This window comes from Staurois parvus, unplaced genomic scaffold (assembly GCF_062004578.1).
Source record: "Staurois parvus isolate SC_StPar_1 unplaced genomic scaffold, SC_StPar_1.0 ptg000081l, whole genome shotgun sequence".
Classification (NCBI taxonomy): Eukaryota; Metazoa; Chordata; class Amphibia; order Anura; family Ranidae; genus Staurois; species Staurois parvus.
The window spans coordinates 14,837,057-15,072,392 of record NW_028317877.1 but is presented as its reverse complement, the minus strand read 5'-3'; the positions used below and the strand labels follow the sequence as shown (position 1 = coordinate 15,072,392).

Genomic DNA, 235,336 nt, shown 5'->3' with positions numbered 1-235,336 from the left:
AGCTTGCTTTCGGGCCGGCCACAGTACGGCCATGTTGAGGAATACAGGCTGCTCTCAGGGTCCACAGTAGGTCTCTATCGGGGCCCACAAAGCCTGCTCTCAGGGGCTGGCTACAGCACAGTCATGTTGGGGAATACAGGCTGCTCTCAGGGTCAACAGTAGGTCTGTATCAGGGCCCACAAAGCCTGCTTTCGGGCCGGCCACAGTATGGCCATGTTGGGGAATACAGGCTGCTTTCAGGGTCCACAGTAGATCTCTACCAGAGCCCACAAAACCTGCTGTTAGAGGCTGGCCACAGTACAGCCATATTGGGGAATACAGGCTGCTCTCAGATGCCACAGCGGTCCCCCTCCGCAGCACGGTGTCACAGCATCTCCGGTCTTCAGCAGGTCAACACAAGCAATGGTGGCCCTCAGTACCCGGTCATAATCCCCCCCCCCCCTTATACAGTATATGCTTCACAGGGTGGGTAGGCTGGGCCCAAAAAGCACACAAACAGAACCAGAGTGATTTGACTCCTTCCCCTACTTGGGCCAGCCACTTGCCTACTATAGGCAACCAGCCCACACACAGCCTGCTCCCAAGGGCCACAGTAGGTCTCTTATCAGGCAGTGCTGGGACAAGGTCATCCAACACCCAGGGCGATGAAGCCAAACTGTGCCCCTGCCCTAATGTGAAAGCTTAGGGGATGCTAACCCAAGCAATCGTCCGCTTGCCACAATGACATATCAGAATGAGCTCACTGACACCCACATCCCTACAGTAAACTGCTGTGCCCAGGGCAGTCACCCCTCCTGACCACCCTTTGTCCTGGCCCTATCAGGGCACGCAGGTTGCTCCTGGAGGCCACAGTAGGTCTCTATCAAGTCACACACAGGCTACTCTCAAGGTCCACAGTATGTACAGGAGGTCTATATTAAGGAACACACAGCTCTCTCAGGGGCCACAGTAGGTCTCTGTGGCAAATCGCTTGGCACCCCGGTTGAGTGCCTCCATCGGAGAGCTGCTTCCTCACTGTTGGAACACGAACAAGGTATTATAGCTGGGAATTGCACCCAAGAGCTAGACGACACTAGCTTAGGTGCAAACAGGAACTCTTTATTAAACAGAAATATAGGTTTTTTTTATACATTTCAAAAATAGGGGCAGTCCCCACATGAACAATAAAAACAAATATTACACATTGGGATAAACATTTCACACTGATTAGGCAACGAGGCAAAGTTGACACAAGACTAATCCCATCATGTAGGAACCTCCAGGAGAACTAGCCAACAGACAGAAACAATGGGTGACTCAGTTAACAATAGGACACAACAGTAAACATATAACACCTTAATAAAAAAGAATACTGCAAGAGAAATCAGCATCAGGTTGTTTTGAACTAATTATGTTAACATCTGCTTTGAGTCTCTGAGTCTAGGAGAGGGGATGCAGCAGTCAATGCTGGTTTGGACCCCAAATCTGTATCCTAGTCCTCCAGTTCTCAGGGTCTGTGTGTTTTGGGGTGACATGGACTTGAATCTGAAGTAAAACTACTCAGGTCCCCCCAGGCATGCACCTCTCAAAGAACAGAGCCCCTTCATATGCCAGGGCCCATGGTCAGAAGGCAAGAAGCTAGCCTGCAGTGCCCTCCAAAAGACCCTGTCCTGGTTGAGTCTGTCACAGTCTATATTGGGGCACACACAGGTTGCTCTCAGGGGCCACAGTAGGTCTATATCAGGGCACACACAGGCTGTTCTCAGGGGCCACAGTAGATCTATATCAGGGCACACACAGCCCTCTCAGGTGCCACAGTAGGTCTATATGAGGGCACACACAGCCATCTCAGGGACCACAGTAGGTCTCTCTCAGGGCACACACAGCCCTCTCAGGGGCCACAGTAGGTCTATATCAAGCCAAACACAGCCAGCTCTCAGGGGCCACAGTAAGTCTGTACAGTAGGTCTCTCTCAGGGCACACACAGCCCTCTCGGGGGGCCACAGTAGGTCTATATCAAGGCACACACAGTCCGCTCTCAGGGGCCACAGTAAGTCTATACAGTAGGTCTCTCAGGGCACACAGCCCTCACAGATGCTCTCTGTATTGCAGTGTCCAGTGGTTATAGCAATCCCCATACAACTGACTCGGGATGGCAGGGATGCCCACTGTTCTGTATAGAACTGAAGAGGGGATAGTATAGAACTGACTAGAGGATGATACAGAACTGAGGAGAAGAAGGTATAGAAGTAAGGAAGGGATGGTATAGAATTGAGGAGGGGATAGTATAGAACTGAGAAGAGGATGATATGGAACTGAGGAGGAGAAGGTATAGAAGTGAGGAAGGAATGGTATAGAAGGGAGGAATGGATGGTATAGAATTGAGGAGGGGATGGTATAGAAGTGAGGAGGGGATGGTATAGAAGTGAGGAGGGGATGATACAGAACTGAGGAGGGGATGGCATAGAACTTATGGAGGGGATGATACAGAACTGAGGAGGGGATGGCATAGAACTTAGGAGGGGATGATACAGAACTGAGGAGGGGATGGCATAGAACTTAGGAGGGGATGATACAGAACTGAGGAGGGGATAGATGGTGTAGAACTGAGGAGGAGATGACACAGAACTGAGGAGGGGATGGTACAGAATTGAGGAGGGGATGATATAGAACTGAGGAGGGGATGGTGTAGTATTCAGGTGGGGATGGTACAGAACTGAGGAGGGGATAGTATAGAACTGAGAAGGGGATGGTATAGAAATGAGGAATGAATGATACAGAACTGAGGAGGGGATGGTATAAAATTGAGGAGGGGGTGGTATAGAACTGAGAAGGGGATGTATAGAATTGAGAAGGGGATGGTATAGAACTGAGAAGGGGATGTATAGAACTGAGAAGGGGATGGTATAGACCCGAGAAGGGGATGTATAGAACTGAGAAGGGGATGGTATAGACCCGAGAAGGGGATGTATAGAACTGAGAAGGGGATGGTATAGAACTGAGAAGGGGATGTATAGAACCGAGGAGACAGTATAGAACTGAGGAGGAGACAGTATAGAACTGAGGAAGGGATGATACAGAACTGAGGAGGGGATAGCAAATAACTTAGGAGGGGATGATATAGAACTGAGGAGGGAAAAGATGGTGTAGAACTGAGGAGGGGATGGTATAGTATTCAGGAGGGGATGGTACAGAACTGAGGAGGGGAGGATACAGAACTGAGGAGGGGATGGTATAGAACTGAGAAAGGGATAGGTATACAATTGAGGAGGGGATGGTATAGAACTGAGGAGGGCGTGGTATAGAACTGAGAAGGGGATGGTATAGAACTGAGGAGGGAATGGTATAGAACTGAGAAGGGGATGGTACAGAATTGAGAAGAGGATATATAGAACTGAGAAGGGGATGTATAGAACTGAGAAGGGGATGGTATAGAACTGAGAAGGGGATGTATAGAACTGAGACGGGGTGATATAGAACTGAGAAGGGGGTGTATAGAACCGAGTTGGGAGCAGTATAGAATTGAGGAGGGGATGAAATAGAACTGAGGAGGGGATGATACAGAACTGAGGAGGGGATGGCAAATAACTTAGGAGGGGATAGATGGTGTAGAACTGAGGAGGGGATGGTGTAGTATTCAGGAGGGGATAGTACAGAACTGAGGAGGGGAGGAAACAGAACTGAAGAGGGGATTGTATAGAACTCAGAAAGGGATAGGTATAGAATTGAGGAGGGGATGGTATAGAACTGAGAAGGGGATGGAAATAGAATTGAGGAGGAGATGTATAGAACTGAGAAGGGGATGGTATAGAATTGAGGAGGGGATGGTATAGAATTGAGGAGGGGGTGTATAGAATTGAGGAGGGGGTGTATAGAATTGAGCAGGGGTGGTATAGAACTGAGGAGGGGGTGTATAGAACTGAGGAGGGGGTGGTATAGAATTGAGGAGGGGGTTGTATAGAATTGAGGAGGGGGTGTACAGAATTGAGGAGGGGTGGTACAGAATTGAGGAGGGGGTGGTACAGAATTGAGGAGGGGGTGGTATAGAATTGAGGAGGGGCTGTATAGAATTGAGGAGGGGGTGGTATAGAACTGATGAGGGGGTGGTAAAGAATTGAGGAGGGGGTGTATAGAACTGAGGAGGGGGTGGTATAGAATTGAGGAGGGGGTGTAAAGAATTGAGGAGGGGGTGGTATAGAATTGAGGAGGAGATGGTACAGACAGAATTGAGGAAGGGGTGTATAGAACTGAGGAGGGGGTGGTATAGAACTGAGGAGGGGGTGTATAGAACTGAGGAGGGGGTGGTATAGAACTGAGGAGGGGGTGGTATAGAACTGAGGAGGGGATGGTATAGAATTGAGGAGGGGCTGGTATAGAATTGAGGATGGGGTGTAAAGAATTGAGGAGGGGGTGTATAGAATTGAGGAGGGGGTGGTACAGAATTGAGGAGGGGTGTATAGAATTGAGGAGGGGGTGTATAGAATTGAGCAGGGGTGGTATAGAACTGAGGAGGGGGTGTATAGAACTGAGGAGGGGGTGGTATAGAACTGAGGAGGGGGTGGTATAGAATTGAGGAGGGGGTTGTATAGAATTGAGGAGGGGGTGTATAGAATTGAGGAGGGGTGGTACAGAATTGAGGAGGGGGTGGTACAGAATTGAGGAGGGGGTGGTATAGAATTGAGGAGGGGATGTATAGAATTGAGGAGGGGGTGGTATAGAACTGATGAGGGGGTGGTAAAGAATTGAGGAGGGGGTGTATAGAACTGAGGAGGGGGTGGTATAGAATTGAGGAGGGGGTGTATAGAATTGAGGAGGGAGTGGTACAGAATTGAGGAGGGGGTGTATAGAATTGAGGAGGGAGTGGTACAGAATTGAGGAGGGGGTGTATAGAATTGAGGAGGGGGTGGTATAGATCTGAGGAGGGGGTGTAAAGAATTGAGGAGGGGGTGTATAGAATTGAGGAGGAGATGGTACAGACAGAATTGAGGAGGGTATGCGCAGTGCTGTATAGAAGTCTACAGAGAGGGATGACGGGATGCGCAGGGCTGTATATAGAACGGATGAGGAGGAGGAGGAGGCAGTAGCTCCCTCTGCAGGCTGGCTCCTCTCCTCTGCTCTCCTCTCCTCTCCTCTCTGCAGCAGACATGGGATCTCACATCGTGCAGATCCTCCGCCAAGGTGTGTGGGCTGCATTAACCGGAGGATGGTACCACGATCCCGAGGACAGCCAGTTCAATAATATCTGTCACCTGTATTTATGGGTGTTCCTGCTCCTGTTACCTCTGGCCATGCACCTGGTGAGTTCAGTCTGTGCTGGATCATGGCATGTACAGTATAGTGTACAGTATATAGCAGTGTGTCATCAATACCTGCACGGTGCCAGCTCTGAGATGAGGCCGGATCTCTGGGAGACAATCATTAACATCTGTCAGTGTCAGTTGATTGTTATTCTGACCCCCTGACTTCCTTCACTGGCCAGGAAAACCATCAGGATTGTGACTTCACTGGCTGCATACTTTTTCTGATTTAATGGCTCAGTGCATTGAAGGTGATGATATTTAAACATCCTAAAAAGGGTATATTTATTAAGGTTTTTAAGGTTTTAATTAGCAAATGTATGAATCATGGGTGGAAGTTTCATTAAAACATTTATTAATAAAGTGTAAAACCAAAATCTAAAAACTGGCAGCGCACCATGTGAGACTGTTAAGAGTTATGATTTTTATTTTTTTCCTCTAGCTTCATTATTGACATTCACTGAATTTAAACTTTCATCCTTGGCACTTCCTTTTTCAAGGTGACAACACCCTACCATACATTGGTGGAGTTGTCACCCTGCATTGCATGCTTGTAAACGTATTCAAGTAATAGCAGGATGTAGTTTATGGTTTATGTAAACTCCGTATTTTCATATAAGCTGTAACCTGTTAAGATCATTTTAGAAGTCAATATTTCTAAAATCAAAATCTGCAGCTTTTATTATATGATATGATGATTCTACCATAAAAGACCTTGTCCAGGTACTTCCTGTTATAAAGTGAAAAACACTCTGTCCATGTCCCTCTGCATTGTCACCCTGTCACACATGTTACACAGGTATGGGAATAAAATCCATCCTAACATATCTATGCAGGTATGGAGCCTACCCATGAAGACAGGAAGTGCCTGCACTAAGGCTGTGGAGATCAGCCACACTGAGATACAGCAAAGAATAATAAGATGAAAACAAGTAGTTAAAAAGTTGTCAGTTGCTTATAATACAAAATACTTTAGCAAACTAAGGGACCCATTAATAAAAGAGAAAGGATATGGCTGTCTACTCTTGGCTGTACATAACTATTTCCATGCGGAGAACTGAGTTTAGTGTTCCATTCATAAAATGCCAGCCGCTGCTAGGAGCCTGTAGTACGTCACAGAGTTCTCTCTGCTTAAATCTCCTGCAAAACACTTTGGCAAACTAAGGGGCCCATTATTAAGAGGAAGGATATGGCTAGCTACTCTTGGCTGTACATAACTAGCTATTTCCATGCGGAGAACTGAGTTTTGTGGTCCATTCATGAAATGCAGGCCGCTGTTAGGAGCCTGCAGTACGGCACAGAGTTCTTTCTGCTTAAACCTCTTGCAAAACGCTTTAACAAACTAAGGGGCCCATTATTAAGAGAAAGGATATGGCTAGCTATGCTTGGCTGTACATAACTAGCTATTTCCATGCAGAGAACTGAGTTTTGTGGTCCATTCATGAAATGCAGGCCTCTGTTAGGAGAATGCAGGACGGCACAGAGTTCTTTCTGCTTAAACCTCTTGCAAAACACTTTAACAAACTAAGGGACCCATTATTAATAGAGAAAGGATATGGCTGTCTACTGTTGGCTGTACATAACTAGCTATTTCCATGCGGAGAACTGTGTTTAGTGGTCCATTCATAAAATGCCAGCCGCTGCTAGGAGCCTGTAGTATGTCACAGAGTTCTCTCTGCTTAAATCACCTGCAAAACACTAGAAAACTAAGGGACCCATTAATTACAGAGAAAGGATATGGCTGTTTACTCTTGGCTGTACATAACTAGCTATTTCCATGTGGAGAACTGAGTTTGTGGTCCATTCATAAAATGCAGGCCACTTTTAGGAGCCTGTAGTACGTCATCAGTTCTGTCTGCTTAAATGTCCTGCAAAACACTTTAGAAAACTAAGGGGCCCATTTTTAAGAGAAAGGATATGGCTACATACTCTTGGCTGTACATCACTAGGTATCTCCACACAGAGGACTGAATTTTGTGGTCCATTCATAAAATGCAGACCTCTGTTCCTTATTGTAGCAGAGAGAGCTACATGATTGGAGGAGAAGAGGCTGGTCACATGACTTTAAGAATAATAATTCTCCTTCCGGCTTTTTTTTGTTTCTCCATTCATTTTAGTAGGGCTGTGCTCCACTGGCAACAGAGGCCCAATAAAGTTCCACCAAAAAATGTAATATTTTTTCAGGTTACCAATCAAAGATGCAGTGGTTACATTCCGCTTCTGATTTTAGACTTTTTTCCATCTGTTTTCACTTGGTGATCTGGTCAGTAACACATCTTCTGTATTAGAGTGCACCCACTCTGGATGAAGGAGCACAGGGGGCACAACATCAGTCTGGGGGTAGGGGAGACTGACAGATTTAGATACACTAAAAAATTGAAGACAAGCTGTTTTTTTCCTTTGGGGATAAAGGTTTTGCATGAATAATAAAAGCTGATCATTGTAAGCACCCCTGACAGTGATAAATGGTTTGTCTCAACATCCGAACTACTACATTTGCAGGAGAGAATGTTCTGCTGAAACACAACAGACTTACTGTCCAGATCAACAGATATAAATAAGGGAAAGAAAGCCAAAAAAACAAATGCAGCCATTACATCTAAGAATTGTTAGGCTGCAATATAATAAATGTTTGCTTTTGGGTTAATACCGCTTTAAGTTCAAAATATTCGATTTTACTATGCCTAATGAAATTCAAACAACACGCAAACTACCTATGTGAGACGTGAACAATGGCAGTGTCCATTCTGTGACTCCTTGCTTTGTAGCATCCTTGGGGCAGCAAAGTACCTGACCAGGGGCAGCTTAGCAGTTACAGGGGGTTGGATTGAAGTTTCTCACACTTTGGACAGGTACAGTATGATGACAGTTTATATAGACCAGCCTTTCTCAAATTTTATGTCCCTGAGGAAACCTTGAGATGATTTTCAAGTATTGGGAAATCATAACAAATCATTGGAGTCAGTGGGGAAAATGCTTCTTATATTAGCAACCATTAAGAAGAATCCCCCTACAGTGGTAGTCAAAATGCCACCCTTACATACAGCTAAAAAGATCATTGGTGTCAAGTAGCCAGCTCTGTCAAGTGGCTTAGGCCCTGGGACTTTGGAGACACCATCAAATAGGAGGTCAACTAACCACAGCTCAAGGAACCTCTGGAGGGACCTTAGGGGTCAATGGAACCTTGATTGAAATGGGAGGTCTAAAATGTTGGATGAGAGAGAATATGTTTTATATGAATCTTTTCATTTATAATTTTGATACATTTATCAACTTTGTTCTGGTGTGTGATGGGAGTCACTTTGGGTGGGGGGCCCATGGACCCAGCTCACTTTGGAGAAGTGGGGAGACCCCTGTCTCAGCTCCCCATATCCCTCTTATGTGTAAATCACCCTGTGCCTGTTAGGGGTATCTGTCCTAATATTGTGAGGGCTTTGTCTCAGATTGTGTAGACATGTTTAGGAGATAGGTGGGGTGGGGTTTGTTTAATGTTATGTGGCTGCATCCCATTGTTCTATTGTTTGTCTTGCTTGGGAGCAAACTATTGTGGGATGTATGTGTTTATGTGTATTAGCTTAGGGGGGGTTGTCTCCAGCAGCCCTCCCTCCTGATGGGACTGTCTGCTGGTGAGATGTTTGAATACCTGTGTGTCTCTTGTTACTAAATGTAGATTGCCCACCCTGTGTCATGATGCAGGGAGGGGGGATTGTTCCCTGAGTGTATATATCTTGTATTTGTGTTTAAATAAAGTAGTCTACCTCTGGTTTACTTCAAATCTGGTGTCTGGATCTTGGGGTAACAATATTCACTGGTCTCATGTTCCAGACCCTGAGAAGCAGCTTCTTGATGGAGATACCCAGTCGTGGGTGTCTGGGGTCCGTTACATGGTGTGCTTAACTTTGTTCTGGTTTGAGACTTGTAGTTGTAAACCGTTCTATATATCCAGTGAAGTGACTGACATCAGGTGATATGCAGAGATAAAACAAACCCTCCTACATACGTTGTACCTGTTTATCTGCAGTCTTCTCTTCTCTACATCCATGTACTAATGTATAAAGCTTACCAGAGTTCAGCGAAAAGGGGGCGGAGAGCAAAAGTTACACTCTGCAGAGCTCAAGAAGGAGAGCTCTGAGAGATAATTGGAGGGAAGAGACCTCCCCCCCTCCCCTCCACATAACTAACAGGAACAGAGCTGAGGCTGTCAATCTGCTGAAGGTCCCTCACCTGTCACCAATTTTCTCCTGGTGTCAGGAAAACTTGTCTGAAGCGTTTCATGCTGATAGCAGAGGAACAAAGCAGGAGACAGAAATGGCACCTAGTGCTCCTAATTGAGACAAGTACACACTATAGAAGGATATGCTTTGTTCATATTTAATGTTTGAGGTTTACAATTACTTTAATAATCACCCAATAAGTTTCTACTGTCTGATAATGGAGGGTTTTTGTTTTTTTTTAAAGGATTGCCCTCACCTGAAGTATCCCTAAGGTAACCTTATGGAGTTACTATGGTTTGCTATAGTAACTGGACTTGGAGCTTGGGAGGGCTGGAGATTTATTTGAACTTGGACAAAAATGAAAGCCCCATATATAGCCTGGACCAATGATCTCATGAGTTCTATAGGGACACAAGGATTGATCTGAAGATGTTGCTACCTTAAGCTAGCCATACACAGCTGGATCTCTCATTTAGCCCATGGGCTTGAACAACAGAAAATGAATTGGTTCACCCAGGAATTCACACTGCCAGCTATTTTATTCAGAAGCTGCAAAACCCATGACTGCCTGAATATCTGAACAGTGACTGCCCTTGATTGGATGTAGTCACTGTTTAGTTGATAATTTTTGTACCCGACTCAGTCAGTCATTAAATCTACTTTTTGTTGAACCCATTGGTGCTTGCAGGGCAAGATTTGGCTGAAATCTGAGCTATGTAAGGGCAGCTATTTTTTTTCTATGCTAGTCCAGATTCACTTTAGGGTATCGCAGATGACACTCTTCCAATTTGTTCTCATCAAATCCACAACTGTGCTGCCTCCAGCAGGGAAATTCAGCCCGCAATATTACATTTAGCTACTAGGGGAGGCATGTGCATCCTGGGTATTCAGACACCAGGATGAACTGAGGGAAAGAAACCAGCCATAATTCTCTGCAGCACCTGTCATGGACTGAACTTACATCCCTTACAGGCAGCATCGCTGGTGAGCATAGACTTATTGGCGTCCACGTGTTTGTATATTTCATATACTGAATATATGTACTTCTTATCTGTTTTTCCTAATAGTTTAATTCCACCCTGTTTTGTTAATAAAGCTTCAAGATTACATCCAGTCTGGCTTATTGCAGAATAGGAGAGTTTAACTGCATGTCAAGTTAAACACAGGGAAACATGTATAGAAGAAAGAACAACAATGTTTAGTTTTAAACATGCCACTCAACACACAAACATTCCATTCCATATAATCAAGTTTTAGTTTAACCCCTTTACGCCGGTGCCTCCTGGCCCTTTAAGAGTTTCAGAAGCCGGGAGGCGGGGTTTAGGGTTATGTGACCGCCATGACGTGCCGCCATGGCAGTCACATGATCGGGAAAGGTCCCAATCGAAAGAGGAGATCGGGACCAGGGGCGGACTGACCATTTGGAAACTCGGGCGCTGCCCAAAGGGCCCGGGGTCAGTAGGGGGCCCCATGAGTTGCCCCTGGTACCTTTTTCATAGGCTTTTTTGAGTTTGGGCAAGGACACAGGGGCCCCATGATCCACTATTGCCCGGGGGCCCCATGAGTCAGTCCGCCACTGATCAGGACCTTTCCGTAAGTACCGGACATGTGTGCTGGGAGCGTGCAGGGTGCGCGCTCTTGACACATATGTCCTGTTTTAATAGAAAGCAAATGTGCGGCCGCTCGGCGTCTAGGCCCAGACACCAGGATCCCACACATTTGCATTCGGCCGGTGTGAAGAGGTTAAACATTCTACAGCATATCCTTTGGCACAAAACATGTAAGTATTTTTGTTTTCTAGGCATGACTGCATTGCTACTCTAACATTGCTTTACACTGCAGTTTATTTACTGTTTTTCCTACAGGGCTTGCCTCCAACAAGACTCACATTATCCCTTTACTGCATATCCACAACTGTGTTGTTTACAGTGATTAAGTTTGTAAGTTTTCGTCTACATCTCATGTTTGATAAAGGAGCAGTGGTCCATCATAAAAAACACAGCAAAAAAGTCAAGAAGGCCAAAGATGCTAGCAGCATCAATATTTCAAGCAACCACACAGATCCTAGGTAAGGTTTTTCTCCAATATATTTAATATCAGTTTTGACTTTTTTTTCCTGGTATCCATTGTTCTCTTAGGTCCCTTTCACATAAGTGATCTGATCAGATCTGCCAGTCAGTTTTTCAGGTGGACCTGATCGGAAGGTCCATGCATCCCTATGGACAGGCAGGTGTAAACAGACGAGTCACTTTACACCTACCTACCTTCAGGTCTGGTCCAGACCACTAAAAACAAGAGAAGGGGATCTGTGCTATACTGTTTTAGGCAGATCAGATCGGCGGGTAGTCAGGTGTAAACGGACACCAGATTCTGTTTACTCCCAGCTGCCCATAGAGCAGAGCAGGCTCTGACTATGTCCTCTCTGCAGAAACTGAGCGGACACAGATGTGTCATCCACCCACTCTGCTCCAATCAGCAGGGGATATGTGAGTGGATACCCTGTTGATTGGAACTGAATCTACCTAGTGGCGTCACTAGGGGGGTGCGTGGGGTGTGGGCCGCCCTGGGTGACACCATCACAGGGGGTGACACCATCACAGGGGGTGACACCAAAATGAAAAGTAGAGCTGTCATCCATCTGAGTGGAGTGTCCCCCATCCTCTCCCCAGTTACCAGGGCTCCTCAACCCCAGGAACAGCTGTGCCATGCAGGGGGTGGGATGTTGGGTCCTGTTGGTGGGGGGGGGGGTCCGATCCCTAGGATCACAGTGGCTGCTGCAGGCCAATTCACACCCAGCCTGTACACAGGAGCAGAGCCTGCCCCTGCCCTCTGATTGGACAGCTCCTACTCTACATGTCAGTCCATGAATGGTAATGACCCTGCCCCTCTGCATCACACATCGCTGGCTGGTCCCTGCCTTACAGAGGACATCCTAATGGTCCCTACCTTACAATCATAGATACACATACTAGGGCCAATTTAGACATGAGCCAATTCACCTAGTGGTATGTCTTTGGAGTGTGGGAGGAAACTGGAGTACCCAGAGGAAACCCATGCAGACAAAGGGAGAACATGCAAACTCCAGGCAGGTGGTGCCATGGTTGGGATTTGAACCAACAACCTTAGTACTGCCAGGTGGAAGTGCTAACCATTTAGCCACTGTGCTGCCCTATTTGCATTAAAAACAGAGGTTTTAGTAGCACAGCATTTGCAAATATATGTGAAAACCATCCTGCCCTGTCAATGCCCCCTATATAGTGCAGTTATGACTCTAGTCAATGAGAGTGTCCATGTTGCAGCTTATATAGCAATGGATACATTAAGGGCAGTTATGCCTGGAAGAAGCTCATTCCTAAAAGTCGCAGGGATGCGCCAGAAGCCCTTCACAGTACAATGGCGGCCAAAAGCAAGCAAGTTATTATTATAATTAAGAATAATATACAGGATTTTTATAGTTCCAACAGTTTGCATAGTGCTTTACAATATAAAGGGGCACAGTACAATAACAATACAGTTCAATACAGAAGGAATAAGTTAAAGTGTTAGTTCACCTTTACAGAAAAACAGTAAAGGTGACCTAACACCAAACATCCTCCCCCTCTCCTCTGTCCATGTGACAGCACTGGCTAAATAGAATCAATCTGGTCCGTCCTAGCAGCACGGGACTAAGAAGAGAACAAGCAGCGGGGATTTTAAACCGCTGGACTGGTGGAGTGGCTGCGGGAACCCTGACAGCTGAGTATAGTGGGGACCAGGGTGTCTGCTATTAGGTGACCTTTGCAGTTTTTCTATAAAGGTGAACTTACCCCCTAATGTAGCCCCATATTTGTTAAAGTATCTATTAGGTATTTATTTCATGTTGGTTTTATGGAGACAGAATGAGTACGTGAATTTGACTCGGGATCAGCATTTTGCAGTCCCTGTACATCAAAGCTCAGACTGGGGGAGGAAGAATCAGCAGAAGGAGCCAATCAGTTGTGCTGCAGAGAAAAGAGCATACTGATTGGAGGAAAGAGCCTAGTAACAGAGAGATGAGCTCATCTGTGTGCTGCTTTTCCTTTCACTGTCCAGTTACAGGTCAGGGATGGAGGGTGGAGTACCTGCAAAGGTTTCTAAAGGCAAACTTTTTTTTCTTATAGACAATAAACATGTCATACTCACCTGCTGTGTGCTGTGGTATTGCACAAATTGGCCCCCAACCTGCTCTTCTGGGGTCCCCCGCCAGCGATCTTTACCTCTCCTCTTCTGTGTCTGCCATCATAGCAAGTTGCTTGTGGTGGCAGATGTGCAGGCTTGCTCCTGAGCCAGGCTGTGCGTGTCCATAGACACACACAACACAGCTCAACCCCACCCCTCGCATTCTAATCACAGGATTTAAGTGCTAATGGATCCCACTGGTCTCAGTGTAGTGCAGCGCTGGATCGATGTAGAACTCAGGGAAGTGTTTGGGAGGAGGACAGCAAGCTGTAAAATGTTTTTTACCTTAATGCAGGGAATTAAGGTAAAAAAAGGTTTTAGCATTAGAACCACTTTAAAGAGGAGACAAAGTTACACACCGAAGAGTGTTTGGTTATCATGAGTATAATGTGAAGAACTGAGCTGACCTCTATGTTAGATATAAACAGAGAGATGTATATGATATATTAATGGCTCATATGTGTGTAAAATAATGCTACAACACACTTGCAGGGATTCTTTAGATCATGTTGTGATGTGCATGTCAGCACTTCTGCTGATCATGAAATATTTTTCTGTCGTTGACAGCAAGAATGTAGAGTTGGATATTGAAGAATTTACTCAGAGCCATCAGGAAAGCAACACTGCAACTTCCCCAGACTCACTAGTAAGTATATTATTGGTATACAATTATACACTCAATATATTACATCATTAATAATGTATAATGAGAATATGGCCTCATGCATACAGGGCGTTTACCCATCTAGCTACTGCTCTACATGTTTCCCATATTAATGCTTCTTCAGGAGCTCAATATCAATATTTTACCAGAGTATACTAATAGCATGGAAGGGAGACTGGAGGTCAATGGTGTTCCCGATTATGGATGCGGGGCCACACTTCTAGCAGTGTATAATCTAAGGATGCACCGAAATTTTATGGCCGAAACGTTTTGGCTGAAAACACCCCGAAATGAAAAAAAGCACCGATACAGGTGCTGAAAAAACGCTGCTGCCCGCCCGTCCACCATAGTCCGCCTGCCTTAACCTCTGCCCACCACTGCCGCCATTGGCTGCCACTCAGTAGTTCTCAGCCTTACCTGAGAAACCATCAATCCCGGCACTAGGCATAGAGATGAGTGAAGGAATGATGGCCACCACTCATCTCTATGCCCTTGGAGGACGGGAGCGATGTCACTTCCCGTTCCGGTTATTTTTTTTTCTTTTAAAGCACTAGATCAATCTTTTTTTTGATCCAATGCTTTACATTGCAGAAGAGAGATGTGGGGTCTTATTGACCCCATATCTCTCCATAAAGAGGACCTGTCACTAATTATTTCTATCTCAAGGGATGCATGCACATCTTGTGATAAGAATACAAGTGATGTTTTTTTTAAGAACAGTGCAAAAAAAACCCCAAAACAATAAATAAATTAAAAAAAAGTTTAAAGTGCCCCTGTCCCCCTGAGCTCGCACGTAGTGGTGAACGCATACATAGGCCATGCCCACATATGTAAACGGTGTTCAGACCACACACGTGAGGTATCGCCACGAACGTCAGAGCAAGAGCAATAATTCGCGCACTAGACCTTCTCTGTAACTTTACACTGCTAACCTGTAGAAATTTTTAAAACATCACCCATGAAGATTTTTAAGTACCGCAGTTTCACGCCATTCTATAAGCGTGCGCAATTTTAAAGCGTGACATGTTGGGTAACATCCTCTTTCATATTTTACAAAACATTTGGGGTATATATTGTATTTTTTGTTTTTTTTAATCAGTGTATTTTTTTTCCAAAAAATATATATCAATTTTTAAAAACTGTGCATTTCAGTTTCAGTTTTCGGCCAAGTGCATTTTGAATTTTCGGTTCCGGTTTTGGCACCAGAATTTTAAATCCGGTGCACCACTAGTATAATCATCGGGATACGTAAAATAAAATAGAAACATGACAGCTGAATCTGTCCATTACATCTTTCTATATATTATGGACCCACTCTTTACGCTTGATATTATAGGTATTCCTCAACTCTCATATGAGGATCATTCCACTTCAGATAGATAATACACAGATGATATTTGCAGTGTTTGGCCATTTAGAATTAGTATAAAAAAATGATCTTTCTAATGCAGCATATGAACATCCGTCCCTATATTGCCACTGGGGAACGTACTTCTCCCGTACATCGTTGCCTCCTCCTGTGTGTCCACCCTATAAGTATATATATATATATATATATATATATAGTAATATATATTATGATCATTTAAGCATCAATACTCTTATGGTCAGAAAGCTGCATACCAGTAATGGATACCATTGTGTCTGAACTTATTACATACCTGGGATTTTAATTGAATGTAATTTTGCTGTGTTTTTCATATGTATCAATTAAAAGTGTATATTTTATCTAGTTTGGGTTTGTTTGATGCCTAAAAAGTCCACACTCCCTTCTTCCATTGAATATTTGAAGGCATCTCTGTATTTTAACAGATATCCACAGTACCACCCTGTGGAGACATCCAGTGATTACCATTAAGGGTATCAGATGGCAACATTACTGGGTGCCGAGATGCACGGGCTGAACCAGGGGCGGACTGACAACTCATGGGGCCCCCGAGCAATAGGGGATCATGGGGCCCCTGTGTTCTTGCCCAAACTCAAAAAAGCCTATGAAAAAGGTACCACAAGCATCTCATGGGGCCCCCTACTGACCCCGGGCCCTCGGGCAGTGCCCGAGTTTTCAAATAGTCAGTCCGCCCCTGGGCTGAACCGAAAGTATTATGGAGCTGCATGCAGGCTGCATGTTGAATACCAGTAAGGTAGATGCTAGAGAGCAAGAACACAGACATAGCATTTATAAAAATAATAAAAATAACATTATAATACCCAAATGCAGAAAAATAGAGCTTTTAATTGTTCTGGTTTGCCCAGATTTTCTTTAAAGTGGTTGTAAACACTCACATATACCCAGTGAAGTGACTGACCTCAGGTGATACACAGAAATGAAATACATCCTCCTACATAAGTTGTACCTGTTCATCTCCAGTCTTCTCCTCTCTACATCCATTCAAAGTGCAGAATATTAAAGCTAGTCTGACAGTTCAGAAAAAAGGGGGCGGAGAGTTGAAATCACACTCAGTGAGCAGAGCTTAGTAAGAAGAGTTCTGAGAGCCGATTGGAGTGAAGGGACACACCCCCTCCACACAGCTCACAGGAACAGAACTGAGGCTGTCAATCTGTTGGAGGTTTCTCCCCTGTCACCATTTTTCTCTTGTTGTTAGGAAAACCTGTCAGAAATGATGCAGGCTGCTAACAGAGGAATGAAGCAGCAGACAGAAGTGACACTTAGTGCTCTTAATTGAGACTAGACATGTGCAGGTTGTTCCGAATCGAAATTCAGAGAAAATTAACATTATTCGGAGATCCGGGTGTATCCGAATTTCTGAATTACAATAGTGACAAATTTAAACGGATCCAAAATAATGAAACAAAATTTTGCCGGAAATTCAAATTGAATTTGAATCCAATTCAATTTAAATTTGAAACTGAAATTGAATTGTAAAACAAATTTGAAATATAAACATATTACTTACTATTGCTGATTTCCTTCAAATACTATGTGTATTAGTGTTAGCATATAGCCATCCTCCGAAATTCGAATTTCAAAGAGAATTGAATAGAATAAAACAGAATAGAAAATCAAAGAGTAGAAAAGAATAGAATAGAAAAAAAAATAGATTTGAATTGAATAGAGTAGAAAAAAAAGCATATAACTGTCTTCCAAAATGTGAACTTCAAACAGAATAGAATAGAATAGAAAAGAATAGAGTAAAACAAAACAGAATAGAAAATAAAGGAATAGAAAAGAATAGACTACAAAAAATAGATTAGAATAGAATACAATAGAAAGAATATAACCGTCTTCAGAAATTTGAATATTGAATAGAATAGAACCAGCTATTCTTCACAAAGAATTCAGATCGATTCAATATTTTCAATTCAAATACTTCAAATCCATTGGAAAATTTGAATCTGGTCAAAAATAAATAAACAAAACTAAACTAATTTTGTTACGGATGCAACAAAATGAAATTAGTAACTTAACGAATTGATCTAAAATTAAACAAATTTTTTTTTGTTCTGTACATGTTTAATTGAGACAAGTACCCACTATAGAGGGATATGCTTTGTTCATATTTGATGTCTGAGGTTTACAACCACTTTAACTCATGCTATGAGCTCAGGGTCCACCTTAACGGTCAGCTCATGCCAAGCTTGACACGTGTTGCTGCTGACCATTATTTTCTATATGTGTATTGGTAATCTCCCTCCCGCTCTGCCTTTAGCTCTGGGTGCAGGTGATGTAATAAACAGTCTGCACTCCAGTGTATGTGGAGGAGAAGGTTCCTTATGAGTAAAGACCTTAAATTGATCCCTGTGACTGTGCAGTGTTCTGGAAATAGCATTGGCTACCGTAGTTGTGCATAGATGCAAGGTAATCAGACTTCTTAGAAACTTGCTTCATGGTCTTCAGTAGTGATGGGCCAAACAGCCCCCTGTTCGGTTTGCAGTCGAACATTCGAACCTACATAATTTTCGAATGCGAAATACAAACATGAACAGTTTACTGAGCCGTATCTTATGGAGTATGTGTTAAAATACCGCTCAGTTACTAAAATGTCACATGAGTTATATTATTAAGTCATGCGGTATTTTAGTAGTGAAACATTCATTAATATTTCATCTGTCAGTGGGGTTCCTCACTCACAGCTGAATGTAAAAAGAATTGTCGTCATTGTCCGACAATTACATTTTTTTTAAAAAACAACGTGGGGTTCCCGCTCCCATCCATACCAAGCCCTTCGGGTCTGGTATGGTTTTGAGAGGATCCTCCACTTCAAAAATATAAAAAAAAATGATGTGGGGGTCCCCCCCCAAAATCCATACCAGACCCTTAACCGAGCATGCAGCCCAGAAGGTCAGGAAAGAGGGGACGAGCAAGTGGCCCCCCCCTCCTGAACCATACCAGGCAACATGCCCTCAACATTGGGGAGTGCTTTGGGGCAGGGAGCTCCCCCTTGTTGATGGGGACAAGGGCCTCTTCCCCACAACTGTGGCCGGTGGTTGTTGGGGTCTGCCGGTGGGGGGCTTATTGGAATCTGGAAGCCCCCTTTAACAAGGAAGCCCCCAGATCCCGCCCCCCCATGTGAATGAGTATGCGGTACATGGTACCGCTACCCTTTCACAAAAAAAAAAAAAAGTAAAAAGGACAGGAGACAGTCTTTGACAAGTCCTTTCTTAAAAATAACAATAAAAAAATGTCCAACATTTACTGTCCAAGTAGATCCAATGTCAGTCACGATGCTACCCGAAAAAAGAAAATAAAAACACTGCTCTGCTGTCTGACAGCTGCGCCCCAATGACAGTTCTGAAATACTGTCATGATGTCACAAGGGGGCGGGGTTCACATCATCCTGTACTGTGATTGGCCAAAGCATTGCACCTGAACTGTGGTCAGCTGCATTGCTTTGACCAATCACAATGCACTGTCAGGGCGCAGTGGATTGTGGGGTGTGGCCGGGGAAAAGCCCACCAAACACCCGTATCGATCGTGTGTTCAGCAATACACGAACGGTCAATGTTCAAATCAAACTTAAGTTCGACTCGAACATTCAGCCCAACACTATTCTTCAGCTTTGGGGGTTTAGACTGTCCGACATTCATGTCTACATAAGGAGAAAATTGTCCTCTAATTGCTATGTTCTAATCGTTTCGAAGTATCCCATACTCTGACCCCTTGTAGGCAGGTGTAGTGCAGCCTCCCTAGCGGTCTGATTATGTCAGTATTTCTGTGCTCAAAGCGGTACTTTTTTTGCATGGAAATATGTAGTTTTTTTATTGTAGGCCTGTAATTTTTAGGAATAACTGAAATCTATCCAACCAAGAGTCTAGTAAACATCCCGGGTATGATAAAATTTGAAACAGGAAATCATAAATTATAATTTAATAAATAATCAAAAAATAATAATATAATAATAATAATAAATTTAATTTAATAATGTAATCAAACCAAAAACACTGAAATTTGAAATATAGCGCCAAGTTCACACATCACTGAGCAAAGTCGCAAAATCGTTTTCAGTGTCTGATGACGAATTTCCCCACGAATCATTATCACTCAATTCTGCAAGTGGTTCTAATTTACTATCGCTGTTCTCTAGCTGGTCTAAAACCACTTTTGACCTAAAGGGATGCTTTTTGGACGCCATGGACTTTTCTCAGTTTCAAGGCAGAAAGAACAGTAAAAATGCAGGCAGGGCACAGGACAAAGCACTCAGGACAAAATGTATGTGAAATGGTTTGATACAGTAATGTTTTACTATGTGATTTTAGTGAATTTAGTGAATGTCACTTTTAAAATTTTAAAATTTCCTGCGAGTTCCGTCCCCCGTACGTCCCAGCGTCACAGGGAACGGAACCCAGAAGACAGATGCCGGCATCGGCCGGAGGACATTGCTGGGGACACTGCAGGAGGGACATCGCGGGAGTGCAGGACAAGGTAAGTGAAGAAGAGATCCCAGAGCAGCACTGCAGGGTGTTCCCGAGTGTAGCTCAGGGTTACCGCTTGTGGTGCTGAAACTTTACCTCGAGCTACACTCAGGAATACCTCCAGGTGGCAACTGCCTGTTGCAATCATCAAGCAGGGAGAATGGAGGACAGGAGGAGTGCACATTCCTCTTTGGCCTCCTGTTGTGTCATTGGGTGAGCAGCTATCCAATTGGATGCTGCTGCCCCAGATGACCCAACGGCCATCTTTAGAGGATGGGGGACAGCAAAGGGGATGCTCATTAGTGCACCGCTGTTCTTCGCTGCTTATTGCCTACCAGCTGCCTTCTGCGTCAGGTGCTGTCAGTCTCCAAGCATCGTCTGTGAGTGTTGCCGCCAATTCTATGCTGCTGAAAAGACTGTTACTGTATGTTGGAACATTCCTGACAATACATTTTCTGCAGCTCCAACCACTATATGTGCTTTTACTTTCCCCGGGGCTGCCTACCACCTGGCCTCCCATGTGCCTGCACCCTTTCCTGTTAAAGTTTCTTCAAGCAATAAATATCAAAAAGACATTCCCTAGACTGTGTTACTGGAGCCGATGTGAATGGACTGGTGCTTGCAGTGGTGGGTGGCCTCTGTATTTTAGGGTCAGTTCACATTATTTGCATTTCAGTTGCTTTTTTTGCATCCAAAACACACAAAAAGTAGGTTATATGGTTGTCAATGTCATAGTTCGCAGCAGTGCTTGCAGTTCCAGTGCTTTCCAGTTGCAGAAAAAAAAATAGAACATACTGCATATTTTCTGCAGAAAACTGTACTGGAACGCACCTAAATGCTTCAAAAATGCACTGGAACACACCAAAAAACCCATGTCCATGTTCCTATTTAAATTGAAGAAAAATAGAGGGGAAAAAATGAACTAGAATGCTTAAAAAACACACTGGAACGCATCAAAAATGCATCAAAAACGCACCAGAATGCGCCAAAAACGCACATGCAAAAACACATTCAGAACGCATCTGGACTGCGTTTCTATAGAGTGCCCTTAAGAAAAAACCTGGTATCACCAGCGTTCACTTCTGGGGTAGTGCTACACTTGATATATATACTGTATATATGATACATCTTAGCATCACCAGTATCATTATACTACATTGGGTTCAATTCACTAAGAGTTAAAGAAAGACTGAAAAAATGTGGTAAAATAACGCGTGCAGTAAATCTTTTGCAAATGTTCAATTCACTAAGAATTTTGCGGTATATAACTTTTGCGGTAAAATATCAGTATTGTGGTAATTACTGCATATTTTCATAGGTTAATTATTGCACGGTAGCTGGTTGTTAAGGAAGCTGGCCACCGTGTCCTTAACAACGGATGACTCATCAGCTGTCTGCGGGTTTCCTGCTGACAGCTGAATGTAAACAAAATATGCCGACAATTAAAAATTATGAAAAAAACACAGCGTGGGGGTCCCCCCATCCATCACAAATGGAACAGAAAGTAAAAAAAGTTGTGATATTTATCATCGGGTTTTGTTGGCGGTATCACATGCAATATTTTTTCAGATGCAGCCTGGGGGTCTCCTCCCCAATCCTTACCATGGGTTCGGGTTTGGTATGGATTTCAAGGAAAACCCCACACCAAAATGAAAAAAAAAACAGCCCTTAGATCTGGTATTGATTTTCAGGGAACCCCACACCAAAATGAAAAAAAAAAATGGCAGGGGTCCCCCCCCCAAATCCATACCAGACCTTATGGTTTGGTATGGATTTGGGGGGGACCCCACGCCATTTTTTTTTTAAATTCTGGCATGGGGTTCCCCGAAAATCAATACTAGCCCTGAAGGGCATGGTAAGTATTCGGAAAGGGGACCCCCACGCTGCATCTGAAAAAATATTGCATGTGATACTACCAGCAGAACCCTGATGATAAATACTGCATCTTTTTTAACTTTCTGTTCCATTTGTGAATTGGACTTAGCAGCTTACCACATGGTTTTTGCGATATTTACCAACACATTTTTCATTCTGTGTTAAATACCGCATAATCATTTGGTTTTTTTGGTGAATTGGACATTTTTTTTACCACACGTGATAGTTTATGCAAATGAGTCATATGACCATGTTAACGCATACAGAAGCCTTTTGTGAATTGACCCCATTGTTATAAATAGGATTCCATGGCCTTTAAAGCAGAGTTCCATTCACCCCGTCAAAAAATAAAAGTCAGCAGCTACAAAAACTGTAGCTGCTGACTTTTAAAACACAACCACTTGCCTGTCCCGCTGTCCCGCGGTGTGTCCCCTGCAGCCCGTTTCACCGGCCGTCCTGTATTCAAGGAGGCCGACATCTTCAGTGTGGGCACCTGGCTGCGACAGCTTTCGGCTTCACAGCCGGGTACCCACTGTGCATGCGCGAGTAGCGCTGCGCTTCGTGAATGGTCCTGTAGTCTTCTGGGACCTGTCACGTGTCCCAAAAGACTACAGGGAGGGAGGGAGGGAGGACACCTTCCGCTTCCAATTGCCTAGGCGATCGGACCGGAAATAGGAGCGGGTACTTGTCAAATTCGGGTACCCGCTCCCCCCCCAGCTCCCCAAAGGTGCCAATCCTTAATGGAGAGCAGGGGAGCAGTCCTTAAAGCGGAACTTCCCCTTTTGGATGGAGCTCTGCTTCAAGAGATACTTGAATGCTGTGATTAGTATGTGATGTGTTTGTGTATATAAGGACCCTCTTTTTGGCCTATCTCTACAAGTAAGCTCTGTTGGGTGAATTGGGTCAGCTGGGAGTTCCCATGGGTGGGGACTGTCACAGTAATTGTCACAGTGATTTCAGTTTCAATAAACCGAAACATATGTGACATTATCAGTGCGTGGTGGTTTGTTGTTTTTGTTCCATTGTTTTCTGTGGTTGGGCCTGGCACTGTGTACTAGCTGAAACATTTTTTTTTTTTTGGACGGTAAGAAAGGGTTAGAACTTCTGTCAGGTTTTTATTGCCATCCGTTTCCCTATTGTAGAGAATATACCTCATTTCCTGTCAGAAGAGGAAGTTGTGGGAAATCTCCCCAACAGGGACAGAGGGCTCAACCCATAAAGAATATCTCATACGATAATTGAATCACGTGACGCATTTTTTCCAATTATCTCAAGAGATGCTGAAAAAACTGTCAATTCACTATCACCTTCTGAGTTATTTACTCACAAAATGTACTCATAAAATGGCGTTAAAGTCAATTCACTAAAGGAAATAAATAAATAGTGGTCCAAGCATGAGGTATTTAAAGGGAAAGAGGGGGGAGCAGGTACCTGTCAAAATCAATTTTGACAGGTGCCTGGTCCCACCTCTTTGCCGACTGCCTAGGCAACCGAGCGCAGTCTTTTGGGACACGTGACATGTCGCAGAAGACTGCAGGACAATTCAAAGTGCGCACCTCCGCTCTCCCAAGCACAGTCTGTGAAGCTGCACGCTGTCACAGCCGGATGCCCATAGTAAAGATGCCAGCACTGGGGAGAGAGGACACAAACTGAAAACTGCTGGGCCTAGCACAGTGCTGGATCGTGGGACAGGTGAGTGGCTGTTTATTAAAAAAAAACATTTTTACAAACATGACTGGCGCTCCACTTTGAGGAATGTAAAAATATAATAGCCAGTTTGGAAGAGTCTCTACATTTTTGGATCAGTTCTCTTAACAGTAATGCCTAGAAACCTAAATATGAAAACACAGAATAATTGGGGCTAATTTACTTAAAGCAGGCCTCAAAATTTACACTCGCCTGCTTGCATTCTGCAAGTGGAAATAAGCTGTGGGTGAGTGTATCCCCCAGGGCTTGGCTGTCTTGCTGAGCGGACTGGTTCCGTGTGTGTACATGTGTTTGTATTTCTGTGTGTGTGTGTACGTGTGTGTGTACATGTGTCTGTATGTATTCATGTGTCTGTTTGTGTGTGTGTACATGTGTCTGTATGTATTCATGTGTCTGTATGTGTGTGTGTACATGTGTCTGTATGTGTGTGTACATTTGTCTGTATGATGTGTATGTACATATGTCTGTGTGTATGTACGTGTGTCTGTGTATGTATGTATGTATGTACATGTGTCTGTGTGTGTACATGTGTCTGTATGTATGTGTTTGTACATGTGTCTGTATGTGTGTGTGTGTACATGTGTCTGTATGTATGTGTGTGTACGTATGTGTGTGTGTGTGTACATGTGTCTGTATGTGTGTGTACATGTGTGTGTGTACATGTGTTGGCACCGATCATCAGAGCACTGATGATCAGTGCCCAGCAGTGTCACCCACCAGTGCTGCCCACAAGTGCCCAGCAGTGCCACCCACCTTTGCCCATCAGTGCCTAATAGTGCCACCCACCTGTGGCCAGCAGTGCCATCCACCAGTGCCCAGCAGTGCCACCAGTCAGTGCCACCCATCAGTGCCCATCGGTGCTGCCCATCAGTGCCACCTTTCAGTGCCACCTTTCAGTGCACATCAGTGCCGCGTATCGTTGCTCATCATTGTTGCATATCAGTGCAGCATCATCAGTGCTGCCTCATCAGAGCTAGCTCATCAGTGCCACCTATTAGTGCTGCTTATCCATGCCACCTCATCAGTGCCCATCAGTGCCGCCTATCAGTGCCCATCAGTGCAGCCTCATCAACGCACATTAGTGAAGGATAAAAATTAGCTGTTTGCAAAATTTTATAATAGAAACAAAGAAATTTTTTTTTTTTCAAAATTTAGCATTTTTTTATAGTGCAAAAATAAAACACCCAGCCATGAGTAAATACCACCAAAAGAAAGCTGTATTTGTGTGAAAAAAATGATAACAATGTAATATGGGTGCAGTGTTGCATGACCACACAATTGTCATTCAAAGTGCGACACCACTGAAAGCTGAAAATTGGCCAGGGCACGAAGGGGGTATAAGTGCCTGGTAGGCAAGTGGTTTAACCCCCTGTCATTTTTTATTGCTTTCTATGCCCCTGTTAAGGAGATTCAATCTTTAAATGGAAACACTAGTTCTGGTGACCTGGGGGTCCTTAAGGAACTCCCCTAATTTGCAGAGATTTCTTTGTACTTCCTGTTTAGCTCTGAGACAGAAAATGATGGGAAATCTCCACAATGAGAAACAGCAAAGAAAAAAAATCTGACAGGGCTATAATCTTCCCTTGCTCTATCCAAAATGAAAAAAAAAATAGGTTTGCCTATAGTCCTACTTCAACATTGTTTAACAAATACATACAGGCACTTATAAGTTGATCCTCCTAGAAGCAGAATTTCCCAGTCTTCAGATGTGTGACCGTGTTTTATTGACAGTTCTGTAGGAAATATATTTAATGTTTTTATTTTTTTACATTTTAGGTAATAGAAGGAGTGGACCACAATGAAGGCCTCAAAGGTTTTTAACTTTTTTTTTTGTAATTACACTGAAAATTATGATTTCTGAAAAATATACCTTTCGTCATAAGTACTGAAGGCATGTAAAATAATGTCTGTGGAGTTTTTATTTTAACAAAAATGTAAAAAGCAAGAAAGAATTGACCTCTTCAGGGTTAGATTGCAATTGCATATCCTATTTAAAAAGAGAAAGAAAACAGTAAACATTTTTAAATAACTAAAATAAATAGTATTATCTGGTGTTCTCTGATACAAAGGCAGATTCAAAAAAATGCTCTGGCTGGCTCAAAACTCTGCCAAACTTTTGGAACTGGTTATATGCACTGTGCTGTATTGGAATTGGAGGGTAGAGTGTGTGTGCATGTGGTACCTGATGAATTTAGGCCTCCAACACCTGATGGTTATGCTCAGGGGCGGACTGACCATTTGGGAACTCGGCCACTGCCCGAGGGCCCGAGGTCAGAAGGGGGCCCCATGAGATGCCCCTGGTACCTTTTTCATAGGCTTTTTTGGGTGTGGTTTGAGTGTGGGCAAGGACACAGGGGCCCCATGGTCCCCTATTGTCCGGGGGCCCCATGAGTTGTCAGTCCGCCCCTTATGCTATTCCTCTGTAAGTTTAGTTTAGAAATCTTAGCCTTTGTTCACACTGATGCGGTGCGGAATTCGCAGTGTTTTCAGTGCGAATTCCGCGCCGCATCACAATCGCATCCCAATCACACGGACCGATGTGGGTGTGTATGTTAAGTTAACAACACCCCCACATCGGTCCGCAAAACGCGCTGCAATGTGCAGAATCGGATCACATAGGTGGGAATACCTATGCGATCCGATTCTAGTGCGGACCAAAAAAGGGTGCGGTGCGTGTAGAGCCACACAAAACGTATGGCTCTAATTGCTTATATGTTTCTTACTAAAGAACATTATTTTTTATCAAGTTGTCCTGGGTCAAGTTCTGCATTGAGAACACACTACAGCGGTTGCAACAGCGGTTGCAGAAATCCCATGAGATTCGCACAGGAACCGCACCGCATTCCTGTACAAAACACATGCGATTTGTATGCGGTGCGGTTCCTGTGCGAATTGTGATGTGATTTGACAGTTTCAAATCGCATGACAAGTTGCACACTATTGTTGGCATTGAAACCATTCAAATCGATGCGACTCTGACTTTACGGTCATGCACTGACTTGAATAAAAGTTTCCTGCACTATTTTTTGCAATTTCAGGTGTGACTTGCTTAGACATTTGCGCATGAAGTTGCACAGATGTCAACCAAGTCACACCTGAATTCACACTGACATACGGCTTTGAATCGTGCAACTTCAAGTGAAGTTGCCTGATTTCAAAGTCGAATCCAGTGTGAACAATGGTATATTTCAGCTTAGATTGAGGTCAGCTGCAAGGACTGGTTCACACCAGATGCAGTTCAGTGCATTTTTATTCTGCATGAAAAACAAATGGAAAATGTTAAACGTGGACTCCGATGGCTTTAGTCCACACCAGTGCAGTGTGTTCCAGCGTAGTCAACAGAAGTAGAACATGCTGCATTTTTTCTGTATTGAACACATCTGGAATGTGACAAAATGCATTGGAAACCACATGTCCTCAACAGAGATGAAGCATAAAAGAGGCAAAAAAACGCACCAGAATGCATCGATAATACGCATGCAGAAAGGCATCCGGAATGCAGAAATTGTGGTGTGAACCAGCCTTTAAGCTGATCTGAAATTCAAGCTGAATGCACCTAAAGAAAAGTAGCATTTACCCTTGTGCACACAGTGTCATAGTTACACATTTGATTATGCAATTATGCTTTTAATATGTTGACAGTAGTGAACTTACAAAGCCCCAACCAGTAAAGGTCATGATCATGCATCTGCTTATTCAACCACCCTAGTCAGTCTTGGATTGCTAGAAAGATCACATAGGATGCAGCCTGCGGGGTTCAGTTACATTAGAGGAGACTAAGCTCCCTTCCAGTACTCATAATGCTTTAAAAGTTAAACTGCCATTTACTGCATACAAAACAATCAGATGTTCTTTTTGTGAGGCATAGAGACAAAGATCTGTGGTGAGCACCATTGACTAAAGTGGCTCAGAGAATAAAAAAAGTAGGGTCCACTAAAGTAATTTTCTTTCAAAATATTTCAGACCTTATTACAGCGGCACATTTTCCAGAAAAAACAAGGCTATCTGAGAATTTCGAAGAGAAAAACAAGCCAGCGGGGGAAAACAGTCATTTGTGGCAGGAACAGACATGGTAAGTAGCTGGCATTCTAAATGTATTTTAAAAGTGTATGTCCAGGTAAAATCTATGTATTTCAGTTTCAACAGAACTTCTTTAATGTGTACTTTTAAAAAAAAATTCAGTGCTCTGTTACCGTTAGACTTGCCAGTATGCTCCTTTCTGCAACATTTACTTACTGTTTAATCACGGTTATGTAGTAGTTTACGTTTCGGGTTTTTCGAGATGTACAAAGAGAGATCACAAAAACACTTGCAGGTAGAGTCAAACTGTATATAACATTTAATTAAAATAATAACAGATAAAGATAACAGATGTAATAACATTGGAGAATTTAACAAAGTTCTTAGCTTTTGCCAAGGAGTCACCTTGTCTTTACAGCTTGGTAAGATGATCAGAGACAGCCATGCTTATCGCAGTTCAGAGAGACTACTTATTCCAAGTTTTTGTCCGTAGTAGACAGGCTTGACAAATCCAAGGTGCCAGGTCGCCATGGTGACTAGAAATTGCTTCCTGGTGCCTGGGTTCACTTACTGCCTTCCACTGACATCAATGCAAAATCGTGTCCCATTGACTTCAATGCCACATCATGTTTCATTAACTTCAATGTAAAAGCGCCTCCTATTGACTTCAAAGCCAAATCGTGTCCTTTTGATTTCAGTGCCAAAACGCCTCCCATTGACTTCAATGCTAATCTGCCTTTCATTGACTTCAACTCAAAAATGTCTTGCAATTCAAAAACTCCTGTCAACACTTATCTCCACATGCCACCCTCACTGTCACTTGCGAGTCGGGAACGCACAGGTGCAAGTTCGCACAGGACCCTGGCACACAAAACACAATGCGAGTGGAGCACATCTGTGCGCACCACCTCAATAGGAACACATAATATCTAGCCTGTCATGTGAGTCTGTGCATTTGATAAGGCATCCAGAATCGCATATGTGTGAACCAAGGTGGCTCCATTCACACCTGGGTGTTTTGGGATTCTGGCAGAATCTCTGTGATTGCAAAACGCAGGTTCAGGTGCCATTATTTTCAATGGCACCTAAAACGTGGTGCGGATTTGCCATGATTGTTGGGTGGCAAATCGCATCGTTGCCTTGCTCTGAGTGCTTCCAACCCACTGTACTAAAAATTGGCTCCTACCTTTTAAAGCTGGTTAGATTGAAAGCAAATTTGTCAAGCCCTGGTATATACAGAAGTAATCAACAGTATTGACAAATCGTAAACCTAAAGGAAGATAGCGCGTATTCCTGAAGGGACTTTGTCCTTTAGTCAGTTTGTAGTGACATCCTTATGATATGAAGTCATTTAAGGTAAAAATATCCATATAACAGGTTTGAGATGCATTTCGATGTATCAGTGAGCTATCATAAAAAGAGGAAATATCAACTTTTTCCATCAAGGGCTGACAACGCTGCACAAGCACTTCTTTGCAACAGCGTTGTCACACCCCCTCAAACCTCCTCTTCACAAGTAGTGCCCCCCATAGGTCAGTGGTTTCTTGTATTCCACCTGGCAGATGGCTTGTAGTTTTCAATGAACTGCGGTGGCACTGGTGCGTGCTCTTGAAGTTCATTCATTCTTCCTGCTCTTCAGTAACTGTCTACCCCCATGGGAGGTATGGGCAGACAGCAGTACTGAGAGTCTGCAGGTGCCTGACATTGCACTTTTTTACCTGTAAAAAAAATGTGCATTTATTTTTTTTTTTTAAAGGTGAACTTATCCTTTATTTTTATACCATTACAATTCTCTAGAGTGAATGTTAAGTACTTACTGTGCTACCTGTACGTTACAAATAGAAATTGATTATTTATCAATTAAATCAAAAATTGCAGCATAGAAAGGAGATATTTCATCTTGCTAACGCATTTTGTTGTATTTTCATTCAGGGTTAATTAAACAATATTTAAATCACATATGCTGAATGATCCATTTGACTAATATCTGTACATCAGCAAATATTTCAGTACAATCTAAACATGTGGACTAAGGCTAAGTTCACATCTGTACGGGTGATGCCACTGCGGATCCGCACAAAAATCTGTGCAGCCGCACAAGATAATGCGGACCCGCGGGTCATTAATTCTAATGGCACGCTGCCCGCAGTGGAAATCGCAACCGCACTGGGAACCGAGGTTCCACTGTGGGCTACGGTTTCCAAAGAAGTGCAGAGACTTATTCCCTGTGTGTCCCGGGGCACAGGAGTCCATTAAAATGAATGGGCTCTTGTGCCCATGCAAAGCGTGGCCTGCAGAAACGCACATATGTGAACCAGGGCTTATGGAGCCTGTGCAACTGTCTTTTGTAGAAGGAAGCAACATTTGTTTATAACCTTTCTTCAGTTAAAGTTGTACTAAAGCCACCATTGGAAACAATAGTGCAGGAGCAAAGCTTAGTACTTTTAGGCCCCTTTCACACTGCTCCACTGCGCCTTTGCTAAAGAGCAACTTACAAATTGTTTTCGTGCGGATTAGCTGTGCTTTTCAATAGACTTCTATGAGGTCCTGCAGGTTTGGTGCAGTTTCAGGAAGCGCAACAAAACTCCTGCATGCTGCATCTATGATGCGCTTTCTGAAACCCCACCAAAACTGCAGGATGTCATAGAAGTCTATGGGAAAGCGCAGCTGACCTGTGCTCTGCCCAAAGCAGGAAGGGACTGCATCAGGGCAGTGTGAAACCGCTATTAAATTTTTACTAGTTGCTCATCCAGATATTAATGTGGGAACAGCTCACCTCACTCCCTTTTGTCAGTACACACCAGGGGCAGACTGACCATTTGAGCACTCGGGCACTGCCTGAGGGCCCAGGGTCAGTAGGGGGCCCCATGAAAGGCCCCTGGTACCTTTTATAGGCTTTTTTGGGTGTGCTTTGAGTGTGGGCAAGGAAACAGGGGCCCCATGACCCCCTATTGCCCGGGGGCCCCATGAGTTGTCAGTCCGCCCCTGGTACACACCCATTGTAGACTCTATGTTGGGTCCTACACATATAAGGCCTCATATGAAAAAAAAAACATTTATAGCACCAAGAATTTTTTTTTAAAACCACCAAAAGGGATCAAGGCTGTCTTGAAGGTTTGAATATGATTCGCAGAGAGAACATTAGACAACATATGTTTTAGGAAGTACATTCCCGCTGACTCTTTGAGGAGCTTTGGCTGAAGTTTATTACAACGATTAAGGTAAATTTGGACTTTTAGCATAACATTTTTTATCATAGATGCACCTGTGCTGGATAACATTAATAGCTCAATATTTGTCATCACTTGCTGCCTAAAATTGAACTTTAAAGTGTACCTGTTGGCTGATTACTCTGTTCATGAGCAAATGGCATCAATTTATTAAAGCCTATCTACAGGTAAATGGGGTCTAACACCCCCCCCTTCCCATTCACATTTTTTTTGTTCTAAAACCCCTATCTGACCATTTTTGTTTTACTCTCTGAGTCTGTCGTCATGTTGTGACTGGTAAACCAGAACAGAAATTTGTATCTATGCCATCCAATCCTCTCATCATGACATTATTGTGCTGCTACAGTCGTGAAGACCAAAAAGACCCAGCTACTTGAGAGCCAATGGGAAATGTCAATGTTACAAAGGCAGTAACGCAGACCCCCATATTAAGACCCACCCACTCTGCTATAGAAAAATGTAGGACTTGAGCACGTCCAGCACGCCCAGATATAGGTATTTTGGGCTTTTAGATTTGTTTTTTAACAGACTGCACTCATTAATAAGACTGCAATGAAGCGTTAAGATGATGGGGGTGTTGAGAGTGTGCTCAGAGAGGAGCTTTAAGTTAAAAAGAAATGCGCATTGCAAAGTTCAGGCACACATTTGAGAATGTAAGAATGATTATAGAAGGTATGTGACCTGGGTGACTGGGTCTAGCAGTCCTCGTGCTACCTGCACATGCCTGCAGCAGCATCCAAAGCCCTGTACTTATGGTTGAATACCAGACTCTTCTGACTGGCGTGGTACAAAAGTTTGCTGATTCTGGCACATTCCTGTTGGCCATTGAGGTACACCATCATAGTGATACACCAGTAATAATTGGGGGTTGGGGGTACAGTGCCTTAAAACATATTCATACCCCTTAAAACTTTCCACATTTTGTCATGTTACAACCACAAACCTAAATATATTTTATTAGGATTTTATGTGATAGACCAACACAAAGTGGCACATAATTGTGTAGTGGAAGGAAAATTATAAATGGTTTTCAACATTTTTTACAAATAAATATCTGAAGAGTGTGGCGTGCATTTGTATTCAGTCCCGCTGAGTCAGTACTTTGTAGAACCAAATTTTGCTGCAATTACAGATGCAAGTCTTTTTGGGGATGTCTCTACCAGCTTTGCACATCTAAAGAGTGACATTTTTGCCCCTTCTTCTTTGCAAAATAGCTCAAGCTCCGACAGATTGGATGGAGAGCATCTGTGAATGGCAAGTTTCAAGTCTTGCCAGAGATTCTCAATTGGATTTAGGTCTGAACTTTGACTGGGCAATTCTAACACATGAATATGCTTTGATCTAAACCATTCCATTGTAGCTCTGGCTGTAAGTTTAGGGTAGTTGTCCTGCTGGAAGGTGAACCTCCATCCCAGTCTCAAGTCTTTTGCAAACTCTAACAGGTTTTCTTCTAAGATTGCCCTGTATTTTTCTCCATCCATCTTCCCATCAACTCTGACCAGCTTCCCTGTCCCTGCTGAAGAAAAGCATCCCCACAACATGATGCTGCCACCACCATGTTTCATGGTTAGGATGGTGTGTTCACGATTAGAGATGAGCGAATTATTCAAAAATTCGATTCGGCTGATTCGCCGAATTTGAGGAAGAAATTCGATTCGATGCGAATTTATTCGCTGCGAATTTAACTTATAAAAAGGGTTCCTAGGCTTCAGAGAGCCTTTATATTAGTGCAGAACACTGTACCTTTAATTTAAATGCCCTTGGAGATGAGGAAGGAGAAGGAGAAGGAGAAGGATGAGAAGAAGGAGAAGGATGAGAAGAAGGAGAAGGATGAGAAGAAGAAGGATGAGAAGAAGGAGAAGGATGAGAAGGAGGAGAAGGATGAGAAGAAGGAGAAGGATGAGAAGAAGGAGAAGGATGAGAAGAAGGAGAAGGAGAAGGATGAGAAGAAGGAGAAGGATGAGAAGAAGGAGAAGGAGAAGGATGAGAAGAAGGAGAAGGATGAGAAGGAGAAGGATGAGAAGAAGGAGAAGGATGAGAAGAAGGAGAAGGATGAGAAGAAGGAGAAGGATGAGAAGAAGAAGGATGAGAAGAAGAAGAAGGATGAGAAGAAGGAGAAGGATGAGAAGAAGAAGAAGGATGAGAAGAAGGAGAAGGATGAGAAGAAGAAGAAGGATGAGAAGAAGAAGAAGGATGAGGAGAAGGAGAAGGATGAGAAGAAGAAGAAGGATGAGAAGAAGAAGAAGGATGAGAAGAAGGAGAATTCCAAGCCGGCAAAAAGTGTATCTGCAGAGCTCCGCTATTTCTTAGCGGAGCTCTGCAGATACACTTAGCGGAGCTCTGCAGATACACTTTTTGCCGGCTTGGAATTCTTCTTATTTTCATCCTACTTCTTCTTCTTCTTCTTCTTCATCCTCATCCTCAGAAGAAGAAGAAGAGGATGAGGATGAATGGAAACAAATAGATACAATGTTTCAACCGCTGTAAAATGTGAATGTCAGAGAACTGTCAGAGAACTGTCAGAAATGAATGGATGAGGATAAATGGAAACAAATAGATACAATGTTTCAACCGCTGTAAAATGTGAATGTCAGAGAACTGTCAGAAATAGCGGAGCTCTGCAGATACACTTAGCGGAGCTCTGCAGATACACTTTTTGCCGGCTTGGAATTCTTCTTATTTTCATCCCACTTCTTCTTCTTCTTCTTCTTCTTCTTCTTCATCCTCATCCTCAGAAGAAGAAGAAGAGGATGAGGATGAAGAAGAAGAAGAAGAAGAAGAAGTAGGATGAAAATAAGAAGAATTCCAAGCCGGCAAAAAGTGTATCTGCAGAGCTCCTCTATTTCTGACAGATACACTTTTTCCCGGCTTGGAATTCTTCTTATTTTCATCCTACTTCTTCTTCTTCTTCTTCATCCTCATCCTCATCCTCTTCTTCTTCTTATGAGGATGAGGATGAAGAAGAAGAAGAAGAAGTAGGATGAAAATAAGAAGAATTCCAAGCCGGCAAAAAGTGCATCTGCAGAGCTCCGCTAAGTGTATCTGCAGAGCTCCGCTATTTCTGACAGTTCTCTGACATTCACATTTACAGCGGTTGAAACATTGTATCTATTTGTTTCCATAAATGGAAACAAACTGTCAGAAATAGAGGAGCTCTGCAGATACACTTTTTGCCGGCTTGGAATTCTTCTTATTTTCATCCTACTTCTTCTTCTTCTTCTTCAACCTCATCCTCATCCTCAGAAGAAGAAGAAGAATGAAAAGAAGAAGAAGAAGAAAGAAAAGAAGAATGAAAAGAAGAAGAATGAAAAGAAGAAGAAGAAGAATGAAAAGGAGAATGAGAAGAATGAAAAGATTCTTCTTCTTCTTTTCATTCTTCTTTTCATTCTTCTTCTTCTTTTCATTCTTCTTCTTCTTCTTTTCATTCTTCTCATTCTTCTTTTCATTCTTCTCATTCTTCTTCTCATTCTTCTTTTCATTCTTCTTCTCATTCTTCTTTTCATTCTTCTTCTTCTTTTCATTCTTCTTTTCATTCTTCTCATTCTTCTTTTCATTCTTCTTTTCATTCTTCTTCTCATTCTTCTTTTCATTCTTCTTCTTTTCATTCTTCTTTTCATTCTTCTTCTTCTTCTTTTCATTCTTCTTCTTCTTCTTTTCATTCTTCTTTTCATTCTTTTCATTCTTCTCATTCTTCTTCTCATTCTTCTTTTCATTCTTCTTCTCATTCTTCTTTTCATTCTTCTTCTTCTTTTCATTCTTCTTTTCATTCTTCTTCTCATTCTTCTTTTCATGAAGAAGAAAAGAAGAATGAGAAGAATGAAAAGAAGAAGAAGAAGAATGAAAAGAAGAATGAGAAGAAGAATGAAAAGAAGAATGAGAAGAATGAAAAGAAGAAGGAAAAGAAGAATGAAAAGAAGAAGAAGAATGAAAAGAAGAAGAAGAATGAAAAGAAGAATGAAAAGAAGAAGAAGAATGAAAAGAAGAAGAAGAAGAATGAAAAGAAGAATGAAAAGAAGAAGAAGAATGAAAAGAAAAAGAAGAAGAATGAAAAGAAGAAGAAGAATGAAAAGAAGAAGAAGAAGAATGAAAAGAAGAATGAGAAGAATGAAAAGAAGAAGAATGAAAAGAAGAATGAAAAGAAGAGGAAGAATGAAAAGAAGAAGAAGAATGAAAAGAAGAATGAAAAGAAGAATAAGAATGAAAAGAAGAATGAAAAGATTCTTCTTCTTTTCATTCTTCTTTTCATTCTTCTTCTTCTTTTCATTCTTCTTCTTCTTCTTTTCATTCTTCTTTTCATTCTTCTTCTTCTTCTTCTCATTCTTCTTTTCATTCTTCTTCTCATTCTTTTTTTCATTCTTCTTCTTCTTTTCATTCTTCTTTTCATTCTTCTCATTCTTCTTTTCATTCTTCTTTTCATTCTTCTTCTCATTCTTCTTCTTTTCATTCTTCTTCTCATTCTTCTTTTCATGAAGAAGAAAAGAAGAATGAAAAGAAGAATGAAAAGAAGAAGAAGAAGAATGAGAAGAAGAATGAAAAGAAGAATGAGAAGAATGAAAAGAATGAGAAGAATGAAAAGAAGAATGAAAAGAAGAGGAAGAAGAATGAAAAGAAGAAGAATGAAAAGAAGAAGAAGAAGAATGAAAAGAAGAAGAAGAATGAAAAGAAGAATGAAAAGAAGAAGAATAATGAAAAGAAGAAGAAGAAGAATGAAAAGAAGAATGAAAAGAGAATGAGAAGAATGAAAAGATTCTTCTTCTTTTCATTCTTCTTTTCATTCTTCTTCTTCTTTTCATTCTTCTTCTTCTTCTTTTCATTCTTCTTTTCATTCTTCTCATTCTTCTTTTCATTCTTCTCATTCTTCTTCTCATTCTTCTTCTCATTCTTCTTTTCATTCTTCTTTTCATTCTTCTCATTCTTCTTTTCATTCTTCTTCTCATTCTTCTTTTCATTCTTCTTCTTCTTTTCATTCTTCTTTTCATTCTTCTTCTCATTCTTCTTTTCATGAAGAAGAAAAGAAGAATGAGAAGAATGAAAAGAAGAATGAAAAGAAGAAGAATGAAAAGAAGAATGAGAAGAGAAAAGAAGAATGAGAAGAATGAAAAGAAGAATGAAAAGAAGAAGAATGAAAAGAAGAAGAAGAATGAAAAGAAGAATGAAAAGAAGAAGAAGAAGAATGAAAAGAAGAAGAAGAAGAATGAAAAGAAGAATGAAAAGAAGAAGAAGAAGAATGAAAAGAAGAAGAATGAAAAGAAGAATGAGAAGAATGAAAAGAAGAAGAAGAAGAATGAAAAGAAGAATGAAAAGAAGAAGAATGAAAAGAAGAAGAAGAATGAAAAGAAGAAGAAGAAGAATGAAAAGAAGAATGAAAAGAAGAATGAGAAGAATGAAAAGATTCTTCTTCCTCTTCTTTTCATTCTTCTTTTCATTCTTCTTCTTTTCATTCTTCTTCTTCTTCTTTTCATTCTTCTCATTCTTCTTTTCATTCTTCTCATTCTTCTTCTCATTCTTCTTTTCATTCTTCTTCTAATTCTTCTTTTCATTCTTCTTCTTCTTTTCATTCTTCTCATTCTTCTTTTCATTCTTCTTTTCATTCTTCTTCTTCTTTTCATTCTTCTTCTTCTTCTTTTCATTCTTCTTCTTTTCATTCTTCTTTTCATTCTTCTCATTCTTCTTTTCATTCTTCTCATTCTTCTTCTCATTCTTCTTTTCATTCTTCTTCTTCTTTTCATTCTTCTTCTCATTCTTCTTTTCATTCTTCTTTTCATTCTTCTTCTCATTCTTCTTTTCATGAAGAAGAAAAGAAGAATGAGAAGAATGAAAAGAAGAATGAAAAGAAGAAGAAGAAGAATGAAAAGAAGAATGAGAAGAAGAATGAAAAGAAGAATGAAAAGAAGAATGAGAAGAATGAAAAGAAGAATGAAAAGAAGAAGTATTCCAGTACAGCAAAAATTGTATCTGCAGAGAGCTCCGCTATTTCTGACAGTTCTCTGACAGTTCCTTCACATTTACAGCGGTTGAAACATTGTATCTGTTTCCGAATAAAAACATCTGTATCCTAAATGGAAACAAATAGATACAATGTTTCAACCGCTGTACATGTGAAGGAACTGTCAGAGAACTGTCAGAAATAGCGGAGCTCTCTGCAGGGACACTTTTGCCGGCTGATCGGGAAAAATCCGATTCGCGCACCCGAAGTATGCTAATATTCGGATTCGCCGCGAATCGAATTTTTTCTGAAATTCGAAACGAATTCCACTTCGCCTGGTTCGATTCGCTCATCTCTATTCACGATGATGTACAGTGTTAGTTTTTTGCCACACATAGCGTTTTCAGTTCAATTATGGTTTCAACTGACCAGAGCACCTTCTTCTACATGTTTGCTGTGTTCCCCACATGGCATCTTGCAAACTTCCTATTTCTTTCTTTCAACAATGCTTTCTTCTTGCCACTCTGCCACGAAGGCCAGATTTGTGAAGTGTATGGCTAATAGTTGTCCTGTGGACAGATTCTCCCACCTGAGCTGTTGAGCTCTGCAGCTACTCCATGGGCCTCTTGGCTGCTTCTTTAATTAATTCCCTGTCAGTTTAGGTGGACGGTCATGTCTTGGTATGTTTGCAGTTGCGCCATACTCTTTCCATTTTCAGATGAAGGATTGAACAGTGCTCCGTGAGATGTTCAAAGCTTGGGATATTTTTTTTATAACCTAACCCTGCTTTAAACTTCTCCGCAACTTTATCCCTGACCTGTCTGTTGTGTTCCATGGCCTTCATGATGCTGTTTGTTCACTAATGTTCTCTAACAAATCTCTGAGGGCTTCACAGAACAGCTGTATTTATTACATTTTAAATTAAATTACACACAGGTGGACTCTATTTATTAATTAGGTGACTTCTGAAGGCAATTGGTTTCACTAGATTTTAGTCAGGGGTATCAGAGTAAGGGGGCTGAATACAAATTCACGCCACACTTTTCAGATTTTTATTTTTAAAAAACCTTTGAAAACCTTTTATCATTTTCCTTCTACTTCACAATTATGTGCCACTTTGTGTTCGTCTGTCACATCAAATCCCAATAAAATACTTTTATGTTCTTGGCTGTAACATGACAAAATGTGGAACATTTCAAGGGGTATGAATACTTTTTTAAGGCACTGTATGTGCTGGTATCTCTACGTTTCCGCACTTTATACCTGAAGCTGTGTTTTTTTTTTTGTTTTTTTTTTTACATTTTTAAATGATAAAGTGTAGTAGCCATTTCATGGTATTTCTTTAATTCAGTTGTTTAATGTTATTAAAGTGGAACCCCCACCCAACCATATAAACTTGACTACCTACTAACTAAAAGTAAGACAGTTAGTAACACGTACCTGCCATAGATTTCTGAGTCTGAAAGCTTGTCCCCCCTCACTGCCATTTAAAAAAAAGCTCAGTGCCCAAGATGAGGAGCGTGATGTCATCGTTAGGTCACCAGAGAAGAAAGAAACCAGCCAATGATCATGTTCCTGAGAAAGTGTGGAAATAAATGTTTTTTTTTCTTTCAGACAGATAATTGAAATTGTATATGGTCCATGCAAGAAAGGAGGCGTATAATGCATGTAGTAAAAGATGTTATAGTGAGCGCGACTTAGATGAAAAAGTGTATAAATAGGTATACAAAACAGTACTACTTAGCAGCTGATACACCAGAAAGGTAACCAAACAAAAACCTTCAATCAAACGTATATATATCAAATAAAATGGTGCAGCGCTTAACAATGGAACACAGTATATACACACACTATATGTTCATGCGTGATATCACTCTATGATGATTCATAAAAACAAAAGTTCATTATAATAGTGCGGATCATAGAGAGATCCTAATTCAAGGTGAATGGACGTCCTGATCCAAGGTGTGATGATAAGTGTGTGTCACACAAATAGGTGCAAAACGCACTCACCAGATGTGCGTTTAATATACGCAATATGTATCCTGCGTCACCAGGCCATAGAACGATCATCAGATCCCAGATCAGATTGCACCCAGATCACCATCCCGACTCCACAGAAGTAAGGTCATGCCCTGAACCCTATGAATACGTGCATCGCACGAAACGCGTCAGAGGGCAGCAACAGCAGCAGGACACCCAACCACCCTGAAAAACATATGTGCCCATTTGGAGGACCCAGGACCCTGGTGGTGATACCTGGTAGCGGTTTCGGATGACCTTACTTCTGTGGAGTCGGGATGGTGATCTGGGTGCAATCTGATCTGGGATCTGATGATCGTTCTATGGCCTGGTGACGCAGGATACATATTGCGTATATTAAACGCATCTGGTGAGTGCGTTTTTCACCTATTTGTGTGACACACACTTATCATCACACCTTGGATCAGGACGTCCATTCACCTTGAATTAGGATCTCTCTATGATCCGCACTATTATAATGAACTTTTGTTTTTATGGATCACCATAGAGTGATATCACGCATGAACATATAGTGTGTGTATATACTGTGTTCCATTGTATAATGCATGTGCTTCATGTCGTGCATGCATTATACAAAATTACTCTAATCTGTAAAATCACTGTTTTGGAAATCTTACAGTTAGGAACGAGTTCTTCCTGAAAGCACCAGTGATGTTGCCTTCCTAGGGAATATCTATGTGACTTGTGCTATGCCACCACTGCCTTGAGGGGAACCAGAATGTGGATACAAAAAATATAAGTAAAGGCAAAAAATTAAAAAAAAACCAAAATGTCATATGATTTCACATCAGCATGGCTGCATGTTGCCCTCCCAGTCGGCATCTGTGTGGCCGGCGCTATACCACCATCACATTAACATGGCTGCATGTGTCCTTCCCAGGGGGCATCTATGTGACTGGTACTATGCCACCATTTCCTTCAGGGGAACCAGAAAGTGGATATAGAAAAAAGTAAGTAATGACAGAAAAACTTTTAAAAACCAAATGTTTGATGATTTCACATCAGCATGGCTGCATGCTGATATGAAATGTATTGTAAGTTTAGAAATAAGGATGCTTGGGTGCTCTTTGCTTCAGGAATTTCAGATGCAGTTTAGAATCAGCACTTAATTAGTTTTCCTCCTTAAATCTGAGTTGTTCTTACATCCTGGCTGCAGGGTGGTTTGAGCCCAGCACCGGTTTTGCTTTTTTGAGAGAACGTTTGCTTCTTTTTTCCTGAAAAACTGAATAATAGCTATGTACTAGACAAGCCATCATTTTTGTGCAGCTGTTAGCTGGCCAGGATTGCATATTTCTTAAAAAGTGCTATGTTGCTTTATTAAAGAAATCATGTGGGAACACAGCTGGGCAGGTCAGTTTCAAGGTTGCAGTAACACATTTGTTTCTGGTGTGTATTTATTTATTTCCTTATAGATTAATTTAGATAACAAATGTATTCTAATTTCAAGCTCTGGTGCTTTTGTTGTGAAAAAAAAGTTAGAATTTGCTTTTTACATTTATCCATAACATCTAGATAGGGTTTAGGTCTGGACATTAAATGTATATCTTAGTTATAACAGGCCTCCTATCTTAGATTTTTATTTTAATATTAGTGTATTTTTTAATTTTTATTTTGCGTAATAATCTATTTGAGAAAAAAATGTCTTCCTTCCTTCCTTCCTTCCTTCCTTCCTTCCTTCCTTCCTTCCTTCCTTCCTTCCTTCCTTCCTTCCTTCCTTTCTCTTTCTATTATTTTCTTTGTTCCCAGAAGCTTTTATACAGTGCAATGAAAGCTGTTTGGTTGCTGTAGATTATTGTAGTTTATATGTTGTTATTGCACTTGACATTTCCCAACTGAATTAATAATCAAGTGTGAAAAATTGCTAATAAATTACAATATATGTTGGATCACTGTACTATAGATATATAGTAGTGCACTAATTTACATTCAAATTTCAGTTGCCAGGTCACTGAAAAGGGCAAAGCCATATATGAAGTAATTCATACTTCGCAACAAGATACCTCCATTTTGCAAGTTATATGTGAATTGGAAGATTCATTGCAAGATGATGCACATATTCCTATACAGGACAGTGGTGAGTAGTTGAGCCTTTGCATTGATAATATATACCAGCAGCACATGCCAAAAGGGAGTCTTGATGCAGAGGGAGAAAAGAGAGGTCATAACTGACACAGGAAGCCTTTAACTGAAATATTACTGGTTGGGTGGACTGAAAAGACTGGAGGACATAGTGATTGAGGCTAGTAAGGGGTAATCTAATATTGAGGTGGAGACATACTGTATGTACATTATTTATACTGTGTATGACTTTGAAGACAGTGTAAAAATGTTCATATTAGTACATTTGTCCTGTATAATTATTTTTTTGTTTACATAGCCGAGAACTGTAGATTGCAACAGACTGCAGTGCTTGATGGGTATAATAGTAATAATCAGGGGAATAACCAAGGACCAGACATTTCCAAAGCAGCAGTTCTACTTGGTGAACCAGTATGTCTCTGAAAAATCAATTTAAACTTGTCACAGACCTGTGTAATTTGTAATCTAAATTCTTATAATGTTACTAAAACATACACCGACATTCTGAAAAACAGAAAGATAACTATGAAAATAAACAAGTCGAGTTGTAATGCTGTGAACAGTAAAATGTCCAGTAGATGTCACTGTCTGACCAAGGTGATTGTAGCCGTATTAGTGCATTTGCGATAGAAACAATTGAGTACTGTCCGTGATACTTTTTTTATTTGCACTAACATACAATTTAAGGACAAGCTTTTGGGGTATGTCCCCTTCTTCAAGGTCCAAGCAGTACTATACAAATACAAATCACAAAGTTTCAGCAGAATGTTAGAAGGGATGAAATAAAAAAGAGGCTAGAGATAAGAGACAGCAAAAGCGAGGGGGGATACTACACTCACACAGAGGGAGTCACGCTTGAGCTGATAGTCATAAATATGTTGGATAATGATTGAGGAATCCCAAGTCCAAATTAAGGCCGTTATCTCTTGTGTCAAATAGAATTATCATTCTTAGTTCAAAAGTTTTTCTTTCCTGAATGGATTTGAAATTTCCTTTAAGAACAAAAATATTGAGGTCTCCCATTGTGTGGTCTGGTTGTGCGAAATGGTGTCCCACAGGTGTGCAGAGGTCATCTTTATGTTCCTTGATGGTATGTCTGTGCAAATTCATCCTTGTTTGCAACTTCTGTCCTGTTTTGCCAACATAAGATCCTTTGCTGCATTTTTGCACTGCATTACCTTATCCAGTGCAGAAAATGCAGCAAAGGAACTTATGTTGGCGAAACAGGACAGAAGTTGCAAACAAGGATGAATTTGCACAGACATACCATCAAGGAACATAAAGAAGATGATCTCTTCACACCTGTAGGACACCATTTCGCACAACCGGACCACACAATGGGAGACCTCAATATTTTAGTTCTTAAAGGAAATTTCAAATCCATTCAGGAAAGAAAAACTTTTGAACTAAGAATGATAATTCTATTTGACACAAGAGATAATGGCCTTAATTTGGTTTTATGACTATCAGCTCAAGTGTGACTCCCTCTGTGTGAGTGTAGTATCCCCCCCCCCTGTCAAGGTCCTACCTTTCTTCAGAGCTTGTGCATCTCCATGAGCTGGCCTCCATCTTGGTTTTCTGCAAAGCATGGTGGGAACCTTTATGCCTTCAGGCTTCTGCGGCTCCTCCTCAGAAGGGTGTGGTTGAGCACATTTAAACCTGCTGTCTGCAAGTGTGCTCTGCACTTGTGTCCTGTATGTTGCCCTGTTGCAAGCTCTTGTGTTGTTCCCATTGCTCTCCTGGTAACCGACTCGGCTTGGACAAGACTACTCTCTGCGTTAACCCTTTATCTGACCTCCCGTTGTTGAACCCGGCCCGTGACCTGAGTCTTCTTTGCCTACCGTCTAGTACTGTCTGCTCCATTGTTATTGACCCGGCTTGTCTGACTACTCTACTCGTGATCCCATATAGCTCCCACCAGCTGTACGCCATTGGCGGCAGTCGTTATCGCAGCTGGGGCCACTCGGGGGCCGCGACCTGGTCTCAGGCTGCGTCAAGTCCATCCCCACCATCAGGGGCCCTGGTGAAGGGTAGCCTGGGGCTTAGACTCCGCGCCCTGAGGGACTCTGGTCTGTGGGTAGTGGCTGTCGTCAGTCGCAGCGTGACCGTACCATAGGCCTGCCTGCCCATTCCATCGTTCCTGCCCTGACATTACACAAGTGCCATGAATCCTGACGGTGCAGGTACGCCTTCGATCCCTATGTTACTCGCCAGACTCGACCAACAGGATCGCTTGTTGGATCAGTTCGCTCAGGCGTTGCAGGCTCTGCTTGCACGCACAGCGCACCTTACCCCTGGGGCTATTAGGTCAGTTGTTACTCCGGTGGACTCTCCCACTGTTGCTCCGGTTGTTGCACCTACCTCTGCATCTGTTGCGGAACCCGCGGTACCCAGAGGTATGACTGGTTCAGCCCCTCTTCCTCAGCGCTTTGGGGGGGAACCGAGTCAGTGTCGTGGTTTTCTTAACCAAGTGGGGATTTACTTTGAATTAATACCTCACGCTTTCCCTACTGAGAGGGCAAAAGTGGGCTTCCTAATCTCGCTGCTCTCTGATAGGGCCTTGGCCTGGGCTAATCCCTTATGGGAGAGGAATGACCCGGTGATTCACGTGTTTACCCGTTTCGTTGCCTCCTTCCGTACGGTATTCGACGTACCCGCTCGCTCCGCTTCTGCTGCCAAATTGCTCATGTCCATGCATCAGGGTTCACGAACCGTTGCCGAGTACGCCATCGAATTTCGTACTTTGGCGGCAGAGGTGGGTTGGAACAATGAGGCTCTAGTGGCTGCTTTCTCTCATGGTCTCTCTGATGCGTTGAAGGACGAGATCGCAGCCAAAGAACTGCCTGTGGAGTTAGAGGCACTCATATCCTTCCTAATCTTGATTGACACCAGGCTCAGAGAGAGGCCTTCATTTAAGGAGCGGCTGCGGAGGCCTCCTAACCGTTTGGCGCCTTCATTTTCTGTCCCACCCGTGCCTCCCTCTCCTCCCACGCCTCCTGGGGATGGTTTGTCTGGTGGTGAGCCCATGCAGCTGGGGTTTGCTCGCCTTTCCGAGGGGGAGCGGGCCTCTCGGCGTCGGGAGGGTCGCTGCCTGTACTGTGGACTCGGGGGGCATTTTCGGCAGTCCTGTCCGGTCCGTCCGGGAAACGCCCGCACCTGAGATCCTGTCGGGGGCAGATCTTGGGTGGAGTTTCCTCGTCCCCGGTTTCCCGTAAAGATAAACCGCTTATCACCGTTGTCCTCTCTTGGGCAGGAGGCTCGGTGACGGCCCAGGCGCTGGTAGACTCTGGGGCTGGCGGTTTGTTTATGGACAGTTCGTTTGTGGCCCAGTACTCCATTCCTCTGCAGGCTCGAGAGACTCCATTGGTTCTCGAGGCGATAGATGGCAGGACCTTGCAGCCATCGCAGGTTACCCACGAGACCCTGCCGGTGGAGGTAGCTATTGGGGCTGTCCACAGGGAATTGGCCTGTTTCCAGGTAATTTCTTCCCCGCACTACTCCATGGTTTTGGGCTATCCCTGGCTTCAGAGGCACAATCCGACCTTTGATTGGCGATCGGCCGAGATTCTCTCATGGTCACCACGGTGTGGGGCTGGTTGCATCCGTGGTCCGGTTAAGGTGCTGTGCACCTCCTCGGACTCTGTGCTGCCCACTGAATATGGGGAGTACCTGGACGTGTTTGACAAGGTGCGCGCCGGTGCCCTGCCTCCTCATCGTCCATACGATTGTGCCATAACCTTACAAACTGGTGCTACTCCTCCGCGTGGCAGGGTGTATCCTCTTTCGGTGGCAGAGAATCAGGCCATGGAGGAATACGTTGCGGATGCGCTTTCCCGGGGGCACATTCGCAAGTCTACGTCTCCAGCAGGAGCTGGGTTTTTTTTTGTGAAAAAGAAGGGAGGTGAGCTGAGACCCTGCATTGATTTTAGGGGTCTCAATCGGATCACGATTAAAAATGCTTATCCTATTCCGTTGATCACCGAGTTGTTTGACCGCCTCAAGGGAGCAACGGTCTTTACTAAGCTCGACCTTAGGGCTGCCTACAACCTTGTACGGATCAAGGAGGGCGATGAGTGGAAGACCGCGTTCAACACCAGAACCGGCCACTATGAATACCTGATTATGCCCTTTGGGTTGTGTAACGCACCCGCGGTCTTTCAGGAGTTTATTAACGATGTCTTACGTGACTTGTTGCAGCAGTGCGTGGTGGTTTACTTGGACGACATCCTGGTTTACTCTGCGTCTATGGAGACTCATATCCAGGATGTTAAGCGGGTGCTGCAACGGTTACGTGAAAACAAGCTTTTCTGTAAGCTCGAGAAGTGTGAATTTCACCAATCCCAGGTTGCCTTTTTAGGCTACATCATTTCCCCGATGGGTTTTTCTATGGACCCTGAGAAGGTTTCAGCGGTTCTGCAGTGGCCTCGTCCCAGTGGTCTTCGGTCCATTCAGCGCTTTTTGGGATTTGCCAACTATTATCGGAAGTTTATCAGGAACTTTTCCACATTGGCAAAGCCTCTCTCAGATCTGACCAAGAAGGGCAGTAACCCTCACGAGTGGTCACCCGAGGCCATCTCAGCTTTCAAGGCTCTGAAAGCCGCCTTCACTTCGGCCCCAATTCTGTCTCATCCCAATCCTGGGTTGCCTTTTGTTCTCGAGGTTGATGCATCTGAGACAGGAGTAGGCGCCCTCTTGTCCCAGCGTCGGTCACCCGAGGGACCCCTACTTCCTTGTGGGTTCTACTCCAAGAAGCTTTCCTCTGCAGAGTGCAACTACCAGATTGGAGACAGGGAGTTGTTGGCCATTATTCTGGCTCTCAAGGAATGGAGGCACCTGCTTGAGGGTTCTGTGGTCCCGGTCCTAGTTCTCACTGACCACAAGAACCTCACATATCTCTCGGAGGCTAAGAGGTTGACACCCCGTCAGGCCAGGTGGGCTCTGTTTTTGTCACGTTTTAACTATGTGGTCTCTTACTTGCCTGGTTCCAAGAATGTCAGGGCTGATGCCTTGTCGCGGCAATACTCTGAGCTGTCCAGGGAGGACACTGAGCCGACCTCGGTCATTCCTCCAAACCAGATCCTGGCTGCCATTCGTACCAACCTGACTTCTCCCCTTGGGGAGCAGATTTTGGCGGCTCAAACTAACGCTCCCCCTGAGAGACCTGCTGGAAGATGTTTTGTACCTGAGGGATTGCGTACCCGCTTGCTACGTACCTACCATAATGCCAAGACTGCCGGTCATCCTGGTAGGAACCAATTGTCCTGGGTCGTTTCTCGGTTATTCTGGTGGCCATCTCTCCGTTCTGACATCGCCTCATATGTAGCAGCTTGTTCGGTCTGTGCCCAGAATAAATCTCCTCGGCACCTTCCATTGGGCCTTCTGCAACCCATTCCCAATGGGGAGCGTCCCTGGTCACACCTGGGAATGGATTTTATTGTGGATCTTCCTGCGTCTCAAGGTCATACGGTCATTCTTATGGTGATCGATCGTTTTTCTAAGATGTGCCATTGCGTTCCATTCAAGAAATTGCCGACTGCACAGGAACTGGCTACGGTTTTCGCCAAGGAGATCTTTCGCTTGCACGGGTTGCCCAAGGTGATTGTCTCGGACCGTGGGAGCCAGTTTGTGTCCAGGTTCTGGCGCGCCTTCTGCTCCCAGTTGGGTATCGAGCTTTCCTTCTCTTCGGCCTACCACCCTCAGTCCAATGGGGCTGCGGAGCGTTCCAACCAGGCCCTGGAACAATTCCTTCGTTGCTATATATCGGATCATCAGGACAACTGGGCCGATCTCCTGCCATGGGCAGAGTTTGCGAGGAACTCGGCTGTCAACTCCTCCTCTGGGATGTCCCCCTTCATGGCCAACTATGGGTTCCAACCCGCTGTATTGCCTGAGTTGTTCTCTCCACAGGACATTCCGGCTGTGGATAACCACCTGGCTGCTCTGCGCTCCTCATGGGGGCAGATTCAGAGGTCCTTGAAGGACTCAGCACAGCGCCAGAAGCTCCAGGCTGATCGTAGACGGTTGCCCGCTCCCTCATACCAGGTCGGAGATCGGGTGTGGTTGTCCACTCGCAACCTCAAGCTTCGGGTGCCCACACCAAGGCTGGCCCCCCGTTTTGTTGGTCCTTTCCGCATTCTTCGCAGGGTGAACCCGGTTGCCTATGCCCTTGCTCTTCCTCCTGGGATGCACATCTCCAATGTCTTCCACGTATCCCTGTTGAAACCTCTGATCTGTAATCGCTTTACTGCCTCTCTGCCTCGTCCTCGTCCTATCAGGGTCGACGGTCATGAGGAGTATGAGGTGAGCCGCATCTTGGATTCTCGGTTGGTCCGCGGTCGGGTACAGTTTTTGGTCCATTGGCGTGGTTATGGTCCCGAGGAACGTTCCTGGGTTCCTTCCGCGGATGTTCATGCTCCTGCCCTCCTCCGCGCTTTTCACGCCCGATTTCCTCAGAAACCTTTTGTGGAGCCACGGAGGGGGAGGGGCCCTTGAGGAGGAGGTACTGTCAAGGTCCTACCTTTCTTCAGAGCTTGTGCATCTCCATGAGCTGGCCTCCATCTTGGTTTTCTGCAAAGCATGGTGGGAACCTTTATGCCTTCAGGCTTCTGCGGCTCCTCCTCAGAAGGGTGTGGTTGAGCACATTTAAACCTGCTGTCTGCAAGTGTGCTCTGCACTTGTGTCCTGTATGTTGCCCTGTTGCAAGCTCTTGTGTTGTTCCCATTGCTCTCCTGGTAACCGACTCGGCTTGGACAAGACTACTCTCTGCGTTAACCCTTTATCTGACCTCCCGTTGTTGAACCCGGCCCGTGACCTGAGTCTTCTTTGCCTACCGTCTAGTACTGTCTGCTCCATTGTTATTGACCCGGCTTGTCTGACTACTCTACTCGTGATCCCATATAGCTCCCACCAGCTGTACGCCATTGGCGGCAGTCGTTATCGCAGCTGGGGCCACTCGGGGGCCGCGACCTGGTCTCAGGCTGCGTCAAGTCCATCCCCACCATCAGGGGCCCTGGTGAAGGGTAGCCTGGGGCTTAGACTCCGCGCCCTGAGGGACTCTGGTCTGTGGGTAGTGGCTGTCGTCAGTCGCAGCGTGACCGTACCATAGGCCTGCCTGCCCATTCCATCGTTCCTGCCCTGACACCCCCTCCCCCCTCGCTTTTGCTGTCTCTTATCTCTGGCCTCTTTTTTTTTTTTTCATCCCTTCTAACACTCTGCTGAAACTTTGTGATTTGTACTCAATTGTTACTGTCTGACCACAAATTATTCCAGTAAATTGTGTTTAAAGGACAAGTTCACCTTTTGTAACATGTTACGTTATTATTATTATACAGGATTTATATAGCGCCAACATTTTGCTTAGCGCTTTACAATATAACGGGAGACAATACAGCAACAATACAGTTCAATACAAGAGGGATAGGAGGCCCTGCTCCTTGGAGTTTATAATCTAGGAGGTTACACCCATATTGAGGGTGTAGCATGTAACATGTTACAATCGGACTAACCTCCGCACCCCCCTCCGCCCTGCTAGCTGTCACAATTTAAAAAGCCCACACGACTGTGTCCCTCATTCACAGTATTCTGTGAATGGGAAAACTACAAGTTCTGACAGCCTTTGTGACTGTCGGGCTTGTAGTTTTTAATTTACTACCACTGCGCTCCACAGCGCTGTGGTAGTTCATTGAGCCTTCCTGTTAGGTGCGTGTCAGGGGGTGTTCCTAGGCAGGCTGCATTTGCATGTAGACTGCCCTAGATAATGTCCATATGTGATACTGAGCCTATGATTGAGGGAACTGAAATCTAAAGAAAGAAAGGACCAGGGACAGTAAGGCTGGGGAGGAAAGCTAGCTGCTGCTGGATTTCCACCAGACTGGAAATAGACAGGTTGTATCTAACTTGTTTCAACTACTACTACACGCATTCATCACTTCCAGTTTTCCCGGATGTAAACAGCATCACCTTTAAATAGGGAAAGTATCTGTTGACACCAGTTTCTCCATAAAAAGTACCAGTCACTGCCTATATCAGAGGAGATATTTACATTGCCTGTAAAAACAATAAAATTGTTTAAAAAAAAATTATTTTAAAATAAAATAAAACCCCGCCCCCCCAGACAAAAAGGCAAATGCACTCGCCGGTCCCACATGCATGCAAACAGAGATCATCCCACCACATGTGAGGTATCACTGCAAACATCAGATTAATGACAGTAATTCTAACACCAGACCTCCTGTGTAAGTCTAAAGTGGTAACCTGTAAAGGCTATTAAAGCTTTGCTTATGGATAGTAACATTTATTTCACTGGTGCATAGGCGTGTGCAGTTTTAAAGCCTGAAATATTTGGTATCTATTTACTCAGCATAACATCATCTTTTAAAATGTATCAAACAATAGGATATTATATTGTGTTAATGTGCATTAAAATAAAAAAAAACTGTATTTTTCCCAAAATATTGCGCTTGAAAAACTGTTGCGCAAATACTGTGTGACATCAAAAATTGCAACACCCACCAATTTATTCTCTAGGGCCTGTGCTTTAAAAAAAATATAATGTGTGGGTGTTCTAAGACATTTTCTAGCAAAAAACACTGATTTTTACATGTAAGCAAAGTGTCAGAAAAGGCCGGCTCATAAAGTGGTTATGTACAGGTACGTCGCTGGTTGTCAAGTGGTTAAAAATTTTTTAAATGGTTAAGCCTGCTCCTGAGGAAAAGCAGTCAGCTACCATTGCTCAAAGGCTTAAAGATACCTAAGACTTTTCCAGTATATTCCTAACCTGAGAATGTGTTCTATTGGAAAAATCCTGACAAAATTTTCATTCCTCCCCAAACCTTTTCAGTACAATATCAATAACAATATGAGAAAAATAAATAAATACAATCTCCTGCGCATGAATGGAAAAACCCTACCACTAAGTTGCTAACACCCCCCTTCAACCATAAAGTGTAAATAAACAATAAATAATGGTGAAGCGCTGAATAAATACTAAATAAATACAAAAATCAAACTAATTATAATCCATAAATAAACATACTTAAGTGAAAAAAGTGTACCAATAATTAGTGCACACACATATAATCAATATAAAAGAATAACCTCAACACTAGGATCATATTAAGTGAATGACATAATTCGTGCATGTGTATAAAACACTCTGTGAAATAATTCAATCTATATATATATACCGTACATATATATATATATATCCACTACAAACAAAGTCCACACACTGTCCCTTATACTTTTCAGAGGTCCGATATTGTTCTATGTACAATCCTTGTTTTATTGATTGCATGTAATATTCTAATTATCTGAGATTGTGGATTTGGGGTTTTCATGAGCTTTGTTGTTCTGATTCGGAATCGGAAAGGAAAGAGCATGATGAAACTAACAACAAAGCTCATGAAAACCCCAAATCCACAATCTCAGAAAATTAGAATATTACATGCAATCAATAAAACAAGGATTGTACATAGAACAATATCGGACCTCAGAAAAGTATAAGCATACATATTTATTTATTCCAGTTTTTATCATGATCCTAGTGTTGGGGTTATTCTTTTATATTGATTATATGTGTGTGCACTAATTATTGGTACACTTTTTTTCACTTAAGTATGTTTATTTATGGATTATAATTAGTTTGATTTTTGTATTTATTTAGTATTTATTCAGCGCTGCACCATTATTTATTGTTTAATAACAATATGAGGTATTTTATTAAAATGGACTGTCCCCACTGTGGACCAGGTGATTTCAACAAAACACTGACTTGGGTCCATTGAGGATGCCACAGTATTTAAGAATACTGTTTTCCCTAACAGGTTTTGATATCCAGCCTTCCATTGCAGTAATGTCAATCTGTCAAACCTTAGGGGAATGGATTAAATTTATATAACAAGTTGCAGCTGCTATTCTCACTAGTCCCTTAGCATTAGCACGCTTGGAGTTTATACCTTCTGTCCTACACTATTGTGACTGATTTAGTTGACATTGCTTGTCTGTTTTCCAGAATTAGTGTCATCCAGAATTAGTGCTTTCCAGAAATTAGTGCTGGAACCAACCCAACACCTGGAGTTTCTGCTGTTCATCCTGCTTACAGCTCAAGCCAGAGTTTTCCTTCCCAAGTAAAACTCCTGGCTATCGAATCACAGATTCAGATTGCACTATCCAGGAGATTTCCAACTCTGCAACTTTGCATGATAGTTCTTCTCCTCTTGGTGGCCACCTTAGAGATAGTCCCATTTGCTCAGTTTCACTCCATAACCCTACAACACAACATGTCATTGTGGGACAAACAAATTCCATGCCAGGACAAACTGATTCACCAAACACTAAAAACCTAGTTGTCTCTGACTTTGTGGCTCAGGAATCCAGCCCTGGAGTTGTCCTTCCTTCCAACCATCAGATGTCAGCCTGATGAAATGGAGAGGAATCGTAGACACCTTATGGCCTTGTTTACACTTGATAGATAGAGACCTTTATTGTGATCCTTAAAGCTCTAAATTGGCTCAAACAGATGTGGTATTCTGACCTTATCAAATCTCTGGCAGACTCCATGGGCTCTTCCATATCTACCAGATCTTGTGTCCCAAGAGCAAGTTTACCATTTCTGGTTTGCTAGCTTTATTGGCATAAGTGTTGAAGCACAGGTCATGAAGACCAGTGCCTTTCCAATTCAATCATACCCACCCTGTTAAAAGCTAGGAAGTCTACATCCTGTAAAAATTACGATCATGCATGAAAGGCTTACTTTGCTTGGTATGAGGCAAGGAATATCATTCCAGGAAATACTTAGTGGAACAAATTCTAGACTTGCAAATAAGCTTGAATCAACAATTGGCCCTGAGTACCATCAAAGGGCAAATCTTGGCACTTGTAATCCTATTCCAAAGACCAATTGCCTCATGTTCGTTGGTGAAAACCTTTGTACAGGATGTTTTCCTAGGATTTATTAGGTGAATGTTCAAACCTCATCTGCTGCCAGCATTGGGCGTAAGGTCCTTTTTGAGCTGCAGACTATTTTCTTTTATGTGAACCTGTTAGTGTTTTATTATTGTTGCTCACCCCTCAGTTGGACTGATTTTAGACATCGCATGAATCTAAATACTTATCCTGTGTCCCCTAATGAATGATAAAGAAAGCAGCATTTTGGAACCTACTGTAAAATCCATTTCTTGGAGTTCATTAAGGGACAATAGTCTCACCCGTCTTGTTTCTGATCTACTCCTATGTACTGTTTTTCTATAAAACTAAAGCATGCTAGGAGTAAGAGGGGCTATACCTGGCTGGCCAATAACTTTTTTGCTTGCCAGTATCTGAATCCTCCCGTAGGAGACATTATGACCCTTACTCAGAATACTGTTCCCGTATCCCTAATGAACTTCAAGAAACAAATTTTATGGTACAAAAATACTGCTATTTAGGTTTTTACAAGGTTAAATAATCAAATAATGAGTAACAGTAGAGTTTGTTACTAAAAGAAAAGTACCTTTTTTAACTAAGAGAAAGGACATTTTGGTAAGCTGATTTTTGTGGTTAATATCTTTTAAGTAGTGCCATATACATAGAGGAAGTTTTATATATAATTATACTGTAAAATTATTTTTTTTCACATTTGCTTTTGCAGAAGACAGGAGATCATGTTGCCAGAAAGGTGGACACCGGTTTGAAATTCAATGTGAATCAGCAAATCATAGTGTAGCATCCCTAGCACAGTGAGTAAATATATATATATATATATATATGGTATGATTATTAGATTATTATTATTATTACAAAATAAAGGAAGACAGTACAGTTACATTATATTTATATACAAGAAGGTTCAGAGGGTCCTGTTTGTGACAGATTACAATCTAAAAGGTAGGTTCAACTAAGTTAAGGCAATAACTGTGAGGAATGAGCTGATGGGAGGAAGTAAATGTACAGTTAGTTTATAGGATGAAGGTGGGATAGACCTCCCTGAAGAGATAAGTAGGAGATAGCCAGAAAGATTAGGGTAAGGATTTCCAGAGGATGGGTGAAGTCCTGGATATGAGCATGGGAAGAGGATTACAAGGAAGTTAGAGAGCAGGAGGTCTTGGGAGGAGCTTAGTGGATGGTTTGGGTGATATTTGAGATGAGATTGGTGATGTAGCCTAGGAGTCGTTGATGGCTTTGTATCATTTTAGTATTTTTGTAATATTTTTGTTTGAGGATTGGAAGCCAATGGAGGGATTGGTAGAAAGAGATGGCAGACAATGAATGATTGGTAACATGGATAAGTCTGGCAGCAGCATTCATGGTAGACTGAAGGGGGGATCACTGTTACTGAGGAGGGAGTAGCAATGATTGCAAGATGTGGACAGTGATTGAAATGGGGCTGAAAAGAAAGGTCAGAGTCCTGGATTACACCTAGCACCCTTGCATAAGGGTAGGGACTGAGAGTTCTATCATTGATGTTGACTGAAATGTCAGGAGAGGAGGTGAGCTATTATGAGCTCAGTTTTAGAAAAAATGAGCTTGAAGAAGTGGTGTGACATTCATACTAATTTGTTAGTAAGTCAATTAGTGATGCCTTGAAAAGACTGACAGATATTGAGAAAAGGGTTTGGACTTAGATCCTCGTAACTGTAAGAAATTTGTGACTTCGTGTAATACTTCACACTTCGAGTAATAGGGAAATCATAGGAATTTAACCATAAACCCTTTTTTTATTTGAAACTAGAAAATCCGGCACCAACTTAAATGATGATAAAATGGTTTAAGTTTTATTCAGTATGTATGAAGACATAAAAATATAAAATTATCCATCATATACAGTAAGGAACAAAAGTATTTGAACACCCTGCGATTTTGCAAGTTCTCCCACTTAGAAATCATGGAGGGGTCTGAAATTCACATTGTAGGTGCATTCCCACTCTGAGAGACAGAATTTAAAAAAAAAATTCAGGAAATCACATTTTATGATTTTTTAAGAATTTATTGGTCTTGCACTGCTGAACATAAGTATTTGAACACCTGAGAAAATCAATATCAATATTTGGTACAGAAGCCATTGTTTGCAATTACAGAGTTCAGACGTTTCCTGTAGTTCTTGACCAGGTTTGCACACTCTGCAACAGGGATTTTGGCCCACTCCTCCACACAGATCTCCTCTAGATCTGTCAGGTTTCTGGGCTGTCGCTTAGCAACACGGAGTTTCAGCTCCCTCCAAAGATGTTCTATTGGATTTAGGTCTGGAGACTGGCTAGGCCACTCCAGAACCTTGATATGCTTCTTACGGACTCACTCCTTGGTTATCCTGGCTGTGTGCTTCAGATCGTTGTCATGTTGGAAGACCCAGCCATGACCCATCTTCAATGCTCTGACTGAGGGAAGGAGATTGTTGCTCAAAATCTCACAATAAATGGCCCCATTCATCCTCTCCTTAATACAGTGCAGTTGTCCTGTCCCCTTCGCAGAAAAGCACCCCCAAAGCATGATGTTACAACCCCCATGCTTCACAGTAGGGATGGTGTTCTTGGGATGCAACTCATCCTTCTTTTTCCTCCAAACATGACGAGTGAAGTTTAGACCAAAAAGTTCTACTTTGGTCTCATCTGACCACATAACTTTCTCCCATGCCTCCTCTGGATCATCCAGATGGTCATTGGCAAACTTCAGACAGGTCTGGACATGTGAGGACTTGAGCAGGGGAACCTTCCGTGCAATGCATGATTTGAAACCATGACGGCGTAGTGTTCTACTGGCAGTGACCTTTGAAACTGTGGTCCCAGCTCTCTTCATGTCATTGACCAGCTCCTCCCTTGTATTTCTGGGCTGATTCCTCACCTTTCTTATCATCAGTGATACCCCACGAGGTGAGATCTTGCATGGAGCCCCAGTCCGAGGGAGACTGACAGTCGTCTTTAGCCTCTTCCATTTTCTAATAACACTGTTCAACAGGTAAAAAGTTTTGGGCATAAAATTAGCTAATCTTACATAATTTTGGGGTGCTGAAAACGAAAATGACCCTAAAAAATGTTGATTGGCTCTAGTTTCCATGATATATTCACCCATCTAATGACGTAAGCCATTCAAAATTATGATGCAACTTCAGCTGCATATTGCGCAATTGATACTGGTGACCAATAGAAAATTGCATGTATACTGAGATGATGCAATATTAGCCTTTAATTGCATCACTTCACTGCATAAAAGCTGCAGTATCTGTAGCTGATTGTAGTTCGACAGCGTCTTTACATTTCGTTTTATGCTTATATAGGCTACTCAGTAATGCCTCGAACTTGTGTGAATAAAGCAGATAATTTCTGCTATATCTGCGGTGAAATAACTTTTATCTCACAAAAAAGGAGGATAACAGGAATGATTAAGAAAGCCTACAACTTGTATTTTGGCTGCAAGATAGGAGACCAGGACAAGAGCTGGGCACCACATATATGCTGCAATTCTTGTGGGACGGCACTGGAGCAATGGTTGAATGGAAAAAAGGCATCTATGCCTTTCGCTGTGCCAATGATTTGGAGAGAGCCAACAGATCATGTTAGTAATTGTTACTTTTGTATGGTGCCTCCAATTGTAAAAGGGCTAAATAAGAAGAAAAAGTTATCTGTGCACTATCCAAATATTCCATCGGCAATACATCCAGTTCCTCATGGAGAGGGGCTACCAATTCCTAAAGCACCAGAATCCTTCGTGGTTGAGTCAAGTGAGGAAGAACCTGAAGCGTGTAGTCACGTGCAGTTGTAAGAGTTAGCCCTTTCCTCGAATACAAGAGAAAAGCCAAGAGAAGCAAAACCGACACAAACTGAAGAGAAAACTAGTGAGAATCCTAAGTATTAAAATGATTCAACTTAGCTTATGGCTATAATTTTTCTTGGTAATCCTATGCAATATATTATGCCATTTAGGCTTTGTTATGTAGTCAATATCACTTGCTTTATATTTGTGGAAAGACATCTATCTATATAATTATTGTGCATTATGTAGTCATTACGCCTATAGTAGAAAACTTTCCGTTTACAGAAAAACTAGAGCCAATTGACAAATTTCATTGTTATATTTGAACTCAGAATGTGAAATTCATTAAGAAATGGATCCTTTTGTTTCCAAAACTGGCAAAAAATAAAAATTTGTTGAACAGTGTAATTGCTCCAACAGTTGATCTATTTTCACCAAGCTGCTTGGCAATTGCCCCATAGCCCTTTCCAGCCTTGTGGAGGTCCACAATTTTGTCTCTGGTGTCTTTTGACAGCTCTTTGGTCTTGCCCATGGTAGTAGTTGGCGTCTGACTGACTGTGGGGTGGACAGGTGTCTTTAAAGAGCTCAGACAGGCGCTACTAAGTTAGATTAATGAGTGGAGTAGAGGTGGACTTTTTAAAGGCACAGTAACAGGTCTTTGAGAGCCAGAATTCTTGCTGTTTCTTAGGTGTTCACATACTTATGTTCAGCAGTGCAAGACAAGTAAATTCTTTAAAAATCATACAATGTGATTTTCTGAATTGTTTTTTTAATTCTGTCTCTCAGAGTGGGAATGCACCTACAATGTGAATTTCAGACCCCTCCATGATTTCTAAGTGGGAGAACTTGCAAAATCCCAGGGTGTTAAAATACTTCTGTTCCTCACTGAAAAAAATTGATGACTTTCTGCCCCACCTTTAGAGCCTTTGTCATAATAACTGTCACAAGTTAGCCTGCAGTTTCTTGTTTGTGTATTCTTACCTCCTTGCTGCAGTGCTGCTCCTGATTCTTTTCACATGTGCTGTTTATCTGTGCTCACCTATGGGCATTGTCTGCTGTTCTCTGGGTTTTATTTCCTTTCCTTCCATCACTTCCTGGCCCGCCACCTAGTTTGCTTGTCTATATAAGACATGCTCAGTCTAGCCTACTTTGCCTGAGCAACTTCTTTGTTCTCAGAGCTCCTGTCTGTTGCTACGCTTGTATCCTGTATCTACCAGTGCACCAACCCCGGTTTTGTCCACTGACTGTGATGATCTTCACCCACCCTGACCTCGGCTTGTCTACTGGCTTCCCTGTTGTCTCCTGGATTACACTGTTCACGCGATTGGTCTTCGCATCCTCAGCTGGGCGTACCTGGAGGCCACGACCTGGTTCCAGCTTGCTGCAAGTCCATCTCCACCATCAGTGGCTCTGGTGAAGAAGCAGGCTGGGGCTTAGACTCTGCACCCTGGAGAATCCCAAGTTGGCGGTCTACAAAGGCTCACTACCACAGGTTCATGACAATAACTTATTGTGGTTTATTTACTAAAGCTGGAGAGTGCAAAATCAGGCTCACTTCTGCATAGAAACCAATCAGCTTCTAACCTCAGCTTGTTCAATTAGGCTATGAACCTGGAAGCTGATTGGCTTCTATACAGAAGTGAGTCTGATTTTGCATTCTCAAACTTTAGTAAATAAATCCCATTAGGTCTTATTCAATATGACTAAGGCCCTAATGTACAGTAAGGGTAGAAATACGTCAATGTTTCTATATGATGGATACCTTTATGTTTTTAATGTCTTGATGGATACTGAACAAAGCATGAACCATTTTCTCATCATTTAAGTCAGTGCCGGATTTTCTAGTTACTGATGCTTGTCTACAGTATGTACAGTTTATATCCTGGCATAGACTATTGCACTTGTTCCAGTGGATATTAAATCCAGGGGTTGTACCACAGGTTTTCTTTTTTTCCTTTTTTGTTTGTGGCAGAAGTGTTTTAATTCAGTGATGACATATTTGTATTGACTTGAATGCTACAGTGCCTTGAAAAAGTATTCATACCCCTTGAAATATTCCACATTTTGTCATGTTACTACCAAAAATATAAATGTATTTTATTGGGATTTTATGTGGTAGACCAACACATAGTAGCACATAATTGTGAAGTGGAAAGAAAATTATAAATGGTTTTCAATATTTTTTACAAATAAATATCTGAAAAGGATAGCGTGCATTTGTATTCAGCCCCCTTTACTCTGACTGATACTCTAAAGTTTTGCATCTTTAGCGTTTATTAACATATGCTGAAAGACCAGTTGTAAGCTGTTGGGTATGTTTTGTTATTTTGAAGAAAGCCAAGGAAGAAATAATTAAACAGGAAGAACCCAAAGTATCTGCCCTGAAAAAGGATTGGATTCAAAGCATACCATACCAATAGCTTTATTTATTTGGTATTACAAGAAAGTACTTAAAGCACTAAGGCCCCATGTACACAGGACACTTCTGAACAATGGAAACTGACTGCTGGAAAACGTAGGTTAAAAAACGTCTGGTTAGCTACGTTTGCATAACGCATTTATGCGCGTTTGCGTTTAGAAGCGTTTTTTAAAGAAGCACAGGAGAACCTCCTAAATGCCCAGAATGCACTGAAAAGTGGTAAATTATTATTATTGTTTCAGAGAAATACAGAGAGTAGAAGCAGAGAGAGCAGTATGTGTTGAGATTAGCTTAGGTGTGAGTTGCTCATTAACATTTCTTTTGTTTCCAAGGGTGAGAAGGTGTCTGGTGGGGTGAGTCATTAAGGCCACCTGGCAGGGGGTCTTCATGAGGAATTTGAGGTGTGAATAGTCATTAACATATCTTTTGTTTCCAAGGGTGGGAGAGGTCTGAGGTGTGAATTGGTGATTACAATGTGTAACACGTTTGGTAGGAACATCCTGTGTTCAGTGTTTTGTCCATTTGAGTACCTTGAAAATGCTTTGCATGCATTTTTCATGATGAAAAAAGGACTATATCAGGAACTGGAAGAGTTAAAAAAAATTTGCAAACGCTTAGAAACGTGATTTGCCGCATTTAGCCGCGTTTACAAGCATTTTGCGTTTGAGACGCTGCTAAAATCGACTGCTGAACGCAAGTTGTCTGCGTTCAAAAAATGACTGTAAACTCAAATGCCTGTAATCAACTGTAAGCGAAGATGTGTAGATGGACACATAGGAAAACATTAGAGTGAGTTCAGGGGCTGCTGAAAAAAAAACACTGAACAGCTCCTAATCGTGAGTTTATCAGCTGCAGTGTACATGAGCCCTAAAAGTTATCCTGAGTAAATACACAATATACAGCATTTACCTTGCAAAATACCATACTGTCCACTGACATTCTGTAATGGATGTCCCCATAATCTGAGAAGAGTGAGTTTTAATTAAAGTATGTGTTATATTACTAATGATGTTTTTTTTTTGTTCTGTTTAGCAATACAGAATCTAAGTCAGAAACAGAAACGGTATCAGAAAACCAGGGACTGTTTTCCGATGATCCTGATGAAGAGTCATTCCAAAAACAAGTTTCTTCAAAGCCTGCTAAACAAACTGTGAGCCGGACGATAGAAGTTAGTGCTTTTCTTTTATTACGTTTTAATCATACTGAAAAAGCATGAAAGTACCAAAATCTAGTAAAGAGTTTACATATTTAAAATTGTGTTATGATATTCTCACTGCTATGAGCATCAACTAAACTAATGGGATAGCAGTTTGGTTTTGTGTTAGTAAAGTGGGCCTGTACTCAGCATATATTTGATCCACACTTTTAGCATTGATTATGTGATGAGTTTTTGGTTTCGTGATTAACACTGGAAGTAGCCTAAATCAGCATTTTTCCCTTGAAATACAAGTATTTTATTTAAATTGTGCTAATGAATCCCTGCTAGCCATACTTTAAATTGTAGATATGTCTGCTTCAATAATGACTGCATTCATCCTCCTTTGTAGCAAAACACCTAAGCCTGGAAGGAAGACCCTTGCTATGCTGGAAACAAGTGAAAATATCTGGTTCCTAGTTAACAGTTAGCTAATGCTAGATGGTTTTTAACCATCTGACAGTTTCTTGTATGTTTCAGAGACTGTGTTGGTGACAAATCAACAGTTGAGCTCCAGGCTCTGCACGTGGCATTACAAGGGAATCCCAGGGTCCCAGGACACCTTTACAAATAGATCCAAAAGGAAGGTCAGCAGACCCTTTTTCAATGCAGTAAGGGTTTTTGAGGATATGTGATAGTGATTAGACTATTTCCTACTTTGGCCTCGTCCTTTTTACATTCCTTTTTTTTAAGCTGAATTTGTCTGCATACAGTGCCTTGAAAAAGTATTCACACCCCTTGAAATTTTCCACATTTTGTCATGTTACAACCAAAAACGTTAATGTATTTTATTGGGATTCTGTGTGATAGACCAACACAAAGTGGCACATAATTGTGACGTGGGAGGAAAATTATACATGGTTTTAAAATTTTTTTACGAATAAATATCTGAAAAGTGTGGTGTGCATTTGTATTCAGCCCCTTTTACTCTGATACCCCTAACTAAATTCTAGTGTAACCAATTACCTTCAGAAGTCGCCTAATTAATAAATAGAGTCCACCTGTGTGTAATTTAATCTCAGTATACATACAGCTGTTCTGTGAAGCCCTCAGAGGTTTGTTAGAGAACATTAGTGAACAAACAGCATCATGAAGGCCAAGGAACACACTAGACAGGTTATTGATAAAGTTGTGGAGAAGTTTAAAGCAGGGTTAGGCTATAAAAAAATATCCCAAGCTTTGAACATCTCACGGAGCACTGTTCAATCCATCATATGAAAATGGAAAGAGTATGACACAACTGCAAACCTATCAAGACATGGCTGTCCATCTAAACTGACAGGCCAGGCAAGGAGAGCATTAATCAGAATAGTAGCCAAGAGGCCCATGGTAACTCTGGAAGTGCTGCAGAGATCTACAGCTCAGGTGGGAGAATCTGTCCACAGGACAACTATTAGTCGTGCACTCCACAAATCTGGCCTTTATGGAAGAGTGTCAAGAAGAAAGCATTGTTATAAGAAAGCCATAAGAAGTCCCATTGCAGTTTGTGAGAAGCCATGTGGGGGACACAGCATACATGTGGAAGAAGGTGCTCTGGTCAGATGAGAACAAATTTGAACTGGCCTAAAAGCAAAACGCTGTGGTGGAAAACTAACACTGCACATCTCCCTGAACACACCATCCTAACTGTGAAACATGGTGGTGGCAGCATCATGTTGTGGAGATGCTTTTCTTCAGCAGGGACAGGGAAGCTGGTCAGAGTAGATGGCAAGATGGATGGAGCCAAATACAGGGCAATCTTAGAAGAAAACCTGTTAGAGTTTACAAAAGACTTGAGACTGGGGCAGAGATTCACCTTCCAGCAGGACAACAACCCTGAACATACAGCCAGAGCTACAATGGAATGGTTTAGATCAAAGCATATTCATGTGTTAGAATGGCCCAGTCAAAGTTCAGACCTAAATCCAATTGACAATCCGTGGCAAGACTTGAAAATTGCTGTTCACAGACGCCCCCCATCCAATTTGACAGATCTTGAGCTTTTTTCCAAAGATGAATGGGCAAAAATTTTACTCTCTAGATGTGCAAAACTGGTAGAGACATACCTAAAAAGATTTGCAGCTGTAATTGCAGCGTAAGGTGGTTCTACAAAGTATTGATTTAGGGGGGCTGAATACAAATGCACGCCACACTTTCCAGATATTTATTTGTAAAAAATGTTGAAAACCATTTATCATTTTCCTTCCACTTCACAATTATGTGCCACTTTGTGTTGTCTAGAAATTCTGAAGAACCCTCTGCACACTGGTATATACCACAGTATATACCAGTGTGCAGAGGGTTCTTCAGAATTTCTAGTGTTAATATGTGGTTACACCCCTTTAGCACCTGATGAATAAATGCATGCACTAGCTTTTGGGATTTGAGCACAGGGATATCTTATTTGTTGTGGGTCAGTAGCCAGACCTGAACCTTGTAGCTCTCCCCCATTGTGTCTTTTCCCCTATGTTAGCATTGTGTCCACAGTAGCATTTGCGGAGGCAGAGCAGAGTAGGACTGGCCATAGAGGGATTACTTTCACGCAGTTGGCCAGCTTAAGCATGTATTGCAATATGTGTGAACTAAATATCCCTATTTATTGCATAGTCTGCTTGGGGTATATACCAGTGTGCAGAGGGTCCTCAGAATTTCTAGTGTTAATATGTGGTTACACCCCTTTAGCACCCGATGGATAAATGCATGCACTAGCTTTTGGGATTTGAGCTCAGGTATCTCTTGTTTGTTACTTTGTGTTGTCTATCACATAAAATCCCAATAAAATACACTTACATTTTTGGTTGTACCATGAAAAAATGTGGAACATTTTAAGGGGTATAAAGGTACTGTACCTATGTAATATTGTTCAAGTTTATCTGGAGATCCATCATTACTGTGTAACAGGTAGTGTACAGTATAGCTTGAGTAGTCATCATGAATGTCAGAAAATAGGTATTCTTTACTGAGCTTTTATACATAGGACCACATAGATCTGCGTGAGTTAAGTCCAGTGGCTTCTTTTGGGAAAGGTTTTTCTTATTTGATTGAATGGGTCAATTTTTATACCACTGGCATGCTGAACTCCTGTGTCCAAGAGGATGAGGCCAAGTGTGGATACAGTTCAAATGTGTTTTGTCTATGACAATGTTATGAACGTCACTGCATTTCAGCTTATACAGTTCATCTTATTTTTTTTTCCTTTGCCGTTATGTGACTTTCTTTTGTGGTGGTACAGCTGTTACCACTGAATGTCAGCACATACAGCGGGTAAAGTAAGTTATGAACACATCACCATTTTTCTCAGTAAATACATTTCTATAGGTGCTATTAACATTGAATTTTCACCACATGTTGGTAACAATCCATACAAATCATACATATAAAGAAACCAAAACAAATACATTCAGAAATCAAGTTATGTGTAATAAAATGGAATGACACAGGGAAAAAGTATTGAACACATGAAGAAAGGGAGGTGCAAAAAGGCACGGAAAGACACCAGCTGAAATCTATCAGTGATTAGCAAGCAATCCTGCCCCTTGTCAGTGCAAATTAATATCAGCTGGTTCAGTCTCAACCAGGGGCGGACTGACAACTCATGGGGCCCCCGGGCAAAGGGGGTCATGGGGCCCTGTGTCCTTGTCCACACTCAAACCACACCCAAAAAATCCTATGAAAGGTACACGGGGCATCTCATGGGGCCCCCTTCTGACCCAGGGCCCTCGCGCAATGCCCAAGTTTGCAAATGGTAAGTCCACCCCTGGTCTCAACTGATGGCCTATAAAAAGGTGTCTCATTACCAAAGTGTCACACAAGAAACATCTCATGATGGGTAAAAGCAAAGAGCTCTCTCAAGACCTTCGGAACCTTATTGTTGCAAAACATACTGATGGCATTGGTTACAGAAGGATTTCTAAACTTCTGCATGTTCCAGTGAGCACTGTTGGGACCATAATCTGGAAGAGAAAAGAACATCATTTCGCCATAAACCAGCCACGACCAGGGGCTCCTCTCAAGATTCATGACAAAGGAATAAAAATAATTATCAGAAGAATTGTCCAAGAGCCAAGGACCACTTGTGGAGAACTTCATAAAGACCTGGAATTAGCAGGTACAATTGTTTCAAAGAAATCAATAAGTAATGCACTCAACCACCATGGCCTGTATGTACGCTCACTATGCAAGACTCCATTGCGGAAGAAAAAGCATGTTGAAGCTCGTTTAATGTTTGCTGCACAACATTTAGACAAGCCTGTGAAATACTGGGAGAATATAGTCTGGTCAGATGAGACCACAATTGAACTCTTTTGGATGCCATAATGCACACCATGTTTGGAGGTCAAATGACACTTCACATAACCTCAAAAACACCATACCAACAGTGAAGATTAGAGGTGGGAACATCATGGTGTGGGGCTTTTTCGCAGCATACGGTACTGACAAACTTCATACCTTTGAAGGAAGGATGAATGGAAAAATGTGCCAAGACATTCTTGATAAAAATCTACCGTCACCTACCTGGATGATGAAGATACAACGAGGGTGGCCATTTCAGAAAGACAGTGGTCCCAAACACAAAGCCAAAGAAACTCTCAAATGATTTCAAAGAAAGAAAATAAAGCTTCTAGAATGGCCCAGCCAATCACCTGACTTGAATCCAATAGCAAATCTATGGAAATAACTAAAGATCAGAGTTCTTAGAAGAGGGCCACGGAACCTTCAAGATTTGAAGACTGTGTGAAAGAATGGGCCAAAATCACACCTGAGCAATGAATGTGACTAGTTTCTCCATACAGAAGGTGTCTTGAAGCTCTCAATACCAGCAAAGTATTTTGTACAAAGTATTAAATGAATTTCAGGTAGCATGTTCAATAGTTTGTCCCTGTTTCATTACATTATATTACACATAACTTCATTTCTGAACATATTTGCTTTGGTTTCTTTGTATGTATGGGTTCCATGTATTGTTACCAACATGTGGTGAACATTTCATGTCAATAGCACCTTCAGAAATATATTTACTGAGAAAAATGGTGACGTGTCCAATACTTATTTTACTCGCTGTATCCTTGCATGGTGAGCTTTCTCCCTGAGGTTACTTTCTAGAGAAGGAACATCTTTGATATGTAGCTGATATGTATGCATGCATTGATGTTTTTTTCTGGTGACAGTGTGGGATAGATGGTACTGTAGATAACCTTCCCCTATTCCTTTCTGTTGTTTTTACCCATCCTAGAGAAAAAATATTTACCATTGACCATATGACTTGTGGCTCCAAAGTCAATGCACCAAATGAAAAAGGATAAGGCACCCTCTTTGAAGTGAAAGGCAACTTTTAACAGTTTCGTAGATTAATTTGTTTTCTTATTGATTCATTTTAGCTTTAGAAATTCTGCAGTTTGCCTTTGAGTGGCTTGTTTTTTTGCACACAAGACATTGACATGTTTCACTGTGCATATTACTTTTATTGCAGTTGTTGGTCCTTAGTGCAGATTCTGCCGTAGGAGCATATTCACTGCACTTTTGTTTTTTTGCTTATATTCACCTGCAAGCTTCCCTTTAACATATTCCAGGTTAAGCTCATCATCTTGGCAAGCATCTGTAACAAGTATCTCATAGCTGTTTTGGAGACCACTGAGTAGAAGTGTTGCTATATCAAAGTTGTTATTTTTTTCCTATAGCTTGCCAGCTTTCCAACATTTCTAAGTTACTCATTATATAGTCCTGTATATGCTGACCTTTCACCAGCTTAGTTTAATTAGGTACAGTTTTTTGTTAAGATTTGCTCTTAATTAATTTTTGTAGCTCCTCCTACATTTCTCTTGCTGTTTCACACTTGCATATGTGCACAATTGGATCGTCATCAATGTTCAGGTAGAAAGTAATTAGAGATTTTTGCTCTTTCTCTGACCATTTATCTGTAGGTGGGTTTGATCTGGGCTGCTATATACACTTTCAGATACCCTCTCCTATCAGCAACATCTTCATTTTAAATTTCTGGGACTGGTTTGTAAGAGTAGCAACTAAAAATGTTGATAAAACACTCTTAGTAGCCAACATATATGCTTTTTGACATTTTTCGTTTTCAGAGACTATTTTGCGTTGAGCTGTATTTTTATCTGCAACAGTGTTTAGCACTTTGGCTGTAGCAGGGCCTGTTGCAAAGCTGCTACATGTCAAGATACTGCTGGACACATAGTTGAACCCTAGACAGGAATCTATATCAATATTCAGGTTTTACACATACTATCACTTAGTGGCAGAACTACTAATCACAGTATAATATATAACGATGGTTCTTGGATTTATTTCTGTATAAACAGCACACTAACAATTCTGTTTTGAGGAAGGAAACCTGTGTTCAAAGTGGAACAGTTGATTCAGAACAACTAATCAGGAACTACTTTTTAAATGGAACAGAAATTTGATTGGGATGCAATGGTAGCAGTTCCTCTTTTGCTTCAGGTTGCTTTGCATCAAGATTGGAAAAGCTCATTATGTAAATATTTTTTACTGGATCTTGATATAGTAGGTTTCTAAAAGCATACAGCTTATAAGGTGCATGTTACTTGTTATTCCAATTCTGCTGCCATGTTCGTGGACTTGTAGTTACATTTTTGTTATTTCTTCTTAATGGTGGCAGCTACTGTACATAAAGTATATGGCCTAAAATAGTGGCAAAGGAGCATAAGTTACAGTTAAATAGTTTATTAAACCTTTTTGCATGTTTTTGCTTCCAGACATTGAGTCACGAAGCTGAAAGTTCTTCATATGTCTCATCAGAATTTAAATTTCCAAAGAAGCAATTCTATAAGTTCAGCATTTTTCCAGGCAAATGGATTAAAGTATGGTGTGACAGGCTTACATTGTTGGCACTCTTTGACAAGTAAGTATGTATATTAAAGACTAGGTGAACATGTATCTTCAAGCTGTATTAAAATAAAAATGTAATCTATTGAAGCTTACCAATTCTTAGATGTGGTGGCCGCATCCAGTCTGACAGGTGTAAAAGCCCAGCTCTGGGCATAGGAGAAAAAATACACGTGCAGTTGGCCATCCCCACACTACAAGGGTTAAATGCCTAGTTATGCCTAGGGGTAGAGGAATAAGATGTAATATTTTACTTCTTACTCCAACAGGCCCCTTCCATCTTTATGACCAATCCTCCTCAGCCTCCACTCTAATCATTCCTGGCATGGCCACACTAAACTCCTCACATACCATGCAGGACTAATACCTGGGCATGAGGACACCAAGCGACTGAACACAGTCTGGAGTGGAGGAGAGAAGAGGAGAGCATCAGAGACTGCTGGCGTGGGAGGTAAGGTAAGTAATATAGCCTCTCCTTCTATGCTGTAGAGTAAATAAATATTTTACTCTTTCAGTGTGGGGAGGCAACTGCAAGAGTCGGACTGTAGCCTCCCTGGCGGTATTCCCGAGTGTAGCTCGGGGTAAAGTGTCAGCTACACTCGGGCTTACCATGCGGCGCTGCTCCGCGAACCCTCGGTCACTTACCTTGTTATGCGCTCCCACGATGTCCCTCCTGCAGTGTCCCTGGCATTGCAATCCGGCGGATGCCAGCATCTGTCATCTGGGTTCCGTCCTCTGCGAGCATCGGGACGTACGGGGGGACGGGACAGAGGGAAATTTGAAAATGACAAAAAGTGACAATCACTAAAATCACATAGTAAAACATTACTGTACCAAACCATTTCACATACATTTTGTCCCGAGTGCTTTGTCCTGTGCCCTGCCTGCATTTTGACTGTTCTTTCTACCTGGAAACTGAGAAATGTCCATGGCGTCCAAAAAGTGTCCCTTTAGGTCAAAAGCGGTTTTAGACCAGCTAGAGAACAGCGATAGTAAATTAGAACTACTTGCAGAATTGAGTGATAATGATTAGTGGGGAAATTCGTCATCAGACACTGAAAACGATTTTGCAACTTTGCTCAGTGATGTGCGAACTTGGCGCTATATTTCAAATTTCAGTGTTTTTGGTTTGATTATATTATTGAATTAAATGTATTATTATTATATTATTATTTTTTATGATTCTTTATTAAAATATAATTTATGATTTCGTGTTTCAAGTTTTATCCTACCCGGGATGTTTACTAGACTCTTGTTTGGACAGATTTCAGTGAGTTATTCCTAACAATTACAGGCCTGCAATATAAAACGCCAAATTTCCATGCAAAATAATGGTACCGATTTCAGCACCAAAAATCTGAAATAATCATACCGCCAGGGAGGTTAAAATCCAAGTTTCCTCTGCTTATGGGCATTGCAGACTGCTGTTGCATCCATCGGTAGTATAATTAATTTCATGAAAGTTTATGACTAGATCTCTATACTTCTTAGATTGTAAGTTCCAAGGAGCAGGGCCCTCCTATCCCTCTTGTATTGAACTTTATTATTGCTGTATTGTCTCCCGTTATATTGTACAGCGCTCAGCAAACTGTTGGCGCTATATAAATCCTGAATAATAATAATAGATCTCCAATACATAAGGTTTACTCAGAAGCTGGTCACAGGTCCTAGAAGCAGATATACCAATCTGGGAGAGCATGTGCAGATATGTATAGTTTGGAAAGGTGCTGCTTAATTAAAATGGGAATACATTGCACTTTAATATAAAAGTTGCAGAGACTGCTATGGCAGAGATACTGACATGTTAAACACAACAATGTACTCTTGTTGATGGTGGACTATGAGGGTTTTTCAGTGGCTCGCATAGTTCCTTTAGTTTTGATCCTATACACGTGCTGATGTGGCCACCTACTCCTTTTATCTTCGTTGTATGCATGCCACACTTGTGCTGTTGTTCTTAAGACCTGTTATCTTTTCTGTCTTATTTGTAGAGTGTATAGGTTTGTAAAGGTCTTCTGTTTTCCAGAAGTTCATCCATGAACACACATGGCTCTAAATGCGAGTACAGCTTGATAAAAGGCTGCAGTATATTTTAGCCTGTCATAAACTTTGATGGGTGCTGCACCTATTCCTCTAGAACACGCTAAAACGCTGGGATGCATGCGCAGCTACAGTAGATACCCCTATGTGCAAGAGGCATAAGCTCTCATTTACAATGGCACTGTCAAACCTGTGTTTATATGCATTAGAGGACATTTTTCAATGGTACCATTCACACTGTGGTGGGAGATTAGCTAAAACTGGAGAGTGCAAAATTACTATTGTTAACAGCAACATGTGTAATCAAAATGCTTAGCATATACCGTAGCTTTGTGATAATATACAAAAACATAAATCAACAAAGTGCTTAAATCCAGGAATTCATATAGAGGTATATACACTGGAAATGACACTAGGACAGAATAAAAAGTGTCCCACATATTCATATAGAATCATATCATCTGGAAATTACACATCAAAGATGGTAGGCGTTCCTTTGCACATGGTCAGTAGCGTGTATCCGGGTCCGCCTTACTGATTTTGTCACAAATGACATCTTCAGGGACACTGGTAGGGTGGACACTTCTGAGCATGTGAGAAGTAATGTCTTCTATGTTGCTGTACCATGTGATATGCTGTGTTATTTCTGGATGTTTGTAAGTGCTTAGACTTAATACATTCCTTTTTATGGGTGGTTTTACGTTATGTGGAGTGTCTCTTTTATTATATGTGTATCCATCCTGCTGAGCTAATTCAGAGTGATGCAGAAGTTCCCTGCAAGTTTTGGATGTATATAGTGACAACTGACAGCAAATTTTCTGGTGTCTCTGGATGAGGGGAGGCTGGAGAGAGTGCCCTTTCCCTGGGGGAATTTCACTATGCGCATGTAACCACTCTTATATAGAGGGTCGCATTATTTGGTAAGTCTTGTGTGTGGCCAATGACACCTAGGAGACCTTTTAAGTGTTTGATGGTGATGGCCTGAGGAGCTCATCCTATTTTCTCATCATGGCTTGTGGGACTCTTTTTATTTTGTCCTAGTGTAATTTCCAGTGAAAATGCCTCTATATGAATTCCTGGATTTAAGCGTTATATTGATTTGTGTTTTTGTACATTATCACAATATCATGGTTTATGCTAAGCATTTTTATTACCCATGTTGCTGTTAACAATAGTAATTGGGGGTAAGACCTATGGCCACACCACCATGACTGCGCCTGATCTCAGAAGCTATGCAGGGTTGGGCCTGCTTAGTACTTGGGTGGGAGACATTGGGGTAAGATCTTGGTGATTCATAGGATTATTTTTCATTACTATTTATTATTTTAGTTTCGGGTTTGTGAGCGTTGCACATTTTATATACCTATATCTGTTATGTCAAGCGTCTAGGCATAGTGTCAGCAGCTAATACATGCACAGATATTTCACTTCTGTTTTTATTAGTTGCATTTAAAGAAAACAGAATTCTGTATGTCCAGGATTATAAACTCTATAAACATGCCTTAATGGATGTAAACACATATAAATGCACTAAGCATGCCTAAATGTACCTACATTTGCTTTAAAACTGGAACATCTAATCACAGGAAAAAGTGATCTAGGAAACATAACGCCTCATGCATGTAGATGTCTGTAGGCATTTTATATGTCTAGTGTAAAATTCCCAATGCTCTCCTCTACTTGGGGAGGCACAGCTAGTACGTACAGTCCAAATAATTTCTGCAACCTCTGTGGCACCTTACTAGACTTTGTACTTGTTTACAGACTGTACTCTGTTCTCTATGTGCTGTATCATAAGGGGCTTCAGTTATACTCTCTTTGGTCCCAGAGATCATGATATAATTGATGTGGTTAAACACCATGACTTTCAAACTCAGGGCCCCAAAATCTTAAGCAGTTAGTACGTGACAGATCAGTGGAGAATGAAGGTACCTTTGTGGAAGCACGCTAAAAGTGCACTAGCAACTGTACCAAACAAAGGTAAACTGGATGTGACACTCTGGGTTTAATGTAATGGTAAAGAAACATTAGCCAAGTCTGCCTTTCATGGAGGTTCAACTTTGTTTATGTCTCTGCAATCCATGGCCATTCTCCTTGTTCCATTTTTACTGGTAAAACTGTAGCCGAGAAACGGCTTACAGCTGGACTAAGGATCCATATTCTCAATAGCTGTTGAATTGTATCCCCACCTTCTATATACAGTCAGGTCCATAAATATTGGGACATCGACACAATTCTAACATTTTTGGCTCTATACACCACCACAATGGATTTGAAATGAAACGAACAAGATGTGCTTTAACTGCAGACTGTCAGCATTAATTTGAGGGTATTTACATCCAAATCAGGTGAACGGTGTAGGAATTACAGCAGTTTGCATATGTGCCTCCCACTTGTTAAGGGACCAAAAGTAATGGGACAGAATAATAATCATAAATCAAACTTTCACTTTTTTAATACTTGGTTGCAAATCCTTTGCAGTCAATTACAGCCTGAAGTCTGGAACGCATAGACATCACCAGATATTGGGTTTCATCCCTGGTGATGCTCTGCCAGGCCTCTACTGCAACTGTCTTCAGTTCCTGCTTGTTCTTGGGGCATTTTCCCTTCAGTTTTGTCTTCAGCAAGCGAAATGCATGCTCAATCGGATTCAGGTCAGGTGATTGACTTGGCCATTGCATAACATTCCACTTCTTTCCCTTAAAAAACTCTTTGGTTGCTTTTGCAGTATTCTTTGGGTCATTGTCCATCTGCACTGTGAAGCGGCGTCCAATGAGTTCTGAAGCATTTGGCTGAATATGAGCAGATAATATTTCCTGAACACTTCAGTATTCATCCTGCTGCTTTTGTCAGCAGTCACATCATCAATAAATACAAGAGAACCAGTTCCATTGGCAGCCATACATGCCCACGCCATGACACTACCACCACCATGCTTCAATGATGAGGTGGTATGCTTAGGATCATGAGCAGTTCCTTTCCTTCTCCATACTCTTCTCTTCCCATCACTCTGGTACAAGTTGATCTTGGTCTCATCTGTCCATAGGATGTTGTTCCAGAACTGTGAAGGCTTTTTTAGATGTCGTTTGGCAAACTCTAATCTGGCCTTCCTGTTGTTGAGGCTCACCAATGGTTTACATCCTGTGGTGAACCCTCTGTATTCACTCTGGTGAAGTCTTCTCTTGACTGTTGATTTTGACACACATACACCTACCTCCTGGAGAGTGTTCTTGATCTGGCCAACTGTTGTGAAGGCTGTTTTCTTCACCAGGGAAAGAATTTTTCGGTCATCCACCACAGTTGTTTTCCGTGGTCTTCCGGGTCTTTTGGTGTTGCTGAGCTCATCGGTGTTTTCCTTCTTTTTAAGAATGTTCCAAACAGTTGTTTTGGCCACGCATAATGTTTTTGCTATTTCTCTGATGGGTTTGTTTTGTTTTTTCAGCCTAATGATGGCTTGCTTCACTGATAGTGACAGCTCTTTGGATCTCATCTTGAGAGTTGACAGCAACAGATTCCAAATGCAAATAGCACATTTGAAATGAACTCTGGACCTTTTATCTGCTCATTGTAATTGGGATAATGAGGGAATAACACACACCTGGCCATGGAACAGCTGAGAAGCCAATTGTCCCATTACTTTTGGTCCCTTAACAAGTGGGAGGCACATATGCAAACTGTTGTAATTCCTAAAATAAAGAGAAACAGCGCAAACATAGACCTCTAAATAAAATCAATATACAAAGTGCAAACATAAATGAAAAATTAATCAATAGTGAAGTCCATCAAGATAAACCAAAGTTCAAAAAATATCAAAAAATATTTGTGCAAAAAGAAATATTTTCAAATTCTTCTTCTATTATAAAGGAACTTCCACCTTCCACCCGTGAAAACCAATATCAAATGCACTCACCAGATATAGGTGAATAAAACGCCTCTTAGGAATTTTATGGGATCCTAAACCCTCTTTCGTATCCACTCTATAGGAATCCTCCTCTCCAGCATAGGCTCCACCATCCGACCAGGGAGAAAAAAATCTCAGATAGTGTAATATTGTAAGACACCATTCATAAGTGAAATCAAGGATTAAGGCCACTCACATTAAATTCACTTTAAAAAGGCATATTTATTAGGACCAGCTTCTTTCAGATGAACAGTAGATGCAAGGCAACCTCCCACGGAATCTCACATCACAGCTCCAGGTTACCAAACTGGTAACCTGGAGCTGTGATGTGAGATTCTGTGGGAGGTTGCCTTGCATCTACTGTTCATCTGAAAGAAGCTGGTCCTAATAAATATGCCTTTTTAAAGTGAATTTAATGTGAGTGGCCTTAATCCTTGATTTCACTTATGAATGGTGTCTTACAATATTACACTATCTGAGATTTTTTTCTCCCTGGTCGGATGGTGGAGCCTATGCTGGAGAGGAGGATTCCTATAGAGTGGATACGAAAGAGGGTTTAGGATCCCATAAAATTCCTAAGAGGCGTTTTATTCACCTATATCTGGTGAGTGCATTTGATATTGGTTTTCACGGGTGGAAGGTGGAAGTTCCTTTATAATAGAAGAAGAATTTGAAAATATTTCTTTTTGCACAAATATTTTTTGATATTTTTTGAACTTTGGTTTATCTTGATGGACTTCACTATTGATTAATTTTTCATTTATGTTTGCACTTTGTATATTGATTTTATTTAGAGGTCTATGTTTGCGCTGTTTCTCTTTATTTTTTCATTATTTGTGTTGATCACAGTGCACAGCAGCAGGATAGAACCTGTAGTAGAGTGTTTCACTAGGCGCAGGAAGAATTTTTAGTTTTGTTGTAATTCCTACACCGTTCACCTGATTTGGATGTAAATACCCTCAAATTAAAGCTGACAGTCTGCAGTTAAAGCACATCTTGTTCGTTTCATTTAAAATCCATTGTGGTGGTGTATAGAGCCAAAAATGTTAGATTTTTGTCGATGTCCCAATATTTATGGACCTGACTGTAGATCACTTCTCCATTTTCATGGCAGGGGTTTCTTTACAGGTGTGAGAGAAGATAAATTCCACACCATACAGTGATAGGTGCTTATGGGCATTGGTCTCCTGTTGTCACTGCTGTCACTGAAGACCCACCTTCCCATCAAAAAGGATAATGAACCTCCCAGTTTACATACATAAGACTCTCTAAAAAACAGGATTTGATTTTGGATTCCTGTACAGTTTTGGTAATCTTTTTGGGGCTAACAGGACGGGTGTCACGTACCTTGGTTGAAGGCTGAGTTGACGAGAGGGCTTCTCTTGCGGCTCTGGTCTGAGCACCCCTGAATGTGGTGACAGAGGTACAAGGCTCAAAGAAGCACAGATGCTAATAGCTTGATAGCAGGTGATTGCTATGGTCAGAGATATAGTCAAGGTGAGCCAGAGTCATATTCAGTGAGACAGTAGCATGGTCAGGAGGCAGGCTGGGGTCAGTACCAGGTTAGCAAGCAGAGCGAGGTCCTGTAGCAAGCCAAGGTCAGCACCAGGAGATCAGGCAGGGAATAGTCAGAGGTAAGCCAAGGTCAACACCAGGAGATTGGGCAGAGAGTAGTCTAAGGCAAGCCAAGGTCAGAATCCAGAGCAAGGTCAGGAGCAAGCTGGGTCAGAAACGGAAGATCAGTCAGTACAAGCAGGAACATGGATCACAGGAAGCTGATGAACATCCAGCGATTAGTACATAGCAGAGTCTTCTTTAAATAGGCAGCTTGGCACCAGTGCGGGAATACGTGCATGCAGATGCGCAATGATGCATAGAAATGCGCCTACGTGTCAGTGCATGCTGGATATTAGCCTGGGCTTGTCTGTGTGCTGGTACACGTGAATGAGCATTAGCTGAAGAAGAATTAGCATGAGCTGCAGAAGAATTAGCATTAGCTGCACTAGTTTCCTGATAATGGGCCTGTTCTGTTTCATCCAACACTATGCCACTAGTGGTGCTTCTGGCATGACAATTTTCCCCCACTAGCTGCCTCCTCTTCAGTAATTCTACTGTAGATACACCATCTATCTCATCTTTAGGTACGCCTGCCTTTTATAGGTCCACCCATATATGCTTCATAGAGAACACTTGCTTCTCTGCCTTCCCTTTCTTCTCTGACCTTTCCTACTTACTTTACTCTTGTTTGCTTTTAACCCTGTCCACTGCCCTTTACAGGTTTTATCTTAGTCTCCTCTAGCTCCCCCAACCGGTTTAAAAGTGTAGTGGCCTCATTCATTTTTCTATTTAATCCCAGGCCTCCGAGCGAGAACAGTAAAGAAGTCCTAAGATGAAATGGTGTAGACTTTATCATATTCTGCAGAGTAGGCATGAAGGGTTCCATATCTGAACCATCCATTCTGGGATCTAAGCTAGTCCAGTTATACAACCCATCTCATGTAACCAAACAATACCTTCAACCATCGTTCTTTATGAAGAGGTACTGTATTTTCCAGGTCACTAGGACTAGCGTCTGTTTCTTTTGAGGACTAAGAATTAAAATATTACAGCAAACTCTCAGGCTTTCACATGGCCCGACAGTTGTGAATCATGTATTAATACTTCCATCTTTACTGGTTCCTTCTCTGATAATAAAACACTGTCCGCCCCTCCATCACACAGACAAAGAAGCCAACTCAAAAGTCATTCTCCAGACATTAGTTTGTATTGCTTTGCAAGCTCCTGGGGTTCAATTTGTGTAAACTTCCTTTAATTCTTCAAAATCTACAAAATCTTGTAATCCTAGTAGTGTATTAACAAGCTTTTACTAACAAGTTGACCTTTGTCTTTGAATTCCAGACAATTCTTCTGTCAGTTATGGCTGCAATCTTTCTTGTTCTACCTGACCTTGGCTTGGTATCAAGAGATCCCCGAACTTTCCACTTCTTAATAGTTGATTTAACAATACTGATTGGCATATTCAAGGCTTTGGACATCTTTATATGTCCTTTTCCATCTTTATAAAGTTCCATTACCTTGTTACGCAGGACTTTTGACAGTTCTTTTCTGATCCCCATGGCTCAGTATCTAGCCTAGTCAGTACTTCCACGTAAGAGTTAACAAACTCACTGACTATTTATACACTGACACGAATTGCAATTTAAAAAGCCACAGATGTGGGATATTAACCTCTAATTGGCATTGTAACCCGTGTGTGTCACCTTGTGTATCTGTACCAAGGCCAAACATTCCAGGGTATATAAACCTTTGATCCGGGCCATTTGGGTGATTTCTGTTATCATTATGATTTAAAAAGGAGCCAAACAACTATTTGATAAGAAATGGCTTCATATGATCATCATCCTTTAATAAAAGGGCATTTTTTTGGCATGATCAGTCATATTTTCAATATCAATGCCAAAATTTCACAATTTCTGCCAGGGTATGTAAACTTTTGAGCACAACTGTAGGTCTTTTTCCCTTTGCAAGAAGGTTTGAAATTTTGAAAGTCTTGATCCTTGATTTTGCCCCATATGAAATAACTGATAAGCTGGGAACCAAAAGGAATAATTGTCAATTACATAATCTATAAAGAGAAATCAGGGTAGTCCAGACAGGTTAGAGGTCATAATCAGAAAGGAAGACAGAAAACAGAATACCAACAGAAACCTCTTGCTCTAGAGCTGCCTTATTTCACTGTATAAAATCTGTATCTGCTGCAATGTTACAATTCAAGCGAGGCTTCTTATTTGGTGCTATGAATACCACTTTCCTTCAGTTTTAATATACAGTAAAATGACATCTGTTTTAGCATATTGTTACAGTGGTAAAAACATTTGACATACATTCTCTGTTTATTTAAAATCTTTCAAAGTTGTTTTGGGCATCATGTGTTACGTTATATGTAGGGAGAGAGGTATTTATATATTTAAATTGATATTTGTATGTTCCAGAACAGAAAATATTGGGGAAAACATAATAGCAATATTGCTGGCCATCTGTGTTTCATTTTTTGGATTTTTGCTTCTGCACCAAGGCCTCTTCAAAGACATTTGGATATTCCAGTTTTGTGTTGTTATTGCAAGCTGCCAGTTTTGTCTTCTAAAGGTAGGAAAGGCATTCTACTTTATTGTGCTATATTATGTGATCAGTAGAGATGAGATAAAAAGCAGAGGGATATTTTTCTGATTGCGATGATTACAACTGTGGACCATGCTTGCATAATGTGCATTGAAATGGCCACTTGTAGCCACCATCAGAAACCTGTGTGACAGGAAGATAATACAGGAGCACAAGTGAGAGAGAACAGAGACAACAGAGCCTTGACACCCTGTAACAGGAAGTCCCTAAACTATGAACTTCTTGGCAGGATCACCAGGTATTTAAAATTATTAAAATCCCTTTTGAAATTGTATTTGAAAACTTTATATTATTATATATCAAAAATTAAATTTCAAATTAAAACTACTACAATTAATGATTAGGTTTACATCTACTTTATTCCATTGAAGGTTAAAGAGTATTGTAAAACAACCAACCCATTTCTTATTTATATATATATATATATATATATATATATATACTCAGCATAAATGAGTACACCCCAACAGATTTGTCAGAAAACCTTTACTTTCCTTTCAGAATCAACATTTTCTATGGGTCCCGATACTACAAAATACTTCCACAAATGCTGGCCATTGATTGCAACCAAGATTTGATTATTTGCACACACAAAAGAGTATTTTTCCTAACAAATTCATTCAAGACCATGTTGCAAAAATGAATAAACCTCAGTGAACGTCATAGGAGCAAAGCTAAATTTAAGAGAACAAAATCCTAATTAACAAGAATTCAACTACAGGTGAGTCTAATTATTCATTAAACAGGTGTCCAGCAGACAGTTCATTATAAAAGGATGTTACTTTACAAAGAAAACACCTTCCCATTTCATGTTGTCAGCAATGGCAGTACATGAAACAGAAATGTCACAAGGCCTAAGAAAGAAAATCATTTCTTTACACAAGAAAGGAAAGGTGAAGGCTACAAATAGATCATCAAAGCTTTACTTATCAGTCAGAATACTGTAGCAAAAGTGATACAATTGATTTAACAAAGATGGAACTGTAACCATCTCACAGAGACATCCAGGCCATCCACGAAAGTTAACACCTTGACAGGAGCATCTTCTGATGAGAAAGGTTGAAGAAAATCGCCATGCAAGTTCACTGCAGTTAGCTAAAGAAGTAGAAAACCAACCTAGGGTGATTGTTTCCTGCGGCACAATACAGCTTACACTGCAGCGGAATGACATGCATGGGTGTCATCCACGAAGGAAGCCTCTCCTAAATCCCAAGCACAAAAAAGCCCACCTAGAATTTGCCATGGCCCATGCTGAAAAACAAGAAGACTACTGGGACTTTGTACTCTGGAGTGCACTGTTGCATTTCTGAAAAAAGAATAGGGTGAAAGTGATTCAGTGGCCAAGTATGTCTCCTGATATGAACTCAAATGAGCACCTATTCTGAAGAGACAAGTTGAGCATTACTCTCCATCCAGCATCCAGGCTCTAAAAGAGGTCGTTCTTGAAAAATGGAAACAGATGCTGCAATATGTCTCCAACTTGTTCATTCTGTACCTAAAAGACTTGGTGCTGTCATACAAAATACTAGATGTAGTCATTTTTGTTGTGGGGTGTATTCATTCTTGCATCAACTAATTTAAGTAAAACTGAAGACTTTGTAATACAAGTTACATTATTAACCTTACTTTCATGCAATGAGCTAAACAAATGTTCTATAAAACTCAGTTTTGTCAAACTTTTGTGTTCATTGAGTTTTTGATTAAAATCTTACTTTTCAAAAGGGGTGTACTCATTTATGCTGAGCACTGTGTATGCATATATATATATATATATATATATATATATATATATACACAGTATCTCACAGAAGTGAGTACACCCCTCACATTTTTGTAAATATTTTATGTTATCTTTTCATGTGACAACACTGCAGAAATTACACTTTACTACAATGTAAAGTAGTGAGTGTACAGCTTGTATAACAGTGTAAATTTGCTGTCCCCTCAAAATAACTCAACACACAGCCATTAATGTGTAAACCGCTGGCAACAAAAGTGAGTACACCCCTAAGTGAAAATGTCCAAATTGGGCCCAATTAGCCATTTTGTCATGTGACTCGTTAGTGTTACAAGGTCTCAGGTGTGAATGGGGAGCAGGTGTGTTAGATTTGGTGTTATTGCTCTCACTCTCTCATACTGGTCACTGGAAGTTCAACATGGCACCTCATGGCAAAGAACTATCTGAGGATCTGAAAGAATTGTTGCTCTACATAAAGATGGCCTAAGCTATAAGAAGATTGCTAAGACCCTGACACTGAGCTGCAGCATGGTGGCCAAGACCATACAGTGGTTTAACAGATAGGTTCCACTCAGAACAGGCCTCGCCATGGTCCACCAAAGAAGTTGAGTGCATGTGCTCAGCGTCATATCCAGAGGTTTTCTTTGGCAAATAGACATATGAGTGCTGCCAGCATTGCTGCAGAGGTTGCAGGGGTGGGGGTCAGCCTGTCAGTGCTCAGACCATATGCCGCACACTGCATCAAATTGGTCTGCATGGCTGTCATCCCAGAAGGAAGCCTCTTCTAAAGATGATGCACAAGAGAGCCCGCAAACAGTTTGCTGAAGACAAGCAGACTAAGGACATGGATTACTGGAACCATGTCCTGTGGTCTGATGAGACCAAGATAAACTTATTTGGTTCAGATGGTGTCAAGCGTGTGTGGCAGCAACCAGGTGAGGAGTACAAAGACAAGTGTGTCTTGCCTACAGTCAAGCATGGTGGTGGGAGTGTCATGTCATGGTCTGGGGCTGCATGAGTGCTGCCGGCACTGGGGAGCTACAGTTCATTGACAGAACCATGAATGCCAACATGTACTGTGACATACTGAAGTAGAGCATGATCCCCTCCCTGCGGAGACTGGGCCGCAGGGCAGTATTCCAACATGATAATGACTACAAACACATCTCCAAGATGACCACTGCCTTGCTAAAGAAGCCGAGGGCAAAGGTGATGGACTGGCCAAGCATGTCTCCAGACCTAAACCCTATTGAGCATCTGTGGGGCATCCTCAAACGGAAGGTGGAGGAGCGCAAGGTCTCTAACATCCACCAGCTCCGTGATGTCATCATGGAGGAGTGGAAGAGGACTCCAGTGGCAACCTGTGAAGCTCTGGTGAACTCCATGCCCAAGATGGTTAAGGCAGTGCTGGAAAATAATGGTGGCCACACAAAATATTGACACTTGGGGCCCAATTTGGACATTTTCACTTAGGGGTGTACTCACTTTTGTTGACAGTGGTTTAGACATTAATGGCTGTGTGTTGAGTTATTTTGAGGGAACAGCAAATTTACACTGTTATACAAGCTGTACACTCACTACTTTATTATTATTATTATACAGTATTTATATAGCGCCAAAGGGTATGCTCAGCGCTGTACAGTAGCAAGGGGGAGAGAACATGAGACAAGACAGTAACAATACAATCCAAAAGGGGTTCGAGGGCCCTGCTCTTTCGAGCTTACAATCTAGGACTTTACTTTACATTGTTTCAAAGTGTCATTTCTTCAGTGTTGTCACATGAAAACATATAATAAAATATTTAAAAAAATGTGAGGGGTGTACTCACTTCTGTGAGATACTGTGTGTATATATATATATATAGTTCCCAGCACAGATAGAGAACTGACCACGGTGTGCTCTTCTATGTGATCAGTTTTTAATAGGAAAGCAGACAGACTGGCAGAACCAGGGATTTCACACAAAGGAAGCAATACAAAGAGAACAGGATACTTTTGTCATACAAGTACATGGTACAGCAGGCACATATCAGGAATATGAAATGTTCGGTTTACATATTCTTTAAGAGAATGTGATCAACTCAGATACTTGATGCCATGATCCCATAGCTGATCCAATGTTTTGTCTTGAATGTGTGGGTTTTTTTTTCTATATTGGTATCGATATTGATACTGGTCTGTATGCTTCGGTCACACATAGCAATTTAGTTGTGATCGCTTCTCTTACAAAGTGTGTACAGAGAAAGTGTAAAGGAATTGTTTATATCATGTTTCTGTGCATTAGGCTTCTTTCACATGGGCAGTTGTTCTACCGTTTGTAAATGCATGTTTTTTTATGTTGAAATTCCAACACTCCTGATACAGAGAGCACTTGTATTTGAACTTTTTCTTTTATCAGCGATTGCATGCATTTACATGGCGCTCCATTTAGCTGCGGTAGTAAATTCTTGCCTTGTCTATAGCAGCAATTTACTTATTGCTATTTACTGCGCTCATGTACAGATAGCTGCAGTACATTGCTCCTGGATGCTATCAACTTTATTTCTCCTAAACGCACAAAACAGTATGTTGTTAAAATGTTGCAAAAGGCAATGTGTGATCAGTGCCATAGGGATGCATTGTCTGAATTTAGCTGTGGTAAATAAGTTCTTCTATCCGCAGCTAAAAGCTGAATTCTAACAACCCGTGTGAAAGGGGCCTTACTATATATTTTATATAATGCCTAACGAGTTCAAGGAAATTAATACAGATCTAGACAAATAAGTGAATTGTGTATTTATATAATCCCTTTAATTAAACACTACAAAAATAAAATTATTGTTATCATGTTTACCATAAAAATGAACCTAAAGGATAGAAATATGAAAGCTGACATTGCTGAGGCAGTCTGACCACCAAAAGTCTGAAAATAGCTGACCTGCCAACTGCATGACCTCATGTCTCTAGTTTCTGCCTTTGTCTAACTGCATTGTATGTCATCATTTAGTTGACAGGCAGCAAATGTTGAGATGTCAGTAAGTAAAGTCAAATAAGAGTGAAAAGTCAGCCTGTACCAGCAGGACTGCTAGATTTACCATTAGACCCAACGTCTCATCATCAGTAGATCAAGTGTCTTCTCATAAACATATCAATGCATTAGTGCACATTTTTACGTGATGTCAATGAATCTGACTTTCAACAAACATCTACTGCTATAAATATTCCCCAATGTCACAATATTTTGAGCTAGATGGGTAAGAGTGGGAAAAGTCCTGTGTAAAAGAAATATTCTAGTAGCCTAGTAATTAAATGATGGCCCTATGTACAAATGTAATAATTAAATAAATTATGTTTGCTGCATAAGTGCAATGCTGACAGGCTCTCTATATTAGGTGACTAGCTAGAGCAGGCATCACTAAATGGCGGACCGGGTCTGGATGCGTACCGAGTCACTGTCCCTTCCGGACCCATGCCGTCCTGCCATTTAAGAGCCTTTTCTTCCCCTAGCTGTCTCACAGTCATCCTCACAGAGCTTACAGTGGGAAGTAGGACAGTTCTAGATGGAGGTTGGGAGCTGCCAGAGGTTAACAAGCAGGTGATTGGTTGCTAGGATGAAGGGCAGTCCTAGCAATCAATCACTGTCTGTCAATCACTGTCTGTGTAAGGTAGGACAGTGGAGGGGGGGGGAAGGTAAAGGGGCTAAGGACATTAGTGTGAAGGGGGGCCGAGGACTGAATGTGGGGGGGAATAAGGACAGTATTGTGGGGGGCTAAGGAGTGTGGTGTGTGGGGGCTGAAGACATTGAAGTGGGAGGGGCTGAGGACAGTAACATGTACAGAAACATGGAGGGGGGCTGAGGACGGTAACATAGGGGGTTTGGGGACAGTAATGTGGGGGGATAATTTAAAAAGGGGCAGAATAGTCTTCAGTGAAGGGGGCAGAGGACAGTACTGTTGGGGGGGTTGATGTCAAAGAAGTGTGAGAACCCTACTGTGAAAGGGGTTGAGGGGGTGATGTAATGGGGGAGCTGAGGAGACTCATCTAGAGGGATCTTGCTGTGACTGAGGAGGGAACTGTAATGTTCAGTAGGGATTGAGGACACTGATGTGAGAACAGATTCAAATCTGTACATGTGCATTTGGTGCACACATTATGTTTTCTAGCACTACCTGCTAGAAAACTGAAGGAGTCCCCAACCCTTTTTTTCAAAATCGCATCGCAGCAACACGTGGTTTGTGGCACTTGAGAATGCACCACAGGGGCCTACATGAGATTCGGGCCTCTGATGTATGCAAATTTGACCTTGGTGAATTTTAATTCAATACCCCTGGTCTAGAGCAAGCATGTCAACCTGGTGAATTTTCGCCTGCACATGCTCCCTCTTTTTGGCTCTTAGTGATTTAATGATTACAACTGAATAAGGCCCCAGCTGTCCTCCAGCTGATAAAGGATAAACTCCCCTACATGTTTTGAGTGCAGGAAAACTTTGATGATCCCGACTTATAGGATAAAATGTTGCAATTATTACTGTTATATTAACTTCCAAGTTCTTATAATATTTTTCTAGACTTCAAGTGACTCTGTCATGGGGAAAAATATTGGGGCTGCCATTACTGGCCTTCACTAATTACTAACCTTTGAACGAGTGGTCAGCAATGGCAGCCTTCATGATTCTGTTAGGGTTACTTTAAAAAGCCATCGCTCTCAGTATATATAATGTGGCCCCACAAATACTCAGTTCATTCCACTGTTTCATTTGAATTTGACACACCTGATTTAGATACTATATCCAGGTACCGCTTGAAAAATAGGCCATTGTATTATTTTCCTAAAAACAGAATCATAACTCTGTATGATCAAATATTTGTACACTATGTTGTATGTTGGTGTCTCAGATGTTATCAAGCAATTGTCTTTTTCTTTATCTAGAGCGTACAGCCGGATCCTGCATCACCGGTTCATGTAAGTTTTGGTTTTGATGACACCATTGCTTATCCACTTGCCGTTCTACTGCAATACATTTCCTGTGGCAGGTTGGCTCGTACAGGCACAATCACGTACCTGTATGTCACGGCTTTCTTCCAGGTCCACACGCAGACCCGGAAAGCTGTGCTGTCATTCACTGCAACACAAGCCAATCAACGGGTCTCTGCCAATGATTTATGGCCCGAACCTGCTGATCGGTTTAGAGAATGACCAAAGAAAGCCCTGTGTTGGTAAACAACACAGAGCTTTTTTCACACAGCAGCAATGTGCTGTCTTTTTTCCCTGCAAATCCAGCACATTGCTTAGTAGTAGTAGTAGTTTAGAAGTACACACAGTAAACATTGTTAAGCAAACATTTACCCCTTGATCACTGTAGATGTTTACCCTTTCCTAGCCAATGTCATTAGTACAGTGACAGTGTTATTTGCACTGATCACTGTGTTAGTGTCACTGGAGTGTCAGTGGCAGTTAGCCAGTTCCCACTTATTGTAATTTAGTGTCAGATTGCCCACCGCACATTTCCACTGTAAGTCACTGATCGCCGCTATTACTAGTATAGGAAAAAAATTGAGTATCTATACCATAGTTTGTAGACACTATAACTTTCATGCAAACCAATCAACATAAACCTATTTGGATTTTTCTTTTTTTACCAGAATGCCTTTTAACCAAAATTTATAAAGAAATTAGATTTTTAAAAATGTTTTGTTGGATATGTTTTATTTAGAAAGTAGAAAATACATTTTTATTTTTTAAGATTTTGGGTCTTTTTTCGTTTATATCGCAAACAATAAAAAAAACCCTGTGGAGATCAAATACCACCAAAAAAAGCTCAATTTGTGTGATAAAAATGATATAAGCTTCATTTGCGTACAGCATTGCATGACTGCGCAATTACCATTTAAAACAGTGCAGTGTCGAACAGCAAAAAATGGCCTGGTCATGGAGGGATTAAAATCTTCAGGAGCTCAAGTGGTTATTTTGGGTGTATAATCGGTATTTTGAGTCATCCCGTAGTAAATTCTCCGCAATAATTATTTATGTATAGTCTACAATCACCTAACGGAAAACTATAATGGTTGAAATCAAATTTAACTTATTTTTGTTCCTTCAATTGTATGTATGTCTTTTATATGTGTGACTATAAATTGATATACTGTATAATATATATACACACACACACCTTTTCCCTAGTTTTTCACAAGTATTTTGAAGTTAAATACAACAAGTGTATATATATATATATATATATATATATATATATATATATATATATACTGTGTATATATATGAACATTCTTAAGGCTCAACTAAAATACTGGAGGACATGTGTATATTGTATTATGTCAGCAAGTAGTTAAAGTTTATATGAAGCCAAACATTTTTGAAGTTTTTTTATACTGTACATATACTGTAGTTAGAAATGGTAACTGTGGTTAGAAACCCTTGCACCCAAATACAGTCAGGTCCATAAATATTGGGACATCAACACAATTCTAACATTTTTGGCTCTATACACCACCACAATGGATTTGAAATGAAACGAACAAGATGTGCTTTAACTGCAGACTGTCAGCTTTAATTTGAGGGTTTTTACATCCAAATCAGGTGAACGGTGTAGGAATTACAACAGTTTGCATATGTGCCTCCCACTTGTTAAGGGACCAAAAGTAATGGGACAGAATAATAATCATAAATCAAACTTTCACTTTTTAATACTTGGTTGCAAATCCTTTGCAGTCAATTACAGCCTGAAGTCTGGAACGCATAGACATCACCAGACGCTGGGTTTCATCCCTGGTGATGCTCTGCCAGGCCCCTACTGCAACTGTCTTCAGTTCCTGCTTGTTCTTGGGGCATTTTCCCTTCAGTTTTGTCTTCAGCAAGTGAAATGCATGCTCAATCGGATTCAGGTCAAGTGATTGACTTGGCCATTGCATAACATTCCACTTCTTTCCCTTTGGTTGCTTTTGCAGTATGCTTTGGGTCATTGTCCATCTGCACTGTGAAGCGGCGTCCAATGAATCCTGAAGCATTTGGCTGAATATGAGCAGATAATATTGCCTGAAACACTTCAGAATTCATCCTGCTGCTTCTGACAGCAGTCACATCAATAAATACAAGAGAACCAGTTCCATTGGCAGCCATACATGCCCACGCCATGACACTACCACCACCATGCTTCACTGATGAGGTGGTATGCTTAGGATCATGAGCAGTTCCTTTCCTTCTCCATACTCTTCTCTTCCCATCACTCTGGTACAAGTTGATCTCGGTCTCATCTGTCCATAGGATGATGTTCCAGAACTGTGAAGGCTTTTTTAGATGTTGTTTGGCAAACTCTAATCTGACCTTCCTGTTTTTGAGGCTCACCAATGGTTTACATCTTGTGATGAACCCTCTGTATTCACTCTGGTGAAGTCTTCTCTTGATTGTTGACTTTGACACACATACACCTACCTCCTGGAGAGTGTTCTTGATCTGGCCAATTGTTGTGAAGGGTGTTTTCTTCACCAGGGAAAGACTTCTTCAGTCAAACACCACAGTTATTTTCCGTGGTCTTCCGGGTCTTTTGGTGTTGCTGAGCTCACCGGTGCGTTCCTTCTTTTTAAGAATGTTCCAAACAGTTGTTTTGGCCACGCCTAATGTTTTTGCTATCTCTCTGATGGGTTTGTTTTGTTTTTTCAGCCTAATGATGGCTTGCTTCACTGATAGTGACAGCTGTTTGGATCTCATCTTGAGAGTTGACAGCAACAGATTCCAAATGCAAATAGCACACTTGAAATGAACTCTGGACCTTTTATCTGCTCATTGTAATTGGGATAATTAGGGAATAGCACACACCTGGCCATGGAACAGCTGAGAAGCCAATTGTCCCATTACTTTTGGTCCCTTAACAAGTGGGAGGCACATATGCGAACTGTTGTCATTCCTACACTGTTCACCTGATTTGGATGTAAATACCCTCAAATTAAAGCTGACAGTCTGCAGTTAAAGCTCATCTTGTTCGTTTCATTTCAAATCCATCATTGTGGTTTATAGAGCCAAAAATGTTAGATTTGTGTCGATGTCCTAATATTTGTGGACCTGACTATATACCTAATGCAGTCATAAATGTAATATAAAATGACTGATGTGCCCTGAAATAAGTGCTGTTTTTTCTACCTTTATTTGGTGTGATTTATTCCCTGTGCTGTGACCACAATCATCTTCCCTTCCGATCCTGAGAACAGCTGGTGGGCATGCCTCGCTTGCAGCTCTCCATCACTCAGAAGCAAAGAATGGCTTATGGGTGTGAATGAGAGGATGATTGCTGGAGATGTTTCCCCTGGCGGAGCTCTCTCATGAATGGGGATACTTGTGTGTCCTCATTCCTCACAAAGCATGTGATGTCATGGACAGGGAAGGGACAGGGCAGGGCTGGGAGAACGAAAACTGACAATGGTATGAGCAAGTGTCTATGTTTAGCCACATTTGTCTGCACAGGGCAAACGTTGTTCGTAGAATAGAGGAGGGTTGCCAAATGTCTGGACTGGAATCTGGTTTCCAAACAGGCATTCAGCAATCTGAAAAGTGGTTAATATAAAAGTTCATTATATTTCTCCAATAAATAAAGGGGAGATTTTTATTTTTGACTGGAATTCCACTTTAAATCTTGTGTCAGAATTTTTATTTTTATTTTTTTGCTGTTTTTTTTCCTTGGACAAATTTCCCTTCAGTTCTTGCTTCAAAGACAAAAGATGGTGTGGGAGAAAATCTATCTAAAGAAAAGGTGAAATATTGATTTTCCCTGTTCTGGTGACGATTGTAAACTTTTTGATTTCCCGTCAAAAAAATTCCATTGATTTCCCATCATTTTCTTCCTTATGATAATGTACAGATACTGTGGAGAGAGTGAATTTCTTCAGTGGGGACACAAAAAAAAAAACCTGTCTTCCTTGTTCGTAATAGTCGCAGTCTATCAGGTTTTACAGTCCTATGTTTCAGTTAGAGGGATATCCCCTCACTTATTGTAAAAGAAGTTATGGGAAATATCTCCAACAGACAAAAACAAAAACATATTTTAGTTGAGTGAGTAATAGCTAGAAATTCTTGAAATGCTTGTTTTAGCCTTTGTGCCTTCCTTTTCTAGTGATAAAATCTTAATTTGTTTGTACTGGCATCACATGGACAGGAAATAAGACAATTTCTGCAATAGTAAATTCTTTCCCTCTTCATCCAACACAAAAATGTAGCTTGATTTTCAAATTGCCCATGGAACCTTGGTGTGGAATTTTTTAAATCAAAGTTTTATCTTATAAACAATCTAGTTTTATGCCATAAGCTATTAATATTGTGTTTGTTTCTTTTTACAGGGGTATAACCAGATCATTACATACAGCAGACCAGTTTATTTTTGTATTTTATGTAGTGTTATCTTGCTGCTAAATGCTGGTTCTGAAGTAAAAGACTTACATTTACACACACTGTATGGATTCCATTTTTTGTCTCAAGAATGTTTTCAGAATATCAGAGATCAAATTATTGGTGAGTTGATTGTAATGTCTATGTTAATATTGATGTACACATGGATCCCCCGAGTTAGCCTACACTTTGCAGCTATAACAGCTTCAACTCTTCTGGGAAGGCTGTCCACAAGGTTTAGGAGTGTGTCTATGGGAATGTTTGACCATTCTTCCAGAAAGGTGGGCCAACTCAATATTGAACCCTAAATACTAAGACCTGGATGCCGTTAAAGTTCATGAGTGTCTAAAGGCAGGCATCCCAATACTTTTGGCAATATAGTGTATATATACAGTACATATTATATTGCCAAAAGTATTGGGACGCCTGCCTTTACACGTACATTAACTAGCTGCCGACCGCAGATAGCCGAATGACGGCTGCACTGCGGCCGGCCAGTTCTGAGTGGACGTCATATGACGTCCTCCCAGAACGCGCTCTCCTGCACGCCCCAGGGGGCGCGCACCCGGCGATCTCCGTGATCGCTGTGTCCTACGGACACAGCTGATCACGTGATGTGGTGAAACGCCAATCACAGCGGCCTTTTACCACGTGATCAGCGGTGTCCAATGGCATGCTGATCACAGGGAAATGCAAGTGCCGGTTCTCGGCTCCACTTTCCTCACGCTGTCAGATCGTGAGGAAAGTACTGCCGAGAACCAGCAGTTGTCAGAGCGGGGATCGGCACCGATCATCGGGGCACTGATGATCAGTGCCCTGATGATCGGTGCCCAGCAGTGCCACCCGCAAGTTCCGCCCACCTTGCCCAGCAGTGCGCCCACTAGCTCCGCCCACCTGTGCCCAGCAGATCACCCAGCAGTGCACCCACCTGTGCCCAGCAGTGCACCCACCTGTGCCACTCTGCAGTGCCACCTACCTGTGCCCAGAAGTGCCACCTACCTGTGCCCAGCAGTGCCAACCACCTGTGCCCACCCACCTGTGCCCACCAGTGCCACCCACCTGTGCCCACCCACCAGTGCTGCCCACCAGTGCCACCCACCAGTGCAGCCCAGCAGTGCTGCCAGTCAGTGCCACCAGTCAGTGCTCAGGGGTTGTGCCAGTCAGTGTCGCCAGTCAGTGCCCAGCAGTGATGCCAGTCAGTGCCGTCTATCAGTACCCATCATCAGTGTCACCTATCAGTGCCGCCTATCAGTGCTGCATATTAGTGCCGCCTATCCGTGACACTTCATTAGTGCTGTCTATCAGTGCCGCCTATTCGTGCCACCTCATTAGTACTGCCTATCAGTGCCCTTTAGTGCTGCCTATCAGTGCCCATCAGTGCCGCCTATCAGTGCCCATCAGTGCTGCCTCATCAACGCACATCAGTGAAGGAGAAAAAATACTTGTTTGAAAAATTTTATAATAGAAACAAAGAAACTTTTTTTTTTTTTTAATTTTTTGCACTTTTTTTATTTATAGCGCAAAAAGTAAAGTGCCCAGTGGTGATTAAATATCACCAAAAGAGAGCTCTATTTGTGAGAAAAAAATGATCAAAATTTCATATGGGTACAATGTTGCATGACCGCGCAATTGACAATCAAAGTGCGGCAGCGCTGAAAGCTGAAAATTGGCCTGGTAAATAAGGGGGTATAAGTGCCTGGTAGGCAAGTGGTTAACTTTCATGGTATCCCAGTCTGTCCGTAGGATTCAATATTGACCCTTTGCAGCTATAACAGCATCAATTCTTCTGAGAAGGCTGTCCACAAGGTTAATGAGCGTGTCTATGGGAATAATTGACCATTCTTCCAGAAGCGCATTTGTGAGGTCAGGCACTGATGTTGGACAAGAAGGCCTGGCTCGCAATCTCCACTCTGCCCAAAGGTGTTCTATCAGGTTCCGGTTAGGATTCTGTGCAGGTCAGTCAAGTTCCTCCACCCCAATTCGCTCATCCATGTTTTTTTGGACCTTACTTTGTGCACTAGTGCGCAGTCATGTTGAGACAGGAACGGGCCATCCCCAAACTGTTCCCTCAAAGTTGGGAGCATGAAATTGTCCAAAATGTCTTGGTATGCTGATGCCTTAAGAGTTCTCTTCACTGGAACTAACGGGCCAAGCCCAACCCCTGAAAAACAGCCCCAGACCATAATCCCCCCTCCACCAAACTTTACACTTGATACAATGCAGTCAGGCAAGTACTGTCCTCCTGGCAGTCGTTAAGCCCAGACACGTCCTTCGGATTGACAGACAGAGAAGCATAATTTGTCACTCCAGAGAACACGTCTCAACTGCTGTAGAGTCCAGTGGCAGTGTGCTATACACCACTGCATCCAACGCTTTGCATTTCACTTGGTGATGTAAGGTTTGGATGCAGCTGCTGACCATGGAAACCCATTCCATGAAGCTCTCTATGCACTGTTGTTGTGCTAATCTGAGGGCCACACAAAGTTTGGAGGTCTTTAGCTATTGACTCTGCAGACACTTAACGACTTCTGCGCACTGTGCACTTCAGCATGTGCTGACCCCACTCTGTCATTTTACGTAGCCTACCACTTCGTGGCTGTGTTGCTGTTGTCCCCAGTTGCTTCCACTTTGTTATGATATCACTAACAGTTGACCGTAGAATATTTAGTATCAAGGAAACTTCACAGATGGACAGGTGGCAACCTATCACGGTACCACACTTCAGTTCACTGAGCTCCTGATAGTGACTCATTCTTTCACAAATGTTTGTAGAATCAGTCTGCATGTCTAGGTGCTTGATTTTATACACTTGTTGCCATGGAGGTGATTGGAACACCTGAATCCAATGATTTGGAGGGGTGTCCCAATACTTTTGGCAATATAGTGTATATATGCAAATGTTTTAGGCAAGGCTGTAAATTAGAATGTTTTCAGAAATAGAAATGTTAATATATTTTATCAGTTGTCAAAATGGAAAGTAAATAAACAGACGAGAAATGCAAATCAAATCAATGTTTGGCCTAACCATCTTCTGCCTTCAAAACAGCATCAATTCTTGTAGGTGCAATTGCACATAGTTTTTGAGATACGCTCAATGATGTTAAGATCTGGGCTCTGTGGTGGCCAAATCCTCACTTCCAGGACCCCTTTAGCTGTCTTAATGACATTGGTTGTATGTTTGGAGTTGAAGTCCTGCTGCAGAATAAATTTGGGGTTAATGACATGCCTCCCTGATGGTATGGCATGACGGATAAGTATCTACCTGTACTTCTCAGCATTGAGGAGACCATTGATTGTGACCACATCTTCAACTCCATTTGCAGAAATGCAGCCCAAACTTGTAAGGAACTTCCACCATGCTTCACTGTTGTCTGCAGACCGCTCTCCAGCCCTTCACGAACAAACCTGCTACAGCCAAATATTTAAAGTTTTGACCCATCAGTCCAAAGCACCTTCTGCACCCCAGTTCCTATGTTTTTATGCATAATTGAGTCGTTTAGCCATGTTTCCATGTCAGAGGTATGTCTTTTTGGCTGCAATTCTTCCATGAAGACAACTTCTGGCCAGACTGCTCGGGACAGTAAATGGGTGTACCTAGGTCCCACGGGTTTCTACCAGTTCTGTGCTGATGGCACTGCTGGACATCTGATGTCGAAGACAAGTAAGCATGATGTCAATCCTGAAGTGCAGTATAATATCACAATAAAAATCAAATATATATGTATTGGCTGAAACACGCACTGGGGGCAGAGACTTTAGTGCTGTGCTCACACTGCTGCATGATATCGGTCAGCATTGGATTTGTTATATTTGAGTTACTATGCGAGTTACATCAATTTTGCATATATATATTGGTCTGTTTGTTTGGCATGCTATGTATGTGATTCTCGTGTTGCAATAAATACTGCGCTATTACTATCTTTGCTAGCTCCTGTGTGAGCTTTATTTACTGCTACTTGAATAAGTGCTGGGAATAGGAGAGGAGAACACTGTGGACTGATGCATAGGCTACACTGGATGACATCTACCTATGATGACATGTTAAGCTTGCAACACATTTTGCAGCACATAGTGTGAATGCTCATTTTATGAGGTGGTGGCTGGTGTTTCCTTATATTGGAACTTTCTTGCACTTTATTGGTACTTTTATACAGATATACCTTATTTTATTGTGATATTCTGCTGCACTTTAGGATTGATGTATTTTTATTTATGTTGATTTTTGCACTTTATATAGATATGTGACTAATTGCTGCACTTTGTAATAATTGTTCCATTCTGATTGTGTGGTGCTGCAGTTGATTATCTTTATGGTTCCATAAGGTTTTTGCATATCAACCTGTCTTCTAGCAGCCTCTTTTATCACAATGCAGACCTTATATTAGATACTTGAAGTAAGCATGATGTGTCATTCATCATCTGCATTAAGTTTCCTTGGCTGACCATTACGTCTACAGTCCTTAACGTTGACTGTTTTCTTTATGCTTCTTCAAAAGAGCTTGAACAACACATCTTGAAACTCCAATCTGCTTTTAAATCTTTGCCTGAGAGAGACCTTTCTTATGCTGTATAACTTGTCTTGTTGCTATGCTCAGTCTTGCCATGGTATATGACCTGTGACATGAAACTGTCTTCCACAGCCTCACCTTAGTAGCAGAGTTTGGCTGTTCCTTACCCAGTCTTAAGCCTCCTACACAACTGTTTGTGTTTCAGTTAATGACCGTGTTTCAACCTACATATGAAAATGATAATCATTAGAATCTGCTTAGTATAATAGTCTGACCAAAGATTGATTTGATTTAGATTTTTAGTTCTATTTTATTTTTGTTCGCTCATACTGTATTTTGTAAACTGATAAAAATAAACATTAAAATTTATATTTTTAAAAGCATTCTTACTGTATAGCATTTTCTCGCACCTGTCTAAAACTTTTGCACAGTACTGTATATACTGTATATCTTTCTTTTTGTGGGCTGTGGAATCGTGTCATCCACTTACTACATACATTTTTAGCAAGCTTATTGTGCCTGCACTGTGTTTATGTGTCTGAATATTGTTGCACATTTCTCCCACTGTGTCACAGTGGAAACAGTATGCAACTTTGGGTCGTTTTTTCATGTTTTTTTGCAAGATTTTTATTTTGGCTGTGGTTGGTCTTAGCCATTGAAAATCAGTATCAGGAGCAGGGGCGGACTGACCATTCAGGCACTCGGGCACTGCCGGAAAGCCCGGGGTCACTAGAGGGCCCCATGAGAGGCTCAGTCCGTCCTCTGGATATGCCGCTGCTGAAAGGAGGAAAAGAAGTGTTGCAGCGGGGCAGCGCCGCGGCAGGCACTTCGGACACCTCTCCTCGGAGTTTCCTCAGAGGGTCGGGTCCCACATCCCTGCCACAGGATGGGTGGCCAGAGAAGAGAGCGGAGTCGTCGTTGTGCTGACCTGCCCTGTATCCTGCAGCAGGTCAGTATGTAATCCCCCGACCCCCGGTGACACTGACAGCACTGCAGCTTAACCACCTCCCGCCATATAAGGAAATGACAGGCGGGCAGTGGTACTCTTGTTCTGGGAGGACATCATATGACGTCCTCCCACTCCAACGATCGGTGGTGCACTGTGTCCCTGGGACACAGCGGATCACTGATCACCGGAAAGAGCCGAAGACGTCGGCTTGTTCATGTGAATAGCTGTGTCCAATCACAGCTGATCGCATGTAAATAAGGAAATGCCGGTTATTGGCATTCCTCTCCTCACGAGCTGTCACGCTGACAGCTGGTGAGGAGAGAAGAGCTGATAATCGGCATTCCTCAGAGGTGGACATCTACACTGATCATCAGGGCACTGATCAGTAGCCCCATCAGTGTCACCTGTCAGTGTCCATTAATTTCACCTGTCAGTGTCCGTCAATGCCACCTGTTAGTGCCAATCAATGCACATCAGTGCCACATATCATTGCTAATCAAAAGCCACCTGTCAGAGCCGATCAATGGCACATGTCAGTGCCTACCAGTGCACATAAATGCCATATATCAGTGCCAATCTGAGCTGCCTATCAGTGCTAGTCAGTGCCACCTATGAGTTCTGCCAATCAGTGCCGCCTATCAGTGCCCGTCAGTGCCACCTAACAGTGCCAGTCAGTGCTGCCTATCAGTGCCGCCTATCAGTGCCATATATGAGTGCTGCCTTTCAGTGCCCATCAGTGATGTCTGTCAATGCCCATCAGTGCCACCTACCAGTGCGTCCTCATCAGTGCTGCCTATCAATGCCCATCAGTGTCGCCTTATCAGTGCCCATCACTGCAGCCTCATTAGCGCACATCAGTGAAGGAGAAAAATTACTAATTTACAAAATTTGTAAAAGTAACTAAGAAAAAAAACTTTTTTTTTCAAAATTTTCAGTTGTTTTTTGATTAGCTTAGCAAAAAATAAAAACCCAGAGGGGATTAAATACCACCAAAAAAAGCTCTATCTGTCTCAAAAAAATGATAAAAATGTCATACGAGGACAGTGTTGCATGACCGCGCAACTGTCATTCAAAGTGTGACAGCGCTGAAAGCTGAAAAGGGGGCATAAGTGCCCGGTAGGCAAGGGGTTAATAGTAGTCTTCTATTCTATATTCCCTATATAAAACAGTGATATCTGTACACTGAGTGGCACCCAGTGTACAGATGTCAGTGTTATATATAGGGAATAGCACGCAATGTACAGATATCAGTGTTATATATAAGGAATAGCACTCAGTGTACAGATATCAGTGATATATACAGTGGCTTGAAAAAGTCTTCCTCACAACTGAAATGTCCCCCCATGTTGTCATGTTACAATGTATTTATTGGGATCGGATGTGATAGACCAACACAAAGTGGCACATAATTGTGAAGTGGAAGGAAAATGAGAAATGGTTCCAACATTTGTGACCAATAAATCTGTGAAAAGTGTGGCAGCATTTGTATTCTGCCCCCTGGAGTCAGTATTTTGTAGGACTCCCTTTGGCTGCAATTCCATCTGCAAGTCTTTTTGGGGACATCTCTCCCAGCTTTGCACATCTTCAGAGGGTCTTTTCTGCCCATTCTTCTTTGCAGAATCACTCAAGCTCTGTTATTGGATGGAGAGCGTCTGTGAACAGCAATTTTCAGGTCTGGCCACAGATTCTCCATTGGATTTTGGTCTGGACTGTGACTGGGCCATTCTAACACATGAATATGCTTGGTTTAGAAAGTTTGGAGACCCCAAATTTAGATCAAAGGGCCAGTTTACTGTCCTTCAGGTTTTTGGGGGCCGGACTGTGGTCTTTGGGATCAGAAATTGTCCTGGCATCAGTGGGAGTAAACCATGCATGTTTAGTATTAGGGGGAGGAATAGCATCCCACCCAGGGGCGGACTGACCATTTGAAAACTCGGGCACTGCCCGAGGGCCCGGGGTCAGTAGGGGGCCCCATGAGATGCCCCTGGTACCTTTTTCATAGACTTTTTTGAGTTTGGGCAAGGACACAGGGGCCCCATGATCCCCTATTGCCCGGGGGCCCCATGCGTTGTCAGCCCGCCCCTGATCCCACCTTTGGTGTCAATGGGAGGAATAGTGCCCCATCGTTGGTATCAGTGGGAGGAATAATGCCCCATCATTGGTATTAGTGGGATGAATAGTGCCTTATCATTCATGTCAGTGAAAGGAATAATGTCCTATCATTGGTGTCAGTGGGAAGAATAGTGCCACATCATTGGTGTCAGTGGGAGGAATAGTGCCCTATCATTGGTGTCAGTGGGAGGAATAGGAAAAATTCATTAAAACCTTAATTTTGAAATGTACCATTGTTACACTCTCTTTAATGTAAGTGTTTTTTTCTTTATTTTGTGTAATAAACATTTATTTTGAACATACTGTAGAGAAAGTTTGTGACAAACGCATGTATTGAGGGCAGTGTAATATGTAGGTGGGACTTTGTGTGGGTGCGGCTTGAGTGGGCAGGGACACAGGGGGCCCCATGATCTCCTATTGCCCGGGGGCCCCATGAGTTGGCAGTCCACCCCTGATCAGGAGGCATAGGGGCCTATTCACTAAGAGTTACAGTCATGGCCGAAATTGTTGGCACCCTTGATATTTTTCCTGAAAATCAAGTATTTCACACAAAAAAGGTATTGCATTAACACATGTTTTGCTATACACATTTTTATTCCCTTTGTATGTATTGGAACAAATATAAAACAGAGGCAGAAAAGCAAATATGACATAATGTCACACAAAACCCCAAAAATGGGCTGGACAAAAGTATTGGCACCCTTAACTTAATATTTGGTTGCACACCCTTTGGAAAACATAACTGAAATCAGTCGCTTCCTATAACCATCAATAAGCTTCTGACACCTCTCACCCGGAATTTTGGACCACTCTTCCTTTGCAAACAGCTCCAGGTCTCTCTTATTGGAAGGACACCTTTTCCCAACAGCAATTTTAAGATCTCTCCGCAGGTGTTCAATGGGATTTAGATCTGGGCTCATTGCTGGCCACTTCAGAACTCTCCAGCGCTTCTTTGCCATCCATTTCTGAGTGCTTTTTGACGTATGTTTGGGGTCATTGTCCTGCTGGAAGACCCAGGATCTTGGACGCAAACCCAGCTTTCTGACACTGGGCCCTACAGTGCGACCCAAAATCCTTTGGTAATCCTCAGATTTCATGATGCCTTGCACACAGTAAAGGCACCCAGTGCCAGAGGCAGCAAAACAACCCCAAAACATCATTGAACCTCCACCATATTTTACCGTAGGTACTGTGTTTTGTTCTTTGTAGGCCTCATTCCGTTTTCGGTAAACAGTAGAATGATGTGCTTTACCGAAAAGCTCTATCTTGGTCTCATCTGTCCACAAGACGTTTTCCCAGAAGGCTTTTGGCTTACTCAAGTACATTTTGGCAAACTGTAGTCTTGCTTTTTTATGTCTCTGTGTCAGCAGTGGGGTCCTCCTGGGTCTCCTGCCATAGCGTTTCATTTCATTTAAATGTCGACGGATAGTTCGCGCTGACACTGATGCTCCCTGAGCCTGCAGGACAGCTTGAATGTCTTTGGAACATGTTTGGGGCTGCTTATCCACCATCCGGACTATTCTGCGTTGCAATCTTTCATCAATTTTCCTCATCCGTCCACGACCAGGGAGATTAGCTACAGTGCCATGGGTTGCAAACTTCTTGATAATGTTGCGCACTGTGGACAAAGGCAAATCTAGTTCTCTGGAGATGGACTTGTAACCTTGAGATTGTTGATATTTTGCCACAATTTTGGTTCTCAGGTCCTCAGACAGTTCTCGTCTCCTCTTTCTGTTGTCCATGCTTAGTGTGGCACAGACAGACACACAATGCAAAGGTTAAGTGAACGTCTCTCCTTTTTATCTGCTTTCAGGTGTGATTTCTATATTGCCCACACCTGTTACTTGCCCCAGGTGAGTTTACAGGAGCATCACATGCTTGTAACATTCTTATTTATCCGCAGTTGTGAAAGGGTGCCAATACTTTTGTCCAGCCCATTTTTGGAGGTTTGTGTGACATTATGTCGAATTTGCTTTCTTTCCTCCCTTTTTTTGTTTTGTCCCAATACACACAAAGGGAATAAACATGTGTATAGCAAAACATGTGTTAATGCAATACGTTTCGTGAGAAATACATGATTTCCTGGAGAAATATCAAGGGTGCCAACAATTTCGGCCATGACTGTAAATACTGCATGATTATTTGAGTTAAAATAACTCATGAGGAATTTTAATTAATTTTTGCACATTATTTACCACAGACGGGCAATCTCTTAGATTGTAAGCTCCGAGGAGCAGGGTCCTCCTATCCCTCTTGTATTGAACTGTATTGTTGCTTTATTGTCTCCCGTTATATTGTAAAGTGCTGAGCAAACTGTTGGCGCTATATAAATCCCGTATAATAATAATAATTTAGCAGTAGTATTCCTACCACTGCTGAATGTTCAGCTCAGCGTTGCTGGTTTGTAAAGAGCCGGCACCTGCCAGTGTTCTAACAACTATAGCTCATCTTCATTCAGCAAGGTGTTCCTACTGACAGCAGAATCCAAACAAAAAAAGCCAACAGTAATTTTTTTTAAACTCGTGCAGTTCCCCTCCAGTCCATACCAGGACCTTTGGGTCTGGTATAGACTCATACAAAAAAAAAAAGAAATCACTTTATTTAAGCTGACAGTTTAATATTTTTAGAGACCTGACAGGGTTTCTTTAAAGTGGTTTGGTCTATAGGAGGGTTTTTATGGAATGTAAATAATATATCTGCACTTTTGTTTTTTTTTCAGTGCTTGTCAGTTTGTTTCCTCTTATTTCTCTCCTGGGACTTTTTCCTCAAGTAAATACATTTTGTGTGTATTTCCTGGAGCAAGTAGATATCCTTGTGTTTGGTGGCTCTGGTAAGTTTTCTATACATTTTTTAAATATTTTGTTGAATAACACAGTAGAACAGAAATACTACATTTTTTTTGTACCTAAAACATAATTGCAGTTGCTTAAGATGTTATCAATCATGCACATTATCTATGTCCAAACATTAACATCAGATTGTAAAGCGCTGAGCAAACTGTTGGCGCTATATAAATCCTGTATAATAATAATAATAATAATTATTATACACAATAACTTTTTGTAAGTGATTCTGGTGTTCATTAAAGTATGTCCGGGGCTCACTTGCTGTGTGTTCATTCAATCAGTTCCCCCCGTATCTGTGGTGAGGTAAACAATTAAGTGGTTGGCTTTGGGTTAATCCTTGTTGGCTCATCCCTTTGCCTCATTGGCTCTGAGTTTCCTGGTTTTATACATACTCTTTGAAATGTTACGGTTTACATCAGCCCATAAAGTGGACCTAAAGTCCAAAAAGTAACAAAGTATAGGCCCATGAGTATCCACACAACATTAAATAGTGGCCATCTTCAAATAAGCCATCCTGAGGGCACCATATACAACTTACTAGCTGAATGCTCCTACATAAAAAAAAAGAAGTGATGCACCGATACCAGTTCTTTAAGACCGAGTGCATGTGCCAATACTTTTTCCTCAAGTACTCTCCAATACCAATTACTGATACCTATTTTTAATGTCATGTGAAAGTTTTTTTAGACTAATGAAAAATGATTACCGTTTCTTGATAATTTTGAAGAACTCAAAAGACAGTATGAAACAAGTAAAACATTTTTATTTGCTTGTCACAAAGCTGTGAAAGCTCAAATTACACAGAACATGTTTAAATTATTAAATATTATATAAAAAATATGTAAGCATCACAAGTTTACAGCTAATTAAGTGCAGTGCAGTTAGCTGTGTTTAAGCACAAGAAGCAAGAATTGTAGCTCAAAAGACATTATAAAAAAAATGTTGTAATTAAAAAAAAACAAAATATTTTTATGTGCTTCTAGTTCAACGTCTTACAAATTTTTGAAAGAAACACAGAACATGTTTAACTGATTAAATATTATATAAAACACATGCAAACATCACAAGTTCACAACTAATCAAGTGCTATACAGTTAGTTATGTTTAAGCATGAGAAGCAAGAACTGTACCTCAAAAGACATTATAAAAAAAATTGTAATAAAAAAAAAATAAAACATTTTTATGTGCTTCTAGTTCAACGTATTACAAGTTTTTGAAAGAAACACATTTCAAAGAACATGATTAAATTGTTAAATATTATATAAAAAACATGTAAACATCACAAGTTCACAACTAATAAAGTGCAATACAGTTATTATGTTTAAGAATGAGAAGCTAGAACTGTACCTTAAAAGACATTATAAAAAAAATTGTGCAGGAACCCCCCCCCCCCCACACACACACACACACACACAGAGGATGATATATATATAGCTCACAGAAAATATTCTTGAGCTTGAATGTAATGCTAAGTGTAACATATCATAGGTAGTGCTGGATAGAGTGCCTTCTTTGTCCCCTTTCACATGGCATTCAGTCTAGATCTATCTGTCAGTTTTCAGATGGATCCAGTCTAAACCACAATGTATTGTATGTCTATGCAGGGCTGCTGTTAGAAGGCATGGGGCCCCATACAGCCAAACTGACAGCCCCCCCCCCAAAAAACAAACAAACACAGTTTACTATGCTTCAGTTATGAATGAACACAGTGAGTGATTGGTACCGATCACACATTGTGTTTATTCAGGAAAGGAAGGGGCTGGTAAATGTAACATGCTTACTGTGTACCTGCAGCTCCCGGTGGGAAGGAGAGGAGGGAAGCTGGCAGCACTGCAGAGGTGGGGACTCATTGGTTGGCCTGTGGGAAATGTATGGTGCACAGGGAGTGTGATGGGTGTTTTGGGGTGGGGAAATTACTGGAACTGATCCCCTGTATGGCTCTCTTTGCAGCAGCAAAGGTCAGCTGGAGGGAGAGGAGAAGACAGTTTTCAGCTGCTGCAGAGAAAGCAATAAAGGGGATTGGCTGCAGTAATTCCCCCCCGCCATGCCAATCACCTGCCCACATCCAATTCACTCAGCTACCTGGGCCCCCTGCTGTCCTGGGCCCTGTACAGGAGGACTGGTGGTATCACCTTATCCACGGCCCTGTGTCTATGGGTGGGCGGATGTAAACGGATAATCATCCATTTACATCTGACTGCATCCATTTTAGTTCAGGGACAGTGAACGTCTTGATCCGTTGAAACAGAACAGAATGGATCTAGGCTGATGTAAACTGAACTAAACTGAACTGATATAAACTGATGTTAGGCCTTTTTCACATAGATGTTCTGATTGGGTCCGCCTGCCTGTTTTGCAGGCAGACTCGGATGGGGATCCCATTCCCCTTCCTCTGGATCAGGTTGAATGGAAATGGACAGGGGGTCCGTTTTCATCCAACCACCCATTGAGGAAAGCAAGCTGCTCTTTGTCCGCTCTGCAGCAGCGCAGCGGACACACACCTGTCATCCGCTTGCTCAACGGGGATCAGCGGAGAGATCCCTGCTGAGCAAGAGGATCCGCTAAACAGGTCCGCCCCATGTGAAAGAACCCTGGATTGAACTAAATTGAACTGATATAAACTGAACTGAAGTGCAAACTGATGTAAATTGAGGTAAACTGAATCTGTTTTTTTTTTTTTTTTAATTTGTCTGAAAGGATGAAGTCCATGTGAAAGGGGCCTAATTAAGTCTTGAAACACTGCTGTTCTAGGTTTTGTGGTTTGTAGGCACAAATCCAACACCTCCTGCGCTCAGGGACCCAGATCAGAAACATGCCGATCAAACAATATCTGATTGATATTGTAAAGTTCATCCAATACTGATCAAAGGTTGTGCGGCTCTAACACAAAGCTGGGGAAGCCCGATACAGACTGTAGTAAAGAACAAAAAACAAAGCGCACCAAACTTGTGCATTACCTCAGTAGGTAATTATTAAACGTATTAATAAAATAGATTATTCACAAGAGTAGCAATATAAAAGGCATATAGCATCCAAAAACGAAACACTTGATTAGGAGACACGTAGGAATCCCATCAAGAGGGGAGAGAGACTCTCAGGGTCAAGTTGACGTGTTTCGAAGGGGAGTCCCTTCTTCCTCAGAGCTCCTTTCTTTACCTTAGTCCTGGGAGAAGCAGAGCTGTCATTCTGCCCTGCCAATAAAATAAACAAAGTGGGGCTAAATGACAGCTTCGCTTCTCTCCGCGCTGATTTGAAGCTGGCAAATGACAAATCCAGGTGATGTCACGGGATGACCCCACCCCTTTATTTCGGCAGCAGGGAGAATTGACAATGTAATTTGCAGCTGGCAAGTGACAGCTTTTAACAACCAATGGAAAAATGGACCGTTTGTCCGTTTACATCTGTTTTAGGTTTACTATTTTAGAATTTTATATTTTCCTTATTAGCCTGGGGATACACACCTGAATCTAAATTGCCAATGGATCAGACTGCAGGTGTCCTGTAGAATGCTTAGGGAAATCTTATTTCTGCATATTTTGTAATGACAAATGACTCACTGTAAACAGTTATATTACAACTCTTCTCTTTACCACTTTAGACATGAGGTTTTTAGTTTCCATTGCACACAAAAGTGCCTGTTTTTTATATAATCCACTATAATTGGTAACCATAGTAATTGAATAGTAAATACAATTAAATGAAGTTGAAATGCACAAGATTTTTTAATAAAATTGGTTTAATAAAAATCTATTCTTTTAGATATGTATTTTAAATTTACTTTTTTTTGCAGCAAAATCTGGGTTTTTGTCAGCACTATACAGTTTATTTCGGAGCACTCTTATTGCTGCTCTTTTGTTTATTGTTTGCCACCAATCCATAAAGGTAAGCTTATACTTTTAAAATCACCTTATATAATGCAGTAATGAAACAAGGAGATCTACATTCAGCTAAGATATTCATTTGATTTTAAGAGTTTTGAAGTATACTGGGTGCTTATTCCTAGAAATTCCCAGGTCCTTGCCACATGGCTTACTCAAGAAAGGTTGTATTTGTTGTTTGACTGTTTTAATGTTCAATTAGTTCCCTTGTCTTTACTTAAGGCTAGGCAGCAAATACTCTTTGTAATTATAGAGTGCTGCACTTAAGAATCAGATTTGGTGCAAGCATTGAAGGTGACAGTGTTCACTGGAATCTGGACTCTGCCTGTTGTATAGTGGGGACAGCTATAGAAAACAGGGTATGGCCTAGCATAATAATGTAAGGCTCCTGCCTTAAGCTGGAGTGTCCTTAGTCCAAATTTAGTGGGTAGCTAAGCTGTAGTCAGTCTGGGCTCTAATTTCACACCATTGTTTATTTTTCCTGTTGTTAGTGAATATCTCTGGCAGATACTGTAAGAAGAAACAAAATTAATGAGTTTGAATACTTATTCATCTCTAGAAAATCACTAGCAGGTTTATTGGGGGTGATGCATACTTGACGAGTATTTAAATATTTGGGGTAACCGTGGAGAAGAGTTATTGTCTCCTGGGCTGTTGTCAGGAGAGCTGGCAGTGTTGGAGGTCTTTGTCTTTCCAATCTTTGCCTGAAAAGGAGGTGTTGCAGGTAATTTTTGCTTCCCAGAACTACTACAGTGGAGGGTAAGACTAAAAGAAGGGCCAGAGTCTGGGCCTAGGAAGTGTATGCTACCATGCTGAAGAGTATATCCAGATGGAATGGAACAGGAAGATGGTTGTCTATATGGAGCATCTTTTAAAGACGCTTTGCTGCTAAATAGTGTCCTGGAGAGTTGATATCAGCTGTGGCTAGTGGTCATTGCAGGAAGTTCTGGTTGCTTATCATTGGAGATACTTGTGCTACTGGTTCTGTTTAACAGTCTACAAATATAGATGGTCTCTGCTTAAATGTACAGTTGTGTTCAAAATAATAGCAGTGTGTTGAAAAAAGTGAATAAAGCTCAAAATCCTTCTAATAGTTTTTATTTCCATACACACAAATGCATTGGGAACACTACACATTCTATTCCACATCAAAACATGAAAAAAAATATATCAAATTTGTGTTGTTCCTCTAAACAAATTGAAAAAAAGTGAATATTAGACTGTTCAAAAAAATAGCAGTGTTTGTATTCTTCTTTACAAACTCAAACATTCACTATATAAACTGAAAAATGTTTGAACATTTTGCTTTCCTTTGAATCACTTAATTAATATTTAGTTGTGTAAGCACTGTTTCTGAGAACTGCTGTACATCTGTGTTGCATGGAGTCAACCAACTTCTGGCACATCACAAACACACAAACACATCTGGTGTGTTTGGGGTCGTTGTCTTGTTGGAACACCCATTTCAAGGGTATTTCCTCTTCAGTATAAGGCAGCATGGCCTCCAAGTATTCTGATGTATTCAAACTGATCCATGATCCCTGGTATGCGATAAATAGGCCCAACACCGTAGTATGAGAAACATCCCCATATCATGATGCTTGCGCAACCATGCTTCACTGTCTTCACAGTGTACTGTGGCTTGAATTCAGTGTTTGGGGGTCGTCTGACAAACTGTCTCCAGCCACTAAACCGAAAAAGAACAATCTTACTTTCATCAGTCCACAAAATGTTGCGCCATTTCACTTTAAGCCAGTCAATGTGCTCTTTGGCAAATTGTAACCCCTTCAGCACGTCTTTTTTTCAACAGTGGGACTTTGTGGAGACTTCTTGCAGATAGCTTGGCTTCACATAGGCGTCTTCTAATTGTAACAGTACTCACAGGTAACTTTAGACCTTCTTTGATCTTCCTAGAGCTGATTGTTGGCTGAGTCCTTGCCATTTTGGCTATTTTTCTATCCATTCGAATGGTAGTTTTTCGCTTTCTTCCACGTCTTTCAGGTTTTGGTTGCCATTTTAAAGCATTTGCGATCATTTTAGCTGAGCAGCCTATCATTTTCTGTACTTCTTTATATGTTTTCCCCTCTACAATCAACTTTTTAATAAAGGTACAATGTTCTTCTAAACAATTTCTGGAACGACCCATTTTCCTCAGAATTTCAGAGAGAAATGCACTGTAGCCAGCATGTACAACATTTGCTGCCTTCCTTCCTTAAATAAGGGCAATAATTGCCACCTATTTTTCAAAGAATGAATGACCTCACTAATAGAACTCCACATTGCTATTATTTTGAACATGCCCCTTTCAATTAGTGATTCAATTACACAGAATTAACAGCATGCATGTCATGACTGTTGGGTCTGTTGGATTTCTATTACTCTACTACACCTGCTAGTAAATTATTTGCCATGTAGAAATATAATTTCTACCAAAAACAGTGATTGATCAGGTTAGTGATGTCTGACTGCTATTATTTTGAACACAACTGTACAAAGCCTGTGTGGACTATTTTTAGAAGAGTAGTCTGGAGTCATTTTTTCTATTCTGGGTTAATCTGTGTCCTAACCCTCTTTCTTTTCTGTATTGTGCTTTAATAAACCCTTTGAGTCTGGGATCAAACTAATGCAGCGTTCTAAATTGACATATACCCATTGCCTTTCAACCTACAAAAAGGTAAGGATTCCGCGCAGGGGTTAGAAATGCTAGCCTTTCGAGGCGCCTGGAGGTCCTTATCTGCCCAGAAGTATGGGGGTTCTACAGCAAGCAGAACCTCTAGTGATAGAAAATGTGGAACAATATTTTATTAAAAAAAATGATTAGATACAGTTAAAGGAATAGCTGGAAAATTATATATTTTAAATAGCATACTAGATTTGAATGTATCAATTACCATGCAAACATATGTCTTTGTAATTGTTTATTTATTAGGAGCCCTGGGACATTAGACACATACCACCTCCTTTTTCTATTTTTTGTGGTCTTTTGATTTCGCTTTCCTATCACTTGAGCCGGCAAAGTAGTGATCCATTTATTCTAATGTAAGTAACATTTCTAATAATAATAGCTATATCATGTATGTAGTTAACAATGTTAGAAATAAAGACAGTTAGTCTTTATCATTCTAGATTTCCTAACATAGGTTTGGTTAAACTGAACTCTAGTATTATTTTTTCATCTTCAAGGTTTTTTGTTGGGAATCAATTGTTGATTACAACACTCTGTAGACTGTACAGATTTGTAATTTTGCATTTCAAACAAAGCTTAGTATGAGAAATGTGTTTGTACAACAGCTCAGATCATTCAGATGCATAGTTACTGTAGTCTCTACAGACGATAGACTGGATTGTTTAACCAGGGTCAGAAGGGACTGTAGGAAGACCAACAAGGAGGAGGGTGGTGGTGGTCATCCTGGGGTGTATGGAGCTAGGAGAGGCCACACCTAAGCTCTGAGTGACAAGGTAAAGTTGGCAATGTAGAAATAGGTGCGTTAGGGTTCTAGTAGGAAGAGATCAATATCTGGTAGTAAGTATATGTCTATACAGTGCAGCCACACCTTGATGTACTCATCACTCCAGTCCTCCAATGTGGCTTTGATCTCATCATGAATCATGGCCTATATAACTTGGTTTTTGGTTTCAAGAAAGCAGAGCCTAGGTGTTTTCCAGGCCTTGGCTATTGTCTGGTTGCTGTAGGGAGTTGAAAGTTTAAACCAACTCACAGTGATCCAAACTAAATTGACAGGTGCCACTCAAGCCTCCACCAGGTCCTCTTGTGTAGCAACTGCTTGGAGTGCAGACAAGGACAAGAAGGTGTATGACAGCCTCAGCCTGAGCTGCAACCAGGCCATGCCCCCAACACATTTCACTCCGCCCACAAGGAGTTTATGCATTGGGATCCCTTTTCCAACTCAGGAAACATAAAGCAGGCATTATTTAGCAGTGGCACAGATAGGTCAGGGTATATTTTGAAGGAAACCGGAAGGCTTTAGCCCAAAAGAGTGCAAATGTTGGACAGGTCCACCAGATGTATTCCCTGTGCAGCTCATCCTTTAAGGCACTCTGCAGTCTGAAAAAGCTCAGTACATTTTTTTTTTTACTTAGGTAAAATGTAGCCCATTATTTACAATGTGCCTTTGCACACAGGCACGTAAAGAAGCTCCGGGTATTTTTCAGTAAAAAAAGAAATAGGAAAATCTGCATTTTTTTGTCAGTAATTTGCTGTGTGTTTGCGCATTTGAATGCAAATGCATGCAAATGCGCGCAAATGCGCACAAATACCTGCATATGAGCATAAATATTAATGAATGTTTCCTAAGAATATATTGTGTGCGCAAATGTGCGATCAAGCATATGCACACATATATGCACATAAATAAGTGCGAATACGTGCAAAACAAATGCCTGATATTACATTAAAAAGTAGATGCTCAAACATCAGTACCGTGTGCAAGAGGCCTAAAGCAGGAGGATGGAAGCTGGGTACAAACTTATTTATCCTTTCCTGGACCAGGTACCAGTAAGGCAGCACATTATAGTTTGTTTCAAGGACTGCAGTGTTTAGTGAGGAGAACTTTATTGTGGCCTAGATTTGGTCCTAATCTTCTTCCTCAAGAGAAACACCAAGATCAGCTGTCCATTTATTAATATATGAGGGAGTTTAGAGAAGACAAGTGGGGTTGAATATGTGTTGGAGATTTCTGTTAGTTTTTTTGCCATATGTGTCTTATAGGAGAGATTTCCCTTCACTTCCCATCCCATAGCCAAAACAAGAAGTAAAAGGAAATCCATCCAAAGTTATTGGATCCTGGGGTGTCACTAGGGTCACCAAAACTATTGTCCTCCTTGGAAGATTTCTCCTCTATTCCTGTTCTAGAGACAGCACAAAATTTGGTGACTATCTTTGACTTTTGGGTGGGTGCAGAGGGTGCAGACAACAATAACAACTGACAGGTGTTCTAATCCCGTTCCATTCTAATCAAAACTAAAAAGCTTTGCCTTTTGTTAAATTAAATAATGTACTTTAAATTTCTCTTATAATGACTCTTGCATTTGTCAAAAACATTACCTGGGTAGGGCAGATTGATCAGGAAGAAGAATAGGGGAATGTCACTTTTTTATTTTTTATATTCAAGCAGTATAAGAATTTTACTTGGTATCAGCTTCTTGCAGCCTACTGTACAGACAAAACAGCAGAAGTTATGGAGGGGGAAGAAGCATAAAGAGACATTCAGGTGTTTTGCAGTGCTTTTGCAAGGAGTCATACTGCTAGGAAGAGAAAGCAGAGAGATGTGCTCATCAGTGTGCTTCTTCCCCTGTCATGGACCAGTCACGGGGGGGGCAGGGGGGGAGGGTTGGTGAGAAGGATACCTGTAAGTAAAAGTGAAACTGCAGTAGAAAAAGATCAGTTTCCCTGCTAGAAAGGGATGTAATGTGCATCAGAGCTCCTTTGGCAGGTTAAACATCTCTCATATACTGTATGTAATACATCTTTTTTTTCAGCTGTTTGCCTGGAGTTCAGCTTTAAGGAAAAAAACTCAGAAATGTACAGTATATGCTGTTGAGGATTTAGCAAGCCCGTTGCTTTGCTCTGCAAACATAATCTAATTCCTCACATATTAGGGCCATTATGCAAACACAATCTAATTCCCTACATATTAGGTCCATTATGCAAACACAATCTAATTCCCCATATATTAGGGCAATATACAAACATAATTTAATTCCCCATATGTTAGGGCCATTATTTTTTTGTTTTTGCTGATAAACTTGTTACTTTATAAATCAACTTATTACTTAGTAAAATGTAACAAAGCATGACATCCAGCAGAGGGCCTTGGTGATTTCTATGTCATTAATTCTTAATTGATTCTGCAATCATGTGATAAGATAATTTTGTTTGCTTATTTTTTTTTTTTTTTTTATAGATCCCTGGTAAAATGTAACATTTTTCGCAGACTGTTTTGTGAAAATGTCAAAAGTATTCCAACACAGCAAGAAGATCCTTTACCACAGAAGATAAAGACCATAGTGGTAAATTTCCTGTGCAGTGTGGTTGATTTACTAAAGGCTAATAAACTGTTCACTTTGCCAGGGAATTAGCTCAGTCGATGTGGTTTAAATCCACCTTGCAAAGAATACCTAATTACATGCAATGGAAATAAAAAAAACCACAGTATTTTTGCTTACACATGATTAGATGATGTAACTAAGTCAGCAAAGTTTCACCTAATTTATTATTATTATTTCTATTATTATTATAATACAGGATTTATATAGCACCAACTGTTTGCTCAGCACTTTACAATATAACGGGAGACAATGCAGCAACAATACAGTTCAATACAAGAGGGATAGGAGCAGGGGCGGACTGACCATTTGGAAATTCGGGCACTGCCCTAGGGCCCAGGGTCAGTAGGGGGCCCCATGAGATGCCCCTGGTACCTTTTTCATAGGCTTTTTTGAGTTTGGGCAAGGATACGGGGCCCCATGATCCCCTATTGCCCGGGGGCCCTATGAGTTGTCAGTCCGCCCCTGGATAGGAGGGCCCTGCTCCTTGGAGCTTACAGTCCACTAAGTTAAGGGAATAAAGTGGGGGGTCAATTTCCTCCCTTTTCCATTTTTAGAACTAGAAAGAGAAACTCCACTTTTATTGAGAAAAAAACAACTCCCTCTTGGTGATCAATGTATATTGCGAGTATTTTAACAAACATTGTTGCAGATTCCTATCTGTTTATCTTCTGAAGAAATAGCTGTTTGTTTCAACATGTCTTGTCCAGAATTATTCCAAATGGGAGGGTCTGGTTCACTATAATCAGCCAGTGAACTCTGCAGTTGGCATGCCATTAGAAGTGACTATCACTTTTGGAGTATCTCACCAGAAATGGAATTTCTATTGCTTGAGTATGCCTAAAATCTGACTTATCCTACTGTAGACTTCTGGGAAAATCAGTGATCTAATCACACAAGCAGGATATCACATTTTTTAGGCAATTTGCACACCAGCTGTGTACAGAACGCCTCCAGGTTGCCATATTGCGTTGAATTTTACAGAAAATTACAGCACTGCAAAAATAGGTCATTTTTAGGAATATTAAATTACAATATGGCTTGTGTAGCAATTGTATATTCTATATGAGGCTTTTTTTGGCTATATTTTGTTTATTACAAAAGTGGAGTTATCCCTTTAAATCCAGGCAGATACACAGACAGAGAAAAGCCACCAGACATGCTTCATGCAAGATACCATAATTCTTTTTCTTCTTTTTCCTCTTCCTCTTCTTCTTCGTTCAGGGATCAAGAATAAGTATTGCAGAGAGTTTAGGGGTCAGGAGTAAGTAACGCAGAAAGCTCAGGGGTCAGGATTAAAGTGATTCTAAAGGCTGAAAGTTTTTTACCTTCATGCATTCTATACATGAAGGTAAAAAATCTTCTGCGTGCAGCAAAGCCCCCAGCCCCCCAATACTCACCTAAGCCCCCTCTCACTGGAATCTCTGGCTATCCTGGAACTCCCTATTCTCATTGGCTGAGACAGAAATGGGAGCCATTGGCTCCCACTGCTGTCAGTCACAGCGAGTGAGCCAATGAGAAGAAAGAGAGGGTGGGGCCGAGCCACGGCTCTGTGTGTGAAAGGACACGCGAAGCAGCAGGTGCCCCCATAGCAAGTTGCTTGCTGTGGGGGCACCCGACAGGAGGGAGTGGCCAGGAGAGCCTGAAGGGTACCTGAGAAGAGGAGGATCCAGGCTGCTCTGTGCCAAACCACTGTTCACAGCAGGTAAGTATAGACATGTTTGTTATTTAAAAATAAAAAGCCTTTATAATCACTTCAGGTAATTAAAAGCAGAGAATTCGGGGATCAGGATTAAGTCATTCAGAGAGTTCAAAAGTGAGGATTTAAGCAATGCAGAATGTTTAAGGGTCGAGATTAAATAACACACAGAGTTCAGAGATCTAGGGATCAGTTTAAGGATCAGGATTAAGTAACACACAGAGTGCATGGGCCAGGATTAAGTAACGTACATAGTTCAAGGTTCAGGAATGAGAAACACACAGAGTTCAGAGGTCTGGATTAAATTGGTTGCAACCCTAAAAAAAATAATGATCCTGTTCCTTTAAAGCATGATAAGTAGCATAGGGTTTCTGCAGTGTCATTTGTCCCATTCTATGCTCTCAAATACCTGGTTGATCCTGCCTATTCCTGTGTCCCCTTAGGTGTGCTGACGACGGTAATCATGGCTGCTGATCCATGATACTGTGGTCAGCTTATGTGCCTCTGTCATCCCGCTATGTGTAGTTTCTCTCCCTCTCCCCTGCCTCTCATTTCCAAGTCAGTGTGTGTGAGAGACGATACCCAAACCCACCCCTCCCCTCTCCTCCTGTATGGTTGTAAAGTCACAGTGCATAATTACAGTTATCTACTCTGTCCTAGCACACTATACAATCATGTGTGTTTTTTTTTTGTTTGTTTTTTTTAATGATGAGGCTAAATACCTTATTTCACACAGTCGCTATGCAATCATGTGACCTCCCGGCTGACGTCAGAGGGGAATCTCAGCCCCTCCCACTGCTCTCCTTTGATCAGGGAAGGAGAGTGGCAGGACGTCACATGAACACACAGTTCAGTGGTCAAATTTAAGTGATGCGCAGGGGTCAGGAATACAGAAAGTAACACACAGAGCTCAGAAGTCAGGATTAAATAACAGAGTTCAGGGGTTGGGATTAATAACTGTCAGGGATTAAAATTAGGTAATACACAGAGTTCAGGGTTACGATTGAGTAAGTAACACAGAGAGTGCAAGAGTCAGGAGCAAGTAATGCAGAGAGTTTAGGGTCAGGATTAAGCACTGCAGACAGTTCAAGGATCAGGGTTAAGTAACGCAAAGAGTTTATAGTTAGGAGTAAGTAATACACAGGATTCAAAAGTCAGGAATAAATAACAAACAGAGCTCAGGGATCAGGATTAGGTAATGCAAATGGTTCAGAGGTCAGGATTAAGTTAGGCAGACAGTTCAGAGTTCAGGGTTAAGAGTTTAGGGATCAGGTCAACAGTGAGCTACTTACAGATTCCAGCTTGTGTCTGTCATACCAAGGGCCCAGCATCACTCAGGAGAACTGAGTACTGGTTACTTACATTTTCATTCAATATCAATTATTATAGTTACTTTTGTAGCTGTAATAAAATAAGTGAAGTGAATATCATTAAGCATATGAGACGTTTGGATTATGATTTATTTTTTATGTACATTATCAAGGTAGAAGATAGGTATTCTTTTTTATTTATAAACATGCCTTTGTTTTATTCTGAAATCATTTAAAATTGTTTTAATATATTTAAATTATATTGTTTGCCATGCATGGACATCTAATGGATATCTAATCACAAACTTGTTTTTTTTACAGAAAGAAATTTTGATTTCTGATCTTATTGTCTGCACAGCGATTGCTATTTTAACATTTGCAGTCAGTGCCAGCACAGTTTTTTTGTCACTAAGAGTAAGTAGTATATGTATAATCTGGAAAGATTAATGCAAAATTGCAAATTACAATTTTGTTTCTGGTCACTGTGTAACTTTTTACTTACTATTGGTTGTACGGTGCTCATGTTATATAAAGAATCTATGGGGCTGACTTAGTAAATCTATAGAAAAGTAAATATGCACAAATAGAGTTAAGAATAAGAATTCTTCGGAAATGAAGTAAATCATCACATGCTGGATGGGGCTGGATTGGAGCAGTGAATTAGAAAAGCTGCTGCAAGTTGGAGTGCAGTGATTCTTTTTTTTTTCTTGATTGATTTCCTGGTATGCAAGGAGATGGACCAGCACCCAAGAATTATGCAGCGGAGAATGTGATAAGTCACTCACTGGAGCAGTATGCATACACTATATTGCCAAACGTATTGGGACACCCCTCCAAATCATTGGATTCAGGTGTTCCAATCACCTCCATGGCCACAGGTGTATAAAACCAAGCACCTAGACATGCAGACTGCTTCTACAAACATTTGTGAAAGAATGGGTCGCTCTCAGGAGCTCAGTGAATTTAAGCGTGGTACTGTGATAGGTTGCCACCTGTGCAATAAGTCCATCCATGAAATTTCCTTGCTACTAAATATTCCACAGTCAACTGTTAGTGGTATTGTAACAAAGTGAAAGCAACTGGGAATAACAGCAGCTCAGCCACTAAATGGTAGGCCACGTAAAATTACAGAGCGGGGTCAGTGCCTTCTGAAGTGTGCAGTGCACAGAAGTCGCCAGAGTCAATAGCTAAAGACCTCCAAACTTCATCTGGCCTTCAGATTAGCAAACAACAGTGCATAGAGAGCTTCATGGAATGGGTTTCCATGGCCGAGCAGCTGCATCCAATCCTTACATCACCAAGTGTGGATGCAGTGGTGTACTCATGTTCTCTAGAGTGACGAATCACGCTTCTCTGTCTGGCAATCCAATGGATGTGTCTGGGTTTGGAGGTTTCCAGGAGAACGGTACTTACCTGACAGCATTGTGGCAAGTGTAAAGTTTGGTGGAGGGGGGATTATGGTGTGGGGTTGTTTTTCAGGGGTTGGGCTTGGCCCCTTAGTTCCAGTGAAGAGAACTCTTAGGGCTTGTTCACACTTGACTAAATTTCTAACTCTTACCAAATGCTTCTATAGCTTTAGTATAGGCGTTAGACAGGAGTTAATGAGCTTTAATATGGTCTTTAGACTGGCTTTTTACAAGCATTAAAAATGCTCCCCAAACACCCTATGTGTTTCACGTTTTGATAATGAGAACAGCACTGTGTGCTGCCCATAGTATCATTTGCATAGGCGTTTGAGAAGCGTTAAAAATGCCCCTCAAATGCCTGCTTTCAATGCCAGTGGGAACTAGGCCTTAAGGCGTCAGCATACCAAGACAGTTTGGACAATTTTATGCTCCCAACTTTGTGGGAACAGTTTGAGGATGGCCCCTTCCTGTTCCAACATGACTGTACACCAGTGTGCAAAGCAAGGTCCAAAAAGACATGGATGAGAGTTTGGGGTGGAGGAACTTGACTGGTCTGCACAGTCCTGACCTCAACCTGATAGAACACCTTTGGGATGAATTAGAACAAAGACTGCATCTGGCATCAGTCCCTGACCTCACGAATGCACTTCTGGAGGAATGGTCAAACATTCCCATAGACACACTCCTAAACCTTGTGGACAGACTTACCAGAAGAGTTGAAGCTGTTATAGCTGCAAAGGGTGGGCCAACTCAGTATTGAACCCTACAGACTAGGACTGGGATGCCATTAAAGTTCATGTGCGTGTAAAGGCAGGTATCCCAATACTTTTGGCATTCTTGTGAAATATGAATTCTTGTTTTTTTCTTCATAAATGAGTAGTTACAGCAGATTAATTGCTAAGGGAATCAAATCCCTTTTGTGCTCTACTCCTCTTCTCCTTCCTATGGTGGCACAAGGGAAGACTCAATCCTGGGCTGCACTCTGTGTGTCCAATCACTAAGCCCCTCCGTCTGCTACCACATCAATGGAATTTGTTTGACAAAACCAGGAGCCAATGGCTCCCACTGCTGTCACTGAGCCCAGTGAGGAGGGAGAGAGAGAGAGGCGCCTCTGCTCTCGGTCACAGTGCTGTATCTAGATCGGGTTTAGGTAAGTATTTAGGGGGCTGGCAATAGAAATAGAAAGTTTTTTTTAACTTAAATGCAAAGAATGCATCAAAGTGAAAAACCTTCAGCCCTTACAATCACTTCACTATAGCAATACAGAAGTACAATACAGCAGTTTAAATATTTTTAATTTGATTTTAAAATGACATATTTTATTTTCCCCCAGTATACAGTAGGATTACATTCCAATACACTACTAATACATTTTATTACACACAGGAGCAAAAGGAGTAAAAACTCTTGGTGCAGGTGTTTTCATTTATGGTGATTATTTCACCTGCAGTCAATGTTTAGTAAATGTAATATTTTCTACTTTTTAAATATGTCTCTTAAAGTGATTGTAAAGGTTCAGATTTTTTTTTTAAATAACAAACATGTCATACCTATTCTGTGAACTGGTTTTGCACAGAGCGGCCCCAGTCCTCTTCCTCTCTGGTCCCCCCTGCTGGCATCCCATTCCCCTCTCCCTGCTTAGTGCCCCCAAAGCAAGCTGCTAGCTCTGGGGGCACTTGTACATGCTTACTCCTGAGCCGCCTCTATGAGACACACAGAGCTCAGCTTGGCCGCGCACCCTCTCCTTCGTCACTGGCTGTGATTGACAGCAGTGGAAGCCAATGGCTCCCACCGCTGTGTCTGCGCTAATGAGGAAAGAGAGACCAAGGAGAGTGTCCACTCTTTTGCACATCGCTGGATCAGGATCAGGCTAAGGTATTAAGGGGGGATGAGGGTAGAGCTGCAAACTCCTGCAAACAGCCTTTAGAACCAATTTAAGTATATAATATAATAAATAGTTTGTCCAGGACTGAATCACATTCTAACCTGCAGGGGGAAGTGAGATGGACAGGTCAGTCACATCTTCCTGTATTTTTTTTTTTTGGATCAGCCTCACTAAAGAAACTTTCTAAAGAAAAATAGAGTAAGGGAAGACTGTCCAGCTATAAATGGAGAGTGGATGTCAACAAGAAGTGATCAAATGGATTAAAGCATTGGCTGTAAACCACCAGCCTTCCTCCTGCCAAGCCCTGGTTTTCTGTCTCCTCTGGCAGCTAGACATTAGATGTTGCAGCAGATGGGGGCCTTGGCTCAGCAAGAATGCATTGTTTTCCACTCCCTCTGGCATGGGGGTGAAGATGCAGGGGTCATTCTGGCCAGCTTTGGCTACCTTGTCCACCTGACTGTGCCAGTAAGGTGATCAACACCAGGTTTCAGCTTTCCTACTGGTACAGAGAAGGTTGGAGAGAGCCTTGCAGCTTTGCCCTGACTTCAGGGGCCAATGGGAGCACACAACTGCATGGATTTATTGCTAGAGCTGCACACTGCCCTCATCCTGAAAACTTTTCTCTGCTGTCTTGCATGCTCAGTGCTTCCCCAGTGATCACTATTCTTTATTTCATTGATACCTAGTTTGAAAGTGCTTCTTGTAAGTTTGTATCTATACTAATTGGTGTTTGCATTCATTTGTCAGCAAAATTGTCTGCTCCAGGGACTTAACATTACATTAAAAATGAGAATTGAAAATGTGTAAGGAACTGCATTAGTAACTAATAGGAAAATCTGATTTCACTGTTTATTTTTGGGGAAACATTATACAAGAATTTGATTGGTTGCTCTGGGATACAGTTTCTTATCTTCTGTTTTATTGGATTGACCCCATAACTTCTTATGATAATTAGTGTAAGTGTATCTATAGCCCAAACTTTTTTGTTTGTTATGGATAGAGTAAGGAAGGTTTAGAATATATGGCAAAATTAGGCCAATAACATTCTACCCATCAATCACACCCATGTTGGGGCATGAAATGTTTTGGAAGAATTTACTGGGCCCTGGTCTCCCTAAGGTTGAGAACCACTGTTTAAAGCATGTCTTAAGCTGGTTTCCTATTATAGCCACTGCATTTAATAATTGTTCAGTGCTTTCCCAGTGATGTGCTAATAGGATTCCCAAACAGCCTGCCTGTTTTTTTGGTTCACATAGGATTTAGGCCTTATATAGTCTAATTGTCTTCTCTTTTCTAACTTCTTTTCTAATTGTATAGTACAAGACACAGACTAATGCAGGCCATAGATGGGGAGAAAAACGGCAGATTTTTCTTTTAAAAAACGAAAATTCGGTCGTTCAAGCGGCCGACGTTGCCATCAATGGTAAAAAAAATCGGCCGATTTTCATCCCTTCTACAGCCAGCAAAAAGTGTCCCTGAAGAGAGCTCTGCTATTTCTGACAGTTCCTTGACATTTACAGCGGTTGAAACATTGTATCTATTTATTTCCATTTAGGATACAGATGTTTTTATTCGGAAACAAATAGATACAATGTTTCAACCACTGTAAATGTCAAGGAACTGTCAGAGAACTGTCAGAAATAGCGGAGCTCTCTGCAGAGACACTTTTTGCTGGACTGGAATTATTCTTATTTTCATCCTACTTCTTCTTCTTCTTCTTCTTCTTCATCCTCATCCTCTTCTTCTTCTTCATCCTCATCCTCTTCTTCATCCTCATCCTCTTCTTCATCCTCATCTTCTTCATCCTCATCCTCTTCTTCTTCATCCTCTTCTTCTTCTTTTTCATCCTCATCCTCTTCTTCTTCATCATCATCCTCATCCTCCTCCTCTTCTTCTTCTTCTTCTTCTTCATCATCCTCATCCTCTTCTTCATCCTCATCCTCTTCTTCATCATCATCCTCATCCTCTTCTTCTTCATCCTCTTCTTCTTCTTCTTCATCCTCATCCTCTTCTTCTTCATCCTCATCCTCTTCTTCTTCATCCTCATCCTCTTCTTCTTCATCCTCTTCTTCTTCCTCTTCTTCATCCTCTTCTTCATCCTCTTCCTCTTCTTCTTTTTCTTCTTTTTGTCTTCCTTTTGCAGGTCACTGCTCATGCGCAGTTTTTTTATCGGTAAAAAATCGGCCGATTCGCCCACTAATTGCCGCGAAAATCGGCCGATCGGCAAAATCGGCCGATTTTTTTCCAACTTTACCGAAAAAAAAAAACGGCCAAAATACCGAAAATCGGCCGACCAAATCGCCCACTAACGATCCGAAAATCGGCCGATTTTATTTTCGCCCGAAAAATCGGCCGATTTTCGACCCATCTATGGCCTGCATAAGTCCTGACCATTCATTATATGCTGCCAGCTTCAGGTGAGGGCACTCGCAAACAAAGTTTTTAGGACAGCCCACATAACTCCTCCCACTCCCAGCAATATTCAGTTTTTGCTTCTGTGCTTACGTGATAGATTAGCTCTCTCTGCTGAGAGCTGGTTTCTGGCTTATAATTTCAACCCAACCCACTCACACCCACTATTCCCCCTCCCAGTGTAGAGGTAGTTCTGGGTGGTGAGCACGCCTTAGGCTGGGAGCAGTGATTCACAGGGCTGCTACAGCCCTTTTAAAGAGTTTGTTGCATGCAACACTTTTGTCACAGACAATCCCACAGCCATGGCTTACATCAATCATTAGAGTGGCATCAGAAGCTGTGAGGCCCTTTGAAAAGCATACCTAATTATGGCTTGGGCCGAAAGACATTTTCTTGCCTGGTCTGCAGTCCACATTCCTGGAACAGACAGCTGGCAGGCTAATTTTCTCATTCATTAGCGCCTGGATGCAGGGGAATGGTCTCTTCACCCTGAGGTATTCTGGGACATCTGTCACTGCTAGGGGACATTGGATGTAGATCTGTTGGCATTACAGTTAAACAACAAATTGCACAGATTTGTAGCCAGGATCATGGAATGAAAGGACTTCACTGTAGATCCACCAGTGATCCCATGAGATCAGTTTTGGCAGATATAAACCTTTCTCCTGCTATGAATTCTTGCTTGACTGCTTAGAAGGGTTGGGATGGAGGGCAACCCGGTGATTGTGGTGGTACCAAATTGCCAGAGAAGGACTTTCTACTTGGACATTCTCTGACTCTTGGGAGACTCTCAATGCACTTCCAGAGTAGCCAAACCTGCTGTCTCTGGGTCCGTATACCATCATTCATCTTTTATCTGACTCTGTTATTCCTGCACTCCTTAAAGCTAGGAAATTGACCTTACACGTAAGGTGGCTTTTCTTATAGATTTCACATCACATACGTCACATAGATTTTTAGATGTAAGATAGGTCTCATAACTGGTGCCCTTATCCTGTAAAGAATCCTTTCTAAAGGCAAGGTGGTTTTGAGGCCTTTGTCCTCCTGTCACAAGTTAGCCTGCAGCTTCTTGTTTGTGTTCTTACCTCGTTGCTGCAGTCCTGTTCCTGACCTCTTCTCATGTGTGTTTGTCTGTGCTCACCTGTGGGCGTTGTCTGCTGTTCTCTAGGTTTTATTTCCTTCCCTTCCATCACTTCCTGGCCCGCCTCCTTGTTTGCCTGCCTATATAAGACATGCTCAGTCTAGGCCACTTTGCCTGAGCAACTTCCTAGTTTTCTGAGCTCCTGTGTGTTGCTATTGCCTTTATCCTGCATTGACTACTTGTTGTCAAGGTCCTACCTTTTCCCTGAGGTTATGTTACTCCATGTGCTGGCGTCCATCTTGGATTCTGCTGTGCATGATGGGAATCCTTTTTATGCCTTCAGGTCTCTGAGGTCCACCCCCCAGAGGGGCGTGGCTGATGACATATAAGCCTGTGGCCCGCACATGCTCTTTGCACTTGTGTCTTGTGTCTTTGTGTTGCTGTTACTCTGTTCTGACTCTCGTGACTCTCCTGGTATTCTGATTCGGCTTGTGACTTGACTATTCTTTGTATTCTTCTTTGATCTGACCCTCTGTTGCTGAACCCGGCTTGTGACCTGTGATTCTCTCTCGTCTGCTGTCCTGTACTGTTTTGTCCTGTTGTTGTTGACCCCGACTTGTCTGACTACTCTTTTGTTTCTTCCACCAGCTACACGCCATTGGCGGCGGCCATTACCGCAGCTGAGGTGTCTCGGGGGCCGCGACCTGGTTCCTGGCTGCGTCAAGTCCATCCCCACCATCAGGGGCCCTGGTGAAGGTCAGCCTGGGACTTAGGCTCCGCGCCCTGAGGGACTTCGGTCTGTGGGTGGTGGTTGTCGTCAGCCAGTGCGTTACATTGTTAGGCCTGCCTGTCCGTTCCTCGGCTCCTGCCCTGACATTACACAAGTGCCATGAACCCTGACGGTGCAGGCACGCCTTCGCTCCCAACGCTAGTCGCCAGACTCGATCAACAGGATCACCTGTTGGATCAGTTCGCTCAGGCGTTGCAAACTCTGCTTGCACGCACTGCACACCTTGCTCCTGGTGCTATTAGGCCGGTAGTCACTCCGGTGGTCTCTCCCGCTGCTTCTCCGCCTATTGCATCCACCACCTCGGTGGCTGCATCAGCGGCAACCAGAGGTATGACTGGCTCTGCCCCTCTTCCACAGCGCTTTGGGGGTGAGCCGAGTCAGTGTCGTGGGTTCCTCAACCAGGTGGGTATTTATTTTGAATTAATACCCCACGCCTTCCCGTCTGAGAGGTCAAAGGTTGGGTTCCTAATTTCACTACTCTCAGACAAGGCCCTGGCCTGGGCAAATCCCTTATGGGAGAGGAACGACCCGGTGATTCAAGATTTTTCCGGTTTTGTCTATGCCTTCCGTAGGGTATTCGATGTACCGGCTCGTTCCGCCTCGGCGGCCAAGCTGCTCATGACCATGCATCAGGGTTCACGGACCGTGACCGAGTACGCCATAGAGTTTCGTACCCTGGCGGCAGAGGTCGGTTGGAACAATGAGGCTCTGGTGGCTGCGTTTTCCCATGGTCTTTCTGACACACTGAAGGACGAGATTGCAGCTAAGGAACTGCCTGTGGTGTTGGAGGAGCTCATCTCTTTCCTGATCCTGATTGACACCAGGCTCAGGGAGAGGCCTTCACTCAAGGAACGCCTGCGGAGGCCTTCCAATCGACTGGCACCTGCGTTTTCTGTCCCACCCGTTCTGCCCTCTCCTCCCACGCCTCCTGGGGATGGATTGTCTGGTGGTGAGCCCATGCAGCTGGGGTTTGCTCGCCTTTCCGAGGGGGAGCGGGCCGCTCGGCGTCGGGAGGGTCGCTGCCTGTACTGTGGTCTTGGTGGGCACTTTCGGCAGTCCTGTCCGGTCCATCCGGGAAACGCTCGCACCTGAGATCCTGTCGGGGACAGATCTTGGGTGGAGTCTCCTCGTCCCCGGCGTTCCGCAGAGATAAGCCACTGATCACCGTTGTCCTCTCTTGGGCGGAGGGCTCGGTGACGGCCCAGGCGTTGGTAGATTCTGGGGCCAGCGGGTTGTTTATGGACAGCTCGTTTGCTGCCCAGCACTCCATTCCCCTGCAGGCTCGAGTTACCCCATTGGTTCTCGAGGCGATAGATGGCAGGCCCCTGCAACCACCGCAGGTTACCCACGAGACTGTGCCAGTGGAAGTAGCTATTGGGGCTGTTCACAGGGAGTTGGCCTGTTTCCAGGTGATTTCTTCTCCGCACTATTCGGTGGTTTTGGGGTATCCCTGGCTCCAGATGCACAATCCAACCTTCAATTGGCAAACAGCCGAGATTCTCTCGTGGTCTCAGGTGCATCCGTGGGCCGGTTAAGGTGTTGTGTGCCTCCTCGGACTCTGCGTTGCCCTCTGATTATGGGGAGTACCAGGACGTGTTTGATAAGGTACGCGCTGGTGCCTTACCTGCTCATCGTCCTTACGACTGCGCCATATCCTTGCAACCCGGTGCCACTCCTCCGCGTGGCAGGGTGTATCCTCTCTCGGTTGCGGAGAATAAGGCCATGGAGGAATACGCTGCGGATGAGCTTTCCCGGGGGCACATTCGTAAGTCTACTTCCCCAGCAGGAGCGGGCTTTTTCTTTGTAAAGAAGAAGGGTGGTGAATTGAGGTCTTGCATTGATTATAGGGGTCTTAATCGAATCACCACTAAGAATGCCTACCCGATTCCCTTGATTACTGAGTTATTCGACCGCCTTAAGGGGGCAACAGTCTTTACCAAACTTGACCTTAGGGCGGCGTACAACCTCGTACGGATCAAACAGGGGGATGAGTGGAAGACCGCGTTTAACACCAGAACCGGTCACTACGAATACCTGGTGATGCCCTTCGGGTTGTGTAACGCGCCCGCAGTTTTTCAGGAATTCATAAATGATGTCCTTCGTGACTTGTTGCAGCAGTGCGTGGTAGTTTACTTGGATGACATCCTGGTTTACTCTGCCTCCATGGAGTCCCATATCCAGGATGTCAAGCAGGTGCTGCAACGATTACGTGAGGACGAACTTTTTTGTAAACTTGAGAAGTGCGAATTCCATCGATCCCAAGTTGCCTTTTTAGGCTACATCATTTCTGCGGAGGGATTCTCCATGGACCCTCAGAAGGTTTCGGCGGTTCTGCAGTGGCCTCGTCCCAATGGTCTTCGGCCCATTCAGCGCTTTTTGGGTTTTGCCAACTACTATCGGAAGTTCATCCGGAACTTCTCCACGCTGGCAAAGCCTCTCTCAGACCTAACCAAGAAGGGAAGTAATCCTCACGAGTGGCCACCCGAGGCCATCGTAGCGTTCGAGGCTCTGAAATCCGCCTTCGCGTCGGCTTCGATACTGTCTCATCCCAATCCTGGATTGCCCTTCGTCCTTGAGGTTGATGCATCCGAGACGGGAGTAGGCGCTCTCCTGTCTCAACGTCGGTCGCCCAATGGACCCCTACTTCCCAGTGGGTTCTACTCCAGGAAGCTTTCCTCTGCAGAGTGCAACTACCAGATTGGAGATAGGGAGTTGTTGGCAATCATTCTAGCTCTCAAAGAATGGAGGCACCTGCTCGAGGGCTCCGCGGTTCCGGTCCTCATTCTTACCGATCATAAGAACCTGACTTACCTTTCGGAGGCCAAAAGATTGACACCCCGCCAGGCCAGATGGGCTCTGTTCTTGTCACGCTTCAACTATGTGGTTTCATATTTGCCTGGTTCCAAGAATGTCAGGGCTGATGCGTTATCACAGCAATACTCTGAGTTGTCCAGGGAAGACTCTGAGCCAATCTCAGTTATTCCTCCAGATCAGATCCTGGCTGCCATTCGCACCAGTCTGACCTCTCCTCTTGGGGAGCAGATTTTGGCGGCTCAATCTGATGCTCCCCCCGGGAAGCCGGAGGGTAGATGTTTTGTGCCCGAGGGATTGCGCACCCGCCTGCTGCGTACCTACCATAATGCCAAAACTGCCGGGCATCCGGGGAAGAACCAGCTGTGTTGGGTCGTCTCTCGCTTATTCTGGTGGCCAACCCTCCGTGCCGACATTGCCTCTTATGTAGCGGCATGTTCGATCTGTGCCCAGAATAAGTCTCCACGGCATCTCCCTTTGGGTCTTCTGCAACCCATTCCCAATGGGGAGCGTCCTTGGTCACACCTAGGTATGGACTTTATTGTAGACCTCCCGGTGTCTCGGGGTCATACGGTCATCCTCATGATCGTCGATCGGTTTTCCAAGATGTGCCATTGCATTCCACTCAGGAAATTACCAACAGCGCAAGAACTGGCCACGGTCTTTTCCAGGGAGATTTTTCGCCTGCATGGGTTGCCTAAGGTGATTGTCTCGGACCGTGGGAGTCAGTTCGTGTCCAGATTCTGGCGCGCCTTCTGCTCCCAGTTGGGTATTAGTCTCTCCTTTTCCTCAGCCTACCACCCGCAGTCCAATGGGGCTGCGGAGCGTTCCAATCAGGCCTTAGAACAATTCCTTCGATGTTATATTTCAGACCATCAGGACGATTGGGCCGATCTCCTGCCTTGGGCAGAGTTTGCCAGAAACTCGGCGGTCAACTCCTCCTCCGGGATGTCGCCCTTCATGGCCAACTATGGGTTCCAACCCGCAGTATTACCTGAGAGGTTCTCACCACAGGACATTCCGGCTGTGGAGAACCATCTTGCTGCCCTGCGTTCTTCATGGGGGCAGATCCAGAGGGCCTTGAGGGACTCAGCTCAGCTCCAAAAGTTCCAGGCTGATCACAGACGGTTGCCCGCTCCTTCATACCAGGTCGGCAATCGGGTGTGGTTGTCTACTTGCAACCTCAATCTTCGGGTGCCCACACCCAAACTAGCTCCCCGTTTTGTCGGTCCTTTCCGCATTCTCCGCAAAGTGAATCCGGTGGCCTATGCCCTTGCCCTTCCGTCTGGGATGTGGATCTCCAATATCTTTCATGTTTCTCTGTTGAAACCTGTGATCTGCCTCGGCCCCGTCCTGTCCGGGTTGACGGTCATGAGGAGTATGAGGTGAGCCGGATCCTGGACTCTCGATTGGTGCGCGGTCGATTACAGTTCCTGGTTCATTGGCGCGGTTATGGTCCTGAGGAGCGTTCCTGGGTTCCTTCCACGGATGTCCATGCTCCTGCCCTCCTCCGCGCTTTTCATACCCGCTTTCCTCAGAAACCTTTTGTTGAGCCGCGGAGGGGGAGGGGTCCTTGAGGAGGAGGTACTGTCAAGGTCCTACCTTTTCCCTGAGGTTATGTTACTCCATGTGCTGGCGTCCATCTTGGATTCTGCTGTGCATGATGGGAATCCTTTTTATGCCTTCAGGTCTCTGAGGTCCACCCCCCAGAGGGGCGTGGCTGATGACATATAAGCCTGTGGCCCGCACATGCTCTTTGCACTTGTGTCTTGTGTCTTTGTGTTGCTGTTACTCTGTTCTGACTCTCGTGACTCTCCTGGTATTCTGATTTGGCTTGTGACTTGACTATTCTTTGTATTCCCCTTTGATCTGACCCTCTGTTGCTGAACCCGGCTTGTGACCTGTGATTCTCTCTCGTCTGCTGTCCTGTACTGTTTTGTCCTGTTGTTGTTGACCCCAACTTGTCTGACTACTCTTTTGTTTCTTCCACCAGCTACACGCCATTGGCGGCGGCCATTACCGCAGCTGAGGTGTCTCGGGGGCCGCGACCTGGTTCCTGGCTGCGTCAAGTCCATCCCCACCATCAGGGGCCCTGGTGAAGGGCAGCCTGGGACTTAGGCTCCGCGCCCTGAGGGACTTCGGCCTGTGGGTGGTGGTTGTCGTCAGCCAGTGCGTTACATTGTTAGGCCTGCTTGTCCGTTCCTCGGCTCCTGCCCTGACACTTGTGTACCAACCCCTGCTTCATTCTCTGACTGCTTGTTTTCCGCCTGTCCTGACCTCGGCTAGTCTATCTGATTTCCGTTTGTCTCCTCCCACGAGTGATCTCTTCATTCTCAGCTGGGCAAACCTGGGGGCCGTGGCATGGTCCCAGCTTGCTGCAAGTCTATCCCCACCATCAGGGACTCTGGTGAAGAAGCAGGCTGGGGCTTAGACTCCATGCTCTGGGGAACCCCAAATTGAGTATCTACAAGGGCTCACTACTACAAGTGCTGACACCTCCTTTCTCCCTAAGGTGGTGGAAGAATCCTTCCACCTTAATCAGGACCTCATCCTGCCTTCTCTTTGTCCTGCTGTAAATCATCCCAAAGGGATCTCTCTACTTAAAGTACAAACTTATCTCTTGGCCACTGTATCCATCCAAAAATTTGATTCTATGTTTGTCTTGCCTGCGGGCTCTTACAAGGGTTGTCCTGCTTTTCAGTCCAGCATCCCTAGGTGGATTAGACTGGTTATCACTAAGGCTTACACCTTGACAAATAGGAATCCTTTATTCCCTGTTAAGGCTCACTCGAATAATTCAGTCAGTTCCTCTTGGGCTTTTCAGCAGTTTGTGTCTGTTTCTCAGATTTGCAAGGCTACTACTTGATCTTCTATTCACACATTTGTTAAATTTTACCAAGCGCATGTTCAGGCCTCTGCTAACACTTGCTTCAGCCATGAGGTGCTGTTGGGAACCTGATTCTCTTGTTTTGGGTCTGTTGGCATTGTTTGCTGTGTTGCCAACCCCTCAGCTGTATTGCTTAGTAATAACCTATAACCTAGTACAGGACACAGGCTACATTCCTTTCTGTCCTGGTGTTTTCCTCTGATTACAATGTAACTCAGTATATGACCCCTTCCAGTGGCTTTAAAAGAATAGCTAAGCTCCTAGGTCAGTGGTCATCAACTTACAAGGTATATAGTGTCTCAAATGTGACCCCTCATGTCACCAAAGGGCTGTGTTATATATCCATGATATGTAATGCTATAGAAGACTGTTGTTGACTGCAGGTCAACTAGAGAAAATTGTCAGAGACTGCTAAAGAAGTGGTTGAAGAATTGAGTCATGCTGTGGGAAACAGAGACTGGAAACATATGTTACATGAGACTGCTAGAGATCCTTGCTATTACTGCTCTATTACAAATCAATGCTCCCACTACTGACTGCTAGGGTCTAAGAACCACACTGCAAATACCAAAGGACAGTATCTGGCCATTGAGCTGCAGGTTGGGTAACAAGGTGCTAGGTATTTGTTAAGATCAGCACACTAAAATGTAACCTTAGGGGAACTTAGGAAACAGTTTCAAAATTATATAATTATGTTGTGATCAGAATGCCTTATACATTTGCTGGGCAAGTATTGTAATATTAGCTGATCACAATAAATAATCTTTACTGGAAAGAGTATGAATTTTTTTCCGGGGTGAAATGTTCAACAGCATTAAACACTTAAGCAGGTATGGGTCTAGCCTTGTCAGAAACAGATCTGTCCAATCTTTGGTCAATAACTTGATTACTGACGAGCAAGATAGAGTGATACTGGCTGACCAATGTACTGTACAGGAAATTCTTAAAGTATATGTAATCACATAAACCAAAATTAAATATATTGGGTCGAAAAATCAATAATGTTTGCTAAAATGAAAACTATTTGCCTTTCTGTTTTGTGCTATCTTGTGCATGTTTATGTAAAAAATGTTTTGTAAAATTGAAAAAAAATAAATATCAACGGCCGGAACATCTATAGTTTTGCTGTATCATTTTTTGCCCGTTAGTTGGCCAAAAGGAATCATTTGTAAATTGTGTGCAAGCATTGTTCTGATATTTATTTATTACAGGTACTTATATAGCACCGTCAATTTACGCAGCGCTTTACATATACAGTTGTGTTCAAAATAATAGCAGTGTGTTGAAAAAAGTGAATAAAGCTCAAAATCCTTCTAATAGCTTTTATTTCCATACACACAAATGCATTGGGAACACTACACATTCTATTCCAAATCAAAACATGAAGAAAAATATATCAAATTTGTGTTGTTCCTCTAAAAAAATTGAAGAAAAGTGAATATTAGACTGTTCAAAAAAATAGCAGTGTTTGTATTCTTCTTTACAAACTCAAACATTCACTATATAAACTGAAAAAATGTTTGAAGATTTTGCTTTCCTTTGAATCACTTAATTAATATTTAGTTGTATAAGCACTGTTTCTGAGAACTGCTGTACATCTGTGTTGCATGGTGTCAACCAACTTCTGGCACCTGTGAACAGGTATTCCAGCCCAGGATGATTGGACTACATTCCACAGTTCTTCTCTATTTCTTGGTTTTGCCTCAGAAACTGCATTTTTGATGTCACCCCACAAGTTTTCTATTGGATTAAGATCCGGGGATTGGGCTGGCCACTCCATAACGTCAATCTTGTTGGTCTGGAACCAAGATGTTGCACATTTACTGGTGTGTTTGGGGTTGTTGTCTTGTTGGAACACCCATTTCAAGGGCATTTATTCTTCAGCATAAGGCAGCATGGCCTCTTCAAGTATTCTGATGTATTCAAACTGATCCATGATCCCTGGTAATAGATAAATAGGCCCAACACCGTAGTATGAGAAACATCCCCATATCATGATGCTTGCACAACCATGCTTTACTGTCTTCACAGTGTACTGTGGCTTGAATTCAGAGTTTGGGGGTCGTCTGACAAACTGTCTCCGGTCACTAGACCCAAAAAGAACAATCTTACTTTCATCAGTCCACAAAATGTTGCGCCATTTCTCTTTAGGCCAGCTCTTTGGCAAATTGTAACCTCTTCAGCACATGTCTCTTTTTCAACAGTTGGACTTTGCGGGGGCTTCTTGCAGATAGCTTGGCTTCACATAGGCGTCTTCTAATTGTAACAGTACTCACAGGTAACTTTAGACCTTCTTTGATCTTCCTGGAGCTGATTGTTGGCTGAGTCCTTGCCATTTTGGCTATTCTTCTATCCATTCGAATGGTAGTTTTTCGCTTTTTTCCATGTCTTTCAGGTTTTGGTTGCCATTTTAAAGCATTTGCAATCATTTTAGCTGAGCAGCCTATCATTTTCTGCACTTCTTTATATGTTTTCCCCTCTCCAATCGACTTTTTAATCAAGGTACGCGGTTCTTCTGAACAATGTCTGGAACGACCCATTTTCCTCAGAATTTCAGAGAGAAATGTACTGTAACCAGCATGTACAACATTTGCTGCCTTCCTTTCTTAAATAGGGGCAATAATTGCCACCTGTTTTTCAAAGAATGAATGACCTCACTAATAGAACTCCACACTGCTATTATTTTGAACATGACCCTTTCAATTAGTGATTCAATTACACAGAATCAGCAGCATGCATGTCATGACTGTTGGGTCTGTTGGATTTCTATTACTCTACTACACCTGCAAGTAAATTATTTGCCATGTAGAAATATCATTTCTACCAAAAACAGTGATTGATCAGGTTAGTGATGTCTGACTGCTATTATTTTGAACACAACTGTATATTGTACATTCACATCAGTCCCTAACCCTCAAGGGGCATACAATCTAAGATATAACAAAAGGTTATAAAAGCCTAAGGCCTCTTTAACACCATTCAGAAAAACAGATGGAAACTGATGCGCAGATTTCACTTGCAGAGGCGTTGGTTTACATCAGTTTTCATGCATGCTTCATTGAGTATTATACACGTTGCAGATTCCTGCACAGAAAAAATCTGCACATGATGCTATTGTTGTGGTGTGAACAGGGCCCAAATTAATTTTGTTGTGCCCTTGCAGAACACGTGCAGAAAAACTGACATCTCTGCACCATGGTGTGAACGAGCCAACTCTAGCCAAAATGTTTAATTTTGTTTTGGATTGAGTAAGGAAGGGTTAGAACCTCTGTCAGGGCTTTATTGCTATCTGCATCAGTCAGGACAGAAAGTGATGGAAAATGTCATCAGCAGAGACACAAATAAAAGAAAAACACATTTTCAGAGTGGGTAAGTATTATAAAATTTGATTGTGTTTTTATTTCTGATAGTGCCTTCCTCTCCCAGTGACAACAATGCTCCCCATTTCTTATCCAGGCATTACAGGCACAGGAAGTGGGGAAAATCTTCCTAATGGGGTCACACTGAGAAATAAAAATACGATTATTCCCCATCTAAAACTAAAGAAAAAAATTGGCTAGAGTTAGGTGGTGTGTAGTGATGTATATCAACAACTATTTCATTTTTTTTCCTTACAGCCATTTCTCAGTATTGTGTTACTTGCGTTAACACTGATAGTGGGTGTCCTGGCACACTATGTAATTCCTCAGCTTCGAAAACATCATCCTTGGCTATGGATTTCTCAGCCAGTTCTACAGAACAGAGAATATAAACAGAGAGAAGTTCTTGGTAGGTATAAAATGAATGAATATGGCCTCCTTTTTTCCTTTTACATTTTTAATAGCTAAGAGTACTTATCTGTAAACCAAAGGGAAATATTCCAGTAAAGATGAGCATTTTCATCTATTACCAAATACATTTTCCAACATTCAGAATAAAAAAACACATTGTTTCAGAAATAACTAGACTGATCAGACATACAGATGGAAAGGGAACAAGTTTATGTTACTCTTTTTACTGTATACTGTAACAGTAAACTCATGTGCTAATACCGATTAATAAAAAGTGAAACTTTTCTACAACAGCTTGTAGCACATAAATTAGCAAAAATAAAATACTTAACAAATTAAAGTTTAATGTAAATTTTTATTTAACTTAGTGTAACTTTTAGTAAACTTTTTAAAGATAGCAGGGCAGGGCCAGACTACAGGGGACTGAAGTTCCTCTTCAGTATACAGAGTGTGTGTAATATGCACTGTTCTTCTGCCCAGCTACAGGTTCCCCCTAACACTTGCTGATAATTCCAGACTTTCAAAATGATAGCCTGGAGTTGCTGAGTGAATAGAGCAGCTGTAGAAGATGCTGCTGTAGAGAAATTATCTTTCTGACAGTGTTTATAGACACTATTCAGATGTGAGATAGAGAGATACAAAGTAACAGTGTACCATCTGCAGATCAAAGAAATGAGCTTCCATCTGTATCAGCCGTAATCAGCCCTTCTTCCTCTTTCACCTTTTTCTGTTATTTTTCTGATTATTTTTATTTATTTCTATAACCATTATTATTTCATTTTTTTTTTCATTTTTATTTGTGCTGTTTGTTAATTTTTTGTAGTGCCGCATTAAAATAAAATATTTACCTTATAGATAACTTTGCAATGTTTTGTACCAGAATCATAATTTTAGTGTCATTTTAAATAGGACAAATTATATAAATGTATACTTTTGTCAATGGTAACATTATTTTTTTATTTGTTTGAACTAAAATCAAAGTAGAAATTTTTTTTGTTACTTTTTTATCTCTGAATTGCATAAAAAAGTAAAATAAATTTTCCATAGCATCAAAAGAAAACCGTGCTTGTTCTAAAAATTATATAAATATTACCCTTTTATTTGCCCTCCAGAAGATTTGCCCCCCCCTTCCTGACCAGGCCATTTTTTATGATATGGCGCTGCGTTACTTTAACCGACAATTGTACAGTCATACAACGCTGTACCCAAATGAAATTTATGTCCTTTTTTCCCATAAAAAGAGCTTTCTTTGATGGTATTTGATCACCTCTGCGTTTTTTATTTTTTGCGCTATAAACAAAAATAGACCAACAATTTTGAGAGAAAAACAATATTTTTGACTTTTTGCTATTAAACGTCCAGTAAAAAAATAAAAAAAATAAAATGTCATCATAAATTTAGGCCAAAATTTATTCTGCTACATGTCTTTGCTAAAGAAAATCTCAACACGTGTAAATTAATTGGTTTACATGAAAGTTATAGCGTCTACAAATGGCGGTATATATTCTGGAATTTTTTTTTTGTATACTAATAATGGAGGCGATCAGTGATTTATTGCAGGACTGCGGCGGAAATTCTGACTCTGGGGGGAACTGACTAACTGTCACTGACATCCCCATTGACACTAATACAGTGATCAGTGCTAATAAAAAGCACTGACACTGTGCTTATGACACTGGGCAGGAAGGGGTTAACATCTGATGTGATCAAAGGGTTAACCATGTGCTGTGTGTTGTTTCACTATTGTGTATATGTGTGTTGTACTGTGTAAGCATGCTGCTTTGTATTGCTCTGCTCTGCTATGCTATGCTATGCAGAGCATTACAAAATAGGTGCTGGAGCTGACAGGGGAGAGATCTATATTGTTTACATACAGACCTCACCCCCATCAGTGATACTCAGTGATCGCCCTGTGCCTGTGGGGAATCACCAGTTGGGACCCGGTGATCAACAGCTGAAACCACCAATGGTGGCGTGGGTAGGGCCCGCAAATACAAAATCACGTATATATACGTGATTTTGTGTAACCCTGCCACCCTGTAGCTGTATTTTTGCTATAGGGTGGCGGGAAAGTGGTTAAAATGCATAAAAATATAAACATCTTGCATATTTATGTGCATGAAAATGCAATGTATATAACATAAATGTTCACAACCTATGGGAAGAAATGCAAGGCCTACAAATTCCTGTATATGTGCTTATGTCACTGTTGCTTCCCTATACAATCCTTCATGAAATAATAAACTGATGGTAATTTGGGCTCTGGGATGAATCCAGCAAATACATTATCCCAAGTGTTATTTACAATAAAAAACAAAAACAAAAGAAAAGCCAGTGCTTCCCAAACTGCCAGAGTAGTAACAATTAAATATTGAATATATTGAATCATTAATACTGTTTCTTTTGTTTTATTGATCCTTCATGAAAGCTTGCTATTATTTGTTTTCTCCTATGTAACAAAATGCCTCTTGTTAGGTAATTGCACAAGGTAATCGAGTACAGGGGCGGACTGACTCGAGCATTCGGGCTCTCAGGCACTGCCCGAGGGCCCCGGGTCAGTAGGGGGCCCCATGAGATGCCCCTGGTACCTTTTATAGGCGCTCACATTATTGACGATAATCTAGGCAGACAACCATGGAGGAAGCTGACCGGGAGCCCAGGATAAGGGAAGAGACCAGAAAGGAGGAACCAATGATGAGTGAGTAATCCTCAATCCTTGCCATGTACATAGGTCAGTCCGGGTACACACATAGCACGTGCTGGGAATCCCGGCGGAAACCCAGTCATGTCCCCCCTTCCATCTTCTCCAGCTGTGCTGTCTGTGCCCCCAGTGAGGATGGCAGAGCTGGCTGTGGGCCCACACAGAATGTGCAGGAAGCAGCTGAGAGGCAAGCAGCTGGGGGAAAGTGAGGAGAGGGAGGGACAGTCTCACTCCCCTTTCTCTGAACCCCCCTCTCTCCCCCTAACTCTCTCACCCCCTCTTTCTTTCACCCCCCTCTATCTCGCCCCTGTCTCTCATCCCCCTCTTTCACCCCCACCCCTACCCCCCTCTTTCTTTCACCCCCTGTCTCTCTCTCTCCCCCACTCCTTTCTCTCTCGCACCAACTTTCTCTCAGCCTCCCACCCTCTCTTTCTCACGCCATCTTTCTTTCACCCCCCCTCACCCCCAACCCTACCCCCTTCTTTCTTTCACCCCCCCTCTCTCTATCACCCCCACCTCTCTCACCCCCTCTTTCTCTCACCCCCCCCATCCCCTCTCTCATCCTCCTCACTGCCTCTCTTTCTCACCCCTTCTCTTTATTCACCCCCCCCCTTCTATCTCACCCGCTCTCTGTTCCCCCCTCTTTCTCTCACCCACCTCTTTCTTTCACCCTGCTTCTCTCCTACCCCCACTTCACCTCTCTCTCTCACCCCCCCACTCCCTCTCCAATTAACCCTTCTCAATTTCACACCTCTCTCTCTCTCACACCCTTACTCTCTCACCCCCCACCCCACCTCTCACCTCCTCTCTCTCACGCACCCTCTCTCTCACCCCCTCTCTCTTTCCCTTTCCCTCACCCACTCTTTCTCTCACCTCCTGTCTCTTTTACCCCCCTTCTCTCTCCCCCCTCTCACCCCCCTCTATCTTATGCCCAGCAGCTTCTAAAGACGTCACACACTTCCATGCAGGCTATGCTGCGGTAGATCTTTAAATGCCCCCTCTTTTCATCTGAGCTGCAATATCCAAATGATCAGGCCCATGGAGGTTCCTAAAGGCATGGTTAGAAAACTGTCAGGCACTTGAAAGGTTATCGGATGCCACGCATGCCACTTTTGAAGGTGTTCAGTGGCTTCCCTTGCAATGCCAGTGAGCCTAATATGCAGACAAGAATTGGGCATTGATGTGCTGATGGGCCCTTGTGTGCAGCTGTGCTGCAATATCTGGAGGATGGCTTCCATGAACACATGTAATGTGGGTAGTGCAGTATGTAGGTGGAGCTTTTTTGGGTGTGGTTTGAGTGTGGGCAAGGACACAGGGGCCCCATGATCCTGTATGGCCTGGGGGCCCCATAAGTTGTCAGTCTGCCCCTGATCGAGTACCAAAACGTCTGATCTTTACCCTTCCATTTTAAACATGGAATTTGGCTTTACGTATTAAGGCTTCTGTACACATGGTTTTACCTGCCCATGCAACTTAATGTGAATGCAAAACCAACTCAGACACAGCTCAAACATTTCTTAAATGCGAGCCAGGTACATCCATACACACAAACTTGTAACATTTTTGAAAGAAGTAAATCAGCACAAACAATGTTGAGTCATCAAATGTTGGAAAATGTTAGTGTATAGGTGTGAACAGATCATATTAAATCACTATTTTTTATTTATTTACTTAAAGAATAAGTTCACCTTTTGTAAAAAATAATAAATGCGCATGATTTTGCAGGTAAAAAAATGTGCATTTTTAATTTTTTACACTGCAGCCTGTAAAGCATTGCACCCATGATTTGAAGATTGCAGATGCAATGTCATGCTCCTGCAGACACTCAGTATAGCTGTGCCCCCCCCCCCCCCAGGCAGACAGTTACTGAATAACAGGAAGAGTCAATGAACTACAAGAGCGCTTATCAGCGCCCTCACAGTTCTTTGAGAACTACAACCTACCGGCAGACGGGACTTGTAGTTTATTTATTTACAGAACGTTGTGAATGAATGTTGCGGCTGTGTGAGAGGAGGCCCACACAGCTGTGCCATTTTTTAAATTATTACAGTGGGAGAAGATCTCCCAATCTGTCACAGCGGGAGACTGGAGCACAGTAACATGTTAGGGCTCCATGTACACTGCAGCTGATAAACTCACATTCAGGAGCTTTTCTGTGTTTTTTTCAGCAGCCCCTAAACTATCCCTAATGTTTTCCTATGTGTCCATGTACACATCGTCGTTTATAGTCGTTTAGTTTACAGTCGTTTTTTTTAACACACCAAACTTGCGTTCAAGAGTAGATTTTATCAGCGTTTCAAATGCCAAATGCTTGTAAATGCGTGTAAACACGGCTAACCGCGTTTATAAGCGTTTGCGTTTAGAAACCTTTTTTTAACTGTTCCATATCCAAATGCTGTCCAGAGCCTTTTTTCATCATCAGAAATACATGCAAAGCGTTTTCCATTTATTCAAATAGACCTGGTACACCAGCGCAGTCAGTTCCAGGTTTTGCATGAAGGAAAAAATGGTAGACCGCACCGCATTATGCTCATGATGGGATCCATAGTGAATAAAACCAGAAAAGACAGGTCATCTCAACACATACTGCTTTCTCTGCTTTTGCTCTCTCTATTTCTCTCAAAATGTCTGAAATAGTAAATTTTTTACTGTTTTTAAGTGCATCCTGGGCATTTTGGAAGGTGTCCTGATGTTATCTTTAAAAATGCTTCTAAACGCGCATAAATGTGGTATGCAAATGCTGCTAAACAGATTTTTATTTAACCTACATTTTCAGCAGTCAGTTTCCATAGTTTAGAAGTGTTTTCCAAACGTCCTGTGTACATGAGCTATTATGTGTTACACCCTCTATGTGAATGTAACATGTTGCAAAAAGTGATCTTATCCTTTAACTTATATTTATAGTATCCAAGTTGCTTTATATTCCACAAATGTTACCGTGTTTTTTCTACATTTTAGGTGCAGCACAACTGATGTGGTTTGAAAAATGCTATGTATGGCTTGTTTGCCTTGAGAAATATGTCTTGTATCCATCAATCATTTTGAGTGCTGCAACTATTGAGGCTTTCTCAGTCAGCAAATATTCAAGATTTGGAAAAAAGTAAGCTGCATTATTTCTACAGTACTTAAAACCATCCATGTGGCAGTAAGATTGCTAGGTGTGCAGTACTGGTCTTAAAACACAAAAGGAATATTGATTTCATATTGTGATGGTTGTGAACACATATTTTCTGAAAGATTATTATAACATTTGCTTTTTCTTTTACACGTCTCTGGTGGCTGCTAATACTTTATGTTAGCTGCACATTTCAAAATTAGAAATGAACAAAACATTTCCAGACGGTTTGCACCAAGGTGGGGTTTGCTGGATTTGACTGGTAAAAAGGTCGAAAAGACTCCTTGAAACAGGTGTGCAGGCAGCAGTGTTGGATTACCCTAGGTTCATACTTTTGCAGATTTCAGTGGGTATTCCAGTTCAGAAACATACGACAGTCCATTTAACATGATTTTCTATGGATCTAGTTCACATCTGTTCGGTTTGAGCCGGTGAAGATTTTTGAAAGTGTCAGAGATATTTTTTCCCACAGCAGCTTGCACTTTGCGTGTAATAGTCTTCAATGGAACTGCATCAAAAAGCACATATACATGCGTTTTTTGTTGTGTTTCCTGCATAACAACAGACACTTCCCCCTAGCAACATTAAACACATCCTAAAATGCATAAAAAAACACATTAAAAAATGTTAAGAATGCGTATGAAAAAAATGCATAAGGCATCTGGAAAATTCATCAATAGCAACCTGCATAAGTGTGAACCTAGCCTTATATTTAGGGAAAAATGAGGATGTAAAAAAAAATGTCTTCAGTGATGCTTATAGTTAAGTCATTTTTAGATTTGCAAATCTTCATTTTTTCTAAAGTTGGTCAACAATTGTGGCCTCCACACTCTAGTCAGTAAAGCTTTCCGTTAGTAGATCAGTAAATGATCATCCACAATACATACACACACTCCATATAGGCTGGAGTCATTGCTGCAATATTATCTGCACTTGTAATTTGCAAAACGTATACCATGGCATACAATTTTGTACAAATCTCAAACTCTACATTTCAAATCCTTTGGAAATGTCTAATAATGGATGTCTGATACAAAACACAAATGTCAGTGTACAGTGACCCTATGATCCCAATAAATCACCAATTAAATCCAAATAAACAGGCTGAGGTCCCATGACCTCAAAACCCCCAGGAGCCCAAAGTAAATTGAGCCTAAGTTCACACTATGTGAATCGCACCGCATTCCTGTGCAGTTCACATGTGATTCTGTGTGGTGCAAATTGAGCTCATTCATTTTAAATGGGTTCAAGTTGCACAAGTTGCACTGCATCGCAACGAAGAAGTGCAGGCACCTTGTTCTGAGCTGCACTGGAACCGGATCACAGGGTTGTTTTTTACCATGCAATCTGTTTCAGACAAACGCACTGTGATTGCGACCTGCTTCTGGGATGTCGTTAACTTTTGATTAAAGCAGGGCTCCACCCCAAAGACTGTTCCCTTGCTTTCCATTAAGGATTGGCACCTTTGGGTAGCTGGGGGAGCAAGTACCTGAAATTGACAGGTACCCATTTCCACTTTGATCGCCCAGGTGATTGGAAGCGGAGGTTGCCCCCCCCCTCCTCATAGTCTTCTGGGACACGTGACAGGTCCCAGAATACTAGGGGACCATTCAGCACTACTCGCGCATGCGCAGTGGGCACCCAGCTGCGAAGTCATAAGCTGTCACAGCCGAGTGCCCACACTAAAGATGCCAGCTCCATGAACACCGGTGAAACAGGCTACATGGAGGACACCGCGGGATTCAGGAACATGTGAGTGGCTGTTTTTTAAAGGTCAGCAGCTACAGTTTTTGTAGCTGCTGACTTCTTTTTTTTACAGTGTGACTGGAGCTCCACTGTAGCCTCCCTGACGGTATTCCCGAGTGTAGCTCGGGGTAAAGTTTCAGTACCAAAAGCGGTAACCCCCGAGCTACACTCGGGCTTACCATGCGGTGCTGCTCCGGCATCTGTTCTTCACTTACCTTGTCCTTTGCTCCCGCGATGTCCCTCCTGCAGTGTCCCCGGAAATGTAATCCGGCGGATGCCGGCATCTGTCATCTGGGTTCCGTCCCCTGTGAGCATCGGGACGTACGGGGGATGGAACTGGCGGGAAATTTGAAAATGACAAAAAGTGACATTCACTAAATACACTAAAATCACATAGTAAAACATTACTGTATCAAACCATTTCACATACATTTTGTCCCGAGTGCTTTGTCCTGTGCCCTGCCTGCATTTTTACTGTTCTTATTGCCTGGAAACTGAGAAACGTCCATGGCATCCAAAAAGTGTCCCTTTAGGTCAAAATCGGTTTTAGACCAGCTAGAGAACAGAGATAGTAAATCAGAACCACTTGTAGAATTGAGTGATAATGATTCGTGGGGAAATTCGTTATCAGACACTGACAACGATTTTGCAACTTTACTCCAGTGATGTGCGAACTTGGCGCTATATTTCAAATTTCAGTGTTTTTGGTTTGATTATATTATTGAATTAAATTTATTATTATTATATTATTTTTTATGATTATTTATTAATTTATAATTTATGATTTTGTGTTTCAAATTTTATCATACCAATGATGTTTACTAGACTCTTGTTCGGACAGATTTCAGTGAGTTATTCCTAAAAATTACAGGCCTACAATAAAAAAAATATATATTTCTATGCAAAAAAATGTACCGCTTTGGGCACAGAAATATGGACATAATCAGACCCCTAAGGAGGTTAACACCTACAGCAGATCACAACACACTGTGAATTTGCAATGCAGTGTGGGAAATACTCAAAGATCACAGCCTTTCCCACACTGCATCATTGTGAACCGGGTCTAAAGGAGAAATATGGCCAAAGCTTTTTTGGTCATTTTTCTCATGTGGGTCACAGGAGTGCACTTTTAGAATATGAATATGCTACTAATAAAGGAAATTGTAGTGGTTACATTTCTTAACATTTGGGAACCCTGGCTTTCCTTTCCTTCTCTGCACCCCTCTAGTCTCAGTTATTTATAGTTCTCTTTTCCCACTTTTGCTCCCAAATCCATGAAAGAAATACATAGTTCCCATGTCTTCTCCTCCCCTTTCCTCTTTCATTCTCTCCCTCTCTCTCCTCCCACCTTTTTTTCTCTGTTTGCCCCCTGTTTCTCTGGCCAGATGAGCATTATAGTTGCCTATATTATTTTTCCTTTGGGTAGATTCTGAAATACATTCTGTTCAAGTTTTGTACAAATTATTGTTTTTCTTCTTTCTACAGCTCTATGCTTTTTATGCTGCCAATGTATACTGACCTATTTAAGCTGAACATTGCTAAACCTTGCTTTTTGAAATTAATACAAATGATTGAATCAGAAAGCTTATTGATTCAACTCCTGTGCTGAGCTGTGGGCAGCAACATTCTCAGTCGGTTTTAACACTTAATCTGCTGGGCCCACATGCAGCCAAGGAAATCAGGAGCCATTTTAAAACAAAGATTCAAGTGCAGGACCTTTAAACAGAATTTAAGACTAAACTGACTAGAGTAGCCATCAGGATTCACAAAAAGAAGCCAAGGTTCAGAAGAACAAACGGAACCTTTTGTTCAGGTACTGGCACAATACGCTCAGAAGAAGAAGATTTTGTAGTTGCTCTCTAGTGTTGTCACAAGCAGCAATGCTCAATAAGGGCCTTGTTTGTCCCCTATCTCAATTTGTGACTGCTACAACAAATGATGATTTAGTTTTGAATTGTGACCATTATTGACAAGGTGAAGACATAGTATGATATAAGCCAGTGTTCCAAAAGATGCATCTGCCTACCCACAATGTGGCAGGGCCAGATTATTCTCTAAGCAACCTCGGCAGATGCCTGGGGCTCGATAGATAAAGGGGGTCTGGAAAAAGGTCCTGAACCCAGTGTTGACATCCCTTCTGCAGCTTCTGGTTGAGGTAAATAACCACTGACCATCAAAGAGGTCCCTTCTCCCACTGACCAATGTAAATGCTCACTTCTTTTACTGACCGCAAATGTAATTGGGCCCTTTTTTCACTGACTAACAAAGTAAGGGGCCCACTGACCACCAATGCATGCATAGTTCATTTAAAAAGATACTTTTTAGTACATGTAGTTTTTTATGTTTTGTTTGTACCAACAGATTGGATTCTTTGATAATATCTATTGCTGGATTAAAACTGCTGAGATCTTGTTTCTGCAGTCCTAGTCACCAATATTTGGTTTTTGGATTTACAGTCCTATTTTTTCTCTTTGACTATCACGTTATATCAGAGAGCTTTTTACTGGATTTTTATTTTATGACCATCTTGTTTTACAAGGTAAAATAATTAATATTATAGTTAAATCCATTTGTTAATTAGTTAATTATAGCTGTTGTCATTTTTATTACCAGTAAACATATACATAAATGTTTGAACATAGAGCAAGAAGACATTAAAGCTAATGACAGTTAATGTATGCTGCTGCTTTTATACTGCTGCATAGACTTTCTGTAACTCAGTTGTCCAAAGACTTATTTATATGTGATCCGAGTCATGCACAGAGCTTTCTCTCTTGATTTTTCTTTTTCTCTCTGCTGTAAAAGGCTGCTGTTATGTGAAAAGGCTGATTGTTAACATAACACTAAAAAGTTACAACAACATTATCTGGTAAAAAAAAAGTTAAAGCTGCCTGTTTCTTTTGGGAAACCCATTATCAGGCACCTTAATGGGTTTCCCAAAACAAACATACTGACACCGGTTTAGTTAGTGGCTCAGACAGTTAAATGTTTTCTTTGTTTTATGGACTATGTTGTATGAAGCCTTCTGCATTAAAACTGTTTGTTTGCATCCTAGCTGAATTAATGTGCAGGACAAAGTGTGCTTGGTGTGCCTGTCAGGTGCATGGTTTTCATCACTACCAATAGAAGCTAAACAGCTTGCTTCCCCATGTGCATATATAGTGTATATGTGTATATACACTGTATATGTAATGTTACCTTCCAATCTGACAATATTTTATCTGGAGACATATTACGTAGTCAAGTCTATCTTCTCAATTGACCTGATCATGTCAATATCGATGGGAATATCTCTTTAAGCTTAGTTTCGTGCACAAGTACACCACCTGACACACAGATACCTGATGAAGCCCACAATTGTTTCAAGACATTGCAGCTTGAACTGCCATCTGACACTGAGTCCTTGCAACTTCCATGCTCATAAACATCCTCGCAATCCTCCACTTCAGATTGATTCCAAACCTTAACCTGTCTCAGTGCAATGGATTTTCAGGATTTGGCATGTGGGTGAACTACCAGCTTAGGTCCAAGGAGTACCCTCATTCAGATATTCAAAATTTTGTGTGTTAACCCCCCCCACCACCACCACCACCACAGAAAAATACATTTTGGACTGATGCTGTACTCCAGCGACTATCATTATGTTCCACCTTTCTCTATTCCCAGAAAATAGATAAAATGTCTACAAGGGACTCAACTTCCAAACACCTTCACTTCACAAAACATTTTTGTTTCAAATACCCCCAAGTCTTCAAAGCTTCTGATACAACCAAAGAGGAGTTTTGGTCTTACAAAAAAATGTTGATTTTTGTTGCTCCAAGCAAATCTTAGACCCTTATGGCAGGTACTTCCTCTTACAAGGCTCCTTACTTGGCTCCAAAATAATTATACTTACATATTATGCTCCCAACTCTTCTCAAATGCCATTTCTGTCCTACTTGTTTGCACTCCTAAATGCATGCAGCAAGGGCACTGAGTTCTTCTGTGGAAACTCCAACCTTATCACCAGCCACAAATTCAACTTCACCCCCTCCTACACAAATACATGCAATACTCAGCACACAATGACAGCTACCCAAGAATAGACCACATTTGGATTTGACAAAAATTTCTACCCCAAATAATTAGAGCTAGGCTTCCCCCTGTCCTATGGTTCTACCCTACTATAAACCTGCAATTTGATGTGCAATCCTAAAGTATCTGCATGCTCAGTTAATGATTCCCTCCTCTTATAGTCAGAAATATATGGCAAGCTTCAACAGTATGTTCTTCGCCTTTCTATTTCTCTCTCTCTTCAAGCAGCTTTCTGGTCTACACTGCTTGGCAATGCTCTATGATCTTCATAACTTCATTTAGCTATCTGCTGATGACAGACCCCCTGTCACAGATCTGACTGAGAAACGTCCTTCAACAATGGGACAAAATTAAATTCTCAAGTGATATTGTTTCCCCTCACTTATACCTGGCTAGCACAAGCAAATGTGACAGCATTCCTAGCATGCTGGAAATATCACTCTTTTATTAAAACTGTTAAATCAATGGGTTTAGTTTCACTTTAAAGCAGAAATAAACGATTTAGCAGTTTCAACAAACAGTTAAATTCCTGGCATACCAGGAATGCTAACTGTCACATTTGCTTGTGCTTTCAACTAAACTGTCAAACTATCAAATAGCTGGAGTTATAACTGATCATATGTGCAAGACCCTGACAGTTGCAGATCAAACAGAGGCTAAGATGGCAGCTTCCTTGGCTGAAAAGGATAGGAGGGTTTTGTTCCACTTAGTGTACTGTTATATCCCCCCATTTGAAAACCTAATAAAACTGTTGTGCAAGAAAGAACACAATATATTCTGTTCTTCTTGATTTACTAAAGGCAAATAGGCTGTTCATTTTGCAAGGGAAACTGCAATTTTTACAGGAATTTGCCCCAGAGCTTAGTGAATGTGGTGTGGTTTCACTTTGCAAAAAATACACAATCATGTGCAAGGAAAGTGCAAATTCCCCTGCAAAGTGCAAATTCCCTTCCAAAGTGAACAGCCTACTTGCCTTTAGTAAATCAGTCCCGATATTATCAGTAAACCCTGACAATTTCCATTACCTACTTACTCTATCATGCCCTTGTTTTTTTCCAACTCAGCCCTTAGATACTAATTTAAAATCTCTAACATTTTTAACATTATTTTCTATTGCACAACTGCTTCATTCCCATTTATACTCAGTTCACATTAATGCAGTTTTGTTGGACATGGCATGGCAGCCCATTCATTTGTAAAACGCAGGAAAAAGGTCTCTGCACTGCTCCAGAAATTTGAGCCCGCACTGTGGACCGCACTACAGTGCGTTTCCCGGTGCGGGTGCGATTTCCGTGTGGGTGGTGTGCCATTAAGATTAATAGCACCCATCTTGGGTTCCGCATTTTGTGTGCTGGTCATTAAGGCTGTGGGACGAAGTGCGGGTCCTGCAGTGGCTTTCACTCTCACTAGTGTGAACCGAGTCTTAGAGGACCATATCCCTACCATAGAAATAATTTTTAACTGAAAAATTGGACTTGTTTTCCAACACCTCAAACAATTTCTTCATAAACTAACTGAGCTGTTTATCTAATTTTTCTAAACTCTCTCTGGTATAGTACAGTAAATGTGTTTCTAAAAATACCACCTTGAAGTTTCTGAAATTAATTTTAAGGACCTTTAATCTTATCATTAGCATTTTTACTGGTTCCTCAACTATCCCACTCAAAAATATGCCATTCCAGTCAACAAAATGCCAAGTACAAAAACCACAGAGACTACATCATGATGAATCATAATTCAGCTGGAATGAAGAAAAGCATTCTTTATCATTAATTGGTGTATCAAATCTTATTTAAAGGAAAAATACAGCTTGGCCCAATTAACCAACAACTCTTCTCCCCCACTTCTGCAGCACTAAACCCAAAATTACTTCAAACCTTAGTTCTCAGTGGATTTAGTGTTTTAATTAAAGTGAATTTTACACATTATATTAAGTATAACCTAATTAAACTTTTACATTTTGAAGTTTATATAATTTGCTGGTCATTTATCAATGTTTTTATATTAATAATTATTTTCTCTCCTAGTTTCTTGAACTACTAAATAAGATGAATTATGTGTTGGCGTATATTGCACCATGGCAAATTGCTTGGGGCTCTTCATTTCATGTATTTGCTCAACTTTTTGCCATACCCCGTATCCTTTTCTTTTACTAAATATACTTATATTAAATAGACACAATTCAAGCAGAACTATAGGCAAAACTTTTTAAAAAAAATTGGATGGAGTAAGGGAGGGTTATAATCCCGGTCGACCCTTTTTTGCGATCTGTGTCCCATTGGGGAGATTTCCCTTCACTTCCCATAGCCAAACAGGAAGTGAGAGGAAATCTCTGCAAATTAAGAGAATCTCTTGAGACGCCCCCAGGTCACCAAAACTAGTGTCCCCATTGGAAAATTTCCCCCATTACTGTTCCGGAGGCAACACAAAATTGGTGATTTTATTTTACTTTCACTTTCAATGATAATGATAAACAGGACAAATAGAAATGGTAAATCTCCCTAACAGGGACAGAGGTATCAATAAAAACCTGGTATTCCAATCTATCTCCACTCTGTCTAAAACTATAAAAAAGTTTTGCCTTCAGTTACATTTTAAATTGCTGTGGAAATTTACAGAAAGCTGGTAATATGTGCATGTAATACTGTTGTTAGACAACCTATAATTATGTATACGTTTTTAATAATATTTTATAAAAGTGCAGCTGTATTAAAAATGTATTTGTTTTTGACACGGTGGGGGGGGGGGGAGACAGAACTCTGGTAAGGCTTTTATTGCTGCTATATCCCATATTTGTATTGGAATTTTAAACTGTCATAGTAAATTTTAAGAATTTAAAAGTAAGTCTTCCTCTTTCAAAACAGTGGCATCACTGACTTCCTGATTCCATTGAACTGTCATATTTTTACTCTCTATTTTTTTAATTAATAATGTATTAATGACTCTTTTGGTGTTTACCCTAAAGTGGACCTTCACCCTAATAGACGTGTGTATACTTAGCTACAGCCTCCTCCCTCTCCCACAATTAGATATTTTCTTACTACTTTTTTATGCTGCAGGGCAGCGCTTCCTCCTTCCTCACCCAGGTGACAAATGACATTGCACACATGTATGTAGATATGCTGAAGGGCTCCGCTGGGCTTTAGGATGTGGCAGAGACCTGCAGTACATCTGCACGTTTGTTGGATTTTCCTGCTTATGTGCATGAGAATGGAGCAATCAAGAAAGTCTCGGACCCCTGCTTTTCTCTGCAAGCACATGAAACTCTGTGTGTGCTGAGATGTGCCCCAGGGCTCTGCGAGGTCCCAAGGGCGGAAAAACCCTTCAGCACATCTGCTGGTCAGTCAGAAATGGCCACCAGTGGGGTGGGGGGTTAAATTCATGATTAAGGGGACTGAAGTTACTCTTTAAGATCTATTTTACCAACAGTCCAATTTTTTTATATTTCTTTTTTGTTATTGTTATACTGTATATGCACTTGCTGCAATATCATGATTTTATATATATATATATATATATATATATATATATATATACACACACAGTGTGTGCGTATTTTATGTATTATAAAAATATATTTTGATATAGGGGAGCCTGGAGCCACCTTTCTAAAATATCAAACAGTCTTTTCAGTCTTGTATTGTTCAAACAGCAAAGCAAAACAGTTTTCTTCAGAATGAACAAAACCAAACAGTCTACTGATTGAAGTTTGTGTCCTTGTGGAGTATTGGATCAGGAGAGATACTACAATTTTTTATTTTAAATGTTTCTCACTTGCATGCATGCACAATCTCTCTAGTGCTCCACTCAAGAGAGGGGACTGGCAAAAAAGTAGTAAACTAGCAATTAGGAAACATTTTTTCAGAAAATATTTCGATCTGGACAACATTCTATATACAGTATGTATTCAGGGTCAAAAACAACATGTAGAAAAATTAATTTTAAATCCCTTCAAGGTCTTTTGCCAGGAACATTTGTGAATCTGATGCAAAACATGCATGAAAAAGTGGATACAGAATACAATTTAAACAGTTTGTTCATATGAAGTCATATTATTTAGATTGCCTAACATACAGTATTTATGCCAAGTTTTCTTTTACAAATTGATTTTTCTTTAATTAAACCTTCATTACTGGTACTGGTATTAGTGTGCAAAGTTTCAGATTGTTTTAAATGAACTGTCAGCTAAAATGTCATTCTTAATATGAATATTGTAGATTGTTCGCTGTCTTCAGATGATAACCAAAAATATTTTGCCAAGGCAGATGGGAGTATTGGCCAGGGACATGATTAAGTACATATGAATGCTGGGGGCGTGGCCTGACCACCACGATGTGAGGACGCTTTCTTTGTAGCTCTTGCTACCCTTGGTCTCAGCACAGCAGCAGCAACACTCTCCACCCTCTGCTATCACACTCAGGAATGCCTTCCTTGCAGGCTAATAAGTTCATCCTTTTTTAGGCTGCTGTTGTTTCAACTTTACTATGTTTGGCTACTTTGTTGGTATGTTTTTGTTATCCCTCAGGGTATATGATAGTTTTGGCTACTTTTCTGGGTGCTATTTATCCAGATTGCCCAGTCTCTACTATCCTGATGGGCATTTCATTACAATGTTTGGTTTTTATTCTCTATCAACTTTCATCATGGCTTCCAAAAATTCCTGTCGTACAGTGTTAAAGGAGTTTGTTCCCCTCAAAAACGGGGTTGACTCTGGCAGGAACTATGCCATCTGTCTCCGGATATTTTATTTTTGCAGGAGACACATTTCACTCCCCATCTATCCCTTCAGTCATTCAACCAATGGTTTTATAGTATATCACCCATTTCTAAAGCAAGAGAGGTGTCTATTACAATTCAAAAATCCTGCTCCTTCTCCCTACATTCTTTACAAGCAGATCCAGAGGGCTGTTTCTCTTTCTCAAAGGCTTGATCCATGGCCTCAAGTACACCTTTGCTACAATTTATGCTCCAAGTTCCCGAAATGTCAATTTCCTCTCAGCCACTCTTAAGCAGTTCTTAACTTTCAAGGAAGGTATGGTAATTTAGGGGGTGATTTCAATATTACCCTAGACTCCAGTCTTGGACACCTCCTCCGGTGAAACTTCTCTCTCCTTCCGAGCACTTAAACATGTCAAAAGGCTTCTGCATGGCTTGCACTAGGTGTACAGTTGGAGGATATCACATGCTCAGGTCAAGGATTTTAGTTATTATTCGAAGATGTTTGATACTTATTCATGCCTTGGTGTTACCTTTGTAGATCAATTCTATATGAGCAATGTTATTTTCTCCTCCATAGACTCAATTACAATTTCATACCACTCCCCGGTGAAAATTTCTGTTTGTCCCCCAACTGCCCACAAGGTGAAGAGAGTGTGGAGACTTAATGAAAATCTTTTAGATGACCCCACTATTGTGGCAGCTGTGACAAACTCTTTGCAGTCCTATTTTGCAACCCAGTCATCAGAGGACATGTCCACGCCAGCCATGTAGGAGGGCCATAAAGCTGTGATCAGATGGGAATTGATTGCCCATGGTTCTCGGCTTATGAAAGAGAAACAGAAAGAAAGCGGACCTATTAGATCAGATCCACTTTTTAGAAAATAAACCTAAGACTCACTCTACTCTAGCCAATTCCCAGAAGTTGGAGGCCTTATGCATGTCTTTATCCCAGTGCCTAGATCGTAGAGCCTGGGACAAGCTTAGAGTCTATGCCCACCATTTTTATGAACAGGGGAATAAGTGTGGCCACCTCCTGGCCAGACAATTGAGAAAACAGCAAGCTCTACACCATGTTCATGATCTGACTGTACAAGGTAGACAAATAGTGGATATGCTGTCTATTGCTGGAGAATTTATGTGCTTTTATGCCTTCCATTATAACCTCCTGTCCACCTCCTCTACTGAAAGTGATCTGGCCCAGATTGCTGAGGTTCAAACATATCTGCACAATTCTGCTCTCCCCAACGTCTCCTCACAGATTGTGAAGGAACTAGAACACATTATTACCTATGAGATATTAGGTGCCATTGCCACTGACCTTCCATTAGGCAAGGGTCCTGGACTGGACGGTTTGTCTAGTCAATATTATAAAAAATTCTTCCCCATCGTAGCTGAACCCTTATGTCACTATATCAATTCCATTACCGCTACTAATCCTCTGCCTCCAGAGGCACTTCTAGTTCATGTTACAGTGCTACCAAAGCCAGGTAAAGACCCTCAGTATTGTGCTAACTATAGACCCATTTCATTGCTGAACTCTGATACTAAGCTGTTGGCCAAACATCTGGCTTTTCGACTCCAGGACCATGTTGCGGCCCATGTGCTGGACCAGACAGGCTTTATGGTAAGCCATGAGACCAGAGATGACACCATATATGCCTGGCATATCTTACATTGGGCCCAACGTAGTCCTGCACGAGCTCCTTGTGTGGTCTTGTCGATGGATGCCGAAAAGGCCTTCGGCAGGGTAAATTGGATTTATATGATGGAAACCCTTCACAAACTATGGCTTGATGAACAGATGTTGGGTTGGATTTGGGCCTTGTACCAGAAACCCAGGGCTTGGGTAAAAGTAAATGGTTTGTTGTCTGATTACTTTAGTATTGGTAATGGGACTAGGCAAGGCTGTCCATTGTCCCCTTTGCTATTTGTTCTTGTCCTGTAATCCTTCCTATGGCTAATCTGCAGTGATAGGGATGTTACAGGGATCACTATTGGCTCTACTAAACACAAACTGTTGGCCTACGCTGATGTTCTGCTTTTTTATCTCTCCAATCCCCAAATTTGCCTTCCAGTTCTCATTTGGCCTACTGTCAAATTTCAAAATAAATTATAACAAATCTTGCTCTTGCCCATCCATGTTCCTTCTACCATAATGGATTCTTTGTGCCATTCCTTCCCTTTTGTGTGGCAAAAGGGAACACTACCGTACTCCTCTATGATCTCAATTACAAGGTGTTGTTGGATAGAGTGACGGGGGACCTGAAGCTTTGGCAAACCTACCCCTTGACATGGTTTGCAAGAGTAAATGTACTGAAAATGACAATCCTCCCTCGGATTGTGTATCTACTATACATGGTGCCTATCTCGCTGCCTCAGATATTCTTCAAATGCTTATGTTGGCCTTTTCTGACTTTTGTAAGGCGTGGGAAATGTCTGAGATTATCCTATGACATTTTAGGTAGACATAAGTTTGACGGTGGGGTCGGTATTCCGGACATTGCACTGTATTCTAAGGCTATGATTCTGGTGCGTTTTTTAAGCTGGCGTAATGACATCTCTACTAAAACATGGGTACCCCTGGAGTAATTAATAGGTGCTAGAGACCTGGTAGGAGCACCATGGCTTCCAACAGCCTCAAGAGGACTTTCAGACTGGACCTCCCCATTGATGCGGATCACGTTGGCAGTCTGGGACAGACTGAACTCGACTGGCTGCTATGCCCCCACAACGTCCCCCTTGGTACCTTTGGGAGGTTTCCCATGGTTTTGCTCTTGGAGTTCTGATAGGGATACATCTTGTGCGAAATTTGTCCCTTGCGGTAAATTGATGCCCTTATACACACTACGGCTTCATATGGACATTTGCCGCTTTCAAACTGGAGGTACCGACAGTTATCGGACTTCTTTAGTAAGTTGAGATCATGGGACACTCTCTCTTGACTCGGTGGTATAGAACCACCTCACGCTTGGCTCAGATTTATCCTACTACTGATGTGCGCTGCTGGAGGGGTTGTGGACAAAGATGCACCTTCCTCCATATTTGGTGGTTCTGCCCTAGAATCAAAGCATTTTGGGAATTGATTGCCTCCTGGGTTGCAAAGCTGACTCTTAGACCCATCACCTGCTTCCTCTTACATTTTCTCTTTCATGGAGTGCCCTCCTCTCTCAAGTCCTATAAAAAGAGTGTCATTCTGCATTTGCTGAACGTGGCAAAATAATCCCTAGATTTTGGAGACAGACCAACTGCCCTTCTTTGGCCAACTGGAAAAGGGAAGTGAATAGGATTTTGGAGGCAGACAGTTGGGTACATACAGTTAAAAACCAACAGGAGAAGTTTAGGGATGTCTGGAGGGGGTGGATGTTCTATTCTTATCAGATCCCAAATGCATAAATACAAAGTGTTTTCACAGAATTGGTGGTGACCCCTTTGACAGCAATGAATTATTTCAATGCGTGCTATTACTGCACGTACCCCCCTCCCCCACACACCTTGGTTTTATACTCCTTGGTATAGTTCTGATAAGATTTGTTCATTTTTCTTACAACTTATCTATGTGAGACTGTGTAATGTATTGTACTGGCTTTCTCTGATCTGATACAAATGCTGTATAGTTTCTTGCCTTGGTTTGGGCACAACTTCCCATGGTATATGTCTATATGCTTAAATTTTAAAAGTCCATACACTTCCTTGTATCGTTGTACAATACTGGCATCTCATTTTTGTTAGGCCTCATGTACATCGCTGCTCATAAACGTGAGATTAGGAGCTTTTGGCTTTTTTTGCAAGAACGCCTGAACTCAACTCAATAAAAGCCTGTGTGTTCATGTACACATAGGCTTATACTAGAGTTTAGGAGCAGTTAAATGTTCCTCTTCTGAATGCAGAATAATCACGTTCAGGAGTGGAACATTTTGGCCAAAAACCACTAAACGCAGCAAAAACACGTGTAAACATGACTAAGCGTTTAGCACTTGAGCGTTTATCCATGTCAGTGGAAAATACTCTGACCACTCAAATTAAAAAATGTCCAAGCACTAAACACGGTACCGTGTTTACACTTGTTTTTGACGCATTTAGCGTTTTTCTGCTGCCAGGAGAGTTTAACGACTAGGTGAGTTCATGTGTACATGAGGCCTTACCTTAATTTTTCTGTGATGGTTTTTGGAAAACTAATAAACCTTGATTATAAAAAAGTACATATGAATGCGCCCAGATTTGACTGTTAAAGTGCCCAATCAAATGAATGAAATCTCTAATGTTTTTAGACAGCTCAACACTTGGGAACTTGCACATTGCAGATTACGTTAAATTCATAATATACAGTATTTACAAAAATAAAGTGTTCTCAGTAAACCTTGACACAATGTTGATTCAGATTCTGCTATGCTTTTCATTCAAACAGTTGCTACTTCAGTCTTCTCAATGCCACTTAGTCCTTTTCTTGGCAGTGTAATTTTTGTTACATCATATGCAAGACCAATCAAATTCTGGGAGAAAAAAAACAGGTAAAAGCTATATCCTAACAACATGTATTGAAAACATAACAATCTTATCCCCAACCCCTTCTGTTTTATTGTATACAGATGGCTTATTTTAAGGAAAGGAAACTGTTTCTGCTTCAGCATCACCACTGCACTGTGTAAAAAAGTTTTAAAAAGAAAAAAGGTTGTATAAATGACAGCAAGCTATTATAACTTCCTTCTAAACATAAAACATCTATTTTTTCCAACAAGGCAAACTTGATTGAATGTAAAAGAATGCAAGATAAAAATGGCTTCATGCTAATTAATAGAAAACAAAATGTTTTTTTTCATTATTATTGCTTTCTTTATGCTACCAGCACTGTGAGACTTGACAATTTGAACACAAGACTACAACAGCAAATTGAAAAAGATCCAGGTAAATGTCTAACTTAATAATAAATCAATAATTGATTATGCAAAATGACAGCAGGGCTTTTGTATCTATTGTATTTTCCGTCTATGCACAGTATCTGGTTTGCTGTTCAGTTGTTTTTGCTTGTCATGTAATATGTTTTTTTATGCCCTTGTTTTACCTGTATTACCTTTCTTTGTAACACTCCATGCGGTAGCATGATGAGATTATATAAATCATGATAATAATAATAATGCTTTAAAAACCCACTGCTGTATTATTAGGATTCATGATGTTCAGCCATCAAATAAATGCACAAGGCTGCAAGTTGAATCCATACAGACATCTACAATGTTGTAATAATGTATCATATACAGTACATTTATGTTATTTACCAACGTATTGGCTACCTACTGCAGCCAACCATATATACCGTATATATACATTTTGTAAATATATTTATAAAATAAATTTTAGTTATCCATACTAAATAACTCTAGTTGTATTTCTGTGTACACATTTTTTTCTATTTATAGAAAAGATTTCTTCCATTTGCAAAGTTCAATAATATGGTTGATAAAGGACAAACTATGTATATTTATTTCCCTATTTTTAATTATACTTTTTAATTTCAGGAAATGATGACAACAATTTAAATTCAATTTTTTATGAGCACCTTTCAAGATCCCTTCAACATTCTTTGTGTGGAGACCTGATCTTGGGGCGATGGGGGAATTATTCCGCGGGTGACTGCTTTATTTTAGTGTCTGATTATTTAAATGCACTAGTACACTTAGTCGAAATTGGAAATGGTTTCATTACTTTCCAGCTTCGTGGGCTTGAGTTTAAAGGTAAGAAGATAAAAGACATTCAATCTCAAAATTATTTTTATTTTGTGTGTTTTAATACATACACACGTAGAAAAATGTAAAGCACAATTGAAGTTACAGAAGTAGAGAATCAGTCAGATAGACATTGTATTACCAACCTTTATTTGATAGATATGTTTTCACTTTTATGGTCCAGCTGTTGTATTAGTTGTTTAAATATTAGTTTGCTGTTCAAAAGGCACCAGGTTGCCAGGTTATTGCCAGAATCAGTGTAATCTCTGGGATGGCCATGCTGTGCAGGAACAGAAATGGTTGGGGGAGGGGGAAGGAGAGCTTGTACCCTCCTCACCCCCATTGCAGCTATGCCACCAAATTGCTTGACTTGCTGACAGCTGGAGAAAGTGTTCAGAGCCAAGATAGGTCACTTGTGTTCATGTCTAGATCAGTGTTTCTCAACCCTGTTCCAGTCATGGTGCCCTTGAAAAGTATTCTGTATCATGGCACCCCAATATAAGGCTTGATTCACATTACTGTATGTACTTAATTCTTAATGACACCCTTGTGTGCATTCCCCAACACGTAGTAATGTGAATCAAGCCTTATATTCACATTACTGTGTGTCGGGGAATGCGCACAGGGGTGTCATTAATTCTTAATGGTACCCCATGGATTGGCAGTTGCAGTGCATTTTCGGTGCAGTGCAGTTTTAAAAAAAGGGTCAGTGACTTCCTCACCTGTGTTTCTGTGGGTAGGGAAGCCCATTGAAACCACCCCAACTGCTCCCCCTTTAGCTGCAGTGGCAGCAGCCAGGGATGTACACATTCTGTGGACTCAGCTGGAAGTATACACGGAGGTGAATGGGGCTGTACTACAAAGGCCTTCAAACGTACACATTGCATGATGATGCTCCATTTAGGGGGTTAAAACAGGCAGTAAGGAGGAAACATATTGCATGGAGCACTTTTCAAAGGAGAGGCAGTCCTTGCCACTATTATGAATGAATATAAATATATATACTGTATACCATAGGTTGTAGATGCTATAACTTTTGCATAAACCAATTAATATACACTTATTGAGAAAGGCATGTAGCAGAATACATTTTATCCTAAATTTATGAAGAAATTAGATATTTTCATTTTTTTAATTGGATATGTTTGATACCAGAAAGTAGAAAACATTGGGGTTTTTTATATAATGGGGTCATGTATATAATAAAAAAATAAAAAACCTTGTGGTGATCAGTTACCACTTAAAGCTCTTTTTGCGTTAAATAAATGATAAAAATTTAAGTTGGGTACAGTGTTGCATGACTAGGCAATTGCCAGTTAAAATAGTGCAGTGTGAATAGCAAAAAATGCCTTGCTCATGAAGGGGGTAAAACCTTCCGGAGGTCAAGTGGTTAATAAGATATTTCTCACACACAGCATGGGTGTACTGAGAATTACACCCCAAAACACCATCTATTCCTCCTTATGTTGTATTGTTGTGATGTGCTATCATTGATATGAAATTAACTATAGTGTGGTGAAATACATTTTAACACTGTTAAAATTGTTCTGAAACTTAGTTGTTTGTACTGGGGAGATTAAAATGGTAGAAAACCCTAACTACATTTATTCTTAAAAAATGCCCCCCCCACCCACCTATACTCTCTAACCTATATAAAAATACTGCATATTTAGGCTTTTTTTTATATCCACTCCAGTCTAGTCATGTGATCCTGCAGCTCTGTTTAAGGGAGCGCTTGACAACAGCTCTAAATTCGGGAGCTGTGACATCACCTATAGGCTCCCATACCCCAGCCGTTGTTGCCACTGTCTCCTCCCTCCTTACAGCACATGTACAAGTACATAGATCTTTTTTATACAGGTTAGGCAATAGGCAGGAAAGGTGGGCGTGGGGGCATTTTTAAGAATAGATATAGTTGGGATTTTCTTCTACTTTAAAATATTTCGCTTTAAAGCTTATAAATAACACAATCATTTTCATTTAATTTATAAAGGAACATACTGCCATCAGCGTGAAGTAGAAGCAATAACTGAAGGGTATGACATCAATCAAGGATGTTGCTGCTTTCAGCCCGGACATTTACCACATATTCTTTCATGTAATTCAGCATTCAATCTAAGATGGCTGACATGGGAAGTCGTTAGGGGCCAATACATACTGGAAGGATACAATGTCATTTATAGTAATGCATCAAGTCTGTTTCAAGTATTTGATCTCCGAAAAATTCTCATCAGATATTATGTAAAGGTATGGACTCCTTTCCCTTTTGTTAATATAAAAAAAGCTAAATGCGCTTTGAATTATGTAATAATTTAAACACTATACTTTACATGGTTTTGACTGTATGTATGCCATTTTCTTCCATTAGCTTATAGATGCATCAGAATTACAAGGAGGCCTATATAAAGTCTGTACCAACATGTATACCTTTTGGTTAGAAGGTATACATCTTACTACTGTATATTTCTCTCTAAAGTACAAGAGAGTGCTGGGTTCAGGGGCATGGGGGCATTTGCCCCCAAGGCCATTACTAAAAAGATAATGTACATTATATGTAACTACCAAGTGGGTGGAGAATGCGGGGAAAGCACTGTGGTTCACTGATATTTCTGGAACCAAACCAGGTTTCATATACAGCTGGTAAAATAAGTATTGAACACGTCACCATTTTGCTCAGTAAATATGTTTTTAAAGGTGCTATTGATATGAAATTTTCACCACATGTCAGTAATAACTCATGCAATCCATACATACAAAGAAACCAAAACAAATAAATTCAGAAATTAAGTTATGTGTAATAAAATAGAATGACACAGGGAAAACAAATTGAACACTTGAAGAAAGGGATTTACAAAAAGGCATAGAAAGCTAAGACACCAGCTGAACTATGTCAGTAATTAATAAGCAATCCTGCCCTTTGTCAGTGCAAGTTAATATCACCTGGTTCAGTCTCAACTGATGGCCTATAGAAAGGTGTCTCATTACCAAGGTGTCACACAAGAACATCACACGATGGGTAAAAGCAAAGAGCTCTCTCAAGACATTTGCACCCTTATTGTTGCAAAACGTACAGATGGCATTAGTTATTGAAGTATTTCTAAACTTCCCAATGTTCCAGTGAGCACATTTGGTGCCATAGTTCGGAAGTTGAAAGAACATCATTTCACCATAAACTGGCCACGACCATGTGCTCCTCGCAAGAGTTCTGACAGAGGAGTGAAAAGAATTATCAGAAGAGTTGTCCAAGGACCACTTGTGGAGAGCTTCATAAAGACCTGGAATTAGAGGTACAATTGTTTCAAAGAAAACAATAAGTAATGCACTCAACCACCATGGCCTGTATGCACGTTCACCACGCAAGACTCCATTGCCAAAGAAAAAGCATGTTGAAGCTTGTTTAAAGTTTGCTGCACAACATTTAGACAAGCCTGCAAAATACTGGGAGAATATAGTCTGGTCAGATGAGACCAAAATTGAACTCTTTTGATGGCATGATACACACCATGTTTGGAAATCATATGGCACTGCACATCAACCCAAAAACACCATACCAACAGTGAAGTTTGCAGGTGAAAACATCACAGTGTGGGGCTGTTTTTCAGTATGGTACTGGCAAACTTCATATCATTGAAGGAAGGATGAATGGAAAAATGTACCCAGACATTCTTGATAAAAATCTGTTGACATCTACCAGGATGATGAACATGAAACAAGGATGGACATTTCAGCAAGACAATGATCCCAAACACAAAGCCAAGGAAACTCTTAATTGGTTTCAAAGAAAGAAAATTAAGCTGCTAGAATGGCCCATCCAATCACCTGACTTGAATCCAGTAGCAAATTTTTGGAAAGAACTAAAGATCAGAGTTCATAGAAGAGGCCCACAGAACCTTCAAGATTTGAAGACTGTTTGTATGGATTTTGTATGAAGTATTCAATAAATTTCTGTTAGTGAGATTAGTACCTTTTCCCTGTGTCATTCCATTTTATTACACATAACTTCATTTCTGAACTTATTTGTTTTGTTTTCTTTGTAAGTATGGATTGCACGGGTTGTTACCAACATGTGGTGAAAATTGCATGTCAATAGCACTTTTAGAAATATATTTACTGAGAAAATGGTGATGTGTTCATTACTAATTTTACCCACTGTGTGTGTATATATATATATATATATATATATATATATATATATATATATATATATATATACAGTTGTGTTCAAAATAATAGCAGTGTGTTAAAAAAATTGAATAAAGCTCAAAATCCTTCTAATAGCTTTTATTTCCGTACACACAAATGCATTGGGAACACTACACATTCTATTCCAAATCAAAACATAAAGAAAAATATATCAAATTTGTGTTGTTCCTCTAAAACAAAGTGAAGAAAAGTTAATATTAGACTGTTCAAAAAATAGCAGTGTTTGTATTCTTCTTTACAAACTGAAACATTCACTATATAAACTGAAAAATGTTTGAAGATTTTGCTTTCCTTTGAATCACTTAATTAATATTTAGTTGTATAAGCACTGTTTCTGAGAACTGCTGTACATCTGTGTTGCATGGAGTCAACCAACTTCTGGCACCTGTGAACAGGTATTCCAGACCAGGATGATTGGACTACATTCCACAGTTCTCTATTTCTTGGTTTTGCCTCAGAAACTGCATTTTTGATGTCACCCCACAAGTTTTCTATTGGATTAAGATCCGGGGATTGGGCTGGCCACTCCATAACGTCAATCTTGTTGGTCTGGAACCAAGATGTTGCACGTTTACTGGTGTGTTTGGGGACGTTGTCTTGTTGGAACACCCATTTCAAGGGCATTTCCTCTTCAGCATGACCTCTTCAAGTATTCTGATGTATTCAAACTGATCCATGATCCCTGGTATGCGATAAATAGGCTAAAGAGCATATTGACTGTATATATACAGTTGTGCTCAAAATAATAGCAGTCAGACATCACTAACCTGATCAATCACTGTTTTTGGTAGAAATGATATTTATACATGGCAAATACTTTACTAGCAGGTGTAGTGGAGTAATAGAAATCCAACAGACCCAACAGTCATGACATGCATGCTGCTGATTCTGTGTAATTGAATCACTAATTGAAAGGGGCATGTTCAAAATAATAGCAGTGTGGAGTTCTGTTAGTGAGGCATTCATTCTTTGAAAAACAGGTGGCAATTATTGCCCTTATTTAAGGAAGGAAGGCAGCAAATGTTGTACACGCTGGTTACAGTGCATTTCTTTCTGAAATTCTGAGGAAAATGGGTCGTTCCAGACATTGTTCAGAAGAACAGCATACCTTGATTAAAAAGTTGATTGGAGAGGGGAAAACATATAAAGAAGTGCAGAAAATGATAGGCTGCTCAGCTAAAATTATTGCAAATGCTTTAAAATGGCAACCAAAACCTGAAAGACGTGGAAGAAAGCGAAAAACTACCATTCGAATGGATAGAAGAATAGCCAAAATGGCAAGGACTCAGCCAACAATCAGCTCCAGGAAGATCAAAGAAAGTCTAAAGTTACCTGTGAGTACTGTTACAATTAGAAGACACCTATGTGAAGCCAAGCTATCTGCAAAAAGCCCCTGCAAAGTCCCACTGTTGCAAAAAACGACATGTGCTGAAGAGGTTACAATTTGCCAAAGAGCACATTGACTGGCCTAATGAGAAATGGCACAACATTTTGTGGACTAATGAAAGTAAGATTGTTCTTTTTGGGTCTAGTGGCCGGAGACAGTTTGTCAGACGACCCCCAAACACTGAATTCAAGCCACAGTACACTGTGGAGACAGTGAAGCATGGTGGCGCAAGCATCATGATATGGGGATGTTTCTCATACTACGGTGTTGGGCCTATTTATCGCATACCAGGAATCATGGATCAGTTTGAATACATCAGAATACTTGAAGAGGTCATGCTGCTTTATGCTGAAGAGGAAATACCCTTGAAATGGGTGTTCCAACAAGACAACGACCCCAAACACACCGGTAAACGTGCAACATCTTGGTTCCAGACCAACAAGATTGACGTTATGGAGTGGCCAGCCCAATCCCCGGATCTTAATCCAATAGAAAACTTGTGGGGTGACATCAAAAATGCAGTTTCTGAGGCAAAACCAAGAAATAGAGAAGAACTGTGGAATGTAGTCCAATCATCCTGGGCTGGAATACCTGTTCACAGGTGCCAGAAGTTGGTTGACTCCATGCAACACAGATGTACAGCAGTTCTCAAAAACAGTGCTTATACAACTAAATATTCATTAAGTGATTCAAAGGAAAACAAAATCTTCAAACATTTTTCAGTTTATATAGTGAATGTTTGTGTTTGTAAAGAAGAATACAAACACTGCTATTTTTTTGAACAGTCTAATATTCACTTTTCTTCAATTTTTTTAGAGGAACAACACAAATTTGATATATTTTTCTTCATCTTTTGATTTGGAATAGAATGTGTAGTGTTCCCAATGCATTTGTGTGTATGGAAGTAAAAGCTATTAGAAGGAATTTGAGCTTTATTCACTTTTTTCAACATATTGCTATTATTTTGAACACAACTGTATGTATATATATATATATATGTGTGTGTGTGTAAAATAAACCAGGTGGATCTTCCAACACTCACACAATTTGTATAATGCTAATTGTGTCATTTTGTGTAGCGCTTGGCGGACATTCATGCTTCGAAATGATCACGGCCCCCATGATATCACTGATCTGCCAATATCTATTGATTCACACACTGTGCTGTAAAACTGTAATGTTCCCATACAAAGAGCATTTTTACACTAGTAAGGTCCTTCTTGTGCTCCTTTCATGTTAGCTTCCTAAATTCCTCCCATTGCCTGAAAATGAGATGGAAAACAAACTGAAGGCTTGTGTTGATGGGCAAATGCAGCTTGCTTTTAGGTGATCTTTTAGATCAGTTTTTGACACTTTTGATCATTCACAGTTCATTGACAGGGGGGATCTTTCTTCTAGGAAAATCAAACAGTTTCAAGCTGCTTTTGCATTCCTATTGATTTGTATTGGGTAAGGAGCAGCGTAGGCACATATGCTGGGTACACATTAGAAGTTTTTTTTCCGTTCAACCCAATGGACTGAACAAAAAAAAAACCTGACATATTTGCTGTACTCAAGCGATGTTAGTGCGATGATCTCCACCGCTGTGCTATTGTATTGCAAATTAGGACTGCCCCCACCTCAAGAACACACTGACCAGCACTCAAAGCCATTGGCTGAAAGCACTGATCAGATGTGGGTCAGATGCTGGTTTTCGTGAGACCAGATTCTGTAGAACAACCAGCTGTGCACAGAAACCGAAAGTCAGGCGGTTCCTGCTGAACTCACCAGTTTTGTCCAATTTTCGGCCTTGTGTACAAAGCTTTAGATTATTAACCTGCTAGCTGTTAGAGTGCTGCATATTTTAACAAGAAAATATAAAAAAAGAATCTAGGTTGTTATTGTAGACATATTTTGAAATATTGTTTGAAAAAAAAATTGGATGAATACATAACTGGGCTAAAGTTTGCAATAAATGTGTGTGTCCACAGAGCATAATCTACTTTGCAACAAGTTCACCAAAGCTTCTTCATTGGCTAAGTGATCAATCAATGCAAAAGGCTTTACAATCATTCACAAAGTGGGATCACGTAGAAAATGACCACACGATGTTCAATATTAACATAGATGAAGACTACATTCCATGCCTGCAAGGTATTACAAGAGCCAGCTTTTGCAGCGTTTATCTGGACTGGATTCAGTACTGTGCTAAACAAAAGCCAAAGGTATGGTAAATTCTTGTATGCTTCTTTACAAGCATGTTTGTACACATTGAAAAACACTTAAAAATAATTTTCTAACAAGCTTGCTTAACTTGTCAAGCTTGTATTCTCTCTTCTCAAAAGGTTGCCAACTAGCTAACTTAAAGGCCAAATACAGCCAAGCCTTATTATTAAGTGCAGTTACAAATGATTTGGCATTTCCCTTGCCCTCAGTTCCCTCATACTGGTCTAATACACACCTGGAATGACCTACCAAGATGTTGGTTTTGAACTCTCCTTAGTCTGGCCATACATTATACAATTTTCTTGTAGAATTTTCCTTTAGATTTACCAGAACCATATAATATGAGGTCAAACCTATACCCTTACAATTTGTATGCAATCAGGCAGGCCCTTGTACTATATAGTTGTAGGTAAGTCTAATGGAAATTGAACAAGAAAATTGTATAATGTATGGCCAGCTTTAGTACCACACAGATTTTTGTCAGAATTCTCTACAACAGGCCATTGTGAGCACTTCACAATCTCAATTCATTTCTATGGAGAGTTCTTACTGTTGACATCACTAAACAATATCTTTATTTTCCAAAAATAATCCATACACATTTACTACCTAATGGCCATGTAATCTACATTTCATGAAACTGTTTCTGTGTTTTTCTGCCTCCTTGTAATGCCCTGCAAAAGCTCCTGAACCTCTCCTTTTTATTCCTCTCTTCTGTTTGTTTGGAATGAGCAAAGCATATTAGTTTTGGTCATATACACTGCTTTATGCGCACTACAGATCCCATAGCCATACCCTCTAGTTCACCTTGGAAGTGAGGAAGAGAAGGTGTCTACCTTCCCACATACAATGCGATCATGAAGAATGAACATAGCAACCGGTTTTTATTTGGAAACCAATTTAGTATCACTTTATGTAATGTAAATCATGGTCTTAAGCCACAGGCTAAGTGCTTTGGTTATGGTCAAAAATCTGGTTTTAATGCACATAACCTATAAGATTTTATGCAACGCATTTTGATGAGGTTGTTCTTTAACACTGTTTAATGCAGCATTGATTTTAATTTATTTTAGAAAGTGGACTTTGATGAAGACTCGTTTTTGGTAACTATTTCATTTGGACTGTGTATTCTGGGCAGAAGACTTCTGGCGGCAGCAACACATCACTTGTCTTTCAGGTAGATTTACCATTTTGTGAAAGAAAATTGCAGAAAGTTTGGAGTTTGCATAAGTGAAAGCAAATATATAACAGGAGGCATAGGAACCATAAGTATTTGTACAGATTTGCTGCCCTTTACTGTCTGTAATTGTAAGTGGCTGTGTGTCTTACTGTCATAAAGTTATTTATGTACATCACTTCCTGTCTTTGCTAGTTGGGTCAGAAACCCCAGATTGGAGGACTTTGAGACCTTTATAAAGGGGAGTTTCTAGGATGTTGACTGAGAGAAAACCGAGCAGTTGCTGCTGTTGTACTTTCACTCAAAGACTATCATAAACTACTATGGAAGGATTAAAGCCCAGATTAGATAGACTGACTTAGAGTTCAACTGCCACACCACAGTTCCACCTAGGGAGAAGTCCCATTCCAGGCTGGTCGGGCAACAGTTGGAGGATACCCCCATGACTGCTATTCTTGTCTTCTACAATCTACATTTAACCGATATGCAGAAGTACATCAAAGATCTGGGCAACAGGGGTCGGGTGAGAGGCCTTCCCAAAACCGTTGAACATGACCAACTGCAAAACCGAAGAGTCCTGCGGCCCTTACTATCCACCCTATGGGAACACCGAATTGCCTACAAATGGCAATTCCCCTTCAGCTTGTCGGCCACCTGTAGAGGCCGTACCCACGTTTTTTGTAATCCAGAAGAGCTGCAATCCTTCTGTGAGGTGCTTCAAATTCCTTTGGTGGACGTGCCGGAGTGGTATCAGGACTTCCGACTCCTCGACACCTGACAGCAGGAAGCCTACCACCCCGATGGCACCGGGAGAGCCCATTTTTCAGCTTATGATAGGGCGCACCCTGACCATCACCTGCCATCCGGGGCGGTGGACAGGGTGTCGAAGAACTGGTCACCTAATCTGACAGCTTTGGAGCTCCCAGTTGCCGTCTCCAAGAACCTGACCTCTTTTCCACTACGCTAAGAGGGCAAAGACTTCTGACACACAGGCATGGAGGCCTGTTGAATGCCCTTCATTTTAAGTTTATTATATGCCTGGCCTTCTAATGTGGCATGACAGTGAGTGGGGTCTGTTCCCCCCCACCCTCCTGGCGGGGATTGCGTCGGCAGGGGCCTCGGGATCCCGTAGGGGGTAATGTCCTCTCTAGGGGCCTGAGTACGGGTATCGCTTTGCGGCCTCCCTGTGGACATAAGGACCTGGTCGGTGGGGGAGGGTCTTTGGTCTTCAGGGGGCACCCTCCTTGGGGGGGCGTGCACCTGTAGCTGTCCTTGGGGGCAGCATTGAGGATGAGGTGCTGGGCTCCCTGAGTGCCATCTCCCTGTTCATGTTTTTGCTTACCTCTCCGACCTATGTGAATTGTCTCAATTCCCTTTCCATTTCCCCTATCCCGGGTACTGTTGTTGAATCTGAGTACATTTAACATGCTGTTTTCTTCCCTCAGAGTTTATATCCTAATTGTTGCGTTTTTTTTATCCTCATTACACCCTCCAAGCGGGGATTTTTTCGTGACTGACCATACCATGGTGTTTCTGGTCTAAATTGATTACCTTTTGACCAGTTTGGTAATTTGCTTGCCCTTCTCCGCTGTCATTCTCTTTACTGGCTGGCAGGAATACTTTGCTTTTCTCTTCTTTCCTGTGTCCCCCCTTCCCTTTTTTTTTTTCTCTTTGGTGATTGCTGCTAGGGGGGATTAAGAATGCCTGTCCCTCACCATATAGAAAACTATGTGGAGGGTCTGCCCTCTTCTGTCACTCCTCCTTCAAGATCCGCTCTGAATGCCAAGGGCCTTAATGTCCCTGAAAAACAGTCTCAGTTCCTCCATCACTTTCACAAGCAAACGGCCCAAATCGTGTTTATACAGGAGACACATTTTTGGTTGGATAGTGTCCCCAGACTTACTAACTCCTGTTTCCTGGTGGTGTATAATGCAGCTGTGGGGGAATCCAAATCCAGGGGGGTATCTATATTATTTGCTAAACACCAACAGTTCTCGCTCCAGGCTCAAAAAGCAGATCTTAATGGGTGATTCTTGTTTCTTAAAGGCAAACTTGGCCACTGTCCATTAACTCTAGCCAATATTTACTACCCCAATGAGGGCCAGGTGGGCTTCTTCTGGGAATTGTGCATACAGTCAGCAGACTTTGCAGAGGGTCTTCTGGTGGTGGGGGGCGATTTTAATGTGCCTCTCACGCCTTTGTTAGACTCATCCATTGGCGCCTTGTCTCTACCCTTTAAGGCTCTGCACAACATTAAAAAACTGCCTCTCAGATCTCTCTTTTCACAATTCTTGGAGGGTCTTGCATCCATCTGTAAAAGACGACACGTTTTTCTCCCCACTTCATCAGAAATATTTGCCCATAAATTACCTCTTTCGCTCCCAAGCTGACCTACACTACATTATGTCCACCACCATTGAACCTATGATCCTCTCAAATCACCACCCTATCTCTATGACTTTATCGTTTCCAGAAAGAGAATTTAAAACAAAATGCTGGAGATTGGACTCCTTTCTCCTCTGTGACCCCCTGCGGGTACAAACACTATAGGCAAATTTCCAGTCTTTCTTTACTCTCAATGATATGCCAGACACATCCCCCTTGACTCAGTGGGAGGCATAGAAATGTGTGATTTTGGGAGAGCTTATAGCTATGCAGACAGCCTTCAAAAAAGAGCATCAGCGTAGGATTCAAGACCTCACATCTGAAATAACAAAACTTGGACATGCACACAAACTCTCCCTAGCACACTCGACCTTGTTGAAGTGTACTCAACTCCGACAGGAGCTTAAGGAAGATCTAGGCCGATGCACACAGAGAAATGACCTTTTGTCACAAAAACTTTTTTATGCACAGGGTAATAAGAGCGGTAGACTACTAGCTAGGTCCTTGCGTGCTAAAAGAGCGACTCTCCTGATCCACTCTATATGTGATAAGGCAGGGGTACTTCACTACAACTCGCAGGCGATTGCTCGTCAATTCCAGAAGTATTACAAATATCTATACAATCTGAAATCACCCCAGTCTTCTCCTGACGCAAAAGCTACTAGACACAATCACCTAATGACTTTTCTAGCTAAACATGGCCCTCAGGCCATATCACCAGAACAAGCCCAGAGCTTGGAGGCTCCTTTCTCTGCAGAGGAACTAGACCAAGCCCTGAAACAAATGAAAGTGGGAAAGAGCCCTGGCCCGATACAAGTAGTAAGCCAAGTCCCCCCTGTGTCAATTTACTTACCTTTGCTCCGCACGTTCCTCTCGCCGTGTTCCCGCACCGTTCCGGTCTTCAGGGCGGACTGTGAGAGGAGCCTAGCTCCCCTCACGTTCATCACGCTGCCCCGCCTACACACATCCTGACAGCCAATGTATCCCGCGCCGTTCCGGTCTTCAGGGCAGACTGTGAGAGGAGCCTAGCTCCCCTCACGTTCGTCACGCTGCCCCGCCTACACACATCCTGACAGCCAATGTATCACGCTCCGCGGGCCGGATTAAAAGGTCCGCCGGGCCGTATACGGCCCGCGGGCCGTAGTTTGCCCATTGCTGGTCTAGAGTGACACCTAGGACTTTGGCTTGCGGGGGTGGGACTGATGGTGGCGTTGTTGGTCATGATGGAGAGGATGGGGGGGGGGCGTGAGCTGGGGGGAAAATTAGGAGCTCGGTTTTGGAAAGGTTCAATTTAAGGAAATGGAGCGACATTCAGTCTGATATGTCGTTCAGTAGGTGGGTGATACAGGCGAAGACTGAAGGGGTGAGGTGAGGGGTGGAGAGGTAAATTTGCGTGTCATCGGTGTAGAGGTGATAGTTGAAGCCGTGGGAGTGTATCAGTTTGCCAAGGGAGGAGGTGTAGATGGAGAAGAGAAGGGGCCCGAGGACAGAGCCTTGGGGGACCCCAACAGAGAGGGGGAGAGAGGGGGAGGTGGTAGCGTTATAGGTAACGCTGAAGGAGTGTTGGGATAGATAGGAGGAGAGCCAGAAGAGAGTGGAGTCTCTGATGCGAAGGGAGTGTAGTTTATTAAGGAGGAGGGGGTGGTCAACTGTGTCGAAGGCCGCGGAAAGGTCAAGGAGTAGGAGGACTGAGTAGTGGCCATTAGCTTTGGTGGTTAGCAGGTCATTAGTGATTTTGAGTAGGACGGTTTCGGTGGAGTGTAGGGGACGGATGCCAGACTGTAGTGGATCGAGGAGGTTGTTGTCAGTGAGGTGAGAGCTTAGGCGATTGTAGACTAAGCACTCAAGGAGCTTGGATGTGAATGGCAGCAGGAAGATGGGTCTAAGGTTGTTCAGGTCGGTGGGGTCCAGGGAGGGTTTTTTGAGTATGAGGGTGATGTGCGCGTGCTTTAGGGGGGAGGGGAATGCGCCAGTTTAGAGGGAGAGATTGAAGATGTGGGTGAGGGAGCATAGGATGGAGGAGGAGGGTGACCGGAGGAGTTGTGTGGGGACAGGGTCAAGGGGGCAAGTGGTGAGGCGGGCTTCTGAGAAGACCTCCTCAGTGGTAGCAAGGCTGAAGGAGAGGAGTGTTAGAGAGGTTAAAGTGTGCGGGATGTTAGGTGTGGTGGGGGGCAGGGTGGTTGCGAGGTCAGAGAAGGGGAGAGTAGATGGTGTTATAGTGGGAGGGAGGCTAGGTGGGGAGGTAGATTGAGCATTGGCGATGTCCTTACGGATTGCGTCGTTCTTGTTTTGGAAGTGATTGGCAATCTTGTGTGCTGTGAGTGAGGTATGGCATCTCGTAGACTCAACTACACCCTGTTAACCATGCCCAAACATAAAGGTGGGCTGGGCCTCCCAGACCTTAAAAAATATAATTGGTCTTGCCATCTGTCCAGGGTTGTCGACTGGTCTGTGCATGACCGGGTTAAGGCATGGGTCTCAGTGGAACAACTATATTTCAAGATGTCCGTTCACGCTCTACCTTAGATATCCTCTGCTCAAGTCCATCAGGGGTGAAAACCCACCCACTGTTGGGACCGACCCTGCAAATTTTTCACTAGGCCTGAAAACTTTATTCTATTTCATCACTCTCTGGACCACTTACACCTTTGCGGTTCAATCCGGCTTTCCCTTCTGGTGCCTCTGGGACTTTCCTCCAGGGGAGCTGGCCCAGGAGAACGCTGAGGGCTCTTCACTTCTTTGATAGTGGGTGGTTTAAGGACCACATGGCTTTCTCTATGCAAGACCCTGATAAACCAATTCCCTTTTTGGCCTACTTTCAAGTCAGACATTTTCTTAATGCTCCTCTAACCCGAACCCACTTTGCCAGTACTAGGACGGCTTTTGAAATTGCCTGCTCTTTGGAGCGACCTCAGGCTCACATGATATCTTCTATCTATCTGTCCCTTTTTCCTGACACGCCTCTTTAGGGTGCCAGCACTCGTTCTAAATGGGAACGAGATCTGAACATTACCCTAACTGAGGAAGACAGGGAGGATGTCTGTCTCTTCACGCACAAAGGCATATTGAAGTCAATATTCAGGAAAATGGCTATAATCTGCAATCTTGATGATACTGTACCCCAATTGTGGTACACAAGTACAGCCCAGCAATGACTGATCAATGTTGGAGGTGTAACTTGGCACCGGGAACACTGCTACATATTTGGTGGCAATGCCCAACTTTAACAAGCTTCTGGAAGGAAGTCCATCGTATTACCACCGCTGTGACTGGAACCCCCCCCCCCCCCTGGAGTATACACCTGCGCAGTTCTTGCTACACCACTCTGGGTTACCTAAACGACTGTACTTCAAGTCCTTAGCAATGCACATGATAAACGCTGCTACACTGTGCATTTCTGTCCACTGGCTTGCAGACCATGCCCCCACGATGGTGGACTGGTTCAGGCACATTAATAAAATCAAGGACAAGGAGGAGCTGATACACGTCTCACAGGAGAGGATCACACACTTTCATAAGACATGGCTGTGTTGGCTTCAGTATCAAACTCAAACTGAATACATCAACCTTCTCCAATCTGAAGGGTGTACATATAGTCTTAATTCACACACAAGTTCAGGGTCTTCTCGATAGACCTGTGGGTGGCAATGAGAACCTTCAGTTTTACCTGGGGGAGTGTTGTGTGGATGTATCCCCTCCCCCCTGGTTAGTGTCACCCTTTCCTTCCATAGCCGCCTCTCTTTCCCCTCCCCTCCTTCTCCTCTTCCCATTCTTCCCCTCTTTCATTCCACTATTTCCCTACTCCCCCCCCCCTTTTTTTTCTTTCTTTTTCCTGTTCCTTTTCCTTTTCTTTCTTTCTGTTCCTCCTCTATTCTCCTTTCCTTTTTCCTTTTTTGTTCATACCCTGCAACTCACCTAGCTACTTCTTAGTCATACCCTAAGGTATGGGTTTGTCCCTGTGATGTAAACCGCTCCTATTTTTTGGTTCCAAACTGACGGGTAAATAGTTGGCCTTGTACAGTGGTGGAGGAGTGTCAGTCCACCTTGTGACACGTCTATTGTTAACAGACCCTTCGCACACTGTACATACAGTTCTCTACACATCTATTATAGGGGCACATGCGCTCTTTTCTTTGTCATCTTTGTCCTAGTTTTATCACTGTTGGTGGCTTCTGATGGAGTATTTTGAGCTTCTGAATTAACATTGTTCAAGTTATACTGGTTTGCAACTGTTTTGATGCTTTTGGCCCTTTTTGATCTGTAACACTCATGCCTGCTTGGATGTGTACATTGTCATATATCTGTACCGATTCCAAACCTTTTATGGAAGAAAAAAAAAAAAAGAAAGTGCAATGTCCATAGACCAACATGCGCCAATGTGAATATTACTGCACTTAGTACTAATCTTTCCAGACAAGAATAGCCCAGAGTACTCTCCCTCTCCACCTGGTGTACCACAAACTGCTCACCTCTATCCTCACACCTCTTAAATTAAAGGAGGTCTAAAAGTGCTCAGATCTTGCAAGGGTTAATTTCATCCGCTCACTCTGATTCAAGCCATCAGCTTACTAGATGCAAAGGGTTAAACTCAGCAGTTTGCTCCAAACACATCCAAAAGTACTGCTGTAAAAAAAAAAATCAATCCTGAATTCCAGGCAGTCTGCCTAATTTTGCATTTCCTCACTTACGGTTTTGGTTTGTTTGTTTACAAGCTGGTACCTGCTTGTAAAGCAGCTGATCAAACTGATCTTGGTTTCACCAGCTGCTTTGGAGGGTTTAATAGACCCCAGATCTTTCCATAAAGAGGACCTGTCACTGCCCATGTTATCATCCCATGTAATATAAAAAAAATAAAGAAACAGTGTAAAATGTTTTAAATAAAATAAATAATAAAACTTAAAACACCCTTATTCCCGTGTGCTCACACGGAAATGTGACCATGCATGTAGGTCCTGCATGCATATGTAAACGGTGATTGCACTACACATGTGGGGTATCACCATAAATGTCAGAGCGAGATCAGTAATGCTAGTGCCAGACCTCTTGTGTAACTCTAAACTGGTAACCTGTAAAGGCTTTTCAAGTGACACCTATAGATAAGTTAATGCACTGTAGTTTGTTGCCATTCCACTGGCATGAACAGTTTTCAAGTGTGACATGTTAGTTATTTATTTACTCCGCATACCATCATCTTTTATCATTTACAAAATATTAGGGTATTGTATTATGTTTGTCTACACTAAAACCTATTAAATCTTTTTTCCAGATAATTTGTGTTTGATAAACCGCTGTACAAATATCACATGACATAAAAAATTGCAACACTCACAGTTTTATTTTACAGGGCCTTTACTTTCAGAAACTTTATTGCTTTTGAGGTTCTAAGTCATTTTCTAGCAACAAAAGTTGCTATGTGTGAAAAATGTAAGAATTGGCTCGGACAGCAAGTGGTTAGACAGGCTTTGGTTCTCCAAAGTTAATCCCCCTACAAATTGGTTATATTTTCTGTTAGAACACACACTTTTCTAATCTCTTGATCTTAGCTTTTCAAATGAAAAACCTTGCTGCAATGTCACAAAGCTATAAACAGGCATAGCATATGATAAATGGACCATACAGTAAACCCATGAAAAACAAGGGGGACCTCTTTGAGCCTGGAGAAAATTAGGTTTACCTACAGCATACTTACAGCATGTAAAGTATTCTTTACAATAAGAGTGAAATAGTCTTTTACAGGAGGTTGTTCTAGCCAACTCAGTTCTTTAAAAATAAATAAATAAAAAGTCTGGACATGTTTCTAAATGCACAAAATATACATGTGTCAGTATTTACAAGAAAAAACATGAATAATAGTGTTCTACTGAGTATCCATTTGCCTTTGGGGAACAGGAATGAATTTTTGTTTTAGCAAATTGGAATATTCTCTATGTGTTTTTGCTTTTCTCTATGTAACTAAGTAATGTTGTATAGACAATGCTTCAAATGGGACTTCTCCCTACATTTTTCTATGTTAATGATGATATGTGATGGTGAGGTGCAACGAGTTATATTGATATACACTATATTGCCAAAAGTATTGGGACACCCCTCTAAATCATTGGATTCAGATGTTCCAATCACCTCCATGGCCACTGGTGTATAAAATCAAACACCTAGACATACAGACTGCTTCTACAAACATTTGTGAATAGAATGGGTCGCTCTCAGGAGCTCAGTGAATTCAAGCCTGGTAACGTGATAGGTTGCCAGCTGTGCAATAAGTCCATCTATGACATTTCCTTGCTACTAAATTTTTTACAATCAACTGTTAGTGGTATTATAACAAAGTGGAAGCAACTGGGAACAACAGCAACTCAGCCATGAAGTGGTAGGCCATGTAAAATGACAGAGTGGGGTCAGTGCATGCTGAAGCACACAGTGCGCAAAAGTCCCCAACTGTCTGCAGGGTCAATAGCTAAAGACCTACAAACTTCATGTGGCCTTCAGATTAGCACAACAGTGTGTAGAAAGCTTCATGGAATGGCATTCCATGTCCAAGCAGCTGCATCCAAGCCTTAAATCACCAAGTACAATGCAAAGCATCGGTGGCAGTGGTGTAAAGCACGCCGCCACTGGACTCTAGAGCAGTGGAGATGTGTTCTCTGGAGTGATGAATCACACTTCTCTGCCTGGCAAGCCAAGGGACGTGTCGGGGTTTGGCAGTTTTCAGAACGGTACTTGCCTGACTGCATTGTGCCAAGTGTAAAGTTTGGTGGAGGGGGGAAGATGGTGTGAGGTTGTTTTTCATTGGTTGAGCCTGGCCCCTTAGTTCCAGTGAAGGGAACTCTTAAAGCATCAGCATACCAAGACAGTTTGGACAATTGCATGCTCCCAACTTTGTTTGGGTATGGCCCCTCCTGTTCCAACATGACTGTGCACCAGTGCACAAAGCAAGGTCCATAAAGACATGGATGAGCAAGTTTGGGATGGAGAAACTTGACTGGCCTCAACCCGATAGAACACCTTTGGGATGAATTATAATGGAGACAGCAAGCCAGGCCTTCTCGTCCGACATCAGTGCCTGACCTCACAAATCCTCTTCTGGAAGAATGATCAAACATTCACACACTCCTAAACCTTGCGGACAGCCTTCTCAGAAGAGTTGAAGTTGTTATAGCTGCAAAGGATGGGCCAACTCAATATTGAACCCTATGGACTAAGACTGGGATTCCATTAAAGTTCATGTGCGTGTAAAGGCAGGAGTCCCAATACCTTTGGCAATATAGTGTAGATATCATATTGCAGTTATATTACTGATTTTATATACAGTCATGGCCAAAAATATTGGCACCCCTTCATTTTTGTCAGATAATGCACCACTTCGCCCAGCAAATTAGTGCAATTACAAATGTTTTGGCATTCTCATGTTTATTTCTGTTGTTTGTATTGGTATGACACAATAAAATGGAGAAACAAAAAGCCAAATCTGACACGTTCCACGCAAAACCCCCAAAATGGAATAGACAAATTCATTGGTACCCTTAATGTAATATTTGTAGCACAACTCTTGGAAAAAATAACTGAAATCAATCACTTCTTGTAACCATCAATGAGTTTCTTACACCTCTCTACTGGAATTTTGGACCACTCTTCTTTAGACAACTGCTCCAGGTCTCTCAGATTGGAAAAGGTTCCTTTTCCCAGCTTCTGTTTTGAGATCTCTGCACAGGTGCTCTATGGGATTGAGATCTGGACTCAGTGCTGGCCAGTTCAGTACTCTTCAGCGCTTTGTCTTAAACCATTTCTGGATGCTTTTTGATGTGTGCTTTGGGTCATTTTCCTGCTGTAAGACCCATGACCTCTGACGGAGATCCAACTTTCTGACACTGAATCCTACTTTAAAGCCCAGAATTCTTTGGTTGTCTTCAGATTTCATAATGCCATGCACACGGTCAAGACAACCAGTGCCTGAAACAGCAATGCAACCCCAAAATATCAGTGAACCTTCAGCATGTGTGACTTTAGGGACGGTATTCTGTTCCTTAAAGGCTTCATTGCTTTTTCTGACAACAGTAGAATGATGGGCTTTACCAAAAAGCTGTAATTTTATTTTGTTTGTCCACAGCACATTCTCCCAAAAGGATTTTGGCTTCCTCAGGTAGGTTTTGGCAAACTTCAATCTGGCTTTTTTTGTTTCTGTGTTAGCAGTGGGGTCCTCCTGGGTCTTCTACCAAAGAGTCCCTTTTTATTCAGATTGTGGCGTATGGTGCAAGCTGACACAGTTGTACCCTGTGCCTGAAGGTCAGCTTGCATTTGTCTGGAAATTATCAAGGTTTTTTTAGCCACCATTCATACAATCCTTTGTTGCAAACATTGATCAATTTTTCTTTCGTCCATGTCCAGGGAGATTAGCTACAGTGTCATGGGCTATAAACATCTGGATAATGTTGTGTACTGTGGACACAGGAACCATCAGATCTTAGACTTGTAATCTTGAGATTGTCCATGCTTTTCCACATTTTTTGTTCTCAAATTCTCAGAAAATTCTTTGCTGCTCTTTCTCTTCTCCATACTCAATGTGGCACACAGAGAAACACAACAGAAAGGTTGAGTCAATTTGTCTCCATTTTAAGTGGTTGCTGGTGTGATTTCTATATTGTCACAGGGCCGGATCTAGGGGGGTGCTATGGTGGGCTAGGCCCACCCAAATTTTAGTTGCGCCCCCCTCCCCAAAGCTAACTGCCACCCTTCTCTCTGCACACTGTACTTGTCTGCTGAACGATACTTCAGATAGCTGCACTTTCTCCCCTGCAGCTTTGTATACATAGATGTACTGCCCAGCTTATCAGGTCAGCGGGGTGAGGGAGGCTGCCTGTACCTCTCTCCTGTCATCTAATACAGCTTGGCTATCTCTTGGTGATCTTCACTGTTTTCTGAGGAAGCCAAAGTTGGTGGGTGGGGCTGGGGGTATGGCTGCCTCCTTCACTCCTCCCACAGACACCTTAACTCAGGAAGAGAAATAGATGTAGCAGCAAAGTCCCGGGAAGACTTCATCCCCAGTCATGCTGTACTGTAAGTGACTGAGCACACTGTTACTACATACTGCCCCAGCCTGCCACTATACTGCCCCAGCCTGCCACTGCACTGCCCCAGCCTGCCACTACACTGCCCCAGCCTTCTACTTCACTGCCCCAACCTGCCACTATACTGCCCCAGCCTGCCACTGCACTGCCCCAGCCACCCACTACACTGCTCCAGCCTTCCACTACACTGCCCCAGCGTTCAACTACACTGTTCCAGCCTTCCACTACACTGCGCCATCCTTTCACTACACTGCACCAGCCTTTCACTACACTGCCCCAGCATTCCACTACACTGCTCCAGCCTTCCACTACACTGCCCCAACGTTCAACTACACTGCTTCAGCCTGCCACTACACTGCCCCAGCCTTCTACTTCACTGCCCCAGCCTGCCACTATGCTGCTCTAGCCTGCCACTACACTGCCCCAGCCTTCCACTACACTGCCCCAGCCTTCTACTACACTGCCCCATCCTTCCATTACACTGCCCCAGCGTTCAACTACACTGCTTCAGCCTGCCACTACACTGCCCCAGCCTTCTACTACACTGCCCCAGCCTTCCATTACACTGCCCCAGCATTCCACTACACTGCCCCAGCCTTCCACTACACTGCCCCAGCCTTCCACTACACTGCCCTAGCCTGCCACTACACTGCCCCAACATGCCACTATACTGTCCTAGCTTGCCACTATACTTCTCTAATCTGCCACAATACTTCCCCAGCCTGCCACTATGCTGCCCTAACCTTCCACTATACTGCTCTAGCCTGCCATACACTGCTCTAACCTGCCACTTTACTGCCACTATATTACCAAAGCCTGCCATTATACTACCCAAATCTGCCACTATACTGCCATTATACTGCTCTAGCCTGCCACTATGCTGAGCTAGCATAACCTCATCTCTCCTATATACAGTTGTGACCAAAATTATTCAACCCCCACTGAAATTGAGTGTTTTGGCCAGTTTGACATTGCTTTTGATCATTCAGTCATCTTGCTTACATTTACATTAAAGAGGCACTTGTAGGTCAGACAAATATAACATAACAGTTATAATGAAATAACCACAAATGTCTTTTCTGTGCTCACAGCATTATCAGTTTTATTCAACCCCCAAGTGACATTCAATCTTAGTACTTAGTACAGCATCCTTTTACAGTTATAACAGCTTTTAAACGTGAAGCATAGCTTGACACAAGTGTCTTGCAGCGATCTACGGGTATCTTCGCCCATTCTTCATGGGCAAAGGCCTCCAGTTCAGTCACATTCTTAGGCTTGCGCACTGCAACTGCTTTCTTTAAGTCCCACCAGAGGTTCTCAATCGGATTTAAGTCTGGTGACTGCGATGGCCACTCCAAAATGTTCCAGCCTTTCCTCTGCAACCATGCTCTAGTGGACTTGGAGGTATGCTTGGGATCATTGTCCTGTTGAAAGGTCCAACGTCTCCCAAGCCTCAGGTGTGTGACGGACTGCATCACGTTTCCATCCAATATCTCCTGGTACTGAAGAGAATTCATGGTACCTTGCACACGCTGAAGCTTCCCTGTACCTGCAGAAGCAAAACAGCCCCAAAGCATGATTGACCCTCCACCATGCTTCACAGTAGGCAAGGTGTTCTTTTCATCATAGGCCTTGTTCTTCCTCCTCCAAACATAGCGTTGATCCATGGGCCCAAACAGTTCTAATTTTGTTTCATCAGTCCACAGAACACTATCCCACAACTTTTGTGGTTTGTCCACATGGCTTTTGGCATACTGCAGTCGACTCTTCTTATTCTTTGGAGACAGCAAGGGGGTACGCCTGGGAGTTCTGGCACGGAGGCCTTCATTACGCAGTGTGCGTCTTATTGTCTGGGCTGAAACTTCTGTACCCACATCTGACAAATCTTTTCTCAGTTCCTCAGCAGTCACACGGGGACTTCTCTCCACTCTACGCTTCAGGTAGCGCACAGCAGTCGAAGTCAGCATCTTCTTTCTGCCACGACCAGGTAGCGTTTCAACAGTGCCCTTTGCCTTGAATTTGCGAATGATGCTTCCTAAGGTGTCTCTTGGTATGTTTAACATCTTTGCAATCTTCTTATAGCCATTGCCCTTCCTGTGAAGAGAAATCACCTCTTCTCTTGTCTTCCTGGACCATTCTCTTGCCTTCACCATGTTTGTAACCACACCAGTAAATGTCTAGAAGGAGCTGAGTATCACAGTCATTTTAAAGCTGCCTAATTGGTGCTTATTATGCTTGATTGCTGCTCGGTGACATCCACAGGTGTTTTCAATACCTGATGGAAAGCACCTGTATGAACCTCTGTTCTTCAGAGTGGTAGTCTTTAAGGGGTTGAATAATTGTGGCAATGAAGAAACCACATAAGAACCATTTACTACTGTATTACATAAACAATTGATGTCATTTTAGTTGCATTTGGGTAGTTACAACGTCCTTGTAGGATTTGATTCTGAATACAATTCCAAATGTACACTATAGTCCCTAAACCCCTTTACAGCATTGGGGGTTGAATAATTTTGGTCACAACTGTATGTGTGATAAAAGTACAGCATTAGGTTAGTGATATGCTGCTTTCAAAAACACCCCTATTTTAAGTGAATGCCTCATCCCTAATTTAAGTACATACTTCATGACAGTGGCTATCTGGGCGCATAGCGAAAAAAGGTGACCCTGGAAATGTTTTTAAAATGTTGGCAACTATGCTGAACTACTTCTCTTATCTCTGCGCTGCACACAGCCTGAGGAAAAGCAGCAGAGATCCTGCTCCCCACACAGCACATAGCTGAGATCAGATTCCTTTACATACAACCACAATCTGTACAGTGTGTAGCTGGCTACTATGTTGCAGTTCTGACCTGTGAAATTCCATGGTCAGAATACTGGTGCAGCTGCAGAAGCCAGCTACACACTGTTCAGATCAAGGTTGTGTGTGAGGGAATCTAATTTCAGTAATGTATGGCAAGGAGAAGATTTGCTGCCTGTGCCTAGCCTGTGTGCAGTGCAGGGATGGGAAAAGGAGTTCTGCTGAGTGCCCTGCCAGCAGTGCCCACTAACCTCTGCTGAGTTCTCCCTACAGTGACCCCTGTCCTCTGCCCTCCCAGCAGTGACCCCTGACCTCTGCCTTTTGCCTTGCCAGCAGTGACTCCTACATTTGCCTTGCCAGAAGTGACTCCTATCTTCTTCCCTACCAGCAGTGACCACTGTTTTCCTTCCTGCTGACCCCTGTTGTTTGCCCTATGGATTCCTGTACACTGCTCTACAAGTTAATGGCCTCTGTTCCCTGCACTACAAAGTGATGACCCTATCATCTGTCTTGGTGACTCCCTGTACACTGCCCTGCTGACCTCTCATCCTCTGCCCCCCTGACATTTTTACTGCACCCCCACATTGGACAGGCTAGATCCGGCCCTGTATTGTCAGCACCTGTTAATTGATACTTGGAATGCAATTATTTCTTACAATTTTGAGAAGGTGCCAATAATTTTGTCCAGTCCATTTTTGGGGTTTTGCATGGAAGGTGTCAGATTTTTCTCCACTTTTTTGTATCATACCAATACAAAACAAAGGAATAAACATGCAAATGCCTAAACATTTGTAATTGCAACAAATTTCTGGGCAAAGTGGTGCATTATCTGACAGAAATGAAGGGGTGCCAATATTTTTGGCCATGACTGTAGTACCAACATTAAATCAGTGTTTTTGAGGGATGTCTGGGCTTTAGTGCAGTAGTGATAATAATTTGAATCAGAAGAATCAGCGATTCACACATTATTCATTTCCATGAATGAAAATATGCAGGTCTGTCCCATCTGTATAAAACGATGCAATTCAGGAATGCAGGCAGTCATGATTCCTGTATTGTGTGGTTCTCAATAGACTGGGTGATTTGGCATGAATATATTTAAGCAAATCAATAAAACTGCATTTTGACAGTTAATTGGATTCATTGGGTATTCAATTTTCAACTTAATTAGAAAGATATTCATCTGCCTGTAAGCTACACTAAATGTGACTACGTTCTTCATATCATGTGTATTTTAGTTATAATTCACCTACTGTATATTTGCATATTAACTAAACTAGCCTAACAGATGTTTCTTAACTTAATTTTTCAGTTTGGATTCATTTCTCCATGGCCTTCATACCTTATTTAAAGGACATTATCGAATATCTAAAGAAGAAGAATGGGTATTTGCGGATATGGACTTGTTACACACTGTTATTTCTCCAGCAATTCGGATGTCTTTGAAGCTCCACCAAGTATGTATCCAATCACACATTTTATTGTATTGACCACCACTTTACTAGAATATAAATTGGCATATTTAATGAGGAAATATAAGGAGCAATAACAATGTCCAAAATGCAGTAACCTGTACAAACAAACCAGATTTCATATTTCATCTTTTTACAGTAGCCATAACAGTCATGCTTTTCTTTTCAGGATAGTGAATGCCTTTATAAATACTGTAAGCACGAAGGCAGAGTTGTTGCTAGACCCCGGCATCCAGGGCAGGTTGCTTCACTCTTCTGCTGTGCACCTGAAGTGGTTTTTGCAATAATTGCTAAAGCTATTCCAAGTATGGCAAACATAGGTCAACATTTGATTAACTTTAGTTGTGAGTTTTTTTTATTATCATAAAATACTGAATCACAGTGGATTTAAAGGATAGTTGTACTTTTAGTATAGATGCAGTTAGCCTGTTTGAGATCCATACTTACCTAAATTGCATGGCTGCAGCCTAGAGGTATACCCATGGGCGTAGCATCAGGGGTCACAATTTTGACCCCGCTCATGCTCCAGGGAGGCCCACTCTCTCTCTGTAAATATGAGTAGCAAAGCAGAATCCAGAGCAAAGTGGAATCTCTAAGATCTGAGCTTTTTTTTTTTTTTTTTGTATTTCAATGGTTTTTATTAATTTTAAACAGTGTAAAACACAAGCAACAAAATACGCCCACGCAGGGGCTATCAATTGCACCAATAAAAAAGGCAAAATAGAGCAGACAACGCTCTAATTCTAATAAGGCAAAACGTATGCCCACGCAGGGGCTATCAATGGCACATAGATTACAGTAACATCAGTGAGACTTTGATTATCTCAACTAAAGACAGCTGTCCACTGTCACATCAAAACAAACAGAAAAGGAGAGAAGAAGAGCAGAGAAGAAAGGGAAAAAAAAAAAAAAGAAAAAAAAAAAAAACCACACCAAAGAGCAGGGGTCCACGAGCGCCAATACCAAACTCCATTACCTCCCCACACTGGTCGGGGGGAGCGTGGGAAAGGCGTATTGCAACCAAGGCTCCCAAACTTTCAAAAATTTATGTTGAGAGTCGTTGCATATGCTCGACATCTGTTCGTTGAGCATCATAGTAGTCATACGATCCCGCACCCCCTGGAAAAGTACAAACGGACTCTTCCAGGCCTGAGCAATTGTCCTAGTAGCCGATAAAAACAAATAGGAAGCCAACCGCTGCTGACGAGCCAAAAGGCCCGGTATGGGGCAATGAAGCAAAGCATACCGAGCATCCCGGCGTATAGAGAGATGGAACAAAGTGAAAAGGAGGCCAAACACACGAGACCAAAAACGAACCAACCTCGGGCATGACCACCAGATATGCAGTACATCGCCGCGATGGCCACAACCCCGAAAACATCGATCACTACAGGCAGGGTTAGCCTGGGCCAGACGAGCTGGAACCCAGTACCAACGGAACAACACCTTGTAGGCTGCTTCCAGCGTGGTCGTATTAAATGAACATTTAGCTATGAGTGACCAGGCCCTACTCCAGTCCTCCGGATCCACAGCCACTCCCAGGTCGCGTTCCCACTGAACAACATATGAAAGAGAAGTGTGAGACGAGCGTCTGTTCAAAGCTGCGTAAAGAAGGGAGATAAGGCCTGGGGCGCCCGGGTGCTGCTGGCAAAGCCGTTCAAAGGCAGATTTCTGATATGGGAAAGCAGAAGTGGCCCTCAGCGAAAGTAGCCAGTGCCGCAATTGAAGGTACCGAAAAAATTCCGCTGGGGGAACATCCCGAGACTCCCGAAGGACATTCCAGGTGGGAAAGGACCGAAAAGTCAAAAAGTGTTGCACCTGTGAGAAACCATGAGCCACCCACCAAGAGAATGCCCTCGGGTGATCTAGACCCGGTGGGAAAAGAGGGTTGTTAACGATTGGAAGCAAGGGCAAAAAGGGTGACATCAGGCCACTGGAGTAACGTACCGAGTCCCAGACTTGTAGGCCATGGAGCAACATCGGACTCAGCGCCATAGGGCGCAGGGCAGGGGGAAGCCATAGGAGTGTTGACAGTGCGATAGGGGCACAATTAGGTAGTTCCAGCAGGACCCAGAGAGGAACATCGGAGGAAGCATGCAACATAGACAGCGGGGCAATCTGGCTCGCCTGATAATACTTAGTTACATTGGGTACCCCAAGACCACCCTGGAGTCTATGAGCAAAGAGCGTGTTTCTAGAGACTCTGGGGTGTTTATCGGCCCAAATAAAACGCATAAACTTCGCCTGAAGCAACCGAAGAAAGTGAGGAGGAACCCGCCCAGGGAGGGTGCGAAAATAATATAACAATTTCGGCAAAATGGTCATTTTCACTGAATGAACCCGTCCTATCCAAGACAGGTGCGGAAATTGCCAGGAATGCATAAGAGAAGATAAAGAGCTAAGCAAAGGATAATAATTTGCAGCAAAAAGGGAGTCATAGGTGGGGGTCAAGCGAATGCCCAAGTATTCCAGAGAAGAGGAAGCCCACCGGTAAGGGAAGTGGGATTGTAGGCGCGAAACCAAATCTGAAGCCAAAGTAATATTGAGAGCGACGGTTTTATCTAAATTGATACGTAGACCCGAAATCAAGGAGAAGCGCTCAAGAACTCGTTGCAAGTTAGGAAGCGTCGTCAGAGGATTAGTAAGGGTCAAGAGGGCATCGTCCGCAAAGAGGCTCAGCTTAAACTCCTGTCCCGCATATGGAACCCCCGATATATTGCAATCGGTCCGGAGCGCTAAAGCCAGTGGCTCAAGCGCCAGGACAAAGAGCGCCGGGGACAGCGGGCAACCCTGCCTCGTCCCTCGCCCAACAGGAAAGGGATCCGAGAAATACCCAGCGTATTTAACGGAGGCCGAAGGAAAGGAATACAAGGCCTGAATCCAAGAGAGGATAGAATCCCCGAAACCCCAACGAAGATCTGAGCTTTTTGATCCATTTTCAAGTCCTGTAGTGGAAGGAAGAGTAGCAGAGGAAGGACGGGGTGAGCCCAGCCCTACTGGACAGGAAAGTGTCAGTGCTGACACCCAGGTGGGGATGGACACCATGTTGTCACTGGACTGAGTGAGGGAGGAAGAGGAGAGCACCGTTCAGAAGCTGGTTGGATCCATGCAGAGAACAGACACACACTGCCCCACAACTCCTACTGACAAAAATGCTCACAAAATCCTGTAACACTTCCTGAGGGGCCCCTGAGGGACTGAGGGCTGCAGAGTTTACTGTGACAGTTTGAGCAGGAAGAGGAGAGAGGGAGCTGCATGGGGAATCTGTCATTGTCAGCATGGGAGGGGGGGGGGATAATGTGACATTACCAGGATGGTGGGTGGGGTGGAAATTAATAATTCCCTGGGAATCCATGTGTCATTACTAAGAGGAGAAGGTGGGGGTCATCTGTCATTACCTGGTGGGGGAGGGGGTCGTCTGTCATTACCTGGTGGGGGGTACCTGTCATTACCTGGTGGGGGGAGGGGGGGTCAACTGTCATTACCTGGTGGGGGTCATCTGTGATTACCTGGTGGGGGGGGTGGAAGGGTCATCTGTGTTTACCTGGTGGAGAGACATGTGTCATTACCAGGAGGGGAAGTCATCTGTCTTTACAGGAGTAGGGGATCATCTATGATTAACTGAAGTGGGGGGCTCTTGAGGTGTCATCTGTCAATACCAAGAGGAGGCAGGAGGGCATGTGTCATTACCAGGAAGGGGGGTGTTACTATTCCCTAATATCCTGCTTCTCTATATCACTGCAGCCTGGCCATGAGAGAGGTAACTGGGTGCTGTTTAATAATGTATAAATTAAAGCTGTTAAAAAAAAAGGTGTGATATATGTGCAGTGGCACACTCTCTGATCAGCCCGCCACCCACCCAGTACAGTACCCCCCTTCCCGCTCCTGCTCAGCCCTGTACGTGCACACAAGGTGGGGGCAGGCAGGCCATACTGTGAGCTGCTGGGTGAATTTGGTGGTCTTGTATGTGCTTCTGGAAGTCAGAGAGCCTGCTGAGTTTCCTCTTTTACATACAAACCTACTGCTTTCACCCCACCTTGTGTGCACGTGCAGACGGCAGCAGGAGAGAGAGAAGAGTGAGACAGCCACCATACAGCTATCATATCTTGGCGCCCAGTGGGAGCATCTTGGTGCACAGTGGAAGGTAGTGGGGGGTCCCAGGTCAACTTTTGCATCGTGGCCCACAAGCTTCAAGCTACGCCTCTGGGAATACCTTTCCTTTTATTTTACACTGATCATCAGAAATGTATTGAATGATCACATGATAAGCCTGAGTTCCCCAGCATACAGAGGAAGGTGTTATTTCTATGACTTGGCAGAATGACCTTTACCACCCAACAATCAATGTCTTTTCTCCTGATTGGAAGAAAGAGGCAAAAACAATTTAGTCAGCCCTTACAAACATTGCTGTTTTTAATCTATTCTTGTGTAGTTCTGGCCTTTTGTTTGGGGTCATTGTCTTGCAAGAGGAAAAATCTTCTACCAAGGCTCAGATTTCTTGTAGACAGTATCAGGATTTTATTCAGGATTTTAATGTATTTTGCTGTGTGAGTTCTTCCCACTACTTTATCAAACTTTTGAGGTTCTGCTGTTGAGAAGCATCCAAACAGCATTGATGCTACCACCTCCATGCTTCACGGTGGAGATGGTATGTGAAACATGATGTGTGCTGTTTGACTTTCGCCAAACCTAACATTTAGTCTGATGACCAGAAATTGTAATTTTGGTTGGATTAAGCCACCCAGCCTTTTCCAGTTGATTTCAGTCTCACATGCCTTTACATTGTCACTGTCTTTTTTTACACTCAACTATAAAGCTGCCACTGGTGAAGCACCAGTCCAACAGCCACGGTAACCTGAAACATGTATACAATACAAAGGAGCAATACAAATAACACCATAACATAGTGCAATACAGAAGAAAGACAAGTCCCATCAGAGAGAGCAAGATATAGATTACTCAAATCCTAATGACAAACATACTTCTGTGATAGCCCGTACACAAGCAAAGGTTTGAACTTCAATGATAAGTAGCAGGAGGAGTGGCTCTTGTAGTATAGACACATGGGCACATGTAGTATAGACATGAAGCAGTGCAGGATACAAAAAAAGGAAAATAACAAGTGTGAGTCTTCAGACTCATCCACATTACATGTAGAGGGTTGTTAAAACCATCTGTCCCATATCTGATTGTATTTAGCTGGACAACTTCTGTGAATATGAATAACTTTCTTGTAAGGTAGAGTGAGATTAATAGCTGCAATCCAATGCTGAATTGTCAATGGTGAAGCTCTGAGCCAGACCCTTGCAATTAGCTTCCTGCCAACAAAAATGTTTCTTGAAGAAAAACATGTAAATGTTTATCACTGTCTCGATAACGAAGAAGCCCCAGGAGGCATTGTTTAGGGCATATGGTTAGTGCGGAGCCCATGTGATCATGTAGAAACCACCTGGGCCCAATGACCTTGAATGACCAGGTGGTCATAATAGATAATAGAAAGAACCACTAGGTGCCCAAATCTGGGGCAAGAGGGCTGTGTTGTGGCCGATACCTCATTAAACAAATAGGAGTTAGATAAGCTCTATGTAAAATATACAGGTGGGTGAGGCGATCAGAAGGTTATGGGGAGATCAGTTTGCTAGATTCTAAAACATCCTCCCATTCATCATCCTCCAGCTCCCCCAAATCTGCCACCCATTTAGTTTTCAACTGGTAAGCTAAATTCGCAGCTGCTGGTTGAAGGAGGGAATTATAAAAAGTGGATGTTAGCTTTTTGGGGTCATTACCTAAGCATACATCCAATAAATGAAGAAACTCAAGAATAGGCAACGTGTCCCCAAATTCGGTATGCAGTGCATGATGGAGCTGGAGATAATGAAAGAACATGGAGTTAGGCAATGCAAATTCAAAATGAAAGATCCTGAAATGATTTGAAACCACAAGTTGTAATCATGTGGGATAGGTATATAACTCCCTTATCAATCCACAACTCATAATCAGGTATAGTGAGCAGTTCTGGTAAACAGGAGTTACCCCAAAGGGGCGTACGAGCATGTAAGGGTGGGGCTTTTGTTTTACAGTACGAAGGGCCAATTCCCATATTTTACAATGATGGAAGACCAGACCCCTGCAGCCTCCCAGATTGGCAGGATCATGCGTATCACCTCGAAGGGTCTGGTAGGGATGGACCATCAACCCATTAGTACATGAGCAAGCCAGAGAGATATAGCAATCCTTATCCTCTTTGTCAAAGTGAAAAAAATGGAACAATTGAGCAGCTAGGTAATATAAGTTAAAATCTGGTAGAGCAATACCACACAAATCTGTGGGATTCTTCAGGGTCCCCATGGATAATATGTGTCGGGAGTTACCCCAAATAAAAGTGTTGAGAATGGACTCCAAAGATTTGAAAGTATGAAGAGGCAGATACACAGGGGAAACCAAAAATATACAATAGCTCTGGTAGCAAGCTCATCTTTATTAAGTTTATGCGGCCCATAACCCCAAGGGGAAGACTGGTCCACATCTGAGTTTTAGTTTTAAGTATTGTGTACAAAGGAGCGGGAAATCTGTATCTGCATTTAATTTGACTCACTCTCACCAGGGGAAGGGAAGCTTACTCAGCTGTAGGGGCCCCAAGATCTAAGGGTAGAATTTGGAATCCTAATTAATTTGTAGTCCTGAGTACTCCCCAAAATGTTTAATAAGATTTGGTGCAGTCATTAAAGAGGAATCTGCATCTTTCAGATACAAAAGCATATCATCTGCATAAAGACTATTGCTTCCACTAGGCTCCCCAGCACAGGCCTCTAATATTTGGATGTGCTCTGATGGCAATTGCCAGGGTATAAATCAGCAGGGACAGTGGACACCCCTAGCGCATGCCTCTCGACAGATATCACACTTTTGACTTTGACATCATAATAGTTACTATGACACAAGAATTACTAACTGTATTGACATACATACTTTGGCATTACATATACAGGATTGTTTCATTAAAATATCTACCATGGCATCATCATATTGAGAATTACAATATGCTAGTTAGACTATGACATAAGAATCTTTACTGTTACATCATAAAAGTAACTGTGAAATCACATATAAAATATGTATGCCATCACTATACCAATCGTGAAAGCCTGAAACCTACTATGGCACCATATATTGACTAAAAGATCAACATTCTGGTCTAGTTGCTTGAGGTGCCTCAGGTTTTTTAAGACCCTATAAACATTTTTTATATATGTGCAGCTTGTAATACAATAGTTCGGAAACTAAAAAAAAAGAAAAGCTGTTAAAATCTCAAGTGTTCAAGTTTCTTTTAAGAATATTTTGGGAATTTTTCCAGAGTCAGTTTGCTTGTCCTGAAGAATATGAAGATCATCCTGCACTTTTTGATGCAATTAAGGTATTTGAAGAAAAGGTTGTAATTTGTGATGAAAAAGATCCTGCTTGGAGAGCTGCAATACTTTCTAACAAAGAAGAGCTTCTGACATTGAGACATGTTGTTGATGAAGGGAATGATGACTACAGTGTGATTATGCTTCAAAAAAGTTACCTCAGCTTTAAAGTTATAAAGGTAATAGAATTTTTTCACGCTGGTTCTCTCATTGGAATGTGTATTTGTCTTGTCACTTTAGATATAAATGTGTTTCCATTTATATTTCTGTGGATTATTAATTTCTATGGAAGGTATTATGCACTACAAAGCCCAAAGCAGTTTCCATGTGATGGCTTTCACGCTAGCAAAACTCTTTTAGTATAGATAAAGCCCAAGTGGGGTTGCTTTTTACAGGTAGCAAGAGTCCATACAGCAGGTCAGGCTTCAAACCCCTTGGGATTACGTGGAGTTTTGCATGAATTGGGCATAAAATGTGCTCTGAACGTCATCTAAGTCACAACAATAGAAGAACACAGTCTGCTGAACATAATACTACACAAACATTAGATGTTGCCATGGTTTAATTGCACATAACATGTAAACATTCACAGTGCAGGGAGGAAAAAGTATGTGAACCTTTGGACTTAATAACTGGTTGACCCTCCTTTGGCAGCAATAACCTGTTTCCTGTAGTTGCAGATCAGACCTGCACAACGATCTGGAGTAATTTTGGACCACTCCTCTTCTCAAAATTGTTTCAGTGTAGCAATATTCTTGGGATGTCTGGTGTGAATCGCTCTCTTAAGGTCATGCCACAGCATTTCAATCAGGTTGAGGTCAGGACTCTGACTGGGCCACTCCAGAAGGCGTATTCTGTGCTGTTGCAGCCATTGTTTTGTTGAATTACTTGTATGCTTTGGGTCATTGTCCTGTTGCATCACCCATCCTCTGCAGAGCTTCAGTTGGCGGACAGATGGTCGTACGTTTTCCTGCAAAATGTCTTGATAAACTCTGGAATTCATTTTCCCATCAATGACAACAATCCGTCCAGGCCCTGAGGCAGCAAAGCAGCCCCAAACTATGATGCTCCCTCCGCCATGTTTTACAGTGGGGATGAGGTTTTGATGTTGGTGTGCTGTGCCTTTTTTTCTCCACACATAGTGTAGTGTGTTCTTCCCAAACAACTCAATCTTGGTTTCATCTGTCCGCAGTATATTTTGCCAGTAGTGCTGAGGAACATCCAGGTGCTCTTTTGCAAACTTCAAACGTGCTGCAATATTCTTTTTGGACAGCAATAGCTTCCTCCGTGGTGTCCTCCCATGTACTCCATTCTTGTTTAATGTTTTCCTTATCGTAGATGTGTCAACAACAATGTTAGCATGTGCCAGAGATTTCTGTAGATTTATAGCTGACACTCTGGGATTCTTCTTTACCTCATGCAGCATTCTGCGCTGTGCTCTTGCAGTCATTTTTACAGGACGACCACGCCTAGGGAGAGTAGCAACAGTGCTAAACTTTCTCCATTTGTAGACAGTCTGTCTTACCGTGGACACATGAACATCAAGGCTTTTGAAGATACTTTTGTAACCCTTTCCAGCTTCATGCAAGTCAACAATTCTTCATCGTAGGTCTTCTGAGAGCTCTTTTCTGCGAGGCATGGTTCACATCAGACAGTGCTTCTTGAAACCAGTTAACCTAAAACAGGTGTGTGTTTTTTAAGGGCAGGACAGCTGTCAGCAACACATCCAATATCATCACACTGATTGGAGTCAAGGTTGGCTCACTCCTGGCTCCAATTAGCTCTGGGAGAAGTCATTAAGCTAGGGCCTCACATACTTTTTCCTCCCTGCACTGTGAATGTTTACATGTTATGTGCAATTAAACCATGGCAACATCTAATGTTTGTGTAGTATTATGTTCAGCAGACTGTGTTCTTCTATCGTGGTAACTTAGATGACGTTCAGAGCACATTTTATGCCCAATTCATGCAAAACTCCACGTAATCCCAAGGGGTTCACATACTTTTTCTTGCAACTGTACAAATAAATCCTAGGCTGTCTGTTTCTCTATACATATCAAAATCCACTTTCAAACAGGGAATTAGATCTGGTTTCTAAATCTGAAACAATAAAGTACTTGCAAAGCTGCTGCCAAACAGTTCCTCTCTGCTAACTAAATTGCTCTGGTTTCCCCATATAGGCATGTGATATATACTGTTTAATATATACAGGTATGCTCAAATGTTTGCATACCCTAGCAGAAACCGTGAAATTTTTACATTGATATTGAAAATATGACTAATCATGCCAAAAAATGTCTTTTATTTGAGGATAGTGATCATATGAAGCCATTTATTATCACTCAGTTGTTTGGCTCCTTTTTAAATCCTAATGATAACAGATATCATCCAAATGGCCCTGATCAAAAGTTTACATACCTTGGAATGTTGACACACACAGGGTAAAATGGCAATTAAAGATTAATTTCCAACATCTGTGACTTTTTAAATTGCAATTAGTGTCTGTGTAAAAATAGTCAATGAGTTTGTTAGCTCTTACATGGATGCATTGAGCAAGCTAGACACTGAGCCATGGGGAGCAGAAAAGAACTGTCAAAAGATCTGCATAACAAGGTATTTGTTGAATTTTACAATTGAATTTTATAAAGATGGAGAAGAATATAAAAAGATATCCAAACCCTTGAATATACTGTTCAATTACTTATTAAGAAGTAGAAAATTTGGGGATCTCTAATACCAAGACGACGTAAAATTGCAGCCACAACTGCCAGAAGAATTGTTCAGTATACAAAGAAAAACCCACAGGTTACCTCAGGAGAAAGAAAGGCTGCTCTGGAAAAAGACTCTGTGGTTGCTTTTAAGGAGCACAATACGAGGATACTTGAACAAAAATGAACTGCATGGTTGAGTTGCCAGAAAGAAGCCTTTACTGCTCCAATGCCACAAAAAAGCCTGGTTACAATATGGCTGAAAACATCTTGACATGCCTCACCAGGCATTTTTGTGACACACTGAATATGGATTTTCACCTTTGCTTTGGAAAACCTATAAGGACTAGCATTAAAGCGTTATTAAATCCAAAAGCAAAAATTTATTATATTACAGCTTACCAATTCTTAGATGTGGTGGCAGCATTACTTTCTTTTTTAGGTTTTCTTTGTTCTATTTCCTCTGATTGGCAGAGTCAGAGGTTGTGACATCATCAGCCCACCAATCAGAGGAAGCTTTTTATTCATAGATAGAATACTTTGCTTTTTATGAATGGCTGAGGGCTGCTCAGACTCTGTTGTGTACCAGGTATGAGACAGGAAGGTCCCAGCTCGCACCTAGAACACAGTGCTATATACTGTATGTAGCCTTGGCTACATACAGTATATACAGCACATCCAGCAGCCTCACATGTTAGTGAGGGACATAATTCGTTTGTGCCAGCTTGGCCCAAACAAGCGTGTAAAGTGTAACAAAAGCTGGAGTTCAACTTTAAATGTTCTAAAAGCTTGGCGCTGTGTAAAATAAAAAACTACAGTTCTTAGTATGATATGTTGATACATTAGGACCATAATGCTGTGTGAATTCTGTGTTAAGGTGCACCCTGTGTTAAATGTTTATTTGTACAAACAAATATTTTGTATTTAAAGTATAAAAATACATAATAAGCAATTTTTACATTTCTGTTATAGGCCTGTCTATTTGGCAATAACGTTGTGTTTATTTAACCTCTTGCCCTCCAGAGGATTTACCCCCCTTCCTGACCAGGCCATTTTGTGCAATATGGCACTGCGTTACTTTAACTGACAATTGTGGTATTTGATCGCCTATTAACTAGTTGCTGACCGCAGATAGCTGAATGACAGCTACACTTCGGCCGGCCAATTCTGGGTGGACATCATATGACGTCTTCCCAGAACGCGCTTTCCGCGGCTCGCACCCGGCGATCTCCAAAGGCCAATCACAGCGGCCTTTTACCACGTGATCAGCCGTGTCCAATGACATGCTGATCACAAGGAAATGCAATTGCCGGTTCTCGGCTGCACTTTCCTCACACTGTCAGAGCGCGAGGAAAGTACTGCCGAGAAGTGGCAGTTGTCAGAGCAGGGATCGGCACTGATAATCTGGGCACTGATGATCAGTGCCCTGATGATCGGTTTCCAGCAGTGCCACCCACCAGTTCCGCCCACCTGTGCCCAGCAGTGCCGCCCACCTGTGCCAAGCAGTGCTACCCAGCAGTGCCAACCACCTGTACCCAGCAGTGCCACCCACCAGTGCCCATCAGTGCAGCCCAGCAGTGCTGCCAGTCAATACCACCAGTCAGTGCCCAGCAGTTGTGCCAGTCAATGCCCAGCAGTGCTGCCTATCAGTGCTGACTATCAGTACCCATCATCACTGCCGCCTATCATTGCCGCCTATCTGTGCCACCTCATTAGTGCTGCGTATCAGTGCCGCATATCAGTGCCCATCAGTGCTCCTCATCAACGCACGTCAGTGAAGGAGAAAAATTACCTGTTTGCAAAATTTTATAATAGAAACAAAGAAACTTTTTTTTCACATTTTTTGCTCTTTTTTGTTTATAGCGCAAAAAGTAAAACACCCAGCGGTGATTAAATACCACCAAACGAAAGCTCTATTTGTGAGAAAAAAATTCTAAAAATTTCATATGGGTGCAATGTTGCATGACCGTGCAATTGTCATTCAAAGTGCGACAGCGCTGAAAGCTGAAAATTGGCCTGGTAAGGAAGGGGGTATAAGTGCCCGGTAAGCAAGTGGTTAAACATGTCCAGTAAAGAAATGTAAAAAATCTAAGTATAAATACTGGAATTTTTTTTTTATACTAGTAATGGCGGCGATCAACTAACATCTGGGGTGATCAATAAGTTACCTGTGTGCTGTGTGTGTATATTTCACTGTATCAGCACATTGCTTTGTATTGCTCTGCTAAGCAGGAGCTAGCAAGGCAGAGATCTGTATTGTTTACATACGGGCCTCTCCCTCATCAGTGATACTCGGCGATCACCGGGAATCGACAGCTGAGGCTGCCAATGGCGGCATGGGTAGGGCACTACCTGTAAATGCAAAATCACGTATATACTGTATACAATATAAAAACTTTAAATATATTTTGAAATATATTGAATATGGGCAAAATTGTGGTGTTTCAAATATGTCAATATATTTTGGAAGAATATTTTTAAAATATATTTCAAATATATTTTTCTTCCATGTGGGCACTAACTAATCTTAAAACTGCTCCTACCACTTCCTAACACCTATACTAACTAAACGGTAGAGGAGCATTGCATATACTTACCTATTTTCTGTGCGCTCCGGTCCCGTCACATGATCAGTTCCCCTCTGTAGCAGCTGCTTCGGGGAAGAGGAAGGAAAGCTGACAACAGATGGCCCATAGTAAGCCTATGGGGAGACATCACCACTTAGGTATTCCAGCCATTGTCAGAGCGTTCTTCTCTGGAGCCAGCACTGGCTGATACAGGGGAGATCACATGACTGGACTGGAGCAGCCTGAAGTGCATACATCTTTCTTCTACAGGTTAGTTGGTATAGGTGTTAGAAGGAGGGTGGGAGCAATTTTAAGATTAGTTAGTGATAGCCCAGAATTCTACTTTAACTAATATTAAATGCTGATAAAAGCGTATCCCTTTGATCTGCAAATTAATGAAATAGAGTAATTAATAATACCAATATCTCTCTATCTCACCTGTTCTGCTTCTGTAATCTAAGCACTGAAAGTGTGATCTCTGTAGCTGATCCAGTTATTGTGAGCTAGCTTAATTTACAGTCTAGTCACTTGGTAGACAGTTACACAATCCAAATGACATCCTGCAGATTGTAGAAAGCTTTAATCGAAAAACTTATGCAGATCTTTACAGATGAATATTAGATTAGGTTAAAAATCATAGTGTGTTTAATCTTCAGCAGAATACAGCATGTTACGAATGGAGACCAAAGCATGAAGAAGAGGAAGGGTGAGACTAAATACATAAAGCGTCCCCTAGCTATGGAGTGAGGAAAGGACAAAATTATTTAAAGGGAAACAAACAATGCACGTGTAACATGATATCACTGCTAATCAATGTTTATAAACACATTGTCAGAAGATTCTTTTCTGATAGCAGCATTTGTAATAGCTACTGTATTTATACAGCAATTCTCAGCTGATAGATGGGAATTGGCAGAAAATGTAAGGGGGGAGAGGGGGGGGTAGGAGCCCCACTGAACTGTCAGTATTGTATTATTAGTATTGTATTATTTAATACAAGTTGTCTTTTAATGAATGCAGCTACCCCCCAAGTGGAGCCCACCTGGTCTTATATTCACCTTATCCCCGCCAGACTCCATTCTGTCCTATATCTGTATATACTGTATATCCTGCACATGCATGCCATGTCCCCATTCATTCCTATGGGGATCCATACTCATGGCGGTCTCCAGCTGTCCTGCAGAGTATACCTCTATCCACATGGATAAATGGGGCCACTGGGTAGATGCACAGGCTGAAAATTATCCAGCAAGAATGCTATCAGCTAAATACATTGCAGGTATATGGAAACAAAAGGTGTTCAGAATCTTACAGTTTGTGTTATTCAGAAAGAATCCCTTTTCTGCATCAAAAAAACCAAAAAAAAAACCCGTGGTGTTGCGCTCCACTTTCAATATAATAAATTAACATAAATTAAATTATTAATAAAATATAAACAAATACTATCAAGTGACTGAGTCCTAGTAAATTTCCACAGTGTGATTGTGGAATCACGCTAGAGTTGCATGCACGTCTTCACAAAAAATCCTCAAAAAGAATCCTTTAACAATCCGTGATCCTATGGTGTCTTCTATGATATATTACTAAAATATAGTCCACCAAATTTATATATATTGTGCTGCTTCACCAGTTGTGCTCTCACCTGACGTATATGACCAAACCGTTAAGTAAGGTCATACAAGCTTGTGTCCCTTTAATTGGGCTCAGAGGTGGATAAATGGATAAATCCCTGTATCCCAAATGGATGGATGAATGGAGTTTTTCATCTTTCCCAGCAGGGGGTCTTGCTGTTATCAAGAGGTCCTTTTCCTGGAGGTGGATGGATGGATGGAGTTATTCCTCTTCCCACTAGGAGGTCTCTTGACTCCTTTCAGACTTTTTCCTCCATTTATATATGTTCCATGCAATCAAAAAGAAAATATAGTGCCTTAACTTCTTTTTAAAAGATTTATTAAATAAATGTAGTGCACTCACACAATAAACAAATAAATATCGCCTTTGGTACAATTTTGTATGATCCTTAGTAAGTTTGCCACACTCCCATATACTTGCTGTGTGGTTTGCCTTTAAGCGTCATGACGTCAGAGCCCCTCCCCTATGGGTTACGCCACTGGGTCACGTGGCTTCATCAGGGGGAATTCCTTTACCCTACCTGTGTGTTGCAAAGCAGTACCTCTGCTGTCTATGTAGAAAAAGTGGTCTTTTTGTACCCCCTGTTGAGTCATAACTGATTGTGTGCCATAGGTGTAACCCAGAAGTAGTACGTATATTTTTACACTGCATAGTCAATTGATGAAAATTAACAGTACTACTTCTACGTTTATGATTTTAATCATTGCATTTTCATTTCAGGTCAACAAGGAATGTGTTCGAGGACTTTGGGCTGGACAACAACAGGAACTAATTTTCCTTAGGAACCGTGACCATGAACGGGGTAGCATTCAGAATAACAAGCATGTGTTAAGAAATCTAATCAACTCATCCTGTGATCAGCCTCTGGGTTACCCTATATATGTTTCCCCTATAACTATTTCTTACCTAGGAATGCATGAGCAGCTCAATACATTACTGGCTGGACCAGTTGATGTTGGCCATATTACAACATTGTTTCAAACAAAATGGCGTGTGTAAGTAATACATGATATACACTTTTGCATACTGTAATTTGTGAGGCTTAGATCTTATAAAATTTGTACATATATAAAATGTTTACTTTTTAGTATTGCTTCAGAGGTTCTTTATTAGGTATTCTAGGCAAAGTAAAATTTCACCACATTCAATAACCTCTGCGGCAAACTACCTTGCAAACTGCAACTTCCCTTGCAAATGGGAATATTGTCAATATAGTAAATCAACCCTATTGTTCTTTCTTGTTGTCTAGAGAGGCTTTTTAACCATTTCCCGGACGGCACATATACATAAACGGCCGGATGGAAGCAGTGCAGGAGTGGATTGCCATTCATAAACGGTGCCTGCATTTTCAGCCCAGGGAGCGCGCGGTACCGCGGTCCAGTGCCCGCTGTGTCCTCCGGACACAGCAGAACACCGATCACTGTACGGGACCTCTGTGTGAGGTCCCGATCATGTGATCACTGATTGGCTAATCAGTGATCACATGAATAGTAGTAAGCAAAATGTCACTAATGACATCATTGCTTACTACTAGTGAAATCTGTGAATGATCACGGAGGTCACATGATACAAGGCTATTCACAACAGCCTTCTACCATGTGACAAGCTGTGACCAATCACATCTCTCACAGTATTTCTCAATGGCTGCAAGAATGCAGTCACAGAGGAGAAATAATAGATTTTACAGCCTTTATGAGTGTAAAAGCAATCAGTGTAAAAAAAGAGAAAAAAAATCATCACCCCCCCACAGGTAGTACAGTGTCCCTATGGTGACACTGTACTGCTAGGGTGACAGTATGTTAAAAAAAACCCCATAAATAATAATATAAAAAATAAATAAATAAATAAATCTTCATCACCCCCCACAAGTAGTACAGTGCCACTATGGTCACTGTACTGCTAGGGTGCCAGTATGTAAAAAAACCCATAAATAATAATAATATAAAAAAAAAAGAAAAATATAAACAAAACATTTTAAAAATGATAATGATAAACTAATTTGGGTTATCTTTTTTTTACTAAACAGATAGCTGAATACATTTTGGCCAAGATTTATGAAAAAAGATTATTTATTTGCAAAATGTTATAAGAAAAACACTTTTTTTTCAACATTTTTGGACTTTTTCATTTATATAGCAAAAAAAAATAAAAATCCCAGTAGTGAATAAATACCACCAAAATAAAGTTTTACCTGTCTCAAAAAAATGCTAAAAAAATTCATATGGGTACAGTGTTGTATGACCGCGCAATTGTCATTCAAAGTGTGATAGCGCTGAAAGCTGAAAATTGGCCTGGACAGGAAGGGGGTAAAAGTGTCCGGACTTGAAGTGGTTAATTTGTGTGTATCTTCAGTAACCTAGCATGTAATCATCATATTACCCAACTAGTTTACTTACATTTCTGGTTAATTTATAATATTAGTATACTTGTAGAGGGGGTTCAAAATTCTCCACTGTTTTATGGAGTCATTTCAAATAGTTGTGTTCTGAACTCAACATAATCTCCATCAAACTACATCAAAGCACTTTTCTATTCAGACATGAACACATGGGGAACACTTATGAAAGACTTAGTGAAAGACCATCTCCACAATATTTTTGTTTTTTATTCTCGTTATACTGTACATAATTTAAACCAAGTGGTCTTCTGGCTTGTGAAATTTAAATCGGGGGTCCTTTTTTTGCTATGGAGTTAGTGTTGGTCTTCTATACTGCAGAGAGCAGTGTTAACCCTCCCTGCAGTATTGTATTGAGAAACCAGGCTGGTGTGGTGATGCACCCCCAGGGCTTGTGTCCATGATAGCTTGGGCCCATAGGAAGAAGGTAAAATGAAGCTGACAGAAGAGGACTGGCATACAGAAGAGAGTGCCAGAGAGAAGGTAAGCATTGCATCAAAATCTGCATTTTTTTATTGTTGAAATTTTTGGTCAGTTTATTATAAAAATATATTTAGAAACTGAAGTTCTACTTTAACTAGGTGACCATAAATAATCAGTGATATTTTTATATATGTAAATCGACATAATTTGTCCTTTTTAAAAAGCATGCATAAAAGATGATGCTTTCTTTTTTGTCCTTTTGAATAATCAGATTGAAGTGTTTATCATGGTAATATGAATCTTCATCTTTTATTCTTTTCACCATGACAACCAAAAAGGGATATAGTTTTTAAATGATCAGTTACATTTCACTGAACAGTATGTTAAAGTGGGATCTATGAATGATACTGAGAAGGGCAAAATTAATTGCACTCCTCTCCTCCTATGTCCTTTCTCCTCCAAATAACTTTACAATAGCATGAAGGGATTTAGCTAATGCTTCTGAAATTGAAACATTTAGCTTATGAAACTCAACAGAAGGGATGGATACATGCCTAGGTTAATTAGATCTGTAAAATGTAGTATATCTTTTTTTTAAAGGAGAAGTACAGCCTCTGCTAACAAAACTCTGCTGACTGTACGTCTCCTGTGGATCACAGGAGTGCAGTTCATTCTGCACTCCTGTCACCTGTTTTCAGCTGACAGTGGGATGAAGCCTGATGTCGGCTGAAGTCACTCAGCCGTTCCAGGCTCGGGAAAGATCCCGACTTTAAAGTTGGGATTTACCCCAGAGTCTGGAGTGGCACCTGGCTCAGCTTCTCAGCAAGCCATTGAGAGCCTCAGCCAGCTACTCCCTCCACAGCCCAGCGCTCCAATGAGCGCTGAGAGTGGCAGAGACGAGAGCGTTGACTGACAGTCACCGCTCTTTGCTCATAGTGGCGGTGAGAACTCAGCAGTCAGTGGTCATGTGATCACTGAGTTCTCACACTTAAAGCTGGCGGGGGACAGATGCAGTATTGGACCAATGCTGCATCCACCTAGGTATTTTGGGGGAAAAAAGCCCTTCTCTTTTAAATTCAAGACTATTTTAGATATTAGAGCTTAACAGTAAACAGAAAATATCTATATATTATTAGAAGTGAAGTGGATTTTAAGTATTTTAAGTGGAACTGCAGTAAATTTTATTTCTAATTTTGGATACTGTGAATAAGGTTTAGAAACTCTGGCGTTTATCATTGCTGGTATCTTTTCCCTAATGGAGTCACAGCAATAAAAGTCTACAGAGGTTCACAACTTTTTCTTTTCTCTTCATAACTGCTGCCTGCTACTGTGAAAGTTTCATCCGTAGTACTTTTTTTTCCGTTAATTTATACAGATGGCCAAACTGTTTTATCACTTCTTTTAGTAAAGGTAGAAGTGAGAAAGATGCTTCTACATGTCTTTTGCTGTAATCTCACAATATCTTAAAGTGATTGTAAACCCTCATCTGCATAAGAGCTGGGGAGGAGAAACAGCAGTACTTTGCACAGCCTTCCGCAGTAAAAGGCTGTGCAAAGGTGGAAGGGCGGAGGTGTGTGATTAGAAGTCTGATTATTGGAGGAGAGCAGGCTGAGTTCTCAGCATTTATGATAAAGCTAGTAAAGTATAGTACTACTACCCATCCATTCCTTTACATAATTACATCATACATATTAATATAACTGTTTTAATAGAAATTACGGTTGCCCAACCTGCAGTCACACAGCTGTAGAGAATATCCCATTAAAATAGTCAGCACCACCGTTGCTGCTCTTAAAAATCTTGGTTTATTGAGAAATCACTATACAGAAAAGTTGACACATTTCAGCCTACACTGCTTTAGTCATAACTATTATTACAGCACAAAACCACAATATAAATAGTGGCAAAAAATAAAAGCCCCCAAACATACAGTAGCTAGAGAACTGACCACGCTGTTCGTGCATGCCTAGTGTGGTCAGTTTTTAATAGGAAATCAGAAGGACTGTCAGGAACACCAGGGATTTCACACAAAGAAAGCAATACAAAGACAGGATACTTTTTCATACAAGTACGTGGTACAGCAGGCACATATCAGGAATATGACATTTTGGGTTTCCATATTCTTTAAGGTTTTTATAAAGGAAATTTAATTTCTTCTATGGATATACAAGGGTGAAGAGGTGACAACCACAAATAAAATTATGCTTGCCTGCTTGACTCATCTTTTTTACGTGGAAGAGTCATTAAAGTGATATTAAACCAAGGACCCTGCATTTGCTAAATCTGGTCTCCCGCAGTACACAGAACATGGAAATGCAATTATTTTAGTAAATATAAACTGCTAAATACCTTTTCTCATCAGCAGTTAGAGCAGTCTTGTGATTTCTATCAGTGTCCAGCAGAGCACTGGTTAAAGCTTGTAGGAGGAGTTTTAATTTTGCACAAGGAGGATGCAGGACCCCTGATCTCTGTCTGGACAGTGCTGATTGGCCCTGTGCTGATCACATGCACTCTCCCAAGAAAAAAAAAACCTCTCTAGCACCAAACTGAGCATATGCAGAGTGTCTCCACACATGTCTTATAAGGAAATAAGAGGGGGGCACTGGAAGAAGGGGAGGATCAGAGAAGATCAAACAGCTTTTTTACACAATGCAGAGGATTAACTCCTTAAGTTCCACAGTGAGTATAGCAAGCGTGCTTTACTGCATATACAGGCTGATTTTACTGTGGGTTTAGTAATACTTTAAGAACACCAATAATGGAACTGATGCACCCCCAGTTCTAAGTAATAAAATAATTGATGTATATGATTTTTTTTTAACCTTTTATTGGAGAAGAGGGTAGGATTGAAAAGAAAAGGGGTCATGGTTGTTTCAAATAAACATTTTTTAAGCAGGTATGAAATGCACTACCCATGCAATGCCCAATTTCAATTTTATTTATGTGCTGGCTGGATGCCTAATACACCTACAGCACATGGGGTCAGCAATGCAGAACTCATCAAATTAGGTACATACTCACTTTAGTGCAGTCTATATTTTACACTACATGCATACAAATTAACTGCTAAGTGCAGATTATTCTGATAATGTTCTGGGGTCAATACATGTAAAGATATTATTAGAGTCTGAATTCTTTTTTTATTTCACATGCCTTTATTTTATATTTTTTATTAACATTTACATATAAGGCAAACTATGCTGTCCTACTAATGGTTAGCCGACAGCTAGCTAACAAAACTGACAGAAGCAGCGTTGTGTTTCATTCCAAAACTGAATTTACTTATGTGAATAGTTCTGTAAAACTGCAATACAATCACATAAACTGAAATTACAATATGCTTGTAAATATGTCTCTCACAAATGATTACAATGAACACATTTCTTGCAAACCTCTACCTACGAATCACATTGAATACATTGAAGTGCAATCTAGCTATGTACTGTATTTTTCACTCCATAAGATGCACCTGACCATAAGACGCGCCTAGGTTTTAGAGGAGGAAAACAAGAAAAAAATATTCTGAACCAATGGACTGCAGACATAGTACAGGAAATGACCTTGAGACTACAGGCATAATACAGGAGATGACCAGAGACTGCAGACATACTACAGGAGATCACCAGAGACTGCGGACATAGTACAGGAGATGGCCAAAGACTGCGGACACAGTACAGGAGATGACCAGAGACTGTGGACATGGTACAGGAGATGACCAGAGACTGCGGACATAGTACAGGAGATGACTAGAGACTGCAGACATAGTACAGGAGATGACCAGAGACTGCGGAAAGTACAGGAGATGACCAGAGACTGCGGACACAGTACAGGAGATGACCAGAGACTGCGGCATAGTACAGGAGATGACCAGAGACTGCAGCATAGTACAGGAGATGACCAGAGACTGCGGACACAGTACAGGAGATGACCAGAGACTGCAGACACAGTACAGGTGATGACCAGAGACTGCGGACATAGTACAGGAGATGACTAGAGACTGCAGACATAGTACAGGAGATGACCAGAGACTGCGGACAGTACAGGAGATGACCAGAGACTGCGGACACAGTACAGGAGATGACCAGAGACTGCGGCATAGTACAGGAGATGACCAGAGACTGCAGCATAGTACAAGAGATGACCAGAGCCTGCGGACACGGTACAGGAGATAACCAGAGACTGCAGACATAGTATAGAAGATGACTAGAGACTGCGGACACAGTACAGGAGATGACCAGAGACTGCAGACACAGTACAGGAGATGACCAGAGACTGCGGACACAGTACAGAAGATGACCAGATAGAGAGAAAACAGGTGGCGCACACACCTAGTGCATTATCCAAGGTTTATTGTAGGAATAAAATCATAAAAACATACTCACAGACAAAGCATGTATCTAAAAAGCATAGAAAAATGAAATGGCCACAACGGCGGGCAAGGTGTTCTCACTGTCAGTGCGGTCAAATGGCTGACGCGTTTCGGGGACGAATCCCTTTCCTCAGAGCTGATGTCCAACCTGTGATGCTGATGTATGATGAATGGAAAGTAAAGTCAGAGCCTCGCTGTTGAGGCATCAACACCTTGCCCGCCGTTGTGGCCATTTCATTTTTCTATGCTTTTTAGATACATGCTTCGTCTGTGAGTATGTTTTTATGATTTAATTCCTACAATAAACCTTGGATAATGCACTAGGTGTGTGCGCCACCTGTTTTCTCTCTATCCAGTGGCTGATTTCCCCGTCTGAGGAGGGCTGCACCCCTGGAACATTTCCTTTTGGTTGTCGCTGTCCTGGTACCCTTGGCTTCCCTTTTGGCTGTGCATATCCTGAGGCGCTGGAGAGTACATACGCTATCCAGAAGATGACCAGAGACTGCGGACACAGTACAGGACATGACCAGAGACTGCGGACATAGTACAGGAGTTGACCAGAGACTGCGGACACAGTACAGGAGATGACCAGAGATTGCGGACATACTACAGGAGATAACCAGAGAATGCAGACATAATATAGAAGATGACTAGAGACTGCGGACACAGTACAGGAGATGACCAGAGAATGCAGACATAGTATAGAAGATGACTAGAGACTGCGGACACAGTACAGGAGATGACCAGAGACTGCAGACACAGTACAGAAGATGATCAGAGACTGCGGACACAGTACAGGAGATGACCAGAGACTGCAGACACAGTACAGAAGATGATCAGAGACTGCGGACACAGTACAGGACATGACCAGAGACTGCGGACACAGTACAGGAGATGACCAGAGACTGCGGACACAGTACAGGAGATAAACAGAGATTGCAGAGCTTTGGGGAGAGGAAGGGGGGGAGCGGGCACCCAAATTTGACAGGTATCCGCTCCTGTCTTCTGGCGCATGTGACAGGTCCCAGAAGACTGCTGGATCATTCACAAAGCGCAGCGCTTCTCACACATGTGCAGTAGGCACCTGGCTGTGAAGCCACAAGCTGTCACAGCTGGGTGCCCACACTAAAGATGCCAGCGCCATGGAGAGAAGACGGTAAAGACACCGTTGGACCGAGGAACAGGTAGGACCGAGGAGCAGGTTCTGCTGCACAGAAGAGCCAAGCAGCCAGTCCTGTATACTAACACAGCAGTGAGAATACTGGTCCGGCAGCTCCATATTCGCTCCATAAGACGCACAGACATTTTCCCCCATTTTTTTGGGGGAAAAAAAGTGCGTCTTATGAAGCAAAAAATATGGTATGTAACTTTAACAAACACAAAGAGCTTACAAGCATATGTGTATCAAAGGAAGAATGGAGGAGACCTTCATAGGAGCTAAATGGCTGCATTGGTTTATGGGAAATATTTATTCTTCACAAGCATGAGACACTTCCTGTGCTTGTTAAAGAGAATAATAGCATCAGGTACAGTTTCAGTGAACACCCAACAGATGGTTCCCTACTCAACACAATGATATAGAAAACACAAACTGTCCAACAAAAGTGATTGGGGTTGGGACAAACTAGAACACATCCAGGGGTGCTTATACCCCTTGTCTCTGTGTTTTGCAGACAAATTGATCTGTTTGTAAATGTGAACAAAAATATCAGTAAAGGGATGTGAATTTAAACATTGCATGCGCAGAATACTTTGTGAAGCGGGAAACATTTTGGCTTCTTAGCCATTACATGGAGTTTCTAGCAGTTATTTGTAGTTATACAAAGTTCACTTTATTAAAAACACAGATGATATAAAAATGTATAGATTAAAATATATCAGCAGGGCCCTGGTAGTTTGCTTTTAATGAAATTGACATAATTAACATAATGACACATCACAGCTAGAAATTGTTTTGGATGGCTAAGAAGCCAAAATGTATTCTCCTTTACCAGTTTAAGCTGTGCTGGTGCCCAAGGCTGCTGCAGCCTATCCATTCAATCCAAATTGCATTAACAAAACTAGGTACATGTGCTTGGTAATGAAAGGGCACTTCCATACAGAATAATGGCAGTCCGCCAACAGATGTGCTGCAGTCTTCTACCTGAATGCCAAAGTGCAGGCCATGCTGTAGAAAACTGATGTTGGAAAACAGAGAGGAATGGGTTCTTATGAGGATTATTAGTGCTATTGCTGGAAGAAGGACATTTGTGAGAGAGTTTATGAAAGTTCAGTTATCATTTATATACACTACTCTGCAAAAGTTTTAGGAAGGTGTAAAAAAATGCTGTAAAATAAGAAAGCTTTCAGAAATAGAAGTGTTAATAGTTTATTTTTATAATTTAACAAAATGGAAAGTAAATGAACAGAAGAGAAATCCAAATCAAATCAATATTTGGTGTAACCACTCTTTGCCTTCAAAACATCATCAATTCTTCTAGGTACACTTGCACACAGTTTTTGAAGGAACTCGGCAGGTAGGTTGTTACCAAAATCTTGGAGGACTAACCACAGATCTTCTGTGGGTGTAGGCTGCCTCTAATCATTCTGCCTCTTCCTGTAATCCCAGACAGACATGATGATGTTGAGATCAGGGTTCTGTGGGAACCAAACCATCACTTGCAGGACTCCTTGTTCTTCCGAAGATAGTTCGTAATGACATTAGCTGTATGTTTGGGGTTGTTGTCCAGAATAATTTGGGGCCAATCACATGTCTCCCTGATGGTATTGCATGATGGATAAGTATGTTCCTGTATTTCTCAACATTAAGGACACCATTGGTCCTGACCAAATCTCCAACTCCATTTGCAGAAATGCAGCCCCAGAATTGCAAGGAACCTCCATCATGCTTCACTGTTGCCTGCAGACACTCATTATTGTACCGCTCTCCAGCTCTTCGGAGAACAAACTCCCTCTTCCTACAGTCAAATATTTAAAATTTTGACTCATCAGTCCAGAGCACCTGCTGCATTTCATTTGCTGAGTTGCTCAGCCTTGTTACCACGTCAGAGGTATGGCTTTTTGGCCACAAGTCTTCCATGAAGACCATTTTCTGGACAGACATCCCCAGACAGTAGATGGGTGTACTTGGTCCCACTAGCTTCTGCCAGTTCCATGCTGATGGCACTGCTGGACATCTGACGTTGAAACATGATGGGTCTATCATCTGCTGCATGAAGTTTCCTTGGCCGACTACTGCGTCTATGAACAGCACATCTTAAAACCCCAGTCAGCTTTGAAATCTTTGCTTTTTAGAGACCTGCATGCTGTGCTCAGTCTTGCCATGGTTTATGCCCTGTGACATGAAACGGTCTTCCACAACCTCACCTTAGTAGCAGAGTTTTGCTGTTCCTCACCCAGTTTTAAGCCTCTTAACAACAGAATTGATGCTGGTTTGAAGCCAAAGGGTAGTCACACCAAATATTAATTTTATCTAGACTTTTCTTCTGTTCGCTCACTTAGCATTTTGTATGTTGATAAAAATAAACAATTAAAATATGTATTTTTTAACCACTTGCCTACAGGGCACTTATACCCCCTTCCTGCCCAGGCCAATTTTCAGCTTTTAGCGCTGTCACAATTTGAATGACAATTGCGCAGTCATGCAACACTGTACCCAGATGAAATTTGTATACTTTTTTGAGACAGATGGAGCTTTCTTTTGGTGGTATTTAATCACCTCTGGGTTTTTTATTTTTTGCTAAACAAACCAAAAACAACTGAAAATTTTGATAAAAAATGTTTCTGTTATAAAATTTTGTAAATAAGTGATTTTTCTCCCTCACTGATGTGCACTAATGAAGCTACAGTGATGGGCACTGGTAGGTGGCACTGATAGGCAGAACTGACGGGCACTGATAGGCAGCACTGACTGGCACTGATAGGCGGCACTGACTGGCACTGATAGGTGGCACTGATTGGCAGAACTGATAAGCGGCACTAACTGGCATTGATAGGTGGCACTGAAAAGCAGCTCAGATGGGCACTGATATGTGGCATTGATGTGCACTGGTAGGCACTGATATGTGGCATTGATGTTGCACTGATGGGCACTGGCAGGTGGCATTGATGGACACTGACAGGTGGCACTGATGGGGCGACACTGATCATCAGGGCACACTGATCATCAGGGCACTGATGATCAGTGTACGTGTCCCCTCTGAGTAATGCCGATTACCGGCTCTCCTCTCCTCACGAGCTGTCAGCGTGACAGCTCGTGAGGAGAGAAATAGAGATAACCGGTATTTCCTTATTTACATGCGATCAGCTGTGATTGGACACAGCTGATCACATGACAGAGCCGACGTTGTCACGATCGCAAGATCGCCGCCACCAACATGCGACAATCTCACGACCGTGACCACCAATATGTCACGATCGCGGCGTCAGACCCCAGACCTTCTTACCAAACTCGTGACTGAAGGAACGGCCGGTCCAGACCGCGATGTGACGTGCGTAACAATACCACACCCAGCTGCACCCTACACAGCGATTTTCCAGTTAATGGATTTCAATCTGTGCCTGCAGCCTGGATGTGCTTGTTACTGGGTCAAGTTATTAAGCAACTGACCCTTACACTGCCACCACCCCTTTTTGTACAGAGAAAGGGGAAACTCTCTTTATCAAATATACACTGTAATAGTTGAAAAGTCATCTGTCCAATACGGTCACCGCAGGCCGATTTGGCAGTGGATTAAACAAACACAGTAGCGTCTCTTTAGAGGCAGGAATTCGTAAATTGCAATTAAGCGCTTTAGAAACAGTTTAACACTTTCAGAAAGAAAGATTTATTACTAAAAGAGTCAAACAGGTGCAATAAAATATTTACAGAAAGAGATGTAACTAAGATATATATATATATACATACAAAGAACCATAGCACAGCAATGAGATAATAGGAAGGAAGTTAAAGGGTTAAGTTACTTGCCATTTAAGCCTTAGCCGTAAGCAGATCCAAGTTTCAGAGCAAAGGGTCTCCCCAGGTGTTATATTGATGTTACACTTGGGAGATGTCTTCAACTTCCTTTTTTACGCCTGCTAGCCTCTGTTTTAAAGTCCCCCAGCAGGGGGGGTGGCTCTGAGTCACTGACCAATACTCTGTTTAGGGAGGGATCGTCGGGCGGACTCTGAATTAAAACCAACATCTTCATAATCCATGATATGAAACACAAGGGACAAACTGACTTGAGGAATGTTCATTTAATTCTGTCACCTATGCTGGTAGGTTTTATGAGGTTACAATCTCTTTCAAGTCCTGGGAAAAGCTACCTTATCTCAGTTACAAGGTGAGAGCTTACACATGTTTTTGGACAGCCAGGCTCTGTCTCTCTGGGGTGCCTTTGTAGCTCTGGGCCCCTTGCTGCTCTAGCCTGCCAGCAACTTTTAACACACACACATCTGTCACTGTGCCTCTCAGGAATTGAGGGGGAAGGAGAATAAAGGATAAATTAATACTTTTAATAAAAAGGGGGAATCTGCGTCCATCTCTGATGAGCAAGTTTGCTACAGACGTCTTTGGCTCTTTCCGTTGACCAGTGATCCACTGTTTCCCAGGGACACAGCACACCACAGATCGCCGCGCTGCGCACCACCAGGGGCACGCATGTGAAGTTAGAGTGGGAGCACATCATATGACATCCTCCCAGAATGAGAGAACCGCCTTGCGCCCGTCATTTCCTTATATGGCGGGGGGAAGGTGGTTAAAAAATTCTTACTTTACAGCATAACTTCACACCTGTCTAAAACATTTGCACAGTACTGTACATTATCCAAAGAGGATTAAGGTTTATGTATACTCCACACTTTCTTTTTTTTTGGGGGGGGGGGCTTCTTTTTTTTTTTTTGCTGTCTTTGTCTCATTGGGAAGATTCCTCTTCATTTGCTGCCAGAGACTAACAAGAAGTTGGGGAAATATCTACAAAGTGATGGGAAATACCCTCTGAGAAAGTTGTAACCAGAACAAGCATCTCCACTGGAATATTTCCTTTCATCTCATGTTTTAGTGACAACTGCAAAATGTTGAATATCCCTTCACTTTCTTTCTTGGTGACAGTGGATACCAGGAAAAATGGAGAAGGTTAATTTCTCAAGCCAAGACACAGACAACAATAAAACCTTCCAGGCCCACTAACACTGTCTTACTATCTAAAACAAAAAAAAAATAGTTACACATATACATTGATTTAATAGTCACGAAATTACTAATAAACATCACCATGTACTGTATGTCTAGTTTCAAATAGCACTTTTTAAATACATCATTCAAGAATATTTAATTGTTTGTACAGTTTAGCTTATTATCAACCTTTTATCTAGCATGAGGAAAGAGAACAACAGAAGTAATGACAATGTTGGAAATGCTGAAGAATCTGACTGCGAGAGAAGTTTATCCTCAGTACCCAGCTATTCGGAAAGCAATGCAAGTAAAAGTGTAAGAAACTCTCAGAATGCTTGTAATGAAAATCAAGAGGTTAAATGTTTGGATTTAAAAAGTCTGCAACCAATAGGTGAGTCTTTATTTTTAGAGGGACTTGTCCTTATATGTATCCAAAATAATAAGATGGCTTATACTGCAACAAGCTTAGCTGTTTTAGAGTGAACATGTCCTTTACCTATGCAGGGAAAGTGGTTGAATTAAACCAGGATAATAGAAAAATAGGATATATACTCTCAACTACAACAACTATTATTCAGGCAGGGGAGGGGAGACATAGAATATTCTCTGCTTGCATTAGTGCAGTTGAAAAATTGCTTATGTTATGTATTGCAGAAAAATGTACCCTTACCTATTGAGTCCTTGCGCAGTCCAAACTACTGACTTGACTGTTTTTATTAAATATATTTCTAATTACTAACCTTCATGACATCAGCATTTTATAATTAGCTAATGTATAGTATTTGCCAAACAATTTGGTGGTGTTTAGCATTGCTTTTTTAACATTTGTCACCTCTGTGTATGCCTGATTTCTGCAGTAAAACACCCCAAAACACTGGAAATATAGTTTCTACCATATCATTTTTTTTTGCAGTTTAAAAAAGTGAAAAAAATAGAAAAAGAAAATCCTGCAGACCAGTGATTAAAACCTAGTGGGTAAAACTAGCGAATTGTACCTTTTTTATATTACTGAACTGAAAGGTTGTACAGTTTTCATTCCCTATTGATAAAGAAAAGCTATTGAAAATAGTTTTTGAAGTGTTTTTTTCCAAACCTTTAGGCAGGCTCTACTTCTGTCCACTCTGATGTGTTGCATTAACACAGGTGTGTTGTGAAGGTTTGACATTCAAAATGTTTAGCACTGCAACAAATGTAGAATATAACGTGCGTTACTGCACATTGCGATAACTTGCATGGTAATGTTCACATTACCAATACACAGCTGTGTGAAGCCAACTTAAGAGATGACTTGATAAAAAAAAAATAATATTATGGAGGTTGATAACAAGATATAGCTAAGCAATGGATCATTTTAGCAATAGTTAATATCCAAGTATTTAGCAATTGTCCAAGATAGATTAAGTATACCTGGTGCTGGGACAAAGGCACCCCCATGGTTTAGAAAATGCAATGCGTTTTCGGGTGCGGGAAACCACATGGTGCTGCATGTGCCTGCCCTCTGCAAGTGTGTTTTGGACTTTATCTCTGAGTTTCCCACAGGCATTCAAATAAACGTACAGCTATGCCAATGCAAACGCACCCACACAAAATGCAGGTGTGAACCTAGCCTTATAGACCAGGTCCACTGCAGGTCTAATCTATTTCTTTTTAAATATGGTACTTTTGTGTACATTAAAAAAATCAACAGTCAGCCACACAGACAGCCAGGTTCAGTACACTGACTAAGGCTAGGTTCACACTGTAGCGGGTCCATGTGGACGTGTTTGCATGGGCACAGCGGCCTATTCATTTGTGATGCCATGTGCAGTTGGGTCTGTTTTTCAATGATTTTATTTTGGTGAGTTAAGATAGCTACAGACATATTTTTCTAGCATTATAAAGTTTGTTTGATAAAAATTCTTTGAATTTGAATTATTTTTATTATTATTGTTTTTTTATGATGATTTAGTTTTTTACCTTACTGTGTGCCAATAGACCTTTTTTCCCATGTTCACATCATTTTCAAGTAATTGTAAAAGCTAAAGGTTTTTTACCGCAATAAATTCTCTGCATTAAGGTTAACAATAAAAATCTTTCATATTCAGCTCCCCCTAACCTTCCCTAAATACTTATTTGAGCCCAATTCTGATTCATTGCTGTGCTTGAGAGCAGCAGCACTGTTCTCTTTCTTTCACCTCATAGGCTCAGAGACAGCAGCAGGAGCCATGCTGCTGTCAGTGAAAGCTGGGGGGTGGGGCTGAGCAACACTGTGTGTGTCTGTGGACACACAGAGCCAACTCAGCGCAAGCCCGCACGTCTTCCCCATATTGCTGACGGGGAACTCTAAGAAAAGGAGGATCAGGGGTGCACTATGAAAAATAATTGCACAGAGCAAGTAAGTATAACATGTTATCTTCTGAGAGCCCTGCTGTCTGCTCCTCCTCTTCTGTGTCTGCCCTATAGCAAACCACTTGCTATGGGGGCAGCTGTGCAGGTTCGCTCCATTGCCGGGCTATGTGTGTTCTTAGACATACACAACATGTCTTGGCCCCGTCCCTGCTCCCTTTTCGCAGGATTTGATTAACAGCAGCAGGAACCAATCTGTCCCACTGCTGCCTTTGTGTCCTCTGGGAAGAGGAACACAGACCTATGCCACTGCAGATGGCTGCAGCGCTGGATCAAGATAGGACTAAAGTAAGTTTTTTGGGAGGTGAAGGGGCAATACTAGTAGTGGTCCTTTTTTTTACCTTAATACAGGGTATGCATTTAGGTAAAAATATTCTGGCTTTATAACCATTTTAACCGCCTGCCTTACGCCTTGCGTAGGAGTACGGCAGCATAGCAGCTCTCCTGCACTTGATCATGTATCTAATACGTGATACGGCTCACCTGACTAGGGGCGCATGCGCCCGCTGCCCCAGCTGTGCTGTGATTAGTCACAGCACAAGCTGATTAGTGGATCTCGACCAATAATGGATGGCGGGGACCCGCTGATTGGCGAAGAGGAAAACAGGACAGAGCTCTGTGAATGTAAACAACACAGAGCTCTGTCCTGTCAGTGGGGATGTGCTAGTATTTTTCCAACACATCCCCTAGTAAAAACAGCACAGAGTGAATGCAACAAGCACTGTTAGGCACACAGTTAACCCTTTGATTTCCTCTAGATATTAACCCCTTCCCTGTCACTGTCATTAGTACAGTGTCAGTGTATATTATTAGCTCTGATCACTGTATTAGTATCACTGGTGCCCACAAAGAGTCAAAAGCGTCAGTTAGTGTCAGATTGCCTGCCATACTGTCACAGTCCCGCTACAAGTTGCTGATCACCGCCATTACTAGAATAAAAAAAGAAAAAAAATTCCAGTATTTATACCATAGTTTAAATAACTTTTACACAAACCAATCAATATACACTTATTGGGATTTTTCTTACCAAACATATGTAGCAGATTACATTTTGGCCTAAATTTATGAAGAAATTAGATTTTTTTTTTAAAAATGTTATTGAATATGTTTTATAGCAGAAAGTAAAAAATATTGTTTTTTTTTTAATATTTCAAAATGTTTAGTCTTTTATCATTTATATAATAAAAATAAAAAAACCCAGTGGTGATCAAATACCATCAAAAGAAAGCTCTATTTGTGTGAAAAAAAAAAGATATAAATTTAAACTGGGTACAGTGTTGCGTGACTGCGCCATTGGTAGCGCTGAATAGAAAAAAATGGCCTGGTCATGAAGGAGGTAGAAATCTTCTGGAGGGCAAGTGGTTAAATATTAATCAAAATTATAAATGGTTAATTCTTTTTGATTAAAAAATCCACTTTATGGAAACTTGTCAGCATGTTGCCTGGTAATTCTGGCTTCTGAAAATGCTCCTTGTGCAGGTTGTTTTGTTCACCCTTTTGCTCCAGCCATTGATTGCTGACCCAGATTCTCCTGCTTTTTTCTAGAAGGAGTTAGGCAATAGTAACCTCTGGATTTTTCACACCAATTTCTCTTCAAACTTATTCATATTGATAAATAGCTTTTTAGTTTATTATAGTGGAAATAATCGTTCAAAGCATAGTACAAATATACCTCTGGTTCTTTTGGCCTTATATGTATTTTTTTTAAATAGAAATATATATTTGTGTATTGATCTTTTCTCTTTTACAGGTAAAAGGAAATTGAAGAGTAAATCGGCACACACCCATTCTTCTTTAAACCAGATTTCTGCTCATTCCGGGGCAAAGGAAAAACGCCATGCATGCTGTGATGCAACAACTGATTATAACATTACTAAAAGACTATCTTCAAGTCAACACTGTGTACCAAATTGCACTCCCTCTCCCTTTTCTCATGCAAATAAAAATATAAATGAACAAACCCAAGAGCTACAACAGTCTGGTTACACTTCATCCACAAATTCAACATTAAGCCTTTTGTTTGGAAAGAAAGGCTTTTCTAGTGCTCTTGTTTTGTCAGGCCTGTCAGCTGCTGATGGAGACAATACAGCAGACACTCTATCTTCTGGTAGTGTAAACATTGTAGTATGTCCACTTTCTAAAACTGAAAAACAAACAGAGGTAAGTTATGATTTCTTATATGACTTCTTTTAGTTTGATCTTAAAGCGAAATTGTGCTTTGCTGTTCCCCAACAGGCCATACTCACCTTTCCTTCACTGCCCCACTACCCTGCTTAGTCATTGGAAGAAAGGAAATTAAATGTGTAAAATCACTCTAGTCTGAGATTAAATGGATTTCTGTGTTAAGGTGATAGACCTTCAAGCATATTCTAAACAAGAACATAAATGAGCTTTAAAAGAAGATTTCACTGTCCTCTGTTGCTGCAGGCAATGTGGAACAGTTTATCCTCAACATTAACTGCATAAGCACTGAAGATGTTGTTAGGATACCAAGTGCTGGTATCCTGTAAAGTAGGTGTGACTAGATATGTGTGGATCTGCCCTGGGAACACAAGTCTCAAAACTGAGTGAAAATGTAATTTACTAGGAAAACAGAAATATGAAACAAAACAACTGATACAACCCTCCAAATGGACCAAAAAAACCTCAGTAAATCCATATAAAAGTGAACTTAACCAGTAGAAATGAGTCTAATTAAAGGATAACGTCACCTTCTGTAACACATATTCAGGGTGTAACATGTTACGATCAGAAAGTCCCCTGCTCCCTGCTTTGAAAGCTAGCGAGGGATCTTCTATCCCCTTCACCCCCTGCTCCCAGCTAGCTGTCAGATTTTTAAAAAACATGGTCCTCTGTGAATAAGAGACTACAAGTCCAGACAGCCTTAGCGGCTCCAGTCTTGTAATTCTTAGTGAACTACCACGGCACTGTGGAGCATCGAGGTAGTTTATTCATTCTACCTGTCAGTATATCTGCTTGCTTGTACATCCCGTATAGGCAGGCAGATATACTTACAGGTCTGCAGGAGACATGCATGGCACCAGCGATCTACTGATCACTGGTGCATTGCTTTACAGGCTCCTGCAGACAAAAATAAAAAATGCACATTTGTGCATTTACTATTTTTTACTAAAAGGTGAACTTATCCTTTAAAGCAGGTATCACTAAATGGCGGACAGCAGTCTGGATGCAGACCTAGCCACTGTTTCATCTGGACCCGATCACGCCATTTAGGAGCTGCTTCGTTCCTTCCATCCTCCGACTCTGTTATGACAGCAGACAGCAGGAGACTGAACATTTCTGGAGCGAATGTGGAATAACAGCACAGTATTGAACAGAGCTCGAGAGTGAATAACCAAGAGCTGATTGGAAGCAGGGCAGTGCTAGCAGCCAATCACCTGCTGGTTAATACAAAAGTTAACCCCCCGCAGCTCCCGCACTCTATTCAAAGCTGCGCTGTGCTTCCCGCATCCGATCCAGAAATGTTATGATAGCTCCCGCTCCCACGCTCTGTTCAATACTGTGCTGTTATTCCACACTCACTCCAGAAATGTTATGATAGCTCCCGCTCCCACTCTCTGTTCAATACTGTGCTGTTATTCCACACTCACTCCAGAAATGTTCTGTCTCCTGCTGTCTGCTCTGCTGCTATAACAGTGGTGGAAGATGAGGGGAAAGAAGCGGCTTTGTTCAATGATGTGCTGTGCTTCCCACACCCGATCCAGAAATGCTCCGCTTCCCGTTCTCCATTCTAAGGTAGGAGAGTGAAGGGGGGCCGGGGACACTACTCTGGCTGTGTGTGTGATGTAAAGGGGGGCAAAATGTGAACCGGGGCAGTGCTGTGTGCATATGGTGGTGGTGGGGGGTGATGTAAATGGGGCAGTGCTATGAAGGGGTGATGTAAATGGAGGGGGGATTTGTGATGCGAGGAGGGGTGCATTGCTGTGGAGGGGGAGATGTAAAGGGGGGCAATGTTGTAGTAGAGGGATGTGAAGGGGCAGAGGACAGTATTGTGGGGTAGAGATGTGAAGTGGGGGGTGGGGTTGATGAGAGGAGGGCAGAGTATACCTCAGGGGTGTGAAGGGGACAGTGCTGTGCGTGTGTGTGTGTGTTGGGGAGGTTTGATGTGAATAGGGCAGAGAACACTACTGTGGGGGGGGGGGAATTTGTGATGTGAGGAGGTGGGGCAGTGCTGCTGGGAGAGATGTAGGGGGGCAGTGCTGTGGGGAGGGAGATGTAAAGGGGGGGGCCCGGTTGTGGGGGAATGTGCAGGGGGCACAGTTCTGCTGGGGCTTATGTGAAGGGAAAGAGGACAGCAGTGGATGGGGGGGGGATGTGAAAGGGGCAGAGGACAGTAGTGTGGGGTGGGGGTGATGGTTTGAAGGGGGGTTGAGGATTTCTGAAAATAATGGGGTTGTACTGTAAAGGAGTGAGTGGGGGTGATGTGCAGGAGGCCTGACAACACTACAGTGAAGGTGAAACTGATGTGAAGTTGGGGACTGTGACGTATGGGGGGGGGGTACTGAGGACACTGAAGTATAGGGATTGTGATATACAGTAGGAGAGGGCTGGAAAATAAAAGCGGTTCGGACCTAAAAGAGTATTTCACTGGTCGGACCTCCATGAGTTTTAATTCATTACACCTGCTTTAAAGCAAATACAAGAAAAATTACCTAAACTAAGTCAGTTTTATATACAGAGAGCAGGATAAGTAGGGCAGAGCAGATCAGACTGAGGAGCAAGGCATAGCGGGTCAGGAATGAGCCAGAATGGGGGGAAGGTACATGGCGCCAAATACAAGCGGGCAGGATCAGGGTTACACGTCACAGAAACAGAGCAGATGGACATACAGGTTAAATACGGAGGCGCTGTGGAAAGCTAGCGGACGGGCAAAAAACCCCCATCCCCAACAACTAGCATCAGGTGCAGACTAATTTCTGGGACCTGCTGTCTGCTGAGAGGCACCAAAACTACAATTTCCAGGTCTGTGGCCACAGTGCCACTAGCAGATGCTCTCGTTCCTGACCGATTTTATCTCAGCATAACAACTTCCCATGGCCTCCTTGCCCCGTTTCTGCTCACTGTGTTACATTAGGCTACATTCACACTTAAGCATAGCATATTTTGGTGATTTTCCAGGGTTTTTTTTTTACATTTTGGTAGTGATGTAGAGAATGACTGGAGCAAGATTGAACATTTTTTTCCCCCATAGATTTCTAGTATGTGAGTGAATAACATGCACTTTTGTGCATTTTCAGGTGCTCCTATTTATGTCTATGAGACCAAAAGCACTACAATTTGCCCAAAAATAAATTCATATTACATAGAAACATAGAGTGACAGCAGAAAAAAAGGCTAAATGGTCCATCAAGTCTGCCCCTTTTTTTTAACCACTTCAAGTCCGGACACTTTCATCCCCCTTCCAGTCCAGACTAATTTTCAGCTTTCAGCATTATCACACTTTTAGTGACAATTACTCAGTTAAGCAACACTGTACCCATATCATTTTATGAGACAGATAGAACTTTATTTTGGTGGTATTTGATCACCACTGGTTGTAGTGCTGTATAAATAAAAAAAGACCAAAAATTTTGAAAAAAAAAAAATTTTTTTTGCTTAGTTTTTGTTATACAATATAGCAAATAAATAACTTTTCTTCATATATATATATATATATAGGCCAAAATGTATTCTGCTACATTTTGTGGGTGAAAATAACCCAAAACAGTGTATATTATTTAGTCTGTGTGAAAGCTATAGAGTCTACAAACTATGGGATATATATTGATTGATCAGTTGAGACCCTAAAATGTGGGACGCTGGTATGATGTACAGCAGTGATCAGGATGCTGGTAAGGTGTATGGCGATGATTAGGGTGTTACCATGAGGTATGATGTTGATCAGGACACTGATATGGTGGTGATCAGGACACCGGTATGGGGTATGGTGGTGATCAGGACACTGGTATGGGGTATGGTGGTGATCAGGACGCTAGTATGGGGTATGGCGTGATCAGAACACCGTTATGAAGTATGGTGGTGATCAGGACGCTGGTATGAGGTATGGCAGTGATCAGGATGCTGGTATGGGGTATGGCAGTAATGAGGGATCAGGATGCTGGTATGGTGTATGGCGGTGATCAGGGTGCTGGCATGACGCTTGAACTCACTGAGCTCTTGGGAGCGACCCATTCTTTCACAAATGTTTGTAGAAGTAGACTGCCTGCCTAGGTACTTGATTTTACACACCTGTGGCCATGTAGGTGATTGAAACACCTGAATCCAATGATTTGGAGGGGTGTCCCAATACTTTTTTCAATATAGTGTATGTGTGTATATGTATATATATATGTATATATATATATGTATATAATTTTTTTTTTCTTACTTTTTTGTCTGAGTTTATGTTTGTTGCAAGCGAGTTTGAATCCATTTATTGTTGAATGACCCACTACCTCTACTGGAAGACTACCTTTCGATAAAATAATACTTTCCAAGATTAGTTTTGAACTTTCCTCCTGCTAGTTTGAGGTCATATGCCCGTGTTCTTGTTCTTGACTTTATATTGTAAATACTGCTCTCCTGAACCATATTCACCCCCTTGATGTATTTAAAGGTCATTTTTCCCCTTAGCCTTCTTTCCTCCAGACTGTACATAGTAAGCTCATGAAATCTCTCCTGATATGTTTTATCCCTCGGAATATTCTTTTTGTCTTTCAATAAATTTTTATTAGTTTTTCCAATGCAGGAAATACAAAGATATGTACAAAAATAGCATGCCAACAAAAAACAAGCAAGTACTTTAGGAAATAGCAGGGGTTGTAAAAACAAAATATCCTCAGACAGGCAAAAACACTTCCAGTCACAAAATACCTCCTATACAAAAGCAGATAGAAGGATTCAAACATAAAGATGAAGCTTACCAATAAGAACTGTCAGTATTGGGAATTGTTAGCTCAAACATCCAACATGTAGCAACCATAATCCTGAATTCCCCTCAAAATTCTCAATACAACTCAAGAGGTAACAAAAAAGACCCCCCTTTTGTAAGATGATAACATCTGAAAAATGTTTCCTATCTAAGGAGATAGTAGAAAAGCGTGAAAGGGAAAGAAAAGGCAAAGAAAAAGGAAAGGAGTAGAAAGTAAACTTTCTTGAACATTGCTGTTTGTCCTGGAGTACACTAGCAGTTTTGTATGAAGCATTACCAAGAAGCCTTGTCCAAGTAGAATGTTATTTTTCAAGTGACAGGCGTCTAGCAACAGGCGCCAGAGCACTCAGTTATGAACTGGCACCTTTAAAAACAAAGAGAATTTTACTGTTGAGTGTTTTGTAGCTTTGAGTTTCAAGCTACAAAATGCTCAGGTGTGAATGGGGCCTTTAAAGATCAGAAAGATGGAAGGCTGCTGAGTCACTGCAGGGAGAGGTTGGGCAGAGTGAACTGAGCCACTGCTGGGAGGGGGAGCAGGGGGATCTGAGCTGCTGAGAGAACAACTTCAGAGTTTCTGCTGTGAACTATGAATATGCCCTATCAGTTCCTGCTGGCCATTTAAAGATTTAAAATGGCTCCCGCTGCTGTCTCAGCCAATGAGAAGATTAAGATTCCAGCTAAGATTCCAGTGCACATCGTGGATCGAGAGGGGGCTTAGGTGAGTATTCGGGGGGGGGGGGGACTACTGCATAGAGAAGGATTTTTACCTTCATGCATAGAATACATGAAGGTAAAAAAAAACTTGAGCCCTTACAACTGCCTTAATACTTTTTTCCTTTTTTATAAGTGATTACATAATCTCTGCTCTCAGCTGCATAAGATGCATGGGTGGAGACTGCATAGGGGTATGTCAGCATGAGGCAAAGAAATAGCAATACTGTGATTTTCCCAGGGTAGAGTTGTGCAGAGAAGCATGTCAGGCCATTGGAGACCAGGCAGGCTGTGTCGTCAGCCCAGCCAGAAAACTGATGGCACTGAGATGCATGTGTTCTCAGCCTAGTGTGGTCAGTTTGAAATAAGAAAGCAGAGGGACTGGCAGGAACACCAGGGATTTCACACAACGGAAGAACGGAAGACATACAAAAAGAACAGAATACGTTTTAACACAAGTACATGGTTCAAAAGACACATATCAGGAATATGAAATATTGAGGTAACAAGTGCTTTAATTTTTTAGAAACTGATGCTCCTGCCAATTCACCAGCAGCCGAACATCATATGGCAGTTGCTACATAGCAAACACAGCTGGGCTTTACTTCTTGTTACATACATATCTTTTATTTATTAACAACTTCCCGTCCGGCCCATGTATATAAATGGCTGGACAGGAGCAGTGCAGGGGTGGGTGGCCGTTTATAATCGTCCTCCCCGCTTGTGCGTGCTCCCTGGGAGCGCACAGCACCACGATACGGTGCCCGCTGTGTCCGGATAGTTGTACGGGACCTCTGTCTAAGGTTCCGATCATGTGATCACTGATTGGCCAACCCATAAATAATAATATAAAAAATAAAAAAAAAATGTAAAAAAAAAAATGTAGAAAAATTATAATTTTTGGTTATAAATCAATTTGGGTTATTTTTTTTTCACTAAAAAGATAAATGAATACATTTTGGCCAAGATTTATGAAGAAAGATTATTTATTTGCAAAATTTTTTAAGAAAAACACTTTTTAAACATTTTTTGGCCTTTTTCATTTATATAGCAAAACAAATAAAAATCCCAGTGGTGAATAAATACCACCAAAATAAAGTTTTATCTGTCTCAAAAAATGCTGAAAAATTCATATGTGTGCAGTGTTGCATTACCGTGCAATTGTCATTCAAAGTGTGATAGCGCTGAAAGATGAAAATTGGCCTGGACAGGAAGGGGGTAAATGTGTCCGGACTTGAAGTGGTTAACTTACAATTACAATGTGTATTCCTTTCAAGACACTCTTAGTATTATATGCTAGAAGAAATGAATGTATGCTTCATATATTAGCATTTCCTCAATTTGTGTATAAAATGTTTATTATACCTTAGTCTAAGCACACAATTACTTCATAATATTTCCTGCAACAGAATTGATACATTAGGAGAATGTGTGTTGGTTAGATTGGATCATCATCCTTGTCACACTATTTTTCATACTCTGCATCAGGGGCAGGGGCGGACTGACAACTCATGGGGCCCCCGGGCAATAGGGGATCATGGGGCCCCTGTGTCCTTGCCCAAACTCAAAAAAGCCTATGAAAAAGGTACAAGGGGCATCTCATGGGCCCCCCTACTGACCCCGGGCCCTCAGGCAGTGCCCGAGTTTCCAAATGGTCAGTCCGCCCCTGATCAGGGGTGTCCAACCTGCGGCCCATAGACCACATGCTGCCCAAGGCAGCTATGAATGCGGCCCAACAAAAAATTGTAAACTTGCTTAACTTAAAAATGTTGATTTTTTTTTTTAATTGTTTGTAAAAATACATTTACACTTAGTGAACACATGAGGCCAAAGAAATATTTGAGAGTATCTCTTTACCAGGCTTTTATACGTTTTATCTACCCCCCAAAAAATCTCCACTCTTCACAATCATGCCTTATTCATGTCATAAGTTTACAGAAGCATCTATAATTGTGAGCAACTATTTTGGATGAAGCACATGAAGGGCAAAATTAGAAGCAAAATATCTGATAAGCACCTTGGGAATTTATTAAGAATTACTACTATATCCATTGATGTGTTGGTTTATCAAAAACAGTGTCAAATATCGCACTAGTTTTATGTTGCCTTCTTTTACAGTTATAATAAAAAATATTACGTATCATTACACAGATACATACATTATCTATATCAGTGATTATTAACTTGTGATCTGACTTTTCTGCTGATCAGCTATCCTTGTTATTAGTGTATTTTATGTGTGGACCAGGACAATTCCTCTTCTTCCAATGTGGCCCAGGAAGGTCAAAATGTTGGACACCCTTGATCTATATGGTACGACTGTGGGGACATAGAATGCAGTTTTTCATCCTTGTATCAATAAAAATGCAACAGAAGCTCTAATCCTCCCCCAACTTACTCAAACTTCAAATGGTTTTGGTTGGAGTTACACTTTAAGGCTACATTTGCATGGGCAACTAGCCCGGTGTGAATAGCAGCGGCAGGAATCTGCTGATTCCTGCAGCTCTTTTAGTCACTGGTGTTCAGCTACCGAGCTGCACACTTCAATGACAGGTCAGTGGCGGCTTCAGCTATCTGTGGCTGTCTGCACAGCCAACCATTACCTGCAGCAGGGGCGGACTGACCATTTGGAAACTTGGGCACTGCCCGAGGGCCCGGGATCAGTAGGGGGCCCCATGAGATGCCCCTGGTACCTTTTTCATAGGCTTTTTTGAGTTTGGGCAAGGACACAGGGGCCCCATGAACCCCTATTGCCCGGGGGCCCCATGAGTTGTCAGTCCGCCCCTGACCTGCGGTGATTGCTACTGGATGCACACAAAGAGCAAATGTAGCCTAAGGCTTAGTTCACACTAGCTCTGTAAGCAGGCGTTTTGCAGGCCTTTGAGGGGCGTTTATAACGCTTCTCAAACTCCTATGAAAATTATACATATGGCAGCACACAGTGCTGTTCACACTGAAGCGTTGGCGTTGTGGCAAAATTGATGTCTTATGTTGAGTCAGGAGGACTTGAAGCTTTTCAACGCCTCCCATTCAAGTCTATGGTGACGCTCCTCAAACGCCTGGCTGGCATTTGCAAGGCGTTTGCAGGGCGTTAATACCATTAACTTCATTATAGCGGAGCGGGTTATTATTATTGTGGAGTGGGTTTAATGCTTAGAAAACGCCCATAAAACACCTCAAAATCACGCATAGGGCGTTTGGGGAGCATTAAAAACTCTCCCGAAACACCTAACGCCTGTCAAATGCTATGGGGGTGTTTGGGAAGCAGTCAAGTGTGAACAAGCCCTAAAGTCTTCAAACAAAGCTGCTTGAAGCTGTCTGAAAGCTCTGCCAATGCTTTGTAGAAGCTTGCTGTACACATTGCACTTACAGAAAACAATGTTAATGCATAGAACAGCCTTTTTCAACCAGGGTGCCTTGAGGTTTCTTCAGGGGTGACTTGGCAAAATGTCTAAAATTTGTCCAAAACTTGCATACAAGCCAGCGGGTGGAACAAGCCTGCCTTTTAGTTACACAAAGCCACAGGTTTTCATTGTGCACCATTATGACCTTCTAGCCGCCGGCGTAATGACAACCAACCACATCATCTGTTGAGAAGGAGGATGTCACTTGCCTGCACAGCATCCTAGTTTGACCCTCACCTGCCCCTCTCCATCAGTGTTGGGGTCACATTAGCTCAGTGATGGAGAAAAACTGAGGGAGAAGAGAAACACTGGAATACTAGTCAGTACCAGAGTGCAAAGATATATTTGCTTTGGAAGAATAAATCTCTTCTAATGTTGGGTGTCCTACATGTGTGGATGTTGCTGCATGATATAGAACTATTAGAATCGTTTTTCACATTTTAGAATGGGGTGCCCTTTTAAAATTATGGACAGTCTTGAGGCACCCCATTTTAGAATAGGGTGCCTCAAGACTGTCACGAATTTTTAAAGGGTGCCTCAGGACTGTTCATAATTTTAAAGGGTGCCTTGACTGCAAAAAGGTTGAGAAATACTGACGTAGAAGACCGTTAAAATAAATGAGAATAAGAAAGCAAGGAGTTCCTGCGCTATGGTTGTTAAATTCAGCCTCAGAAACATTGCTAATTCCTTTTAATAGATAAGAAAAGGTGCACCTGTTTGCTGAATAGTGAAAATAAGCAATGGAGTAAACTTACCTTGACTATTGACTCTTTTTTTCCAGAGATTTTATGAAACTTTTGAAACTGCTGAGATTGCTGAGGCAAGTCAAATGTCTGAACAAGAACATCAAGATGTTGCTGCCAACACTCCTTCTCTGGAAACATCAACTGTCAGCCACTAAAAAAAAAAAGTTTGTCATTCTTTAATTAAATCTAATCTTCACAGACAAGCAAAAAATTGGGAGGATGTATCTATAACCTCAAAATATGTGACTTTCAAATGAAAGCTTTTTCAGGGACATATTTTATGCAAAGCTGAACAGCTAACATGCCATGCATGTCCATTGATATGTTTAATCACACCTGCTTGCATATGCTTTCTTATCTTTATTTAGTTATGTGTTTTCAATTTTATTGTCACGAATTGAAACATTCACATGATCAAAGTTGCATAGGTGATGCTATCCTATGGTGGTATAGCACTAAAACAAATAAAAAATAAAATGATTATATTGTCATTTATTGTTTTTATTGTCTCCAGCAATGCTCGTTTCTCTCTTCATCCATCTTTTCCATATGTATTTTCCCAGTATCTCAGCTAGGTAACTCAATTATTTATTGCACTAGAAAAAGATCAATTTCAATCTACATTTTTGTTTGGAAAAAAAGGCAACATATTGATGTAATTTAATTTTCTTCAGGCTAAAAACAATAGCCTCTTTGATTTGGCCAATTTATGTTATATAGGGGGTCTCATGTGCTACCCTTGACATCAACAACTGGCTGCACATGTAATGCCACACAAAACCTATGTAATCAAAATTTTCAAAATGCCTCAAGGTCTGTATATTAGTAATCCGGGAGTCCCTAATCCAAATATGAAAGCAAACAATAAAGATTAGTTATGGACTCAACCAAGATTGGTGGTTTTTTTGTGCTATGGGTATATATTCTAAATCAAAGGGCTGGTTGTCAAAGTACATGAACAATTCCTTTAACCGCTTCCACGCTGCCAGATAGCAGATATACTGCTACACGGAGGCACCTGTGGGCAAAATAATGTATATATAAGTGATTTTGCATTTCCGGGTAGGGGGCGAGCTGCGTGCATGCCCTCTCCGCGCCGCCATTCACGGCCACGGATGTCAATCACCGGGTCCCGGACGGTAATTACCCGCCAGTGCCCGGTGATTACTGACAATCACCTACGGGGAGGAAGACTGTTTTGTTTACAGTTTTCCTCCCTGTCAGCTCAAGCACACTGCTCGAGATGGCTTTGCACAGCACAGCCATCCCAATCAGTGTGCTTACAGTAAAGCACACACCCCCACCCCCTAGTAAAACACTCCCAGAGCATAGTTAACCCTTTGATCGCCTCTCACATTAACCCCTTCCTGCCCAGTGTCATTAGTACAGTGTCAGTGCTTTTCTTTAGCACTGATCACTGTATTGGTGTCAGTGGGGATGTCAGTGACATGAAGTTAGTTCCCCCCAGTGTCAGAATGTCCACAGCAGTCCTGCTAAAAGTCGCTGATTGCCGCCGTTACTAGTAAAAAAACCGCAAAAATCCCAGTATCTAAACAGCCATTTTGTTTACTTTCACGTAAACCAATTAATTTACACGCATTGGGATTTTTTTTTAGCAAACTCATAGCAGAATACATTTTGGCCTAAATCTATGATGAAATTTGATTTTTAAAATTTTTTTACTGAACATGTTTAATAGCAAAAAGTAAAAAATATTGTTTTTTTTCTGAAATTCTTGGTCTTGTTTTGCTTACAGCGCAAAAGATAAAAAATGCACAGGCGATCAAATACTACTGAAAGAAAGCTGAATTTGTGGGGAAAAAAAAGGACGTAAACTTCATTTGGATGCAGCATTGCATGACCGCGCAATTGTCAGTTAAAGTAACGCAGCTCCGCAACGCGAAAAATGGTCAGGTCAGGAAGGGGGGTAAATCCTCAGGAGGGCAAGTGGTTAATTATACAAAAACCTATAAATATAAAAACAAACCACACTCCATGAGTCTCGCTTGATCCCCCCATTGGGTGCCAGTCAATGCTATATATTGTAAACATTTAACATATAATGTTCTTAACTTGACCAAAACTGCTCAGCATATTAAAGTCATCTTCAAAAATGGATATATCTCCCGTATCACAAGCTTGTGCACTCAAAAGAAAGTATGGTTGGTTAAAGCCCCATATGGATAATAATGTGTAGTCCAGAGGATATCTTGTACACAGTGTATTTCACGGTAACCTCCCTCTTACACTGAAATTGTAGCCATATAGATATCTCATTAGGGACAGACAATAGAAAATATTGAAATGATCTCAGAGTGGTTTCTAGACCTGATGTAATCCAGAGGAGGAAATAATTGAACTATAGTGCTTACCTCCCTCTAGCACTTTTTGATTAGGGGGGCTGTCCAGGGGAGGATTGGCAGAAAGAGTTGTGAGCCCCTCATACATCAGTGTGCATTGTTATGAAAAGTCTGGCCCAAACAAACAAACTCATGGGTCATCAGTGGAGTAGCATTTCCATAAGAAAAGAGAGACAATCCATAAACATGTAATAGTCGGGAAGTTGTAGAAGAGTTCAGAGCAGTAAAACAAAGTCATGGTGAAGTTGGTAATGATACTTATTATGCTGTTGGCATCCAGGTAAATTTCATTGGGAGACCAAGGAGTGTGGAATTAGCCCTTTTGATGCCACACAAAACTGTCAGAGACTACGGAGATGCTACAGGAGATGGTCAGTTCCTGAAGACGTGCTACAGGAATGGCTGGTGACTGAGGACATGCTGCAGGTGAGAGTCAGTAACTGGGGCCATCTCATTTGAGATTGCGAAAGATCACTGCCATTACAGTCCCCTTACAAGTCAATACTTTTGTATTTATGTTCTTTACAACTCCTAAAAAATTGCAGGCACCACATTTGTTATTCCTCAGCAAGATCCAATAATACGAACTGGGAACACAAAAACATAAAGTATGAGAATACCAAAAACAACTAGCAGAAATGAGTCTAAGCAATATTTGTTCATTACTGAACCCAAAAAGCACCTATTTTGGTATAACACTGCAACTCTGGGGGCACCAGGAAATTATGATATGTTAATAAAATATGCACTAACTTCTTAAAATTCCACCTGAAAAAAAAATACAAGTCAGCAGCTACAAAAACTGTAGCTGCTGACTTTTAAAATACAGCCACTTACCTGTCCCTTGGTTCAGCGGTGTCCTCATCACCGCTAGTTTCACCGGCTGTCTTCTCTCCTTGGCGCCGGCATCTTCAGTGTGGGCACCCGGCTGTGACAGCTTGTAGCTTCACATCCGGGTGCCCACTGCGCATGCGCGAGAAGCACTGCGCTTTGTGAATGGCCCTGTAGTCTTCTAGGACCTGTCACGTGTCCCAGAAGACTACGGGGAGGCAGGGGGAGGACAACTTCCGCTTCCTATCACCGTTCTAGGTGATCACAGTGGAAGTGGGAGCGGGTACATGTCAAATTCGGGTACCCACTCCCCAAAGGTGCCAATCTTTAATGGGGAGCGGGGGCAGTGCAGGGGCGTGTTGTCGTTCATAAATGGCACCCACCATTTTGGACTGTGCGCTCTCCCTGGGAGTGCACGGCACTGTGATCCGGTGCCCACTTTGTCCGGAGGAACACCAACCGCTCTACGGGACCTCTGTGTGAGGTCCCAATCATGTGATCACTGATTGGAAAATCAGTGATCACATGAATAGGTGTAAGCAAGATGTCAATTCTGACATCATTTTTTACTACGTGTGAAATCTGTGAATGATCACAGAGATCACTTGGTACAAGGCTATTCACAACAGCCTTGTACCATGTGACCAATCACAGCTCTCACAGTATTTCTCAATGGCTGCAAGAATGCAGCCAGAGAGAAGGAGAAATGATTGCTTTTACAGCCTTTATGGGTGTAAAAGCAATCAGTGTAAAAAAAAAAAAAAATCTTCATTTGTAAGATTGTAAGCTGGAAAGAGCAGGGCCCTCGATCCCCTCATGTTTTGCATTGTATTGTTTTTGTTCTGTCACATGTTCTGTCCCCCTTTGTAATGTACAGCGCTGAGTGAACTATTGGCGCTTTATAAATACTGTATAATATAATAATAATAATAATCACCCCCCAAAAGTAGTACAGTGTTACTATGGTGACACTGTACTGCTAGGGTGACAGTATGTTAAAAAAAAAAACAAACATAAATAATAATCTAAAAAAAATATAAAATAAAAATGAAAAATGTTTTTTTTTTTAAATTATAGTTTTTGGTTATAAACTAATTTGGGTTATTTGTTTTTACTAAAACGATAACTGAATACATTTTGGCCAATATTTATGAAGAAAGATTATTTATTTGCTAAATTTTATAAGAAAAACACTTTTTTTCAAAATGTTTGGACTTTTTCATTTATATAGCAAAAAAAATGAAAATCCCAGTGAATAAATACCACCAAAATAAAGTTTTATCTGTCTCATAAAAATGTAAACAAATTCATATGGGTACAGTGTTGCATGACCGCACAATTGTCATTCAGTGTGATAGCACTGAAAGCTGAAAATTGGCCTGGACAGGAAGGGGGTGAAAGTGTCCGGACATGAAGTGGTTAATTACTTCAATAAAGTTGGCTACACATTATACATTTTTCTTGTTCAATGTCCTTTAGATTTACCTTCAACTATGTAGTGCCTGCCTGATTGGATATAATTTGAAATGATTTAGGTTTGACCTCATATTATACTTTATGTTTTTCTAAAGGATAAGGCTGTATAATGTGTAGCCAGCTTTACAGTATGTGCTTTACAATTATGTTCAACTCTGAATCATTGTTGTCAAATTGTATGTACAGCAGGGGCGGACTGACCATTTGAGAACTCGGGCACTGACCGAGGGCCCTGGGTCAGTAGGGGGCCCCATGAGATGCCCCTGGTACCTTTTTCATAGGCTTTTTTAAGTTTGGGCAAGGACACAGGGGTCCCATGATCCTCTATTGCCCGGGGGCCCCATGAGTTGTCAGTCTGCCCCTGATGTACAGACATTGGTCCATGAATGTTACAGGAGCCACTGCATTGGCATTTGTAGCTCTAGGCTTCTTCAAGTCACTTGAATTATGGTCAGTTACAATCTGTAAAGAATTTGTTTCAATACAAATTAAAGTATGCAGTAGGGTTTATTTACTAAAGCTGGTTCACTCAGAATCTGGTGTAGCTGTGCATGGCAGCCAATCAGCTTCTAACCTCAGCTTGTTTAATTAAGCTTTAGCAATAAAAGCTGGAGGCTGGTTGGTTTTGATGCAGAAGTGCACAGGATTCTGGGTGAACCAGCTTTGGGCTGGCCATACATTAAACAATTTTCTTGAGAATTTTGCTTCAGATTTACCAAAAACCATATAATAATATAATATGAGGTCAAACCTAAAGAACGCTTTCAATTGTATCCAATTAGTCAGGCCCTTGCACTACATAGTTGAAGGTAAATCTAAAGGAAATTGGGCAGAAATTGGACAGAAAATTGTGTAGTGTATGGCCAGCCTTAGTAAATAAACCCCAGTGTGTCCATGCTTCTACTCTTAGTGTCGGTTCACACAATTGCGACCTAAAAGTCGCACAACTTACGGTGCGACTTTACCAGGCGACTTCCTGGCAACTCGAGTACTACTTTGATGCAACTTTGAAGCTACTTTCATGCTATGTGGCTTTGTCCGTGGCCAACAAGAACATCAGGTACAGGTAATCTTCCTGTAATGTCGGATCCAAATCACATCAATATAGATGAGGACCCGACTGGGAGGCAATTTCCGTTAAAGTCTATGGGCACAAGTTGGATAGAAGTCGCCTTGAAGTAGTACAGGAAGGTTTTCTAAAGTGGAAGCGACTTCAGTAAGACAGCTCTCTGACTAACATGGGATTTCACATATCATTGGGGTCTCACAAGGCAGATCCCAAGTTGTGGCAGTGTGAACCGAGCCTCTCAGTGTTACTATTTTAAAATGTGTGCACTTAGTATTTGACGTTCTTAGATCAGCTGTAGTTTTTTGCAATTTTTCAGATTCCAAAATTTCCATTCTTAAAAGCTACACACCCAAGGAAATTTTTATCTTGCAAGAGCTAAGTGACCATTTTTGTCTAGGGTGCCTTAATGTCATCATGTACAGTACAATGCAGGGACAACAGTCCTGCATCACAAGTGAGGACAATAAGGACCTACCCACATTTTGGAGTGTCAGAGGGAAGGGGAGAAGGGATGGCTGTTGGGGAGCAAGGGATCAGGCAAGTAAAAATAATGTTCTCCTAGACAAAAATGAGCATTTAAAGTGTTACTAAACCCACAACAGTAAAATCAGTCTGTATATGCAGTAAAGCATGCTTGTTATGCTCACTGTGGAACCTAAGGGGATAATCCTCTGTATTGTGTAAAAAGGCTGTTTGATCCTGTCTTCTCTCCTCTTGTTCAAATGTCCACATCTTATCTCTTGATAAGACAGACCGAACCATAGCCATTCTGCTCATGCTCAGTTTAGTGTGTATTGCTAGAGAGTTTTTTTTTTTTGGGAGAGTGCATGTGATCAACACAGGGCCAATCAGTACTGTCCAGACAGAGGTCAGGGGTTTTGCATCCTCCTAGAGCAAAAAGAAAACTCCTCCTACAAGCTTTAAGAAGTGCTCTGCTGAACACTGATAGAAGTCACAAGACTGCTCTAACTGCTGATGAGAAAAGGTATTTAGCAGTTTATATTTACTAAAATAATTGCATTTCCATGTTCTGTGTACTGTGGAAGACCAGGTATAGTGAATGCAGGGTCCTGGGTTTATTAACACTTTACGCTTTGCAGTGTGGAGGAAGCACCAATGCAAGGATAGTTTTTACAATCTTCCTGGCTTTAAGGTTTCTTCAGTGAGAGCTGTGAAAATGTGGAATAGTCTCCCTCAAGAGTTGGTTCTGGCCAGCTCAGTGGATTGCTTTAACCATTTGAATACCGGGCAATTTTACACCTTCCTGCCCAGGCCATTTTCCAGGTTTCAGCGCTCTCACACTTTGAATGACAATTGCGCGGTCATACAACATTGTACCCAAACTAAAATGTTATCATTTTCTTCACACAACTAGAGCTTTCTTTTGGTGGTATTTAATCACCGCCGGGGATTTTATTTTTTGCTAAATTATCAAAAAAAGACCGAAAATTTTGAAAAAAACCCACATTTTTCTTTGTTTCTGTTATAAAAGTTTGCAAATAAATAATTGTTCTTCATAAATTTAGGCCAAGATGTATTCTGCTACATGTCTTTGGTGAAAATAACCCAAATTAGGATGTATTTTTTAGTCTGTAGGAAAGTTATAGAGTTTACAAACTATGGTATAGATCTGAATATTGATCAATCCTGAAGTACTGACAGCCAATCTAATTTCTTGAGGTCCAAGAATGTCAGAACAGTACAGATATCCCCCAAATGACCCCTTTTTACAGAGTAGACAGTCCGACGTACTTCATAACAGGCATGGCGAGTTTTTTGAAGTTGTATTTTTTTTGTCATAATTTTTCGGAAAATGAAAAAATGCAAAAAATTATTTTCACTATTTTTTTTTTTACATACTTTCACCAGTGCAGTACAGCGTCATCATATAACTGGCATGGCGGTGATCAGGGACACTGACTGGTGACAGTATGAAAAAAAAAAAAATATATATATATATTTTTTTTTTATTTGTTTAATTATTTTTAATTTTTTATTACTTTTTTTTCTTTTTTTTAAGATTTATTTTTCATATTTCACATTGTACTACTTTGGGGAAGTGATCAGTATTTTTTTTTTTTTTACACAATTTGCTTATAGCAAAGAATTACTTTGCTATAAGCAAGCATTTACCTGAATGACATCGATTTATTCAGGGTTTTTTTTTTTTTTTTTTTTTTGTGCTTAGCTGTGATTTGGCCACAGCTAATCACATGACATGTGCATGTGATTAGCTGTGACCATTCACAGCTAGGCAGTAGTATACAATGGATGGCATGAATGAAGCCATCCATTGTATACAACTGTCATGTGACCTGCTGTGATTGGTCACAGCAGGTCACATGGTACCGGCAACGGGGCCGATACTCAGATCTGTCATCGGCCGTGTCCGAGGTACACGGCCGGTGATAGATCGTGCCGCTGCGCAGCTCTACAAGCGCGAAAAGTGCGCATGTGCGGGAGGACGCCATTTGGCGTCCAACCCGGAAATCCGATACATTTTTCCGGCCGCCTTTTGGCTATTGGCTGGGCATGTATTGGTTAAAAAAGGCCTGGATTCTTTCTTAGATATACAGAATATAACCGAATACTAACATTTATAGGTAAAGTTGATCCAGGGAATATCCGATTGCTCCCCTGCAGGAGCAAATTGGATCACGGATCATGCTTTGCTGTTTTTTTTTGCCTTCCTCTGGATCAACTGTTGGTATAGGATTCTAACTTTTTTTTAATGGTTGAACTAGATGGACTTTTGTCTTTTTTTAGCCAGACTAACTATGTAACTAAGTAAATCATCGCAACTAGTAGCATCCTAAGGACAGACTTTCTGGACTCTGTCCACATTGAGAAGATGAAGTTGGCAGTTCTGTGGCATAGGAAAAGGTCAGTAGACCAGGGACCTGACGGATGTGGAATCTGAACAGTACTTTGAGTAAAAGCCCAGCCTTGTACTGAGGATAGCTTTGTTGGGCAGAAACTAAAGACTCAGCTTGCCCCAGTACTTAATTTCTCAAATCCTCTAGTTGAGGTAATGGTCACCAAAGATTCTGCATACAACATGAGAATTTTGATACGACACGATTTCCAGAGGCCCAGACAGTGAGTCCACAAGGCAGTCGAGTACCAATATCAAATTCTAGGATAATGAGCCTTCTCGTGGTTTCAGCTGTCAAACAGCTCTACGAACAGCTTCACCAGTCTGACTGTTGTCCACAGTGATTTCGTAAAAGCTGACCAGGTAGAGACCTGGATCTTTAATCAACTTAGAATATGTCCTATATTGAGCCCTATTTGAAGTTAGCATGTTGTGTACTTGGGGTTCTCGGGATGAAAGTTGTCTCTTGCTGCTAGCCCTCTAAATGTTCCCTTATTCAGATATACCCATAGTTTGTCCCTGGTGTTCTGACTTTCAATACGAATTATTACAATGCAAGCTAAGCAAGGTGCTGAAACCAAAAACAAAAATGTATTATACTGAAGCTTACCAATTTTTAGATGTGGTGGCTGCATTAGTTTTCTTTCTTTTAATCTTTTTTTTTTCCTTCACTTTCATTTTTTGATTCAGTCAGTAAGTCTGTTATTATTTAACTTGCTTTAAAATAACATGTTAGAGGGATGAGGCAAACCATTTAACACTGAAAGGGGTTCTTAAAATGGTGAGCTTTTATTCCTTTGTGTAAAACCTTTATCCCAAAAGGAAAAAATGGTGTAACTGCAAGTTGTAACTGGAGTTTGACTTTAAAGTAGAACAAAACCTTCCTATCCATTTCAGCCATCTTAGCCTCTATTTGATCTACAACTGCCACGTTGCCATGGTGGCATTCCTGGCGTGTGTTTTAAAACTGCTGATTTGATGGGTTTAGTTTTGCTTTAACCACTTGCCCTCCCGGGGATTTACCCCCCTGCCTGACCAGGCCATTTTTTGCGATACGGCACTGCGTTACTTTAACTGACAATTGCGCGGTCATGCAACGCTGCACCCAAATAAAATTTTTGTCCTTTTTTTCCTCCACAAATAGAGCTTTCTTTCAGTGGTATTTGATCACTTGTGTGTTTTTATTTTTGTGCTATAAACAAAAAAAGACAATTTTGATGAAAAAAACAATATTTTTGACTTTTTGCTATTACCCACTAGCCTACAGGGCGCTTATACCCCCTTCCTGCCCAGGCCAATTTCCAGCTTTCAGCGCTGTCGCACTTTGAGTGACAATTGCGCGGTCATGCAACACTGTACCCATATGACATTTTTATCATTTTTTTGTGACAGATAAAGCTTTATTTTGGTGGTATTTAATCACCTCTGGGTTTTTCATTTTTTCTTAAACAAACCAAAAACCAAAGAAAATTTTGAAAAAAAAACGTTTTTTCTTAGTTTTTGTTATAAAATTTTGTAAATAAGTGATTTTTCTCCTTCACTGATGTGCGCTAATGAGGCTGCGGTGATGGGCAATGATAGGCTGCACTGATGGACACTGATAGGTGGCACTGATGAGGAGGCACTGGTAGGTGGCACTGATGGGCATTGACAGGTATCACTGATGGGCACTAAAAGGCAGCACTGATATATGGCACTGATAGGTGGCACTGACTGGCACTGTTAGGCGGCACTGACAGGCACTGATAGGCGGCACTGATGCACACTGATAGGCTGCACTGATAGGTGGCACTGATTGGCAGCACTGATAGGTGGCACTGATTGGCATTGATAGGTGGCACCAGGGGCGGACTGACAACTCATGGGGCCCCCGGGCAATAGGGGATCATGGCGCCCCTGTGTCCTTGCCCAAACTCAAAAAAGCCTATGAAAAAGGTACCAGGGGCATCTCACGGGGCCCCCTACTGACCCCGGGCCCTCGGGCAGTGCCCGAGTTTCCAAATAGTCAGTCCGCCCCTGGGTGGCACTGATGGGAGACACTGAAAGGCAGCTCAGATGGTCACTGATATGCGGCATTGATGTGCACTGGTAGGCACTGCTATGTGGCATTGATGTGGCACTGATGGGCACTGGCACGAGGCACTGATGAGCACTGAGTAATGATAAACCCTTATAGTATACACACTTTCATGCAATATCAATTAGTGCAAAACAGATGATGTCATCGAATGGTGATTCTCAGTGATTAAATAGTTCAATAGGGTATGGTAAAATCGTGCGGATCCTGAGGGATCACAATGCCAGGTGTGTGGATATCCTGATCCGGGAGTGATAGATGGTGTGCTTCAAATGAATGAAATACGCACTCACCAGAAGTGCGTTTATAACATGCAATATGAAATCCTGCGTTTCCAAGCAATTAGTGGATCATCTGTTCCCAGGTCAGGTCATATATCAGATAACCATCTGGACACATCAGCATAGAAGTATCGCGGTCCTTTGGTGTGTATCGCCATCTTGGGTCATCTTTTTTAGAATGGGCACTGCGAATGAAGGCGCTCACACAGAGTGCCCAATAAGAGACCACATAGCGTGATACTGTATAAAGTACCTTTATTCCAATTGAATGAGTGTTACAGGACATCAAATAAAATGTACTGACCATATGTTCCAAGTGGCCACCAGCGGTGGTCAGACGTCCGGTTGCTGTAGCCCCCCCGGTTAGATGATCAGTGTACATGTCCCCTCCGAGGAATGCCGATTACCGGCTCTCCTCTCCTCTTGAGCTGTCAGCGTGACAGCTCCAGAGGAGAGAAATGCCGATAACCGGCATTTCCCTGTTCATATGTGATCAGCTGTGATTGGACACAGCTGATCACATGACCGAGCCGACATCTTTGGCTCTTTCCGTGATCGGTGATCCGCTGTGTCCAAGGGACACAGTGCACCGCCATTCGCCATGCTGCGCGCTTCCTGAGCCGCGCATGCGCGGTGACAATGGGATGACGTCATATGACGTCCTCTCTGAACGAGAGAACCACCTTGCGTCCGTCATATTAGTATATGGCGGGCGGGAGGTGGTTAAACATGTCCAGTAAAAAAATTTAAAAATCAAATTTTGTCATAAATGTAGGCCAAAATGTATTTTGCTAAAAAAATCCCAATATGTGTAAATTAATTGGTTTATGTGAAAGTTATAGTGTCTACAAGCGGCGGTATATATACTGGATTTTTTGTGTTAATCTTTTTTTCACTAGTAATGGCGGTGATTAGCGACTTATTGCGGGACAGCGAGACTGCGGGACTGCGGCGGGCATTCTGACATCGGGGGAACTGACTTGGTGTCACTGACATCCCCAGTGACACCAATACAGTGATCAGTGCTAATAAAATGCGCTGACACTGTACTAATGGCACTGGGCAGGAAGGGTTTAACATGTAGGGCGATCAAAGGGTTAACTGTGTGCTGTGTATGTGCTTTACACTGTAAGCACACTGCTTTGTATGGCTGTGCTATGCAGAGCCATACAAAGCAGTGTGCAGCAGCTGACAAGGGAGTTCTGTGTTGTTTATACAGTACACAGGTCGCTCCCCTGTCGGAGATACTCGGTGATCACCGGGTGCCGGCAAGAAATCACCGGCCAGGACCCTGTAATTGACAGCCGAGGCCGAGTGCTGAATGCTGGCACAGGTAGGGCGCACACGCCCCCTATATAATATATATATGATTTTGCGTACCCGTGTTGCCTGTAGCAGTATTTCTGCTATAGGCTGGTGCGGAACTGTTTAAATTGTTGGTCATCCCCACCCTATCCCCAGAGTAGCAATGCTGCTATCCAAAGGTGTCTCCTTTGCTCCTCCATCCAGAGTGGATACACCCTATAGGACAGGAAGCGTGTTACTGGCCAGATCACCAGGTGAAAAGGAAAAAGAGCAGAAAAAGAAAACGAATACAGCCACCACATTTAAAGTGGAACTTCACCTAAAATGGGAAGTTCCACTTGTTTGCATCCCCCCCCTCCATTGCCACATTTGCCACTTTTTGGGGAGGAGTGGGTACCTAGTTTTGACAGGTACCCGCTCCCACTTCCTGGCAAGTCAATCTTTCGGCCTCTACCACTTCGCCCCACAGCCTTCTGGGACACAATCACGCAGCGCAGTGCGACTCAGCCATGTGCAGTAGGAAACTGCTGGTTTACCTTACTTAAGATGCCGTTGCCTACACCCAAAGCCTATTGAAGAATCGGTTCGGGTGAGCACATCGCTGGATCCCTGGACAGGAAAGTGTCTTTATATTAAAAGTCAGCAGCTACAAAATTTGTAGCTGCTGACTTTTATTTTTTTGGGGGGAGCTCTACTTTAAGGATTGGTAAGCTGCAATATATTACTTTGAGGTATCAGCACTGATGAGGCATCATGCTGACTTACTGGAAAATCCTGACATTACTTTGGATGCCTTTCGGGGCATTATGCACAGCTGCGGGCAGTTGCAGCTTAGCCCTGTTCACTTGAATTGGTTGAATTTGAAGGGTAATAGTTTCCACCGAATGCTACAGGGAGTATAATTTCTGTACACGGCATGTACCTGTATATACCCAGGGCTGCTGTTTTTTCATCGGCAACAGTGTGGTGTGTACTGCAATGTTTATGTGAAAAAAATGCAGCATGCCGATGTTTTTTTTAACGCACATAAATACACCACAACAGTGTAAACTAGGCTCACTTTTTTTTTTGCATGTGCATTTGTACTTTGTTTAAAAATGTGTTCAAGTACAAACAATCCCCTATTTCTGGTCAAGCTTTATACTACCTAACATTCATCGATCAGCCATAGAATTATGACCAGGAACGAGTAATTTGAATAACTATAGGCGTGTGCACAGGGTGTGCTGGGTGTGCCTGGGCACACCTTAATGAATCCCATTGGCATATGCATTATCACTGGGTTTGCTGGTGGGGAAATGGGAAAGATCTCCCGCTGAGCAGCTCTGCTTATAAAAGAAATGTGGAAGCATTTCTCTTTCACTCTGAATGTGCAGGCAGGAAGATCATGTGCTGGATGGGCAAGAAAGACTATATATATATGTATATATATATATATATATATATACACACAGGTGAAAAAAAAATTAGAATATCGTGCAAAAGTTCATTTATTTCAGTAATGCAACTTAAAAGGTAAAACTAATATATGAGATAGGTAAAGCAAGATAGTTCAAGCCGTGATTTGTCATAATTGTGATGATTATGGCTTACAGCTCTTGAAAACCCCCAAATCCACAATCTCAGAAAATTAGAATATTGTGAAAAGGTGCAATATTCTCGGCTCAAAGTGTCCCATTGTCTCAAATGTAATTGCAAAAGAAGTTGAATGTTCCCAAAGTGCTGTATCAAAGCAACTTAACAGAAAGTTATGTGGAAGGGAAAAGTGGGGAAGAAAAAGGTGCACAAGTAGCAGGGATGACCGCAGCCTGGAGAGGATTGTCAGGAAAAGGCCATTCAAAAGTGTTGGGGACTTTCACAAGGAGTGGACTGAGGCTGGAATCAGTGCATCAAGAGCCACCACACACAGACGGATCCTGGACATGGGCTTCAAATGTCATATTCCTCTTGTCAAGCCCTTCCTGAACAACAAACAACTTCAGAAGCGTCTTGCCTGGGCTAAAGAAAAACAGACCTGGTCTGTTGCTCAGTGGTCCAAAGTCCTCTTTTCTGATGAGAGCAACTTTTGCATCTCATTTGAAAATCAAGGACCCAGAGTATGGAGGAAGAATGGAGAGGCACACATTGCAAGATGCTTGAAGTCCAGTGTGAAGTTTTCACAGTCTGTGTTGATTTGGGGAGCCATGTCATCTGCTGGTGTTGGTCTACTGTGCTTCATTAAGTCCAGGGTCAACGCAGCCGTCTAGCAGGAGATTTTGGAGCACTTCATGCTTCCTTCCACAGACGAGCTTTATCGGGATGCTGACCTCATTTTCCAGCAGGACTTGGCACCTGCCCACACTGCCAAAAGCACCAAAACCTGGTTCAAGAGAAAGATGAGAGACATGAGACCGAACAATGTTAAAGAGCTGAAGGCCGCTATTGAAGCATCCTGGTCTTCCATAACACCTCAGCAGTGCCACAGGCTGATAGCTTCCATGCCACGCCACATTGAGGCAGTAATTGCTGCAAAAGGGGCCCAAACCAAGTACTGAGTACATATGCATGCTTATACTTTTCAGAGGTCCGATATTGTTCTATGTACAATCCTTGTTTTATTGATTGCATGTAATATTCTAATTTTCTGAGATTGTGGATTTGGGGTTTTCATGAGCTGTAAGCCATAATCATCACAATTATGACAAATCACGGCTTGAACTATCTTGCTTTGCATGTAATGAGTCTATCTCATATATTAGTTTCATTACTGAAATAAATGAACTTCTAATTTTTTGAGTTTCACCTGTATATATATATTATCCATGCATATGTATTTAAGATTTTGTGTGTGCAGCCTAATGCCATAGACTGCACACACCTGTGAATAACATTGACTATCTGGATGCAATGTCACCTGAAAGTAGGTGGGATAAATTAGGCAGCAAGCGAACATATTGTCCCCAAAGATGATGAGTTGAAAGCAGAAAAAAATGGGCAAGCATTAGGATTGGAGAGACAAAGGCCAAATTGTAATGGCTAGATGATTGGGTCAGAGCATCTTCAAAACTGCAGCTCTTGAGGGATGTTCCTGGTCTGCAGCAGTCAGGGCCTACCAAATGTTGTCCAAGGATGGAAATTCGGTGACCCGGGGACAGGCTCATTGATTCTTGTAGGGAGCGAAGGCTGGCTTCTGTAGTCCAATCCAATAGAACTCACTGCCCCAATCCATCAGACTGTCGCCTTCCCTCTTCACATTCAGGCGCTCCCTCAAAACCCATCTCTTCAGGGAAGCCTACCCCACCCTCACCTAACGGCCATCCTCCCTCATTCCTCCCACCCCTCATTCCCCTCAGCCACTTCCTACTGTACCTTTACCCCCTCCCTCCTAGATTGTAAGCTCGAAAGTGTAGGGCCCTCTTACCCCTCGTACGTTGTTTGTTGTTGTTGTACTGTGCCATGTATTGTCCCCCCCTCTATTGTACAGTGCTGAGCAAACCCTCTGGCGCTATATAAACTCGAAGTAATAATAATAATAATAATAATAGAAGAGCTACTGTAGTTCAGAAGGCTGAAAAAGTTGATGGTTCTGACAGAAAGGCGTCAGAACACACAGTGCGTTGTAGTTTGTTATGTATGGGGTTGAAGGCCGATCAGGGTGCCCTTGCTGATCTGTGTTCACAGCCAAAAGCACCTACAATGGGCACATGAGCATCAGCACTGAACCACAGAGCAATGGAAGAAGGTGACCAGGTCTGATGAAGTCAAGAATGATTTGAGGAACACAACAAGTCTGAGGTGTTGACTTGTCCTTCAAATGCTCCCGATCTCAATCCAATTCAGCATCTGTGGGATGTGCTGGAAAGACAAGTCCGATACATTGAGGCCCGACATTGCACCTTACAGGACTTTAAGTGGTTGTAAACCTTTGCATATACCCAGTGATGGGACTGGCCTGAGGTGATGCACAGAGATGAAACAAATCCTCCTACATACAGTTGCAAGAAAAAGTATGTGAACCCCTTGGGATTACGTGGAGTTTTGCATGAATTGGGCATAAAATGTGCTCTGAACGTCATCTAAGTCACAACAATAGAAGAACACAGTCTGCTGAACAGAATACTACACAAACATTAGATGTTGCCATGGTTTAATTGCACATAACATGTAAACATTCACAGTGCAGGGAGGAAAAAGTATGTGAACCTTTGGACTTAATAACTGGTTGACCCTCCTTTGGCAGCAATAACCTCAAACAAACGTTTCCTGTAGTTGCAGATCAGACCTGCACAACGATCTGGAGTAATTTTGGACCACTCCTCTTCACAAAACTGTTTCAGTGTAGCAATATTCTTGGGATGTCTGGTGTGAATCGCTCTCTTAAGGTCATGCCACAGCATTTCAATCGGGTTGAGGTCAGGACTCTGACTGGGCCACTCCAGAAGGCGTATTCTGTGCTGTTGCAGCCATTGTTTTGTTGAATTACTTGTATGCTTTGGGTCATTGTCCTGTTGCATCACCCATCCTCTGCGGAGCTTCAGTTGGCTGACAGATGGTCGTACGTTTTCCTGCAAAATGTCTTGATAAACTCTGGAATTCATTTTCCCATCAATGACAACAATCCGTCCAGGCCCTGAGGCAGCAAAGCAGCCCCAAACCATGATGCTCCCTCCGCCATGTTTTACAGTGGGGATGAGGTTTTGATGTTGGTGTGCTGTGCCTTTTTTTCTCCACACATAGTGTTGTGTGTTCTTCCCAAATAACTCAATCTTGGTTTCATCTGTCCACAGTATATTTTGCCAGTAGTGCTGTGGAACATCCAGGCGCTCTTTTGCAAACTTCAAACGTGCTGCAATATTCTTTTTGGACAGCAATGGCTTCCTCCGTGGTGTCCTCCCATGTACTCCATTCTTGTTTAATGTTTTCCTTATTGTAGATGTGTCAACAAAAATGTTAGCATGACCCAGAGATTTCTGTAGGTCTTTAGCTGACACTCTGGGATTCTTCTTTACCTCATGCAGCATTCTGCGCTGTGCTCTTGCAGTCATTTTTACAGGACAACCACGCCTAGGGAGAGTAGCAACAGTGCTAAACTTTCTCCATTTGTAGACAGTCTGTCTTACCGTGGACACAAGAACATCAAGGCTTTTGGAGATACTTTTGTAACCCTTTACAGCTTCATACAAGTCAATAATTCTTGATCGTAGGTCTTCTGAGAGCTCTTTTCTGCGAGGCATGGTTCACATCAGACAGTGCTTCTTGAAACCAGTTAACCCAAAACAGGTGTGTGTTTTTTAAGGGCAGGACAGCTGTCAGCAACACATCCAATATCATCACACTGATTGGAGTCAAGGTTGGCTCACTCCTGGCTCCAATTAGCTCTGGGAGAAGTCATTAAGCTAGGGCCTCACATACTTTTTCCTCCCTGCACTGTGAATGTTTACATGTTATGTGCAATTAAACCATGGCAACATCTAATGTTTGTGTAGTATTCTGTTCAGCAGACTGTGTTCTTCTATTGTTGTGACTTAGATGACGTTCAGAGCACATTTTATGCCCAATTCATGCAAAACTCCACGTAAGCCCAAGGGGTTCACATACTTTTTCTTGCAACTGTAGGTTGTACCTGTTTATCTGCAGTCTTCTCTTCTCTACATCCATTCAAATGTAAAAAGTTTGTCTGAGTTTCCAGAAAAAAGGGGGCGGAGAGCTGAAGTTACACACTGCAGAGCTCATTGAGGAGAGCTCTGAGAGCTGATTGGAGGGAAGAGACACACCCCCCTTCACACAGCTTACAGGGATAGAGCTGAGGCTGTCCATCTACTGGAGGTCCCTCTCCTGTCACCTTTTTTCTCCTGGTGTCAGGAAAACTTGTCAGAAGTGACTGCAGACAGCAGAGGAGCGAGGCAGCAGACAGAAACGCCACTTAGTGCTCTTGATTGAGACAAGTTCACACTATAGAGCAGTGGTCTCCAAACTGCGGCCCAGGGGCCAGATATGGCCCATTGCCTGCCTTTAGCTGACCCTTGGAGCTCTATTCTTCCCACTGACATCAAGAATGGGGCACCATCCTTCTCAATGACAACAATGAGGTACTATTCCTCTAACTGACACCAACGTTTACTCCCACTGACACCAGTACATTTTCTACCCCAAAGGCCACAGTCCGGCCCTCCTAAAATCTGAAGGACAGTAAACTGGCCCTTTGTTCAGAAAGTTTGGAGAACCCTGCTATAGAGCGATATGCTTTCTTCATATTTCATGTCTGAAGTTTACAAGCACTTAGCCTAGGGTCACACATTTTCTAAAATCATTCAGTTTTGCAGAATGATTCTGCCCTGTGAATCACATGGGGTTGTGCTTGAAGAGCAATCCATTTTTACATCAGCTGTGTCTTTGGATTTCCCTCCCTTCCTTTCTTCTACCTAGGGCTGCATTCACACACAGGCTTTTTGAATCACAGAATCGATTTCTCGTGCAACAATCACGGCAGAACCGCACCATGTTTTCAGGTGCCATGAAAATGAATGGCACCAGAACATGCGGTTCTGTGATTTGTCATTT

General features: G+C 41.9%; 1 protein-coding gene across 1 annotated transcript; it reads left to right on the top strand.

Annotated features, from left to right (window-relative positions):
* The first annotated feature begins 4,967 nt into the window (after positions 1 to 4,967).
* PCNX2 (pecanex 2) lies at positions 4,968 to 217,013 on the top strand. The gene is made up of 33 exons (XM_089669801.1): positions 4,968 to 5,276; positions 11,356 to 11,558; positions 14,255 to 14,333; positions 25,581 to 25,617; positions 27,768 to 27,876; positions 40,961 to 41,097; positions 52,732 to 52,819; positions 59,278 to 59,413; positions 66,157 to 66,302; positions 76,220 to 76,373; positions 83,052 to 83,084; positions 87,464 to 87,635; positions 97,801 to 97,911; positions 101,718 to 101,809; positions 104,735 to 104,844; positions 107,730 to 107,835; positions 111,202 to 111,294; positions 127,770 to 127,920; positions 133,582 to 133,723; positions 137,846 to 138,023; positions 141,586 to 141,694; positions 148,656 to 148,785; positions 149,121 to 149,179; positions 149,791 to 150,006; positions 151,991 to 152,244; positions 157,558 to 157,791; positions 158,866 to 158,969; positions 174,532 to 174,676; positions 182,046 to 182,276; positions 189,725 to 189,999; positions 202,546 to 202,736; positions 206,481 to 206,890; positions 216,558 to 217,013. Exons 1-33 carry the CDS (start codon positions 5,124 to 5,126, stop codon positions 216,675 to 216,677), a joined length of 4,908 nt encoding a protein of 1,635 aa, XP_089525927.1. The 5' UTR covers positions 4,968 to 5,123; the 3' UTR covers positions 216,678 to 217,013.
* Positions 217,014 to 235,336: the final 18,323 nt, after the last annotated feature.

Bases quoted from the DNA above. Each gene is read 5' to 3' on its own strand.
- PCNX2 (XM_089669801.1), top strand. From the start codon at position 5,124: ATGGGATCTCACATCGTGCAGATCCTCCGCCAAGGTGTGTGGGCTGCA. The intron at 14,334-25,580 runs GTAAGTATATTA...TTTACATTTTAG, and splicing joins CAACTTCCCCAGACTCACTA to GTAATAGAAGGAGTGGACCA. The intron at 150,007-151,990 runs GTAAGAAGATAA...TAATTTATAAAG, and splicing joins TCGTGGGCTTGAGTTTAAAG to GAACATACTGCCATCAGCGT.